The sequence below is a fragment of the Carassius carassius genome, chromosome 36 (assembly GCF_963082965.1).
Source record: "Carassius carassius chromosome 36, fCarCar2.1, whole genome shotgun sequence".
Lineage (NCBI taxonomy): Eukaryota > Metazoa > Chordata > Actinopteri > Cypriniformes > Cyprinidae > Carassius > Carassius carassius.
The window spans coordinates 23584898-23857794 of NC_081790.1; the positions used below are offsets into that span (position 1 = coordinate 23584898).

The 272897-nt window shown below is 38.0% G+C and overlaps 11 protein-coding genes across 21 annotated transcripts; 7 read left to right on the forward strand and 4 right to left on the reverse strand.

The window, feature by feature from the left end:
- The first annotated feature begins 17020 nt into the window (after positions 1-17020).
- On the forward strand, positions 17021-41455 carry nsd1b (nuclear receptor binding SET domain protein 1b). 7 transcript variants are annotated; one of them, XM_059526704.1, is made up of 24 exons: positions 17034-17446; positions 17525-17655; positions 19284-19992; positions 20467-20611; positions 20770-20942; positions 21033-22890; positions 22987-23096; positions 23196-23472; positions 23721-23821; positions 24196-24241; positions 24689-24870; positions 25271-25399; positions 30317-30440; positions 30547-30747; positions 33655-33834; positions 34025-34181; positions 34287-34492; positions 35199-35311; positions 35398-35667; positions 37134-37250; positions 37338-37479; positions 37580-37686; positions 39612-39813; positions 40058-41455. In XM_059526704.1, exons 3-24 carry the CDS (start codon positions 19642-19644, stop codon positions 40570-40572), a joined length of 5706 nt encoding a protein of 1901 aa, XP_059382687.1. In that variant the 5' UTR covers positions 17034-17446; positions 17525-17655; positions 19284-19641; the 3' UTR covers positions 40573-41455. The 7 variants fall into 7 exon arrangements, with proteins under 7 accessions (XP_059382692.1, XP_059382690.1, XP_059382691.1 ...); XM_059526705.1 differs by having other exon boundaries at positions 17034-17400; positions 17491-17655; XM_059526703.1 differs by having other exon boundaries at positions 17034-17400.
- Positions 41456-44578: 3123 nt separating this feature from the next.
- rab24 (RAB24, member RAS oncogene family) lies at positions 44579-48746 on the reverse strand. Of its 2 annotated transcripts, none has more exons than XM_059526713.1 (9): positions 48274-48746; positions 47556-47684; positions 47210-47278; positions 47053-47131; positions 46258-46325; positions 46081-46180; positions 45960-46010; positions 45786-45845; positions 44579-45016 (listed from the first exon to the last, which is right to left on the reverse strand). In XM_059526713.1, exons 2-9 carry the CDS (start codon positions 47670-47672, stop codon positions 44952-44954), a joined length of 609 nt encoding a protein of 202 aa, XP_059382696.1. In that variant the 5' UTR covers positions 47673-47684; positions 48274-48746; the 3' UTR covers positions 44579-44951. The 2 variants fall into 2 exon arrangements, with proteins under 2 accessions (XP_059382696.1, XP_059382695.1); XM_059526712.1 differs by having other exon boundaries at positions 47556-47699.
- Positions 48747-49310: 564 nt separating this feature from the next.
- On the forward strand, positions 49311-57475 carry taf9 (TAF9 RNA polymerase II, TATA box binding protein (TBP)-associated factor). 2 transcript variants are annotated; one of them, XM_059526711.1, is made up of 7 exons: positions 49311-49460; positions 49838-49919; positions 50068-50204; positions 50295-50429; positions 56528-56609; positions 56814-56924; positions 57163-57475. In XM_059526711.1, the coding sequence occupies exons 1-7, from the start codon at positions 49425-49427 to the stop codon at positions 57303-57305; spliced, it is 726 nt and encodes a 241-aa protein (XP_059382694.1). In that variant the 5' UTR covers positions 49311-49424; the 3' UTR covers positions 57306-57475. The 2 variants fall into 2 exon arrangements, with proteins under 2 accessions (XP_059382694.1, XP_059382693.1); XM_059526710.1 differs by having other exon boundaries at positions 49313-49460; positions 57142-57475.
- A 2869-nt stretch (positions 57476-60344) lies between these two features.
- On the forward strand, positions 60345-94342 carry LOC132117428 (E3 ubiquitin-protein ligase Siah2-like). The gene is made up of 2 exons (XM_059526714.1): positions 60345-60891; positions 91803-94342. Exons 1-2 carry the CDS (start codon positions 60502-60504, stop codon positions 92352-92354), a joined length of 942 nt encoding a protein of 313 aa, XP_059382697.1. The 5' UTR covers positions 60345-60501; the 3' UTR covers positions 92355-94342.
- A 4635-nt stretch (positions 94343-98977) lies between these two features.
- On the reverse strand, positions 98978-103277 carry rbmx2 (RNA binding motif protein X-linked 2). Its single transcript, XM_059526732.1, has 7 exons — positions 103134-103277; positions 102483-102598; positions 100910-100961; positions 100660-100789; positions 99871-100048; positions 99151-99731; positions 98978-99019 (listed from the first exon to the last, which is right to left on the reverse strand). The coding sequence occupies exons 1-6, from the start codon at positions 103136-103138 to the stop codon at positions 99211-99213; spliced, it is 1002 nt and encodes a 333-aa protein (XP_059382715.1). The 5' UTR covers positions 103139-103277; the 3' UTR covers positions 98978-99019; positions 99151-99210.
- Positions 103278-109927: 6650 nt separating this feature from the next.
- On the reverse strand, positions 109928-112485 carry LOC132116787 (glucose-dependent insulinotropic receptor). The gene has a single exon (XM_059525648.1). The coding sequence runs from the start codon at positions 111102-111104 to the stop codon at positions 109947-109949; it is 1158 nt and encodes a 385-aa protein (XP_059381631.1). The 5' UTR covers positions 111105-112485; the 3' UTR covers positions 109928-109946.
- Positions 112486-114425: 1940 nt separating this feature from the next.
- LOC132117430 (brain mitochondrial carrier protein 1-like) lies at positions 114426-139579 on the forward strand. 2 transcript variants are annotated; one of them, XM_059526719.1, is made up of 9 exons: positions 114426-114622; positions 115201-115299; positions 115973-116111; positions 131663-131757; positions 132822-132907; positions 133275-133370; positions 133516-133640; positions 135224-135437; positions 139298-139579. In XM_059526719.1, exons 2-9 carry the CDS (start codon positions 115236-115238, stop codon positions 139337-139339), a joined length of 861 nt encoding a protein of 286 aa, XP_059382702.1. In that variant the 5' UTR covers positions 114426-114622; positions 115201-115235; the 3' UTR covers positions 139340-139579. The 2 variants fall into 2 exon arrangements, with proteins under 2 accessions (XP_059382702.1, XP_059382701.1); XM_059526718.1 differs by lacking the exon at positions 114426-114622 and having other exon boundaries at positions 115081-115299.
- On the forward strand, positions 120579-126185 carry LOC132117429 (uncharacterized). 2 transcript variants are annotated; one of them, XM_059526715.1, is made up of 8 exons: positions 120579-121418; positions 121510-121733; positions 121943-122499; positions 122588-122898; positions 123153-123331; positions 123558-123730; positions 123824-124038; positions 124928-126185. In XM_059526715.1, exons 1-8 carry the CDS (start codon positions 121271-121273, stop codon positions 125182-125184), a joined length of 2064 nt encoding a protein of 687 aa, XP_059382698.1. In that variant the 5' UTR covers positions 120579-121270; the 3' UTR covers positions 125185-126185. The 2 variants fall into 2 exon arrangements, with proteins under 2 accessions (XP_059382698.1, XP_059382700.1); XM_059526717.1 differs by having other exon boundaries at positions 123240-123331.
- A 17110-nt stretch (positions 139580-156689) lies between the features above and the next one.
- pof1b (POF1B actin binding protein) lies at positions 156690-181110 on the forward strand. The gene is made up of 13 exons (XM_059526720.1): positions 156690-157128; positions 159729-159797; positions 173373-173587; positions 174074-174107; positions 174584-174664; positions 175022-175114; positions 175834-175947; positions 176057-176209; positions 176885-177004; positions 178281-178409; positions 179151-179224; positions 179315-179438; positions 180576-181110. The coding sequence occupies exons 1-12, from the start codon at positions 156775-156777 to the stop codon at positions 179433-179435; spliced, it is 1557 nt and encodes a 518-aa protein (XP_059382703.1). The 5' UTR covers positions 156690-156774; the 3' UTR covers positions 179436-179438; positions 180576-181110.
- A 13643-nt stretch (positions 181111-194753) lies between these two features.
- LOC132117432 (protein sprouty homolog 2) lies at positions 194754-203911 on the forward strand. Its single transcript, XM_059526721.1, has 2 exons — positions 194754-195314; positions 200602-203911. The coding sequence occupies exon 2, from the start codon at positions 200670-200672 to the stop codon at positions 201513-201515; it is 846 nt and encodes a 281-aa protein (XP_059382704.1). The 5' UTR covers positions 194754-195314; positions 200602-200669; the 3' UTR covers positions 201516-203911.
- Positions 203912-266986: 63075 nt separating this feature from the next.
- LOC132117433 (brain-specific homeobox/POU domain protein 3-like) lies at positions 266987-269787 on the reverse strand. The gene is made up of 2 exons (XM_059526722.1): positions 269476-269787; positions 266987-269023 (listed from the first exon to the last, which is right to left on the reverse strand). Exons 1-2 carry the CDS (start codon positions 269593-269595, stop codon positions 268109-268111), a joined length of 1035 nt encoding a protein of 344 aa, XP_059382705.1. The 5' UTR covers positions 269596-269787; the 3' UTR covers positions 266987-268108.
- Between the last annotated feature and the right edge of the window lie 3110 nt (positions 269788-272897).

Genomic DNA, 272897 nt, shown 5'->3' on the forward strand with positions numbered 1-272897 from the left:
AAAAAGACAATAACTTACTTGTTTTCAGTGTTGAAAAAGTGTAGTTTTGCTCATAATTCATATTGCTCATAAGCTAAAAAGTGATTCAAAATGATTTTAAAGATAAGCCCCTATGTCTAATGACTTTCTCGAAAGTCCATTGTCTTTGCAATCATTTTAGTGACCAGACTGTTCAGACAAATCAAAATGAATTGGTGAAAAATATTCGTCTTTATATTCAAAACTCTTCTAGAATATGTTTTCTCTTCATTTATTTAAATGAATCAGTTCATTCGGATAAAAAAAACTAAGTCTCAAAGAACAGACTCTCTCTTCACTGATTTACTGAATCAGATAATTAAGATGATTTAATGTGAATTTATTCCGATTCAAATTTATTTCTGTCCCTATTCACAGTATTTACCCAACTTTTTAAACAACAACTGAATCTTTTCAGTTGAATTAGGGTGTTTCATTTATTCATTGTCAATCTATATTTTGTGCAATTATTCATTTATGATTAAATATTGTAATTTATAAATGTAATGCTGTCACCCTGAGATCCCTGTAGCTTTTGTTACAGATAAATAAATACCATATGCCAAGGCCATAACCATGTCTTGAACTTTGGGGCGGACTGACTAATAATTGGCCAGCTCAATTATTGTGACATTGACGAGGACTGTTAGCTTGCTGAGCACGCTGACAATGTAACTTTTAAACCGTTATGTCATCATAAAAAAACTGAGCGCTGTGTAGTGCAGCAGTTTTAAATATTGGGGGGTGGGCAGATTGGCAATTTTTAAATATTGGGGGTCTTCCCCCCAATCCGTCCCCTTCCGTCCCCTTCGATGCCTATGGTGGTTATGGCCCTGCCATATGTAAAAACTAAAATTTTGCACCTTCTATACTAGAAAAGCAAACACAGCTTCATCATCTTCTGAGACCCTCCTCTGCCTGAAGCAAGACGTGAACAGATACCAGGAGGCAAACGGTCTCAATCCATCCACACTGTCTCTCATTGTTCAGGTTCTGAGAGGCCATTAGGCTCCATAGAGGGCTGTCAGAGAGGCTCTTTCTCTGTAGATGGAGGGGAGCATTGGTGGAGGACAGCTCTGAGAAGGGCAGCAGTGTCCTGGGCAGCAGGCCTCAGCTTTGATGGGGCCAAGTCAGGCTTTGGCTGCATTCCTCGCATGTCTCCCTGGTTTCCCTCTACCACATTACTACCTCCAGTCTAAACAAACAAGCTGCTCTCAAAGGCCCAAACCCTTCTCTAAAATATAGGCCTTCCATTTTTAAAAGCAGGAACACATATTCTTTGTTTCCGTGCCCACAACCAAAGTTGTTCCACATGTCCCTGTTCCTAAGCTCTTGTCACTTGCCACATTTTGTATGGAGATGTTCTCCTCAGATGATGCTGATGCAGAGAAAGACTCACTGTTTAAATCTGAGGTGACCACAAAAGTCAAGGCCACAGAAATTCAATGTACATTAAAATGTGTACTAGATTTTTTTTTTTTCCTCTCAAAAATGATTCACATTTCATCCATTGGGTTATTATGCCAAGATGGTATGGCATTTTCATTTAAAACTGGAAGGGTTTTATAGGCCATCTGGAAAAAATGAATGTATTCACAACTTTGAAAAACAAACTAATTTGTTATACTGTGAGTGCTAAAACAGAAACATTTTATTTCGTCAGCCAAACAAAGACAGCCACAATGATTTGAAACAAGAGGTAAACACGAGAAGCAAGATGTCTTACATAAATGTTCAAAAGACTCTATGAATAGACCAGTGGCGAGGCCAGACATTTTCAGGTGAGTGGACCTTGGTGAAATAGGGTGGACCTTGAGGCCAAAAATGTGACAAAATGCATTTCCTCAAAGCAGAGGAAACACAGAAGCTGCCTCTGAAGTGGCATTTAAATGTATTTACCCAGTATTTAATACAGCTCTGAGGAACATGGAATACTTTAACCTGCAGTTAGAAATGCATAAAAATGTTTTGATATTTTAAACACAAAATGTTGAAAACTGATGTTTGAAATTATATATATATAAGATCATTCAAATGTGAAATCAAAACCGCGAGTAGGTGTCAGTCATTGCGATTGAACCAAATCATTTAAACGGTTCATTCAGGAATGAAACACCGGCATGTTGCTCAGAAACACAAAAGCAGTGCTGTGGCTGTGTTTGGAATTATTTTTGTTGTCGAAATTTAGCAAAAACAGGCAATATGCTATCTAAAACATAAGTCTCTTAATATTAATATAATTAAAATATATATATATATAACAAAGGGGCAATGAGTGTGGTTAAAAACCCTCTGATTGCTTACTGCAGACAAGAATGCAATGAACCATCCCTGTTTTTGGTGGAGTCAATGACCTGAAACAAACCTTATGAGTGACATGATAAACAGTGTCATCATGACCAATAGTGTCATTCTCCAAGGCAAAGGTTGTGAGAATGGCAAGATTGACGTTGCCCTTTTGTGCGGGCTCAGAACATGGTCTTCTTACCATAGTCTAAACCTTGACAATCAGAAGGCAAGCTGCAAAACTGTTTTCAGATCAGCAGCAAAAGGAAACCTTTAATCTGAGTAAGTAAACTGCATAACAGTGATTAAGGAATATCGCAAAACCAAGTTCGACTAAGTTTTCTTTACATTAAAGTTAAATTAAATAGACTTCATTAAAAGAATGTTTTCATATAGTGACTAAAATTTTTATTTTTTCCAAATTAACCAAACAAACCAAACTACAAGTGTGAACATTGCCTTTTATATTACCATTCTGAATTTTCTGAAAGTTGTCATTACAGGACTGGCATTGCAACAAAATCTGTTCTTCTGCAAAAACAAAACAAACAAAAAAAAGAATTAATTAATTAATTGCCTAATTAATTCAAAATGTATCAGTATACACAAGATTCATTAACAGGAATACCAACTTCACCAGAAGTGAATTCAAAAACTCAAAACACAAGCATACTTCTGCTTGTGCATTTATACATTTAAGGAAATATTAAAAGCCAAAGTCAAAATATGTTTGGTTAACTAAGCCGGCTGATTTCTCTGAAAACATGTAGCAGTGCTGAAACGTGTTTGTTAAAGCATCCTGAGCAACCTGACCAACGGTGTGATTTTGGGGCAAGACTATATTTGTCTGACCAAATGGCACACATGGAAAGTGTTTCAAGAAACCTGTTTGGAAACAGTTATTTTACGGTCCTTTTTTCATTTGGTGATGCAAAATTATGCTTTATTACAAAATAAATGAAACAACAAAACAAAACTGTCACTGCTACATAATTCATGTTAATATTTGGCATGAAACATACTTGACAATGATGATGAAGCCTTTTAATTTTCATCTTACTTTTTCATTCAGTATGAGTTATTATACATCTGTCATTTTATCTCCATCTTCCTCTGTCCACACAAAGAGCAAATTTGCATGCAAAACCTGGCATTTTTAAGATGAACAAATAAAGTGATTTACATAAAGCTAGGGTAATAAAATCTTGCTTTGTTTCTGCAGGTCTTCTGAGGCCTGTTTTCCTTTTGTTTCTGTCCAACATTCTTACCGCCTCCTGTTGGTCAGCTTCCGCTCTTATAGCCTTAAGGAACATCTATATTGTCTTTCCGTCTCCATCATGCACACACAGTCCCTTTGTCTCTCTGTCCATCAGGTTCAATCCTGAAGCAAGTGGTACTGACATCTCTGTCTCTCTCAGAAACACACATGCACACTGGTCCTGTCACACTCTAGTGATTTAAAAAGAGCTCACATATTAATCTCTTATCCTGTCTGGGCTTTATGACTGACATCAGTGTAATGGAAAATCAACAAGCAGAGATTAACTACTATAATTAAGAATACATATAACAGGAGTTTCCTAAATGTTACCCAGTTATCTTACTTTCTAATCTTGTCCTCAAAAATAATCATTCCCATTGTCATTAGTGTTTTGGAGAACATTACAAAACTAATATGATGGAGTATTAAAGATAGATTAAAGGACATATATGTTGAACATACAGTCAAGTTCCAAATATTTGAAATATCTGATATATATCTAAAGAAGGTAGGATTTAAAATCTAAACTTCTAGATAAAGTTTAATTAACTGAAATAATTGTAAAATTGAGATTAATAAAAGTAATAAGTATACATACACATATTTGAATTTTTAATTTATCGAATATTCTCACAACAATCATTAAACACATACATATAATAGTAATAAAAAAAACTGATTTCAAAATTAAGGTTCTACTGTCAGATGTTCTTGCAGTACAAGATGATTATTCTCAAATCGTGCTAGACAATGTGACTATGGGGTTTTACACAAACTTGTGACTTGTGAAATTAATGGAACTTGAGTGCTGTTGTGATTAAAGCAAAGGACGACATACCAAACAAAATGAAATTATAAAGTACAAACCATCCTGAAATGGTTTGGATTGAACGATGGGAAGGAAGAGGCTCTCAACATCATCAGATCGTGACCTGCCCCTGTCCACCCACACCAGTGAGGAGCCCTAAACCCTCTACTGTCTCATCAACAGCTATATGACAGGCCTCATCCCACAGAACCACGATTCAGATTGACATCTCAATGAGGGGCCCGGTGCCAGTCTTTTACAAGCGCCATTTCACGGCTGTGCTCTTTGTCCTGCCCCCCCACTCCACCCCACCGGGTAGAGACCAGCCCTTTCTTTTTTTCGAAGCAGAGAGAGCTGTGACGAGCAGATGGGGGGGGGGCCTCTCGTCATGCCCCACTGCCCCTCAATCGGTGTCTGAGTCATTGCCCACAAAAACTGGCTTGCTCCATATACCTCACTTTTGCATATGAATAAGCAGGCCATTGTTCATCCTTAAATGCACATTAAACCTATCTGGAAACAACCACGAGGAGCCACACACGTTTTCCTCCACCTTAATAAACTAATTAATTGGACATATGAGATTTAAGAGAGGAAGAACATCTTGGCATTGTTTATTCTAGTCCTTCCTTAACCATCGGCAAGTGTCCCACATAAAGGAAAGGATGTTTATAGTTCTGCCAAGAGTAGCACAGGGTCTTTGTACAGAGGCCAAACTGAGCCCTCTAGCTTTTGTCTATGAAAGAGGGGTGAACAGACTCATCCCGTAGGGCAGAGCGTTGCCGAGACACCTTCATCATGTCCTGCCCCACAGGTCTGCCCTTTGCTCTGGCCTGGAGAGCAGACATTGGAGATGGGCCGAGCTCAGGCGAACCAGGTCAGCTAAGATCTGAGAGAGAGCAAAGTGCACGTCCAAATAAGAGTGATTAGAGATATCAATAGGCATTTCCATTGACTCAAACTATTGACTTGCTCTGGTCAGCTTTCTTGTCAGCCTTGTTCGGTCGTGTTGAGTATTGTCCATTCACTTCTTTGACATAGAATCTCAGAAAACATATTATGACTAAAGCAAATATGTAAAGTTAAATCCAAGGGGTGGTTCAACCAGAACTGTTCCAAACTCATATGGCTTTCGTTTTTTCTGAGGAACAAAAAAAAACTGATATTTTAAAGAATGTTTCAACAGTTTTGTCCTTAAAGTGAAAAGATTAAAAATATTTTAATTTCTTCTTTTCAGAAGAAAAAAAAAGCATATGAGTTTTGAAGGACAATAGGTTGAGAAAATGATGGCAGAATTTTAACTATGCCTTTAAATTAGGGGTTCTGAATTATAAGCCTGCCCTTGACGCGCACAAAAACTCAAAGATGGATAGTTAAACATGGAAAGAGAACACTTCAGTTACCCTTCATCTGCATACAAAGCTAAAAGAGGATCAAGTCTGAGAACATCTAATCTCTGGTTTTCAAGGACCTTTTCTCAGAGCTAGCGGTTTTGCTAAACTACAGGGACTAAGACATTAATGTTGAAATAACAGTCCAAATTGGACATAAATAATAAAGATGGTGTTATTAGTGGCTTTGCATGACAAAATCCAACAATTAGTCATTAGCTCTGCATTTTTCACCACCTATAGAGTGCAAAACTTTATCAAAATCTGCAAATCCACTCCATGAAGAGATTTCTGTAAAGATGTGAATCCCCAAAGCCGAGAGTCTGCAGCTCATTTTTGTGGCATGCCCCATGTTGGGCTTTGTGTCCTGGCTCTAACTGCTTGGCTCCATCCCACATGCAGAGGTCCTTCAGGGCCAGCCTCCCAGAGCAGGACTCCATCCCCAGCCTCGAACAGCCGTCAGCGCCCCAGTGGGGTTTGTTTGTGCTCGGTCCAAGCAGGAGTTCCGCAGTTGTCCTCACACAATGTCCGGTCCTGCCATTCATGGCTCGGGCCAAGATGCCCTCAGCGCTGTATGGTAAGTAAGTAAGGAGCCCCGGGGACTCTTAGCGGTGCTCCTAGTGGCCCAGCTGCACATGAGGTTCCTCATCTTTCATGCTTATTCTTTTAATTAGACACTCTGTGAATTAGCTCTCGGAGGGACACCTTCACCTTCTCAAAAAGCCCCAGTCCCCACCACCCCCCACCATGCTATGAGAGGTGGCGGTCCGCATGTGAGACCCAAGCTCATATACATAATCTCACCACATACCTCCACCCCTCACCCATCCTCATCTCAATAGCGCTCTCCTCCTTCACCCCACAGATACTCAAAAGAAGCCCACACCTCCCATTTCCAGGAGCCTGTGGGCACAGTGAGAAAATGAAGACCTCTGCGCCCCTCCAAATCCCCAGGAATTTCTCATTAAGAGCAGGTCCTGGGCTCCTGAGGACCCCCGGGTTTCCCCCGCACCTCCCGTTCCCTGAAGAAGTTGACCCTCTCACCCGACTAGAATGGGCTACTCCAGTTCACTTTGTGTCGGGCGGCTGTTTCCCTGTGCGTGTTATTCATCTTGCTCCCATTCTCCAGGCACAAGAGGCTTTCCCCACCAATGGTGCTTTGAAAGTCCTCAAGACTTCCTCTTCTTTTCACCACATTTTTTATGTGTGTGCATGTGCGCAAGTCAGTGTCCATAATGAAAGACCCTAGCTCAGGATAGCACAGAATAGGGGTAATTGAAATTGAATTTTTTTAATGGTCTCCCATGACAGGAAGCGGGAGTTGGTTCATCATGATGGTTTTGTGCCTTGTTTTGGATTCAGCTAGCCCATTTTTTTTTTTTTTTTTTGGTGGATGAGTGCTGATGAGAACAGAAGGGTTTTATGTTTTTATTTATCTGTGGCTTACAATCGTATCAACCCTATGCTAAGTGTAGAATAAGTAAGTTAACAGTACGGTATTAAATATATGGTTTAACAAATTTTTATAAAAAATTTGCTTTTGCTATACCTAAAACATTTCTGATCAATCCTTCCTTGGCATTTGTTGCCATCCGCCCAGATTTAGCTTATTTCTAATTTAAGTCTATAGAGGATATATGCATTTAAATGGTTTCAAATTCAATATTATGGCACTTATAGTGATAGAGAGCACACTTTATATCAGACCTCATTCTCAAATAACCAGTAAATGAACTTTCTCAAATAATCAGTAAGAATGCCAACATTTCTTAATGCAATTAAATTTACATACTGATTCCCATCATTGTATGTCAATAATAACTATGAATTTTCATCAACATATTAAATGCATGAAATAAATGTTACATTAATCCTATTAGTTGCATTTGCCTTCTAATGAGGCTTTAGTTCCTCTTCAGGAACTCGAGCTGCGTCGAGCGCTTTTGGGGAACGCCTTTGGCAAGAACAACTCTGAATATCGTGTGCAATCAGTCCAATGGAAGAGCGTGACGTCACAGGCGGGGTGACGTAGCGACCAGGAAGCTATAAAAGCACGTGCCGTGCAGCTGGCTTCAGCTTCGTGTCTTTCAGCAAGTGCTCTGTGTGTGCATGTTCAAAAGTCTGTCTTGTAAGTCTTATTTATTGTTGTCTGTCCCAATAAAGCAACATAATGCCAAAGAGCAAAGCTAAGACCAAACATGTGAAGGGCGAATCCAAATTGCGCTATAAATTGTGTGTTCCTCCCTGCCAACGCTACATCACGGCTGGGGATACACATGATTTATGCGTGGTTTGCCTGGGGTCGAAGCACGCTGAGTTGGCTCTCGAGGGAGCCGACTGTCCGCATTGTGAACAATTGCCGATGTGGACGCTTCAATCCCGGAGGGCTCTCTTCGAGGAGGGAGCCTTCGTCAGTTTTCCCCGCGGTGCTGGCCCCGCTTCTGCCGAGGACTTCCAAAACAAAGTCAGATCTTCGTGCAATTATCGAAGCTAGGAAGTCCTCGACAAAGAGGTCCTGACGCCACAGGTGCAGTGACCATGAGGGTAGCCCCTACTGGGGTAGAGCGGTGTCCACCTCATTATACGGTGCCCGTCTCACCCCAGCGCCCTCTGGAGGCTGGTCTGCCAACACTGCCAGTGTTTCAGGGCGCAGCGGTCTCCCGCGAGTGTCACTCCCAGTTATGTGCGCCCGCGAGCATAGCGGAGCTGGGAAGCTCGCCACCCCTTCGGGGGCCTCCTACACCAGAGATCAGTCTCGAGAGACTGATTCCCTTAGTACATTATTTAGCAGCGTGGAAACTACTGCCAAATGTATCTCAATGGGTCCTGCACACAGTAGAAAGAGGCTATTGTATTCAGTTCGGCCGTCCACCGCCGAGGTTCAATGGGGTTATACCGACAGTCGTCGGCCCCCAGCAGGCTCTGGTGATGGAACAAGAAGTGAATACCCTATTAAGGAAGGAGGCCATCGAGGTGGTCCCTCCTCTAGACAGGGAGTCTGGGTTTTACAGCCGGTATTTCATAGTTCCAAAGAAGGATGGAGGGTTGCGTCCGATCTTAGACTTACGTCAATTAAACCTCTCAGTAATGTCACTGAAGTTCAAAATGCTCACTCTCAAACAGGTTGCAGCTCAAATCAGATCCGAGGACTGGTTTGTCACAATAGATCTCAAAGATGCATACTTCCACATATCCATCCTTCCACAACACAGGAAGTTTCTGAGGTTCGCTTTTGGGGGCAAAGCCTACCAATATTGAGTACTTCCCTTCGGCCTTGCACTCTCACCCCGCACGTTCACGAAATATGTAGATGTGGCTCTGGTACCCCTCCGTATGCAGGGCATCCGCATTCTGAATTATATCGACGATTTGTTGATTTTAGCTCAGTCAGAGCAGTTGGCGGTTCGACATCGAGGTGTCGTTCTCGCCCATATGGGGGAGCTGGGTTTGAGACTGAACGCCAAGAAGAGTGTAGTTTCTCCAGTTCAGAGAACCACCTATCTAGGCGTAATATGGGATTCGATCACAATGCAGGCACGTATGTCTCCTGCTCGGAACGAGTCAATCCTTTCCTCAGTCAAGAGAGTCAGAGAAGGCCACTCACTCACTGTCAAGCAGTTTCAGAGATTGTTAGGGCTCATGGCAGCTGCGTCCAACGTGATACCTTTTGGCCTCCTGCACATGAGGCCCATACAGGGGTGGCTCAAGACCAAGGGGTTTTTTTTCCCGAGGGGAAATCCATTCCGAACTATCAAGGTCACGCGGCGATGCCTTCGTGCCTTAGACATATGGAAGAAACCTTGGTTCTTGAATCAGGGCCCAGTGCTGGGAGCTCTTGGTCGCTGTGTTACGCTAGCGACAGACGCGTCCCTCACTGGTTGGGGTGCGGTCATGAGTGGCGACCCTGCCCGCGGTCTGTGGAGTGGTCGCCATCTGACATGGCACATCAATTGTCTAGAAATGCTAGCAGTGTATCGAGCATTGAAATATTTCCTCCCAGACCTGAGAGGCTGTCATGTGTTAGTGCGCACCGACAACACATCGGTGGTCTCTTATATCAATCACCAGGGAGGTCTGCGTTCACGCCCCTTATACAAGCTGGTACACCAGATCCTCCTGTGGTCCCAGGGCAAACTCCTCTCGTTATGAGCAGTGTATATTCCTGGGAGATTGAATGTGGGAGCAGACATGCTGTCGAGGCAGGGGCCGAGGCCCGGGGAATGGATGCTTCACCCCGAGGTGGTGAAGCAGATATGGCAGATATTTGGCAAAGCTCAGGTGGACCTCTTCAGGACTCGAGAGACATCGCAATGTCCCCTCTGGTTCTCTCTAGTTCACCCAGCTCCACTGGGACTAGATGCCATGACACAGACTTGGCCAAGGCTTCGTCTGTACGCCTTTCCCACCATCGCTCTGCTCCCGGGAGTTCTGGCGAGAGTACGCCAGGACGGGGTCCATCTGTTGCTAGTAGCCCCGTTCTGGCCGGGCCGAGTATGGTTCGCAGATCTGATCTCTCTCCTCGACGGCTCTCCATGGGAGATTCCAATCAGGACAGATCTACTCTCTCAGGCGCAGGGCAGAATAATCCACCCTCGCCCAGAGCTGTGGAAGTTATGGGTGTGGCCCCTGAGGGGGCACAATTCATAGTTTCCGGTCTCTCAACTGAGGTTGTTGAGACCCTCCTTCCAATCCAGAGCTCCCTCTACGAGGATACTGTACGCCCTGAGGTGGAAACTCTTCACCTCATGGTGCAGAGACCGCCAGCTTGACCCTAATAACTGCCCAGTTGGTACAGTTCTGGAGTTTCTACAACCTAGGCTCTCTGCAGGGTTAACTCACTCCACCCTAAAGGTGTACGTGGTGGCCATAGCTGCTTACCACATTCCTTTCGATGGTCAGTCAGTGGGTAGGCACCCCCTAGTTACACGTTTCCTCCGCGGTGCACTGAGGCTGAGATCTCCAGTACAGTCCTGTATTCCCCCGTGGGATTTGGTTGTGGTATTAGAGGCTCTCTGCAAAGCTCCATTCGAGCCAATTCGAGATATTTCAGATAGACATCTGACCCTTAAGACTGCCCTGTTACTGGCGATTACGTCTCTAAAGAGAGTTGGAGACCTTCAGGCCCTCTCAGTGGCCCCTAACTACTTAGACTTTGGCCCTAGTATGGCCAAAGCATTCTTATACCCTCGAGCGGGTTATGTTCCTAAAGTTCCCTCTGTTACACCACAACCTATCGTACTGCAGGCCTTCTGCCCTCCTCCCTTTCGGGAGCCAGACCAGGAGAAGCTAAATTGTATGTGTCCGGTGCGAGCACTGGACGCATACGTCCACAGAGCTGCCCTGTGGAGAAAATCTGACCAATTGCTTGTTTGCTATGGTCCTCCTAAAAAGGGTTCCCCTGCCTCTAAGCAGACCCTTAGTCGTTGGATAGTTGAGGCTATCAACGTCTCCTATGAGTCCTCTGGTCTTCCCCTTCCTTTGGGAGCCAAGGCTCACTCTACGCGGGGTATGGCTGCCTCTAAGGCCTTTCTAGCAGGTGTGTCCCTCTTGGACATCTGCAACGCTGCGGGATGGTCCACGCCCTCTACATTTGCCAGATTTTACAATCTTGACATGCGAGCCGCTCCTGGCTCTCCGGTCCTCTTGCTTTAGCTGTGCTCTTTGGATACACACTAGGCAGGGGTTTGGTAGTCTGGCAGCATTGGCACATCGTTCCCCAAAAGCGCTCAACGCAGCTCGAGTTCCTGAAGAGGAACGACCCTAGGTTACGAATGCAACCCTAGTTCCTTGAAGGAACGAGACGCTGCGTAGCAGAGCCATACTCCCGGCACCCCTGCCGGCGCTTGCTTCCCTACTCGAAGCTGAAGCCAGTTGCACGGCACGTGCTTTTATAGCTTCCTGGTTGCTACGTCACCCCGCCTGTGACGTCACGCTCTTCCATTGGACTGATTGCACACGATATTCAGAGTTGTTCTTGCCAAAGGTGTTCCCCAAAAGCGCTCGACGCAAGCGTCTCGTTCCATCGAGGAACTAGGGTTACATTCGTAATCTAGGGACGTTTTTTAACACCGGAGAATCACCTGATTCTGATTCACAGTCTCTACAGTGTTTAATCACTTTACAGCATAATTTACTTTATTTTTTAGGGAAAATTATAAATAAAATGCAAAGTTACAATTCATTGCACGATTTTCCCCCCACAAACCAGGTAAGCACAAATCCCTCTCCCCATCTGATTCTAAAGATTTCATTGGTCATGTCAATGATGCACAAGGCTACACAACATAAAAATAAATATAAACCTTAGCATAACACTTGTATAACATCATTATAGATAGCATTAATGCTGATCCATCCAGTATATTTCTTCATTCTGACCTGAATCTTTAGAAGTCTGAACCTTTATGACAGGTAACAGCATAATGGAGTTGACCAATGAAATCAGTTTTGGGGTGGGGTTTATGCTGTTTTCGGGAGGAAAAATAAACTCATTTATTCTAGCCCATCTCTGAATAATACCCAACAGAAATCTCCAATTTGCTACAATGGGATGTTTTTTTTTTAGAGCTTGTCTAAGATAGCAACAGCAATCAAGTGGAACTCCACTTGTTCAAGAAAATTTAACAAGTTCTATAAATAAAATGGATATATTCTGCCAGTTTGAATGCTTATAAATAAAAGTCAGTATTCACTCCAGAATCATCTTTGTAGTGTGGCCTGCAGATACATCATCTATGAAAGAGTGATTGACTCCATCTAGTGGAGAGAATGACTCTCTGCCCTGCATGTGATTCCACACATGGCAACATTTTTAAACTCACTCTGAATCATAACCAAACACAAGACAGGACGAAACCCTACTCAAGACGTCATTCGTCACAGTCAGTTGGCTCAAGTGTAGCATACAAAATATAATTTCCTCATCCACATGAAGTCAAATTACAGGTCTAAACTTGAAATGTATTGTTAACTATGTGGTTTTTGGTTTAAAACCAGGATTAAGCTCTACCGTTTAAGTTCCTCTGCCCAGAAGTGAACAGTTTGCTGTGCATTAAGATTCTGTAAGCCTGTGTGCTGTTAATCTACAGTCTTTGTTTATACAGGATGTACAATAAAACGTTGAGTGAGTCATTTATTTTCATTTCTCAGCCATTCATGCCAATTCGTGCTATCGACACTGGTTTGTTTAAAAAGTTGAGTAAGAGAGGATGTGGAAAAGGAGGGAAGCAGTGAGACAGATACAAAGCAGGAGAGAGCTGTCACAAATGAAGACAGCTGTCAGCTGGGATGGCGAGGGTCAGAGGTTAAGAAGGAAAACAACGGGGGTGGAGAGTGGAATCTCAAACAACAGGAAAAGGCTTCTACACACAGACTCAGACATGTGGGTCTCCGGAAGTCTCTCTGAGAGATGGTGACAACCAGACACCTTCACTAGATCAGCTGCTCTGTGCTAGCATAACGTATATAGCCTCTACTCAACAACACGAGGAGACGCCATGGCCCTGTACTAAAAGCCTCTTAACCTTATCGTTAAGCACTGTCACATAGACCGGTAGGAACTAGTCTACTGCACTAAGGAAGCACTGATGTGGGAGTTCATATACAGTGTAAAATATATCAATATGATTCTGTAGACCTCACTGATATGCACGAGCAAATGTAAACTAATATCAAGTGTGGCATTTGGGACAGGGGACAGGGCAGTGGGCTTCTGAAATTCTTTTGCTGGATTGTGCTGCCCCCTGTCAGTAGCATTTGTTACTACATTGATAGTTTGTGGAGATTTTAAATATGCCATCAATGAAAGTAACACTTACACATTACAAATCATCCCTTTGTCTAATATATATTTTCTTAAAATTAACCTAATGATATACTTATTTCTTATTAATATCAGTTCTTGGATTAACGTTTTAGTGTATTTATCAGAGGAAAATTATTTAACTGCATTTTGTCAAAGTTAAATATCCAGGTAGTGTTTTATTTTATTTATACACCATAGGAGTCTACAAAAAACAACAACAAAAGTCTTGTCATTTAATCACCAGAGGACAAAAGCTCTACTGAACGATTATTGAAGGGTAATAGGTCAAGACAAAAATGACTCAGCACTACGGGGCATAAGAAAGCGCAGTGTGCGTTTTAGGCTTAAAGGGTTAGTTCAGCTAAAAATAAAAATTAAGCCATAAATTACTCACCCTGAAGTCATCCTATGTGTATATGACTTTCTTCTTTCAGATGAATTTAGTTGGAGTTATTTAAAAAATTGTCTTTGATCTTTCAAGCAGTTTGATGCAATGCTGACCTCATACGTCATTCCCCCGGAACTGTTTCCGTTTTACAACAGTTAGTGCAAGCTAGATTAAAGTGATAATTATGTTTTGAATATGTACATTTTTCTTACAAAAACACATTGATACACTACAGTAGGCCTTTGTTCACACACAGAGCCATGTGAGACAATTTTTCATTGGATGAGCTTTTTATTAAACTTCTCATGGACCGATGGAGTGCAACACCCGCTAAGTGGCATCAAACGGCTTGAAAGATCAAAGACAATTTTTAAAATAACTCCAACTGAATTTGTCTGAAAGAAGAAAGTCATATACACCTAGGATGACTTCAGGGTGAGTAATTTATGGTTTAATTTTCATTTTTGGCTGAACTAACCCTTTAAAAAATACTATAAGTGAGGTAGTAATTTATCGGAATAGAACAATATAAACAACAAGACAATTAAAAGTTATTAATAAGTTATATTTTTTACCTATTAATTTAAATAAATAAATAAATAATAGGGTGCAAATAGGTCTGTAGGCCCCATCGTTAAAAGGTTCTGTTGAAGTAATATCTCTTACCTGACAACAAAAACCAACAGGCCTACTCATCTTGCTAAATATAAGGTGTAGTGCTGGTATGGAGGTGTATTGACTGTTCCAGTCACAACAGATATTCATTTGTGAAATACTTAGAAATTGCAAGTGTTAGATGTATATACCTATTGTTCATTTTTAAAGCAGAATAATAGATTTCACAATATAGTTATTATGAAATTCAATTCAAGTTTATTTGTATAGCGCTTTTTACAATACAAATCATTACAAAGCAACTTTACAGAAAATTATGTTTCTACAATATTTAGTAATAGCTTATAAGTGGTGACTGTCAGTTTGTGCACGTATGACAGGATTTTTAGAAAAATTAATACAAGACGTAGTCAGCCAGATGATGAACATTATTAATATTATTAATAATTAATAATTATTATATGATGCAGTCACACTTGTAGCAATATTTGTTAGTTCTGTTGTTGATTCAGGGTTAGCATCATCTGGGGTCCTCTGAGGGTCAGCATCATCTCTTCTCAGGTGTTCTGGATCCAGACTGGAGCTTGTGTAAATCCTAGTTACCAACATAGGAACAAATAGAGACATCATTAGCATAGCTGCTGTTCCAACAAAGTAAAATTAATTAGTTTAACCCAAGCTAAAGAATAAAAATGCGCATTTGATCAGATGCAACTACACACAATTTAAGATACATTATTCAAATGCTTGGCAAAAGAGATGTGTTTTTTATCTAGATTTAAACAGAGAGAGTGTGTCTGAACCCCGAACATTATCAGGAAGGCTATTCCAGAGTTTGGGAGCCAAATGTGAAAAAACATTTAGGGCCTTATAGGTAAGTAATGATAATTTGTAACTGATACGGAACTTAATAGGTAGCAAGTGCAGGGACTGTAAAATTGGGGTAATATGATCATATTTTCTTGACCTGGTAAGGACTCTAGCTGCTGCATTTTGGACTACCTGTAGCTTGTTTATTGAAGAAGCAGGACAACCACCTAGAAGTGCATTACAATAGTCCAGTCTAGAGGTCATGAATGCATGAACTAGCTTTTCTGCATCAGAAACAGGCAAAAAATTACTTAAAATAAAAAATCCCCCAAAAATTACTTAAAATAAAAAAGAACAGCATATCTTTTACGAAAAACGTGTCCCACAGTTCTTAAACATTTATTTTTACTTAAATTGTGTTACTATATCAATATTTGATTTATTATTTATTTTTGGACCACATCATTTAAGAATTAATAACAATTGTAATGATTTTCAATATTGGTCCAATTTCAACACTTTCAGAAAAAAAAAGCCAAATTATTAATAGCGATTAGTGCAATTAGATGCCAGTGTGTTGAATCATAATCCTATAATCCTAAATGTAAAGCAGCAGCCTGACATATATGATTGAGAAATATGTATTCACACGCTTTAAATTGACAGAGAAACAATAAGATCATAGGTTATAAGCGAGGTTGAGAAACTTTACTGGAGCTCGGGTGAATTTTCTGTCAGGTGCGGCGCTGTTCAGGCGAAGCGGAAAGCAGCAGGCCCACAGATAGCGCTCAAACACTTTCTCTCTCAGCTCCACACTCATTTTAACATCTTTCGCAAATCACATTTTTAGGTGCTGGCGAGAAACATTTAAACGACGTCGTCTGGCGAAATGATAACGGTTCCCTAACCTCAAACACGCCCTCCCTTATAATAAACCTCACTATTAAGCAGAGGTTTTGAGTTATGCAGGATTTGGAACAGACATGTTCCTAAGCACCAATATGTTTTTCGTTGTTAGGTTTTTAAACGGTGCCTAAATCTGTTTGCTCGTCGCATTAAATCCCTCCAGTGTTACATTCACGCGCACACACGAGATTAAACTCGGCCACAAACGTCGAGATGGTGTCGGACTCCTCCATTTTCCCTCTCCTCAGAAAAAAATCAAACAAACGGCAGAGCAGGAAACCAAATGCGCCGTTCACATGTTTACACGTCCAAATAATATAAAGATCAACACAGGTTCGATGTCATTTTCATATGTTTGAAACGCGATTAAATGAAACGGATAAGTGATTTGTGCTGCGTTGCCTGCGGTATTTATGTATGCCTTGTTTGTTACACAAAATCCTCTTAGTATATATAAATGTATATACCACTATGACACTGTTTATTGCTTAGCACCGCTGAACGCTCGTGTATATCTTAACACGCACTCGCATTTAATCAATTAATGCGAAAAAGCGTCTTTGAAAACGAGTCACAACTTCTTGAATGTATAAAGCCCTACTTCACTTCGAAATTTAACACTTTGTGGCCTGTGCCAGCACACGACAGACTCCATCTTGAATGATCAAGAGGGCTGAACTTGAATAAAATCGCGTATTTTTATAAGGTCCCTATTGTTTCCGGGTTTGAGTTAAATGCAATGCATAGGTTGATTTCAGAATAGGATTATATGTGATTTAAGGAAAATACCACTTGAGGGTAGAAATGTTAGCTCGGTACAACAGCTCAGTTTCTTGCAAGGGAGTGGTAAAATATTATTAATAGGACACCAAATGTTAGATTAAACGTACATTTTGAGCGTTTTATGAAATATATAATTGTATTTTGGGATAAAGTGAAGCACAGGAGTTGAGGAGAGCTCCTCACACAGGGGGTTGGGTTGCCGTGCCGATTGGCTGCTGTTCACAGACACATACAGTCACGGGCTTGAAACAGAACCAGGGGCAGGTCGACAGCAAGGAAACCATAATCATTGAAAATTAAAAGTACACCGTCCGTGTCGTAACCCGAGAGGTATGTTGTGACACAGACATCGCGCACTGGAAAGGTTCCTCTCTGTGTGGGTGTTATAATGCATGTGTTTGATGTGTTTTTATTTTGAAGGGGTAGAGTGATGATGGTATGAATGTGTTCTCAGGTTCTTTGGCCTACTACTGCAGCTGCGGCTGGGATTTTCTTCATCCACTTTCACAATTTGGGAAAAAAGGTCATTTGACGCGCACAAGCGAAGAGTTTTCGATATCAGTGACATTGGTCAGCATGTAAATGGTAAGATTCCATCGGTGTTTCCTTAGGCATCACATTTTGTGTGTTTTAAAATAACGAAATATTGAGAAGAGGACCGATGTTACTCTGTGAACTCGTGCTGATGTTTGTTCGGGAAAGAGATTTTATTCATATAATATCATATAAATATTAATGAGATTAGCACGCGTGACAATGAGCCCCAGCGCTGCCAGCTGTACATGTATGTCATTACTGTATCTCATCATGTTGTACTATATGTGCACCCGCTTTTATTGCTGCGTTCCTGTGTTATGGAATATGCTCTAAATAGTATCCTTTACTGCCCCTACTAGGAATAGCAAGCAGTACGTTATTAATCCGCTTCGAATGTACAGTGGCGCTAGAAACTTTATGAACGCTTAGGAAATTTATTTCAACATAAAATTTACTTACATTATAAACAAATCTTGATATGAGTATAATATAATTAAATAAATTACAAACGAATATTTGTATTTGCTCATGTTGTAAATTCCACTTATTTATTCAGCAAAATTATTCTGGAGTAAATATATTTTGGAGAAAGGATATGGACATCTAGAATTATCAGATCATAATAATTCAGAAATTAACGATTCAGTAAAAATGGCAGGAATTGGATCATGTGTTTAAAATAATGGGATCTCTATCTCTGTCACTGTCTGGTTGAACGAGAGTTGCAAAAGTTATTTCTATAGAGTGGTGTTTCAAAAATCTACGCAGAATACAAATAGACACTCTTACTGTACAAAGAATTGGTCGACTGCAAAAGTCTCTCCAGAAGCAGGACATAATTTTCAAGGAGGTCACAAAGAACCTCAAGTTAACATCTAAAGATCTTCACGACATTGGCTAAGGTTTGTGAGTCCACCATTAGGTAGACATGAAGTTTAGCAAGGAGGATGCTATTGCTTCAACGAGAGAGAACATGCTACTTGACAAAGATCATGTGGATGAGTCAGAAGACTAATTGAAATATATGTTGTGGGCTGAGTCCATAATAGAGCTTTTTTGTTTTAAAGAACTATTACATTATAGTACAATGGTGGCAGTTTAATAATGTGGGCTGCTTTGCCCGATTTGCAATCATTGTTGGAACTATGAATTCTGCCTTATACCAGAAAAATGAATTCTCTTAAAAGATAAATAATGAAGTGTTTCTGCGGCAAGACCACCAATCTAAACATTACTTTTGTAGCTTGTCTACCACTGAAAGGTTCAAGTAGAAGAAATTTAATGTTTTGCAACAGCCAAGACAAAGTCCTGATTTTAGCCCAACACTTCCAGCATAATAATGAATAAACATGTGTAAATATGTCAATATATAAACATTAATTATATATATTTAAATGTACTTAAAAGACATAAACATGTAAACAACAAAGCTGGTCACTTGTTGGCTGTACCTTACTATTTCACAAAAGCACACACAGATTTGTCTGCTGATCTAATTTCAAGCATTTAATCTTAACCTTTTAAATCTAAATGCGTTTTTAAGGAGTTTTTTCAGTCAGCTGAATGAAAACTTTGAGTGGTGTGTATTATTATTAGCATTTTAGAATTTCTAAGCATTAACTGTTTTAACACAGATGAGGTGAATGTTTATATGCATATACAAATTTGTTTTTCAGAAAATGAAGCAGTGCCATTATGATTCGCCCACATGTGCATACTCTCAGTAATGCAACACATTGCCGTACCTGTCCACAGGTGCCTGATCCACTAGAAAGTACATGGAAAACATCACCAGCCAGCAGACACACACTTGGCTTTAACCCTCAACCTTCCTGTCTCATCTGTCTATGGGTTAAAGTCTAAGAGTCAAAACTTACTTCTCATCCCTAGAGAAGCTTTAAAAATCTGACTTTTTAGAATCAGGACCTGCCTCTTTCTGCCAAGGACCCACAAGTCTTATGGGACAGTGTGCAGACAAGGAACTCAGATGGGGGCGTGGTAGCCAGATTGAGCTGTTGACACATCCATCTCAAAATGGATGCAGCTTTGACTGACAGCTGCACGTCCCCACCTAGCCCTGATTTTAGTCTGGACTCATCCAGTCCATTTGCAAATGGACTGCACTTTGAGTCAATACTGTTTGAAGATGAGGACGAGGATGAAGTTATGAATCCAGAGATGGAGTCTCAACTGGAAAGAGTGTCATGTGGCTCAACGAAAGAACATACAACAAATTCAAAGTTGAAGACAAAATTGGATGTCAAGTCTAGAAACAAAATTTCAAATGCTCACGCATCTCTGGGGCAAAAAGCTGTATTTAAAGACAAGTCTACAAGTGATTGTGGGCTTTCTTCTCTTGTGAGCAGGTCTGCTGGGATTATAATGGCAAGTTCTGGTTCTGTCCCACAGTCCCCAACATCAAACCACTACCAGTATTTTAGATATCTCCTCATACTACAATCAACTGTGACACTAGCTCTTTTAGAACATGTAAAATCTTAGAAACTGATAAAATTTTCATTATATTAGCTTAGAGAGCAGTACATTTTTACAATTTCAGAACATTTCTTATTCTTTGGGAGAGTATATATTTTGCATCAAATGCCATTAAGAAAAAATTGTGTGGTTTTATTTTTGTATTTTCAGTCTGACCGTACATATGTATTCTTGCATAGGCAGGTCTTTGACCAGAGAGAATTTTTTTATTTTTATTTACTAATATAATACCTTAGAGATATGTATATATGCAGAAATGCATATGCTAAAATTCTGAGTGAATCATATATTTTTTTAAGTTTTTGTAGGTGATACTGAAAATAAAGTAAACAAAACTCATTTATATATGATGTCTACCAGCAGACGAAAAAAACAAAAAAAACAAAGGCTCTACCACCAGTAAAATATTTGGAGGGCGAAGTAATATGGGCTAAATTCAACCGTAGACCATGGTGGCCATGTCAGGTGACTGTTCACCCAGTTGAGGGAGTTTACCACAGAATTAAAGGTAAGTACACAAACACAGAAGACATAAAACCACAGAACACCCATTCCTGATGTTATGAACCATATTCACAACTTTTTCAATGGCATTTTCCTCCACATAATCCAGCTAGAAAAATCAAATTGTCCTTCCTTACATTTTTTTGTGCAATTATGTTCCAGAGCCACCAGATAGGACCAATCGTCAGTATTTCCTCAAGACATTTGGGGAACCTGAAGAACAGGCATGGGTCCCTGAGCGATCTACTCATATATTTGTGGGTGGATATCAGTTTAACAATCTCCCTTTTGTGAGGGGAAGTGGACGACAACAAGATGAAAACACCAGACACTCTGTAATTTCTGAAACATCCTTTCAGTTAAATGGATATTGTGACACCTTTTTAAAACCCTTGTGAAATTGTTACTCTTGGGTTACTTTGCAGATACCCAAGCGTTTTCTGAACTCTTGGAGAGCTAGTGTGCTTGAAGCAGAAGCACTTCTCCTGGAGAAGCCAAGGGTCACCACTCCCTGCTCAGACCTCACCAAAACAATCCCTGAAGGAACTACAAATAACACAGAAAACAAATTGTCCGTGCCAGTGGAATTACCCAACTTTAGTCCTCTGACCAATGGAACGGTTACACAAAAAGACCATCTGAACACCTTACCATATAATCAAGGGTCTAAAAACAAAAAGAAACAGAGAAAGTCTTCAACACATTTAAAAAAATCTGAGGAATTTCTTTATGAAAAGGATAAGATTATGGAAGCTTTGGACAGTCCCTACTCTGACATTGATTCTGTACCACAGATCCGAAGATGTCCCAAAAGCACTGAGCAAATTTCGAAGCACTGCGCTGTTAATAATCAGTCAAACTCAACCTCAAGTCAACTAACCATTGCAAATGACAAAGAGGTAAAGAAGAACGTGGAGAACCAGGGTGGCCTTTGGTTTAGCAAAACAGGGAAAGGTCAGGTCAACGGGGGACTTAGTCGTGCTGGCATTAAATCTGTGAACTGTTCTTTTGGGAAGGTATCTTGTAAAATTAAGATGCCAGATTCCGCAAGCATGAAACCCAAAGACAATCACATCAGCGGAATTGAACATCTATCTACAGAAGCCAGGAAAGCTCTCGATAGGAGAGTGAAGTGCCTTCCAGCAAGTAGTCGCCTGATGACAAGAGCACTGAAAGCGATGGAGGAGGCAGAGTGGATGAAGAAACAACTGGTAAACCAAGAGTCAGCATCAAATGTCGAAACAGAGAATTGTGTATCTTTTTCTGATGTTACAATGCCTGAAACAACAGATGTAGACAACCATGTCCCTTCACAGAAGATGCCAACTACAGCAAGATGTGACCTGAAAGAGGACTCAAAAAGTAGCATACGCACGCAGTTATCATCAGATCTTCTAAGTTGTAAGGATGATGCAAATGTAGTCAAATGTGAAGATGAAGCTTCTTTGATATCTCAAGCACCTGTTGCCTTTCATTCATCCAAATGCAAACAAGAGAGGCATGCTTCCGATTCGTCTTCTAGTTCTACTCCATCTTTGCGCTTAAAGATGGAAGATGTGAAAAACATGAAAGAAATAACTTTCAAATCACTAACAAATGAACAGAGTGGCCAGCCTTTGTCATTTCATCCTGATGCAAACTATAAGTTTAGCACATTCCTAATGATGCTCAAGGATATTCACGATAGCCGGGAAAAAGATGGAACTACATTGGTAATAGAACCGTTGCCTATAAATGAACTTATTAAAGAGGAGCCATCACTGATTCTAGACGTAAAAGATGAGATGAACACAATAAACACAATCAATCAACAAAAATGTCAGCTGGGCAAAACTGCATCAAAACAGAAGAAAAAACCAAAGTCAAGGACAAATATGATATCAGGAATTCAGTTAACCTCTACTGTGTCGAAAAACACTCAAAGACCTAGCAAAAAAATTTGTTCAAAAAAGAAAACCACTGAGATCCCAGCAAATATCCACTCAAGAGATACATTTGACGAACTGGTATGTGAGCACCAACCGCCCTCAAAAGAACCAGAAACTAAGTTCTCGGTTAATGTGCCTAAAAAGCGTTGGCAAAAGTTTGACCAAGTCAGTGATGAAGCATTAAATGTAGTTGAGTGTACTTGTATTCAAGAAACACAACAATTAACGTCAGAAAATTGTGACGTTTTGGTGGGTGATGCAAATAAGTCTTGTCCCTTTGTGCCTGTGAAGGAAACTATAATCAATGCATCTGAAAATACTCAAGGCAACTATCAAAAAAATGACATCCCAACAGGTAAAATTTCAATGTAATCCATGCTAACATCATCTAAGGATAATATGTAGTTGTGGAATTTTAATGTGGGCTCAAAAATGTTTATGCTTTTCACAGAATGCAAACGTATTAGAAAACCCAGCAAAAGACTCATAGAATGGACAGAGGAATATGATCAATTGTTTTCCACTAAGAAGAAAGCAAAAAAGAAAGAGTCCTTTACTAAGGTAGCTCAGTTCATGCTAGCTAATCAAGTTGGATGTGGAAGTTTTCTTGTATTCTGTAATTTACTTCTAATTCTGGCAACTTTTTAAACTTATGAATAGGTTGAAAACAATAACTGCACGGGCACAGTGGAGAAAACATCTGGCGAAAGTGTACAGAAAGCTCAGGTGACAGAACAAGGTGTGTCAAGGCCCCTGCCAGAATTACAGACTCCTCCTCCAGAAGACCGGTCTCGGAGCACTCCTTCAATAAATCCATGTCAAGAGAGGCAGGTGTTGTCTGTAGACACTTTTACTCCACCTCCAGAAACAATCCCATCACCACATGCTGAAATTTGTCATAAGGAGGAGCTTCAAAAACAAAATGCTATAGCCACTGGTGAGTAGCTCTTTCTGAAAGTTTACATAATTATGAAGTCACAAATGTTTGGAAAATAGTTTGATATATATATATTTTTTTTTTACATTTCTGCCATGTTGTTTTTGCATTGATCATATGTAGACCTATAGTAAGCTAGAACCACTCTTTATAGCTTTTATTTTGTTTTTAGGGCTAAGCATATTCAGTACTTTTTATCATAACACAAATAACAGTTAAATTAAATAATATTTTCATCATTTAAATAGGTGATGGTGTGTGTCTAAGCACAAAGAGACAACGGAAACCCACCAAAAAGATTCTAGAAAGTTCCATAGAATCTGAACCAATTCTTGTGCCAAAAAGAAAGGTACTTGTTTAAACTATTTTAGAAAGTTTACTTTGATAGATAACTACATAAAGAATATTTGTTAAAAAAACCATCTTGCAATTGTAGTCTTTTGCAGTTTTAGCCAACTATTAAGTACTACTTTTGCCTCAATAAACTCCTAACTGCTGCTTATTCAAAGTTAGTAAGGTACTTGTTTAGTTAAGGTATGGGGTAAGATTAAGGGATTTTAAATATAGTAGTGCATTAATGAGTTTGTAAGTATTATTGAACAGCCAATATGCTAGTAATATGCATGCTAATAAGCAACTAGTTAATAGTGAGTATTGGTCCCTAATGTGTTACATCTTAGTCTAATGAATGGAAAATTGGACTAATAGCATTATCATTCACAGGTAAAGTCACAAAAGATTTGCTCATCTGGACAATCTGTAAATTCAGGTATGATAATTAAAAGCTTTCAAGACGGTTTGTTATTTTATTTAAATCATAAAGTTAATATTATTATTTTGGGGCATAGCTGACAATCAGAAACAGTTCCAGGACCCTGTTTCTTGAAAGTTTAAATTGTTGTCAGTTATGTTAAACGACACTGATAAACTTAATAGCAGGTTAATTTAGGTTAAAATCAGTTCAGTAGTAGAAGTTATATTAGAAGAGAATTTTCTAAAATTCAGTTATGTCAAATTATGAGTTTTTCTTCCATTTATGTCGGGAATTTGAAGAAGCCTGAATCGAAAAGAATATTTTTGAAATAAGAAGATGTCTTGAATCTAAAGCAGGGATATTTTAGACAGGCTGCCAAGGAAAATTTTTGTTAACAGTAATTTCAGCAATTTTATTTGGTACCTTGATTGTCTTTTGAATTAATGTGTGTTGTAACTAAAGGCATGGGACAACAATCAACAAAAAGTAAGAACAAGTTGTCTTTTGAGTCAGTCGACACACCAACTGCCCCAATCCTAGAAAGCACCGAGATGGAGACAGAAGTTGCCCTTGCAATGGCTCATGCAGTTAACCCAGAATCAGCCAAGGATGGTTCAGATGATCTCAAATGCTCAGAACCAGAGGTCAGTAAAATGAGTTAGTCTTATTTTTTTATGTTTTCTTAGTGGCCACTTTATTAGTTATACATAAACAGCTACTTCATAATACAAATGTGTAATCAGCAAATCATACAGCTGCAAGAGCACACAGACATGGTCAACAGGTGGATACCATAATAACATCATCTTTGGGCAGAAATATTAGAAAGGTGTGCATTATAATCTGGCCACTGTAACTACCGTAGCTTCTCACATAATCTGTTTACATGTCAGTCATGTGCAGCATTCTGTGTCTAATTAAAAAAAGTTTGAAATGCAGTATTCAGTGTCACAGTACAAATAATAATAATAATAATAATAATTATCTCAACCTTCCTAAATGTTCTCTTATTTAACTAACCTGAACATGTGCCATTTCATTCAGATGGTTGAATCTAGTTATGGATTGTGTTCGGAAAAAGAAGAAAATTCACAATCCGATGAAGGAGTCTCTGATAAAAGGCTCTCAGTGGAGAAAGGTGGCAGCACTTTACTCAAGGAGAATGTGTGTCAGGTAGGTGTGTTAATAAGAACTATAGTTGTGTCCAGACCATGAGACAATAACAGTTATGTCATCTGCCACTTTAAATGTTTAAGCTCATTAAAAGCTCTTTTTTTTCATCAGCTAAAAAAAAATGGCTCTGAAAAAAAAGTTATTATTGTTATGTGGACTTTGCAACTGTCATTATTACTATTTATCATTTAACTTTTATTGTCTACCTTTTATTTATTTTATGAAACAAAAAGTATCAAGAGATCTTTGTATTGTGATGTACATTCATGTGAAATGGATTATCAAAGAAAGTAAAAAATGTATGTTGGGGACTTAAATGGAGGCAGATCTAAATGCAAGCTTCTACACCACTGTAAGAAAGAGCCAGGATTTATGTGGGCTTAATGATTGGAAGTCCAGCACCCATTAGCAAAGAGAAGTCTCTTGTTTTACCAGAAAATCAAATCATTTTCATTAAGAATTATTCGATTAAAATAATAAGAATAATAAAAAAAATACATTGATTGATTATTCACAGTAAGATCTATAACATACATTTAGAAAATAGGGTATATTCTAATTTTAAGGGCCCTATAATACACCCGGCGCAATGCCACGCATAGCGCAGCACAAGTGCTAGTTTCAGTCCGGCGCCATTTGCATTTTCCCGTCCAGCGCCACGTCGTTTAATTAGCAAATGCATCCCCGCGGAAAATGGGAAAATGCGAATGGCGCCGGACTTTAGACCAGGTGCTGGTCTAAAAAAGAGGTGTGTTCAGGCGCATTGCTGGCGCAATGCTATTTTAAGGAGCTAAAAATAGACTGTGCCATAGACGCACCGCACCGCAGCACACAAACATGCCAAATATAAAAAATTTAAGGATTACAATGCATAAGAATTTTTTGTAGGCTTTTTATATGTATATAAATGTGTTTTTTGTAGGCTTATTTATATTATATGTATATAAATATATATATGTATATATGTTTTATATATATATTTAATTAGCCTACAAAAAATTATTATGAAATATACAGGTCCTTCTTAAAAAATTAGCATATTGTGATAAAGTTCACTATTTTTCATAATGTAATGATAAAAATTTAACTTTCATATATTTTAGATTCATTGCACACCAACTGAAATATTTCAGGTCTTTTATTGTTTTAATACTGATGATTTTGGCATACAGCTCATGAAAACCCAAAATTCCTATCTCTAAAAATTAGCATATCATGAAAAGGTTCTCTAAACAAGCTATTAACCTAATCATCTGAATCAACTAATTAACTCTAAACACCTGCAAAAGATTCCTGAGGCTTTTAAAAACTCACAGCCTGCTTCATTACTCAAAACCACAATCATGGGTAAGACTGCCGACCTGATTGCTGTCCAGAAGGCCATCATTGACACCCTCAAGCGAGAGGGTAAGACACAGAAAGAAATTTCTGAACGAACAGGCTGTTCCCAGAGTGCTGTATCAAGGCACCTCAGTGGGAAGTCTATGGTAAGGAAAAAGTGTGGCAAAAAACGCTGCACAACGAGAAGAGGTGACCGGACCCTGAGGAAGATTGTGGAGAAGGACTGATTCCAGACCTTGGGGGACCTGCGGAAGCAGTGGACTGAGTCTGGAGAAGAAACATCCAGAGCCACCGTGCACAGGCGTGTGCAGGAAATGGGCTACAGGTGCCGCACTCCCCAGGTCAAGCCACTTTGGGCTACAGAGAAGCAGCACTGGACTGTTGCTCAGTGGTCTAAAGTACTTTTTTTGGATGAAAGCAAATTTTGCATGTCATTCGGAAATCAAGGTGCCAGAGTCTGGAGGAAGATTGGGGAGAAGGAAATGCCAAAATGCCTGAAGTCCAGTGTCAAGTACCCACAGTCAGTAATGGTCTGGGGTGCCATGTCAGCTGCTGGTGTTTGTCCACTGTGTTTTATCAAGAGCAGGGTCAATGCAGCTAGCTATCAGGAGATTTTGGAGCACTTCATGCTTCCATCTGCTGAAAAGCTTTATGGAGATGAAGATGTTGTTTTTCAGCACGACCTGGCACCTGCTCACAGTGCCAAAACCACTGGTAAATGGTTTACTGACCATGGTATTACTGTGCTCAATTGGCCTGCCAACTCTCCTGACCTGAACCCCATAGAGAATCTGTGGGATATTGTGAAGAGAAAGTTGAGAGACGCAAGACCCAACACTCTGGATGAGCTTAAGGCCGCTATCGAAGTATCCTGGGCCTCCATAACACCTCAGCAGTGCCACAGGCTGATTGCCTCCATGCCAGGCCGCATTGAAGCAGTCATTTCTGCAAAAGGATTCCCGACCAAGTATTGAGTGCATAACTGAACATAATTATTTGAAGGTTGACTTTCTTTGTATTAAAAACACTTTTCTTTTATTGGTCGGATGAAATATGCGAATTTTTTGAGATAGGAATTTTGGGTTTTCATGAGCTGTATGCCAAAATCATCAGTATTAAAACAATAAAAGACCTGAAATATTTCTGTTGGTGTGCAATGAATCTAAAATATAGGAAAGTTTAATTTTTATCATTACATTATGGAAAATAATGAACTTTATCACAATATAATAATTTTTTGAGAAGGACCTGTATATAGTAGTGGTGGGCATAGATTAATTTTTTAAATCTAGATTAATCTCACTGTAATCTTGGAATTAATCTAGATTAAAATGGCTCATTTAAATTCTGCCAAAGGCATTCAGAATATGTGTGCTACCCAAATAAAATAATGACTAAAAGTAATGTTAAGTCTTTGAGAATGGGTTTCTCAAGCCAGGTGGTGCATTAGACCAGGGGCTCATCTCCTGTTTCCAAAATGCATCACAAACTGCCTGAGAAAGCTGTAAACGAATTCTTTGCTTACGGATTCCAGCGTTCACGCGGTTGCGGTCCGTCAGTGCGTTCCTGGAGCGTTGCTTCTGCAGCAGTGCAGCGATCGTTCACGTACTGAGTAGTGGACTGAAAACACGTCCTGTGTGAAAGCACAATGAGTATGAGTCCGTGCTGCTTCTGCACCACATACGAAACGCACACGGACCGCATACGTACTGCAGACGGATTATGTGTGAAACAGGCGTGCGTCTTGTCGAGGTTTCCATTGAGCTTCTTTAAAAAAAAAAAATTCCCTGAAGCAAACCCGACGGAATCTTAGCTGCATCCATGTTAGCATGTCACGTTTGATGTGGTAATTTCACAGTAGGCATACACACAGGTTTAAAGACTCGTTCTCGCCCCCTACAGATTCGTCTTGGTATACATCCATGCTAGTGTTGTCAAAAGACCCAGTACTTCGGTACCAAGTCGGTACTAAAAAAATTTAAATGTGACGGTACCAGGTTTCTTTAAGTACCGGTAGTACCGAGGTCCCGTTCAAACCCGGTTCAGCGCTATGATTTCCGCAAAGCAGAAAACGAGGACGGAATCTCAAAATCCAGTCATGAAAATGAAATTGTTTTTAATATGGACAGTCGTGGAATTTGTCAAAGTTAGCATAAATTAATCAAATCAAATCTCCATATGGACCAGTATCTGTAAATGTTAAGCCACAAAAGTAGTTTCAAATATGAATCCTTGTTCTGCACGTCTCTGTGTGAATTAATGAATGGCAGAGACGTGCGGGTTTGTTTACTACATAGACTGAAGCGCATGACGCTTGCATTAATTTCATCATCTGAGCTTCAGAGCTTCTCTCCATCAAGCGATCTGAACTTTTCAGTTCATCTCAATGGACGCACAGCGCACCTGTATTTGATGCTCTGTAAAATCTTTGTGAAGGCACACGACTCACCGTCGCTTTACTGATAGCACTGTTTCTCACACATGCAAAGAGAGAGAGAGCGAGAGTCTTACCATGCTGAATCGACACGCTATATGTAAACTAATCACAATAAATAAATCACAATATTTCTTCCATGTTTTCATTTTAATAGCAAATCCCCTTTATTTACCAAAAATAAAATGTGTTTAAATTTCATAAATTAAAAGACAAATTAAATTTGGGTGAAACTTGTTTACTGTTTTTCATAATTATATAACTTGTAGAAAAACTTTAAACACAATTGTAAATAAGTATAAAGAATGGCATTGGTTTTATTTTTAGTGCTAAAAAGTTTTTTTTTTTTTAATTAGCATATTTTTGTGTTTTGCTTTGGAACCGAAATTGGTACCGAGAACCGTGGATTTTTTACTGGTATCGGTACCGATTACTGAAATTTTGGTACCGTGACAACACTAATCCGTGCTAAAATATCAAGGTGAAAGTCATCATAGCCCGCGTAATATAGACCCAGCTCCCAACCCAACTTTGAGAATAGATTAACGGCGATATTTTTTTTATCGCCCGATAAGAGTCTCACGTTAACGCAGCACGTTAATGCAGATAAATGAAGCTCCGTTTCATCTCGGAGACTCGTTCTGTCTTTGCGCTTACCAAGTTCCGCCGTGTAAATAGCAAATCCGTCATGGCACGAGCGCAACTGGCTCTTAAAGGGAATGGAAGATGAGACTCTGATTGGTTTATTGCACGTTACGCCCAAAAAACACCCATTACTCATTAAGACAATAGGGACAACCCGTTTAGACCATGCCCCCGTGTGTGGCAACTTTTTTTCCGTCGTTAAAATAGCATAAGTGGATTTGGACACGCCCTGAGTGCACCTGCGCCGTGCACTTTACAATTGGCATTTAGATTGTTAAAATAGGGCCCTAAGCCAAATTTAACCATGGACAGATGACAGAGTCAAATATAATTTTTTTATTAGACAACTCTTAACAATATTTAAGACTAAAAGTGGGTTGAGTGATCTTAGGATGTTTTAGCAAAGTGATTTATCCAATCTAAAATGTTACTTCTCTAAATTCACCTGATAGCCATGGTATATTAGAACACACCTCAATGACCGTCTGTTTCTGAAGGCATGTGAGAAGCAGGGAGACCTCCTTTTCTGTGAAGGGCAATGCTGTGGGGTGTTCCATCTACAATGCACTGGCCTGAACGAGCCTCTTTCAGGGAAATTTTTATGTCAGGAGTGCACATCTGGTAAGAGCTGACTTCATAATTCACACATCAACAATTTTAAAAAGTCTTGACATAATTGTACAGTTTTACTGGTCTTTGAAATCTGGTTTTGTGAATGTTTTACTAGGTATACACTCATGCTTTTCTTGTAAGAGCATGGGTGAGGACGTCAGGCGCTGTATGCTTCCAGGATGTGGGAAGTTCTACCATGGGGAGTGTGCTGCCAGCCATGGACCCACAGTACCTCTGAACCGGGCTTTTCGTTGCCCTCTTCATGCCTGCCTGTCGTGTTTCATCACAAACCCTACCAATCCATCTGTATCTAAAGGTTTGTTGTGCTTAGAGCAGCTACATTCTACATCAGGAGATGCTACATGTGAGAGCTGGTTCACACTGCCTTAACAAACACCAACAACTGCATCAGAAAATAGCTGGTTGGTGGCAATATTAAGTTCATAAAATGTAGGAAAGTTGTTATTTTTTCATTTTTGCAGGTTTAAACATTTAGAAATACAAAAATATAAAAAGCAATGACATGTACACTTATTTTAGAGCTGACGAGGACATTTACCTCATCATCATGGCAGCAGTCTTTTGATGTCGCTTTGGTTGGGGCAGTGTTCATTAGCATTAATACAATACATGACACTACAATCTGAACTAAAAGACTGAGGATCACACAATACTGGATTCTTAAGTCATTCCAAACACAAAATGTCAAACAACTAATGTAGAAACGTGCCTCATTGCTAGGAGATGCTTGACAAAATAAAATGATGTGTTCTAAAATAATTTAAAAAATAATCAAACTTCAACTGGATGGAATCATAGTATTCAGATTAAAAATCAGAGACTATGCAGAGACAGTCTTCAGTGAAATATGCAGACTGACTGTGATTTTGTAACTAATGTTGACTAACTAACCTCCAGACTGCAAATAAGGACAAGAAATTTCTCTATTTTAGTTTGTCTAAATTATTTTAAAATAAAACACTAAAAACTAAAATCAATAATTTTAAATGATAAAGGTGAGTCTAGGCATCACAAAATTATAATTTTACAGTATGAAAAATACCTTTTCATTTTGAGATTAAATATATTTGTAAATTTAATATATTAATATCCATAAAATATATATTTTTAAAGCCGATAACCAATATAGTAATAATACCAAATGAACAAACAGTAATAATAACCAAATAATAACCAAACAGTAATAATACTGCTGATTTGAATCCAAGTTTGCGCTCCAGTTTTTGTAACGTTTTTGTTAGTTTTTCCTGTTTTTTTGTTTCTCAAACACGATCAGTTTTACCAGGGATGAACTGCTGAACATTCAGCAGTACACATCACACAATCTTCTACCAGATTTCGTTTATTCAGACTTTTGCTAAATGTTGTAGTTGGTGGAGCAGCGGTGCTTATCAAATGCTTTAGGACAAGCAGATGGGTCAAGCGAGCCGGCACGCTCGTGGAGATTCGCCAGATGAATGCTAGGCAGTACCGTTCAAAATCTGCACTGGCTAGCATTCATCTGGCGAATCTCTGCTCCCTACCCAACAAAACGGACAAACTTCTTCCGCTCTCCCGGACAAATAAGGATTTTTCACACTCTACTGCTTTGTGTTTCCCGGAAACCTAGCTGAATGATGCCATACCAGACAGCGCATTAAATCTGCAGTGCTTCCATTTGTTCAGAGTGGACCGTGATGCAGAATCAATGGGGAAAACATGTGGTGGCAGGACATGTTTCTCGATCAATGAAAGGTGGTTTACAGATGTAACGGTGTAAAAGAAGATGAGCTCTTCCAATCTTAGAAGCTCTTTTCAATAACTGTAAGCCGTTCTATTTGCCATGGGAGTTTCACTCGTTCATTCTTACAGCAACTCGCTGATGAGATCACAGACACAGAACATCCAGACTTAATCATTCTTTAATAAAGCAAATCTCTCCTCGTGAACTGCCAAAATTAAGTGAAGTGACGTGTGGCGTCCCTGAATTTGTGCTCTGCATTTAACCCATCCAAGTGCACACACACCCGGAGCACTGGGCACCCAATGCTGCAGCGCCTGGGGAGTAGTTGGGGTTTCGGTGCCCTGCTCAAGGGTCTCACCTCAGTCATGGTATTGGAGGTGGAAAGAACGCTGGTTATTCACTCACCCCACCTATAATTCCTGCCAAGCCTGAGACTCGAACCTGCAACCTTCGGGATTACAAGTCCGAGGAACTATGCTAAAAAGCTAGAACACCAGTTTTCTGCCAACGACCCTGCATCAGTGTGCAAAGACGTAACCAACTACAAGACACCATCCACCAGAACTGAGGCCAATAAACAACTTGCTGAAGACTTGGATGAGTTTTACTGTAGATTTGAAACTCCCAGTCTAACACCCCACACCCACTCTAAACATCTCTCCACAGAACCATCAACACCTCCTGCAACCCTCCTCTTCCCCACTCCTACGTTTCAGATCGGTGAAGATGATGTGTACCAGGTCTTCAGAAAGAACAAGAGAAGAAAGGCACCAGGCCCAGACGGAGTGACACCAGTATATTTGAAAGTCTGTGCTGACCAGCATGCACTCCTACAACTCACCATTATTAACAGCACTGTGGCTGCAGTGGAGTCATTCAGATTCCTGGGAACCACCAATTCTTGCCTACCCTCCAAGAACTGTATACATCCAGAGTGAGGAAAAGGGCTCAGAAAATCACACTGGATCCCTCACAACAAAGCCATCTCCTTTCTGAACTTTTGCCATCTGGTCGGCATTACAGAGCACTGAATACCAGGACAGTCAGGCACAAGAACAGTTTCTTTCCCCAGGCAATCTATCTCATGAAAAGTTAATTTTCTCTCATTGTGCAATAACCTAATACTGATTTATCACCCTAAATTGTAGTACATCCCTACAACTTATTTTTTATTCTATTCCCATTATTATCTATAGCACACCTCTACATACAATTTTTTTTGTATGGTTTATATAGATTTATGCATGTGTATCTTATTCACATCTTATTTTTATTATCCGTGTGTTGTTAATGTCTCTGTGTACTTGAAGCTTGTGACACCAAAACAAATTCCTTGTATGTGCAAACATACTTGGCAATAAAGCTCTTTCTGACTTCTAACTGATATATCATACTAACAAACATGTAACAGCATGTAAATTACACATATTTTAAATTTGCATGCTTTTATTATGAAATTCACTGTATTTTATGTCTCAGGCCAGCTAACCCGCTGTATCAGATGCCCTGTGGCATATCATGCCAATGATTACTGCATACCTGCTGGGAGTGTCACACTCACCGACAACAACATAGTATGTCCCAATCACTTCACACCAAGAAAAGGCTGCCGCAACCACGAGCATGTCAACGTCAGCTGGTGCTTCGTCTGCTCAGAAGGTTAATTCAGCTGCATTGGACAGCAGTTTCCATTACAATTTGCAGCTCTGATTTCATGTGCAGTAATCAATTTCTTTCACATGGCTCTAGAAATCTTTGATGATTCTTTCAATTAAGCTTAAAGAATGTCACATTCACTTTATATGACCACAACACTTCCTCTCTGTATCTGTATCACTTCTCTCTACAGGAGGTAGTCTGCTGTGTTGTGAGTCATGCCCTGCGGCGTTTCACCGAGAGTGTCTGAACATCGACATGCCAGAAGGCAGCTGGTACTGCAACGACTGTCGTGCTGGAAAGAAACCGCACTACAAGGAGGTAGTGTGGGTAAAAGTTGGTCGCTACAGGTCAGCAACCACAAAACCCAGTCTTAACTTCTTAACATTTACTTTCATCAATTCCTGGCTTTTTTAATCATTGTACACAACAGTTTCTGCTCTACTGTTTGATAGATGGTGGCCAGCAGAGGTTAGCAATCCCAAAGACATTCCCGAGAATATCCTACGCATGAGACATGATGTCGGAGAGTTCCCAGTTCTTTTCTTTGGCTCTAATGACTACTTGTGGACTTACCAAGCCCGTGTTTTTCCTTACATGGAGGGCGATGCCAACAGTAAAGAGAAAATGGGAAAGGGAGTGGACTCTACTTATAAGAAAGGTATCTTTTGTAACTAATTTGATTTTGTTTTTGCTATTAGTAAGCAATCAGATTAACATTTTTAGCTCAGTGAACAAAACCGGTGGTAAAATTTATTTATAAAATTATGACAAATCATGTTATTGACCATATTCAATGCTATTATATCTAAATAAATTAAAAATAAAATGCTAAAGCAGAAAGTAAATAATTTATGCATCACAACCTTGTAATATACAGTGTAATAGATGGATATTCATTGTGAGCATTGCTAGTTTCATTTACATGTTAAAATATTAATAATAGTTTCTAAAAAAGTAACGTTTTTAGAATTTAAAATAGAATTTTAATTCTTTTAATTTAATTTATAGAAGACAGATATACAGTATGCAAATAAGTGTTGGATGTTGGATTTCAATTACATATGCAATAGTGACCACTACCAATAAATAATAAAATTGTGGCTGATAACCAATATGGTACAAATATATTGTGCGTCCCTAAAAAATTCAATGGTCTTGGGGCAACCACCCTAGAAACTGCATATAAACATGCTTAAACTTGTGGAACTTCTTACCAACTGCATAGAAATGCCTTGACAAGCATGCGGAACACCTTAAGGCAACTCTCGTAAAAATGAAATTGTATTATGTGGTCCTTGGTGTTGCTTAAATCAGTGCTTAAATGAAAAATGATTGCTGAAATCCAAATGTTCAATGTGGTTCAGCATTGGAAGAAGCTGCAGTAAGGTTCAAAGAACTGCAAGCCGAGAAAGAACTACGGCAGCTGCAGGAGGACCGACAAAATCACAAAAAACCTCCACCATACAAACATATTAAGGTACATGCTCCTACAAGATACACTATGAGATTGATTGCTAACTTTATATAATGACATTACAAGTCCTAACTAGGTCAATCTCTTAGGTGAACAAACCAATTGGCAAAGTGCTGATCATTTCAGCAGACCTTTCGGAAATTCCTCGCTGCAACTGCAAAGCGACGGATGAGAACCCCTGTGGTATGGATTCAGAGTGCATCAACCGCATGCTGCTGTACGAGTGTCACCCACAGGTGTGTCCCGCAGGTGAGCGCTGCCAGAACCAGTGCTTCACCAAACGACAGTACTGCCAGGTGGAGATCTTCAGAACGCTGTCTCGAGGCTGGGGGCTGCACTGTGTTCACGACATCAAAAAGGTTGTTAATATATATGTTTTTTTTTTTTTGTTTTTTTTTACCAAAACCTGATCTGATTTCAAATGTTCTTCATGTGCAGGTACTCCATTAACCATTATTGGGGGATATTGCACCAGAGGGATGTTTTCATAGTTTCCATACCTATTGGTTGAAGGAACTGGGAACATTGTAGGAACTGGGAACAGTTTTAGCTATCAGAATGCCTTTTGGGGGACTAAATTAGCTCCTGCTTTAGATTAGGGTTCAACCCAACACAATAGAAACTACCATAGATGTAAGTGTATGTTAACTGGCCAAACACGTGCCATATAAAACACTGGTACCTACTATTTTTAAAAAGCTTACTCCATACTTACTAAGTCTACACACATGGAAAACAGCAATGGACCCATGCTGAAGTAAAGGCACTTCTCCGTCCTCCAGTTGTCGACATTGTTGAATACTGCGTCTAAATGTCTTGGTCAGCTTAAATCACTTCAGAGTTCCTACTGCCGGTGTGAATGCAGCCAGGAAAATGGCCCTATTTTTCAGGGGACTGCCATGGTGGCTAGTTCCTATAACTGAGTTCCTGTAACTACCCAGTGTGAAAGCTGGTTTCTTACATGCAAACAAACAAAACCCAAAGCATACTTCCCTTGTCTGTTTTCAGTACAGTCTGCTGAATTTTTTGTGAATTTTTCAGCACAGTCTGCTGATTTTTGTGTTCGGTCAGACTTGTGTGCGAACAACAGTGCACGTGATAGAATTACTTATCCTCACACTGCCCCAGATGTAGATGATTTTCTGTCTTCAGATGAACTACTTATCTTTAGAAAGGTAATCCATCTCTGTGTGTCCATGTAATGCAAATGTACGGGACCCAAGAATTTTTTAGCTATAAACCATCACTTCCGGCCAGCTGTCATGCATGGATTCATGAGAGCTCCATGAGGCTCCATTTAAGCTCTTGTATGACAGTTAGCTGGAAGCAATAGTTTATAGTTTAAAAAGGTTTAAAATATTATTATATTTTTTACACAACCATTGTTTTGCTTGCCATGTTTACTTGTGAATGTGAGTTTTTTGGAGTGACATTTTATTTGTTCATCTGAAGAAGGAAAGTGATAATACAACTGGGATGGCATGGGGGTGAGTAAATGATAAGAATTGTTTTTATTTGGGGGGGGGGGGTTGAATATCTCTTTAATGCTCATAATTGATGCTTAGCATGTTACTAAGCTAAATCTAACAATATTATAACAATATCATAAATGTTGATTCTCTTTAACTAATCACACATTGACAAAAACTGTTCAGTTCTAGAGTAAACAAATAAAAAAAAATAGTTTTTAGCATTAGAATTTTTCCATGCATAGGCAATTTCTACAATAAGTCCATCCTCCCTCTTAAAATATATCTATAGATTTGTTTTGGATATAATTAGCCCTTCTTTCTAACAAATTCTTTGTTTTCAATTTCAACCGCAGGGAGGATTTGTTAACGAATATGTTGGAGAGGTGATTGACGAGGAAGAATGTCGTGCCCGGATTAAACATGCTCAGGAGAACAATATTGGCAATTTCTATATGCTTACATTGGACAAGGTGTATTTTAAATCTACAACACTTGTTTCATTTTTATGTGATTTCTGTTATGGGAAACATAATATGTTGTTTTGTGGTTTCTGGAAGGATCGAATTATTGATGCCGGGCCTAAGGGAAATGAAGCCCGTTTTATGAACCACAGTTGTCAGCCGAACTGTGAGACTCAAAAATGGACAGTCAACGGAGACACACGTGTTGGGCTTTTTGCACTTACAGACATCCCTGCTGGTAAGTCGAGTTTCATTTTTATGTAGAAAAAACATTGTAGTGCAGCCTTGCATTTAAACATTTTGCAAAAACATTTTAAGTGCTGATGTTTTCTTCCAAGGCACTGAGTTAACATTCAACTATAACCTTGAGTGTCTGGGCAATGGGAAGACAGTGTGCAAGTGTGGTGCGTCTAACTGCAGTGGATTCCTGGGAGTAAGGCCAAAAGTAAGGAGATGATCCCAAGGGGTGGGGGAGGGGGGTTATAAATATTTCAGAATTATTATCATATAAAAATAAATAATGTGAAAACCAGTTAGCAATCTATACTAAAAAATAATTAGAACATTTTACATTCATAATAATTATTAGTGCTGTCAAACGATTTATTGAATTCAAAATAAAAGTTTTTGTTTACATAATACATGAGTGTGTACTGTTTATATTTATTGTGTGTGTGAAAGTGACATGACATTAGGGCTGCACGATATTGGGAAAAAATGACATTGCGATATTTTATTTTTCTGCGTTATATATTGCGATATGAAATCTAATCTATTTTTTTCTTACAAACAAAAATGGGGTGAGCACACTTACATTCTCATTTTACATGATTTAAACATCAGAGTATCATTTAAATTAGAGTAAATTATTTGTTTGTAACTTTAGGATATGGTTTGAATTGTTAACATATTAACTAACATGAACTTACCACGAGCAATACTTTTGTTACTATTATTTATTAATCTTTGTTTATCTTAGTTTATAAAAACACAGCTGTTCATTGTTTGGTAATGTGACTTCACAGTGCATTAACTATGTTAACAAATACTGTACAACTTTTGATTTCAACAATGAAGGCTATAGCCTAAATGTTGAAATTAACAATGTTGTAGAAGTGCAGTTTAGTAATAGTAAATGTTAAATAATGTAGTTAAATAGTTTAATAAATAGAACATCATTGTAAAGTGTTACACATTTTTTTTATACACCAATTCAGACGTCTCGTGAGTTCAGTGTTGGACAGGTCAGTTGTTTAAACCATTCATTAAATTGAATCGGTTCAAAGGAATCATTAGTTCGCGAATCAGACGTGTACGGCACGCGTTGTGTAATTATCTCTGCAGTTTAGGATATCGCACAAGATTTGACAACACAGAAAACATTTCATTACTGGATTGTTTTTTTTTTTTTGACACCATCGTGTCAATTGATTTTGATTAATATGCGCAAGGGAGAGAGAGCAAAACAGCGCTCGTGTTGTTTGAAGACGGTGAAGGTGAGTGCGCGGCCGGGGCTCGCTCGCGCTCTCTCTCTCTCTCTCTCTCTCTCGCTCTCTGCTCATTCTTATATGCGCCCTGTTAAACTGACAGGACTAAAAAACACATGCAAATGATAAACTTTCACTCTATGATGGTAAAGCTGTGCAATTAATCCGCGAATCACATTCGTCGAGGGCCGGGGAGCAGCTGGCCTGTACAGTTAATGAATAACGGATCAACTACGACAGCCTACATCGCAAATCCTGCGATGTGACTATCGTGGATTCGTACATCGCGATATCGATGCTTAAACGACACATCGTGCAGCCCTACATGACATACAGCCAAGTATGGTGACCCATACTCAGAATTCTTGCTCTGCATTTAACCCATCCAAAGTGCACACACACAGCAGTGAACACAAACACACTGTGAACACACACCCGGAGCAGTGGGCAGCCATATATGCTGTGGCGCCCGGGGAGCAATTGGGGGTTCATTGCCTTACTCAAGGGCACCTCAGTCGTGGTATTACCGGCCCGAAACTCAAACCCACAACCTTAGGGTTAGGAGTCAAACTCTCTAACCACTACTCTAGCCACGACTTCCCAAAATTTAAATATGATAATATAAATATATAAATGCATATACATGTAAATATTTTCAAAATATATACTTTGTGTGTGTATTTATATATACACATAATATATAAATGGAGTACACATACATATGTTATGTAAAAAAAAAAAAAAACTTATTTTGTATGCAGTTAATCATTTGACAGCACTAATTATTATTATCATTATTAATAAATAAAAACGTTTTGTATCTAAAGAATATTTTCTGCTTCGATAAGTGATTGCAAATAGACGTCAACTCTGTGTCTATCAGAACAACCCCCCATCAGATGATAAAGGCCGTAAAATGAAGAAGAAGTCTCAGATGAAGCGTAAATCCCAGCAGGAAGTAATCAAGGAGCGGGAAGATGAGTGCTTTAGCTGTGGAGATGGAGGACAGGTTGTGTCCTGTAAGAGGCCGGGCTGTCCTAAGGTTTACCATGCTGACTGCCTCAATCTCACAAAGAGACCTGCAGGTCAGTCTTGAAGTAGTCTCAAACACGGACCACTCACTGACAATAAAGTCACTAGTAATATAATAAATGAAGTTCATGCATGATTGTGCATTATGTGTTATGAAATCATAGGACAGTTTTCTGTGAGGAACAGATGAAATTTAAATAAATATTTTCTGTAAATTAAGATAAAATGATTCTCAACATCAATTAACAGCTCACTGGAGGGAATGATTATCAGTGAATATCTTGTTTTGTGTTTTAGGCCGTTGGGAGTGTCCTTGGCATCAGTGTGACTTGTGTGGACAGGAAGCAGCTTCCTTCTGTGAGATGTGCCCTAGCTCCTATTGTGTCGAACATCGAGATGGCATGCTTTTTATATCCAAACTGGATGGCCGCTTGTCATGCAGCGAGCATGACCCCTGCGGCCCCGAGCCCCTGGAGCCTGGCGAGATCCGGGAATACCCCCCAGAACTCATGACAACATACCCTATAAACTTCATCAGAGCTACTAAAACCAAATCCACAACCCTAAAAACTACAGCTGTCCCGCAGGCTTCCTCTCCTCCTGATGCAGCCCCCCAGGTGTCCTTTAGCCCCTCCAGAAGCCCTCCACCAATTGACATCTCTTTAAACTGTGCATATTCACCAATTTCTTCCTATGAAGAAGAAAACACAGAAGAGGAAGAAAGTTTGATACAATTAGAAGGGGATGGTGAGAAGAGCGTAACTCCAGATAATTCGGATAGATTGAGGATAAAGAAGAAAACCGAAGTTTGAAGGTTTAATCTATGGAAGCAAACTGACTTGAGGTTTACATTTCCCAACAGACCTCTTTATAGCCATGCTCTCACTGCTTTCTGATGTACATCATCTTTTCACTACAACATACTTGAAGAGGGTACACAAAACACTTTGCATCCCTGTCAGTAATCCCTTTGATGAAGAGGACAATGTTTTCTGGAAAAATGGTTTCAAACACTGATTAAATAGAACTGACTTTATGCGACATCATGCGAAATCCGACTGTAGCCAATGTTATGTATTTTCTTTCTGGGAATATGAAAGATGTTGAACATCCCAAAAAAGCAACAATGAAGAGAATGAAGATACAGTATTTAGGGAAAGGAATATATTTTTCCTCAGAAACTCCATTGCCTTCTTCAAGTCAAATAATAATGACTATAAACTCATTTACCAAAACTGATTTGTGCTGTATATTTGCTCTGTGAGCAAATGGTACAGAAATTAAGCTTAGTGGAAACTTTACTATTAAGTAAGTGGTTCATATACACTTCCTCGTCAAAAAACAAAGTTACGGAATACTGAGGAGTCAAGGATTGAGTAATTATTGCTGTTCTAAATATGTTTCTAGCATGTTGTAGGTTTGGCAACAGTTCTTTAAACCCTAACTGATGCACTTCACAGCTTTTTATTTCTTAAACAACCAAGTCAAAAGACGTGCACGTCCATGTTCCTGCATGACAATGTCAAGGTTCTTTGGGCCCAAATTGTGAAAGATTGGCCACCACAGAGTCCTGTGGGGAAGAATTGTTGCCAAGCATATAACGTGTCAGAAACATATTAATCATTGAAATAATATTTCAATCCTACAATGTTATGTATTTGCTTATTTAAATCCAGACAGTGACTTTTTTTTTGGCCAAGCAATTTATTTAAGCCCAAAGTGTACTTTGGTTTTTACCCAAAGGCTATATGGATACAGTACGCAGGGACTGCAGACCAGTTATTGTAATTTGCACATTATTAATAATTTGGTACACAAGGTGGCAACATTGGGCTAAACCATTGTTTCAAAAAAAAAAAGTATAGGAGACTTTAGGGGGTTAAAGATACACACAACCCTAATGTAATATAGTGCAAAGAGTTTTTATAGTTTCTAGAGAGAAATAGTAAAGACATTAGATGAAAAAATGAAAAATTCTAGTGCACATGTTCATGCACGCTAGGCTGTGGCTGTACCCTAAGCATTTGCGTCAAAACTGAAGTTTACTTTGGACTTAAGAGTGCAGTAAATTGTGATCGTAATAAATACGATTAAAATATCCTAGCTATATGTTGAAATAACTTGAAGACCATCATTTTGAAGCACTTTTGTATAATATTCCAAACTTTTCCTGCTAATATGTTAAAACAAAAGCAGAACATTTACAAGTATGCTTATAATTTATTTAATTAGATCATTTAGGAAATTCCCAGAATTGTCTTTGAATGAATCTTTGCCAAACTGGCACAAAATCCAGAGGAACTTGATGGAGTCTACAAAGGAAGTTTTCTGATTAATCATATCCACTGAAGAGACAGATATTCCAAAATTCTTTGGTGTAAATTATGCTGTGAATTAAAAGGTGGAATGTGTGTTTTTTTTAAAAACACTTGTGGCATCCCGCAGTTACAAAACTTTCAAACAAACAGGAAGTCTTGTCCCAACTTTCACCAGTCATTTAGAAAGTGCAACTATGTAATAGGTCTCTTAACTGAACGACTCCGATGAGTCTGTTCTGTCTTGCTGTATATATTTTTTATACATTAAATCTATATGGAAGTAGATGACAAACTTTGCAAGCCTGATAATTAAACACTCCCAGTCAAGTCTTTGGCATTTAGTGAATTCATGTTCAGTTTTCCATAAAGGCTGATATCTTAAAAGATATTCAACATACAATTTGAGCTGAAACCATATAGTTTAAACACTAATTGGCAACTAAAGCCCTAATAGTCTTCTGTGAAGCTAATGTATAGGACAAATGATTGTGGTTTGTTGCATGTCTACACTCCTGACATTTCTCTGCTGGTTTTCCTCACCCCCATCTAACTGATCAAGTGTTCTTCATACTGAACAACATTTCATTTTTTTTTCTGTATTTATGTATATAATTGCACTTAATAGTTTTAACGCTGCTCTAAGTGTCATTCCACTTCAGTATATTTCAGACAAATTTCTGGCAAAAGGGGGAAAAAAAATCTGCTGCCTTGTTAGAGACTTTAATTGTGCTGTAGTGCTTTGTACAGAATAAACAACATTACACACTTGCTGCTTCTTTGCTGCTGTTTTTACCATCTCTGTAAATAGTGTGGTCAAAATTGTACTTTTAGATTGGATTTATTGCATTAATGAAATCTGAGTAGAACTGTTGAACTGTAAATCTCACAAAAACTGAGTAAATAAAAACAAATAATTTGTACAAAGAAAAGGAAGTCTATTTTCAGGATAATTAGTGTTCTGAATTGCTAAATTAATTGCATGACAATTTGGCACATTTCCACATTCAATTATCTTGCCATTACTGTAACACAAAAACAATTATATTTATATTCTAAACTGTAAGTACACATAATGATCGTATTAATTGTATATGTGCTGACAATAAAAGCTGAAATAATAATAGTTGTTGTATTCAGGATCATTTTATTTCTGCATTACAGTAATGAGAGTATTTTGGAGTATTTGGGGCAATTGCCATTAAATGAATGCACAAAACTTGCAACTGACTTAATTTTCTTTGTGCAAAAGATCCTGAAAGTGCAGAGAGCTTCTAATTTGATTCCATTTCAGATCATTTCATTCAACAATTTCATTTGAATTTCTATGCAATCTAGGCTTTTTTTTTTTATTCTATATATACATATAGGTCCCACACAGAGGATGCTTAAGTTTCGTACAAGATACTTTCAAGAAATTTACAATCAATTAATTCTAGTCCTCTGATATGGTACACTAAATGGTAATATTTTGGTGAGAGTACCTTACTCTCTAAAAAAAAAAAAAAAGAATAAAAAAATAAAAGAAACACTAACTTTGATATGTGAGGGCAAGCAAGAATAGGCAGCAAAGGATGAATATGATATGTAGTAAAAAAAAAATTCTATGAATTTAGGTTATTACTTCCAAGAGTTCTAAGATACATTTACAGTATTAACAAGCATGCAGCACGCAAACTTAATATTTCATCATTCCAATATCTGGCAGTCTCAAATGACTTGGTCTGTTTTGCTTATACTATTCTGATACCTTTAAACATATGCAACAGCTTTTTAAGATTTTTAATGTAATTTCACAGTAAAATGTGAAAAGGTAATATAATACTGTCCTTCTTTCCTGTAGGACAACCAGTCAAAATGGCACAATATCAGGATTTCTCTGGAATTACGTAAAATGTACAGTTTCACAAGAACCATATTTTTAGCTACAGGCCTTTTTGAGCAGTATTTAATACAGGCACATTATGAACAGAGAGTGAACTAAGGCTGTATGTACAAAGTATGCACAAACATTTTCACAACTGACAAGTTAGTGTCCCAATATCTCACCCAAATTGCAATGACGTAAAATTAAATAATAAAAATAGCACTGTAAACATTAACATCACATTCATCAAATGCTGCACATTGACTTGCTTTTGGAACGCGGTAAAGATATGTTGATGAATAATGAACAACAAGATACAACAAGAGTTTCATATCAGATTAATCATGATTTTATGAATGCCTCAAATAATTAGCCTTTGATATTCTGATATCAATTTTTTTTTAGCTTCATTACAATTTAAGAACATTTTAATTGGAGACTAAATTTCCACTCTTTCAACATCTAAATCTTTATCATAATGAGAAAAATGTTTGAACTGGTCTCAGATCTGTGAAAACTGAAACTTAAGTGTGGACATATGAAAGTAAATTGTTCATACATGAGTGCAGTGTGATGAATGAAGGGTGTAAACATTACGATCCTCAAAAATCTATAAAATAGAGACAATTTAAATCATAAAAGCTGATAAATCACTCAAGGCATTGTTTGTGAAAATTGGCAACGATCACCTCCATGCAATGACATCTGTCCCTAAAGCTTGCTTTGTGTCTTGTCTTTTTGGTAAAACGGATTGCCATGCACTGTTATTATTTGCTTCAGTTAACATTCCCAGGTCCAAAAAAACAAAACGAAAAAACATGTTCCAGATAAAGAAAGAGTTCATTGCTTGAACACTGGAAAAAGTGGAATCCTTGATGTTCTACTGCACACCAGAAAAAAAGAAAAAGAAAAAGAAACTCCAGCGGATGCTTCGAGGAGTATAAAAGATGTTGAGCCTCCAGTCATCCCAAAATAGACCATATGATACAGCAGTTTTTCCAGTGATAGCTCAGTTATGGCAGCAGTTGTCAAAATAAGAGTCCTTCTTTTGCCCAAGATCCACCACCTTCTTTTCTGTTAGGATACAATACCAAAATAAATAAATCCAAATGGGAACAATACCAATAACACATTACTATATCGATTCCTAAATAAAATTGTTATTAAATGCATTGTTAATATTTCTATCCACTTTATTTTGCAACGCAGAAGTAAGCCAATGTCTTTGCACTTTATTCTTGTTCTTTTCCTATACCTGCTAATGTATCAGAAGTCTCACACATTCAATGGAAAGTGGGTGAGTTTTGAGTAAAATAGTATATTAAAATAACACAACAAAAAAAACAGTTTACATTATAAATCAGCATAACAAAATTGTGATACATGTAAAATAACTGACAGTAGATGAAACCAGAAGCCTTGCCCATTCACATTACATTTGAATGCATATGCCCTTTTAAATAAAAATAAGGTGGACAAAAGGTTTAGAAATTCATAAATACTCTATACCATTATTGATCAAAGCATAACACAAAGCTACTATGTTTTTAGCAGCTACTATGATTTCCCATTAATACTGTAAAAAATACACATGCACATGTGTGTGCATCTGTTTTTGGACAGAAATCTGTAATAAAATAAAATAAAAAGGGTGCACCTTCCAAAGATGGTCCTTGCAAGCAGTTTGCTTCTTGTCATTGTAATGACAAACATTTGTGCTTTTCATGCTTATGCGAAGCATCAAGTAACAGAGAGTGAGGGCTTGAAAAGCCTTGTGTCTGAAACACACAGACCCAGGTGTAAAGTGTAAAATAAGTGGTTTCACTTTGCAGCAAATTCTCACCTTGCATGAACTCTAAAGCACAGCTACTGAAATCTTCAGCCACTTTCTGAAACACCTCATCTGTATGAAAAAAAAATTAATAAAACAAATAAAGAAGTGAAACTTCTCAGTATCTAACTGCACGTTACACAGAAACAGTGCTCAGCAGAGCAGATAAACTGAAGTATCACTCACCAACATTTTTTCCTGTTTTGCTGGAGGTCTCGAAATGTTGTGCACCTATTTCTGTAAATGTTAAAATGCTGTATTATTGAAAAGCTTTGTAGAAAACAAAAACAGCTAAATTCATGCTTACCATCTGCAAAGTCTTGAACATCATGGTAGTCTACTTGCCGCACACTCCGATCGGCCTCAATGAGGTCACTCTTGGTGCCACACAAATATATCTTGCAGTGCTGAAAATAAAAGAATGTGTCCTTAAAGTTGTGCTGAAGTTGTTCTCATGTTTTTGTAAGATGTGGGTTTATTTTACCTCTTCACAGTTCTGTAACTCCTTCACCCAGAACCTGGCCCTTCCAAAACTGCTGCTGTCAGTCAAGTCTAAGTGTGATTGTGAAAATCAGACACAAATTTAGCATAAAAATTGGATGGTTTCAAACTTTTTCCCATGTGAAAGAGCTAATTATCTTTAGATTTTTTTTTTTACATTTTTCAAAAGGTTTTAGTTTATTGGATTTATTGTACAAAATGAATGGTAGTGTTAAAAAAAATACACACACACACACACACACACACACAATATATATATATATATATATATATATATATATAGTGTGAGTAAAATATTAAGTATAATATTATAACAAGTTTAAATAATTGTCTCTATATTTCTTAAGAAAAAATAATATAAGAAAATCTAATTTCAAATTAGATTAAAATAAAATAGTATTAAAAGAATAAAATATTTTTTAACATCATATGAATTAAAATAAAAAAGAAATAAATAAATTATAAATAAATATATATGCATTATCAATTTTTTTTTTTACAGTCAAACATTTTACAGTCCAAAAAATGTTTTTTTTTTTGTTTTTTTTTTTTTGGCCTCTTTAAATTTTATATGGACTCCAGTGGACCCCCGATTAACTTATTATAATCAAACACATGAACTGCCTAGCAGGACTTGTAACGACTGCAATTTATACACAGAGTGAGCAAGCATGAGCCATTTCCTTGCTCAGTGTCACCTGACTGCTAGACTGAGCTGCACTTTGGATTTAAAAAAAAAAAAAAACCTTTCCTGACAAACTGCAACAGAGGGATTTACCGTAGCAGACAATGGCAGCACGGGCTCCTCTGTAATAGATTCTGCTCATAGCTTCATAGCGTTCAGACCCAGCAGTGTCCTAAGATCAAAAGAAACATGTGAAGTCACTAATGAGTGGCTGATCAGCGTATATAAAGTCCCAAGTAACTACACTTACCCATATTCCCAGAGTAACCACCTTGTCACTGACATTGAGGGCTTTCGCAACAAACGCAGCCCCTATAGTCTTAATGAGACAAAAACAATTAATTAAAAAACACATATACACACACAGACACATAAAGCCTAGAAACATCATATCAGGTCATCGTCGAAGAGCCACTGACATCCGTGGAAGGTGGCTTTACCTGTGGAGCTGGTTTATAGTATGTGACACATGATTAGAGATTGTTGATGGCCAGTCAAACTTACATTATACACAAAAATGTCTTTAATGAGACCAAACGATTTCAGAAAATGGTAAATTGGCTTCTAGAGGCTGCTATGCTAACACACACACTTACATTTTGATATGGTCCCACAAGAAAGCGGCGATGTACGTATCTTTCCACCAGACTGGTTTTGCCCACACTCTCCTTGCCAAGCATGACCACCTTAGCATCCACTCGCATGGCAGTCATGATTATATGGGTCTGAAGAAAAAGACACTATAAATATAGGCATAGAGATGTTTATATATGGCATATTACAGCTAGGTAGATATAGACAGTATCATCCTGGAAATAAGAAGTCTGATTAGTTATATTTAATGTGCACTTTTATTGCTTAACAAATAAATAAATAGAGCTGTACTTGGAGGTAACATATTAATAAAATAAAACAAATGCACTTTTCTTGACTACGTCGTTGACTGAATGTAAAGTACTTGAGTTACTTTAAAATTAAACTTCAAACGTTACCTGTAGTAGACCATTTAATATTACATAAAATATTTTAGAAAAATGTATGATTATAAGTATATTTAAATACAGTGTTATATGACATTCGAATTTAAATAAAAATGACATTAAATGTATATTCTTTTAAGGTAAGTTATATATAAAAAACACTTTTAAAAGTAACGTTACACGTAAGTGTTTTTTATAAGATTCCTGCCACTAACGTTACTACATCTAACGTTACAGAGCTAGCTTTGGCTAATAACGCAATCTCAGTATATCAAATAAGATATTATCCATATGAAACACACTAACGTTAGCGTTCCCACATGTTTTCACTTACCTAGGCTTTTGGTGGATATGTTGACGGGACTTCAGAGTTCCTGAGTGGCTCTACTGACAGATAAATACTGTAACCGGGTGGCTAAGCTAAGTTAATGGTTCAGTTAGCAATCCACACTGATGTGCCACAAAAGCTCATAATGATAAAATTGAAGACTACTTGACGCGTAAATACATTAGCAGCGAAGTCACATCGAACGGAGGACACGTTCAAAAAATAAAATGTTAAGTGATGTTGAACGTTTTTCACCAGGAGAAAGAAGCTTAGCTTTCAACACCACTAAACACAGCAGATCTAGACAACGTCGAAGCCATGTTTCCTAGTTTAACGTTATACGGAGAATCAAATCTACAGTAAATGGGCTGAAAAATGTTCTGTATTCGGTCAATGAGGAACTGTAGTGTGTGGCTAGATGGAATAAACTAATGTGTATCTTTTGTTTATATAGAGGAGGAGGTGACTTCACTATGGTCAGTGGTTGTGTCTCAAATAGCGACGTACGAATCGTTTTAGAATCAATCTTTTGAGTCGAAGCTTTTCAATGAACTGGTTGAACATTCGTTGACGGAACAGTCTGAATCGGTTCCAGCGAATCGCAGAAGTGTAAAGAGTAAAACGTACTGGAAATATGTTTACAACTTCATTTAAGAGAGGTTAATTTCCTAAATAGCATGTCTTTTAATATGGAAATTAATTTGAATATTGTTTAATATAAATGCTAATTATTTGTAACAGTTGAAACATGTTTGTAAGAAACTGAGCATGGACACGTAACATTTCAATAAATGCTTGATAACGAAACGTAATGTGTCGCCCTGTAACGCAGCGCATTTAATACAAGGAATTACTTTATGCACTTTTTGCTATATGATTTAAACTATTCGAAAGAAACGATTCGCTGAAATGATTCAGACGTCATATGACTACAAGTACGCGCTTAATCTTTAAACCGCTGCTGATTGGCTGCTCGATTCACTTGGCGCGTCACAGTTTGCTGAGTATCTGATTATTCCTCTGTGATTGGCTGCTTGTCTCTGCCACGCAAGGATTCTTCCTCTTAAGTTTGCTAAAATGCTGTCTATGTAGGCTGCTCACTGCCTTTAGAAACACAACCTGAGTATAATGGGAGGAGAATCAGAGTTCTTTTGAAAATGGCGTCTCCGAAAACGGTGCCTAAAGATGCACAGGTAAATAATGCTTTAGAAACGGTTTTATTTTCGCGTTGTGCAATATTTGTTGTTTTTAAACCATAATGATTAAAATAGCACATTTAAAATTCGACTGTGTATTTTACTTGTCTTATTCTTCTTTTTGCACGCACACGTTACCACGCTAACTGGTCCACTGTAATACTTTTTTATTATTATTCGTGATATTTTAATAAAATATGTTATTATTAACTGTGTTTCATGGATAAAAAGGTTGTGGGTGTATTTACGATTAATGCCCTAAAAAGTAAGGCAAACTAAGATGTTTGCTGATATATAAATACAGGGATGCAGCTAATATAATATGCATGATATGTTCATTGTGCAGTTTTTACTTTATTTTATTATCTTCAAAGGTTATGATGCAGATTCTTAAGGACATGGGGATCACGGAGTACGAGCCCAGAGTGATCAATCAAATGCTGGAGTTTACATACAGTGAGTCAGGATGACTTACGACCTCCAACATATTGTAAAATGCTTTAACAAACTATCTCTGTCTTAGTTCTGTTCTAGTAAGTCGTCCAATAGCATTTTAACAATCACTGTCTGATGTTGTAGTTTTTTTATCCCCCTTCTTCTCCAGGATACGTGACAACTATTATTGAAGATGCAAAAATATATTCCACCCATGCCAAGAAGTCCAATGTGGATGCAGATGATGTAAGGTTAGCAATCCAGTGTCGAGTGGATCAGTCATTCACATCTCCTCCACCACGAGATGTAAGTTTTTCTTGTTGACTTTATTTTTTTTATGCATAGCACATTTGTGACTTCTGATAATTAATAGTGGTGGTTGGTCCATGGTTTCAGTTTCTATTGGACATTGCAAGACAGAAGAACCAAACTCCTTTGCCCCTGATCAAACCATACACAGGCCCACGTCTTCCACCAGACCGCTACTGTCTCACCACACCAAACTACAGACTGAAGTCATTGCAGAAAAAGGTATTATTTAGAATAATATGTGATATGATGTTGTAGTTTGGTTCTGAAATTTGGATTAGCTGAACTAGTGATACCTGATAACAAGGTCTTGTGATGTATTTGTACCTGTAGTGGAGTGGTTCTCAAGTGAATCCTACAATTTTTAACATAGTTCACATGACTCTTCCAGTCATTTGTGATTTACAGGCTAAAGTGTGGTCACATTTGCGAACTTTATGAGCAAAAAGGTCAATGGTCTATAGTCAGTAGTATATGAATCTTATGTTTAAGCACTTCTCAGATGGAGTAAAATATACATACATACACACACACACACACACACACATATATATATATATATATACACATATGTAGGTGTGTGTATGTATGTATATTTTACTCCATCTGAGAAGTGCTTACACATAAGATTCATATACTACTGACTATAGACCATTGACATATACATATGTGTGTGTATAATATACATATTAGGGCTGTCAATCGATTAACATTTTTAGTTCAGTAATTTTGCTTTAGCTGAGTTAAATTATTTGAATGCGTTAAGGATTGTAAAATTAATCTCATGCGTTAACGATGCCAGGCCTGATTATTATATATATATATATATATATATATATATATATATATATATATATATATATATATATATATATATATATATATATATATATATATATATATATTAATAATGTATATAATGTGTGTGTGTGTGTGTGTGTGTGTATGTTATGTATGTATGTATGTATATCTGTATAATCAACCAGTATGACCATTGCGCCGGCGCCTCACACGCACACACATTATCAAAATAAAATGCAGTTAAAGAAACAAAAGGTTGCATTGCTCTGTTGTACAAAATTGGTTGGGTTCAACGTGACCAGTGCCTCACTGTTGATATAGCCGATCTAAAGGATGATGTTTTACATCAATGAAAGTACAAAGCCTAGCCTATAATAAATAATATTTTAGAATCCAGATGTTACAAATATGGAAACGGATATTCGAATATTGGATTCTTAGAGAATGAGAGAGGTAGGTATCAGTTTTACCTTAAATTAATTTGTTTTTTGGACTGATGTTTTATAGCCTAAATGCATAGCCTTAACTTTAGAGGCTTTGTTGTGGAGAGAAACTATTTAAGGGTTACAGGGTTTTTCCTGGGTCAAAATTGGTCTTCGGTGGTGGCCGACCGACATGGTCATCCACACACAGCAAAGAGTACCCTAGTACCCACATGATCCGCAAGTCCAATATTGACAATAAATGTTAAATTTAAAACAAATACAAAAAAAGTGTTTTTTTTTTTATCCTATTCATGAAAAAGCGATAACTGTCATCTTTTATTGCCCTCTTTGCAAAAAAAGCTATGATTTTTCCACGACTGGCTTTCATAGTTAAGATAAAATCCTTTTTTGATATACCTGATAATTATTTTAGTATAATCATATCAATTAAAAAAGTAACATTAAAAGGTGTAAAAGTGTATTTTTTTTTACCATATAAAATTTTATAAAATTAGCAGCTAGCTATAGCAACAGATCTAGTTTCATCTCACTCCAGTCTAACTTTAAATTATTTTATAGGTAATTTACTACACATTGTCATAGGCCTATACATACTGTGGATTATTAAGGGCTAAATTTTACTTAACACTCTTGCTAAATAGGGTAAGCACACTTACTTTCTCATTTCAGATGTGTATGTTCTTCTAAGAAGTAATGATTTGTTATAAACAGATTCAGACACTGACGGGCAGACCAATTGCTTTAACCGTTCATTATAATGAATCGGCTCAAAGGAGTCATTAGGTCACAAATCAGACTTTAGCGGACGTGTTGTGCTGAATAATTTTTGGTCCCAATTTTATTATTATTATCATTATCAATATTATTATTATTGTTATTATTAATCAATTTCACTAGTGTTTCACTGTATGAAGAATTTTGGGGTATAATATCTCACCTGCATAAATGTATTATAGTGTCCTGCACCTACTAGTAAAAAAATATATATAAAAAATATATCTGGTGTCTGAATAATTGCTGGTTTGACTGTGCATTAATTCTTGTTAAAACTACAAAGTAATTCAGTCAAGAGCAGTGTGTGATTTTCTTTCTTTCATTTTCTTGGATTAACATTACAGCAGCTATATAGCTAAATTAGGCGCGGTCACTTTAAGAGACAATGAATCCATCCAATATAATACACATCCCATTTTTTGTGTATAGAGGCTTTGTTGTGGAGAAACTATTTAAGGGTTAGTTCAGCCAAAAATGAAAATAATGTCATTAATGACTCACCCTCATGTCGTTCCAAACCCGTGAGACCTCCGTTCATCTTCGGAACACAGTTTTAGATGTTTTAGATTTAGTCCGAGAACTTTCTGTCCCTCCATTGAAACTGTGTATGGTCTACTGTCCATGTCCAGAAAGGTAAGAAAAACATCATCAAAGTAGTCCATTGCCGCGTTTCCACCGCAGGAACTTTACCCAGGAACTAGGGACTTTGGCCTGGTACTTGGTGTGTTTCCACTGCAGGAACTAAATAAAGTTCCGGGTAAAAAAAAAAGAAAAGAAAAGTCAGAAAGTCCCTGCTGGTGAGGTAGTACTTTTTCAAAGTTTCGGTGGCGGGACTTGGGCGCTAAACATGCTGATTGGTTGAGTTCACACAGCATTGGTTGAGTTCAACCACCATTTATTCGGATCATTTTCAAAATATTACTGTTATTGTGTCATGAAATGTATTTCAGGCGAGAATGTAGTTGTTTAAAACTCAAATCTGTGGTTTATTTATAAAGACAGCGTCTATTTAAAAATGTGTTTCGCTGAGTTCGGAGACGTGAGCTCCACGCGATCAGTGAGAGTTCATGTAGTTCATGTAGCTACCCGCAGAGAGCAGCCTCACCTCGGCTACAACTTCTGATATCTCTGTAGTGGTTAAACATAAAATATAATTCGTTTTGGGTCAATCTAACAGGTTATCTTTTTTTTATCTATATGTTAAAATGAAACCAAAAAAGGCAAATTTATATAATATTTCGTTTCATTGTAATGGCTGTATATATACACATATCCCTGAACTGAGTACATCTCTGCAGCTGTTATGTTTAAATCAAAATGAAAGGAGGCAGTGGTATTTGGTATCCTATTTTGTTTTTTATTTCTAAATATACAGAGAGGAAAATTGCAGTAGCCAAGGTCAGCTAACTGAAGTTGTCAAGTACGCTGCTGTTTGCAGATTTACCGGATTCGCGTCGTCGCGGACATCACACTCCCAAGCAGTGTTGCCAGACGTACGATAATTATCGTATTTGTACGATAATTTTACCTATGTACGATCAATAATGAAAAAAATCCCGTAATGTACGATAATTTCAGAATTTTATGAAAATTTAAATGATGGTAGTTGCAGTCATAGGGCTTCTTTACTCATACACTAAATCGGCTCATTACAGACACTCTAAATGCGTTCGTGTGCACCTGAGGGTGTGTTAAGTTAGTTGCGTTACATGACAGCAAGAACCCCCTTCAACATCTGGCAACACGCAGGATTCCGATGACAGCGGCTCAGATGTGGAGTTAACTGCACCACGCAGCAACAGCTTAATTCCTTCTTCACGGGACATGACAAAGCAAGTGTTAAAAATCATTTTAATATGCGCCGCGTCGCAGACAGTAACTGAAAATAAAGGGATAGTATTTGTCTCACTGCTTCCATCCGCGAAGGATTTCAATGTTAACTCAATGCAAAGGCGCGTTTACGCGCGTCTAGAGGTCTCGCGGCACGAATGAGGCGTTTAGCGCGGCGCGGAAGATGCGAATTTGCCTCAATCGCGCTTCTGGTTCGCACGAATGACTTGAATTAACGTGTGAATTGAGCGTTTCGCGCGATACGTGCATTAACCGCAAATGGTGCTTTTTGTGAAATTAAGCGTTTGACGCGAATTCGCGTCTGCCACCCGAGTCGAAAATTTTGAACTTTGGCGTCAATTCGCGCCGCGTTATGGGCCTTGCACACAGGACGCGGTATGCGCGGCGCTGCGCTATAAAACCCATTCATCTCAATGGCTTGCGCAATTTGACGATTTGTTGCTGCGTTGACCAAAAGCGCAAGCGCAGTGGTGCGCATCATTTGCATGCTCGCGCGCACGCCGTGGTCAAAGTTCAAAATAGTTCAACTTTTGTCGCTGCGCTCTGTGATGATTACCAGCGCGACCAATAGAATCGGGAGATCCAAACAAGCACGGAAATCAAAATGGATGAACGGCTAGTACTGTGTGTGTCAGAATTTCCTGAGCTGTACGATACAAGTTTGAGGTCGTATAGGGACATCTTCAGGAAAGCTGTGTCATGGAGAGATATCTCCATTCAAGGAACAACAGACTATGATAGAGCTCCCGCTAAAGTTTTTAAAACTCCGCCTACGCCATAGCGCAGCGTAGCGCAAATCGCGTTGTATTTGAAGGGCAACGCTGAACCCAGCAGCAAGCGCCGGGCATACCGCGTCCTGTGTGAAAGGCCCATTAACCAATCAGGAGCCTGCTAGGAGTCACTCATTCAACATGGAGGAACGACTGATGTTGTCAGTGAGCAGTCAACCGGATCGAGCTATATGACAAAAGTTCATATTTCATACAGGAATAAAAAGGACCAATATATATATATATATATAAAACATATTAATATATTAATTGAATAAAGGCCAAAGATAAGAAACATTTCGTTTTACCCCAAACGAATTATATTTTATCTTGAACCACTAAAGAGACATCAGAGCCAGCGGAAAATGTCAGAAGGTCTAGCCGAGGTGAGGCTGCTCTCGGCGGAAACATGAGCTCTGAGCTCCCGCTGATCGCATGGAGCTCATCTCCGAAATCGGCGAAACACAATTTTTAAATAGACGCTGTCTTTATAAATAAACCGCATATTTGAGTTTAAAACAACTACATTCTCGCCTGAAATACTTTTAAAACTACATTTCATGACACGATAACAGTAATATTTTGAAAATGATCCGAATAAAAATGGCGGTTGAAAATGCTGCATCAACTCAGCTGGAAGAAGCCCCCCCCCCCCCCCCCATGACGCAAATTCGTGTCTGTTGTGAAGTTAATTTCACGCGCGAATGAAGCGAATTTCACATGTATTGTATTGAGAAACGTGCGCAGACCTACGTCACCAGTCTATTTGCCTATTCCCGGTACTTTACACCGTGGCGGAAACGCAGAAAGCAACAGGTCTGGGGAGAAAAAAGTTCCTGGTACAAATGCTCCGGGTAATTTCGGTGGAAACGCGGCACATGAGACATCAGGGGGTCAGTTAGAACATGGGTGTGCTTAAAGGGTACAAACATGTTCCCATTAAGCACAGCCACACTTTTTGCATTTAATGATGCATATCTTAATTAAAATGCTTTTGTCATTTAAAATAAAATTCTATATTTTTGTGTGAGAGGTGAAAATAAAATATTAATATAACTTTTTATATTGAAACCAATATCATGTGCACCAAACATGTCTCAGTGTAGATTTTGGTGAGCTTAATAGGTATGTTTACCGTGTGTGTGTGTGCATATTAAATTGTGTGTATGTAATACAGTTTCTCTTCCTGATAAAATATAAATCTTGGCATAACAAATATATATTCCTTAGAAATATGCATGTGGTGTTTTATTAATTTCCTTGACATTTTGTGGTATAGAAACATGTTATTTTAGTATCATTGAGATGCTAATATAGTGTATTAATATTTTTTATTTTTATTTTCATGTTAAATATCAGTTGAATTGTGTCACTTTATTTATTTGCTGATGCCTGTGTATTTATTTTATGTATTTATATTTCAGTTTTTTAATAAAGCAAGTTAATCTTTAATTTCAGCTAATATTTATTTCAAATAATATATTTTTTTGTTGTTGTTGTTTTAGTTGCACTTAACTATATTAAGCCTGATAGAAACATTTGAAATTCAGTATTCTCATCTCCATATCCAGGTTTTCTAGACTGTGAGAATGCTGGTTCTTCAAAGGATACAAACAGATGGAAATTAAAATGTATGGCAGAATGTTCAGTCTGATATGGTTTTGATTTGAATGTTTAGGTGTCTTCATCTGCGGGCAGGATAACAGTGCCACGGTTAAGTGTGGGGGCAGTGTCCAGTAGGCCAAGCACTCCAACTCTTGGTCAGTTATTCTAAATACTTAAGTATACTCAAAGATTTTAAGCATTTCAAGAATTTGCATGCACACAATTACCAAAATACATTCACTAATCTCCATTATTACAAGAGGAGCATGTAGTTGTTTTAATTTTAACTTTTTTTCTCTTGCTGAACAAGTGCAAAATCTAAACCTGAGTTTAAAGGATCATCATTGTATTTACTGCAGGTACGCCATCAGTGCAGACTGTGGGAACTAAAGTAGGGACGCCTGTGTCACTGAGCGGCCAGCGCTTTACAGTTCAGATTCCCTCCTCACAGGCTGCCTCTGTCAAATCGGGTAAGTTTTTTTTTTTTTTTTTTTCTTAGAATAAGTAGTTCTTGAATGCTCTTTTTTTTATATTGAGGACCATATGGAAAATTTTGTGCCAAATCAGTGAGCAGATGAAGTTAAGCAATTGATTGAGCTTAGAGAAATAAAACATGGCAAATTTAAGATCATGCAATGAATTATAGCAGTAACGTAACAAAATTTATGATTTAATTTGTTTTCACAGCTACTCCTACCACTCCCACAGTTCAAAACGTCCTCATCAACCCCTCTCTCATTGGCTCCAAGAACATCCTCATTACTACCAATATGGTGTCACAGAACTCCTCTAGTGACTCATCCTCTCTTAAGAGGAAGCATGAAGATGAGGATGACTATGATGCTTTGTGACCTGCTGTGGTTTCTTACTAGTATGGAAGTGATTCTGTAAATAAGTGATCGATAACTATGAATTTGCCTTTAAGTAGTTTTGTCTTGTTTAGATACTTGCACAATAACAGCCAATTACCATTTATTGTTCATTTTTGTAAGTAAAAATAAACATAAAATCAATTAATAAATTGTGTGTTTGGTTATTTCACAAGCTCTTGTTTCTCATGTATTTACATAGAATATATTTAGTTGTTTAAACAAATCCTTTTTTTTTTGTGGGTAGAAGGAAAGCCTTTTAACCCTCTATGGTACGCATTATTTTCTAACCATGAAATATTTTTTTAAATAAGTTTTTATTACATGAAATAGCTTCAATTATACAAATCCCCCCCAAAAATTGTAAAATATTTCTTTGGGGTGGTATTTAGGAAAACGTTGCCATATGGCAACAGTGTACCACAACGGAAAATGGCCGAAAAAGTAGTTTTTCTATTAAATTATGATTATCTTTTCTATTTAAATTGACATTTCTTTTAGGTATTGATAGATTGTTATACTTGGAACTCGTGCAAACCAAAAGTAGGTAGGTTCCTATCATTTAACCTTCAAAATGGTACTTAAAAATATTATTAGTATAATTAGTGTTCCTGTAGCTCAATTGGAAGAGCATTGCGCTACCAAGCGTAAGGTTGGGGGTTCGATTCCCCGGGAACACATGATAGGTAAAAATTGATAGCCTGAATGCACTGTAAGTCGCTTTGGATAAAAGCTTCTGCTAAATGCATAAATTTTAATTTATTATAATAGCTTGGAACATGCACTAATACCATGTAGAACATGAAAACATAAAATACAGGTATTACGATAGGTGGCTCCTGGAAGTAAAGTGAAAGTTGTGACATTTGCCAAGTTTGGTAACCCATACTTGGAATTGATGCTCTACATTTAACCCATTTAAGTGCACACACACAGCAGTGAGAAGTGAACACACACCCGGAGCAGTGGGCAGCTATAGATCCAGCGCCCGGGGAGCAACTGGGGGTTCAGTGCTTTGCTCAAGGGCACTTCAGTCATGGGTATTGAGGGTGGAAGAGAGCACTGTTCATTCACTCCCTCCCACCTACAACTCCTGCCAGCACCGAGACTCAAACTGATGACCTTTGGGTAACTAGTCCAACACTCTGACCATTAGGCCACAGCTGCCCCTCAGTGTGTGTTTTCCCAGTCCATCCATGTGCACCCGTCTCAATCCAACTCATGTCAAATTTCATGACATCCCATGAAACTGCAAAAAGCAGTTCCTTTCAGCTTTGATGCAAAGGTGCAAGTCACATTTGCTGCACTTCATGCGGATTATCCCCCTGCAACCAGGGTATTTGCACTTCCCTTTCTTCATGACAGGCCAACTCTGCACTCTTCCTATTGCCCTTTCCATAAAATATAGCTGTATTCATTTTCTGAAAAGCAGACATAATTTTGTTATTTATACATAAATACAACTATACTACTATAAACACTTCAAATCATTAAATAACTGTGATAATTTTATTGATTCTACAATCTATAAAAAAATCCCAATGGGGAAATACATTACTGCAATTCCACTGTGGTACAGTGTTGCCATATGGCAACGCACCTATTTTTCCATAGTGGTATAGAGTTGCCATATGGCAACCTTGATATTTTCTTAATTTACAGTAAAACTATGTTAGACAAAATTGATTTATGAATTAAAATATCTAATTTACTTACCAAAGATGTAGCAAAAAAATCCCCTTTGAGAAAAGAGGTTTAGAAATTAGGTTAATAGAGCAATTTCTGGAGCACTTCAACGGGTGTCTTCTGTGTGAGGTTGACCATGGGAAAAGGAGTTTTGGGAGGACATTCAGTTGTCATGCGACTTAAAAACAGCACATCATTGGCTACCTTAAGGCCTACCCTTTTAATTCCCATAATGTGATATATCGTAGTTTTTTCAGAATAACAAGGAAATTAGTATCAATTAATTGTTGCCATATGGCAACTCCGTACCATAGAGGGTTAAGGACAATTATTCAGATAATTTAATAAATTCCATCATTATTTGGAAATATTATTAGGTATACAAAAAATATATTTGCATGTAGTTTATTTTAAAATAAATCAATAAAATGCCAGCAGAGGGAGCTGGTTAGACAGGGAGAGATCTGTATGCGTTTACTCCAGGAATAATTGTTGATGCTACTTAAATTGTAATACTACTATAATGCAGTTATATTAATATAATATAATATTTAGACACTCTTCTTGAATGTCCTGGTCATCTGATATGGTATAGTCAGTGATCAGTCTTAATAATGTAGAATATATAGATGTATAATTTAGAGACAGCAAATTAAATTGACACAGTTTCTGAAATAAAAATTGTTAAATGGTTAAGTGTACATTTATAGCAAGTTAACTAATGTATATCTGTAGTTCAAATGGTAGAGCAATGATGGTTGCAATACACTTTTATTTTCTGTATTTACAGAGAACAAATAACATCAGATGTACATATTAGGAAATTCAGTAGCTATTCCAGAAATGTGTATTTCAAAATGTAAATGTATCTAGTTTAAGAATGTTTGAAAAGAGTGCGAAAACCGCTTATTGTAATGTAGTTTGCATCCCAAGCATGCTCACTGAAGTGAAAAAAAAATGAACTGAACCAGAAAAGATGGGGTTTATTAGATGTTAAAACCATGCTCATATAATGTTATTCATTCGTAACTTTTATGACTTGTTCCACTTAATAGCCCTGTAAAAACTTTATTTAGACCTAACCCACATAACTCATTCTGTTTAGTAAAAAAAAAAGAAAGAAAAAAAAGGTTTGAGGCTTATAAATGCAACAGACTCCTATGATTTCATAGAATGGTGAAATATCTTTGGTCGTGTTGAAGGGACACAGTGCAAATGTTTGCTATTTACTTCACTGCAGCCACACGTAATTACTACATATTCCAACGTCTAGCACGGCTCTGTGATTGGCTGAAGAGAGTGTCAATCAAAGCGTCTTCATCCAATAGACTCGTTACTCGCTCTCAAACTATGGCGGCCATGTTGTATCCGCGCCCGCGGGGGACTGGAGGCTGTTCGGAACCGAGTCTGTCTTCAGTCGGGTCTATATGGTGGGGCTCTCGGGCTTGAACTCTTTTTGGTTTTACACCGTGACAGATCTACACTCCTCACCATGAGCCGCCCGTCCTCTGCGGGTGGTGCGGCCGGCGGACTCGGAGCTTGTAAAGCAGGAGGAAGTAAGCATGGAGGTTCTGGAGGAACAACCGCCGCCGCGGGGGTATCAGGCTCTGTCGCGGGCACTTGTACGGTGTCCGCGGCCGCTGTAGCCCTTCCAACCGCTGCCCTACCAGGACAGTCAGCCGAACTGACAGCGCTGTTTGAGTGCCCGGTGTGTTTCGACTACGTGCTGCCCCCGATCTTGCAGTGTCAGGCTGGGCATCTGGTGTGTAACCAGTGTCGGCAAAAGCTCAGCTGTTGTCCGACTTGTCGCGGCCCTCTCACGCCGAGCATAAGGAACTTGGCAATGGAAAAAGTTGCATCTACTCTGCCGTTTCCGTGTAAGGTAAGAACAACCCCGTAGCACGGGTGAAATGCATTCGCTGCCGTCATATCCAAAGTTGCCTGCAATATTGTTTCATTCAGTACTGTATGACGGCACACAGGCAGTCATGAGTTTAGACCTATGGTTTAGACACCGCTCAGATGCCACAGGTGTATTTTGCATCAAGCCTAGATGCAGCACTTCTTCTTCTTTTATATATTTTAAGCCACCTTCTTTTATGTTTTCAGTAACACAGCCAGCTGAAGTGTATAAACACTTTCCTCTATCCCACCATAATATTTATTCATTCGTAGGAAAAAATGTCCCGATCATTGCCAGCGTATCAGCGTTAATTGTCTCAACCAATGTAGTGGTTTTGGGGGCGGGGTTATTAGTTTGTCAACCCAATGGCAGGTAGGGAGTGCTTTGGAAACCTGTTTGGAAACAATTGTTGTTTTTGTAATTCCAATTGAAGAAATGGTACATTTCAGCGTTTAAATAGGGGCATAGTTTCACAGGCACCCCATCAAAAAAGCATCTCCTTATATCTTAAGGCTGATGATACATGGGGCAGCATTTTGAGCAATGTTGCCGGGCAACTTCACTCAATGTTCCAGTCAACTGGCAACCAGGGGCTTGTTTCATAAAACAATTTTACCAAATAAGATGGGTTTATTTTAGTTATTCTGACTTTTTGTCAGTTGATTTGGTTCAAAATAAGACAGACTAACTGAAATAAGCCTGGCTTGTTTGGTAAACTTTTTTTTTTATGACCCGCTCCCAGGTGAGAAACAGGGCCCACGACCAATCTAAAATATCTAGATAGAAATGTGTTGCCCATTCACAATGGGAAAGTGCCCAAAGAATAATCAAAATCAAATCAAAAATTTGCCCCATGTATCATCAGCCTAATATATATATATATAAATTTTTTTTTAATGATACGCGTATGGATAAAAGTCTGTGCATTGTCTTTAACTACAGGGAATAGTATGTACAGTGCCTATCAATGTTAAGACTGTAAGTCTATCCTTCAGAGCCTTGTTTTCATCTGCGTTAAATTCAATATGCCGTCTAACCTGGCTAAGGTCTATATTAATCTAATCCAGTGCTCTTGGTGTTGCGTCTCATGAAGTATCCTGTTACTATTTCAGTGTAAGAAATCACTACAAACAATTCAGTGCATGAGTGAACTGTCCGAACGAATCAAATGAAATCTCAAACATTTTCAGACATTTTTGCTAATATCTTTAATCAATTAGGAGTCCCACCAGGAAATCTTTGCGGTATAAATGACTTTTTATACCGCAATGATTTTGTGGTGTTAGTTTTCAGAATTATGGGGAATATTTGCAATGTCATTTTTTAATTAAGTGTATGACAATTTATCATGTTATTAATGCCATTAAAGGGTTAATTCAAATAAAAAAAATAAAAATTAGCCGGTTGAGGCATCCTAGGTGTATTTTGAAAAGATATTTATTTTACTTTTTGTTTAGTTTGAGCTTTTAGTAATTTTATCTTATTTATTTCTTTTTACTCTGACTGACCTGAAACACCTTGATGGCGTCATCAGCACATTAAAGTGGTATTCTCTGTTATCACTGGCCTGTGAGAGTTGATCATTACTCTTGTTCCCTGGGGTAATGTTTCCTTCTTTACAGTGGCTGTAATCAGGATGTGGCATCTGGTGTGTGATGTAGTGCAATTTCTAGAGTGATAGCAGCTATCAGCAAAGTAAAGTAGCCCTCAACGTTTGTAGTTAAAGTAAAGCTGGATCCGCTGTTGTTTCAGCAAAAGGCTTTGTCAGCTGGTTATTCGATGCTCTGTACCAACAGCATTTAAGTATATGGGACCTCAGTTTTTTTGTTGTAGGATGATGTGAAAACAATCATTTTGGTACTGTGCCATGGGCTGCACTCAACATTTGACAGCAAATTTGTTTTTAAAGGCACCGTATCATACAACTTTTATTTTAATTATACCAATTACAGTCAGTTTTTCTGCGACACAATTTTGACACATTTATGATGGTTTATTTTATTACTATTTTCTTTCTAAACCCTTAGAATTAAAGAGACACTCGGATGCTTGGGTTCAATAAATTGTGGTTTTATACTGGGAGGGCACTGAGGTTTGAAAGTTACAGTATTACACAAATTTCTTAATTTGCTCATTTAAGATATTTTCTTAAGTTATGACTTAAGACATTTTTTATGTGGAACACACAAGGAGATATTTTTGAAGAATGTTGGTAACCAAAACATTTTGGTGACCATCAACTTTCATTGTGTGGACGAAAAAGAAAAAGAAAGACGTCTTTCAAAATATCTTTTGTATTTTTATTAATACTTTTTATGCTGAAAAAGAGGCAGATGTGAGTGGGGTGGCCAACCCTAGCCCCGCCCCATGTTAACCGCGTTAAATATTTTTAACGCCGTTAAACTGGAAAAATGTATCACCTGTTAACATGATAATTTTGTCAGCACTACTTTGAATATGTAATATTTACTGATTTTATTATGATTTTTTTTACTGGTTTATGGCGCATGTTGATGTTATTATAAATGGAAAATAAAAGTGTTGGACTTAATAATGTTTTATGAAAATATAATCTAAAATGACTTTGTTTTCGCACATCCTTTTGTTTTATTTTACATCCATAAACCAAAAAGAAATCAAACCGATCTCATAATGCTTTCATCAGAAAAGCATGTGGATTTCTTTTATGTGATCACAGGTTATATAACGTGGTGTATCTGTGACCGTTGTCCTTAAGATACTGTATGTCTTATTATCAAAGACCTAGAGTGTCATTAATGGGTGTTAGTGAATAGCTTGGCACTTTGTGCAAATGCTCAATGTCATGGCTTTGGTAGCCTTCTCTACAAAGGTCATGTGGTGTAACCGAGCGGCAACCTCCCGCTCTCTCCAGTGAAGCCAATTCATCGACTGGCCGCTTGAGGCTGGCTGCAAAAGAGAGTCAATCCCATAGACTCCCCATGTTAAAATGACCAACTTTACAGCAGAAAAAAACATGTTTTCAGCCTGGTGCAAAAAATTATTTTGGTCTATATAGCTAATTTTGCCCTTCATGACAACTGTGAGGGGGGTGATTTTTTTATCTCATCCGTTTAAATTATATTAAGCCTTAAAGTTCTGCATAATTAAGGGCGTGGCCACTTGAGTGACAGGTGAATTGCCACTGCTGTCACAGCCGTCGCACTAGGTGGGCGTGGCTTCAGCAACCAGCTCCTGCCCTTTTTCCCATTTCGATTGTCCGGGAGAGTCGTGCGGTGATGGCCTGCCAAGATGGCGACGGCTCGCTCTGCACACTTTAGGCTTCAAAAACTCTCTTCAGGAGTCTACGGGTGACGTCACGAACACTACGTCCATGTTTTTATACAGTCTATGGGTGTAACCATCCAGTTAAAAGTAATAACCAACCTTCTTACACCTTGAGAACATGTAAGTGTACACATCTTAATCAGTATTTTAAGGTATTTCTTTTATTATTAATCTATTCAGCTATTAATTCATAAATATGATAACGTTGTTGTGGATTTGCACTAGAGGCTGACCTGGAAACAAAATTAATATTAACTACGTGATTGGGAAGTCAGCATCCAGTGAAATGTCAGCAGGAGTGGTAGAAACCAGGAATCGATACCCAGCTTTATACACATATATACCTTTTATATAAATAAACAGCATTTTAATTTTGAACTCCATTCTAGTTGCCTTGTCTCTTTATGCTCTTCTCCTGTTTGCTTTGGTGTGGCTGGTTAAGTGAATGACGTACGCAGTCCGTGACGGACAGATTGTTTAACGGATGGTCTCTGTGTTAATATAGTACATTGGGCAGAACATCCAAACACACCTATGTAGTAGCAACTTTACATGGCCGCTCAATCTAATGTTAACCTAGAGAAATGTGCATTTTTCAAGTGTCTGTGTGGAAGCTGAACAGCAGCGCGATCACTGCAGGGCAATTTTTGGTCATACAGATAAGATTAAAACATCTTTTGAATCTGTAAAGAATCTCCGTTTATTTGTGTGCATGCAGAATAACAACGAATCGTTGTGCTTCTGTAAAATAATTAATTTGCTTTCTGCTGTCTCGGTCTCTGAACTTGAGTGAGAAACTTTGAAACTCTGTGTATGAAAAATATATAGAGAGTGAAATGTCTACTTTCAAATGAACCAATTCAAATAGAAAACGTGTGTGTTTGCACGGATGATTTACATTACATTTTATGTGTGTGCAGTGCACACTGTTCATTGTTTAAGCTGGCTTTCAGTTCAATAAAATTACAAAAAACTACATTTTGGATTTTTATTCTACTAAGGTAGGCATGTTGTGGTCTGTACTGTATTTTTACTGTAACGGACAGATGGGAGGGAATGGGAGTCATTCTTCTGGGATTGGGATGGGATGGGATTTTCCCCCAGTTATTTTGTGTGATTGGGACGGGACAGGATTTTTTTTTTTTTTTTTGGGAGTGGGATGGGAGAGGTTTGAAAACCCACTCCCGTGTCGTCCTCTAATTTGCACCACATGACATTTTACAACCTGTACTAACCTTTATAATTAGAAGGACAGGTTTCAGATATTTCTGATATTTTCTTTCTTTCTTTGACCTTGACACATGAGGGAATGCACTTTCTTTTTGTCTGCATGTTGTACCAGATGACTGGAACTTTTCTGATTCACTCTTAAACCCACTATTCCCTCCTGTTAGCATACAACAGAAAGAGGATATGCTTTTTTCACATTCCTAAGAATGATTTATTTGGTTTCTAAGAAACGCACGCTTCGGGAGACGTGGAAAAGGAAATGGAAGACTTGGATATCAGCCGTAGTGTCTCCTCTGATGCTTTAGTAGCACACCTCATGTAGGATGTCTGTTTGGAGAACGGCCCAGAGAGTCTGGCAGGAAGGGAGCAGTTCCTCAGAGCTGTCACTGAGCTGCTTTTCTCACACGCCAGGCTCTGGCAGAAGGCGGCTGTGTCCGGCTGGCATACGTAACCAGATTAGACATGGATACACTTAGTCCCCTCAGGCTTGGGCATTTATTTTGCTGTGTGAGTCTATTTTCAGCCTGTTCTGTGGGTTTAAGACACAAGCTGCTGTCTCTATGAATAGAGGCGGGTCAACAGCGAATTGGAGGTTTGTTATGATCCCCATCATAGCCTGTTTAAAGAGGAGAGCACCCCAGTGTGGCGGACACTGGTGACATCTGGCTACTGCGCATGCATCACATTGATTGCAGCACTGAGTGTAATGCCTCTCCAGGCATCTTTATACACAACACAAAGCTTTGCTGCCTTTGAAAACCATTGTGTTTGTGATTTTATTAGCTTATATTCTTGTAGATTAATTGTGCCATACATGATTTACCATAGTTATTGAAAATCTATCAGGCAGGATGACGTTAGTCATTTTGATATTTTGGGCATCATCCGATAAGTTTCCATTAGGCTGAACAAAAGTATAAAAGATTGACAAAAATTTGGAATTAAGTCTTTTTTTATATTTAAATAGAAGTTTGTTAGTTTTAAAACATTTGTTAATATTTATTTATTTATTTTTATTGTTTTATTTATAAATATTAACCAATATTTAGGTATTATTTATATAAAATATTTTCAAAAATTGAACTTGGGAAAATATTAATATATATTATTAAATGTTTATTGAAAAAGTCAAATATATAATGATCTTTGTCATTGTTTTTAGATGAAAGATATTTATTAACATACTCCAAGTATTTTAATTAGTGCTGGCAAACAATTAATTGTGATTTAATCACATCCAAGATAAACGTTTTTGTTTACATAATATATTTGTGTATACTGTGTATATTGTTTTATGCACACAAACACATGCATGTATATATTTAAGAAAAATGTTGTTTATATATACAATTATTTAAATGTATTTTTAAATATACAACCCGAATTCCGGAAAAGTTGGGACGTTTTTTAAATTTTAATAAAATGAAAACTAAAGGAATTTCAAATCACGTGAGCCAATATTTTATTCACAATAGAACATAGATAACGTAGCAAATGTTTAAACTGAGAAATTTTACACTTTTATCCACTTAATTAGCTCATTTAAAATTTAATGCCTGCTAAGAGGTGGATCAAAAGACCATTTTAGTGTACAGCGTTTCCTCCCCCTCCTGTAATAGCTGCTGCCCCTTCATCATATCACTGGAGGAATGAACGTGAGCAGCCCTTAATTAATTTCACAGATGAGTTGCTCACAGGGTGACTCGCTCGCCCCTCTGCAGCTGCATACACACAAACTGCATGTGTGTGTTTGCAGGTAGTTTTGAGAAAGGACATGGTCAGCACATTGACATGAACTTCACAGGGCAAAGAATGACAGAAATGAAAGAGTGACTTTGAGTATCTCTGGAGGCCAAAGGCAGAAAGGATGACTGAAGTGAAGCGTTAAGGTTAATGCAGAGCACTGTTAATGGCATCTGTACATTCAGCAGAAGTAATATTGGATGTGGCCGTCTTTATACTTCAAGGATCCATGTGGTCGATAAAGGGCAATTGTTGTTTGTCAACATGTCATGCAGCATAATACCGCTTTCTTCTGCACAGGAAGTTCACACCTGCAGAGATTATAAAAGTGAGCAATGCTGGGCTCAGTGATATCAAGAATATTTTGTTATCACTGGAGAGATAGTTCAACAACATAGTTGCCTGAAAAATGAGCATGTTGGAAATAAAAGGCTAGCATTTAAAATAACCAATATGCTGTAATCGGTGTTATAAACATGACTCATGATTGGTAGCTGATCTGCTGTATCAATCTGACTTGCATTATTTTTACAGAACGTTGAGACAACACTCTTAAAATTAAAGCTTCTTTGCAGGCATCACTGGTTCCATGAACAACCTAGCCATGATACCTTTCTATTGCACAAACGGTTCTTTACCTTCTTCAGATTATTAAAATATTCTTTACACTAAGAAAACAACAATGGTTATTTTAATATCTGTCCACTTAAAGTTTCATTAAAGTAATCTAAAAATGATATTTTTTGCCACTACTGTTAAAGACTCCTTTTGGAAAATTATTTTAAAGAGTGAATAATATGAATATTTGTCTTGCGGCAATGCTGTACCGCAATGGAAAACTTAATGTTAACTAGGGCTTCATGATATTGGGAAAAAATGACATTGCGATATTTTATTTTTCTGCGATATATATTGCGATATGAAATATAATCTAATTTTTTCTTACAAACAGAAATGGGGTGAGCACCCTTACATTCTCATTTTAAATGATTTAAACCAGTGTTCAAATTGAGGGGGGGCTGGGGGGGGTCTGGGACCCCCCATAAGGCCCAAAAAAATGACCTTGGGGGGTCCCCTGGTTTTTCATTGAAGCTAAAATAGAAACAATATTTCACATAGCCTTATCTATTTTTTTTATCAAAGTTTTGAGCTGCCGCTCCCATAAAAAGCTACTTCAAATTAGATGTGCGTTTGAAAATACGCTCAAGTGTGCCACACGCTGTTTTCTGAAGGAATTTACAGACTGCGGGTGCAACGTTGCTGTGTGATTGGCTGACAGTGTAATCCTTCCTCATTATTTTACCTCACGACGACGGTAATATAATATTTCTTTGTTTTATGATTGTTTGGTACACCTAATTTACTGATACTGAATAAGTGTTTATCTTAGAATTGGACAGTCACTTTTATTATCTTGGTCTGTCAATAGTTGTTTTTTTTTTTATCTTATCTTTAGCCTATTCATGTGAATTGATAGTGAATCAAGCGATCGACATTGATTAATAGTCATCAGCATCGTAATCGTATCAAATTCTTTCTATTTTTTCCCTCTTAGAAACACTATTGTGACAAAACATATATTTAATGTAGTCTCTCATTTACCACTATAGAAGTCTACCCAACTATGTCAACTTCCACTTGAAAATATTAAAGGGTTATATCACTAGATTCAAGATAAATTAGATAAATTATATAGTACAGTTTTATTATTTTTTTATATAGATTTATTATTTTATTATTATACAGTACAGACCAAAAGTTTGGACACACCTTCTCATTCAAAGAGTTTTCTTTATTTTCATGACTATGAAAATTGTAGAGTCACACTGAAGGCATCAAGGGCTATTTGACCAAGAAGGAGAGTGATGGGGTGCTGCGCCAGATGACCTAGCCTCCACAGTCACCGGACCTGAACCCAATCGAGATGGTTTAGGGGTGAGCTGGACCGCAGACAGAAGGCAAAAGGGCCAACAAGTGCTAAGCATCTCTTGGGGAACTCCTTCAAGACTGTTGGAAAACCATTTCAGGTGACTACCTCTTGAAGCTCATCAAGAGAATGCCAAGAGTGTGCAAAGCAGTAATCAAAGCAAAAGGTGGCTACTTTGAAGAACCTAGAATATGACATATTTACATTACATTTACATTTATTCATTTAGCTGACGCTTTTATCCAAAGCCACTTACAATTGCTATATATAAGTCAGAGGTCGCACGCCTCTGGAGCAACTAGGGGTTAAGTGTCTTGCTCAGGGACACATTGGTGTCACACAGTAGATTTGAACCCGGGTCTCTCACACCAATGGCATGTGTCTTGTCCACTGCACCAACACCACCCTATTTTCAGTTGTTTCACACTTTTTTGTCATGTATATAATTCCACATGTGTTAATTCATAGTTTTGATGACTTCAGTGTGACTCTACAATTTTCATAGTCATGAAAATAAAGAAAACTCTTTGAATGAGAAGGTGTGTCCAAACTTTTGGTCTGTACTGTATATTATTAGTTTTTGTTGTTGTTGTTTTTTTGGGTGGGGTGGGCCCCCCAAGAGCTTTGACAAAATTCGAACACTGATTTAAATCTCGACACCATCGTGTCAATTGATTAATATGCGTAATATGCGTCACAGTTTGAAGACTGTGAGCCTGCGGCCGGGGCGCTCTCTCTCTCTCTCTCTCTCTCTCTCTCTCTCTCTCTCTCTCTCTCTCTCCGCGCACGCTCTCTCTCGCGCTCTCTCTCTCTGCCCTGTTAAACTGACAGGACTTAAAAACACATGCAAATGATAAACTTTCACTCTATGATGGTTAAGCTGTGCAATTAATCCGCGAATCACATTCGTCAAGGGACGGGGAGCAGCTGGCCCATACAGTTAATGAATAGCGGATCAACTACGACAGCCTACATCACACATGCTGCGTTGTGAGTTGTAACTATCGTGGATTCGTACATCGCGATATCGATGCTTAAAGGCCGTGTTGCAGGGTAAATTTTTTTACGAATTTGTGCAATTTGCTTGATAGTAATAAACACTATAACAAAGGTTACCGGTACTTATCTGAACTAACATCATGATCACTGCCACTAGATATAAAGAAAACGTTGATTTTTCACTCGGTGCTACTCAATGACAGTAAAAAAAAAAATAAAAAAAATAATATATATATATGTGTGTGTGTGTGTCGTTATTGTGCACTGCTGCTCGTAGACTAGCTCCAGGGCTCATTACTGCGATGCTAAACGATAGCAACTCACCAGGACACTTCACCAACTCTCCACTCATTCTCTTCGGACAATGCATTTAATAAGCTTTGACGGACATCAGTTCTTGGCAATTCCTCATTTGCCCTCTCACGTCTGGCAGGTTCGAAATTACACAGCTGCAGGTCATCATAAATGTTGGCTCTTGCCACCTCTTCCTCATCCCAGTCAGTCGCTATAACGTTAGTTCTGATGCTGCGTTCCAGGCAGGTTTTTGAGCTCGTAATCACTATTTCATACCACGACTAACGACTTTGTAGTCGACTTTGATTATTATTCTTTTATTGCAACGGTACATTGACCTAAAATCGTTTTTTCAACGTATGCCACTTGCATAAACTGCATCCGTAGGCTGTATTATCCGTTGGGGCTGTCATTGTTGTTTCGCGTGCTGTGTGACCTCGAAACTCGGAGTACATCGATCGAGACACGAGTTCACTTGTGGGAAGTCACGAGTTTGATTGCCGTTCCTGTGCACTTTCACGGGTTTAAGGTTGGAAAAATACGGGTTACGGGTTGCCTGGAACGCGGCATCATACTAGACTGAGGCTACCTTTCCTCGACTTCTCCCCAACGTGACGTCATCACCGAGTTGCATAAAAAAAACGTTAATACCAAAAACTTAAAAAATAGGTCTTTAAGACCATTTTTGAGACATTTTAAAAATGATATACATATCTCGAGTGATTTATGTACCCATTAATCGAAAGTCGTGGTTAACCTGCAACATGGCCTTTAAACGAAACATCACACAGCCCTAATGTTGACACATTGCAACTTTGTACTATAGCAGAATTGAACTGATGTGCATTTTTTTATTTATTTGCAAAGACATTTTACACAGAATATTTTTTATAGATGGTGGCATCATATATCCATTTTATATATGTTATATACTGTACAGTGCCACTTGAAAGTTTGTGAACCCCTTGCAGAATCTGTGAAAATGTAATTTTAACAGAATAAGAGATCATACGAAACGCATGTTATTTTTTATTTAGTACTGTCCTGAGTAAGATATTTTGCATAAAAGATGTTTACATTTAGTCCACAAGACAAAAAAAAAGCTGAAATTATTAAAATAATCCTATTCAAAAGTTTGTGACTTTGTGGTTACCTGGATGATCCACAACTGTTTGTGATTGTTCATGAGTCTCTTGTTTGTTCTGAACAATTAAACCAAGCTCTGTTCTTCAGAAAAATCCTCCATGTCCTGCGAAATCTTTTGTTTTCCAGCATCTTTTGCATATTTGAACCTTTTCCAGCAGTGACTGTATGATTTTGAGATCCATCTATTCACAGTGAGTACAAATGAGGGACTTAAACACAACTATTTAAAAAAGGTTCAAACATTCACTGGTGTTTCAGAAGGAAACACAATGCATTAATAGCCGAGGGGTGAAAACTTTTGAACTGGATGAAGATGCCCAAATTTTTCTTATTTTGTAGAAATGTATTATTTTTTCCATTCAGTACTGCCCTTTGGAAGCAGCAGAAGATACTTGCACGTTTCCTGGAAAACAAATTAAGAACAATTTACCTTGATCTTCAAATTCAAAAAGTTTTCACCCCCGGCTCTTAATGCATCGTGTTTCCTTCTGGATCATTAGTCAAGTGGCACTGTATATATCAATTTATTAATTTTTACTTTTTTTTTTTTTTTGGGAAATGTTTGCCGCACTATAATTGAATATCTGCATGTATAAAACATTTATGATATGCATTTCTTTTTCAGACAAAAAGTACCACTGTCAGCAATATTTTATGGAAAGGGCACAAATAATGCAAAGTTAGCTCTTTTAGCTTTATTTAAAGAATGCATGGTAATGAGCAAACTAGTACTAATTCTCACTGCTGCTTCTTGCTGATTCAGTGAATATTTTCTTCGCACTGTCACTTGTCATTTTGGAATCAGTTGAATGCATACACTCCTCTTTGCACCACTGAAGAGCATATGACCTCTCAATTTTGTCTATAGGTCATATTATAGAGTAACAACTGTAATTGCAACGTGTGTATATATGCGCACGCACACACATACACACACACAATGTTTGTTTTGTGAAAAGTGGGGACATCCCATAGGCGTAATGGCTTTTATACTGTACAAACTGTATATTCTATGGCCCTACACCAGCCCTACCCCTAAACCTAACCCTCACAGGAAACTTTGTGCATTTTTACTTTCTCAAAAAAACTCATTCTGTATGATTTATAAGCGTTTTGAAAAATGGGGACATGGGTTATGTCCTCATAACTAAGTCACCCTCTCCTTGTAATACCTATGTCATACCCATGTCATTATACAGAGTTGTGTCCTGATATGTCACAAAAACACGCGCGCACACACACACACACACACACACGCTTATAGATAATTCAATAGCCTTTTTTATTGCTGTCACATTAAGCCTTGAGCATTTAAGTTTGTTTACCGTAGCAGCAACTCTGACCTGTGAATTCGCATCAGGTGAAGACGTGAGACCAGTAGAAGATCGAAATGTCACTGCGTGACCTATCTGTACAGAAATTCAAAAATGGAGAAGCATTAATTTTAGCCGTTGCACAGCATCCTATTTTATAAAATACATCTTTAAAAGATTATACAATTTTTTATTAAAAAAAGAAGCTGCTTGTTTCTCAGTGTCAATGGAAACTGGAACAGATAGTACATTTGAATGCGGACACATTTTATCATTTTTTATTGCTTAGTGTGTGTGTGTGTGTATATATACAGTACAGACCAAAAGTTTGGAAACATTACTATTTTTAATGTTTTTGAAAGAAGTTTCTTCTGCTCATCAAGCCTGCATTTATTTGATCAAAAATACAGAATTTGTTTTTTAATATTGTGATATATTATTACAATTTAAAATAATTGTTTTTAAATTTATTATACTTTAAATTATAATTTATTTCTGTGATGCGAAGCTGAATATTTAGGATCATTATCACATGATCCTTTAGAAATCATTCTAATATGATATAAGTTTGTTTACCGTACAACTAGCCACAAGGTCAGTGTCATGCTTAGGCCCTTTTATTGGCCTTTTTGTTTTAATTTAGTTCGCTCTATTTTTTATTTTTATATATATATATATATATATATATATATATATATACATACACATATACATATACATATACACATATATATATATATTAGAAAATTAGGTGTTAACTAAGTTTTTAAGATCTTGTTAATATCAGTAAATTTTATCTGAACCTCACACTAAAAGACAAAGCTTTATTATGTAATGTGCATTTCTGTGGGACAAATATGCAACAATATGGGTGAATTAGAGTAATATTATTACTTTTATTGGTTCCGTCTTGCCAAATCCGCTAAGTTAGTGTGGAGGCCATCATAGCTAGTGCGTGTTGTTATAGCATGATTCTTTTTTATATAAGTGAAGTGAAGTGAAGTGAAGTGACATTCGGCCAAGTATGGTGACCCATACTCAGAATTTGTGCTCTGCATTTAACCCATCCAAAGTGCACACACACAGAGCAGTGAACACACACACACACTGTGAGCACACACCCGGAGCAGTGGGCAGCCATTTATGCTGCGGCGCCCGGGGAGCAGTTGGGGGTTCGGTGCCTTGCTCAAGGGCACCTAAGTCGTGGTATTGAGGGTGGAGAGAGAACTGTACATGCACTCCCCCCACCCACAATTCCTGCCGGCCCGGGACTCGAACTCACAACCTTTCGATTGGGAGTCCGATTCTCTAACCACCAGGCCACGACTTCCCTTTAACTTTTATATATATATATATATATATATATATATATGTATATGGTCGCAGTTTCAGGCATTTAACTCCTCCACTTCATTAGGGAAGCCCAGAGTAATAGCACATTCCCGTAAGCACAGTAGTTACATTTCCTGCAGCTCTTGAATATATGAATGTAATTGATTTTCATCACGTGCTGAGCGATATCATCCCTGGGTCCATCTTCAAATTGGATTATCTGATGCTGGAATGCAGTGCACCCAAGCGGCTTCTTCCTCCTGCTCTCTAACCTTAGATTGTGAGGACCTGTGGAAAACAGTATTGACCTCTGGTGCCATGTCAGCAGCATTTTGTATCTGCCTCGTGGGCACACTGATGCGTCACTCTTCACTTCTCCTGCGTGTTAATGATGGACGCAGCGATCCTTGACCACATTCTGCTCACCCTCCCTGCCTGGCCTGTTTAATGATGCGACATCTGCCTCGCTTATCATTCTGCCCGAGGGCTGCAACCTTCCAGTGGCTCTCGACTGATCATGGCTCACTGGCCACAAGGAAAATGGCCCATCGTAGAATCTGGACGGTCCACAGAAAAAGCAACTAATAATTTAAACGTTAATAGGTTAATTGAACTCTTTGTGACACATCTTCGAAGAAGCAAACTCTAGCATACTTTTTAAAGGAATACTTATGGTAATTAACCTGTTAATTGTCACCCGTCCCCTCGGTGGGCCCCCTACGTTTAGTTCACTATATTACAATTAAATCCTAATCTAATCATGACAAACTATATATCGTTGGATAGATCTAAGACTCCTAAATTGATATTTTATCAATCTTTTTTGTAAAAAAATGATGTAGGAAAAGTAATAGATTAATTTATGGCAAGAATGCACCTCAAAAACCTACATCATAACAGGAGTTCTGACCTTTGTCAAAAAAAAGTCTTCTTTGTTGCCTTTTTGTCTCACACTTTAGAAATCATCAGGACTTATATATCACTTAAAAACTTAAGATCTCCAAATTCATCCTTTGAATTAACATGAAAATGGTACATCAAAATCATGTTTCAAAATGTTTTCAGTGATGAATTATAAAAATTTAGGTTTGGATCATGCACTTTCAAGTCTCTGTTCAAAAATGTGAGTGACAGTTAACAAGCTAATATTCCTTTAAATAATAGAATGACTGTAATGCTTTCAGAAACTTATTTACAATTAATCAAAAACAATTTACCTACCTAATTACCTAATTGTAGTGTTGTCACGGTATCAAAATTTCAGTATTCGGTACCGATACCAGTGAAAATCCACGGTACAATTTCGGTACCAAAGCGCAAAACAAAAATATGCTAATTAAAAAAAAAAAAACTTATCACTAAAAATAAAACCAATGCTATTCTTTATACTTATTTACAATTGTGTTTCAAGTTTTTCTACAAGTAATATAATTATGAAAAACAGTAAACAAGTTTCACCCAAATTTAATTTGTCTTTTAATTAATGAAATTTAAACACATTTTATTTTTTGGTAAATAAAGGGGATTTGCCATTAAAATTAAAACATGGAAGCAATATTGTGTGATTTATTTCTTTAAAAAATAAAGTTTTATTAATTTTTTCGACAGTAGTAGCAGTATCACATACATTCTACTGAATAATAGTAATATTTCTAGCACAATGCCTTTATGTAAAAATGAACTTTTAATTTGACGGATTGCCATGAATACCTTTTTAAATTGACACTGGTTTTACTCAAATGAAATGGTAAAATGCTTGTGAAGTGACTCAGAACAGTTCTGTTGATGTTGTTTATGTATTTATGTCCTCATTGAGATGGCAGATGCTGAAATCACTGCAAGCGTCACACGCTTCAGTCTATGTAGTAAACAAACCCGCACGTCTCTGCCATTCATTCATTCACACAGAGATGCGCAGAACATGCAGGATTCATATTTCAACCAACTTTTGCGGCTTAACATTTACAGATACTGGTCCATATGGAGATTTGATTTGATTTATGTTAACTTTGACAAATTCCTTGACTGTCCATATTAAAATGTAAGTTTCATTTTCATGACTGGATTTTGAAATTCGGTCCGCGTTTTCTGCTTTGCGGTACTCTGTACCACCGGTACTTAAACATTTATATGCTTGATTTATAATTTGAGCATCTGATTCATGATTTGAGCATTGACTTTTATATTCAATTATGACAGGTTTATACTGGGTTGATGATGAAAATTAAAAATCAAATCCGAATGAGGAAATGAAATATGGTTTAAGCATTTGATTTTTAATTTGTGCAGCCATTTTGAGAGTTTGATTTATTATTTAATATTTTGACCATTTGGTTTATCATTTGAACAGTTGTTTTGAGACTTTGATTTATTATTTGATCTTTTTAAGCATTTTCATTTTCCTTTTATGTTAGGAAAAAACTTCCATACATACGCATGCAATTGCGTCAGACTGGAAACGCAAGCTCATTCAAAATATTTCGCATTTCCAAAGTTTAAATTTGGTGAACTCTGACCTGTGAATTCGCATCAGGTGAAGACGTGAGACCAGTAGAAGATCGAAATGTCACTGCGTGACCTATCTGTACAAAAATTCAAAAATGGAGAAGCACTAATTTTAGCCGTTGCACAGCATCCTATTTTATAAAATACATCTTTAAAAGATTATAAAAAATTTTATTAAAAAAAGAAGCTGCATGGTTCGCAGTGTCAATGGAAACTGGAACAGATAGTACATTTGAATGCGGACACATTTTATCATTTTTTATTGCTTTGTATGTGTGTGTGTGTGTGTGTGTGTGTGTGTGTGTGTATATATACAGTACAGACCAAAAGTTTGGAAACATTACTATTTTTAATGTTTTTGAAAGAAGTTTCTTCTGCTCATCAAGCCTGCATTTATTTGATCAAAAATACATAAAAAAAATGTAATATTGTGATATATTATTACAATTTAAAATAATTGTTTTTAAATTTATTATACTTTAAATGATCATTTATTTCTGTGATGCGAAGCTGAATTTTTAGGATCATTATCACATGATCCTTTAGAAATCATTCTAATATGATGATTCATTATCAAAGTTGGAAACCGTTCTGCTGCTTAATATTTTTTCAGAACATGATACTTTTTTAGGATACTTTGATGAATAAAAAAATAAAAAGCTAGTTTTTAAAATATAAATATTTTGTAATAACAATATACACTTCTGGTCAGTAATTTGGGGTCAGTAATTTTTTTTTTTCTTTAAATAAAATCAATACTTTTATTCAGCAGGGATGTGTTAAATTGATAAAAAGTGATAGTAAATAAAATATATTATTAGAATATATATTATTGGATTTTTTTTTTTTTTATAAATGCAGTTATTTTTAACCTTTTATTCATCAAATATATTAGACAGCAGAACTGTTTCCAACACTCATAATAAATCAGAATATTAGAATGATTTCTAAATGATCATGTGATGGACTGGATGTAACATGTGACACTGAAGGCTGGAGTAATGATGCTGAAAATTCAGTTTTGCATCACAGGAATAAATAATTTTAAAGTATATTCAAATAGAAAACTATTATTTAAAGTTGTAATAATACTTCACAATATTACTGTTTTTTTCTGTATTTTTGATCAAATAAACATTAAAAATAGTAATGTTTCCAATATATATACATATATGTATATATATATATATATATAGTACAGACCAAAAGTTTGGACACACCTTCTCATTCAAAGAGTTTTCTTTATTTTCATGACTATGAAAATTGTAGATTCACACTGAAGGCATCAAAACTATGAATCCGTGTGCCATTGACCTGGTCTCTAATCTGAGCTGCTGTTAACCTGCGATTTCTGAGGCTGGTGACTCGGATGAATTTATCCTCCGCAGCAGAGGTGACTCTTGGTCTTCCTTTCCTTGGGCGGTCTTCATGTGAGCCAGTTTTTTTTGTAGCACTTGATGGTTTTTGTGACTGCACTTGGGGACACTTTCAAAGTTTTCCCAATTTTTCGGACTGACTGGCCTTCATTTCTTAAAGTAATGATGGCCACTCGTTTTCCTGTACTTAGCTGCTTTTTTCTTGCCATAATACAAATTCTAACAGTCTATTCAGTAGGACTATCAGCTGTGTATCCACGAGACTTCTGCACAACACAACTGATGGTCCAAACACCATTTATAAGGCAAGAAATCACACTTATTTAGCCTGACAGGGCACACCTGTGAAGTGAAAACCATTTCAGGTGACTACCTCTTGAAGCTCATCAAGAGAATGCCAAGAGTGTGCAAAGCAGTAATCAAAGCAAAAGGTGGCTACTTTGAAGAACCTACAATATGACATTTTCAGTTGTTTTCCCCTTTTTTGTTATGTATATAATTCCACATGTCTTAATTCATAGTTCTGATGCCTTCAGTGTGACTCTACAATTAATTAGTGGTGGGCATAGATTATTTTTTTTATATCTAGATTAATCTCGCTGTGATCTTGAAATTAATCTAGATTAATCTAGATTAAAATGGCTCATTCGAATTCTGCCGAAGGCATTCAGAATATGTATGTTCCCCAAATAAAATTGACAAACAGTAAGTCTTTGAGAAGGGGTTTATCAAGCTAGGTGGTGCATTAGAAAAGGGGCTCATCTCTTGTTTCCAAAATGCATCACAAAGTGCTTGAAAAAGCTGTAAACTAATTCCACATTGCACAAGGTGCAAACAACCTTACGCTTGTTTCACACATACTCCGTCTGCAGTGCGTATGAGTTGCATATTTTTTTACGCACCCATGTTAACAGATTCCAGCTGCGTTCCAGGAGTGCAGCGATCGTTTACGTACAGAGTAGCGGACTGCAAACGCGTCCTGTGTGAAAGCACATCGAGTCCGTGCTGCACCACATACGTAACGCACACGGACTGCATACGCACTGCAGACGGAGTATATGTGAAACAGGCGTGAGCAGGGCCGTAGCTGGGGTCAGCGGGGACCCAGTGAAGGCCCTGGCCCATTGGGCCCTGTTTAAAATTGTTTAATTTGTATGTTCGTTTATTTTTATTTATTTGTGCTATTTACACAATGTTTAAGTTTTTTTCAAGTTTGTAGGTGTCAAGGTATTCAGGAATTCAGACACCTTCAACATTTCTCACATTATTACAGTTTTCCTATATATATCAACAATTATATCTGGTGTCTGAATAATTTTTGGTTTGACTGTTAAAACTACAAAGTAATTCAGTAATTCAGTCAAGAGCAGTGAGTGATTTTCTTTCATTTTCTTGGATTAACATTACAGCAGCCAGTAGCTAAATTAGGCACGGTCACTTTAAGAGACGATGAATGCATCCAATATAATACACATCCCATTTTTTTCCTCAACTGTTTACTTTCATTTAAGAAATAACTGACAGTTTTTTTGAGCATAATTTCCAAGGTGGATATTTTGACATATTTTGTATGTATTTGTCGGCACAAGAGCAAAAATAAGCAAATTCGATGTTCATGTGTTTTGAGGCGCCTTTCTCTGCTTGAGCCCTGAACACCAGAAGACCGCGAGTACTGAATTGGGCTCTTTCACATCTTTTTGTTTGTTCAAACTGCGATTTTGTATTTGTTCGTTCAGGTGCAGGATGGACTTCGAGGAGAACTTCGCAGAAGAGAGCTCGGTTCAGTGTCGCTGTCCGTGATACGCGGCTCTCGATCTCTCTCGTGCGCACCGAACACAGCGCGCGAGTAACCAGCTACTCTGTTCAGCTTTTCCGCGTCGTGTTTGGATGCTTTAATGTTTAAATCGACAAGCGGTAAGGCTTAAATATATATAGAGAGAGAGCGTACCATATAATAAGATGCTTTCGACGCCGTCGCAAAAGACACCGTACAAGCACAACGGAATCCATGTTGTGATAACTGAGGGGAAACCTTGGTGCCTGATATTATATTTTGCTCCCACCCTTATTCGCAGCGACGTTCGGAAAATGTTTTGCACGTTTAAAGTCTAGTGTGACCGCCACTTTAAAATACACTACAAACAATACAATCAGTCGAGCATTTTGATAAAGCAAAGTTATGTTGTTCCAAACCTGCTTGACAAACTTTCATCTGTGGAACACAAAAAGAAGACATTTAGAAAAATCTTTGAAAAAAAAAAATTGTTGTTGTCATTTTTGTTTGTTTATTCCGCCATTACAATTAAAGTCAATGGAGATCAATGCCGTTTTGAGACCCATTGACATCTATTGAATAAACAAGAATGAATGAAACATTTTTCATAATGTGTTTTGTGTTCAGCTGAAGTAAGTATGGGTTTGGAACGTTATTACAGTGGGTAAAAAATGGTAGAATTTTTTTGAGTGAAGTCTCTTTAACAAAGTTAAACATTGTGATTAATGGAAATTGCAATATAAAAAAATAAAGTAACTTTCAAGACTCTGTATGGGAAGTTAAGCAGTTTGAACATCCAGTTAAATATGCATTTAGATGTTTTGCTGGATTTTATGTAGTTTAACCTATGGCCCTCATCCACTAAGCTTTGTTTAATGTCCATTATAGTGCAGTCAATGAGCTCTTTAGCCAGCCGTAATCAATCCCTTACTGGGTGACCTTTCTTCATCCCATTAAACTAGCAAGCTCTTACCTTAAATCCATGGATGGGTTAAATAAGCTAAGTGAGGGCCCCTCCCAATATATTCCCCTCCCAGATTCAGTTCCTCTATTTGAATATGGTAAAAGAAAGTCAGGCAAGATTAATGGGATAGCTCACTTGTCTCGATTTCAATCATCTTCTTTTTGTAGGCCTTCTTCTACAGCCTGTGCCTGTCCCCATCCAGCTGCTCTGTTCATTCACTTAACGGAGCCTTTTAATCAGGGGCCATTTGGAGCAGAGACGGGCAGCTTGGACTATTGTGCCTGCACTGAATGACTCCCAGGAGGCTAAACTCAAGGGGACACAGCAATGTGTCCTACAATGGGACTCAAATTAAATGAAATTGCAATTGAACCTTGTTCTACCCATTTAGGATTTGAGGAATAGAAGATATTGATGGTAGGATATGCCACTAGACAGAATTTCAGGCTAGATTTGTGTTTCCTGTCATGATGTGTAATTTGGTCAGGCAAAGGTTGAAAACATTTGGAAAAGAATATGAAAAATTATTGCTCTTTCACATCATACTCAGTTGGTACTTTTAGTTTTTGGGATTATTGTTGTTTTTATTTGTTTTTTGATTGCTAGGTAGGTAGTAGAGGTGGAACAAGAGACACAGAATAGGAACACGATGCAGGTCAGATATGAAATGTTGATGCATCACTTCAGTTTTACATGGCCTTTAGTTCCCATATGGATGGATGTTTTATTGCACTGCGATAACACATCAGTGGTTTATAATATAGCCAGGCGTAAATGCCATGCGAGTCGGCATAATGAATAGTGTTTAGACTAAATGACTTGTGGCAGAAAATAAATTTGTATAATGCCAGACATTTCCACATGGAAGTATCCATGTTAACTGCTTCTTCCAATCTGGGAGGGGAAAACGGCCCGCTTATAATGTATTCTCTCTCTTCCTTCCTTTCAGAGTCTCACCATCATTTACATTTCACACTCTGTCGACCTTAAAATTTCCACATTTCCCAGCTCTTTACATTCTGCTTATGTCTGCGTAAGAGCTGCTGTTCTCTCTAGCATTCACATGTGCAGCACGTGCAGGAAAGAGAAATGGGAGTGATTTTGGAGTGTGCACACACTGGCAGGCTGCCAATCTCATCCCGTCACTGTTTCGCTTGGCTCTTTGAGCGCTCTGTGTTGGGGTCTACAGTTGATTGATTGACAGGTGGTCTTCACTGTTTAGCTCTTCGGGTATGGCTTTGGCATAAATCGGTGCCTGTTGGAAGGCAAGTGATAAGACTGCGGTCTAGCCCATCCCTCTGTTTGGATAGGTTTGGAATTTTAAACATGCACAACGCTTTGCTAAAATCTATGCTAAACTGCAGTTATTTTCAGTCCAACTGGGATGGACCAGTGCTAATATTTATTAGGGCCCGAGCACCGATGGTGTACACACATGTAACACACCAATACCTACAAAAAAGTCTCTTGGTACGAAATCCGAATCCCAACAGGAAGTGTTATTTTGAATTTTCCCTGCAAAATTGGTGTTGTTTTTGCAATTTTCAAGGGTTGTACTTTAACAAACTCTTCCTAGAGATTTATACAGATTAACACCAAACTTGGTCAGTGTAATCTAAAGCCCTTTGCGATGTTAAAGGGTTAGTTCACCCAGATAGCAAATTTATGTAATTAATAACTTACCCTCATGTTGTTTCAAACCCGTAAGACCTCCGTTTATCTTTGGAACACAGTTTAAGATATTTTAGATTTAGTCCGAGAGCTCTCAGTCCCTGAATATACTGTCCAGAAAGGTAAGAAAAACATCATCAAAGTAGTCCATGTGACATCAGAGGGTCAGTTAGAATTTTTGTACTCAAACAGTACACTGACTGAACTGCTGTGAAGAGAGAACTGAAGATGAACAGCGAGCCGAGCCAGATAACGAACAAAACATTGACTCATTCACGAGTCAAGAATATATATATGTTGCTGTTAGGGTTAGTTACATTTGTTAATGATGATGATAATAATAATATATGTCAGTGGGGTGGTGCCCTTTCAAAAGGTACATCTCTGTACTACATTTTCCCCTAAAAGCTGCATATTAATACGTAATGGTATTTTGGTATTCATTATTATTCGTACCTATCAGGTACTTTCCCAGTGACACCTTTTGTACATCTATTTCCTAAGAGTGTACAACAATGGAATTCCTAAACTAAACTATAATTATAATTTCTAACCGTTACTGACACCAGTGGCCGTTAGAGGAACTGCAGCCAGTCTCATGCTCGTTCTCAGTGCGCACGCTCTTTTTTTTTTTTTACTTACGAGGAGTGTCCGTGGGTGTCTGAATTGTGCTGGAGGCTGGTCGCTTCTTTCCATCCGCAGAGTCCATTTGAAAATGCCGCTGCTTACTATAATGGCTGGCGTGGCGTACGGTTGTAAACCCAAGTAGACGAGAACGCGCATGACGTCACATTTTGTGAATTTTCGCTCCAATTCGGGCCCGACTCCTCCACACACAATTGAGCCTACAGGCTGATAGAGGCAACCGTGGCGGACAGTCGAGGTGTCATTCTTTTTTTTACATCATGGTTGGCTCATACATGTACAAATGAAAACTCTATCTTAAAGATTTTTTTAAGTAAAAACCTCCACATAGCTCCTTTAATGGCGAATACTTTTTTTTTTTCTTGTAGAAAGCATTCCACTAGCAAACATGTTGTTATACTAAATATCAGCACTTATGTGATATTTCTTTAATTTCACTATTTGCATTTAAAAGCTAGTAGATAAGCTTGTGCCAGCTGGAGCCAAAGAGAAAATAAAATGTTTTTCAAAAGGTGTTTAACAGAGAGCGGTTTATTCAAGCTACTTTGTATAGGTGTGATACGTTTAAATTCCTGGAATTGTTGATATTGCATTACTGTGAAAACACGTTACCTTCTATAAAATAAAAGGCCTTGTTGTTGTGGCGAAGTGGTATCAATACGATCTGTTTCTGACCCTGCTCAGCAAACATTAAATTTAAACTGCAATCATGGGTCAATCTCTCATGCCCCATAAATCCACGAGCACCACTGCTTAATTGAATTGCCTGGTTTTGAGAAGTCTAGCTCTCTCTGTCTTCATCCGTCTCAAGCATATCTTTCATATCTCATCATGGACTCCATATGGAAACGCATCAGGCTCTTTAGCTGAAGAGATACAGTACACCTTGTTCAGCTCATCCCCTGTGTGTGTGTGTGTGTGTGTGTGTGTGTGTGTGTGTGTGTGTGTGTTATGCCCATATTCTCATTACGGCTCGGTGGTATGACAGTGTGTAACATGTGTCAGTAGGAATGTCAACAAATATCCAGTCCTGCTGTCTGGTGCGATATGTTTTCAGCATAATATTAAATATCTCACAACAGTATCTACAAAAATTGTATTCTGCAAAATAATTTGACCATATCGGCTATCTCCCAATTCTTATATTTAATTTATTGAATTGTGAATACTCATTTCCCAAATTTTCACCTTTGCCTTATATGTGCACATACCATTCATTTTTTAAAAATTGCAATGTTTTACACTGTTAAATTTAATCTTAAGCACCCCCTTCCACCACTTCCAAAAAAAGTAACTCTAATTATTATAGTATTTTCTAAATACACTTGTATTTTTATATTTTGAATTTTAATTTACAAAATAGTATAGAATTTAAACATCGGCCATTACAATATTTAACAAAAATGTTATTAGCCATAACATTTATCATATTAGACAGAATTTAAATATTGGTGCATTCATAATGAATAATCCCTAATTAATTGTATGTTTGTTTTTGTTTTTTAAATCAAGAAAATAATTTAGGTATTTAGTTAATTATCAAAAAATATTACTACAGGCTTATATATTCTATAGGCCTAATGCTTTTTAGGTTGTGAATTTTCTTGCAAAAAGAACTTTGCCATGACCATGTTAATGTGATATGAAATTACTCATATTGCAGTGTTGTTCAATCCACCCACTCCTTAATGCTCATGCATGTCATTGTAATGAAATGAGAATGCAAGTGTCAGACTCCATCTCATGCACCCCTCTATTTGTACCCTCCTGATTGTGCTGCCAGTCATCGTCAGGCTAAAAATAGGCGGCCTTTCCACTGCAGGGAAGCCAAGAGGCTTGTGTGAGTGTGTGTGTGTGTGTGAGGGCACTCACCCAGAGAGTGAAATAGGCTAAAGATGAGTAGAATACAGTGAGACAGATTGTCTTTCTCCCTGTGCTTGAATGTAAATAAAACATGTGGTCGTGACGGCTAGATCTACGGTCTTCCAGCCACACAGATGTGTGAATCCATCAGAGTTCATCTGAAACACTATTTCAGGAGGGCCGAGAAGGGAAGAGACGATGAAAGGGAAATGGACAATAGGGAAAAAAATTTAATGCTGGAGCTATGAGGAGAAATCAGACAGCAAGCCAGCTGTGCTTCAGTAAAGAAAATCTAATGCCTGGTGTGGTTATTTACAGGCAAAAACACAAACTCTTATGAAATATTCAGGATTAGGGCTGGGCAATGTATTTATATACACAAGTCCCCAATTTAACTGAAGTAAGCAACCGATTTTCTATAAAACATTTTTATCTGAAATGGATTAGAACATGATTAGAACATGATCAGAATGCAAGCAGAATGCATATGCCCTTCAAAGTGCCATAGGGGAATAAATGAGCCCAAATCTAACATGAAAGACCTGTAGATTACATTCTGCTTGAAGTCCCCAAATGGCTGTGCTACAGGCACGAGAGAGAGAAAAACCATGAGCGGAGGAATGAGCAGGTGAAAACCCCCCTCCATTCTCACACACACACACACACACCTCCTCCCACCCCCTCCCGTCGTGTGCAAGCGTGCTGCAGTCCAGAATGTTTTTCCGCGTCCGAGGCTCTGCTGAGTTGTCACCCTCCGGAGCGCAGCAAAAACAGAGGAGAGAGAGGGAGAAAGAAAGGAAGGAGAAAAGACTGTTTCGCAGGAATCCCAGTCACTTGACAAGCTGTATTTGTAGGATCTTGCACAATATTGGACGAAGCTGATGCTTTCCCAGGGGCTACAACAGCTCACCTGCGATCGCTGACTGTGTTTAGAAGCTTTTTATTGAGGCTGATCAATTTTACCTGGATGCTGTGGTTTGTAGATGTTTTTGTGGCTTATTCTGAGAGCTTTCTAGAATAAATAATCTGTCTTCACCGATTTGACTGACGTTTGCTGGAAATCCTTAATTGGGAACTAAGGGGAAATAATTATTTTGAATCCGCATGGAATGAGAACAGAATTTAAATTTGGATTGAGTTGGTTTTTAAACAATGACAGTTTCTGTACCGCTAGTCAATCACAGTGTGGGTCTCTTTCTGGTCCTGTAGGGGACAGTGCAGTCCGTGGTGTATGTTTTGAATCAATAGATCGTTTCTTTGGTTTTACTGTTGTTGCGTGCATGTGTCTGCCAGCATACGAGGAGGCTGCATCGTTTTAACGGGTCCACAAGGCTTGTGTTTTGGCAGCAGATGTAAAACGTGGTTTATCCCGGCTGTGTCCTTCAGGACACAAAAGAATCCTTGTCAGAATCAGAGGTAAACAGGGAGGCATTCAGTGTAATTGCTCAGCGCTGCCGTGCACTCATGGGAATGGTGTTTTCGCTCGAGTGAAAGAGTACAGAATGTTCAGTTTGGCTCCTTGACTCTTGGGAGGTCAGTAAGTTCATTCCTCAAAAATTTGAATTAAATTTCTTTGTGGTACACACTGATTCTTAAGACATTCTCTACTAGTGAATGGAGAGACCCCAAACAGTGTTCTTGTTTTTTTTTTTTATCATTACTTTGGGTTTGATTTTGGACGCTCGAGCTTGAATTAGGTTAGTATAATTTTGTCCAAGAAGGCAAACGGTCTCTGAACATTTTGACTGAAGAGTTATTGTAGGGTTGTGTTTGAAGTGATGTTGTGCCCGGCCTCCTGTTTCCCACTCCTGAGGGATTTGTCCCAGTTGCGGTGCCTACTCGGTTGGCCACGACAACGAGGTGTTTGTGTCACAGGCACAAATCGACCGGTTTGTCATACCAAGCCACTTCCAGGAAGCAAGGTGAGTGTTGAAGATCATAGTTCCATCTTCAGTAAATTATAGTTTTTGTTTAGAAATCATATATTATAGTACTTGTTCATTAGCTGTTTGATGCAGGAACATACTATATTTATTTCCCTACACTAATTTTACTTGCCTATAAAAAGCATGCATTTACTGGTGGGGGTGGGGGTTAAATGTAATACAATTTCTGGAAAATCTGAGCATTACGGAAATAGGTAATGAAGTTGTGCCACCTATGGGGAATATTGTTGTGATGCTTACAGGAATATAATCATGCTTTTACGAATGCTCTCATAATAGTATAATGGTAATATAATGCAGAGTTTTAAACTGGAAGTAAAGCAGTCAGCTAAGTTAACATTATTAAGTGATTTCCACTTTGATAAAAAAATTACATGATTAATGTAACCATTTTAAAGAAAAAAGGATGTTTTGTTATAGCTTTTGGAGCAACGGCACCGCCATCTTGCAGTACCACATCATGTGACATCACAGAGTTGGTTCGCTCTGTTGGCCAGTGAAGTAATATAAGCATTTCTTTATATTTTGAACTAGGGCTGGGCGAGATATCGAATTCGATGATCACTGAACCGATCACGGAACCGACTTTTCTGACGAGATGCGCGTGATCATCGCATGCAATATATCGCCCAGCCCTATTTTGAACACACATGTTATTTTAACACACAAATAATTTGGTTTTCACCATTATTTGGATGAATATTCAAGTTTTGATCATGGTATCCCAAACGTTGTTTTCATAATGCAAAGTGCAACGTTGTGTAACAAACAACGCTTCATACAGTATCATTCATGCCACATTTTATTGTTATATCAGACCATTAAGACATATGCATTACATTGACTGGTTCACCAGTTGTATGTATCATATTTTGTGTTTACCTGCGAATACAATTAGCTTCCCTGCTGTTAACAGGAAGTAGTGTTTAACTAATCACCTATATGAACAATCAGACCAGTGCTGCTTCCCTCAAAGTTTATAATTCTCATATGTTTTAAGCCTTATCAGTTTAAATGTCAGTGTTTTAAGCCATTCAAGCATGAGACAGCACAAAATAGATTTCAATGCAGTATTACTTACATGCTGTGATAGACCTTTTTTTAAAAAGAGATTTTAAATACGTTACTCACGCGATGTGATAGATCATTTCTGTTAGCGCTGGCAGCGCCGCACACACAAAAAGCCACAGCTTGACTAGCACATAAGTAGGCTTCCAAATAAAGCTTTCTTTCATGCCTTCATAAAATGCACACAAAAGCACGTCGGAATGACAGTCTTAAGGAGTATCCACGTAAATTAGTATTGTTTCCAATCCTTTATATATCCAATACTTTGCCCCAAACCACGACTTTTCACATTTCACGACTTCTTAATTCGTAAAAGGATATGGTTTATGACTTGATTTTTGTAAAAGGCATATTATGAAATTAATTATTCCCAAACACTGACTTTTTATTCTCGAAATTGTCTTTTTTTTTTTTTTTTGCTCTAAAATGTCCTACTGTACAGAAGTCTCGGATGCTTTTTTTTATCTCAATGTCAATTATACTATGTATATACAAACACATTACAGTAATTGCTGTGTAAAAAAACATTAAATGTAATTGAAGAACTGAGCGAGAGCGAGAAGATGGCAAGCAAGGGTTCCCCTCCCCCCTCTAACCTAATTACTCTGGCCTTCACTGGGCTGATTTCAGCTTTGAAACTTTTAACTAAATTACTATTGATTCCAGAGTGGGAAAGCGAGTGTCTAGGCTTCCATTGCAGTGGTTGAAGTGGGTGCGATGGCTTGCCACTGATCAGGAGAAATCTGATTTCTTGGTGCCTGATGCACGGGCCTTTCGTAAGGCCCCCACAGAGTTGATTCTAATTATGACCCGAGCCCAGTCGCTTCCCAGCAGTGATGAGGTCATGTGCAGACATGGTGTCTCATAAGAGGGGACCAAGATGCTGGTGGCCTCACTTGGTTTTAAGAGCGCTTTCTCTTGCCATTTCATATGCACTCACCCTGTCTTTGAGGGAGAAGGGGAAAGAGATGGTAATGATGCCATCTCATCTGTCCTGGGTTCCGTCTCTGGGGATGTGAGCACGGAGACGCCATCCTTTTTATCTGTCATGTTGGTGATGGCAACTCAAGGTCCTCCTGCTTTGTTAATGGAGAAGAGATAAGCCTGCCTCTCATTCATTGCTCTGAATAGGTGTATAGGAATCATCAATAGTTTCTTGAAATGAGGCTACCCAGCACTTCCCAACTGTCAACATTGTTGGCAGAGGCATCAGTCATTTGGTAAAAGCAAAGGTACCCTTGAACTGAACTGTACATGTAGCACACTGTGTTTATCTGGCAGCTTGTTGTAAAGTTAAGCATAATGCTTGCATACTTTCAGTAAATTGTATTAAGTCTGTTTGGCCTTAAGATGCAAAAATGCCAATAAAATGTATTGCAGCAACTACTTTTAAGGACTTAGTTCAGGGTTTTTTTTCTCTCCAAGTTCTAGGATTTTCTTATTGTGCTTTGAGAAATATCCAGGCCCATATGCCGTGTTTAGAAAAAAATAAGCTCTTTGCTGCTAATATGTTTTGAAAATTAAGCATTGTAGCTTAGGCAAAGTCAAAACCACCACAGGACATCTGAAGACTGTGATTCTTATGTGCCCTTTTCGTGTTCTGGTATATGTGACAATTTGTTTTACATTAAGTTTAAAACATTTCCATTTCAATACACAAAAAAATGATAAACTGTCAAAATTCATTGTCATTCATCAAAATGAGCATATCCAATGACTTCACCTCTTGGCTAAAGTGGCGAGATATAATTTGCAAAATGCTGAAATGTGTAAATAATTCAGTAGCGAAGCTCCCAGTCCAGGGTTTCCACAGGGCTAGCTTGGCACAGTGTCAAGGGTGTACTAGAAAGAGAGCACTTCACTTATTATTTCATCAGGTCTTTGGAGCAATGTACGCTGGTGATATATTTGAAGTTTTAATTCAAGTGAATTAAATTTATAGCCAGTGGCAGTATTGGTATGTTGGTCCTCTGCTCATTTTATTTAAAAATTGTGGGCATATTGCTACATTCATTGACTCCGATGCATTGTTGAAACGCACAGATAATTTGTTCACTCTAGGGACTAATCAATGTAAGGTAAGTGATATACAGGGTTCACTGCTGGAATCAGGTGTAGTAATGACTAAATGCACACATGCCCATAAAATCACACACTAAACAGTGTACCCTAAACAGACATTTGATACTATTCCTTCTTACTACGCCGATACCCTCAGCTCCAACAGACTTTAGACAGAGGCTTTATCTCCACCGCACGGCCTTAGGATTACTGCTCAAAATCCTGTCATTCTCTAATTAAAAAGGTGGATAAGAGGATAACTGTCTGAATGAGAGGGAATAGATGGGATGCAAAAAACCTTCCACACCTCCAGAAGTCAGATTGTTTGATTCGTAAAAGAAAGGCTGGAAAATGAAGAAGGATTAGTGTAATGAATTTGAAGGTATTTGAACATAGGCCAGGTCCTAATAAAAAGACAGTTTGGAAAACCCAGTGTAACGTGAAGGCGATATAATGATTCTTTCTCCCCAGCTGCTTCTTAACAGCATTTGATGATAAATGTCAGTGTTTTAAGGCAGTTATGGCCTCTAGGGTCTTCTGGACCACTGGATAACAGTTGTCACTCATTGATTTTTGTTAGGCAGCCAGTGACTTACCACTCAGATTAATAATTAATTTGGCAGATATTGAAGCACACAGTTTGGTGGGGGGGTGGGTGGGGGCTTGGTGGCTGGCGCTGAGTGGGCTGAACGCCCACACCTCCAGCTTTGCTCTAACCTGAACCTGATAGAAAGGGATTGTCCTGTGGTGTAATGATTTACTCTAATTAATGAAGTTTACATAGATTTTCTGGAAACTTCATAAGAAAGAATCAGATAATGCTCTATTTAATGATTTTAAATGGGGGAAAAAATCTCTAATTCATTTTCCCATTCATGCAAGGATTTTCTTTCTTTGTTGCTTTGTCTATGGTATGACATTTCTCGGTTGAATTCTAAACCTTTACCTATATTTTGAGCTGAATACCTTATTTTTAATGCAGCTCTGCTAAGCTAATGAAATTCTCTGGGAAAGGTATTTATCAAGTTATTGTTGGACCTTTTATTGTTGCAAGTCTAATCCTGTAGACCAGTAGAGTGAGCAAAGAAAATCATGCAGTGTGCACATTTCCAGCAAAGTGAGTAGATTGGGGTAACATTCATATTTGACCTTCATTTATATTCCCATCCTGAGTTAATCAAAGAGAGAGCCTTGCTGTTCTTTTCACCTTGAAGCAACAAGATCCGTCCCACTTATTTTTCCAAACTGCATGGACATGTGCATAAAAAATGAGAGGACTGTCACAGCTGGACACATGATTAGCAGCAACGTCACTTCTATAGCAGATACACACGGACAAACGTAAATTACTCTAAAAGATTTATGGATTTGCTTCAAATGATACTGATTTATCTCGACATATGGACTAGTTCCCTCTTTGCTTTACCTATATATAATTCCCTGTCTCCTGTGTCCTTGACCTGTCCTCCTGAAATCCCCTTATCCTAGTTTTCCATTTTTTCCCCTTTATTCTCACACCATTTTTCAGCCTCCCACTCACCTTTCCTGCTACTCCAGTCTTTGTCCTTCATCATCAGTTACTCTTTCAGTGTTTTTCCATTACTTACGAGCGCTCTTGATCCGAACTCTCTTCACTCTCTTTCAGTCAGTCATTAAGAAGGCCTATCTCTTCAAATGTTTTTTTGTGCCGGTGCTCATGCAAGTCTCATTTCTGTATTTTTCCACAGTATGCCTCAGCTGGATGTCTGCTGTCCCTTCACCACAGCGAGAAGCCGGAGCATGAAGAAGTCTGTGAGTTCCGCCCCTACACCTGCCCATGCCCAGGGGCTTCCTGTAAATGGCACGGCTCCCTGGAGGCCGTCATGCCACATCTCATGCATGCCCACAAATCCATTACCACCTTACAGGGTGAGGACATAGTCTTTCTTGCCACGGATATTAATCTACCGGGGGCTGTGGACTGGGTCATGATGCAGTCATGCTTCGGGCACCACTTCATGCTGGTTCTAGAGAAGCAGGAGAAATATGAGGGACACCAGCAGTTCTTTGCCATCGTGCTGCTCATTGGCACGCGAAAGCAAGCTGAGAACTTTGCCTACCGCCTCGAGTTGAACGGCAACCGTAGGCGACTCACGTGGGAGGCCACGCCGCGCTCGATCCACGATGGCGTAGCAGCAGCCATCATGAACAGTGACTGTCTTGTGTTTGATACCTCTATTGCCCACCTGTTTGCAGACAATGGCAACCTGGGTATCAATGTGACCATCTCCATGTGCTGAGGTGGCAGCGTAAGGCTTTATCCAGTGACCCAAACCTTGGACAACCTCTGCTCCCTATCAGACTGCAGGTTCTGAAGACAGCAGTTGGGAGATGTATACGTTTGTGTATATTTCAGCTCAAGAGTCATCCACGAAAACAGCGCACACTTTCCAGATTCACAAGTAGGTTAGTTTGCCAGGTTAGGATGACAAGAGTCCTTCTCGAGATGAAGTGGGGAGTGTGCGGGTGTTAGCAATCCATAGGTGCAATTGAGAATTTCTTTTGCACACCCCAAGGATTAAAAAAACACCAACTTTCTGATTACACCTTCAGTAGAAGTTCAGGTGTGGATGAACACCTTCACAGAATCAAAATGCTATCTTGGGAATAGTCTAGTCATGAAGGTGTAACATTTGCCTCAGAAGCTTATAAAACTTATGTTGTACAAAACTGCACTGACTACTTTGGTTTTCGTCTTTGAATATTGAGTGAAACCGTGGAAATTGTACATGGCGATGTAAATGGTGATCCTCTGAATTTCATGGTTGTATATTGGCTTGATAAAACAATGCCCATGGTGGAAATACAGTGTGCATGGTGGAAATAAAATTCACTTGCAAAAATTGAGTACATAGCCACCATGTTTTAAAGACAAGAATCTGACCTCTTTCACGTTTTTTTTTTTTTTCCTTTCTTTTTTTAAATACCATATTTGTTGTCAATGTTGCAATATGTAATGTGGAAAATACTTAATTTCATGGTCCTTATCCAGAGGAGAGAACTGGTTTGTGATCAAAACAGATATAAGCTCCATAAAATGACAGAACTACAGCCAGCCATTTCAAATTTTGTTACCCATGATCTAATGCCACACATTTTCATAGATATATTTGTATGTGATACTTGATTTTTTTTTTTTTTTTTTAAGGGGATTGTTGGCCTATAAATCATAAATCTGTATTTAATTGCCCTCATTTTCTAACACTTATATGTGGACCACCAAAGGAGAAGTTAAGTTGAATAAATGCAGACCATACAACCTGTGCTCTATACTTCAAGTCTTTTGAAGCCATATTATAGCTTTAAGGCAGAGACTTGAAATGTATGGCTTTTTATTGAAAATATCTAATTGTATGAAAAAGAGCTGCTCACACATATTGCTAGATGACTTCTATACAGGTTTCAATAACAAGGTGAGGAAATTAAAAAATTTTCATTTAATGAACTATTTCTTTTATATATGTGTTTGATCTTTGCTTTTTACCGTACTTTGTCTAGTCAACAGTGACTGTATGTAAAAGATTTAGCCTGTGCACAAACAACAAACTGTTATTTTCTTGTTGATAAAAGTGTCCGCATTTAATTGGTTTTGTTGTCTTTGTAGTTTTTCTTACATTATATTTGAGGTTATCTTTTAGGTATTTTAAAAGAAAAGCTTTTGTAAAAATATAAACCACTTTAGTTTTGTTGGTATTTGTTGTAACTGTTATGTCTCTTACAAAATGATTGTTTAGTCTAGCTTTGTTTACTCTAGTTCTTTAAAACCCAGTAAGATCTGAGCAATTTCTCACTCTCCTCTTTGGTCAATGAACCCACACAATGCCTTACTTGTATACAAACTCAGTCTTTAGAGTCTACCGCCTTCTAGGACTCTGTCAAGTTCAGGTCACTATCCTCCAAACCTCTAGTGACTTGAAAGAGACTTAAATTTTTGAGTGGGAAGGACATGCCGCATCATACTACTTTGCCCCCAAAACCTGCTGCAGTACCAGTTTCACTTACACTGTTCAAGTACGGAACCCAGCCTCTTTTCAAATACCTCTGATGACTTTGGAGATGTCTGTGCAAGAAGAGCATTGATATCCCTGAATGTGGTTGGCTCTGTCAAGAGATCTCAAGATTGATGCATAACTGACGCTCTCAGCTCTTCATGTCTGCTGTTTTACTTGTTCTGAAAAATAATTAAAAAATGTAAATTAAATGTTTTATAAATCTTTTGTTGAGCAAATGTATTGCTTTGTTGAATTTTATTAGTTTATTTTTTTTTTACATTTAGGACCCAAAGGACAAGATGAAAGTGTGCTCATGTGGTCAGTGTCTCCACTCCTCAAACATGTGGACACACTCTCGTACCCAATGCTTGTTCTCTCTACATGCAGTTGTCATGGCAACTAAATATGCAAATGAGAAATCTAGCTCATTCATTCCTAGAGAAAAATTATTAGATATATATTTTTTTTAATGCTCTTGATTAATCTGAAATAACTTTTTCACACTTAAATTAGGGAATCTGTCATGGTATTTACAGGATCATTCCCTTTAAAAATCTATAAAACAGTTATGCAGTTGAACCAAATGGATGGTGTCTGTACAACCTCTGCATAAAAATATCAAATGCATATTGAACAGGACAAAGTACCTGCATGTAGATCACAAGCCCTGAAGGAAGCTCCAAGCATCCAGGTCTATGTGGCATGATTCCTACGGCATTGGGATGACAATACAAATCCTGTGCAGTAAAGAATAACAATTAAGTCACAGAAAACCCAACCATGTTCACTTAGCCTAATCCGTATCAAATTTCAAATAAAACACTGATATATTCTGATATCTTAATTCTGATGTGACCATTCACTTCTTGTAGCTTGTTGCAGATTGTTGTAGCTCCAAGACAGACAAGACATACCATGTCAAAAGAGACCACCAGCCATCTGTCTCTCTCCCATGGCATGTTAGACTCCCCTACACAGAAGTGAACACAAAACTGAATAAATACATTTTAATGAAGTGAGCAGGTGGTTTCCTGAGCTGAGTGCCATGCCTCGCAATCAAGCCATCGCGATCAATATTGAGCACCACATCCTAATGAACTTGCGAATAAACAAGTCTCCGTGAAGGTCTAGAATACTTAAAGGGGTTATATGATGCGATTTAAATTTTTCTTTTCTCTTTGGAGTGTTACAAGCTCTTGGTGCATAAAGAAGATCTGTAAAGTAGCAAAAACTAAAGTCTCAAATCCAAAGAGATGTTCTTTATAAAAGTTGAGTCAACCTACCTTAAAAGCTCCGACATGTCTACTTCACGATGTGGGAAGATTTGCATAACGCTGCCCAAATTTTCACGCAAAAAAAGGAGGCGCAACTTTTATTCTTGCTGTTGTGAAAACAAAACTACTTCGTTTGGTCTTCCAAAAGAAGACCGAAATCAGTGGTTAAGTTTTTACAACACTGGTCTACAACAGTGCAACCCAAATATTTAGATGTCTGCAGCACATTTTATGGAGGATGAGGACTGTTTCCTGTGAGAGTAGCCTACAATACCAGTGTCTGTTTCTAAAATGTGGGGCAATTCCAACTTTGCAAGTACAGTCTGGTGCTTCTGACTCACAGCCCGTCAATACGTTATTATGTTTAAAGAATTTGCCACTGATGATTCAAACGTGAGTTTTGAGCAGTGTATAGTAGCGCTTGTTTGTTTTCTCTGATCACAAATGCATACATGGTTTTATGTTTACACAGTGTGATTCGCAACGCATAAAAAAACAGTACAAGTCATTATAATTAGTAATTCTGTCCCCACTGTATGCAACAAATGTCTGTTTATAATGGGTTTTTCTTGTTGCGCCGGGACACACAGCATCATCGTCGTATAGTAAGAGACATAACATTTCTGTCACATGCAAGAGGCATTCAGCCAATCACAACGAACTAGATAGCTGGCAAATCAGCGTACACCTCGCTTTTCAGAACAATGAGCTTTGTAAAAATCTATGCGTTTCACAAAGGCCAGGCATAGAGGAGCAACAATAATGTACATTATGTGGAAAATAAGGTTTCCTGTGCCAACCCAGTGACACAGACATTAGCATGCGTGAGTTTACAGGTCCACCAATATGAAAAACTTCAACCATAGTTATTTCAAATGCATGATTTGAAGAAAAAGTATTTTAAATAAATAAGTGGAAGGTTAAAGTCACAATGAAACACAAGTACTGGCATCTTTTCTTCGGTACCGTGATGTACATCTGAGTGTAGTCTCGCGTAGCCAGACCTTCAGACTGACCGCTGAAGGTCTGTAATCCATGGCAGCTTTCATTGGCCAAGGCCCACTCATTAGGCCATTTGATGACATGTCAAACAACCAATCACAGTTCATTTCATTCAGCGTTGCATTTCGGGGCGTGGAAATGTCGCCACAATAACAGACTGGTGTGTAAAACTCTTGGACATATTTTAAAGATTCTATGCCGTGAACTTAAAATATTTCACATACTTTTGAAACTCCAGAGTTTAGTTAATCCTGATAAGCCCTCGTTGTCACAGTTGTAAACACTAAGGCTTTTTTCTTTCGTGAGGGGTTTTGGCACCATGGCATCATTGTTTCCACGTGAAATGTTAAGGAACGCGACACACACGTTTCCTATAAAACATCCTGTAGAATTCAATGACTCCGATGACATCTTTGACACTCCTAAAGTGTTTCCACTTTTGTGTCCCATATGTATCAGACAACGGTCCGTGGGCGGGACGTCTGAGGATGAGACTAAGTGAGATGGATGATCAAAAAAAGAACAAAAATTAGGGTGGAAATTTGGTTCAGTCTATTGACTGTTTGAATACATTTAGGCAAATCTGCTGAATGTGAGCAGTCCTTCAGGGAAGTTCATATTTACAAGTTGGGAAGTCTTAATTATGTTGGGACCATTCAAAATTGATTTGAAGATGGCATTGTAACTTTCCTACTAAAAGGAAAGTTAAGCAAGTTTCTCTACTTCAAAACTAAGAATAAAGAATGTGCATCTGTGCTTTTGCTTTTTAATGATCTTAATTCATAAAGGTTCTGTAAACTGTTATATACTCTATCATGATTGTACACTAATATATTTTTTATACATGCTTCACGCCATTTCAGGTTCTAAGCAGGCATACAAACTTGCCCTTGTGGCAGAGTTATAGTCCTACAGGTATTTGGAAATCTTCGAAAATCACAGGGTAGATGAGTTTGATCAGGGTTGGAGCTAAACTCTGCAGCGCATTGGCCCTCAAAGGCAAGATTTGAGGAACCCTGATTTGGATGTTGACTGGTGCTCTTTTATATGCTGAATCACACGCACGCACATTTGAGAATTGAGATTTGATCACAAGTAGGACAATTTCTAAAAACAATTTCTAAATGAATCTCCTGAATTTCCCACTTGTGATTATGTCTTTGTGGTTGAATTCATGTTCAACTTTTAAATACAATATTTCAGAAAATATTTTAATCCACCTTTGTGTGTGAAGTGTAGTTCTATAAATTGTTCACAAAAAAGAACATGTATTTAGAAAATCGATGAATTTACTATGTACATAACATTTTGAACAACAAAACCTGGAACATATACTATCCATCTCCCAGAAATCGCTACCATTTCAATAGTCGGTACTGCAATATTTAAGTCTTGATTTCTCAACCAATTCTATTTTTTATTTGTTTTTAGTGCTGTTGTAATTTAATTCGCAGTATTTAATAGTGTTGCTGCTGAAAGCTAATATTTGCTTTTGTCCTATTCCTTTAACTATTATTCAACATTTAACATTCTCATGGTAAATATTCACAATTTACTTTGGAAAACACTGACTGTGGCTAAAATGCCAATAAGATTGCTTACAACTACGGAAAACGGCTTCATCCAAAGACCTGATGACCTGTGGAAGCTGTTTGTATATTTAGATGGAGATCCATTGAGAACTAGCGTGAAAATCTTTTTATCTCATTTTTTTTTTATATCTTATTCAAAATGGGGCTGGTGATCGATGTAGTATAGCATGTGACATCACACAGGGGTGACCCAACAGCATGCACTATTAAAGTTCAGTGCAAACAGATATTTGACCTTTAACCTTAAGTATTGACTTGAACGTTTAGTGTCTGTGACAGAACAAGACTAATGGAGTCACATCTGCAGTACTCCTGATTGGCCAATTATGAATACTTTGTATTTGACCGTTCATGAATTGTACAGATCATAGAAACTCGAGGTTATAAGAGATTGACTTAAGAGTGATTGGCTTAATTTACTGTATTAAAAGCTGTTTTGCTATGAAAATAAAATTGTTTTGGGCATGAAAGAAATAGATTTTTTTTTATCAGGCTAGATAAATTTATAGCAACAGCCCATATTTCCAATAATCACACCACACATTTTAATGTTCAACTTCGTTTTTATTATGATTGAATTCTGAGTGTGTTTATTTACTCAGAGTATATCTGTGTAATTGTTTGATCTTTTCTTGCTAGGTTATTTGAATGTTTTTGAATCATTATCATTCAACATTAGTGATTAAATGCTGTTTCCTGTTGAGCAGGTATAAATGAGTAATGTGCACATCTGCTTGGTCTGATACGTTTTTTTTTTGTTTTTGTTTTTTTAAATAACTGAACACCTTTAACTAAAGGTCTTTTAATAGTTTTACAACTGAATCCATAATGATTTGTGTACTTTGATCGTAATATTGGAGTTTCCTGTTGACACTATTAAAAAAGACATGTTTGGATTTTGTATCATTTAAAGTCAAATAAAATTTGAAATTATTTGTCAAATGAGTGTACTGTGTGTAACATTACAGGTAGCCATTATACAGTTAATTACTGCAGGCAGATATTTCGCATTTCTAAACATTTATTTACATTTCTGAGTTACACACTGTGACGAGTGGGGCGGGGCCGGGGGACATGGGAGCGAGGCCGGGGGAGTGATTGGAGATGAACTACACCTGTTCGTCCCACCGGTCTCGCTCCCATGTCCCCCGGCCCCGCCCCACTCGTCACACACACACATAAAAAAAAATAGTACAGTCCATTTTTTTCAAAAAAAAGTTAAATTAGTATCTCTGTTCAATTTCGCCTGTATTCTCTTTCACGACTGTGATCTCTGTGTTTGGCAAACCCTTGGTCATTTCCTCTGTCTCGCTCCCTTCTGTCCTTCTCTCGTTCCCTGTCTCTATCACGTTCCCTTTCTCTCTCACACTCTCTTTCCCCATTATTCTCTCTATCAACACCTCTTCCTTTGTCTCTTTCTCTGTCTCGCTGCCGTGTGTCTTCATGTCTTTTATCCTCTCGGTTTCTGTCTGTCTTTTTGTCTTCTTCTCTATCCCTTTCCTTCTCACCTCTATACCTATCTCTGAATCTGTCCGCTTCATCTGCTCTGTCTTGTGGGTTCCTGAAGTCTTGTCCCGATCTGTCCCTTCTGCTTCCTGCCGGTCCTTTCGCCACATACTTCTCGTATGCCGTGTCCTCCTTCTCCTTCTTCACTCTGACAGGAGATGATGCTGACGGCTCAGTCCGTGCCTCACGTTTCTCTTCCTTTAGTGCTTTTTTTTTCTCTTTCTTCTCCTTCTTTTTCTTCTCCTTTTTATCTGAAGTATAACAACATAAATCAATCATTTAGTCAAAAAACTAAAATACTGTTTATTAAATTAATAAAAGATAAATGATTTAAAGATAAATCTTATCAAATGTAGTTACATTTACTGAACAAATGCAGCCTCTTTTCACCTTTTTTTGGCTTTTTCACAGGTACAGCACATTCCTCTTCAGACCCCGACTCAAAGGAGGGGACTTTAGGAGCACATCCCTCTTCTCGCAAACGTTTAGTGACATCATCAATGTCTTCGTTGTCCTTGGGTGGTCGATAATTTGCTACATGGTCCACACGTATAGTCCGGCCCTTAATCTTTAAAGCAAAAAAAAAAACAAAAAAAAATTAAGAAACAAAAATATATGCAACACATGGGTCAATTATATGACTATTATTTCCCTGGTTTATGAGTTCCTTTCTTAATGAATAAATGAAGGAAGGATTGAAATAAAATATTATAATTTGACCTCTTTATAACAAACTAGGGCTGGGCGATATGGGCAAATATCTTATCACAATATATTTATTTTCCATATCACACAATATTGATATTTATCACAATATTAATTTACCATTAATGGGGAATTCAATACTGTCCACATGTTTTTAGGCCTTGAGATGAATCCATATATCAAGTAAAAATGTCCAGAGCTTATCATCTTCAGCATAAAATTTCACCACAATATGATATTGTTTTATCAGTCATCCCAGGTAATATTGTAAAACAACAACACTTTTAAGTCTTAAATATATCTTTTAAAATGTTTAAAAATCAAGGACACTAACAAATAATGTCACTGACCCACATCTATCTATATATATCTATATATGTACATCAAGAACATTGAATATGATTATTTTAACACGTAGAACATAGTCCAGCAGTAAACACAAAACTGAATGAGCAACTGGAAGAAGCCTTTCACCTTGATTCCATTAAAGTTATCCACCGCCAGAATGGTGCTCCTTTGATCTTCATAGCACAGGAAGCAGAATCCTTTGGATTTGCCCGTCTTTTTATCTCGCACCAAATTGATGTTGGCAATCTCTCCGTACCTGAGATGCGCAGAGGAGGATCAAGCTTTACTAGGAGAAAATTGCTGACTTCTTTTGTCAAGAAATGAAAACATGTTTGAAATGTAGGCAAAAACACGGGGATGAGCAATTAGGGCTTACTGAGAGAAAACACAGATGACATCTCCTTCTGTCAGATCATATGGAAGTCCACCTGTAGATGTATTACAGCTTATTTACATACAGTGCTGACTGGGTTGGAATTAAATAAAATAAATACACAATTCACTAACAAAATGTTTTTTTAATGGTTCTCTTTAGTCTAGCAAATATATTTGAGATAAAAAGCAATTAATATACATCACTTTGAATTTTGACACGGTCAGATCAGGATTAAAGTACTGTGTACTAGAATGAGCTTCAGAGAAACACTGAGATCATGCCATTTTGTACCGAAGGACACTTTCAGTGTCAAATAGATGAATGCTGCCACCATCTGGCAGAATATAGCCTAGCCCAGGGATCTCCAACCCTTGCTTCAACACACTGTCAGTTGTTTCCAAGTAACTCTAAAGACCTTGTATGACTGGTTCTGGTGTGTTTGATTAAGGCTAGAGCTGAAATCTTCAGGGGTCTCATTTATAAATGTTGCGTAAGCACAAAATAGGCATAGAAACACGCATAGGCAATTTTCCACGCACATATCATGATATATGTCGATATACACATTTACATTAAATACTCCACTCCCATTAATGGAGACAAACACTGAATTTACATAATTGTACAAAAAAACAATTACATTTTATTAAATGTAAAACTGGATTCAGAAGTTGAACGGTCCATTGTCCGGTATAGGACCAATGATAATAGCTTACTGTACAACCACAACGCAGATGAACGGAGGTGCTGATGTCATGTGAACGCATCTCCATAAAATAACAAAAAACACCACTATGTTTGAAGGATATAACGAAGAGAAAATGGTACGATTTGTACGTTTCCTTTTTCAAAAACTTTGTCTGTGACTTGCCGAACCAGACAATTGTATTTACACTGCAATAAACACGGGCCTATCTGTCTCCACTAAAAATAGCTAAACGATGTTCATCAGCAAAACTGCATTCATTTAATTTGATTTGAATTGTTTAAAACAATTGAAATACTATCTGGCCAGTGTAAAAGAATGCGATCAATTCTATTCTAAAATATATTCCTTAAAACATCTTTAAACCATTTTGTTTTTATGGATATTTTCATATATTTATTATAAAACATAACAAGGATACTGGATAATTTTTAGCAATAAAAATGTGTATGCAACAAATGGCATTATAGTCCCAATCTCATATTTCCTTAATGTCTAGGTGTTATATATGGTGCATGTGAATATACATGGAAATGATATGCAGATGAGGTTATGCATAGTAAAACAAGGCGCTGTATGCTCCATACACGGTTATTTCGGGGAGGAGATGAGGCACAATCTTCCCCTGCCTGGGATTTATAAAGGGTTTTTGCACAGGTTCTGGCATATGCATGGTTTTATAAATCGGATAACTTTTGTGCATATGCAAAATCTAGCTTTTGTGCCTACGTACACTTTTAGGATAAAATCTACGGAGAGTTTTATAAATGAGACCCCAGGACAGTAGCTCTCCAGGAGCAGGATTTAAGACCACTGGCCTATTTGTATAAGAAGCCCATTGCCCGGTATTGTTAAGCAGTCACTTACCAATAAAGACCCAGGCGCTGTCCTTGTAGACTGAATGCCAGGACACACTGTCTTTGACATCAAGTTCAGCCTCTTTTTCATTCAGTTCATTGATGAGTTTCACTTTGGTGAGAGGACTGCATAGAAATAACAGAGATAAAATGAGCTTTGATTCTGTACACAATTTACTGTCTCTATTATTGTTATTTTGCTGTGTCGTCTGCGTCATAAGATCTTCTATCAGGGGCATTTATGACTAATTGAAGTTGTAAAAAAAAAATACGTTTCAACATTTTATCACAAATATCTAAATGTGGCAATAAAGTAACAAGGATTTTTTTTTATGTAACGTAATTCCGACAGAGTAGTCGTCTTTGTGTTTCATTTACATTAACTTAACCCGTTATTTACTTTTCCTGTCATTTGTCGGTGTCCTATAAACGAATCAAAAAGAATAACTGAATCGAGAATAAGGAAAGTAGGTTACGTTCATGTTTTAGCAGATGAATAATTAGCATTTGACTACTGCTGCAAAAACTGAGGACAGTTATTTAGATTTCAACTTCCTGTTTCAATCCTGACGGGTGAATGAATTTTCTTAGACTAATAAGAAACATATGACAACAAATGCACTCGAGATATTTCAATATAAACATCCAAAACATCACTTACTTCATTGTGATGAGCCGTGGGCACTCCGGAAGGATTTCTTTCCACTGGCGAGTTTTCGAAGGTCACACGTGGTACTCTTTTTTTCCGGGTTAGGAACAAAGGATTGTGGGATATGTAGTTGACTGACTAATTGCGCAGTTTCTGCATTATCATTACTTATTTTGTGTTTGTAACTTAGAGTGTATTTCTCCAAATTTGCTATTGACTTTACAGCTGAAGCACTTAATCAAACACTGATAGTTTTATTGGCATAAAAATTCTTAAAGAAATTAAAATATTAGCCTAAACTGTTTGGTTGGTGAATATAGCCTATATGGAACCCAGACACCAGTGGCAGGGACACTGTGGCGAGGACCTTTGGGAAGCTATGGTTAACTTAAACATGTTTGGGTGCTGCAGAACTTAAACTTAACTATTTCCACTAAAACTAAAACGTAACTAACTATAACTACACTAACTGTAATACATATACTTAGGAAAGCAGTCCTGCAAGACGCTAAAACAATTTCCAAAGTAACCTTCTCAACACTGGACCCTTCTCACCATGACCTACTGGTGGACCTGAAACACAACTAGTAATGTTACAAATTAGAAAAACACTATAAAAATACAACTTGTCATCTGTGCATTTTATGAGGATTGATTACATGACAGTTGCAATGAAAACATAAGGAAGCAGCTGTCCATATTCAGATCATATTAGAACAAACTAAACCAGCAAACAAACAAATATCAATATATCTGAATGATGGAGTAATGCCTGATTATTACCTTTAACTTCATACATGCTTTCTAAGCTGGGCAACGAGTCCGGAGGCCATCTTTTATAAAGCCACTGGTTTTCTTTAGTTGTATGATTAAGAATTGAAGAGTTCAGATGTAAAAGCCTCTAAGTGCCGTTGGAAATTTTCATTCAAATTAGCATTTTTGTCAGTTACTGATATGTAGGCTCAGTAATTTCACTTTAAAAGCAATGAATAGGTTCTTTACATTGCCCTTTAATAGTCTCGAAACAATGCTAATTTTAGAATATTTTTTTTTAAACAGCACTAAGAGGCTTTTGGATCTCTTCAGTTGCAATGCTTCTTTGATGTAATGAAGATCTCACTATCTAAGAAGCCACCAGTATCCATCAAACTGATACAGTCTGGGCAGAACTATTGTTCCAGTCACCAAAGACAGATTCGCAAATAACCTGCCTGATCTATCTCAACTCCTATTTGTACCCAAAAATACACATGAATTAGACGAAATGACTGACAACACGGGCACTATTTTCTCTAATACATTAGAAGCTGTTGCCCCCATCAAATTGAAAAAGGTTAGAGAAAAACGTACTGTGCCATGGTATAACAGTAATACTCACTCTCTCAAGAAAGTAACTCGTGGTCTTGAACGCAAATGGAGAAAAACTAACTTGGAAGTTTTTAGAATTGCATGGAAAAACAGTATGTCCAGCTATAGACAGGCTCTAAAAACTGCTAGGGCAGAGCATATACACAAACTCATTGAAAATAACCAAAACAATCCAAGGTTTTTATTTAGCACAGTGGCTAAATTAACAAATTACCAGACGCCACCTGATTCAAATATTCCACCAAAGTTTAATAGTAATGACTTTATGAATTTCTTCACTGATAAAATAGATAACATTAGAAATACAATAGCGAATGTAGATTCTACAGCGTCTAACACTTCAGTTTCATCCATCGCACCCAAAGATAAACTGCAGTGCTTTACAAATATAGGACAGGAAGAGCTAAATAAACTTACCACTGTATCTAAACCAACAACATGTTTATTAGATCCTGTACCCACTAAATTACTGAAAGAGTTGTTACCTGTAGCCGAAGAACCGCTTCTCAATATCATTAACTCGTAATTATCTTTAGGTCACGTCCCAAAACCATTCAAGCTGGCGGTTATTAAGCCTCTTATTAAGAAATCAAAACTAGAGCCTAGTGTACTGGTAAATTATAGGCCTATTTCAAATCTTCCATTCATGTCAAAAATTTTAGAAAAAGTTGTGTCTGCTCAATTGAGCACCTTCCTGCACAAAAATGATATGTATGAAGAATTTCAGTCAGGTTTCAGGCCCCACCATAGCACAGAAACTGCACTTGTTAAAATTACAAATGACCTGCTTCTTGCATCAGATCAAGGCTGCATCTCATTTCTAGTCTTACTTGATCTTAGTGCTGCATTCTACACCATAGATCATGACATACTCATAGATCGATTACAAAACTATACAGGTATTCAAGGGCAGGCTCTAAGATGGTTTAGATCCTACCTGTCCGATCGCTACCATTTTGTTTACTTAAATGGGGAGTCATCTCATTTATCATCAGTAAAATATGGAGTTCCACAAGGATCCGTCCTAGGTCCCCTTCTATTTTCAATATACATGTTTGCCCCTTGGTAATATTATTAGAAAATACGGAATAAGCTTCCACTGTTATGCTGATGATGCTCAGCTATATATCTCAACGAGACCAGATGAAACTTCTAAATTATCTAAGCTAACAGAGTGTGTTAAAAATGTAAAAGATTGGATGACAAATAATTTTCTCCAATTAAATTCGGATAAGACAGAGATATTAATTATTGGACCAAAAAACACTACACAGACTCTTGTAGATTACAATCTGCAACTAGACGGATGTACTGTTACTTCCTCTACAGTCAAAAATCTGGGTGTTATATTAGACAGCAACTTGTCTTTTGAAAATCATATTTCCCATGTTACAAAAACTGCATTCTTCCATCTTAGAAACATTGCCAAGCTACAAAACATGTTATCTGTTTCTGATGCAGAAAAGCTAGTTCATGCATTCATGACCTCTAGACTGGACTATTGTAATGCACTTCTAGGTGGTTGTCCTGCATCTTCAATAAACAAGCTACAGGTAGTCCAAAATGCAGCAGCTAGAGTCCTTACAAGCTCAAGAAAACATGATCATTTTACCTCAATTTTACAGTCTCTGCACTGGCTACCTATTAAGTTCTGTATCAGTTGCAAATTATCATTACTTACCTATAAGGCCCTAAATGGTTTAGTTCCTGCGTACCTAACTAGCCTTCTACCACGTTACAATCCATCACGCTCCCTAAGGTCACAAAACGCTGGACTTTTGGTAGTTCCTAGGATAGCAAAGTCCACTAAAGGAGGTAGAGCTTTCTCACATTTGGCTCCGAAACTCTGGAATAGCCTTCCTGATAATGTTCGGGGTTCAGACACACTCTCTCTGTTTAAATCTAGATTAAAAACGCATCTCTTTCTCCAAGCATTCGAATAATGTATCTCTTAACTTGTGAGTGTAGTTGCATCTGATCAAATGTGCATTCTTATTCTTTAGCTTGGGTTAAACTAATTAATTTTACTTTGTTGGATCAGCAGCTATGCTAATAATGTCTCTATTTGTTTCTATGTTTTGCATATGATTTACATCCCGTGGTAACTAGGATTTACACAAGCTCCAGTCTGGATCCAGAACACCTGAGAAGAGATGATGCTGAGGACCTCAGATGATACTAACCCTGAATCAACAGAACTAACAAATATTGCTACAAGTGTGACTGCATCATATAATAATTATTAATTATCAATAATAGTAATAATGTTCATCGTCTGGCTGATTACGTCTTGTATTAATTTTTCTAAAAATCCTGTCATACGTGCACAAACTGACAGTCACCACTTATAAGCTACTACTAAATATTGTAGAAACATAATTTTCTGTAAAGTTGCTTTGTAACGATTTGTATTGTAAAAAGCGACATACAAATAAACTTGAATTGAATTGAATTGGTTCTCACTCTTCTCAAAGTACTCAGGAGGGCACTACCTTGCTGACAGTAGTTTGTTTTTCACACTGCATGTTTTGTCACTTAACCTCATTTAAATGAATCTATGAAAACACTATCACGATTGGCTGTTTTTTTTTGCTCCACATCCTGAGCTTTGGTGGATTTGGGTTGGGACAAACAAAAGAAAAAAAAAGAGTCAAATGCATGTACACACTCCTCTCCTCACTCTTTTCTCTACGAGACCATCGTTGTCCAATGATCAACACAATAAAACTCATTAAAAGTGATAAACCAACTGTATAGGCTACACAATGTAAACACTGTTGATAACAGCAGGTGAATGTCATGCTTTATATAGTCCAGTCTCACATTCTGAAATCCACACAGAGCTGAAAGCAGGAGACTGTCATTAAACGTTAAAACTCACAGACACACGCACACACACACACACACACATATATATATATATATATATAGAGAGAGAGAGAGAAAGAGAGAGAGAGAGCGCTGTGAAAATGTTTTTGCCCACTTCCTGTTTTTTTTAATATATATATATATATATATTGTCACACTTAAAATATTCCGATCATCAAACAAATGATGATTAAATTATGGTTTCATTTATTAAGGGAAAAAATCTGTCCAAACCTACCTGGCCCTACATGAAAAATCAATTGCCCCCTCCTGTTAAATCATGAAAGAACTGTGATTAATCACATTATTTTAGAAAGTTGAGTTAAATTTCACACACCCAGGCTTGATTACTGCCAGACCTGTTGAATCAGGAAATCACTTAAATAGAAGCTTTCTGACAAACTGAAGCATGCTGCAAACTAAAGAAATTCAAGAACAGATGAGAAACGTATTAAAAAAAAAGTCTGGAAAGGGTTATAAAGACATTTCTAAGACGTTGGGAATCCAGCGAACCATGGTCAGAGCCATTATCCACAAATGGAGAAAACTTGGAACAGTGGTGAACCATCCCAGGAGTGGCTGGCCTACCAAGATTACTCCAAAAGAGCGACAACAACTCGTCCAAGAGGTCATAAAAAACCCCAGAACACAATCTAAAGAACTGCAGGCCTCACTTGCCTCAATTAAGGTCAGTGTTCTTGATTCAACAATAAGACAGAGATTGGGCAAAAACAGCATCCATGGGAGAGTTCCAAGGCAAAAGCCATTGCTGACCAAAAAGAACACACAGGCTCATCTCACATTTGCCAAAAAATATCTTGATTATCCCCTAGACTTTGGAGCAAATATTCTGTGGACTGATGCGACGAAAATGTAACTCTTTGTAAGGTGTATGTATGTCCCATTACATCTGGCATAAAACCAACATAACATTTCATAAATGTAACATACTAACAGTCAAACATTGTGGTGGAAGTGTGATGGTCTGGGGCTGCTTTGCAGCTTCAGGGCCTGGATGACATGCCATAATTAATGGAACCATGAATTTCTGCACTCTATCAGAAAATCCTAAAGGAGACTGTTCGGCCGTCAGTTTGTGTCCTCAAGCTCAAGCACACTTGGCTTATGCAGCAGGACAATGATCCCAAACACACCAGCATGTCTACCTCTGAATGGCTCAAGAAAAACATAATTAAGGTTTTGGAGTGGCAAAGTCAAGTCAAAGTCCGGATTAAAAACCAATTTAGTAGCTGTGGCGTGACCTTAAATGGTCCAATCATGTTTAAACCCTCCAATGTGGCTGAATTAAAACATTTCTGCAAATAGTGGGCCAAAATTCCTTCACAGTGACTTGAAAGATTAATTGCCAGTTATCGCAAACACTTGACTGCAGTCGTTGCTGCAAAGGGTGGCACAACCAGTTTAGGGGGCAATTACTTTTTCATGTAGGGCCAGGCAGATTTGGACAGCTTTTTTCCTTAATAAATTAAATCAGTAATGTAATATTAAAATTAGTTTGATCTGAATTATGTGACAAATATGCATGTGTGCATTGATATAAAAATGTTCTTTTATATTTTCAGTTCTTTATGCTTAGGATATTAATCTTTGTGTGGTTCAAAATGTTTATTATTATTAATAATAATATTATAAGCGGTAGTAATAGTATACTGTATACAATTTAGAGATTTAGTTTTAACATTTTACACAGCACTTACGTAATGAGATTTTAACATGATGTAATGTGCTGCACCTGTATTATTATTATTTTTTTTTTCATTGACCATTAGATTATTTAATAATTTACCTGAAGAAGTGGCTGATAGGAAGTGGTCAGGATTTCTCTCAGAACCACATGGGTGGCAAACATGGCTTTTAATACCTTTCTAAATGACCTTTTTAAGTGCTTCTATGAATCAGAATATACTGAAGAATGTCTTTTTATAGGGGACTACAAAATGGGATATTAACGTTTAGGTCATTGTACATTGTTAATTCTGTAGAATTATTTATAATTCATATATGAAAACCAAAGCAAATATTAAAATATTATATATATATATATATATATATATATATATATATATATATATATATATATATATATATATATATATATACTTCACATAGGTCTAAAATATTTTTTTTCTATCAGCAATGGTAAACGTATAAGAAGAGAAACGTTTTCAATCAAATTGTTACTATTTATTTATATAGCACTGTTCACAATGAATATTGCACAAAACCATTTTACAGAGAATATTTCCCTATCAACAGACATCTTATTAAAAGGGCTCATAACCACCAAGGCTCTTATAACCATCAGTTAGCAAGATGACAGTGATGATGAGAAACCCTATTCAAAGATACAACACAAATAGCATTTAATTTATTACAGTCATATATTTTACAACTGGGAAAAAGTGGAAATGGGAAATAAGTGATTTGGTTATATTTTGAATGTATTGTGTTCAAATAAAGCAGTGTCTGTTGTATTTGGACAAATACTCTGGGCTCCTCATCCATTAAAGGATGTAGCATTTTTCTAAACCTTTTACAGTTTCATGGTCAGTGGATTAAAAGGATATCCTATCTATTGGAAATATTTTCTGGATGTTGTTCAGGAATTGTGACAGACCGATTGTAATTTAATGGGGTGGATAGCATCTTGTCATGAAACCTTACTGCCTGAGTGACAATCGGGTGGTCTGTGGGGCATCTGTCTGCCGTCTCAGAGTGTGTCACACAACACAACCTGACTTTAATATGAGCGAAGATCTCACAGATCTGGCTTCTCACTTCCCGCTGCCAGCAAGCATAAACAAGGGGATTTATTAGAGAGTTTGAGAGCCCCAGCAGCCACAGATGGTTCTCCAAAAAGTCATAAAGTTCACAGGTTGGACATGATGCCTGCACAATACTGACCACAAAAAAGGGGCACCAGCAGAGCGTGAAGCAACCAATCAGCACGGCAATAGTCCGCAGGGCTTTTACGTGGCCCCAGTAACGGCTAGATGTCAGAATGCGTGAACCTGCTTGCTGGGCACGGATGCGCTTCTGATGGCCCCAGGCAATTTTCAGAATGTCCATGTAAAAATAGATGAAGACTGAGAGTATTGGAAAGAAAAAAAGGCAGAAGACCACAATGATGCTCTTTGGCTCTATGACAGAGAAGAACGTGCAGACTTTGTGATAACCTTCCTTCTGCAACGGTTTCAAAATGATGGGTGAAAATCCCACAGTCATCGAGATGAGCCAGACGGGAACCAGAGCCCCAACAATCATCTTACCGCTCATTAACTGCGAATAGCGCAGGGGTAACTTTATAGCTACGTAGCGGTCCAGTGAGATCAAGAACATGGTTAAGATGGAGGCTGCAGAGGGTGCCATGATAAAGGTCATGCGCAACAAACAAATGCCCTTCTCCATGGAGGCCGTAGTTCCTTCGAGAGCATCAGTGGCAATGCCAGTGATAGCCACGCCAACCAGGATGTCTGCTATAGATAGGTTTAAGACAAAACACCAGCTCTGGCAGCCCCTCTTGCGGATGAGGAGAACCAGGGCAAAAACGACTAAAAGGTTGGTGGAGATGATCAAAATGGATGCCGCACTAAGAATACAGCCCATGGCCACTACCTCTCTTTCTATCACAGCAGGGGTTGTGAGCTCTGGACTGGGTACTGTCACTACGTAGTTCTCCCTTAGGGTTTCCAAGGATGTCTCCTGAGTCTCATTGAAAGCGATCATTGTTGCATCAATTTTGATAAGAATTTAAACAGATCAAGATCCTGATGGTTTCATGATGAAAAAAGGACACTGACGTAGATTTACATTTCTCAGATTAAGAAACTGCTTCTGTAGTTTTGTTTGTCTGCCCCTTGTTCTGTTTGGCTGCCATCCAGGTCCCATCAGAGCATACTTCCTACTGGAAGCGGCTATGGCCATGAAATCACGATTATTTTGAAATTACAACTTAAGTCTTCCGAAGTGCAAGAAAACGATGATCTTTTAATGAAATCTTTATCCTTGATTTTTCATAAAGAAATATTCTCAGGATACTACTCAGAAGTTTAAGACTGTTCCTTGCCTGAAAAAGTGATAAGAGCCGATGAACTCCTGTCTCAAGAAATCCATTCTCCTCACAGTGAAAAAGTCATATAAATTCAACAGAGAACATATTCCAACTGTGGAAAAGACGACCAGAAGAAGGATTCCAAGCGAGTAGTCATTCTTGCATCTCTCAGTGCATTTTTCAGATTCGGCTTTAGGATGAAGGCAAAAAAATTAATTCTTCCATTTCAAATGGGCTGATGTGCCAGTGTCTGTTTTGTTGGCCGCAGATGTTTTTCTATCAGCATGGAATCAGTCTACTAACTTTGGACAACCTCAAAATGGGGAAAGGAAACTGATGGACGTAAAGAGCGGGTTGGGTTTGGAGAGAGGGCTGGGAGGTGGGTGGACACTAACAGGATGACTGTGATTGCTCATGAGTGAACAAACTCTAAATAAACAGAAGCACTCGCGGGTGAATAAATGCTTACCATATTCAAACCCTTTTACATCATTGGAGTCAGGGTCAATGTACAAATACTGATATATTTTGGGAACAAGACAAATCAGTTAATGCAGCGACCTCTTCAACTTCTCTCTGGAGTCATGGGAATGAGTCAAAGCCCTCAAGTACAATGGACTTAAAACCATGCAACCGGTTTTTAACAATCTGCACATAGTTGTCCATACCGAGGAAAGATCTGACAGTGCTACACAATAAAGCCAGACTCCCACTGGTCAACAATGTGGCAATGTTATTCATCCCTACTAGACTGTTCACTGCTATTGAAAGTGGATTGTGGTCAGCAGTTGTTGTGCCCACTGCTACACTCTGGCCACAGAAAGCTCCTGGACCCCTAAATTAGACATCACAGCCCATCTTTACCTTGAGCTGCCTAAATAAGGGACATCTTGGGCACTCTGAAAGGAATACTAACGCTTCTCCAGGTTGTTTAGAGCACTGGGCAAAAGATGTCTTTAAAGCGAAGACTATTTTCCATGTTGCTGTGCTGTGCGTACTGTTTGGCATCACTCTTCTGCCTTCACCCGGACAGAAACAACTGCGTGTCAAATGGTGCCCGGTGAGTTTTTGGTTAACACATCAAAGAAAAGTTCAAAATGTTCAACTTTTTAAAATATGTTTTTCAAGATTCAACTCAAGTAGTTAGTGTACTTCAGTGTATTTTTATGTATTTGTTAAGTTAGTCTGTAGGGTTCAGGGGACATTTGGATTTGGGATTTATACATTATATGTTGTTTTTGATTGTTTGCTTTTTGATCTTAAACATATTACTTTATACTAAATTCCAATACCCGCTACCATACAGATTCATATGTTCCTGAATTTTTCCCAGGATATCGGATCCTCTTGTTTGTATAAGGGGTGTGAGCAAGGTCATGTTGCTCCGATTTTATCATGAAAGGCATTCATAGAAAAACCTTAATGGGAACAGAAACTATTAAAACATCTAATCTTAATAGTCAGTAAAGTAAAGTGACAGAACATAAAATAAGTTATTTTGAACATTTACATTTATTCATTTAGCTGCTACATTTATCCAAAGCAACTTACAAATGAGAATTACAAATGAGTTTTCAAGATCGTTTCAGCTGTTTGGACAAAAACAACAATTTGTAACAATTTGAGAGTGAGTAAATGACAACAATTTTTATTATCCCTATCCACCTTTTTTCCTCAACGTGGAAATAAGCCTATGGGTGAGACTTCCATTTCATTAGCCGCTATAGGGAAATAACGGGGAGAATAACAATGTGATGTAAATGTTTGCAGTACAAACCAGTGTGTTCTTAATTAAGATAACAGATTAAAACTATATGATAGGACACATCAATTGTCAATATCAAGCAGCAAAACTAACTGTTTTGTACAGCTAAAAATAGCTGGACGCAAATGAGACCGGAAGCTAGACCCATAGATTTTACAAATGGCGGCGACCATTTTTACATCAGGATATATAACAAAGTTCTTCATCTTTCAATTGAACATCTTTTTTGTGTTGCAGGAATCTGGTATCAGTTGTTCAGCAGCTGTACCAGCGTGTGATGAGGCTCCTACGCTCCACTCTGTAAAATCACATCTGCCTCAAACTAGAGGGAAGGTGAAACCACAACGGTCATCTACAGACTGCTTACCACCAGATCAGCATTACTGATATAAAACTGTGGTCATTTGAGAGTGAAAACTCATTAAAAGGTGCATCTTGTTTACAATGAGTTTGGGTGTTCAAATTTATGGTCCATAAAGATGCATTAAAAAAGTCATAAGAAAGATTTACAATGAAACTTTATGCAATCTTTTTGCAGGTTGAGGTGGTCATTGCAAATGATGCTGGTGTGTATTTGTAGGAGCACGGTCCTGTTAGAGATGGACAAATGTTGCTTGCATTACAACATGTGATATCAAAACTTAACTCATGATCTGAATAAACAGAGCAAAGTTGTACACGGATTAAACAGAGACAGAATCAATAAGTAATTATTTTGTTATATTAGTGTCTCTCTGTTCAACTAAATACTGTAGATACTAAACATATAATAAATATAAATATCCTTGAAAAAAGGAGAATAACTTAGGAATGACTAAGACATTATCTATGCAGTATTTACATAGGTATTGAGTTCAGTGACCGAAGAGTTCACAGTTTTAAATAAAACTTTTAACATTTACAAGGCCTACTGTAAGAATTTAAACTGTAGTTTTTCACAAAACATATTTTATTTTTTTAATTTTATGGGGAAGGAGCAGACTACTACTGAATTGTAAAAAATGTGTAAAGTTGAAAATGAAATAAAAATACTAAATATTGTTTGATTTCTGAATGTTGTTATTTTTCGTGAGCCAATACAAATTACTGCATACATGAAAACATAGCCTATTATAGTGAGTTTATAAGGAGTATTACATGAAGGACCACTCACATTTTCTTTTCTTGAGGGGCAGGGTGACATCATAGACAGTAAAAGAAAGGTGACATTGAAAAGGGGAGGGGGTGGGGGAGTCTAGTCTCTTTCAAACTGGGCGGGAACTTCCGGTCGCGTCAATTGAGTTCCTGCTAGTGACACATGATGGGGAACTGAATGCCGTATGTGAGCTCCTGGAGTTTGACTGCGAAAAGTACAATAATACTAAATATGGTCAAGACGATGGAGTCCAAAATAAAATAACAGAGGTGACTGAAGGACCAAGCCCTCAGGTATGTGAGCTCACGAGCGATATTGACTAGAATGTTGTGATTACTCAGTTTTGTACTTTATAATGGTGAGAAGAGTTCTGCTCTACCTGGCTAACTGTTGCAAGCCGTTAGATCTTCGATACGGAACCAAGAACAGCGATCTTTCATCCTAAGTCAACAACATAGACACGTCGTATTTATATTCGTGAGTTTGGTGGCTATACTCTAAAGTTAATATTTTTAATTTTAAACGGTAATGTTTACCTTAAAAGTAAAATCTTACACGGTTTGATCAAAATGGGCGAGCCGCTGCATTCTGTCATTCAATCTCCTTTGCGGCGGAAGTAGGCGGAGCATCAAATCATTTCGACTAATCGCCATCGCCGATAAAATTATTGACAGCGTGTACAACCAATAGGATTTCGTCAAATTTCCTATGGCGCTTGCAATGAATCCTTAATGCGGTTCGTCTTATTCCGGTCCACATTTTTCTATGCGTCTGACAGGACTGGCTGGAACACAGACGGGTAGCGCTATGTTGTACAATGTGAGATTAAAACAGCTGATTTGCTCCTATTTTGGCTTTCTGCTGTTTTTAGTGGGACTCCATCAAGCCGAAGGAGCCGCAACAGAAATGGCAAACCTGAACTGGAAGCCGTTTGTCTATGGGGGGATGGCCTCAATTGTCGCAGAATTCGGTGAGTCTGTGCACCTGCTGTTTTTACATCATCATCATCATCATCATCATTATCTTCTGTTACAGAGCTCTTTGGTCATTAATTGTTGCATAGAGCATGTCTCAACACATGTTAAGCTCTCAAATGGAGTGCCATAATACATGTTAGTATTTTAGAGAGAATATTAATATTTTTGTTTATATATTTATTTTTATTTTTTTTGCTTACATGTCCAATAAGTGATATATTGAAACGTGTTTCTACTTTGACACACGTAAAAGTAAATATAATAATTATTTGTTAAATCATTGTTACAACTATTTATTATTACTACTAGTTGCTGTATTGATATATACTATCGTATACATTTTACAGCACTTGTACAGTATTTTCTTTAGAAGCACAATTACTCTTTTTTTTTTTTTGCCACAATAATGGACTGTGAAATAAGCCTTGATTGTTAATGCAAGAAGACTCTTGTTAAAAACAACATTGCAGAGCATGAAAAACAACATTCCCCACGACACAGTGTATAATTAAACTGAACGAGTCTGGGGTGGGACATTAGAAGAAAGATAAGCGTGACAATATACATTCACAGATGAAGCTGATAATAGATAAATTACTAGTATGCATAATATAAAGCATTTATAGATTTGATTATTAAATCACCATTGATAATTAAATCTTGCAGGTACGTTTCCCATTGATCTCACAAAAACACGGCTCCAGGTTCAAGGGCAGTCGCACTGTATGGAGGTCCGATATCGGGGCATGTTCCACGCTTTGTTCAGGATTGGTCGAGAAGAAGGCATCAGGGCATGGTACTCTGGGTGAGTGCAGATTATTTGAGTATTCTGAGTGACACCAAATGCTTCAGTTGTGGTGGAGCATTTTTGTTTTACTTCAGCATCAGTGTTGTGGTGTTTTATTGTATACTTTCTGAAGATTTTAGTTGTGTGCCCTTTTAAAGGCATATTTACAAACCATGCATTGGTTTAATGGGGTTAAATACAGCTGATAGCTGATAGCTTAAATATAGATGATATTTAATTCACATGGTCTGCACGGGTCTGTAGAGGAGCTGAGTCAAGTGAAACTGGCCCACTGCTTCAGCATGAGCAGACTGATGTCATTCGAGTTTTGCTTATTCGTGTTGTCAATGTCTCACTGAGCATTTTGTTTTTCAAACCATCATCTCACATATTAATGTGCTTTTCTTTCTTTTAAAGTATATATATTTACATATATATATATATATATATATATATATATATATATATATATATACATATATATATATATATATATGTATATATATATATATATATATATATATGTATATATATGTATGTATGTATATATATATATATATATATATATATATGTATATATATGTATGTATGTATATATATATATATATATATATATATATATGTATATATGTATATATATGTATGTATGTATATATATATATATGTATATATGTATATATATATATATATATATATATGTATGTGTGTATATTTATATATATATATGTATGTGTGTATATTTATATATATATATATATATATATATATATATATATATATATATATATATATATATATATATATATATATATATATATATATACAGTACAGACCAAAAGTTTGCAAACATTACTATTTTTAATGTTTTTGAAAGAAGTTTCAAAAAAATTATTTTTTAAAGTATATTCAAATAGAAAACTATCATTTAAGGTTGTAATAATATTTAACAATATTACTGTTTTTTTCTGTATTTTTGATCAAATAAATACAGGCTTGATGAGCAGAAGAAACTTCTTTCAAAAACATTAAAAATAGTAATGTTTCCAAACTTTTGGTCTGTACTGTATATATACTTTATGTGTGTGTACTTGTGTATATAATAAATATACACCGTACACACATTATGTAAACAAAACTTTTATTTTGGACAGCACTACTTTCTTTCACTTGTCTTGCAATGAATCTGTCATCTGGTTCATGCACTATTCAGTGGGCTTTCAAATCTCACAGGATGATGTTTTTGTGAATGGGGCTCATCAGTCTCAACTGTTCCCAAAAACTAGAGTTGTTCCGATTCTGATACTAGTATCGGAAATATCTCCGATACCACAACAAATTCTGGCATCGGCATCGGCGAGTACATGAACCCATATACCGATCCGATACCATTTTCAAGACCTAGTTATGAACGCTAGCTTTGCCTAACCGCTGCACGGTTCTTCTTCGCTGCTCAGAATGCATTGCAAACACAGGACGATGTGCTGTAATGCCACAAGCAACCCCTGTTTAGAGCAGCGAAGAAGAAATGAAAACGCGTTAGCAGCACTGATCTATATATGACTGGATCGCTCATCGCGTTCTAAACTGCCAACAGACAGTGAAGCCGCTTCTATATTATAGATCAGTGGTTAGCAGTATGTCCGCTGTTTAGCAGTATTTCAGACTGGACCAACCAGACAGTAAAACGGCGACTAGGGATGCCACAAGTACTGGCACTTCACTACCAAGACGGTGCTGAAAATTTTAAAATGTGATGATACCAGCGTCTCTGTAGAACCGGTAGTAAGTTTGAGTATATTCGTTACCCGCAGCTGCGTTCAGTCGCTTCCGTGTTAGTCTAAGCGCAGGGCTCCAGACTGTAGCCGAATATATATACTAGTGTCTGTGAATATTAAACTGCAAAATACTATTTAAATATTACTCCTGCAAAGTCTACATCTCTGTGGGAGACTATGGAAAGCCAAATGGGTCAGAATACGCGTGCTTTTCAACGCCGTATTCATTTTAAAACGCCGTTTTCATAACGCCGCCAGGCGTTAAATAAGCGCCGTTACGTGATAAGTTAACGCCAGACGCCACCAGGCGTTAAAATAACGCCACACGCCGACCGACGTTAAGTTAACGCGACACGCCACTTAAGATGCAAATTTATTCGCTCATCTACATGGACACACCTCTCATGGCTACGAGGACTCTACGGCAAGTCAGAGCATCCAGTTTGCAAGAGCGCGAAGATGGCAAGAAGAGCCCTTACAATTGTACATATAGGGGATAAATGCCCCTGAATAAGCTTTTGTCTCATGAAGTCTCATGAAGTGAAAATGTGGAAATGATTTTATTCAACAGTTAAATTAATAAGGAAGTAATATTATTATTTTATTATTATATTATATTTTGAGTAGGATATCATTTCAATTTAATAAATAGTTGGCCATAGTTTTACAAAAATAGAAATTCTGTTTATTTACATTTACTCAACCCAATGTTGTTTCAAACCTTATGTCTTTATTGCGTTTGAGGAACATAGGAAGATATTTTGAAGAATGCTGATAACCAAACTGTTTTAGTCTGTAAATATATGTTGATTCAGATGCAACTTCTGAAACAAAGCATAGCATGTGTAAACCTAAATTAAATATACATTTTTAAAGCTACATTTTGATTCTGTTTTCTCATTCTTTGCTTTTCTCATTTAACACAATTTGGCTATATGATAAAATATCTTTTGAGGGTACTTTTTCTTCCTTTTTAAAACATAATAACATATGATAAACTGAAATCATACTCAAAAGTAGATACCTGAATTTTTACAATAAAGCACTTACACACACACACACACGTCTGGTCAGCTATCCTTGTGGGGACTCTCCATAGGTGTAATGGTTTTTATACTGTACAGACCGTATTTTCTATCGCCCTACACCAACCCTACCCCTAAACCTAACCCTCACAGGAAACTTTCTGCATTTTTAGGTCAATTTAGGTCCCCTCCGTGACACGAGTCCCCATGAGTCTGTGTGTATTCAGGTTTAAGTCCCCACCAGAATAGAAAAACAAATACACACACACACACACACACACATATATATATATATATATACATATATACATATAATGAATATTGTTATTACATGACACAAATGAGTGTAAATTTGGAAATTATTACAACAGTTAAATAATAAATTTCTTGTAATATATTCCAAAATATATTTATAATCTGTGTTGGAATATATATATATATATATATATATATATATATATATATATATATATATATATATATATATATATAATGACCTTTTGGATGTATTTCATTATAAATCTCTTTGTAATCTATAATAACATTACATTTATTTCATATTTCTATATGTCCTTCTTGAATATTAAGCAATTTTGGCCACATTATAAATACTTTGTGAAATTGCACATGCTAAAATATAAGCATTATTAATGTGTTTAATAAAAACATAAACATTAATTAGTGAAAAGAAAGAATTATTTAATAAACAATTAGAATGATTAGTACTTGTCTCTCATTGGACTGATTAGCCTATCTCTCAAAACCTTTCTTAATTAGTTGTACAGTATTGCATGATTTGTAGATTATATTTAATACACTTTGCGTAAACGTTTGCAATTAGTTTTTAAAAGGTAACATTAAGGTCTTAAGGCGTCTATGCTTACATTCCTTTATATATATATATATATATATATATATATATATATATATATATATATTCAAAGAGTTTTCTTTATTTTCATGACTATGTAAACTGTAGAGTCAGACTGAAGGCATCAAGGGCTATTTGAGCAAGAAGGAGAGTGATGGGGTGCTGCTCCAGATGACCTGTCCTCCACAGTCACCGGACCTGAACCCAATCGAGATGGTTTAGGGGTGAGCTGGACCGCAGACAGAAGGCAAAAGCACCAACAAGTGCTAAGCATCTCTCTGGGAACTCCTTCAAGACTGTGGAAGACCATTTCAGGTGACTACCTCTTGAAGCTCATCAAGAGAATGCCAAGAGTGTGCAAAGCAGTAATCAAAGCAAAAGGGGGCTACTTTGAAGAACCTAGAACATGACATATTTTCAGTTGTTTCACACTTTTTTGTTATGTATATAATTCTATATATAATTCCACATGTGTTAATTCATAGTTTTGATGCCTTCAGTGTGAATCTACAATTTTCATAGTCATGAAAATAAAGAAAACTCTTTGAATGAGAAGGTGTGTCCAAACCTTTGGTCTGTACTATATATATATATATATATATATATATATATATATATATATATATATATATATATATATATATATATATATATATATATATATATATATATATATATACATTATAGGGCGATATTTGACTCCTTAAAGATTAGTTTTTTAACCTTTATAATCCCCTTTTTCAAACTTTATTAAATGTATTCCATATTTTAAAGCCAAAACATTTAGATTTTAACTTAGCATCAACATTTCATCTTTGCCATGCACTTAACTTTTTTTGTTGCATTAAGGAATATTTACAGACTTCATGCATAATAACGATGTTATGAGATTAATGTTTAAAATATGAAGTTTTGAATATAGAAATATTAAACAATTTAAATGACTCAATTTATAAAATGAAACTGAAACCGCCAGTAGGTGGCAGCATGTCACTGAATCATTTATTAAATCGATTCGTTCAAACGTCTGATTCATTTATGATTTTAAGACAGCACCGGATGTAGTGTCTGGCGCGTTTTTTAGATTGTTAGGTCATTATTAATCTCTTTATCAGAGAACAACAAAGATGTCTGGTGTACCTAATAATTTTAGAAGACGTCTCAGTGGGATTAGGGATCGCATAAATGCCCAACTTGACAGTTTACTTGAAGCATCACCAGCAGAGCTTGGAGAACAAAGTCTTGTGGACAGGTAGGGAATGTCTGTCTGCCTATCTATCTATCTATCTATCTATCTATCTATCTATCTATCTATCTATCTATCTATCTGTAAAATCTTTAAATAAAATCTATTTATTAGCCCTATAAATTAATTGGATGATTTAATTCGACAACTTAAATCATGACATTATAATAACAAACAATAAGTATCAAACTTACTTTATCTCAGATCATTAATTAGGTTATAGCAAATATGTTTAAATTTCGTAGTAGAGTTATGTTTAAATGTTCTCTGAAAGGTTTGAGATGTTCCGCAACGAACAGCCGTTGCATGGTCCTGCTCGTCCCAGAAGGACGCGGAGGAGAAATGTGACATGTACATTTAAAGTAACTCTTCTCCGCACTGGTATTGATCGGTTATCTTCTTTGAGAGGTAAGTCCTTTGCTTATAATGCTATTCATGAAATTGTCATGTTGATTGTAAACAAATTAAACTAACAGCATTTCACATTGTTGACCAATAGATGCCATTGCCAGTCAGAGACTTGTTGTACAGAGAGAGCAGAGTGAGACACAGTTTGCAGAAATTCTCAGAAGCACGTTTCCACAGCTTCAAGGGAGAGAGTTTGAATTATGCAGGGTTGATGCACAGAGGCAGGTTTCACGTTTGAGTCTGGAGTCAAAAACCCCAGCAGCCATAATTGCTAGTGGGCAGCTAGGAAGATCGGCACTTTATGTACAAGAGAAGGTAATCTAATCTAATATTCAAAAGGCCTCTTTGTGTCTGCAGTATTATGTAGAAACTGTGTTCCTATTGTTTGATCTATTTCATATCAGTCTTCGTTTTTTGGACAGCCTAATATTTTATTGCTTCCTTTATATTATGTATAAACAAAAGTGCTACAAATAGTGCAATAGTACATTCAAATGAAAGATCACAGTTGTTCAATTTTACAGAGTACTTATGCACTTGCACAAGTGAACTCCTCTCCAGCTCCAGCCGTGGCCTCCTTCTCATCTCCAGCCGTGGCCTCCTTCTCAGCTCCAGCCGTGGCCTCCTTCTCAGCTCCAGCTCCAGCCGTGGCCTCCTCTCCAGCTCCAGCTCCAGCCGTGGCCTCCTTCTCAGCTCCAGCTCCAGCCGTGGCCTCCTCTCCAGCTCCAGCTCCAGCCGTGGCCTCCTTCTCAGCTCCAGCTCCAGCCGTGGCCTCCTCTCCAGCTCCAGCTCCAGCCGTGGCCTCCTCTCCAGCTCCAGCTCCAGCCGTGGCCTCCTCTCCAGCTCCAGCTCCAGCCGTGGCCTCCTCTCCAGCTCCAGCTCCAGCCGTGGCCTCCTCTCCAGCTCCAGCTCCAGCCGTGGCCTCCTTCTCATCTCCAGCCGTGGCCTCCTTCTCAGCTCCAGCCGTGGCCTCCTCTGCTGCTCCAGCTCCAGCCGTGGCCTCCTCTCCAGAAGTTTCAGTGGCATTTTCTTTACTCAGTCCAGACACAGATATTTATATCTCAGATGAAGATGAGTATGAGTAAGTCAATTGATGTTGTTAGACATGTATTTATACTGTAGTTGGATCAAAAGACGGAGTAACATTCTCTTTTATTTATTTTTTTCAGTGTTGACCTGAAATCATTGTTAAATACAATGTCAAACAAAGTGGATTTTACAGCTGCACCCATTTCCAACCAAATCAATGTAACACGATGCAACATCCTAGACAGTGGCATCAGAGCCTTCCGACGCCAACGTTTTAACCCTGAGGCAAAACTAGATGTTGTGTTCAGAGATGCTGATGGGATTGGTGAGGGAGCCGCTGATGAGGGTGGACCAACGAGAGAATTTTTAACTTTGCTGATGAGGGAAATCCACTCATGCGAAATATTTGATGGAGAGGACTGGAAAAAAACACTTGCCTGCAATTCCAAAGGTAACCTCCTGCCTAATTTGTGTGTGTGTGTGTTTACATTAAGCATTTTGGAAAAATAGTTTGCCTCCTTTATAATTTTCTGTAATTCTGCACACTTTCACATTGAATGTCATTAGGTCTTTATAAAAATCATCTTTAATTATTAAAATTAAAACATAGTCCCCTATGAAAAAAGTGATTAATTTTTTAAGAAGCACCACACATTTTCTAAGCATTGTTTATAGACATAATAATGCTTTTCCCATGTGTTACAGCACTGTACAATGGAATGTACAAAATAGTTGGACGGATGATAGCTGTGTGCCTGATACATGGTGGTGTGGAGCCAAATTTTTTTTCAGAAAGACTGTTCTGTCAGGTGTGCAACCTTCAGCCCCCAGTACCAGACCTTCAAGAGATTGCTGACTATGACTTCAGAGCAAAGATGACCAAGGTTAGTTTATATATTGCACATTTTCATTTATGCCAGCTGTTGCTTTGTTAGTAACTGTAATTTGGCGATAGTGGTAATATCTTAGAATGTTTAAATTGTTAACCTTAACCTTAAAAAGCTCTTACTTAAGGGTTTGTGTGTGCATTAAATATTTAAATGTTTTATATAAGTATTTTGTTTCTTGTATTTAATGGCTAATTTTGTGTTAAATTCATTGTCAATTTAGATCCAGTTGGCACAGAATGTAAATGAAGCACAGTGTGCTATAATGGAGGCGTCTGACCAATTAAGTATGCTGGGGTCTCTATGGCACATCCAGACGCTAGAAGACAGAGACAACTTAGTGGAATCAGCTACCAAGTTTTTCATCGAGAACAGGTTGAGGGATTCCTTGGAACAGTGAGTATAAGAATGTACAGATATTTTCACCTGACAAATTACCAGTACTATTTTGTCATTGTTTCACATTTGGTACATGTTTTGCTTATCTAGATTTAAAGAGGGCCTGGAGTGTCTTGGGCTTTTACATTTGATGCAAAAGCATCCTCAGCTCTTTAAAGAAGTATTTATGTATGAGGAGAAGCCACTTTTGGCCGAAGACATATCTGCTTTGTTTAAAGCAGAACTTTCTCCAGTTGGCAGCAACAGGAGAGTAGTGGAGAGTAGAACAATCTGTTTCTGGAGGGACTGGCTCATAGAAGTGGAAGGTATGAGATCAAACTGAAGCTATGTTGGATCTCTCTCTCTCTCTCTCTCTCTCTCTGTCTGTCTGTCTATCTATCTATCTATCTATCTATCTATCTATCTATCTATCTGTCTGTCTGTCTGTCTGTCTGTCTGTCTGTCTGTCTATCTATCTATCTATCATATTTTTTTAAGATAAATTAAATAAAAATGTATATATGTTTGATGAAATCCCATAGCTCATGTGTGCTTTTAACATATTATCCCTGTATTAAAATGTATTTAGTTGCCACTTGAACAAATCTTTCATACACTTTTAAATATATACTGAACCATAGCACACCTTTAACTAATACACTTATAAAACACTTGTATATTTGGTTTACTTTATCTGACTACACTTAAAATCAATTTATATTAAGTGTACTTATGTGGTACAGTTGGGAAAATGTACTTATATTTATTAAAAGTTTAATTTAGGATTACTATATAAAAATCTACTAAGATTGAACTAATTTTTAATGTAATGAAATCAAACTTTAGAAGTACACAAATAAAAGTCCTCTGTATATTTTTGTGATAGGATACTTTATTTCAATGCACTAAAAATGAATTTGAGTATTAGTGCTACTTAATATACTTTTTCAAGTGCAAGTAGAAATACACCTTTAATTAGTGTCTATATAAAATATAATCTTATTTAGCACAAAAAAATGAATTTACTACAAAAGTACTTGCTTGTTTTTAAGTATTTTTAGTACATTCAACTATACTTTATTGTTATCTGGGATGAGGATACTTATATGGGTTTGGAAGAACATGAAGTACAATAAACTGTGACAACTACTTTACTGGTATTCTGTATCTGCAAAATGGTCATTAACTTTTTTTTTTCCTGTTCATTTTTACTAGAAGGAACTGCATATCCCCTCACCTTAGACAAGATTCTTGGATTTGTGTCAGGATCTACTGCTATTCCGAGGCTAGGGTTCCCAGTGGAACCCAAATTGGAGTTCTTACACCCTCAAGAGAATGAGGCCCCTAAAATTTTTCCAGAGGCAAATACCTGCAGCATTGTCTTGAGGCTACCAATCCATCCCAGCTATGAACTCTTCAGAGAAAACATGGAAAGTGGTATTTTGCAATCCCCCACTTTTGGAGTGATGTAGAAAAATTGTGTTGGCTGTTACTGATGTAATAGTTTTAAATATTTTCATGTTTTAAAGTTTTATTATGAAACATGAAGAGCTAAATTGGCACACCACTGCTCTAAGAGTAGAAAAATATTTATATTCTCACCAAAAGTGACATTTCAAGCCTACAAGCTCTTCATCAGACAATGATCACATACATCAAACTAGAGTGACATGATCACCCACATGACCCCCCGCCCCCCAAACCGAATGGCAATCAGATAAAGGCAATAAACATAAAAGTGAAAACAACCATTAACTACAAATGCTGAACCTCAACATATTAAAAAAAAAAAAATACTTGCAAAATATACATAAAAGAACAATACTTTATCTCTCACAAAAATCATTAAATAAAATGCCTGATGTTAAGAAAACAATCAACATCAAGATAGAATCAAATGTAAATTTGATTCTATAATTTATGTATACTTTACAGCTATTTTTTTTATATAGGCTTAGGTTCAGAATTTGTAGTTAGTGGTTGTATTCACTTTTAGGTTTGTTTATTGCCTTTATGTGAGGTGATTTCCTGATTGCCCTTTTTTGGATCATGTGGGTGATCATGTCATTCAGGTTTGTGCTATATATAAAACCTGAACTATGTATGTGTTCATTGTCTAATGAAGAGCTTGTAGGCTCGGAATGTCACCTTTGATGAGAACATAATACTTTTGGAGCTGTGGTGTGCCAAATTTCTTCTTAGTTTTAGGTATTTACGTGGTTGAGCACTCACATTAAGCCCTTCAGCCTGTTGGATGTGTGCACTTCGATTATCTAAAGTTATACAATGGACATTTCATCATACAGTTCTACTACAGCTTTTTGATGTTTGTAGGGGTTGCTAAGTTTTGTCCCTTTCTCCAGTTCTGCTCTGTCTTGGGATATCTGATAAGAATCCACATCTGAAAGTATTCAGATTATACTACAAATTAATGAAATTTACATCACAATTACAATAAAAAGTTGTTTATTAATGTGATTTAGTGTTTTTTTTTTTTTTTTTTTATCTCAGGGATATGACTAGCCCTTACATAAACTATAAATGAGTCAGGAAAGTAGAGGGGAGATACCGATCAGAATATGACACATGCCATGTAAAACACTTCAAACAAGTAACAGTGACACTGTTAAATGTCAATTTACATTCTTAGGTTTTCCACAAAAGAAAGGACATCTTTAAGTACATTTACTCCAAGATTTTCCCGGGGACCTTCAAGTGGATCAATTTGTTCTGTGAGTTGTTTCATCTCATCATCAGTCACAGTGAACTGGTTTGGAGGTACGGTAACTCGTTCAAGCCAATGCACATGAGATACCGCTCCAGATACAGAATGACTGTCACCACCAACAAGCTCTGCTGAATTAGTCTCTCCTCCAGTGGAGTCTGAGGGTCTTGCAAATATCTCCTGCATTGCAGTACTTGGCAGACTCTGTTGTGCCAGGCAATCCCGGACAAAGATTTGTAGAGGTGACTGGTGTCTCTCGGTTCGTAAACCATGATTGTTCCACTGGTGTTTAAAATTTGTCAAGTCTTTGTTAATTCTTGGGATGTAGACATATTGCAGAGCCCACATGTGCATTTCATTATCTACATCCACAATGCCCTCACTCTCAAGAAAGTGGAAAAGGTCATAGTACACATTTGACACCCCACGCCACAGATCGACCCAAAGTCTTTCAATCCTCTGATTGTGTGTACTTCTTCCTCTAAGAGCACTCCCTCGTTCAGTGCCTCTGAACAGGTTCATGAACAAGCACACTGCATTGTTCTCTCCCCCATGGTCAGTCCTTACTCTGGAAGGGACTCCATATTTGGAAATGGCATCCAAGAAGCAGTTCATGACAGTGCTGCTGCGATTGTTGTTAGATGCTTGGAGAAAGGTGACAAGCCGACTGTAGCCATCAATGGCACCATGAATTACTATCCTCCATCTAAATTAACACAAATACATAATTACTTAGTTGAGCATAAAACCTGCATTAGACAACAACAAAATATCCAATGAAGGGTGTGCTTTAGATGTTCTACAAGAGCACTGTTACATCCATTTCAACAACCCTTTTTATGCAGCCATACTGATTTCTGTTAATCAACTGCTTAATTCTGAAATTTAGACTTTTAAAAACAAATTTTAAATTTAGTGACTTAATGGCATTTTGTTAAAGCAACAGAAGAATAAAGTGGTTAAGGCATAATGCAATGTTTAAGATTGCATTTAAAAAGAAAATTACCTTATTAGTTTGTGATTTCCATCAAGATGCCATAAAGAATTAGGTCCTGCGACACGGTAGGACCTTCTACGTAGTCTCTGAGACATTGCTCTGAGAGCTGCAGCCCTTGGGTTGACACGATGCATACTGCTCCGCACTCTGCACCTCTGAACCCGAATTCCCTCTGTCCTCAGTTGTGCTCGAACTGCCTCTGGTCCAAGTTGGTCATTTCCAGCCACTATATCCCTAATTTTTTCATCTAAATCTGCATCAGATATATCTGAGTATGAGGAAGACTGCAACAGATTGAAGCACCTGGAAATATATATCCAAGCATTTTAACATTTAATAGGAGCGCTAAAATAAATCAAAAGTTGCACTCAGCATTTTTCCCAACTCATTATGATCTAATGAGATGAGTACTCCAGTCAGCCTAAACATATGACATTTTAATCTAGGTGGAGCAAATTCCCAAATATGTTTCTATTGTTATAAAATGCTTTGGATAAAAGTGTCCACTAACTGACTAAATGTAAATATAAATAAAATTCACTTTATTAATCGGGTTACACAGTGTAATTACACATTTAAGTACTAAATAATAATAATAATAATCTAGATGCACTTACTATAGGGTTGTGGTTAGGAATAGGATTAGGGTTTAGTTTATGGTCAGTATCATGTAATTATGCACACTACATGTAACATATGTAACTGGGATAAAATAAAATGTTTCCATCATTTTATTAGTTTTGCATGACAAATACACCTGTGAACAGGGTATAATGTGTGTAGTCAATGGATATTAGTTATTATATTATATAACTTACCTTAAACGTCGCTTGACTGTGGATATGGAGGTGTGTAGAATTTGTGCAATCTGTTTTACAGTGAAGCCACAAGACAACAAAAATGACAGCTGATCCTGTGTAATGACATAAGATGGTGCACCTCTGGATCCACTACGAATCAGTGGAGGTCGATATACAGTGCTGTCTGTAGAATAATTATAATATATTGCTTTTATAAACAATTATAAACAGACTTCTTAATTTTTCCAATAGTTTGTATGTCTGTGTGATATGTTATGCTTAGCAAAATTATTCAAAATATATTACTGTAGATGTCAAGTTACTGGCCATCAAAATCAGACAATCTAACTGAAGTTTACTGTGAGTAATTAAGATTGTTTGATTGCATTTACCATCCTGTGCTCTTGGTTCAGAAGTTTGAATCTCCTGAATAAAATCTGATACTTCATGGATGATCTCATCTGCTGCCTGAGTATGTAGAAGAGTCCCCTTTGCCCATTCCAGGCTCCTCAGCATGGTTTGAAGTCTAAAAAGTAAATGTTTTTTTTTTATTATTATTATTTTTATATTAAATAAATTAATAACAATACATAATTTTTTGCTTTGTTTTAAATAGTATATCATGCTATGTTTTTTTAAAAAGAAAGAAAAATAACCTCAAAACTTATTTTAAAGTCTAAAAAATGTTGTTCTAACATGTTGCTTTAGAAAGAAATATTCAATTTACATTTAGGCTACACTGTCAATTTTTTATTTATTTATTTATTTATTTATTGAAGCTGCATCTGAATCATTATTTACATACATTTAATGACTAAAACAGCTTGGTTACCAGCATTCTTCAAAATATATGTTCCCCAAAAGAAATATAGACATTTAGGTTTGAAACAACATTGGGGTGGGTAGATGTTAATAAAAAGAATTTCAATTTTTGAGAAACTATATAGCCAATATATTTTAAACATAAACTAAAAAAGATACTCACTGCTAGTAGGTGTCAGTAAATGTTTAAAAATCATTCAGTCCATTCGTTCAAACGACTGATCATTTTCAAAGTTGGAATTATTTGTGATTCCTGTAATAACTATATGAGACAGTTCATTCTGGCATTTCCAGCAATGCACATTTTGTGTGTCTACCTAATCAAACACACCTGATTTAACTCATTAGCTCATTAAAAGAAACTCAGGGGACTGAAAAGGCAGTGTCAGATAAGGAAGACATACAAAATGTGCAGTGTTGGGGGATGCCCAGGTCCAGGGTGGAGAAACACTGTAATGCATCTTGTTTGCTTCCAAACAACTGCATAAAATGTATTAAGATGACTTAACATAGTTCTGGGGCATAAAAGTTAGTAAATTGTGTTAAAAAAAATATTGTGCCATTATTGTGCCATTAAAATTAGCAAGTTAAATCAACAGCTCATGTAATCGTGTCTATCAAAACGTGACCGTTACAACTCTAACTAAATTATTTTGGAGAACATAAACACAATCTTTACCTGTTTAATGATGACTGAAAAACAGCAGGCCCGGGATTATCAGACAGTAAAAGGCGAGTGCAGTCATTAACAGTGTGTTTACACTGCAAAACAAACGCTCTTCTTGCCATCTTCGCGCTCTTGCAAACTGGATGCTCTGACTTGCCGTAGAGTCCTCGTAGCCATGAGAGGTGTGTCCATGTAGATGAGCGAATAAATTTGCATCTTAAGTGGCGTGTCGCGTTAACTTAACGTCGGTAGGCGTGTGGCGTTATTTTAACGCCTGGTGGCGTCTGGCGTCAACTTATCACGTAACGGCGCTTATTTAACGCCTGGCGGCGTTATGAAAACGGCGTTTTAAAATGAATACGGCGTTGAAAAGCACGCGTATTCTGACCCATTTGGCTTTCCATAGGAGACGGGCGCAGATGCACGGGAGCTCGCTGTTTTGTGGCCTCTGCCGTGTGTCACTATATGAGGACATGAACGCATAAACCGTCACTTCATGAGAATTTAACGTTTCATTTGAAAAAACTGTCATATCATAAACACAGACACTCAAAGATCTTCATGGCGAGTAAATTGACAATATATCAAGCTACTGTTGTAGCCTACAGTAGATTTAGCTACGTCTCTATGTAGTAATAATACGTCTCTATTAATAATAATAATTATGCCTAGACGGTTGCTTGTTTTTTTACTTGTTTTGTTGTGAAGAGATTATCTGATTAATATAGAATTTTTTATATTCCTAGACTTATTTGTTGCAGTTTTTTATACACTAATATTGTAAAACTAAAATACTAAAATACCTTTTTTAGTTTGCGGTGTTAGATTTTTGGCTTCATTTGAAGTTCTTTTTCGCTTAAGAAATTAAATAATATTACTGTCAAATTCATGTCAGATAATAAAAATACTGTAATAAATACAGTAGTTAATCATGTATTTGTTCATGTTTTATCAAGGGATAAGTCTGGAGCACACCATAAAATAATTCTAGAAATTTACACAGGGCTAGTAGTATATACAGCTGTATATACAGATACACACCCAGGTATCGGATCAGTACTCGGTATCGGCCGATACCCTGAGCCCAGGTATCGGAATCGGTATCGGGAAGAGAAAAAGGGTATCGGAACATCTCTACCAAAAACCCACTGATTTAATGACTGGTTCAGAGCTAAGTCTCCAGGGTGACTTCCAGATTCAGGATTGTTTGGTCTTCAGGGTTACTTGATTAATACAGGCAGGTGTGCTGGAGCAGAATTGGAACTCAAGTTTGCAGGATGGTAGCTCTCCATGAGCATAGTTGGAGATCGCTGGTGTACTTCATCCACCACTGATCACAACACTTTGGCATTGCATGGGTGGATCATGGATGCCATCATTTTTCTGAAAAACTGAAATCTAGTTCTAAATGTAAGAAATATATTTTCCTTCTTTTTAAGTGCTGTGACTGTGTTAGTGTCATTAAGTTATTGAATATAAAGAATTTTTGTCTAAATCTTAATTATGAAGTGGGACGATGCTATAGTTGTCTAGCAAATATATTTCCTTTCAAAAAAAAAAAAAATCCTGCAAATGAACCTCTTTGCACAAAACTTTGCATATGCTTAGCATGATTTTGTCTTTGTCTTCTCAGCATTGCTTTGTGAATGGGAAAAACAAAACAAAACCATTTGACAAATGTTTGATGTGCAATCTTCATTGTTTTGTAACACTAACAATGACAATATTGATGCTGTTCTCTATTAGGATTATTCTGAAAAACAGCAGTGGCCAATCATTCAAGCTCTATGTTAATCCTGACATTATGTGCTTGTTAGTCATTGCAAGGTCTTGTGATGTATTTTTGACTTTAATTTAAACACTAATCTATTTAGATTTCCATTAACCCCAGTATGGAAATAAAACGTTGACCTTGAAGTCGTGTGCTTTTTATTCACAGAATTTCACCTGCACTCCTCCGACAAGCTTCCTACGGGACGATCAAGATCGGTACATACAACACACTGAAGAAACTGTTTGTTAGTCGTCCAGAAGGTGGGTTTAAGGGATGAATCCTTCAAACTAAACCCGTTTTGTAGGGGTAGCAGTCCTGAAATTTGACCAAGTTATTTGGATTTTGCTAACAATGGCATCCAGACGTGACTTTTCAATAGTGTATAAATCGTCTAAACTGTTTTAAAGAATTATTAATTGATAACCTACTTTATGACTGTATATGAATTAGCTACCTAACACTGAGATTGAAAAAGTAACACATCATATTTAATATGCACATTTCTAAGGCATCTAAATTAACACGATCAAGACTTTGCTGGAAAAACCTGCTCTATACAAAAGATTTACATAACAGGTTTTTAAGGATTTTTCTTTTTTTTGAGACTTAAATTTGGCATTGATCCACCATTATGCCACAAACATCCGCTCTACCAATACTGAAGTACAGAACAAGGTGTAACCACCATCACTAATGTGCGGTCCAAACAAAAGGTGCTGAAGCGGCAGACAGACACGTCTCTAGCATTACCTTATCTGGTGCTGGCGCCAGCCGATTTCCATCTGACATGGTACAAAATCTTCTCTTCTTTGCAAACAGTATCTGTATTACTTGAATAGAAGAATGGCCACAGCTAGGCTGACAGTAGCTTTTTATTGAACTGAATCAACAGGCCGTATTTAGGCTCTTCTGGCCAATTTCTGTTGCTTTCGCTCTGCATGCTTTTCCAAGGATGTTGGCACTTTGTGTCAAATGCTTCTTTTGATATAGGCGTTTTTTCTCCTGTCATCATCATCACACTGAACTCTAATCTCATTCATTCATCTCTCTTTTGTGTGCCTTGCTCAATAAAGGCTGGGTGCCACATCTTAAAATAGTGGAACGAGACCTTACTTAAAGAGCTTTTACAAAAATAGGGCTTTTGAGTGATTTTTAAAATAGCTATTTTAAAAATAGTCTATATTTTCCCTGCTGAACTCTTTTTTTAATATTACGGTTCTTTTTTTTGTTTGTTCTGTGTTTTTTTTATGACATGTATTGAAAGACAATCTGAAATAATGGCTGCTCTTATCTTACCTTATCTTTTTTTCTTTTTTTTTTCCAGATGAGACTATGGTGATTAATGTGTTTTGTGGTGTTGTGTCTGGAGTTTTGTCATCCTCTTTGGCAAATCCAACTGATGTGCTTAAGGTAAGTAAAATCAAATCAACATCTCCTTTAAAACCAATCAATACAAATGTTGGCATAAATAATCCCAAATAATATTACTGTGCATAGTATTTATAAAGAAATGTTTTTTTTTTCCTCTGTTTTGAGATTGTTCATGTTTTTAGGTTATTTACATTATATATCCATTAGGTTTTAGCAGTTGCGTAATTATCTAGAAAGCAGGGTGACTCATGGCTAAGATAATTCTTACATAAAATAAAATAGTTATTTTGATTATGAATTAAAATTTAACAAACAAGTAAATTCTGTAGTGAGAGTCAAAAATTGATAGATAGAAAAATAGATTTTTTTTAATCTTATGTCCTGTTATTTCCCTCTGCTTTTTCAGATTCGGATGCAGGCTCAAGGTAGTCTGTTACAGGGAAGCATGATGTCTAATTTCATCAACATTTATCAGACAGAAGGCACGCGAGGCCTGTGGAGGGTAAGTGCTTTCTCATCTTTCACATTGGGAGTGAGATTTTAAAATGTGTGGCCATCGGTTGTTTGAATTAGTAGCATTCCAGCTTTTTAAATGTAACACATTTATAGGTTTTGCTTTAAAACTGTGATGTTTTCATTGTTTTCAGGGTGTAATTCCTACTGCACAGAGGGCGGCCATCGTGGTGGGTGTAGAGCTGCCAGTTTATGACATCACCAAGAAGCATTTGATTGGATCAGGCCTCATGGGAGACACAGTGTTAACTCATTTCATGTGAGTATTTCTACCAGTACTTGCTGTGTCAATTCAAAATGTACAAACCCGATTCCAAAAAAGTTGGGACACTGTACAAATTGTGAATAAAAACTGAATGCAATGATGTGGAAGTTTCAAATTTCAATATTTTATTCAGAATACAACATGGATGACAATATCAAATGTTCAAACTGAGAAAATTTATCATTTTAAGGGAAAAATAAGTTGATTTAAAATTTCATGGCATCAACACATCTCAAAAAAGTTGGGACAAGGCCATGTTTACCACTGTGGGGCATCCCCTCTTCTTTTTTTATAACAGTCTGCAAACGTCTGGGGACTGAGGAGACAAGTTGCTCAAGTTTAGGAATAGGAATGTTGCCCCATTCTTGTCTAATACATGCTTCTAGTTGCTCAACTGTCTTAGTTCTTCTTTGTCGCATCTTCCTCTTTATGATGCGCCAAATGTTTTCTATGGGTGAAAGATCTGGACTGCAGGCTGGCCATTTCAGTACACGGATCCTTTTTACGCAGCCATGATGTTGTAATTGATGCAGTATGTGGTCTGGCATTGTCATGTTGGAAAATGCAAGGTCTTCCCTGAAAGAGACGACGTCTGGATGTTGTTCTAGAACTTGGATATACCTTTCAGCATTGATGGTGCCTTTCCAGATGTGTAAGCTGCCCATGCCACACACACTCATGCAACCCCATACCATCAGAGATGCAGGCTTCTGAGCTGAGCGCTGATAACAACTTGGGTTGTCCTTGTCCTCTTTAGTCCGGATGACATGGCGTCCCAGTTTTCTAAGAAGAACTTCAAATTTTGATTGGTCTGACCACAGAACAGTTTTCCACTTCGCCACAGTCCATTTTAAATGAGCCTTGGCCCAGAGAAAACGCCTGCCCTTCTGGATCATGTTTAGATCTGGCTTCTTTTTTTTACCTATAGAGTTTTAGCCAGCAACGGTGAATGGCACGGTGGATTGTGTTCAACAACAATGTTTTCTGAAAGTATTCCTGAGCCCATGTTGTGATTTCCATTACAGTAGTATTCCTGTATGTGATGCAGTGCTGTCTAAGGGCCCGAAGATCACAGGCATCCAGTATGGTTTTCCGGCCGTGATCCTTACTCACAGAGATTGTTCCAGATTCTCTGAATCTTTGGATGATATTATGCACTGTAGATGATGATAACTTCAATCTCTTTGCAACTTTTTTCTGAGAAACTCGTTTCTGATATTGCTCCACTATTTTTCGAATAAACAAATTGGTCCTCCAGCTGTTCCTTATATGTACATTTAACTTTGCCGGCCTCTTATTGCTACCTGTCCAATGTGTAGCTCTCATGAAATCCAAAAGTAGTCAATATTTGACATGACATTTCAAAATGTCTCACTTTCAACATTTGATATGTTATCTATATTCTATTGTGAATAAAATAAAAGTTTATGAAATTTGTAAATTATTTCATTCCTTTTTTACTCACAATTTATATAGTGTCCCGACTTTTTTGGAATCGGGTTTGTAATTTATTTGAGATGCACAAACTTTGACTTTAATGAAGAACGTGATCCATAGTGTTTCTTCTGTTTATTTAGCTCTAGCTTCACGTGTGGTCTGGCTGGTGCTTTGGCCTCCAACCCAGTGGATGTGGTGAGGACACGCATGATGAATCAACGTGTGCTCGCAGGTAACCCGCTGTACAAGGGCACCCTGGACGGACTCATGCAGACCTGGAAAAACGAAGGATTTTTTGCTCTCTATAAAGGCTTCTGGCCCAACTGGCTGCGTCTGGGGCCCTGGAACATAATTGTATCCTTTAGCAATAAAATATACAGAGCGTCTATTTACACTAAGTGCAAATAGCACTCTGTGTTGGCAAAGGTTATTTACACTAGCTCTACACTAGATATACCCACAAACGTGTGATAGGGACGGCAGACAGTCGTCAACTCCAGTGGTGTAGATGGTAAAGCGCGTACCATAGTGTTTTTGGCAGTTGACACAGGTTTTAATCCGCCTTTTACAAAAAAAAATAATAATAATGTTTCTCTCTTTTCAAATCTCATATCACAGAGGAAAGGCATTTTGTTTTCAATAAAATGAAGGAAATAATCAAAAAGTTGAAAATAACATATTGGGAGGGCATCTTTGTCCCAAAAAGGTGGCATCCATTTAATAATTTGAATGAAAATTATAATTTACACTAAATATCTTATCACTGAATAATTTTATTATTTAACTATAATACTGAGGTGTGGATAATTGCCACTATTTGCAATAAGTAGTATAAACAGCAGAAAATCCTGCTATTTTAACATCTATCGCTATTTGCACTTAGTGTAAATAGCATTTATCGCTATTTGTAATTAGTGTAAATAGCTTCTATCTACACATAAAATCTATTGTTTTGACCAGGCACGTGCACACACAGACATGAAAGGGGGCTTGAGCACCTGCCCTTTTTATTCCTGGAGAGAAAGTGCCCTTTTTCTGGGATGCTTTTTTTTTATTTTTGAAAAATAATATATATTTCTGTTTGCACACAGCTTCCCTGTCAAACAAATATATTTATTGAAATATAGTATATAAATATCAGATCAGGAGTTCTGAAGTGCTCCCTCTCCCTCTCCCCCGATTGTTAAACCCGATTGTATGGCTTCCGCTAAAGAAAATAGTACGCTCCGTCTCTACGGTTAGAATCCTGTGAGTCCATAGCAACGCTCTGTTTTTCATGGCAACGGTCTGTTATACTCCGCACAGTGGTCTGTTGGTTATAACAGACCGCATTCTACATTGGAATTCAACCAAGCCATGTAATAAAATAAGTTATATAATAAAATAAGCATATATCACCACCAGGTGATATGCTTTAGTTATTTTGTTTATCCTATTTACCTGCATTTCCCTGTCAATTAGATGCAAATGTGCGCATTTTAACTAGTTGACGCCTAATTTGCATAGCCTACAGAACGTCCCCAGTTATTGACTTACATCAAGAGTCTTTCCCCCTGAAATTTAGAAATCTAAATTGGTGAATTTAGAAGAAATCTACAGATGCAAACAGATGGAGGATACACTCTAAAAAATTTAGTAAATCTGAGTAACTGCATCTGGTACATTAATAAATAAAACTGAGTAGAAATAAGTTAACATTAAACTTTAAAAATAACAATATTTATAAATTAACTATTTAAGTAATTTAACTTTTTTTATTTCCTCGAAACCTTTATAAAATAGTATTCCATACCACCACAAATACATACATGACATTGGCTTTTATTGAATTTTTACTCAATTATTTTGGTAAGTTTAATTTTAAAGTGTTATGTATTCTGATAACACCAAAATAATTAAAACGATGTTTAATAATAATTAAAACGTTCCCAGAGAGTTTAAAAGCTGCAGTTATTACTCCAATATTCAAGGGGGGAGACCATTCTGAATTTAATAACTATAGACCAGTTAGTATCCTTCCAATAATATCAAAGGTAATTGAAAAAGTTGTGACTAACCAGTTAACCATCTGAATTTGGGTCACGATTTCTTGAACGAAATGCAGTTTGGGTTTAGACCAAAACATTCAACAGAGACAGCTATCTGCTACTTTATGGAACAGTTAAAAGGCATGTTAGATAAAGGAAAGGTGGTAGCAGCCATCTTTATAGATTTAAAAAAGGCATTTGACACAGTCAATCATAATGTGCTGTTATCTAAATTATCAACTCATAATGTCTCAGCAAATGATTGAATGGATGGCTTCATATTTGCGTAATAGACAACATTATACAAGAATTAAAGGGACATCCTCCTCATCCTTAGATTGTCCTACTGGTGTTCCACAAGGCTCAGTTTTAGGCCCTCTTTTATTCAGTATTTATATAAATGATCTACCATCTATTTGTCCAGAAGTTAAAATTCAAATGTATGCAGACGACACGGTTATTTATGTTCATGCTAAATCTAAACAGCATGCTGCATCTCTACTCACAGGAGCTATGGAGAAAATCGCAGATTGGATGGCATATTCCTGTTTGACATTAAATTATTCCAAGACGGTTAGTATGTATTTCTCCATTAGAGGAAGTAGTTGCACTCCTCCTGTGATTTGTATTAAAGGACAAAAGGTACAGGATGTTCAGCAAGTTAAATATCTGGGTGTGTTTATTGATAGTGGTTTAACCTTCAAGAAACATATTGTTTTCTAAAATTTCTAAAACGGTAAAATTTAATTTGGCTCATTTCAGATTTATAAGAAATCAAATGAGTATAGATGCAGCAAAACTGTTCATGCATGCCATGATACTGTCACATTTTTCATATTGTAGCACAACCTGGTCTCAAACAAGTCTTACATTATTGCAACCACTTAAGAGTCTGTACAAACAAACATTGAAAGTCATGGATAAAAAACCTAATTACCATCATTATTGTAATATAGTTAAAAAGCATAAACTGTTGACTTTTGAAAACTTTGTTTATGTCAAATGTTGGTTTAGTATATAAGATCATTCATGACTTAGCACCACAATCTCTTAAACAGTTTGTAACAATAAACAGACCAGGCTCAAGGTTTACAAGAGCTTCCTTTAGAGGGGATTGAGGTGTTAAGCTTCGGTCCACGACATTTGGACAAAACTGCTTTTCAGTGAAGGCAGCTGGGATGTGGAATTCCCTACCACTGACTGTCAGAGAATGTAGTACATTCATAGATTTTAAAGGTGGTGTAAAAATATGGTTGAAGGATAATCAGGTTTGTAGTCATTGAGACACAATAAATAAATAAATAAAAATAAAAATAAATGTAGTGCCTTGTGCAAAAATAAACAAATTATTAGTAAAACACACCCCTCTGTTTGATGCAGTTATTTAGGTTATTCTAAATATGAAGAGTTCAGATGAAAAATCCTCTAAGTGCCATCTGAAATTTCCTTCAATAATGATCATTTTTATCAAGCTTGTATGTTTATGTTCACTTATTTCACATTACTGGCAATGAAAATTACCTATTAATTGTCATTTAAGTTAAATTACTGAACTTAAATACGAGCTTGAAAAAAAAAAGCTCATAAGAAAATTTCAGATGGCACTTAGAGGCTTTTGCATCTGAACTCTTCATATATACTTGAAACTAGTAGCATAGAAAATGTTTTCAAAACATGCACATTGTGGAATGGTTTCCTTTGCTGCATTTGCTGCAAATGAATCTGATCATGACTCAATCAATCTGTTCTATTCGCTAAAGGATTGGCCAGACGGATTCAAATGGTTATCTTTTGGAACCATGTTTGTTTTAAAATATTCATTAAACGAATTAGCTAATAAGAGTCAGTCTTCTACGAATCAGACTGGTCGAGCTGTATGATTTTGTTTTAAAAGTTCAAAGAAGTCATTTGATTAGGAATCAGAACATAACAGCCTAATAGTTTGTTTTTGTGTGCAGCCGCAACATATTCATTACAAGTAGTGAACTCTGGGAAATATTTAATTTATGTGCACCACTGCTCAAAAGCAGTGCATGAAACACTGAACTTCGCTACAGGCAAAACATAATTCATATTGTGACATAAGCATAATATTTTTGTGTGGGGTTACTTCTGAATCTTTTGGATGAATGAGTTGACTGTATACAGAGTCTATGATTTTCTTGTGATCCTTGACTTAACTTTCAGTTCTTCATCACCTTTGAGCAGCTAAAGAAGCTTCCATTGTAGAGTTTGTGACTTGACTGAATTGTGTGTGTGTGTGTGTGTGTGTGTGTCTAGGGCTTCTGTCCTTCAGCATTTTCCATCCCTTCACCATCGCACACCTATAAGTATTTTTATTTAAGATTTATTTTGTCCTCATTTGCTTTGTACATACTTGACCTTTTTAAACACACTTGTTGTTGCACCAAAATCTTTATTTTTCACTTCTGGCAGCTATCTTGTCTGACAGCGCCATGGGTAAAGGGCTATTGTGAAAACTGGAAACCACCAGGCATAGTTTCACCACACTGGCTTGAGAGTTTGGCATTTTAGCATAGAGCTTAGTTACTAAAAACACATCTGTCGTGTGGGGGATGTAAAGCAATAGTGTATAACTGAATGCAGTTGGTGAATATAAGGAAAAATATGTGCGGTCCATGCACTCCAAATTCGATATTGTCCTTTAATTTTAAATGCACATGTAAACACTGCTTCAGTGATAAGAATGTATTTTGCTTCATCTGTAGAGTGCAGATGTGATTGCCCATGTTGCAAACTTCTAGACAGCCCAAAAAAAGGAACTAGTAAGGGGTTCTGTGGCCTCGTATCCTGTATCTTTGAGATCAATGGGCATTAATTAATACACGAGCAAATATCAGTGTAGCTTAAGTCTGTTGTCACGCAAGTGTTTGCATTTAATTCAGCATTGCACAGAAATTCGGTTGTGTGCAAAAAAAGCTTATTTTATCCCATATTATGTGAATCGGAAATGGGTGAGAAGTTGTGACCTCACAAGCTTTTAATGGTGTTTTTTTTTTTTTTTTTTTTTGCAGTGATGTCTTTATTGCCATGTACATTTGCATGTGTGTATGTACTGTGTGTGTGCTTGTGTTCTGAGAAGCACAAGTAAAATGTCAAATATTTTGGCAGCCGTGAAAGTGTGTAAATACTGCTACTGTAGGATGGAATAAAATATTAGCATATATAGTTTTTTGTTTGTTTGTTAATTTTAAACTATATTTTGTGAAAATGGGTGTTGGGAGCATTTTTGAGTGCTTGCCTCTTTGCCAAACTGTAAATGTCTTAAACCAGAACTGCACTGATGTTGCTGGTTTTTAAAAGTGACGCATTATTATTGGGAAAAGTACTGTTAGATATTTATTATTGTATGCCATCATATTTCAAGCCTTAACACTTTCTGCTTTTATATTTATGCCTTTGCCGGGTTGTTTTATGCCTATTGGTATGCCAGCCAAATGTGAAGTGTTGAACTTATGCTATAATTTACTGTCTATATTGTTCATAATCTTTAAAATGCAAATCAAACTGTACTGTAAACTTCTAAGCAAACTTTCTTGCTTAAGTGATATGGACAAGCTGTTTCTTCATATGACTAAGGGGACAAGATTTAGAGGTTTAATGTATGTAATGGCTGTGTTATTCAGGGGTTTTCATGTTTGTTATACTCGCTTGAAATGGTTTTCTGGACTTTGGCTTTTTGTAGATTGGTGACTACAGCATGGTGCATGATGCATTCCTCTCTAAATAGCTTTGGAAAATGCTTATTTCATTAATGTGCGAAGACCAAGAACCACAGTAACCCATGGACCTGTTAAGTTCACTGTTAATAACTCAAATCATTTTGCTGTTATGCTCCCTCAGGTTCTTTTTCTTTGCAAGGTTTTGCTTCTTTTTTTTAATATACTGTTTTATATACAGTATATAAATAAATAATATGGTTATTTTGTGCTGATGTACTTTTACTTTTTTTCGTTTTCGTATAATGGATTCTTTTTTTTTTTTTTTTGGATGGATATCAGGATGAATTGTTGTACAATGAGGGATATTATAGAATGTATTACCCAGATTCATTTGATAAATAAGAGATAATGAAACTGTGCAGAATAAAAAGGGGTATATACACCCACCAGTTAAATAAAATATATATTATATCATGTAGTAACTTTAATCCCCAGAACAGCTTTTTTTTTTTCAATTTTCTCCAACATGCAGAAAAACCATCGATACATTATATAATTGCTTGAAATTTCCAATTTCTTTGTGATCCAGTCTTTTTGTCAAGTGTCTTTGGTGAACACAAACATAATTTATTATGATCTGTTGCTTGGATGGACAATGTATCGAGAATGCCTTTTTTCTTTTGTGGATGGTTTGATTTATTTTGCTTTATTTAATGTAACTGTGCACCCTGACAATAAATACAATGTTCACTGAAAAGCAAATGGAGCAAATGATGGTATGCCATTTTCAACAAAAACATTGAAACTTTAAACAAATGAATCTTGTATTTATTATTATTTATATGGAATGCTATAATAAATGTAAGTTTGAGTTTCTGCATGAGTTAATGCAGTTTATAAGATTATAGGCATTGGATTGAAAAACTGATTCATATTAATGATATTCATATTAATAATTTAGCATCATTCTACAATCAGGCAACAGAATAAAAGAAATTGCACTTCTATGCCACCATGTGACAAAAAGTATTACAGTGTAGTACTGTGATTTGTGGGACTTGACACCATGGTATTACCACGGATATTTGAACATTTGATGTGGTATTCCTTTATTATCTTCTGACAGGCACACACAGGGGCGCAACCTCTATGCACTGTGTATGCAGTGCATAGAGCCCCATTTTCCCCAAATAATTTTGTGAAAATCTTCATTAAGATTCATTTAGACTTAATTTAGAAATAATCAAACACTTACTTGTAAAAAAAAAATAAATAAATAATAATAATACTAAAAGGAAACATTTGTATTTAAAATTTGTTTAGAAATTGAAATTAGTTTAAAAATGATTAGCAAGTGAGCACAACACAGTCATGGGTGCAAAACAAAAAAACTAAAACAAAAGGAAATTGGGAAAATCAGCAAATCCAAGTAAAAAAACAAATTGGTAAGCTTAACCTATCAAAAAAAAAAAAGTTGTGGTATGTTTGTGAATGAATGTTCAATTAACATTCGAGAGAAACAAAGGAGATTGTTAATAAGTATGCAAAATTTCGCTATTTCAGATTCAAAATAATAATTTGTGTAATTTATGTAGATGCAATGAGTCACACTTCTTTGAAATGTTACAATAGTGATTATTGCTACAACAGTGATTTTTTTAAAATTAAATGTCTAAATATAAATCTAAAAGCAAAACAAGTGAAAAGAACTATATTAGGGAGTGGGAATGACTGATGAGCCGATGAGTAATCCAATGCAGCCATGGTTATAGTGCTAAAATCATGTCATTTTTATATGTAAAATGTTTGTTTAAAGTGGCAGAAATCTTTCACGTATAAGCTTGGCATACATTCCATAATTATCTTCATGAATAAAAAATAAGGAGAAAAAAAACTGCAAATGTTCTTTAAAGTGGAAACATATGAATCCTTTTGAGACAAATAAATAACAAAAATTAGACCAGCCATCAGAGTTTGTTTACTTATTTATTTATTGGTTTTGTTTTTGTTATGGTACGGAAAATAGGGGAGGGGTCACACATATTTTACCCCCGATAGGTTTGAATCCCTCCAAGCACAAGCTACTGTAGTTACTTGGCTTTTGGCATAATCTGATAATGCAGATGAGCAAGTTGTGTTGAGAAACTGATTTGATCTGAGAAAAATTATTTGAGAAACAACTGAATGTGTGAGTAAATTACCATCCAGATATAATTTATTATAATAAAGTTATTGACTTGCAGAAAGTTCTGTGAGAGTTAGTAGCCATAGGGCCGGGGCACTCAACAGGCAGCCCATCTGCATTCATTTTGTGGCCTGCGTCAACCTGAAGATAAATGTATTTTTAGTACAATTTGCTCTCAAAATATTAGGTAGTTAGAATTTTTTTATTTATTAAATAAACAATTGCAGTAGTAAAAGCTGCTCAATCTCTGCAAGCGCTGTCACTAACATGCAATTAAACATCAACATGCCCCAATCAACTTAAAGAGAAGCACTGTCCGACAAAAGAGAGCATTTAACAACATGATTTTACCAACATGAGTGTTTTAAATAAGTTAATTTTGTGATCTGATGTGTGCTTTTGCAGAAAATATATTTTATATGGTAATAAAGGCTATGTCGATTAGCGTTGGATTATAAATATACTTTATTATTATGAAAATATATAATGGCTTGAAGAACACAGATATAATATAGGTCTCAGGTTACCAATATAACCATGGTTCCCTGGGAAGAGAACAAGACACTGCATCCTCTAGGGGTCACTATGGGGAACACCTTCAGCATAACCGGTGTCTGAAGCATACATCCAAACATAACAATAACATTGGCCAGCGACAGCCTGTGACATCATCACCTGCAGCCACTGTATAAAAGGGTGCCAGGAGAACACGTCATCCGCTTCTTTGTCTGAAGCTTATGCCCAAAGAATGGCAAGGGAACTAGAGCAGTGGTTCCCAACCTTTTTTTGGCTGAGACACCCTTTTTCCCAAGAAAATATTTTAGGGCCCCCCTTCACATTTAATGATATTATAGCTCTTGTAAGCTTGCAGCAAGGATGACAAAAATGTTGTTTACAAACAAACGGTATGTTTATTACTATAACCAGATATGTTAAAGCACAAATAATAGCCTATATATAATATTGAAGATACAATAGCAAAAACATCAGTAGGCCATTTGTAATTAAAAAATGTAAGCCTAGGAGTAGCCTATAAATTGGCCTTATTTGAAATGCAATAACAAAAATATCAGTTTTCACACTGGCGTGTAAGAAAAAAAAACTACGAATGTTACAAAATTACTGCTGTCTGGCACCTCAATCCTTGCATGTTATTTGTGAGGCTTTATCAATCAGTGTGAGGATTGCTGCTGGCAGTGAGTAATAATTTGTTCAATGCGTGGGGAGATCTTTGACAGGGCAAGACGCATATCATCCTCAAGGGTCAGTCTGGCCCTGTATTTGGTCTTAAGGGCTGTCATGGTTGAAAACCCAGCTTCACAGAGGTAGGTGGTGCTAAAGGGAATCAGCACCTTCATTGCAGCTGTGTGACAGATTGGGTGCTCTTCTGCAATTTCAGACCAGAATGATTCCAATGGTATCTCACTGAAATGGGATTTCAGGCTGGCATCAGAGGATATTTCTATAAGCTCTTCCAGAAGTCTTGATGGCAGAGTATCTGGAAGCTTGGCTTTAATGTTCTCAGTGAAGGGGTTTCTGATCCACAGAAAATCAGCTGCCTGCTCCTCAGTTAGAGCTGGGAAATAACTATCAAATTTCTCCAGGACCTTTGATAGATGCACTGTTATTTGACGTTGAATGATTTAAAAATTCAAGTGTCTGTCCGCAATAAATGCATGGGTGTGCTAAAACATGTCACTGATTTCGGAGGAGACACGGGTTTTCCACATGTGTAGTTTTCTTTTGAAAGCCTCTACTCGTTCATGCTGCACCACAGTGTTTATGTTTGCACCTTGCATTTCTCTGTTAAGCTTGTTAATTTCACAGAATATGTCAGAAAGGTAGCTGAGTTGAGCGAGCCATTTGTCATCGTCTAAAAACTCTGGTCTCTTGTCTGCAAGAAAGTCACGCAACTCCTCCCTCAGGCTAAACAGGCGCATCAGCACCCGCCCTCTGGACAGCCACCTCACGTCTGTGTGCATCAGCAGGGTATGGTTATCAGCCTCTACCTCTTCGCAGAGAGCAGTGAATAACCGGGAGTTGGTGGCTCTGGCTTTCACAAAGTTCACGATTTTTACAGCCACATCTAAAACTCCATGAAGACTGGGTTCCATTTCTTTTGTCGCAAGCGCCTCTCTGTGCAGAAAGCAGTGCGTTGAAACTGCAAGGGGAGCAACCGTTTTGATGTGCTGAACTACCCTTGACTGTCTGCCAGTCATCGCGGCAGCTCCATCAGTACAAAACCCCAATACAGTCGCTCCAGTTAATCTCAATTGATCTTATGAAATTATCCAAAGTTTCAAAAATGTCGTTTGCCATCGTTGTGGTACGGAGCTCTTTACAAAACAAAAAATCTTCTTTTAACTCGTTTTCCCATTCATAACGAACGTATGCAATGAGTTGTGCCATTTTTTACCCTTCGGTAGACTCGTCTATTTGAAGTGCGAAGTTATTACCACGAAGTCGCGCAGAAAGCTGACCCCTCACGTCTTCTGACATTGTTGCGATACGACGTTTGACTGTATTATTTGATAATGGTATCTTAGCCAACTGTTTTGACTTATCCTCTCCAAATAATTCCTTGACAATCTCTGTTGCGCATGGCAAAATCAAAGTTTCTGCAATTGTGTGCCCTTTCTTTGCTGTGGCAATTTTTTCAGCAACTGTATACGATATTTTTAAAAGTTTCTTACTTCCCTCATCTCATTTTGGGAGTGTGTCAATTATTTTGCCTTGTGCTCAAATGATCTGGGCTTGCTGCGGTATTGTTGTCTATAAATGTCATATTAGTTTAGACAGCCTCATGCATTCGTTAGCAAGGACTTTGGCGCAGATAATGCACTGTGGCTGGGGCAGGGACTCTGCTATGAGAAAATAAAATAAAACCATAGTTCAGGTAACTATCTTGGTATTTTCTGCATTTCGAGTTTCCAGTATTGCTAGCACTGCTAGTACTGCGACCCGCATTGGTGGGAGCTTCCTCACCTGGGTCCTGTATGCCTGGGTCATGACCATCAGCTGCTGTAGACGAATCAGTGGGACTCTGTCGTTTTTTTGGAGGATGAATTACAAATTTGTCAATTTTTGGTCATGGATACAATTAGCTAATGTAATGTGATCGTTCTCCTTAATGCTCACTGCTCAACAGTTTTAAAAAATATGATGCGGCCCCCCACAGAACTCGCTGAGGCCCCCTTGTGGGCCGGGACCCCCCTGTTGGGAACCGATGAACTAGAGGACACAGTGTCTCTGGTTCTCAGGGAACCGTGGTGTTATATGTAACCTGAGGCATTCCCTCCCATGGGAACTTTTAACTGCGTCCTTTAGGGGTCACTATGGGGAAAGGTATACCCTCGTCGCCATGCTGAAGGGACTGCATGCCAGAACCACGGTGAGCACTAAGTACCAACTCTACCATAGCCATGGTAGTTGCCCCAAGGACGTCTTGATGGCCAAGGGCCTGAGCTGCAGACCCTAGAAGAACTCACCTGTGAAGGGCTGGGCTAGGAAGACAAAGCTTAGGGCAAAGCTCAAGGATTTGAATCAGAAGAAAGAGATTCCTTTAAGGAGATACGGCCGGGTGTCTAAAAAACCAAACCAGACCCTGGCCTGCCACTGAGGAGGGCTACTGCCAGCTCTGAATAAACCTGCTCAAAGAACTGACTCGACAGATCGTTCATTGAAACACCCTGCTCAGAAATGTTTCAACAGAGATTCATAAGTTGAGTGGAGCCCAAGGCAAGAACCGGGGCCTAAACCAACTCAGAGAAAGGGAATGAGGCTGATAGTGCGAAACCCTTACCATACAGGATTTTAGAAAGTGACAAAATGGTTACGGTGCACAATGGGGATTTAAAAAGTTAACAGAAGCTCAACATGTGCATTTTACATAGCATGGATTTAGAAACACCATTGCTTAAGGGGTAACTGAAGCTTTATTAAACCAGCCTGGGAGCCCTACGTGACTGTGGCATGCTCACAAAACAGATTCCGAAGCATCTGCTCACAGATGCCCAGAAGGGAGTGGCGCGCTTGGAAGAGGTCCTTCAAAGTGAGGGGAGCCCAGTGAACCCACTTAACAAGCAAACCGCCAGGGAGGCAGGAGATGGCCCAGCCACCTGGCATGATTGCAATCCGGAGCTCAAAAGAGTGGAGACACAACTTCAAAAATAGAAGGGGGACTTGGATGCTCAGATTGAGAGGGGCATGCTCATATGAAACCACCAAGGGTACTGCTAAGCTCGACCCACAAGGAGAGTGGTTCAACAGGGAGGCGGAGAGAGACCTAACATCCTGAGGCTGCTACTCAATGGAGCTCAACGAGTGGAGGAATTGATGAGAGAAGTCCACAGATGCTCAATTGGGGAGTGGCAGGCTCAAAGACAGCCCTCAGGGCTGAGGAAAATTGAAGTATTTCGTGTTAAACGAGTTTTATATATTCATTGATGACTGATTCTTACAGTGTTCGGACATAGGCTACTTTAGACTTAATTTTAATTATAGGCCTATTCATTGTGTAATATATCAAATTGTTTTAAATAATTTTCAAAGAGGAATAAGCTAATTTAATAATTTATTATCCACATATTGTGAGGAGGCTTCAGCAGGTACTGGATCCAGTACAGATGAGTGAAACCACCACTTTAAACGGTCAACAGCAGGAGGTCCTGATTTTAGCAGGGGGGGTCAAACTTAAAAGTCAGAAAACAGAACAGGTCAGAGTAGCACTATAGAAAAAGGCAAGTTTTGAATACACAAGAACTAGCAGTAAAGTAGATTAAATGAATTGTACTTACCAACCATGGCTCCCACACATGACTCAGGCTCATGGATATAGGCTGGAGGCAAAGTCTAAAGAGCACTGGGGTCCGGAACATCAGTAGGTAGTTCTATGAGACATAGAAACTAACCAAAACATCATAGGCCCAGCATAAGAGACTGCAATGCAATCGCAGGAGGCTCCTACCTAACCTCAGTCAGGAGGGAAACTTTTAAGGGGAATTAAGGAGAAGAAGATGAAAGCAGATGTAATACTCTCAGGGTTAGGTGAGTAGATGGCTCAGGTTTTTCTCTGGTCCAGACGAGAGCATTGAGAACGCCTAGTCTGGATCACCACCTCCAACTCTTGCCTGACACCCTTAGACCCACACTCCTTTTGAGCCCTACCTGCAGGTGGGAAAGGGGGCGCGAGTCGTGATACTAGTCTTCTGAGCCCACCTTTGATCCTAAGATTAAGATGGGCCAGGACTCCTTTGTTGTTGGGGCTCAGACCTGGACCTTTGTGGAATTAAGGATTTAAAGGCAGCTGAGCACGTCTTGGCCTCCTTAAACCACCGTCTTGATGGAAGTGCCAAAAAAACTCAGAAAGGAAACCGGCGCATCAAGAAGAAAGCCCTCCTCTTTTGATCCAATATCCACAAAATTCACCCACAGATTTCTCTCTGTAACCACCATGGCTGCCATGAATGTGCAAATGACAGTGGTGGCCTGCTTAGTGCCATGGAGCGCAAGATCTGTGGTGCGAGACAACTCAGCCACCTCATGGTGGCGTAACTAGTATGCTGGAATCTATGGATGTGAGAAGATAATTAATTTTTCCAAGCCTTCTCGATCTCCACATGGAGATTGGGAATAAATTGAAGGCTCATCTGAGCTGGAGGGTGGCGTCACTTTCTTGTCCCACTTGATCCATAACCTTAAGCAGCTCATCATACGCAGGGCAAGAGGATTGGGAGGACTTTGTCCTCACCTGACATCTCCTGTTCATCCTGGCTTTGAGTCAGCAGAGCACTAGCCGCTGGATCAGATGATGTAAGAGAGATAACATCGTCGTCCAGCAGCTCTGAACCACGGGGAGCTGATGGCTGTACCTCTTTCCTCGAAAAGAGAGACACACAAGATCGAAGCTTTTTCATAAAAAAAGCTCACAGTGCATGCAAACTGCCTTATCGAAGACATAGAGTGCATGTTCTTTGCCCAAACAAAAGACGCAAAGATAATTTGTGTCCTCAGGTGTCAAATAACAAGGACACGGATCCACACACTGCTAAAACACCTTACTAGTGCTTGCCATGGTAAAGAAGTATAATCGTTTTTACCGGAAAGGCATGCTTCAAACAATACTGTCCTTGAAGACAAAAAAAGAGGACAACATGTTCTCCCGGCACCCTTTTATACTGTGTGCCACGCTGGGTGATGATGTCACAGGCTGTTGCCGGCCAATATTATTGTCGTGTTTAGAGTATATTTTTCCCTTGATTGTAAGCTACATACCCCCTTATTGTGTTTTATTTCTCCTCTTCTTCTCTATCTTCTTTTATTTGTTAATGTTCTCCTGAAGGTGATTGTATATTTTAATCCAATTTCTTGAATTAAAAAAATATAAATAAAATAAAATAAAAATTGTTGTGTTTAGAGGCTTCAGACACTGTCACGCTGAAGGCATTCCCCATAGCGACTCCTAGAGGACACAGTTCGAAGTTCCCTCGGAAGGGAACATATATTGTTTGATCATGAATCTACTGTGGTATAGCCTACTGTTGGATATTTAAGTAAATAGCCAGACCACGAACAGATTCAATCACCCACGCAATCTTGTTCATAAATAACATTATTCAGCTATATGTCTATTAAAGTCTTGAATCACACTGTGACATTCAAATCATACTGCCGCTGACCAGAGAGAGCAGTTTATGTATATGAAACATCTTTAAAGTCTTTTGTACAACTATTTCTGTGTTACAAACATTTAAATAATCACAGGAGTACTGGAATTAAAGTTTATAGTTCGGATATAAACGTATATAAGCGATCAAAATAGAATAAATCATCTTTTTGAAAGTGATAATGCTTTAAATAAAGACTGTATCAATTACAACGTAACACCAGCAGGTGGAGACAATGAAGTGACTTAAAATGAGATTAAAAAACTTTGATTCATTGATTGATTCAAGCAACACTATGTAGCTTTTTCTGCGTTCAAAATTTGCTAAATGTATATAATGAGCGAGTACATCATAAATTCATCTACCAAACCACCTTTTTGTCTTATCACAAATCACTACGGTATAATAAGTGATTATTTTTGGACTATCTCGGGTCATCACCAATGCGGAGTAATACATACCTCTTGAATCGCCAATTTGCCATAGACATAAAGTTAGAGAAGTAGCTTCTTCGGTTAGAATGTTCTTCTTCAGGATGCGTGCAGTTCTTTTATCATGCGCTAGAGCACCAAAATTTACATAGTGTTGCTTTAATTACACCAGTTTAGTATACCAAAAGTGCAATTGCAAGGTATTTCTTATTAAGCACATATATGCATTTGTACACACTAAAAAATGTTGGGTTAAAAATAACCCAACCTGTAACCCAACTATGGGTTGGTATAGCACCTTCCCATCTATGGGTTATTTCAACCCAACCCATTGGGTTAAAATCCTGTTGGGTTAAAAGTCACCCAACAGTTGAGTTAATTATTTATATTAATTAACATCAGTATTTTTATTAAAAATGACTTAATACAACCATATTTTGAAACTACTTTGTTGTAAATTACAGATTTTATTTTAATATGCAAATAACACATTTACAAATATATTTTAAAATATTTTATTTAAATGTACAAAAATGTGTAAAAATACAACTGACATTTTCAAGATGTACAAATGTGTCAATTCATATTCATATCAAAACACACAAACGTGCAAATACAGTTCACAGCTGTGGCCTAATGTTTAGAGAGTTGTACCTGTAACCCGAAGGTCGCCAGTTCGAGTCTCTGTGCTGGCAAGAGTTGTAGGTGGAGGGAGTAAATAAACAGTGCTCTCTACCACCCTCAATACCCATGGCTGAAGTGCACTTGAGCAAGGCACTGAACCCCCAGTTGCTCCCCGGGTGCTGGATCTATAGCTGCCCACTGCTCCGGGTGTGTGTTCACTTCTCACTGCTGTGTATGTGCACTTGGATGGGTTAAATGCAGAGCACCAATTCCGAATATGGTTTACCATACTTGGCAAATATTACGACTTTCAAATAAAATGAACCTAAAATAAAATAATAAAACAAAAAATAATCATACAACCCGAATTCCGGAAAATTTGGGACGTTTTTTAAATTTTAATAAAATGAAAACTAAAGGAATTTCAAATCACATGAGCCAATATTTTATTCACAATAGAACATAGATAACGTAGCAAATGTTTAAACTGAGAAATTTTACACTTTTATCCACTTAATTAGCTCATTTAAAATTTAATGCCTGCTACAGGTCTCAAAAAAGTTGGCACGGGGGCAACAAATGGCTAAAAAAGCAAGCAGTTTTGAAAAGATTCAGCTGGGAGAACATCTAGTGATTAATTAAGTTAATTGTTATCAGGTCTGTAACATGATTAGCTATAAAAGCTTTGTCTTAGAGAAGCAGAGTCTCTCAGAAGTAAAGATGGGCAGAGGCTCTCCAATCTGTGAAAGACTGCGTAAAAAAATTGTGGAAAACTTTAAAAACAATGTTCCTCAACGTCAAATTGCAAAGGCTTTGCAAATCTCATCATCTACAGTGCATAACATCATCAAAAGATTCAGAGAAACTGGAGAAATCTCTGTGCGTAAGGGACAAGGCCGGAGACCTTTATTGGATGCCCGTGGTCTTCGGGCTCTCAGACGACACTGCATCACTCATCGGCATGATTGTGTCAATGACATTACTAAATGGGCCCAGGAATACTTTCAGAAACCACTGTCGGTAAACACAATCCGCCGTGCCATCAGCAGATGCCAACTAAAGCTCTATCATGCAAAAAGGAAGCCATATGTGAACATGGTCCAGAAGCGCCGTCGTGTCCTGTGGGCTAAGGCTCATTTAAAATGGACTATTTCAAAGTGGAATAGTGTTTTATGGTCATACGAGTCCAAATTTGACATTCTTGTTGGAAATCACGGACGCCGTGTCCTCCGGGCTAAAGAGGAGGGAGACCTTCCAGCATGTTATCAGCGTTCAGTTCAAAAGCCAGCATCTCTGATGGTATGGGGGTGCATAAGTGCATACGGTATGGGCAGCTTGCATGTTTTGGAAGGCTCTGTGAATGCTGAAAGGTATATAAAGGTTTTAGAGCAACATATGCTTCCCTCCAAACAACGTCTATTTCAGGGAAGGCCTTGTTTATTTCAGCAGGACAATGCAAAACCACATACTGCAGCTATAACAACAGCATGGCTTCGTCGTAGAAGAGTCCGGGTGCTAACCTGGCCTGCCTGCAGTCCAGATCTTTCACCTATAGAGAACATTTGGCGCATCATTAAACGAAAAATACGTCAAAGACGACCACGAACTCTTCAGCAGCTGGAAATCTATATAAGGCAAGAATGGGACCAAATTCCAACAGCAAAACTCCAGCAACTCATAGCCTCAATGCCCAGATGTCTTCAAACTGTTTTGAAAAGAAAAGGAGATGCTACACCATGGTAAACATGCCCCGTCCCAACTATTTTGAGACCTGTAGCAGAAATCAAAATTGAAATGAGCTCATTTTGTGCATTAAATTGTAAACTTTCTCAGTTTAAACATTTGCTATGTTATCGATGTTCTATTGTGAATAAAATATTGGCTCATGTGTTTTGAAATTCTTTTAGTTTTCATTTTATTAAAATTAAAAAAAATGTCCCAACTTTTCCGGAATTCGGGTTGTAAAATCAAGTAATAATAATAAAAATATACCTGCTGCTGAACCTACTGATGATCAATAAAATAAAAAAGTTTTTTACTGATTACAAAATACAAAGTTTTTAAGGAGGAGACAGTGTGCAGAAGAAACCATTAAAGACTGTGTGTTACAAAAACTCTCAAATATGAGCAGAGGGCTTTGGGTAGTAGATGTCATATACGAAGAAAAGTTTGAACATGTGGATTCTGGCTTGTCTCGTGATTCATGTACGACACTAATTAGTGCCAACCTTAAAAGAATAATAAAAAAAAGAAAAGTTCAGTTAACATGCATTGTGATGATATATCATTGATACACTCACTTTACAAATGAGTGAATTTAAATGAGTTAAAAGCTATAGCGAATTTAAATTGGTTAAAATGATAATTCACCCATAAATTAAAATTCTGTCATAATTTTTTTTTTCAAAATATCTTCTTGGAATGATTTGTATTGTACAACGTGTGTCTTATACAAAATAAATAAAGGTGACTTGATTACACAGGGCACTGTAATTTTTAGTGTTGCTTTTACTTACAGGTTGAATGTCAATGAAGGACTGCTTCATTTCCGTGTATGATGTGCATACCATTTTTCCATTTGTGTGGTATGGTGCAGACAGCAGGAAGGGTTTTAAAGACAATTTCTGCATGAAGGCCTTTAAATGACAAAAGTACAGAGAAAGCACAAGAAAAAAAAAAAAACTAAGCTTACAGTTTACATTTTTACAGTCTTTGTGGGGATCTACTATCATTTGCACTAAGAGACAGACTAAACCAGTTTTCACTCCCTCCAGAAAATTTGTGGCAATATTTGTGGCTAATGTGAGTAAATTTTACCACCCTTTACCCTTTGACTGATTTGGACTTGTAGGGAGGAACAAAAGTACACTGTAAATGAAAGGAAGCTTTGTTGGACGGAATGCAACAATACACTTATTTCACCTCATTTGTCTTTTTTCATAATTTTTGGAAGTCATAGGTCTAAGTAAAATTGAAAACTTATGTATCATTAATTTAAATAGGTTACTTACCTTGAAATGTTTCAATTACCAGGCAGAAATTCTATTGTTGCAATTTTTCCTTCACGAAAAAGTCCATTGTCTAAAACATAAGTATAAACACATTTAGTACAACACATTTTAAAAACATGTCAATCAATCTAGCTTCATAAGAGAAATTGCTGTAATTATAGGGTATTCTGATAGATGCATAACAATATTCAATATGAATAAACCATAAAAACACTATTACTGTACAATTAATTAGTGCTGGTGCGCTAAGACGAATATGGCTTGTTTTACGCTCCCCTCTGAAAGGTTGGTTGTAGGAGTAACGTTAACGTTATGTAAATTTGGGGCACTGGTATAAATTTCCACTGAAAGAGCGGATTGCCTCACGACTGTGCGTTTTTCTTTCGTCTGGGTATTGAACTTTTATAACAGAAAATTGCAGGTTCATTCAAACGATTCTCGTGGAGTCTGTTGTCTGTTGCATGACTGATGTGTGAGCTCAGAGCTCGCTCGAGCAGCTTCTTTCACTGGTCCGATCCAATAAATGGTCCATGCGGCTTTTCTAGCTTAAATCTAATGATTTCGTCAAACTTTCACATTTCACCAGACATTTTTATCAACTTTAAGTAATACTTGTCTAAAAAGTTTTGCAGCTAATCTTTTAATGTATTAATGCTTGCGAACAAACAGGAATAGGATTCTTCTCTGGGGGAAACAAACGGACTAAAGGGAATAAATACTTTTTAAACGTATAAAAAATAATAATTAACGTATCAGACACCTTACTTAATGTTATAACAGTTATATGCATCAAACGATTATATTAACAGTTACTTACCCTTCATAATCAGACAGGCTGCCTCTGATGTCCGCGAGTCGCTGTCTGAGTCGCTGACTGGACCGTTAAAATTTGAACCGGAGTTAAGTGGGAAACATATTTAACCAACAGTTGGAACCCAACAACGCAAAAAAAATGACCCAACAAATTTTAAGATAACCCAACACATTGACCCAATATGTGTAACCCAACGGTTGGGTTAAAAAAACAACCCAGCATGTTTTACTGTGTAGAATACTTAGCACAAAATAAATGTATACGTTCTGGATGCTCAATCTCACTGACCACATCTTTGATGCTTTATCTGAAATTAATTTATTTGTTTACATTACATGTGGCTAAATGACCAAATAGAGGTGCACGCTATTCTCCCACCATTATTCTGAAAAAAAAAAAACAGACAACTAAACACCCCGGTGAATGAGAGGGTCGCTTCCCTGTGCCTTCGAGTCGGGGATAGGTCTCTCACTGTCGTTTGTGCCTATGGGCCGAATGGCAGTGCGGACTACCCGGCCATCTTGGAGTCTCTGGGAGGGGTGCTGGAAAGTGCTCCGACTGGAGACTCCGTCATTCTACTGGGGGACTTCAACGCCCACGTGGGCAGTGACAGTGACACCTGGAGGGGCGTGATTGGGAGGAACGGCCCCCCCTGATCTGAACCCGAGTGGTGTTCTGTTATTGGATTTCTGTGCTAACCACGGTTTGTCCATAACGAACACCATGTTCAAGCATAAGGGTGTCCATCAGTGCACGTGGCACCAGGACACCCTAGGCCGGAGGTCGATGATCGACTTTGTGGTCGTGCCATCATTTCTAAATTAGTAAATCTGCAAATATTGATGATACAGCCACACACAGGTGAAAAATGACAACTATTACATGTGCATCTCAATAAATTAGAATGTCGTGGAAAAGTTCATTTATTTCAGTAATTCAACTTAAATTGTGAAACTCATGTATGAAATAAATTCAGTGAACACAGACTGAAGTAGTTTAAGTCTTTGGTTGTTTTAATTGTGATGATTTTGGCTCACATTTAACTCTCAAATCACATTTAAATCTCAACTAATTAGAATATGGTGACATGCCAATCAGCTAATCATCTTAAAACACCTGCAAAGGTTTCCTGAGCTTTCAAAATGATCTCTCAGTTTGGTTCACTAGGTTACACAATCAGAAGTATCTTACCTGAGCTAAGGAAAAGAAGAACTGGACTGTTGCCCAGTGGTCCAAAGTCCACTTTTCAGATGTGTGTGTTTTTTTTTTTCCATTTGGAAACCAAAGTCCTAGAGTCTGGAGGAAGACTGGAGAAGCTCATAGCCCACGTTGCTTGAATCCAGTGTTAAGTTTCCACAGTCTGTGATGATTTGGGGTGCAGTGTCATCTGCTGATGTTGGTCCATTGTGTTTTTTGAAAACCAAAGTCACTGCACCCGTTTACCATAAATTTTAGGGCACTTCATGCTTCCTTCTGCTGACCAGCTTTTTGAAGATGCTGATTTCATTTTCCATCAGGATTTGGCACTTGCCCACACTGTCAAAAGCACCACAACTCGGTAAAATGACCATGGTGTTGGTGTCCTTAACTGGCCAGCAAACTCACCAGACCTAAACCCCATAGAGGATTGTCAAGAGGAAAATGAGAAACAAGAGACCAAAAAATGCAGATGAGCTGAAGGCCACTGTCAAAGAAACCTTCCATACCACCTCAGCAGTGCCACAAACTGATTATCTCCATGCCACGCCGAATTGAGGCCGTAATTAAAGCAGAAGGAGTCCAAATATTGAGTACATGTACAGTAAATAAACATTACTTTCCAGAAAGTCAGAAATTCACCCAAAAATATTTTATTGGTTTTATGAAGTAGCCTACTCTAATTTGTTGAGATGGTGAATTGGTTGGTTTTTGTTAAATGTGAGCCAAAATCATCACAATTAAAAGAACCAAAGTCTGTGTGCATTATTACACGAGTTTCACAATTTGAGTTGAATTCCTGAAATGAACTTTTCCACGACATTCTAATTTATTGATATGCACCTGTACTTCGCCTACTACCTTTGGTATATTTTCAGATACTTGGATATTTGAGCTGAGGTAGGAGTGCTTAGGAAAACACGCCTCTTCTCATTTATACAACTTCACTGGAGCGGTTTCAGGAGTAGGGCGGCGGCGCGCAGGAGGGCTTCGCTAACTTCACCCAGCACATTTTTATATCAATGGTATTTCTTTAATTTTCTCAACCGCAGAAATGACTCTACCATACTCCCGAAGCGTAACGACACTGAAGACAATGACCGTCGCGGAACCGAGCACGCAGACTATCTTGACATCCACTCCTGTCGGGATAAGCGAAGGGTCGACGAGTTACCGAACGGTAAACCTCGCCGGACCTCAGCTGCAGCCGGTCCAGTACATTAGCAGCCAAGTGGAGGGGAACGTGATGTACGGCGGCGCACGTTACCTGGTGCCTGTGCAGCAGCGGCCCGCGGAGTCATACCTTTACCTGAGTCAGGCACCGCGAGTCGTGCAACCGGTGTACTTCCAGAACGTCCAGCCCGTTAGCGTCAGCAGCGTCGACGAAACCGACACCTACAGACAAATCGTGAGTGTTCAATCTTATTGCTTCCCTTTCCTTTGTGTTACATTTGTATCCAAATGTTGCATATCACAAAAATATAATTTATTTGATTAATATATTGTATTTCACAATATAACTGTTGGCAGGGTTCCACCATAGAAAATATTTCCAAAATTGGTAAAAGAAAAAAGAAAAGATGCTGCTGATCAGATGCTGTCGTGTCAGTACAGCTGTATTGTATTCAAGTTAAATGTCAGCAGTAGTGTGATGTAATGTGGTTCAAAAGTTTAAGGTTTCTTTAGCGCCCCCTCAGATCAGACATAGACATAAATAGACTACCGTAAAAATTTTTATGAAATCTGGACATTGTGCTGCTCACTAGGTACAGATCAATTAGTTTATATGGGCCACAGCTATACAAAAAAGAAAAAAAAAGAAAAATGCATGTGATTTTATAATTAGTCTTGTAGAATTTACATTTAATTTAATGCTTGTGTCATAGAAGATGGTAAGCTAAATTAAAGCTACACTAAGTAACTTTTATGTTTGAAATTAACAACACAGCAAGATAATAGTCAAGTCAAGTCACCTTTATTTATATAGCGCTTTAAACAAAATACATTGCGTCAAAGCAACTGAACAACATTCATTAGGAAAACAGTGTGTCAATAATGCAAAATGATAGTTAAAGACAGTTCATCATTGAATTCAGTGATGTCATCTCTGTTCAGTTAAATAGTGTCTGTGCATTTATTTGCAATCAAGTCAACGATATCGCTGTAGGTGAAGTGACCCCAACTAAGCAAGCCAGAGGCGACAGCGGCAAGGAACCGAAACTCCATCGGTGACAGAAGGGAGAAAAAAACCTTGGGAGAAATGAGGCTCAGTTGGGGGGCCAGTTCTCCTCTGACCAGACGAAACCAGTAGTTCAATTCCAGGCTGCAGCAAAGTCAGATTGTGCAGAAGAATCATCTGTTTCCTGTGGTCTTGTCCCGGTGGTCATCTGAGACAAGGTCTTTACAGGGGATCTGTATCTGGGGCTCTTGTTGTCCTGGTCTCAGCTGTCTTTCAGGGCAGTAGAGGTCCTTTCTAGGTGCTGTTCCACCATCGTACTGGATCCGGGTGACTCCAGTGACCCTCTGATCTGGATACAGACTGGATCTGGTGGCTACAGTGACCTCGGAATAAGAGAGAAACAGACAAATATTAGCATAGATGGGAGAAACATATCTTTTTATATGTTTATATTTTTTTGGGGTGCCTTACCCTGAATCACTCTGGTAAGAGTGTTGCAATTATTTATATTTTAGAGCTGTCATTTGGTCATTATTTCTTTATTTATAATTTTGGCATTTGTTTGACTACTGTAGTGAAAGGTGTCATAGTGTATTGAAGCCCCAACAAATTAACCTTAAAAAGAGTTGTAAAAAGGTAAAGTGTGAGTTATAATAGTTTCCACTGTTTCCACTTACCTTATCTGATATGAATAACAATCATTAAGTATAATATCAGAGTTACCAAACATATTTTAACTTGAATTAAGTTTTATTTAAAAAAAGCAGCACACAAAAACAACAAAATTTTAAGCTGCTGTTTTAGGTTTTGTTAAATATGTTCATAATATATGAGTCTGATGGGTTCTGTTCATTCTTCCAGTGTGGGCTGCTTCCAAAAAGTTTATTTGTTTGACAATTCATTTGTTTGAAATTCTTTTGATTATTTGACCGTCCTTCAGTGATACACATCAGATTGACACATATCATCTTTAAGATACATATCAGATTTAAAATACGATGACATCATTTCCTACATGCAGAAGCCTGACCCTTAATTTTATACACAAATTTAGGTCATTAGAGCCACTCATGTAGGCACACAGTATCATGAACCCGTGTAATCTGAAGTATAAATGTAAATCCACTTTATAAAGACTTACATAATATGTAATTAGGTCAATTTACAAAATAAATGCAGGTCAATGCATGTCTGTTCATGAACATTTAAAATATAAGTTTTTATACAAATTATTATTAAAATGTTTTTTTATGTATGATGCCTTTTATTATGTGTATTGTTTAACTGTTTAAATTTTGTTGAGAAAGGCTTTGATATGCTATTTAAATTAAATATAAATTAAATATAAATTGATGCATTCAGCAGACGCGTTTATCCAAAACGACTTACAGTGCATTCAGGCTAACATTTTTTACCTAACATGTGTTCCCTGGGAAACAATAATAATCAAATCGAATAATAATGGGAATCGAACCCACAACCTCGCGCTGCTAACACACTGCTCTACCACTTGAGCCACAAGAACATTAATATTTAATATCAGGTTCTGCTCTGGCAGTTTACCCATTTGATACTACACCGTGCTATTGTTCAATGTATGTCCATATAACGTTTTTGTGTCTTTTTCTGTGCAATAATTGTGTACAGTACATCTTAAATTATTATTATTTTTATATAAATTTTTGAAGTCAACAAAGTTTCTGTTTATTTACTAGAGTCAAAAGTATGACAAGCATGAGTGTTTACATGTGTGTAAGTCTTGCGTCTTAGGACAAGAAAATGCATTTAAGAAGTCCTTATTTATTAATGTTTTCTTCTTCTGTATTCAGAACATAAATGGACAAACTTCTGTCTTCAGCCAGTTATCCAGTCCAGTCAAAAGCCCTGAACCATCTGAGGTAATGAAATAACATTTACCGTTTATGCATAGAGGCACATATAATCAGTAACATGTACACTAAACTGTTTGTATGCATGAATACGGTTAGCACACAAACACACACACCTAAAGTTACTCTTGAATTGACTTTCATGCCTTTAGATGAAATACACAAGGTACTGTATTACACACACTTTCTTCTGGGTTTGTACATGCCTCTGACTTATGATCTGAGCCAGGAGAACAAGCTTTAATTTTGCCCAGGCTTTAGTGTGTGTGTAGTTGCACGCACATATGCTTATATGAAAACAATTTGTGTTTGAGCCAAAGCACAGTACCTGCAGGGTTTAGGGTGTGTCTGACAGAAAGAATGGACTCTGTAATTCCCAGAGGAGACAGCATGTTAACGCCCATTTAGATTGGACCTGACAATATTCATAATATTGCAAGGAAAGTGTCAGAGGGAGTTGCCCTTTAACGCAACTGTTGCTGTCAATCAGCCTGCAGGTGATAAGAAGATGACAGTTGTATGTTGGAAGAGCTTATATGTCTACTAGCAAACAAACACCTTGCTTTAGTTTATATGGCAAAATATTATTCACACTATCAAACAATTTCTTCTCAAAGTTAGTGTACTTGTTTATTTAAAAAAAAAGACAATTAAGATGTGAATTAAGTTAAATATTACTTGTGAACAGAACATATTTTTGTGCATAATTTCCATTTAAGCTGCAAAATGTGTCAAAATATAATTCTTTGTGTGTAGTGTGTATCTAGGTATGAAATTCGTTTTGGAAAATGGGAAACAGGATATCACACTCTAAAAAATATTTTTAATAAAAAAAATAAATCGCTGATAACTAACAATTTAAGCTGAAAATCTAAAACCATAATATTTTTTATTGTGCCATAAGGTCAGTCTCTGACATTTAGACATTTCCTTTATTGGTGAAAGTCTTTTCACTGTACAAATTTGCAGGTCTTTCAAACATAAAACGCAGCTGCAGAAGGCAAAACATGGTTGCATTCATTTTGTAAGTTGTCTGGTTTCTCGCAGCTTTATATATAAGATGGTCTGTATAGGTGTTGAAAACTCATTCTGTGGGTTTAACAAATGGATGTTAAGGCCTAGTGTGTGCCATTTAAGGTGGAGTCACCAGCCCTTCATACAGCAGCTTGAAAAGCATTACACACAATGATTTAATGAGGGCTGTCATAGGGTTGTGCCGGCAGACATGCTGGAACAGGAGTTGGGAGCGTATCTTCAGCTTCAAGTTTCGTATACATAGGAGGATTTTATTGTAATTAGGCATCTTGCACTCAGACATACTTGGGTTGTCTTAAATTTTAGGTTTGTAATGTGAGATAGAATTGAAGGCTGGTCAGAAGTTTCTAATGATGTCATTGGTCTGACACATGCAGTGACGAATACAAAATTGGTCTTGAGTTAATGAGTCTTTCATGAGAAGAATGTGTGATGCATAATATTATGTAAGGTTCCATTATGTTGAAATACTGTGCAAGAATTGAAGCGATATTGGCAGATGTGATATTATAAAGAAGTTATTATAATTGCTGAAGTCAGACTTTGGTTCAGTGGTGTTGAATGTTTAAATTACTCAGTCTTGACTGGACTCAACTTCATTCCTTTACTGAAAACATTATAAGACAACCTTCACCTCTGGCTCAATTTTCCACTTTCCATCCAGGACAGAATAGCTACTGTATAATCAAAATGACAGTACTCCCAAAAATAAACTACTTATTCTCAATGATCCCAACCCAACCTTCTCTCACTTGGTTCAAATCTTTAGACTCCATCATCACCCTATTCTATTGGAAAAGTAAACCACCACGGATAAAATTAAGCTTTTTACAAAAACCCAAATCTTTAGGAGGCTTAGAAGCACCACATTTTTACTAGCAAACCAACTTCAATACATATATAAATGGACTCATCCCATTCAGTCAGACATCATATGGCTAGATATAGAACAATCACTCTGCGAAAAATTGCACTTATCAGACAAACACCACCCATGTTTCAAAGCCTTGACAATAGCTTCGGCTCTGAAAGCCTGGTGGAAATATCACCAAATCACAAACTCCAATCAGGCTCCATCTAACCTCACCCCGCTTTGGAACATCCCTTACTTCACAAGCAACAACTAAAAACACTAAATTTACATAAATGGGCAGAAAAGGGCATCACGCATTTTATTAATCACATTTTTCAGTCTAACAACCTGGTTTTCCTACTTAGTCCAGGAGTACGGTATCGGGAGCAACTTATCGGGAGCTGTTTAATCTAAAGTCAACACAAGAATCGTTAATCTTCACCTTCCTTCCGCAGTAGCAGATTGAGTTAATATATCCTCCCGAAAAAAATCCTTTCCAAAATATACAAAATTATAACCAATTCAAATAAAAGCCATAACTTTACCAACAATCAAATGGGAAGAAGACCTTTCTATTGCTCCTGATACTGACTTCTGAAATTAAATTTGTTTAAATAATTATTCCATGACTAAAATGCCAACCTTCAGCTCATACAGTATAAGGCTCTTCATAGAACACACTACACTGGGGAAAGGCTGTCTAAAATGGGATTCACATCAGAAACTTGCTTGCACTGCTCACAAAATTGTCTGGGAACATATATCCATGCCACATGGCACTGCCCACCCATTAAACACTTTTGGAAAGACATCACTGAATCCCTATCCCGCCTCCTGGGCTGCCGCATCCCATTATCCCCCTTACTCTGTCTACTGAGTGATCTATCAACTCTCAGTCAGGAAATAACAAACAAAAGAATACTCCCTGCTTAGAATACTCTAGCTTTATCCCTCGCCAAGAAAACTATCTTCTTGAACTGGAAATCCCGGAACACTATTCACATAATGCATTGGAAAAATTTGCTCACAGACTACATCTCCTTAGAACATTTTTCACCTCCTTACAACTATACTTCACTCCAGATCAGACCTCATTCAACTCTTACAAATCTAACAGACTCATCCTAATTATTTTTTTATTCACATATTATTATACATATTTATACAAGGTTTTAGAAATACTATGAGTGTTTTCATTATTATTATTATTATTATTATTGTTATTATTATTATTAAAATCATAGAAACGTTGAGCAGTAATAAGATGATTGTGACGAAGAGGCTGAGCGGTCGGATCCATCTGCAGTATTTTATTAACACAGGTAAGCCAGCAGAGATAGTCATATAACACAGGGATACTTGGCAAGGCCAGTAGAAATAACTCAAAGCAGCACACAGGTAAGGCCAATCCAAGAATTGTAAGTTAAACAGGCCTGGGTAAGGGGCTGGCAGCTTAGGTTAAAAAACAAGATCAGAGTCCAAGTCAAAATCACAAGAGCTAACTGGAGAGATAAACTAGAGACAGAGTATGGGCTAATCAAGACTTCACAAAAGAACCATGAGCAGAGCAGTCCAGATAAAGGAGAGCTAAGGGTACACAGGTGATAATAATGCAATGATAAGGAGACCAATCAGGAGATAATAAGCAGAGGAGGATAAAGGGAAAAGCAGTCCTAATACGCAGGAGAGAGGGATCTGGTGAAACCAGGAGGAGGCATTGTTGAGCGTTCCTTGACAGAGCCCCCCCCGCCCCCCTGGCCTGGCCGACGGCGGGGTCTACCACGGGGTCTTGGAGCAGGTCGATCTGGGTGGTCTCGGTGAAAAGCAGCAGTTAATGTGGGGTCCAGGATATCCTGACACCTGAACAAGGAGCGCTCCTCGGGACCGTACCCCTCCCAGTCGATAAGGTATTGCAACATACCACCGTGACGTCTGAAGTCCAGGACCTCTCGCACCCGGAAAGCCTCCGCGCTGTCCACCTCAATGGGGGGAGTCTGCACAGGAGCGACCTCCTCCCGGCTCCTCTCTCTCTTGGGGGCGACAGCGGGTCTGAAAAGGGACACATGAAAGGTGGTCTGCCTGAAGACATTGGTCTGCCCTGAGGGCAGTGGTCTGCCCTGAGACTTTGTAATGAGCAGGGAGTACCAAACGAAAAGAAACCGGTGTTATCTGACGAAGAATTTTAAATGGCCTGACGAAACAAGGAGATAGTTTCCTGCTCGGGAGCTTGAGACGGAGATCTCGTGCAGAGAGCCACACCCACTGGCTGGGTCGGTACCAAGGACCCCCCCGCCTCCTCCGATCAACTTGATGTTGGTAACGGCGAATGGCGCGCTGCAAGTGAACATGAGCAGCATCCCACGTGGCCTCGCTGCGCCGGAGCCATGCATCTACTGCTGGGAGGTCGGGAAGAGGGGAGGCTAAAAACCTAAAACACATTGAAAAGGCGTTAGGCCAGTGGCAGGCTTTAACAGGGAATTCTGGGCATACTCCACCCAGGCCAGAAAGCGACTCCAGTCCTGCTGATTCTGGTGGCAGTAAGTTCTTAGAAATCGAATCAAATCCTGGTTTAGATGTTCAACCTGCCCATTAGCCTGGGGGTGATAACCAGAAGTTACACTGACATTGATATTGTGTTTGGAACACAACTCTCTCCAGACACGGGAGGTAAACTGGGGACCGCGGTCAGTGACAATGTCTTCGGGCAGACCAAAGAGGCGGAACACTTGGTTGAGAAGAGCCTCAGCTGTCAGTAAGGCCGTGGGCAGGCCGGTCAGGCGTATAAAATGGCAGGATTTAGAGAAGCGGTCCACCACAGAGAGGATAGTAGTGAACCCCTGGGGTGGAGGCAGATCCGTAACAAAGTCCACTGCGATGTGTGACCAGGGACGCTGTGGTACTGGCAGAGGTTGTTATAGTCCAGCGGGTTTAAGATGGGAGGATTTCACAGTGTTACAAACGGGGCATTTAGGCCTAAAAAAAAATTTGTTTGGTTCCGGTTTCCGACCAACCCTGTCAATTTATGTGCGACCCAAATTTATTTTATGAGACTGGGGAAGAACGGTCTTTCACACATCGTTAATTAAATTACAGTTTCCTTTAAATGCTGTTTTACACTTAAGTAATCCGTTAAAAACCATTAAGTATTGCATCAAAACCCTTTAACTGTCAATTCCTAAAGTGAGCTATAACTTAAGGTTTGGAAATCGTAACATTAAGAGAAACACGGGGAGGGGGGGGGGGGGAGTCAACAATATATCGCGGAACAGAGAGGGCACTGACAACATGCTGACAGACAGGACATTAACATTACCAGCTTACTTTTAATATGAAACAAAGTCTCATTTGGTTATTTCACCTTTCAAATGTGGTCATTTTTTAAAGAAATGTAAACAATAAATACCGTTTTGTGGCTCTTGAATGTGTCGAACAGATCGCTGTAAGTTAGATCATGAAGATGTATGTACACTACACTCCGTTTTTCAAGTTCAAATCCTCCATGTTAATCTACTATGAGATCGCCTGTCAAACTCCCGCGAAGGCTTTTTGTGTGTGTGTGTGCATTTTGCGTGTCTATGGCAACAACAGACTTTAAACGGGAATACAGAATCACTGTCGTAAAAGTACCGGTACACACATTCAAAATCAGCGCGCGTGTGTGTGTGTGTGTGTAAAACTGCCACTGGAGAAAAAAATAAATAAATAAAAAAAAATATAAATCCCTACCGACCAATGACCTCAACTGACAACCAACCGGAACCAAACTTTTTTTTTTTTTAGGCCTTATGAATAAACTTGATGACATCAGACTGGAGTGAAGCCCACCAAAAGCGATTGGAAACCAACTGTATGGTGGCCGTGATGCCAGGATGACCCGCGCTAGGGGTGCAGTGAACCTACTTAAGCACACGGTAGCGGAGTCCGGATGGAACAAAGAGCCAGTCAACGCGACATTCTGGTGGAGCGGGATGATTATTTAGGGACGCGGTGATCTCAGAGATGATGTCCCATTGGACTGGGGCTACGATTAGTCTAGTGGGAACAATGGGTTCAGTCTTAGATTCTTCACAGGGACCGTCAAACTGTCGGGACAGGGCGTCAGCTTTGCCGTTCTGAGAGCCTGGCCTGTAGGTGATCTTAAAATCAAATCTTGAAAAGAACAGAGACCAGCGAGCTTGGCGAGCATTCAGGCGCTTAGCTGACCTGATGTACTCCAGATTCCGGTGATCAGTGAGCTCCCGATCACCCACGTCATAATTGCGTTCTGCAGAGTTGATCTTGCAAGAGTAGAAAGCACACGGGAACATTTTCGCAGGGTTACCATACCGCTGAGACAGGACAGCCCCCACTCCTGTGTTAGATGCATCCACTTCAATGATAAACTCCCTCTCAGGATCTGGGTGATGGAGAATAGGAACAGAAGTGAATCTCTCCTCGAGCTGAGTAAAGGCCGCAGCACAATCCGTTGTCCACTTAAAATATTTACCCCCTCCTCGAAGCAGAGAAGTGAGGGGAGATGCAATTACACTGAAGTTGCGGATGAGCCTGCAGTAAAAGTTGGCAAAGCCCAAAAAGCACTGCAGCTCCTTAACAGAGGAAGGTTGGGGCCAATTCACCACGGCTTTGACCTTGCTGTCATCCATCAAAACTTCGTCTGCACTGATAATATAGCCCAAAGGAGATACGTGTCTGGCGAAACTCACACTTGGAGAGCTTGGCATAGAGCTGGTTATCAATCAGGCACTTGAGGACCGCACGAACATCTTGGACATGCTCCTCAAGGGAATCAGAAAGGATCAATGTCATCAATGTAGACAATAACTTTGATGTAACATGTCCCGGAAAATTTTATTTACAAAAGCTTGAAAAATGGAAGGACTGTTTGACAGGCCGAAAGGCATTACCCGATATTCGTAGTGCCCGGATGTAGTAGAGAATGCAGTTTTCCACTCGTTACCACTCCGTATGCGAATCAGGTTGTATGCATTCCTTAAGTCCAGTTAAAGTAGCGGGCAGTACGGAGCATCTCCAGAGCTGCTGGGACTAACGGGAGGGGATAGCGGTATTTCACGGTCACTTCATTAAGACCACGATAGTCGATGCACGGCCGAAGACCCCCATCCTTCTTCTTAACGAAAAAGAATCCGGCGGAAGCCAGAGATGTAGAGGTAGTAATAAAACCTTTTTGCCAGCTGCTCGTCAATATACACCCAAATGCCTTCTGTTTCAGGTTGTGACAGCGGGTAAACTCTTCCGCGTGGAGGTACAGCCCCATACAGCCCCAGGCAAAAGCTCGGGCACAGTCGCCAGCAAGGTGAGCCGGAAGATGAGAAGCTTTGGTTTCACTGAAAGCCAGAGCTAGATCGTGGTATTCACACCAGACCCACATGGGAGGAGAGAAACATGATGAGTTTTGGCAAATGCAAGGTCGATAAAATTTCCAGCATCTCCAGAATCAATCAAGGCTTTTACGTTTAAAGTTTGTCCGTTAAATTTCAAAGAACTCTCCACAGAGAATAATTTAGAAGAGTGATTAGGACTCACCGCAGTGGAATTCTTGAGCGCTGGATTAACCAGACAGGTAGCCCTCAGATGTCCCGCCTCTCCGCAATACATGCAGAGATGATTACGGCATCTCCTCTCCCGCTCCGCCGTAGGGAGGCGTGTGTAACCAATCTGCATGGGCTCCGACTCCGTGCTGGAGGAAGCACACTCGAAGAAACTGGACCTGAGAGGTGTGCGTCGGGAGCGAATCAAGTTGTCGAGGAGGATGGCGAGCTCCATAATTTGATTCAAGAATTTACCATTATCGCGGCACGCCAGCTCTCCCTGGAGGTCCGGGTTGAGTCCTTTGCGATACAGGAGCTTTAGAGGTTCCTCCTCCCATCCAGCTTGAGCTGCAAGGGTCCGAAAAGAGAGTGTGTAGTCCGCTGCGGTAGAATTACCCTGGCATAACGTGAGCAGTAGTTCTCCTGGATCCTTTCCTCCCGCTGAATGTTCAAATACCTCTCTAAATTGGGTTAAAAACTCCTCATAAGAGGGGAAAGAGAGCTGACCTCCATACCAGAGTGCGGTAGCCCATTCCAGAGCCCGGCCAGTGAGTAGGGACCATATGAAGGAAACGCGGCTCACATCAGTGGAGTAGGACTGTGTCTGCTGATCGAAATACAAGCTGCACTGCAACAAAAATCTGCACCCAACATTTATCACACATGTTTTTAATGCACCGCATGCTGATTTTAATGTACAACACCCTTCTTTAAATATTATTATTTATATATTAGTAATCGTACCATGAACAAAACAAATGTCCATCACCATCTTTATTATTATTATTATGCATTATAGTACTACTTAAATACTACTACTATTATTCAGATTGTCATCTCTGTTTTTTTTTTTCATTTCTGTTATCATCATTGCTGATAATAAAAAAATACTCAGTCTTCTTACTTGTTAAATTAATAATCTGGGTATTTATGTACATTTGAATATTTCAAACTAGTCTCTCAGAAATCAGGATTTGAGCGGATGAGAGTAGATTTTTAGATGACATTTGACAGAACGTTAAATGTGTGCAGGAAAAAAAAAATTGTATGTGATAAAAGATTTGCATTTAGCTGACAAAAGTGCTACTGAATCCACTAAATTGTCAAACAAATAATGTTATCACAGTAGTGGTATTATTGTAATTTAAATTGTATTGTTTTACAGATTTATTCTCTACCACAGTTTTTTTTTCTTTTCTCAAAGTAATTGTTTTACATAAGTTTCAGTTTTTTAATTATTTAAAAAATTAGTTTTGCCTTATAAAAAAATTTTCTTTAATAAAACACATTTCGAAAGGCTTGTAATCATGATTTAATACATTATTAGTCGGACTTGGATGATTCAGAACTTGATTAAAACTTTCCCCATGATTTGACTGCTTGACAGCACATGATTTTGGCTTGACTAATGCAAAACAGTGAATGAATGCAAAACCATGTTAAGCTTCAGTGTAATGGTGGAGAGAAATTGCAGTATGCAAAAATATCATTCATATTTTCAATTTCAAAAATGTGAAATTCTCAGGTAAGACCTTAAATAAATTGTCTTTCAAAATTAAACTGAAGGAACCATGATTGCTAAATTACCTCAAAAATGTTCAACAACAGTTAAGCAGGTTCTTTGTAAAGTGATTTGGTTTACTTTCATTTAGAACAATCATTACCTAATGAAAGTGAAAAAAAAGTGAAAGTGAAAGTGAAGTGACATTCAGCCAAGTATGGTGACCCATACTCAGAATTTGTGCTCTGCATTTAACCCATCCGAAGTGCACGCACACAGAGCAGTGAACACACACACACACACTGTGAGCACACACCCAGAGCAGTGGGCAGCCATTTATGCTGCGGCGCCCGGGGAGCAGTTGGGGGTTCGATGCCTTGCTCAAGGGCACCTAAGTCGTGGTATTGAAGGTGGAGAGAGAACTGTACATGCACTCCCCCCACCCACAATTCCTGCCGGCCCGGGACTCGAACTCACAACCTTTCGATTGGGAGTCCGACTCTCTAACCATTAGGCCACGACTTCCTAATGAATAGTTTGAAATTATATTTATCTTTTTTATGTTGTATAATGGTTAAAAACAACAACAACAAAAAAACACTGTTCCTTCAAATGTTAAATGTATACCTCTCACACAATTTGAAAACTGAGCTCCTCCTGCCTTTCACTGTAGACCAGAGCAAATACCTGCTGTTCTTACACTGGAACACAGAGGCTTTTGACTCACACGTTGACCCATTTTTGCAGACAGTAAGGTATTGTGAAAAGCCAAAGTCAGAGAGGGAAATACGGGCACAGATTTAGCAGCAGTGATTGTGTTTATTTAGTCTTCTCATAATTCATGGAAACATGCTAATCAAAAGTTTGATAAGGTATAACTGTTTGTTCTGCTTTATATCAAAGATTAGGGACACTTAAGCCTGCAGTTCCTAATTTCTGGGTAAAAATTTAAACACTTTTGCCAGCTCAACTAAAAGTAAGATTTCCAGAACCCCTTTTTTCACAGCTTTTGATAACAAACAGGCTTGTGTGAATGGACTTGGACTCAGCCCTGGAATTTACATATAGAAGTTTGATGAAAAAGATTAATCAAAGGACAACCCTGATTTAAAGTACAAAGTATTTTTCGGATCTTTATTAACAAAGTTTTTTTTTATTTTAGAATCACAAATTGCAATGTAATTGAAGCACTTCCTGTGCATTCCTTGCAGAGTTATTCAGTGCTGCTGTGGGAACTGTGGTTCATTACACCCGAATGAAATTTGCATATAAGAGAAAGTTTAGGTGATCTGGAATTACTCCAAGAAATCTTCAGTGGACTGACTCTTGCTATAACTCATGTATAATTTTTAATGCATGCTCTTACTTTGCATTAAGTGGGAATTTGTTGAAAAGTTAGTTTTGGTGATACTTCCTCTAGTGATTGAGTGAAAATAGAAGCACTAAACTCTGTTATGTGCCTCTGCTTGCTGTGTGCAGAACCTGCTGCGACTTGTCAGATACTAAAAGTCCAAATGTCCAAAGTACATTTCAATCATTGATTATTTCTTATCTTTCTAATCTTGTAAGAACACACCCAAAAGCAATCTTTAATTTACACAACTCTACATTCACTCATGCACAGCTAATCCTGTAAAAATCACAAGTTTAGTAATATGCGCAACTGTTAACAAGCTCGGCTCGTTGTTACAGCTTCAAACTGGTTTTGGCATGGCGGTCTAATTAGTGAGACCACACTAACACACACCACCGTCACTGTTGGTCTTTCTGTCACAGAATGAGAGGAATGATCTCAAGGACTGACACACCTGCTGTCAAAAACAGATGGTAACGCCTGCAAACACCTGGACAAGTTTTCTCTTTTCCATAGTGCTTCTGCAGTACTCTTAAACTTGCACTTTTTTTACTGTGAGAGAACATTTAGGGTACATGCTACAGATGCTGGTCTGGTAGAGCATGCCACTAGCAACACGAAGGCATAAACAGGTTATGTAATTCCATCAAGAAAAGCACAATCACAAACGTGCTAAAATGCAGCTGATGTGAAAAAATAGTACAATAATTAAATAAAAATGCAGTGATTGTTTATTTTTTGAGAAATACGTTGGGATTTAAATGGGATTCTAATAAAAATCACTACCGGGAATAATAGGAAAAATAGAAATTTCCAGTCATTGCAGTGGTGGTCTTTATTAAAGGTTTTCTGAAATGTTATGTTTACATATGCAAATGAGGCACAATTTAATTAAATATGCACTATTTTCCAGATCAAAAAGCTTATTTTAGATGTTTTATTTCCTCTAGTCTGAAACAGCAGAAATGCAAAAAGGCCCAAATCTAAAAATGTATCAGTACCTGAAACAAAAAAAAAACAAAAAAACAACAACAACCTTTATTGCCTTTGATTTATTATTAAATGTTTTACATTTTGATTTTAGGGTGAAATATGACCTGGGCATTTTTGGTGAGATTCAGCCAGTAACTTCTAACAGTTTTATTTAAAATAGATAATGTCACATGGGTAAATGATTTACAAGTATGTCAGCGCTATTTAAATATTTAAACATAAGATCTTGTGTAGTGTCAGTTCAATTTTAATTCTGTATGAAACTAGACCCTGAGTGAACCTTCAATGATTCTTTCTCACGGATGAGTGGAATCCAGCCCGACCACTCCGACACACCTCAAGTTCTGGATGTTACTGGAGGAATGACAGAACTGTTGCTTTATACCTTGCATTCAATGTTGTGCCATAAATCATTTTTAAATACTATTTAAACACTGCTAATGCTTTTAAAATCCAAAACATCAATCATTTTGAAACCCTATTAACTAGGGATGAAAGCACTATTCATGCACCTAAATAGAACATTTGGCCAGTAATAATTTTTAAAGGGGTGCTATTATGCTTTTTCACATTTTCAACTTTAGTTAGTCTGTAATGTTGCTGTTTAAAGATAAAAAAGATCCAAAAAAAAGTCCAATTCAAAAGGCCTTCATTTGATACAGGAACTATTCAAGCCGTTCATGCCAGACTGGGGAGAGAGGTATTGTAATGTAAAATATGTGAAAAACAATGTGTTTTTCGAACAACCTATGAGATGATGAGATGTATGAGAGTCTGTTCTAGTACACCCCCAAAACAAAATCAAGACTTTGTAAAAGAGCATAATAGGACCCCTTTAAAAAGTAGCTTTCACAGCTTTACATATTATCTAATCTTAAAGGTAGAGTAGGCAATAGCAAACTAGCTTTGAAAGCATAAGATACCACCCTCCATGCAAATCACTCTCCAAAGCCACGTCTACTCCAAAACACATGAACGCGCATAGGCAGACCAGAGGCTAACCAGTGACACGATGAGAGATGGCATAGGTGGAGGGCTGAATGGAATGCTGGTTACCTCATGGTGAGAAAACATTATAAAGAGCATAATATTACAATAATAGCGGCTTCCATTCTCGCTCGGTCTACAGTAGTGTAATGGAATGCGCTGATGATGTATCGTGTCTGCGCGAAAAGGTATGCAAATATATCTGTTGACAGTCAAATAGGACAGCCTATTACAGCCCTCGGACCGAGGAATATGATTGGGTAAACAGTTTATGGTCTTACACTTTCCACAGACAATACACAAATACATTTACTGACTGTAAACTCAGCAGTTACTATCGGGATATGAAGAGACTTTGAACCAGCATAACAACAACAAAAAAAAGTTTTTGAACCAAATCACTTACCCTGCCTTTTAAAGAAAAAAAACGATATTTAGCAATTGAAATTATGGAATTTCTTGGAATTTTTTACATGACATAGAATTTTTTTTCATTGCAGAATGTTATGTAACTCTTTATATAAGTTGGGTTGGATATTTAAATTATGTCCAACTTTATCTGCATACATACAGTATAATCATGTAGACTACATTATACACTGCAACATCATTATGTTCTTTAAGACTGCTTTTGAACATTGTGTACAGTGGAAAAACTATGAAAAACTTTGAAAAATCAGCAATGCAGATAATTTAAAATATGCATATATTGGCCGATCATATTGTGCATTTCCACCGCTACTAATGCTTTCTAGTGGATGACAATGTACAAAATGTAGAATTTGCATAAAGACCCACCCATTAACATCTTCAGTAGCTGCATGTGCCTTTTTTTTTTTGCCGCTCCCCAGGATGCCTTAAGTATGTATAGTCCACTCAGTTCTCGGCATGTAGTTTTCTTTGCTGCTGTTAAGAGTATTGTTAAAGAAGTCACTCAGGAGTGATCTGAATTGACAGAAAGGGGTGTGGTGTTTCACTCACTATTCTTTGAGGTGTGGACTGGCTGATGACTCTCAATTACAATCCAGTGTAAAGAATTTAACACATACTTGGAAAAAGTGAACCCTCATTTCTAAGTATACATAGACAGAGGTTGTTGCCTTCTTGTGAAGTTTCCTCCATTTTGACCTACTAACTGTTATGTAAGAATCACATTTTGCATGTTACAAGGAAGAGCAGTGTTGATCCTGTAGCTGATTTGTTTGTTTAGTTGATTAGTTGATCAATTTACAAAATAGCATATTTTGTAGCTAAATGAAAGTTTAGCAATCCCACTCAAAATATCCTGTCCATCTGTTATTCCTTTTTCCAGTCGGAGCTGGTGGAGACATCAAGCGTTCGAGAGGAAGTCGTGGATCTGAAAGAAATAAAGAATGGTCATTCTGAGATTAAGACCGAGGTTATCGATGTGGAACCGATCGCCAAGATGGACAACCGCTTCTTTGGCGAGCTTCTTGCCGAGGTTTACCGCAAGAACTCTGATATTCACACCTGCATCTCCGAGCATGTGGCCAAGATTCGTGGAAGGTGAGGTGCTGCTATTTATTTATATTTAATGATCTAGAACATCCTTCATAATACATCACAAGCTAATTTATAAAATTGCATCAATAAAATTTCTCTGTATGTTTTTTGGAAAAGTTTGAAGTTGAAGATTTGCATGCAGATAACCCTTACCAGCCATTATCCCCATCAATCTAAATCATTGAAGACTTGAGGAATTGAGAAAACCAATTACAGACCATTATCTAAAAGGAAATCTCATCTGTTTACTTAATCTGCAGTCACCTTCACAAATTACTTATTAGAGTGTTCAAAAACCTGAAACCTCAACACCTCCAAAATTGCAATGCTTAATCCAGTGATTAATGGCGAGTTAAGAGGTTCTGTACTTTACATGTTGGAAATGATTGTGAGAACAGCAACACATCTGGACGCCTCTGCTTTAAGGCCCTCTTTTTTTTTTTTTTTTCTTTTTTTTTTTGACTCAATCATTGTTCTTTGTCTCTGCAGGAAACACCTTCTGGACCCCACCATTGACTACAAGGTAGGGAGTGGCAAATTGTTCAGTTCCTGTGGATTTGGTTGAACGTTTTCAATGTTGCATAAAGGATTTCAAGTTCCAGTTGGTTAATTCTAAACCTTAATGTTATCATTAGCGAAGAAATTAAATCAATGACATTAATATCACTTTTGCATTTTTGACATTTGCTAAAAAAAAAAGGAAAATGTTGTTCATGGACACAGAAACTTGAATGCACCTGTTATATAGTGAAAATGTTTTTACATTTCATATTTTTGTTGGGGCATAAAGTAAACTCATCAAGTTGTCCCGATACCATAATAAAGAAAGAAGAATCATTTTAAATGTAATTCTTGAACAGAAAAGCATATTAAGTAGTATGCAGTGCATAAACATTTCTTACCTATTATATTATTTTTTTATAAGTTGTTAAACTTCAAACACTGAAGTTGATGAACACATATCTCTCTCTCTCTCTGTGTGTGTGTGTGTGTGTGTAGGTGGAAAAAGAAGAAATAGAGAGTGTCATTCCTGAAGGAGTGTCCGAACTGACTAAGCAGCAAATTCGCTACCTGCTGCAGGTGAGAGCTTATAGACACATTATGTATGTCAGCCTCACCCACCTCTCAGTACACCCCACCCTCAGACGCCTCTCCTGACAGCAGTAGATCATTCATTTATGAGCCTGTCCCAGGAACCCATTTCTCCAGGCACAACGCAGTCTCACAGTTGTTCTGTTTATTTCACATAGGAGTACAATAAAAATAGACACCCACAGATAGTTTTTTAAAAGTTGTTTAACATTTTAGATGTGTACCACATTAAACTTTGAGTTAGTTAGATTAGATTAATTGCTGTCATTTGTTTAATGTTTTTTTTTTTGAATGACCCAAGTTCAGTAAAGAGCTTAAAAACTTTCTCTTCTTTCGCTCATGTAGACTCGTATGACGGCTGATAAGACCATGCGTCTGTTGATGGCCACATTCAGCAGTCTGCGAGAGGAGCTAGTGCATATGCAGGATGATCTGAGGGTGAGTACAATCATTCTACCACTAAGACAACCAACAGTTTCCTGTCCTGTAGAAACAGTCCTCATTTTCCACTGTATGGTGATGAAATATTAGGTTCTGCCCCGTGGGCGTGTGTTTGTTGTACAACCCAGCTTTCAGCTGACCTTCTCTTTTTTTAAGGTGTGATGCATGTAGAAACCGATTCAAGGCTATGATGCAACAGCCCTTTAATATTACATCATCTTCATTTTGTTGCAAATAAAAATATTTTTATCAAAGTATTTATACAGAATGTTTTTTTTTTATACATGGGAAATTACAAGACTTCATATATGTCAACTATAATAATATGCATGTTGTTTTTGCAAGTTCAAATTCAGATTATTGTGGAATGTCACAAGTATATCCCAAAAATCAAACCTGGTTTGTTGGTAAAGCAAGGGGTAATTCTTCCAAAGCTTTAATTTCCTGTTTGACTGAAGCCTCTGCTCAGTTAAATAAAAAACATAATTGGGTCACTGCAGATACATGAACATCTTTTCATTCAGTAAGCCAACATGGTGTGACCAACAGCTACTGAAGACTACAGCAACTACATCAGTGTCTGTGCTGCCTTCCACTTAAAGTATTGAAAGCGTTTCTCCCTTTTGAAAACCCAAAGGCCTATTTTTATTACATTAATCATGCAGAGTTACATGGTTGGTTGCATGTGGATTTATTGTGTGTGTTTTATTGTGCAGCGTCTGGAGAGCGAGAAGGAGGAGCTGGAGAGAGATCTGAGCTTCAAGGCAGATCAGGCTCTGCAATACGACAGACTACTGGAGACCGTTCGTGAGCACAACAGACAGCTGCAGGTAGGGGGCGCCACCACAAAACTTCCCTTCATCACCCTTCATCGTTTCTGCAAAAAATCCAACAATCAATAACACTCATATAATCATGACATTATATGATATCTCTCAGGCTTCTGTGAAGGAAAGTAATAATGCTCAGCGTATTCTAGAAAGTCAGCTACTGACCATGCAGAGCAAAGACCCCAGCAAAGACTTCCACATTAAAGAATTGGAGGGCAGCAAAAGAGCCTTGGAGCAGGAGAATGAGCTGCTCAGGAAGAAGGTAGGCATAATAAACTCCGTTTTTTGCATTGCAAATTTTGGATTGCATGTGTTCAGTAAGTGACCAAAATGAATCACTTGTGCGAATACAAATATTTACATTTAAAAAAACATTTGCTGCATAATAAATTTTTTTTTTTTTACTTTTTATTATTTAAATACTACTTATTACAGAAACTTGTTGTGAACATGTAAATATAATTAAGCCTATGTGTTGTTACATGAACAATTATAAAAAAAACAAAAAAACAACAACATGTTATACACATGACAGCTCTCGGTTCATTTCCAGACAGATATGAATTAAATTGATGGTTCATTAAGTCACATCCATCACCGCTCTGTTGGCCTGTTTCACTAAACCTTTCATTAAAAGAACTGACATGTCTGAGTCAATCGTTCATAAAGCTGACTGCACTGGTCACACTGCATGTTTGTGTGCGGTGAAGTGTGCACTCAAGGAAACGCTGATGGTTCATGGACATTTAAACTCAGCACAGTCAATTCACAATATAAACTCACAGCTCAGATACAACTTTGTGATGTTATAATTTATTGTTGTCAAATACAGGGATAATTAGAAGTCTTGTATCTTGTGTAAATTCCAAGTTCTTAATTTTGTCTTCCTTTGTTCCTTTTAATGTTTTGTGTGGATTTATGGGTATGTCTCCCACAGCTGGCAGGACAGTGCAGTAGTTCAACTGTCCAAATCAAAACACAGGAGCTGTCCAGAGAGTATGAACAGATGCTGAAAGATCTACGAGAGGAGAAGGACAGAGAACTCAATAACCTGCGGGTAAATAATGAGAAAAAACAAACAAACACCTTTTGTCACTTTTAGCTAAAACCCACTTAACCATGGTAAAATTGGTATAATGCACAGCCTCAAGTTGTTTATGACTTTTATAAAATGGCATCAAGACCAATATTATTACGACTCAAATGTAAACTGACTCAAATATAGTTTCCAAATTGTAGGCTGTGTATGGTTGTCAAACTGTTTAGTGTTAAATTCACTACCGTTCAAATCTTTGGGGTTGGAAAGATTTTTGGAATGTTTTTGAAGGAAGTTTCTTATGATCAACAAGACTCCATTGATTAACATCACAATAAAAACTGTAATAATGTTAAATATTATTACAATTTAAAAGTACCATTTTCTATTTGAATGTATTTTGAAATCTGTTTTACTCCTGGCAAATCTGAATTTTCAGCAGTCTTTACTCCAGTCTTCAATGTCACCTGATCCTTAAGAAATCTGACCTTGGACCACAAAACCAGTCATAAGGGTATTTTTTTTTTTTAATTGAGATTTATACATCACATGAAAGCAAGCTGAATAAACAAGCTTTCTATAGATGTATGGTTTATTAGGATTGGACAATATCAACTATTTGAAAATTTGGAATCTGAGGGTGCAAAAAAAAAACAATATTGAGAAAATTGCCCTCAAAATCATCCAAATGAAGTTCTAAGCAATGCATATTACTAATCAAAACTTACGTTTTGATATATTTATGGTAGGAAATGTACAAAATATCTTCAGGGAACATGATCTTTATTTAATATCCTAATGATTTTTCGCATTAAAAGAAAAATCAATAATTTTGACCCATACAATGTATTTTTCGGCTTTTGCTACAAATATTCTTGTGCTACTTATGACTGGTTTTGTGGTCCAAGGTCACAAATATGAAAACACAAATATGCTGATTTGGTGCTCAAGAAACATTTCTTATTATTATCAATGTTAATAACTGTTGTGCTGCTTAATATTATTGTGAAAAACCTTGAAACATTATGTCAGGATTTTAGGATACTTTGATCAATTGAAAGCTTAGAAACAGCATTTAAAAAAGAATAGAAATTGTTTGTGAAATTTTAAAAGTCTTCACTGTCACTTATCAATTTAATGCATCCTTTTTGAATAAAACTATTAATTTCTTAAAATAAAAATAAAAAATCAAACTGAAACCAAATGGTGTGAATGGTAGTGTATAAACATACAGTATAAAATTAAATTCTATATTACATTCAATACATAATGCATATTCTTATTTATTCTTTTCTAGAGTCAACTTGTAAAGATCCAGACCGAGCGCACCATTATACAGACCTCCGACAGCGGTTTGGAGATGCGTATCTCTGAGCTTCTGTCCAAACTAGAGCAGCGTGAAAGTCTCATCAAACACCAGGAAGAGGTACGTCAACACTATTATACAGACATGAGATGCAAACAATCAGTTCTGCCATGTGATGTAGCTGCGTGACATTTGCCCAATGTTTCCTTGAGTTATGGCCGTCTACAGTAACCCAAATTTGAAAGCTTGAACGCCTGCTGGGAAAACTTAAAGCTCAATGTGTTGAGTCGTGGCCTTTTTTGAACCTTTAATTTCTGTCATGCCATGTAACATTTAATTATTATATTTTATTTTTTAATTTAATCCCTGATTTAACCCTGAATTTTAAATTATGTAGCAATAGGATTACAGTTAATAAAGGTTTACTGTTAAGCCTAGGAATGAGGAAATAACTTTTTTTTTTTTAAACCAGGCTTTAAAGTTTTGTGCAGCTTAATTGGTAAATAACCCTAGATTTAACTGAGGTTTAAAGATTAATTTAGTAATTTGTTATATACATTCTTTTTTGTTGTAGTTGTAAAAACAGATATTTATTAATATTGTTTAATCAGACCATACTGACATGTTTAAGTAAAACATTATGAAGTCTGTTTCTGAATAAGTCGGCGAATGAGGACGCAGTTCTCATCATAAGGAGCGGCAATTGGCGTCATAGTCCACATTCTTTTGCTTTTTTCAGCCTCTGGATTATCTCAGCCTCATTACTTTTCAGGAATGTGAATTCATTGTACAATCTGAAAAGATGCCTCTCTTCTTTCCTATTGGTGTACTTAATTCTGACCTTTGACCTCGCATTTTCAGGAAATCAGACGACTCAAACAGCAGAAGACCGACTCCAACTCTAGCAGTACAACGAGGACTGTCGTTACCAAGAGGTGTGTGTATATTGCATATAAGAACCACGTGGAAACTAAACTGCAATTCAGTCCTAATCCCCATTTTAAACTTTTTCCTATCATGAGCAGATACATGAACCAGTACCCTATTCTGGGTCTGCTGAGTGACGAGTACCAGTACACACCACCCATTAAAGAGGACAGGACTGTCATCATCGAGAGTACGGGGGTCAGCACGCGAGTCATCTAGACTGTAAGACTTTACATTATTTGGAAAGGGACACATTTCTCTAGGTGCAGGGTAGAAATGGCTTTATGATGCTTTGAAATAAAAGTTTTAAGAAAAGCAGGGCATTTATATGAAAGTCCTAAAGGTACTGTAATCCAAAACAAAACAAAAAAACTTTAAAATCATATTGACCTCTAGATATGTATACTGTAGTGTGTAAAAATCATTGACCTTGGGCTACAGTTTTCAGTTCTCAGTGGTACAGTACATGTATATTTCTTGCAAAAGAAACCAAATGGTATGAAGAAACTGTAGGTGCACTAGAAGTTTCACATGATTTCCATCATTTCACACCTTGTCCAAAGCATTTATCTTAAGCATGTGTTTTTCTGGGAACAGAACACTGAAGTACACTGTTCAGTAGTTAATAATAGATGGCTTCCTGGCGTAGAGGGCCCATGCTAAATTCTACTTGAGCATAATTGAACGAAGCTGTCATTCTGAGCCCTACTTATGATGTCACTGAACTCGCCACAAACTAAATTTTGCTGAGTGACCTCATTATTTTATACACAATAAACAATGAAAAAACAAACTGATGCAATATAGCGGAATGCATATTTAATCACATTGCTGCTTGAAGGAAGAATTGTCTTGGCATAAGCACAACAAAGCCCACTGAAAGCAGAGGTGCTGTGATCTTGCACTAGTTTTAAACGTTAATATGTGCTGTAAGTTTCAGCAGTACTCCTCTACAGCCCAGTGAATGTTTCCATTGACACCGGCAGTGCCAGAACGTCTTTAGAAAACGTGTCGAGTTGACAAATTCCCGAATGGATGAACCGATTTTTCAAAGTCTCAATGCTGGGCGTACTTTCTGGGAATGAAGCCAGCGCGTCTGTATCCACTGAGTTTCCACATATTTGCATCAGAATGAGGACAGACTGGGCTGCAATTCAAGGTTTACTACAAAGAAAGTTTGCCAGCAACATTTTATCATTCATACTACTATACAAAACAAATCATGAAATCTGACAAGCATTCTCGAGCTATAATAAACGCTAACGTGTAGAATAAGTCCCAGAATTAGATAAGATAGTTATCAATTGACCAGTGTATAAGAATTCCTCCCATCCATAAAGAACTCTTTCTTTCTGACAGGAATGAACAGGAAGAAGATTTAGAGGCCTCCCCGTGTTCCCGTCCAAATCTCATTCCCTCCCTCTCTCTGCCTGCATGCTGCCCTCCTTCCAGTGGATTCTATTGGTGATGGTGGAGCTGACTTTTTAGTTTCCATGCTTTGGATTTGAATAATGCCGTATGAAGTAAGAACTAGAATGGCGTTTAATTTATTATACTACTGATAGTTATTTTTATATTTTTGAGTCATATGATGCACCACAAACTTTAGTAGCCTCCTGTCAACACTACGGTAAGCATGTAAATGTATGGAGAGAAATGATTTGCAAGTATCATATACCTTGGTAGGAATAAAAGTTGAGCATTGTCAGTAATGTAAAAGGTGATTGCTGGTTGGTTTTCTTATTCATTTGGGTATATTCATTATGCTAATTTTACTAGGTTTTGGTCGGCCAGTGCAAGTTTTTGAATGGCCCATGCAGATATCTGGAGAGCAGGATGATCCACTGTATAGAAATTTCTCACCAAGTCTCACCAGGGATGCATTTATTTGATCATACAGTAAAAACTGAAAAGTGTTGAAATATTATGATTTAAAATAACTTAAAAATTAATAAATTAATTAATAAAATTAAATTAATATATTATCGAATTTAATATATACATGTGATATTTTTCAGCATCATTACTCCGGTCGTCTGATTCGTTTCTCAATAAATATTTGTTATTATTAACATCAGTGCTGAATAAAGGTGTGCTGCAAAACACATTTTAATAAATAAAAAGACTAAAAGAACAGCATTTATTTGAACTATACAGTTTTGTAACAGTTTTACTGTCACATTTGATCAAATTAATGCATCTTTGCTGAATAAAAGTATTCATTTAAAATTATAATAATAAAAAGAACTGAACCCAAACTTTTAAACAGTAGTGTATACATAAACTGTAGAAAAGACAAACACAAAAATAAGAAAGAAAAATCTGAAAACAGGAAATAACATTGTTTACAAAACTGACATAAGAAGGCGAAAATTAAATTACAAAATTAACAAACAGAAAAACTCTGCTCAGTAGACACTGGCAGCTATGGGGCTTCTATAAACATTTCTGTTTTTTTTAATTCTGAAACCGCTGGGATGTTTTTGTCATGGTACATTGAATATTTCTACAATATCTGCATGAATCAAGTGTTTTTTCCACTATATTATTCTTCATAAGACTCTGAGACTTGCTATGTTTGAGTGTGGAGTTTACCTTTATTTCTGTGCAGTTGTTAGACTTTGAGAGTGTTGTGTGATGTCATTAAGCGGTAGATCGTAGCATTACAGGTAGCTTGGATATCTAGACATTTTTTAAATATCTTGATGTGACCAAAGGAAGTCTTCTCTTAGAACTCTATAACAATACTGTGTTCATGTGATATCCTGACTAAATGCATCTTATCTATTTAAATGTTGGGGTGCCCCTTTAAATTCTCAAACTTTACAATCAGAGTATTCCATCTGCAGCATTTATCTCTTTTGTGGATGTAACTTTAAATCTTGTAATGGTTTGTGCTTTAAATAAAGATTTTTTTTGAACTCTTGACATCTGAGGGTGTTTATTTAGAACTCCAAAATACTCTGCTTTGTTTCCTAATTATATTTCTGGATTGGAGTTTTATTTTGGTATTAGTATATATTAGTATTAATATTATTTTTTTACTATTATAACTTTTAATATTTTGAATTTGATAAGATTTTTATATTTAGTTTTTACTTTAATTTTACTTGTGTTCATTTTTTTTATGTCTAAATAGTTTTAAATAAGCTTAAATAATATTTTATTTTATTTCAGTTAATTCAGTTTCAAGTAATGAAAAGTTAACAAGAATATCCTTGGAATGAATTGCGTAAAAAGTAAAGCTAGAGTCAAGAAATAACTAGTCTAGTCACCAGAGGGCGCTAAACAACAACGACTCCTTTCTATCACAGGACAGCGATTAAACTTCGCCTCCATCTGCACAATGAGGTCATTATATCCGAAAGGGCTTGACTACCATTTTGTTTCATTCGTATCATAAAATGGAGTAAATGAAAGTATTTTCCTGTAAATGCCACTTACGATAATCCTGAAAGTTAATTTCAAAACGGAAATAACGGCAAAGACCATGCGCACTTTTTTGTTATTATTTAGTTCTTTAGGCAATGTGCATATAGGCCTACTCTAGTTATCTGAATTCAAAAACGTAATTTGTTAAATATAAGTTCTATAAAATAAATGTATATGAGTGCCCTGAAAGACAGTTTGTTAGCACCATACCTCACCAGTTACAAAGATGATATCCAGTAACAGATAACGATGACATAATCAGAGATCAAATCAAATTGGATCTTCAACTCAAATTTAGCAGAACCTCTTCAAAAAATCCGCCCACACCCATCAGTGAGGCGCTAAGCATCACCAGTGCCTTCTGTCCCACAACACCTAAAAAGTCTTTAAGAACAGACATCACCCCAGACTAATGACATTTCCCCCCTTCACTGGTTTGCTAGCTTTCTCTCTCACACGCGCTCCCTCTCTCTATCTCTCTCTCTCTCTCCGGATGATCCCACGGCCCTGCTGTGCTGTACAGTGCAGTAGGAGAGCAGGGGCAGTAATGCAAAGGCATTGATTATGGCTGATAATTCAGAGCTTTGATGTGGATAATGCAGCCCATCTCTTCCTGCACTGGCCGTGCACTCCCAGCCCCAGGGGCCACAGAGGATATTGGGTTTACAGACACTGCTCAGTCTCTCTCTCTATATCACTCAGTCCATCTTTTATGTGCTTTTGACTTTGACAAGATGCAGTATTTTATTATAAAGCTTGGCATTATAATACTGTGTTTTATTAACCATTAAGCTGATTATTTAAGAGGAAACATTGAGGTTGTTCTGTCTTCGTTGCTTTATGTTTGTGTGTGTATTCAGGTAGACCTTACATTATAGGGAAAATCGTTCCCTCAAAGATGGCAATGTCCAAAATCCTTATCCTAGTAGGGACATTTTTTTGGTCCTCATGAGGAAAACAGATTATAAATATATATATTACGGAAATCTAAAAATGGAGAAAGTTTTCTGTGATGGGTAGGTTTAGGGGCAGGGTTAGGGTAAGGGGATATAAAAACAGTTTGTACAGTATAAAAACCATTACACCGATGGAATATCCTGATAATACATGGTAATCAGTGTGTGTTTGTGTGTGTGTATCTATGTGAATACCTGTGCTGCATCCTCTGAGGATGCTTCTGTGTGTGTCAGGATGTGTTTCTCTTGTGTAAATCATGTGTTCCATGATCTTTTTCCTCTGTTTCACCAGTGTGTCTCCACTGTATTTATTTAGTTGTGTCTGTTTGTTTCTGGAATCCTTTGCATGCTTGCTTTTTTCATGGGCTGTTTTTCCCATTTCCCGGAGACACTGATTCATGCGAATAGACGCAGACTCGTTTAACAAAAGAAAGGAACATTTTTTTTAGCTGTAGTTGACTTGGACAAGGTAAATGCTCAATTGGTGCTGTTTTTGCATAAATAGACATCATGCAAAATGTTAATTTAGTATTTCTGATGTAAATAACACATCATTGTGCATCTTGCCTGTCCTTTTGTCCCTGTGAATTTAAACATACACTTTTCACACTCTCATAAGTTTTTTTTTTTTTTTCTGACGTCTGCTAACGTCCAACACGCAACACGGTTTAGCAAAGCTTATCACATCAAACAAAAGGTGCTTCAGCTAAGTACTGAGTTAAGGGTATGAATACTTACAATGCAATGTACTTACAGTTTTTCTCAGTTGCTTTGGTGCATTTCTCGAATCATCTTTAATATTTGCAAAGAAGTAGGTGCATTTCTTAAAACAGTTTGTACAAACAGCACTACACATAATGGATTACCTGCAAAAGCCTGTAACTAATCTCTCAAAAGTAAGCATTTATGTCAATGAAAATATCAGTGCCATCAGAATGAAAAGTCCTCGTGTCATTGTTCACAGACAAGACAGTCAAAATGCTTAGTCATTGTGTCAATATAACAGTGCACTCTGTTAGTATTACCTGATGTAAACTATGGCAACAGTTTGGATAATAACTGGATAATTACTGACTTACTTTTTTTTTGGGGGGGGGGGGGGGGTGAACTAAGGGCATCTTCAAACTGCTCAAGAGAGACTGAAGCAAAAGTTTTGTGGATGCTATTAGGCACTGTCCACTCTACACTCAGCAGTGCGAGAGACTGAATCAGACAGAAGTGCTTCCGCCCCAGGTTCATATTTCCTCACTTCTTGCTGCACTTCAATAATTAATATTCATAATCGCATATCATGTCAGCAGAACACCCTCAGCTTCCTCTGCGGAATGACTGATCCCATCACCAACATCATTTTCCATTGTCACATCAGCATATATTAATAGCTTTATTCTACACTGTATGCAGCTGGAGTTGGCAACCACTGGCCAGCCTCCTGTCATGGGTGGACACTTAATGCAATTATGAGTGAAAAAGTTGAGGAAGCAAACTTTTTGCAGTATTCTATTTGTTTTTGGCTGGTCCTATTGCTATAAATGAATTAACCATATTGGATTTGGTCCAATATGTATGTGCTTTTTTATACCAAATGTCAACAAGGAAAAATGTTGCAATATTAATTACATTAAACTGCATTGTTTATTTATTAAAACTATATCACATGAAAGTCTCATAAACTTTTATGTTTTATTTATTTTTTATTATCTTAATACATATACAAAAATGTTCTTAATGTCTGTTACTACTAACTGTAACATGGCTAAAACAGACTTCTCTTAAAGGGTTGAGTTGCTCAGTTTGACCTGGTAGATTTTCCCAACAAGTAGCCCGTCAGACACAATCAATGAGGAGATTTTTCTTCTTAGTGGGCATACTGTTGTGTTTAGCACCCTAATAATAATAATAAACTCCAGGAAATATAAGTGCACTTTTTTTACACACACAAAATAAGTCATTTTGAATAATGTTCATGCTTTAAGGTCCTTGTCACTGTTTGTGTTTATTGTATGGAAAAGAGCAGCTTGGACATTCTGCCTAATATCATCTGTTGTATTCTATGGAGGAAAGAGAGCGAAAACCCGTTGGGAACAGCATGCGATTGACTGATTCATTCTTCATTATGATGAACCAAAATTGATCCTTAAATGCCAAGATCTTTTAGCCTATATATATTACTTTTTTTTTCAGACAAAACTTGCACAAGTGCATGTGATCCACTTATCTCTTCCTACTACTATAAACATCAATGAACACAGAATATATGTTGAAAGATACAGAACAATTCACTGAAGTGTAGCTATCATGTCTAATTTAATGGCTCAGTATGTGTTTAAACCACAGAAAGACAATAACATAACTTGTCATGCAACATTATAATTTACCTCTATGTCCATAACTAATTAGTCAACTTGATTAGTCAACTAAATTTTATACTGGTGTTAACTTTGACCTTAAGTATCCTTTATGAAAAAAACTGTGCTTAACTCTATTGAACTTCAACTGTAGTCGCATATAATATAATATAATATAATATAATATAATATAATATAATATAATATAATATAATATAATATAATATAATATAATATAATATAATATAATATAATATAATATAATATAATATAATATAATATAATATAATCACCATTACAAAGGGAAGTAACCCTTTGTAATGTTTTACTTTAAAGTACACATTTTTAAATTATTGTTTTAAAAATCTTTTGTTAAGCTTTAAAAAGTACACTTAATGTGATGGGTTGACTAAACGTAATAATAAACATGTAAAGAACACAGAATTATACTATTTAAAATGTACTAAATTGCGACTTCATCTTCACAAATGTGTATTAACAATTATATACAATGCATGTCATTCAAGTTTCAATAGAAATGACATTAAAGTATACTTTAGTTTACCATAAATCATCAGTACATTTGGAATTGTGCTTTAATCATATTTCAAAGGCAATAGACATTTGAATTACATAATAATTATGAAATTACATAAGATACACATATGTCTTAACTAAGAGGGTAAAAAATTGGAACACTTAAGTTTAATGACATTTAATATTAATTTAAAATATAATACTTTATCAGTTACACTTTATTTTAAGGTGTTTAATTATACATTTAAGTACTAAGTAATATTAATTAGCTACATGTACTTACCATATGATTAGGGTTAGGAATAGAGTTTGGCTTAGGGTTACTTCCATGTAATTATGGATAGTTAATTGTTATTATAATAGTAAGTACATGTAATGTGCAACAAGGACACCCTAAAATAGTGTTGCCACTTTTACATATATTTGTAAGTAACATGCATTTTTCGGTGTTTGAAAAGATTACATTCATTTCACACTTAAGTACATTCTTTTATTTACATAATAAGTGCTCTGTTTAAAAGTATGCATAAGTGCACTTCTTTTTCATAAGGAATTATTATAACACCAACTGTACAATTTACAGCCAGCTGAGTTTCCTTCTTACTAGGAAAATTGATGCTGAACTGTACTGAATATATATCCAAATTAATCAAACTGAATTAAGAACTTTGACTTAATCAAATCATGAATTTTTTTTTCAATACCCAGCCCTTGTAAACAATGACAGAATTTTCATGTTTGCTTGAACTACTCCTTTAAAGTCTCAGTGTATCTACTTCATATGACCCGTCGACCCCCTTGCTCCTATAACTAGGGCTCCTGTCAAGGGTCACTGGAGTCCCCCTTCACCCTCGGCCCTCACATACACAAACTCTCCTGACACCGAGACCTCTTTGAGACGAGCAAGTACCTCCGTCTTTTTCCATTGGCTGCCACTTTCCCTCAGCCACTTGACCTTTCGTCCTCTATGATGTTGGAGTTTCTTAAGAAATGTGCTTGTCCGTCAAGTCGAGGTTTTGACGGGGGCGTGGCCTGGCTAGACATTTCCTTTCCATCTTCTGTTACCTCTCTATCTCCGGTCATAAGCCTCCTGACCTCTCCAGGGGAAAGGTGAGCGACTGCTTTCATTTGTGTTATCTTTCCACATGCTCGCTCAGTCTCCTTTCAGTCTATATACCTAGGTTTTGTAGATTTTGACAGTTTCAGCAGTGTCTCGGACCCCAAACAGAGTTTATTTATTAGGACATACTCAAAGTGTTTGCTCTCATTCTCATTCATCAAGTCTTGTCTTTCATTTTATCTTCCCATTTCTTCCTCTGTTTTCTCTTTATCTGTTTATGACAAAACGAACAGACACTTACGGCAGGTCTGCACTGTCTTAAAGATGTTCTTAAAAGGGCATTCTGGAAACTCTCCTTCTTCTTCCCTCCCTCTATCAGAGCTCAATCATACTTAATGCTGTCTTTCCCCTCACTCCATCCATCTCTGTCATCCTCCCTCTCTCTTTCTCCTTCGCTGAGCCTTTGCTGATGCACTCCTGGCCATTAATAAAAATTTTATACATAGTCAGGAAGTGCATTTGCAGCGGGAGCGGCTGGAGGCTCTCAGGACTCAGGAAATGAGCCTCTGGCTGTCGGCCAGCTCGGCTATTCCGAGGGGCCGGCGGCTCGGCCAATCAGAGTGCTCGCTTCACTTAATGGAATATGGATACTTCACCCCCAAACTATTAGCGACAATTACGTGGTGCGAAGGGGGGGATAGGGTATGTGTGTTTGTGTGTTGCGAGAGGAGTTTGGGGTGTTTTGATGGGTTGTGGATGTGTGTGTGTTCACATCTTCACCCATGTCCATGTAATGCGGTGATGATTTGTAAGTGTCTCCATGTGTGTATGGGATCAGGCTGCGAGAGGGGCAGTAGGGGAAGATGGAGAAAACGGATGGGGGTGGGCATTAATTCTGATCAGATACAGATGGTGGTGTTTACGTAGCTCAGTGGTACAGAGTAAGAGGATGAGAGGGCTTGACTAGTTGTTTGGAAGAATAAGCTTCGCTTGAGTGCGTGGAGTTAAGGCTGCTTTAAAAATGATACGTCCAGGAATCTGTAAGAATGGCTCACTCTGCTTTCTGGGGTTTAGTTTAAAGGGGCAGTTCATGCAAACATCATTGTTTACTCACCCTCGTGTCATTCTAAAACTGTGTGACTCTTTTTCTGTGGAATAAAAAAGGACACATTTTAATTTCTGTACCGGTCACTCTTCAATGAATAGGGGTTTCAAAATTCAAAAAGGATGCAGAGATACTGTAAATGTAAATGATTAATTTGACTCTTGCACTTTTCAATTGTTGAAAAGAGTTGAAGAGTTGAACTTGACAACCACCTCTGTCTGATTCATGAACAAATCAGTTCTGATTTCACAGTTCTGTGAATCAGATCAATCAGTTCATTGAAAAGATTAAAAAAGTTTTAATTCACAAATCACACATCACACCTACTATGAACTCTCAAAACAATGCCAGTGACAGCTAGACTGGATGATTTTCAGTAAATAACAGCTTAAATTTATGTCTGTTCTTTTGTAATGGGCCTTTTTTTAAAGCAAGTCTTCTGGTGTCAGTCACTTCCAGTTATTGTAGCTGTATAAAACAGTCCATGCTGCTTGATACTGCAAAAAATTGCTATCGTATAATTTAAATTTACTGTTGTAATCTGAAACACATTGGTCCATAGCACAAATAGTTTTACCATTTACAGTGCTTTGTTATTCTTCTAGTTATTTACATGTGACAGCTTATAATGAATCATTCTTGCATATTCACAAGAAATAGTTTACTTCAGTATTGAAAAATAATGTAGATAGTGTTATATACATGTTTATGACATTTTGATATTGTGTGAGAAGATTTGTATAACGCCACTCAAATGTTCACGCAAAGCAAGAAGGCGTAACTTTTATTCTCGCTGTTGCCACCGCTGCCGTGTCGTGGAGTCGCTGTGTGTTTCGTTGTGAAAGCAAAACTACTTGTTTGGCCTTCCAAAAGAGTACACGACTAGAAATCAGTGGTTAAGTTGTATTTCAACAATGTTCCAGAACAGTCCAACCCAAATATTCAGATGTGTGATTTATGGAGGATGAGGACTGTTTTCTGAACCAGTAGCCTGAAATGCATCTGCGGCCCAACGGCTGTTTCTATAAAGTGGGGCAGTTCAAACGTTGCAAGGACATTCTGGCGCTTCTGACTCACAGCTTGTAAGTGTGTTATTTAGATTTAAATAATTTGCCAATGATGATTCAAACGTGAGTTTTTAAACAGTGAAGAGTAGGCTTGTTTGTTGTTTCTCAGATCACAAATGCAGACATGGTTTAATGTTTACGCAGCACGATACGCAACATGATGCAACGCAATGCGTAAAAAGACAGTATAAGTCATTAAAATCATTAATTATGTCCCAACTGGATGTAACAAATGCCTCATTTGTAATGGCTTTTATTGGTTTTGTCTCGTCTAGTGATATCCAGATCGCGAACGAATCTTTATATTTTAACCGGATTCACCATTCACATTTTGAACCAGTTCACCAAATCGAACGGAATCGTTTGAAACGGTTCGTGTCTCAAGTATGCACTAATCCACAACTTACTTAAATTATTTGGTTTAGAAACATGAGTTACACTCCCTCTGAAGCGAAATAAACCAATATCCTGAGTTATTCAGTTACTAATGACTGAACTGCTAAAAGAGAACTTAACTTTAAAAAGAACTTTAACTTAACTTTTCATCATGGCACATCAACCATAACTCCGCCAAAACAGCCAGAAACCTTGGAGTCATGACTGATGATTAGCTAACTTTCTCAGACCACATTGCTAAAAATGTCCAGTCCTGCAGATTTGCTTTATTCAACATCAAGAAGATCAGGCCCTTTCTTTCGGAACATGCTGCACAACTGCTTGTTCAAGCTCTTGTTCTGTCCAGGCTGGACTATTGCAATGCTCTCTTGGCAGGTCTTCCAACCAGTTCTATCAAACTTTTACAATTACTCCAGAACACGGCCGAAAAGAATACACGTCACACCTCTTTTTATCAATTTGCACTGGCTACCAATAGCTGCTGGCATAAAATTCAAGGCATTGATGTTTGCCTACAAAACCACCATTGGCTCTGCACCCCATCTTCCTAAATTCATTACTTTAGACGTATGTGCCCTCTAGAAGCTTGCATTCTGCAAGTGAACTTTGTTTGATTCTGCCATCCCAAAGAAGCACAAAGTCACTTTTACAGACTTTAAAATGAAATTTTCCCTCCTGGTGGAATGAACTCAATTTGAGCAGCTGAGTACTTAGCCATCTTCAAGAATTGGCTAAAAACACATCTCTTCCATCTTTATTTGACCCTGTAACTTTAGAACTCATTATTCTAATTCTATTCTTAAAAAAAAAAAAAAATTCTAAGCTTTCTAATCTTTTTGTATTCTATCTCTTTTCTTTTCATTTATTATACAATTAACAAAAGCAAAAAAATAAATAAAAAAAATACAAAAAAAAATCTCTAACAACTCTGAGATTTGTTATAGCACTTGTACCTGTATACAGTATCATTGCTCTTTTGTTGTTTTTGATTCTTTCCATTGCCCTCATTTGTAAGTCGCTTCGGATAAAAGCGTTTGCTAAATGACTCAATGTAAATGTAAAAAGAGAACTGATGATGGGATGTGCACGAGCAGACCACCTGGACTGAGTCTCATGATGCTGGCCTGGGAAACGGCATAGTATGTTAAGGGGCGTAACATTTCACACGCTTGAGGGATTCGGCCAATGACAACACAGTGGATAGCTGGCCAATTAGCACACACCGCACTTTTCAGAACAATGAGCTTTGTAAAAATCGATGTTTCAGAAGGCGGGACATAGGGGAGAAACAATAATGTGCATTATATGGAAAATAATGTGTTTTTTTAACCTTAATCCACATAAACACATTGCATTACACCAAATACACCAAATAATGTTCTTTTTAGCAACATCATGTGACAAATAATCAAGACCAGCCCAGCTGATAAGATGTAACGCAACGTTATGCATTACTTTCCATAAAGAGTAACTGGAGTAATGCAATATTGTAATGCATTATTTTTAAAAGTATCTTTCCGTAACACTGACTTTCTTGTCCCTTTGAAACATTTTCATCACATGGAAAACTTCACCATTTGTGTCCCACAGTCCCACAGGTTTGGAACAGGGTGATGCTGATTAAATGGTGACAGAATATTCATTTATTTTTTGTGAACTATCCCTTTAACTGATCTGGATGAGCCAGGGCCCTAAGTGAGGGCTGTTTTGTAACTTAATATTACAGCTTCATCTGCAGTGGTGCTTTGACATGGGAAGTGATCTTTGCACTAACACTGTCATAACATAACAAATGCACATTCACACAAGCACTCTCAGTTTCTCTATTTATCAAATCCCAACATCAGAAGTCCATTGAGCTTTCCTTTGTTTTTCTAGACTGTTTGGTCTCTTTTTCTGCTTTTTATATCCTAATTCTACCTCTCTTTTTCATGTTTGTGTTTCACATAGGCAAACGTGCAAATTGCTCTGGTTCACACACACACAGAATACATAGTGCCGGCAGAAATGAATGACTTTGTCAGCTGTGTGCCGGTCATTAACCAGGCCATTTAACATTGATCCTTCTATGGCCCAGTACTGCCTCTCTCTCTCATTCTCTCTCTCACTTCCTGGCAGTATGATCGCCATGGGCTGAGGCAGTGGCAGGCCTTGGGGGAATTGCAAACCAGTCAATGTTCCCATCACACTCACACACTGATAAAAAAGTGAGATGGATACATGCTATTGCATCATACAGATGGAAGAGAATAAAAAAGGAAAAAAGTAATTTTACGTCATTGCTATAAATTTATTATTTCTGGGAAATTGTACTTCACTCCAATGTCATTGAAACAGATCTTTATAAAGATCTAATCCTTTCAGACTAATGTACATTATAATTTATTTTTATTTTTAACAACAACAACTGTACTATAAAATCAGATAATAATTTATAAGATTAACAATTTTAGGTAATAGGATTGAGGGCGTTGATTTCAAATATTTATTCAATTTTAGAGTCCTGAATAACAATGTATTTATATTTAAATTATGTTCAATTAGATTTTTCTTTTCTTTTTTAAAATACAATTGTAACATATAAACATTATATGTTAGAAAACAATTCTGAGAACTTAAGATATATATTCTGAGAACTTCTTTACTGTACTGAATGTTAAATGTATTAACATAATTATAGTATGTAACATATTTGTCACTTAAGTTTGATTAAACATGGTAACTATTTTTAATTGCACTGGATTTTGACACATTACCTAAACTTAAATATATATATTTTTTTGAGTATCATTTTATGTTTTATGAATAGTTGCATATTTTGAGACCACAAATTATAAAAAGTAGAATCAGACACCAATAAACAGAATTTAGACAAAAGCTGAATTAGATACCAGTAAACAGAATTGTACTGTTATTTTGCAGGAAATTAAACATCTATCACCTAGCACACTGAGAGAACACAAATTAAACAAATTTCATTGTGTTTATGTAGATAAGCAGAGATTTTGTTTTTGGTTTGAAGCTGTTCTGTCATGTGTTTCGAGTGTGTTCAGTAGAGAAACCTGATTCACTCTCTTCTCTCTGCTCTGTTTGGCCATCCTAGCTATTTCCCTCGACAGGAAGCCAGGAAGCACCCCTCTTCCTGCCCCATTACGCACACAGACATACACACTCGCATTAACACCAACACACACATACACACACATACACACAAAATGTGTCCTGTTACCTTGGAGATACCTTCCATGTGCTATCAATAGCCTGTCATGAACACATATGAATATCATGTATATTTTATGCTCCAGCCAGTGCATTCACATTATCATTTTGTTTATTTCATTGCAGAGAAATATGGTAAAGATTTAAACACTATAGACCATAAATAATCCTTACTTTCATCTAAATGTACATTTGTTTGTACTTGATCATTTCACTGCCATTATGATAAGGCAGTTTGTTGTCTGTTGGCAATGACTGAAGTGAAGTGGAAAGGAACATGGGCTGGGTTCCAATCTGTCATGCACTCGATTGAGACACTGAATTATTCACTGTTCTAGGATGTAACCTGCTCTAGGACAGCTGCTAGCTGCCACAACCATATCAGAATGGGTCAGTGAGTTCCCAAATGTTAAGTCTACAACCACATGAAGCTCTTAGAGTAAAAAATGGCACATGATGTTCATATACCTCCATGTTCTGTTCATGTTCATTAACCGTGAAGTTCAAGGTCTTTTGTTGTTCTTCATTTCTTTTAAAATTTAGCTGCCATGCACTTATTTACCCTTTACAGTGACCGTATGGAGACTTAAGACACATTTTTAATGCATTAGAAACATTTGACATCTTTTCTCAGAGCTAACTTCACTTTTCTAAACCTGTTTTTCAATGACTTTTATTCAGTTGGTGTCAAAGTGGTTTTTAGTGATTGTATGAAATCAGTTCACACAGGTGTCATAGACATTACATTATTATATTGCATGCTTCATTCTTAATAGGGTGCATATTCATTTACAATGGGATATGTTGCTTCTAATGGACAGAATACATAATTTTAACTGTAGTATAAGTGTCCAAATACTTATTGGTGCAACTACTGTATGCCAGAGTAAGATCAGCAAGAATGGAGTTGTTGAGATGTTTTCAGAACGCTGCCTTTTTTACGATTCCAAGAACCAATGTATGTTTTACCATGAAGTTCTTGTCAGCTATTGTGTTTCTCGTCTTTCTCCCTCATTGTTTTCATCACCTATCATATTGTTGACTCATATCTTCCTTTTTTTTGTCCATCTCTCACTGTCTTCATCTCTTTCTCTCTCTCTCTCTTAATCTCCTGTTCTCTTCTTCCCTTCTGTCCATCTTGTTAGGCTTAGCTCAGGGAATCATATAGAACAGTTCCTGAGGGGGAGAAAATGAGAGATTGGGTTTCAGCACGATGATGCCACTTAGCCATTAACTATCTCCAGCAAAACCATGTACCCCCCACCCCAACCCCCTCAGCCGGCCTCCTTACTTCTACCATTCATATCCAACCACCCCTCCTCCTTCTCCCGTCCCATCTCCCTCCCTCTCTCCCTCACTGTTTCCCACCCTCCATCTCTATCTCGCTCTCTCTCTCTCACATACACAAACACACACATATACAGACATGCTCTGGGAGTGAGTGGATGATCGCACGAGCAGGAAGCGCTGACCGTACACAGATAGAGAGAGAAAAAAGAGACAGAGAGTCCGAGAGTGACAATCCAGCATTCACATTTTCAGCTCATTCTGAAAGAAGACAAACTACATAGCCACTGCTGAGCTCTTTCCACACTGTTATGTGGAAGTACTTCTGAAAAGCAAAGCTCCTTTTCGTTACTTTGCCCTGGGGACATTTTTGTTTCTTATTCAAATTAATTGGGATATTCCATGTGACACGTTGCCCTCTTTTCCACAAGAATCGTGTTTTTTTTCTGAGTGCTCTTTGAACGTGCAGTGCTTTAGCTGTTCCCTGATAAAGGCTGTTGCTGTTCTTCAGAGGGAATGACTGAGCGCTGAGGAACCAGGATTGCTTGCACGTGTGGGACAGTTGTGAAGAAGCATTGGTAGGCAGAAGAGAGAAAACTGCTCAAGAAAACATAAAGGAAAGAAAGAAAACAAGAAACAAACAAACATAAACTACTGTTTTGCAGCAAAATGGATCCCCCTCCTTTTAGGGGTAAGCACTTGTTTATTTAAATCTCTCTTAGTCTTAATCGGTTAAAAAAATTATTTTTTCACTTTTTTTATAGCTCAAATGGTTTTCTCTTGAGATTCTCTAGATCTAGTTGTAGATGTTCTCTGAATGAAATATTATCTAGTTGACATATAATGGGAGTAGAATATCATCCAAGTGAGTGATGATCTCTGTGTATCGCATAGTGCCCTAAACACCAGTCCTATTCTGACCCAGCCAATGCACAGGGCTTCAGGCATAAAGACATGGAATTGATTGTCCTCAAGGTCGGAGATGTCAATACTACCCAGTTTGTGCTGGCAGAGGCTGATGAAGTGGTTGGAAGTTGAGTTGGAAAGGACATGGGACAGCACTGCACACAGAGGTCTACTGCGAAGTTTCTGTGCGTTTGGAACTGGTTTTGTGATTAAGTTCTCAAAGTAGAAGTAGTGGTAGGCTGGCAAAAAGAATGTGAATTTTGTGAATGGCATAGGTTTACAACAACAGTGGTCCTAATGTATTAAAATGTCTCAAATTTCCTCAAGTTTCCCTTAGTTTAAATTGTTATAATAGTTTAATTTATTATTATTAATCTGTAATGCGTTTTACATTTACACCACAGTTTGTTGGTAATTTTTGTGTTTCTCTCACTGAGTCTATCTTTATGTTATATATTCCTACTTTCTCTAAGTGACCCTCCCCCCTTCCTCTTTTCAGTCTCACTGTTTCTCTCTCACCCAAACTTGCTGGTCTGCAGTGTCTATTTCAGTCCTTCCTGGGGGTCGGATTCGGCACATCCGGAATCTCATACAGTTTATTGTCATTCAATCCTACTGTGTTCCCAGAGGGGCCAGTGGGGCAGATCCCAGGGTCCTGCTGCCTGACAACTCAAGTCTGGCCTCTAGGAGCGTATATATGCCCTCTGAGAAGCCCTCAGCCCTTACCCCCTGCGACTACCAGCTAATCAACCCTCAGTCAGCAATGGCCAATCTGCCACTCTATTTGAGTCAGAGAGAGAGCAGAAATGGAAAATAGGATATCTCTAATGACAGTTAGCCTGCAGGAAGTCAGACTGTCCTGATGGCTGGCTGCAGAACTGCTGGATGCTTATCAGCAGCAGCAGGGGTCAATTAAAGGAGACTGGAGGCTTTAAAATAGCACCACAGCATGATGTCATTGGCCAACATCCCATCAGCCCCCAAACAAATGGATGGCATCAGCACCTCATTCACTTGATGGCCACACCCACCGATAGATAAACAGGTTGAAACATATTCAATCGCATCCAGTGTTGTCCAACGACCCTTTATGGGATAAATGTTTTGCCTTTTCTCATTTGCCTGTTCTCTCCTCCCTGTTTAGAGGTTTAAAGTTACTCCCAGTCAGTGGTGTGAGGTGACTGTTATGAATAATATGCTCTTCTCATCCTCTTCCTGCCCTGGATTGGATTACCCTGGCCAAGGATGTGAGCAATGTAACGGGCGCAAGGAGCCCCAGGGCAGAGCCGCGAGGTACAGCTCACTCAGCACTGATACTCCCAAAGCGCAGGGGCCTGTCTTCAGGTTACCCCTCATGGCAGGCAGGACTGAGTAAACACGGCCCTCTCTCCCCTCTTTTTCTATCTCTGGCACTCCAGATGCAGCTGTCTCTCGCTTGCTATGAGCTGTATGCATGGTTCTGGGACTTAAAGTGTCTTAACCTGGGACAGGTGTTGTCTTGAAATATGTTGTCTTCTTATACACTCAAAGTCTCCCTTTTACTTTTTGATTCATTTGTATTTATTTATTTTAGATCAGATGTCTCTTGCATGTCTATTCTATCTACTATAGTGGTTTAAATGTGATACAAAGTTGGATCACGGCTCTTGTGACCCGAAAGAAAAAACAGAAATACAGACAGCCATTAGTGGTGAATGGTTATTGGATTTGCTTTACTTCATCCAATGTAGGATACAGTATGCTATTGTAGCAGGGCGGGAAGAGATTAATATAGGACCCTAGGAATACTAAAACCCTAAGGTTATCAATGCTGACTACGCCACCCCTTTAAAGTGAGGGGAACTAACAAATTAACAGATTTTTAGACACACAGGTTCGTTACCAGGTAGGGCAGAGACTAGAAGGTATTAATGCACATGTTTATTAGGTTTACAATTATCAGAACACAATACTAAAAATACAGCTCAATAGAGCTAAACAACTAAGACTCAATACAATACACACAAAACAAAATGACTAAAACTTACCCGTGGCCAGGTAGGCTAGCTGTAAAGTGATTTATTCTTAACACCACACACACACACACACACACACATACGTGAGGCAAGTGATCACAAGGGGCAATCCAATCTCAGTGCTCCAAACACCACCAAGGCTCTAGTACAGCCAGCCTCCTGACACCGGGCCTAACACACAGAACACCAATTATATAAAACATACACAATGCTTAAAAGCAACAAACAATTGTCACATATAGCAAGCAAACAAAGCAACAAAACAGCAACGCAGTCTTAATGTCGCTTCATAGGAAAGGCTCGTCCCAACCACCATAAGATGGAGCACTCCCAACAGACATTGTTCATCCGACAATTGGTCAGCAAGACAAGTTAAATGGTTGATCACAGAATGAATCTTAGCAGTTTAATCAATGACTTGACAATCATATTCAGGTGAATAAACCAGGTGGAGGGTAATGACAGCCTACACACCATCGCGAAGTTGCGAACAAGATCCAATTCCAACTTTTAGGCGGAAGCCCACACGCCCCAAGGGGCGGAGCTAGCAGTGACGCATGCCAGATGACCTACTCCCAGCCCTTATATTACACATACCTGGTTCTGATTGGCTGTCATTTTAAATGCAGGGGAGGGAACTTAACCAATCTGCCACACTATCAAGTTTGGAGAGTCAGATACAGCATATCCTTTTAAATGATAAAACCATCCAGCGAAAAATAGAGGATGGAGTCTTCAGATGTGGGACCGGAAAAAAACTATGCTTTGGATGAATGCAGGATTGCAGAAACAGATCCCGGACTCTGCCTTCAGGATAGCTATTCTAAATGGATCCATTTCATAGTGAATACTGAAGTAATGTAGTTTAACCTTCCTCTTTCCTTCAATCCCTATCATCACCCCATTAAAATAAATTGTACTCTAAATCAGGTTCAGCTAGGTGCTTGCTCATTTAATGCGTTTAAGAGGTGATGGTAAGAGCTTACGAATGAGAAGACTACATCTGAACAACACAATCAATATCCTAGTGTACACTGTCACAATGCAAGCAGATTTGAATCAACATGTCCAAAGTCTGAATTTTCCCTAAACAACAGCCAGTAGCACTTTGGAAGTCACTTAAGTAGCAGTTATTTGTTTAAGAAAAAAGAATTGTGCAAGCTCCACTGTAGAGACATGATAGACCAGTCCACATCTCCAGTACTGCCTCGCCCTGGTGTGCGGTCTGGGGCACGTGGAGCTAAAGAGTGCTCTGGGACTCGATAGGGAGTGGTAGAGTGCTCTTTGTTGGGGGGTTTGAGTGGCAGGGTGATCTGCTGGGCTTCCTGATGTCAGCACCTTGCCTGCTATGCAGCTCAAGTGTGACTTATCGATCCTCTGGCACCCTTGCTGCTGCTTTTGGGTGGGGTGGGAGATTATGTTGGGGGCTGTTATATAGCAGTTTCTGCTCTGGTCTTCTACTTCGCAGCTTATTTTACAAATGTGCCATGTTCATTAAGAAAGTGAGCATGGAGGTTCTATGGGAACGCTAGTGGGAGGCAGTTTTCGTTAATGCATGGTGGATTTCTAAATGGTCTGGCTCAGGGGAAGTAACTTGCATAATAAAAGGTATTTTATTAATGATAACTTTTGCTAGGAACTTTTGTGGAAGGAGCAGGCAGTTCACAAGAAAGTGGCAGTTTAGAAATGGCTTTGTACTATTTCTCAGAGCCCAGGAAATGCAGCATTTTGAGGTGTAATTTGGGTCTGTTTTTACACAAGAGCACTGCAAGTCAGTGGAAAGTTCCAAATAAACTCCAGTGTAGCCACGAGTGATAAATGCTCCCAAGTGCTGACACACTTGAGGAAAACCACATGGAGAGGACATGTGCAAATGCTCAAACAAATATGCAACCAAAAGTGCCTGACATGACACAGATGAGCTAACCCAAAACTTCCTCTCTGGCTTGCCTGCAGATGCGAGACTAAAAATCCAATGTTGTTTTCGAAGTCAGGCCCCAAATAATGAGCTCATGGAAATGAACAGCAGACCCCTTTCAACAATTAGATGGACTGATAGGACCTGACTACAGCTCTCTGCCGGGTTTGATGTAATTATTCTCCAGGACTTCTCTTTCCTCCTCTGTGTAATTTGCAAATGCATTTTGTGCTTCCGACCTGGGCCTCCTTATCTTGAGTTTCTGGCTGGGCACAGGGGGTGGGGGAGGATGCTATCTTACCTTTTTTTTTTTTTTTTTTTTTTTTTGCGAGAGCATTCAGGCTCTTGCCAGGAATTCAGCTGACTGTGCCCCGGATGCTTGGGGGACTGGGAGCAGACACTGCTTCTTCTAATCACTGCTGTTGTTTATGGATTTCCATTGCTTGTTATGTCAGAGGCAGCTCTCTTTTCTTGTCCAATCTCTTCATAGGCTGCATTTGTGTCTATCACACATTGACTTTTGAAACTGTCTGAGAGTCTGACAAACATCAAAAAGTGGTCTTCTCCACATCTCAATGGAAGAAAGCAAAACCCGCCATTATTTAATCCAGTGCAATCCAATGTCTTGTTCGGCTATGCCATCCAATAATGCAAGCAGCATGTTTCTCAATTCCAGGATGCTGTTTTTTTATGCACATTCCAATAGCCATGTTGTTCCTGTTTATGGAGGATAAGGCTTAACAAAAGAAGGGCTGCAGGGAGGGGCTACAGCAAATTCCTCCAAGCTGCTGAGGAAGAGATACCTCAGGACACTGACACTAAGTCTTTTGGGTTCCCCAGTTTCTCACAATTCATTGCCGTCAAATTCTTTTCTCTGGTTCCGTTCCCTTGTGTCAACAGCTGTGTTCTCCAGATGCTAAATTACAGTGTCATGTCAATGGCATTATCTCTCCATCCTCTGTGTCTAATAATAACCATAGCTTTAGCCATGGACCATCTGAAAGGAGTAAAAGGAGGACTCATATTAACATTTGCTTTGTTTTGCACCTACACATTATGCAGACTGAATTTAAACTTAAAACGTTCCATTTGATTCTGAATCTAACAATGATGCCTTTTTTATTCTTTTCCCACTACAGGTTTATCCGATGTACCGTGATATCGGTCAGCCTTGCAGCTCAGCCCCTACCCTGGTGGCCCTAAAAGAATGGATCCAGTACCACCTTTTCGGATGGACCCTGAAAGCCTGGATCTTCAACAGGTCCCTGTATTGTCCATTGACCAGATCCGTGCTATAAGGGCTAATAATGACTATGTGGAACGCCCTGTGGCACTGGAGCCTGCTTCTCAGATTGCCTTCTATCCAAGTGATGAACGGCATCCTCAGATGTCTCGCAGCCAAAGTCAGCATCAACATTCCCACTTGGCCTACTTAAGTCGCTCCAGTACTGTGAGCTCCATGTCCCGGGGCAGTGCTGCTTCAGACCAGAGACTTCTTGCAGGATTAACGTCCTCCCATTCTGGTCTAGCTGTGGTGAGGTCCCAGCCCAAAGGTGACTTGAAACCCGACTCACTCGGCAAAGGGCTGACTGACGATGAGGACTTGGGCCTGCATCTCTTCATCTGTGAACGTTGTGGCCACTGCAAGTGCCAGGAGTGCTGTGCCCCTCGTATTTTGCCCTCCTGCTGGACCTGTGGCCAGCGCTGCTTGTGTTCTGCAGAAAACGTCTTGGAGTATGGCACCTGCCTGTGCTGTGTGAAGGGTCTGTTCTACCACTGCTCAGCAGATAAGGAGGACAACTGTGCCGACCGACCATGCTCCTGCGCCCCAGCTCATGCCTGCTCCCGCTGGAGTGCTATGGCCTTCCTGTCACTCTGCCTGCCTTGCCTGTGCTGCTACCCTCCTGCCAAGCTGTGCCTCACTCTGTGCCAGCGTGGCTATGATCGCGCCACCCGTCCCGGCTGCCGATGCAGCAACACCAACGCTGTGTGCCGTAAGATCTCTGCCACCAACCCTGTGCCCTTTCGTAAAACATTGGAAAAGCCTGTATGACAGCATGAATGAGCCTCTTGCAATCCTCCCTCGAGGAGACACCTCTGATGCTGAAGCAGCTGGGGAATTCTGCTAAATTAACTGACCTACTCTAAACCAATCAGGCCTTCCTGCATCATGTCCATCATCATGTATCCTACTTCCCTCTTTTTTTAGTAAATCAGTGTCTATTTATTTATTTATTAGACTTCCAGGATAGAGTTTGGTAATATGAACCATATGTAACACACAGGGAGTATGCTATCAGAATTAATGCAGAAGCTATACTGGGTAAAAGGATTACCTAGACATGGGAAGCTGCCATAGAAAGTCAGTGTTGAGTTTGTCCTCTTCGGCCTTACTGAATGAAAAAAAAATGTAAGCAAGCTGGCTTACTCTAGACTCTACATGGATACAGGGCACTGGTTAGGGGGAAGAGCCCAACCAAAAAAAAAAAAAAAAAAGGAAAAAAGATCAGACTAGACAATTCTGTTTAACACCAAAAATGGGACCATAGAAAAACCTGAATATTAAGCTCACCTAAGAGGGATGTGTTTCAAGAGAGGCGGTAAAGAGAGACATTGTGCACATGAGTGTGGTATGGAAGAAGAAGGAAAAATGTGTGTGTATGTGCATGTGTGTTTGTGTGTGCAGTCTCAGGCCGGCATCTGCTGTCAGCAGAAGTCTCTCTTTTTATTTTTAGAGGAGCTACTCTGAAAGATAAAGTGTCTGGTCAGGTTTCCACCCCAGGGCAGCCTGACGCCAACCTCTCCCAAGCACTCTTATATCCTCAACTCTCTTTTCCACTGCTGCCCATAGTGCTTTCCAACTGCTTGATAACAGCGATAGGATCCTTCACTGTTTCTACATCAAACCATGTCGTGGGACCAAACATCAAAATGCAATGTCTGTCCAACTTTGACAGTGCTCTGAGGATGAGATACAAGCCATTACTTTGAAAGCTCTTGGACAAATTGACCAGACAACCTGTAGGACCATGCTTTAGGCTAACATTAGATTTGAGCAGTATCAGCAAAATGAAGCCATTGTGGTTCCCCAGTTATACCATACATGGGACATTAGCATCTCTGAGTCCTTTCCTGAGGTTCTCTAGTTGGCCCTGAATGATTCACAGGAAATGTGGTTAATGGACACTATTGTGTCATCTGACAGGAAGACGAGATTGTATTGAGACAAGGGCTTAGTCACCTGGCCAGAACGAGGTAGAATACAACACTTGGGAACAAGGTGAAACAGATGCACTGACATCCAAAACTGGGAAGCAAGTTGAATGAATTATCTGTTTCAAGTGTGTGTGTTCTTCCCCAATAATATGCACATCTTTGTGAGTTCCTTTGCTATATTTTTGTATGTACATAGAATTCTTATTGTATTTGTATTTTTATTCTATTTGTTTTAATCTGGTTATTAATACCATGTTTTCTATTACTGTTGGACATTAACCCTGTCAGTTACCTGGCTAATTCTTAAGACTAACCATAAGACTGATTTTGTATTGTGGAGGAGAGGGCCCTTTTGCATGGCACAGTGTTCCACCGTACTGTAAATTGCCCTACAAAATAATTACTGGGCTCTTTTTGGGTGCATGTATCCATTATCATAAATTGCTACAGAAATAATTAGCTCAAAACTGATTTAAATGTGTTGTTCAGACAAGACCTAAACAGCCTGAAATATACTTTTCAACAATTACATATGGATAAAATGTCTGATGTTAACAGCTTATGCTATTACTGGTTTAGGTAACACACAAGCTTGAATATTTTTTTTTCAAATACAATATTTATTGGCATGAGAGCATAAAACATGCATTACTATCAGAAGCAAGCTTTCATGTGGTGAAATAGTCAGAAGATACCTCTCCTCCACAGTCACATCCCAAAAGAATGGCTTCTCTAAGAAGGGTCCATGATGTGGGGTTTCAGTGTGTAGGTACATACAATTTACAAGAATGCCTAACTGGTGCTGTCCACAGTCTCTGAGTTAACCACTAAAAGTTCACCATGTTGTATTAGTAAATATTGCTTTGGTACAATTGGCATCTTGTAAAAGAATGAAAGAAGAATATATAAACATATATAAATCTACACAAATGAATATATTATATATGGAATATATATTATATATTGAATATATATATATATATATATATATATATATATATATATATATATATATATATATATATAAACATTTTACACTTTTTTTGTTGCTGATATTATCATAAAGCCACAGATATTTATTTAAATAGTTGCAAGGAAAGCTATGTATTTATTTCGGGTGAATGATGAAAAGAAATTAAATGAAAAGACCCATGTGATGATTTCAGTTTTTTCAGAGTGGACTGGTGGGTGTGGCCATAAGGCCATGGATAATAAATAAAACATTTTGAAATATTCTGTGGACAAGACTTGTTTTTACATATCTATAAATGGTTTGACAATGTGTCAATTGAAATTTCAAGATTTGTAGGGTAGGTAAAATCCATCTTTAGCATTACTGAACTATGCAGGACTTTTAAAGTGCCCATAATACCCACAGCTGCATTGCTGAGTCTAGTTGCATCTGTAGTTTTGTGGTATTTAGCCCTAGTGCAAACACACTGCTGTTCTGCAGATGCCTGAAGAAGATATTAAGTGCATAAGTGATCTGTTTAGAAAAAAAATTAAAAGTGCAGTGAAGTAGCAAATATATGTGTATGTGGACACTTTTGAATGTTAGTCTCAGTGCCAAGGGGTTCCGGTCTCTTTATTCCACTCTCCACACTTCTGCCTGTTTGCCTCATAAATAACTAATCAAGGCCATCTCGAACTAATGGCCTTGGAAAAGAGGGACTAGAGATGTGTGTGTGTGTGTGTGTGTGTGTGTGCATGTGTGTATGACTGAGTCTATGAGACAGAGCATGAGTTGCTTCAGAAGTGTGAAAGTGTGTATGAGGTGTGTGTACGTACCACCATTTGTTTGTCACACTATCATGCCTCATTTTCCCAGAGCTTTAGAAGCATTGAGTCTATAGCCCAACATCTCAATATCCCACCCTCTCTTTAGGCTTTGTCTATATAAAAAGATGCTGCATATATAATAAAGATCCAGTATTGCCTTTACGTGTATGTACATTAAGATGTACAATAGAGTTTGGTGTCAGTTTGGTGTCTGGAGACACACCGTTTTTTTTTAATTGTGATGCATTCATTTAACTTACTTAAAGGGATAGTTTATCCAAAAACTGAAAATTCTGTCAACATATACTTACCCTTATTTCATTCTAAACCTGCATGACTTGCAGAAAAATAAAAAAATAGCATAAATTCATTTTAAAGGACTTGCAAATAGCATTCTAAGTATTCCAAAGCTAAATAATAGCATGTGTGAGGAACAGACTGAAATGTATGCGCATATTCAAATTTGGCTCCTAAAAAACATGAAAGAGTAAACTCTAGAGTTACGCTAAAGTTTATAAAGTTTTTTTTATTTTTTGCTTTATGGGTTTTAATTACTGTATGTAATTTAGTTTGGGTTTTTCCATTAAAATGTATGCTCAAAGAAATGGTTATTTGCAATGAAACAGGGTTCATCAAGATCATGGGATACTATGCACCAGTACTGTTAAAAGTCAGAAAAGATTTCTTCACTCAAGAAGAATCTGACTCTGGAGGGATGCTCTTTGCTTTCTTAACCTTTAACCCAGCTAATAAAGAGCAAGAAGGGATGGGGTTGGTTGATCTTTTACCATTCTGACCCCATGGCCTCTGTAACCAGTGAGTCCCCCATGTTGCCCTTGTCCAGTGGGGACAGGCACTGTTAAGGACACTCCAGGGGTCAGGGATGGCGCTATAGAAGCTGTCAGTCAGAGCTCCATGCATATGTCAATCACAGTGCAGTGGTGTGTGAAAACAGACCTTTTCTAAACCATCCTAATCCAAATGTAAAAACACTCCACTTAAAAGCAGCATTAGGGCTTACAAATCACTTACATAATTGAGCAATATCAAAGCGGCCTTATTCTAAAATGAGATGAGAAATTTGCATTTGTAATAGTTAAAAAATGATATTGACATGTAAACGTTTCTTTTGCCTTGTCATATAAAGCGCAAACACAAAATATTAGATCAACTCGACTACTTGTTTGTACACTCATCAAACTGAAAAAATTAACAGAAGCCATTTCTGATAACATGGTTAATTACAGCACGTTGGCTCCCAAAAGGTGACACCAGTGGCAGTGCGGCCCTGAGTCACCCTGGGGGATGCTGGAGCCTCAGAGGCTGGGGGAGGACTGGAGCCGTTGACAGGTGGAGGTGTGATGGAGAAGCAGGCGCCAGAGAAAGCTGAAAGGGGCTGAAGAGGGCCACACTGCCGGGGCAGAGCGGAGCCAGCCTACAAAGCTTAATAACATGGATTTTGGGCATCGGTGCTCATATATATATATATATATATATATATATATATATATATATATATATATATAATGTATATATATTCTTTTTGTCCCTATAACACAAGTAAAGGTGTTGTTGGCATGAAAGCATTATTATTTTCCAAGAAGCATTATATTTTAGACCAAACTTTATATATATATTTTTTTTTATTTTAAAATTAAAAGAATTTGTAAAAGCAGTATTTATTATTTTTCAACTGCTTATACAAACAAAACTTTACTTGTCACACAATTTCTGAAACCTAAAACTCAAACTTCAGAACCACACACCAAATATGCGCAACCATACACTATTTCTCGGCCTTTGACTCAGTTTTCAATTTCATAAAACACTTTTTCCAAAACACAACACACAGTTCTCTATGTAACACAAAAAAATCCAACAGGAATTCATATTATGGCAAATATGTTTGCAAATGTTTGATTTCGAGATGTGTTTGTGACATTTTGAATGCAGATGTGAGCCATTTTGAATTTTGTGTCTGTGCAATTCTTGAATTAATGTGTAAAGTTTTGAAAAAAAAAAAAAAAAAAAAAAGGAAAAGTTTTGAAAATGTGTGTAAGCAGTTAAAAAAAAAAAAAAAAAAAACCCCGGCAACATCCTAAACTCTGAGAATTGTATTGAAAATGTTATCTCTTAATTTCAGTTTGTTAATGTATAGGTGTGGTCAAAGTAAATTTATCCCAATTCTAGTCTGTCTAGACATGACTATATCACACCATGGCTGCGACAGAGTTTTCTGGTGGCTTGCCGAGGGCCCATCTGTTTTGTGGTGATCGGTTAGAGGTTGGCGGTGTTTGTGTTAAAGTATGTGAAGTGTGTTTTAATGTTGGGTTGGCTGAGATCTATGTATCTTGTTGCTCTTATGTGGGCAATGAGATGGTGGGAAAGAGGAAATTTGGGAGAAATGGCAGATTTCCTCCCTGTTAACAAGTTCCCACCAAACCATTTTCAACCCTGTGGGATTGAAATTCAGGGCAGTTTGGCAGTTTCTTCCCATTGTCCCTTGAGAGATAATTTTTTTTTAAATTGCTTAATAAAATAGAGATAGTAATGTAATTATTATAAAAAAAAAAAATCTATTAAGTATATTTATATTTATATAAATCGTATAAAGATGATTTTATATGTATATATATATATATATGTGTGTGTGTGTGTGTGTGTGTGTGTGTGTGTAGTCATGCTCTGAGCTGAGTCTGAGGTGGGACTGTACTTGATGATAGGATGGCGTGGTGGATGAGTGATGTGCGGCGGGGGAGATGGAAGAGCACAAGGGAAGAAAGAGCAAGGGAGTGGGGGGAGGAGGGGGAAGGAGAGGGGAGGAGGAGGACTGTTTGTGGGCCTGCTGGGTGGCTGAGTGCAGACAGCTGGAGGAGGAGTTGATGGGAATGGTATCTGCAAGGTCAGGGGTCACTGGAGAGAGCTTTAGCACACTTCCGCTGCCGGCCCCATGGCTCTCTAGTCTCTGGAATTCTGCTCTTCCAGCTCCCACTCAAGCTTGTGTGTGTTTTAAGCCATGTTTCTTTCCTTTTTGCTACTTTTTCACTTGTTTGTTTCTCCCTTATTCTGTTTATTTAACTCCACTTACAAAAAAGTAGAATAACCATGTTTTCTTTCGTATGGTACTGTGGTATTATTGTTTGTTCTTGTTTTGTTTTTTACTGGGGGGGGGGTGCATTTACTGTATTTAAGAAAATACCTCGTAGTAATTGGAGCAACACATCACTGTCAGGATTGATCCTGTTTTGTCATGTGTTTTAGTTCCTGTTTTGCCTTATTTAGTCTGTTTCCTGTCCTTGTTTAGTTGATTATTAGTTGATTTCCTGCCTGCACCTGTCTGTCCCACATTATCCTGTCTTTATAAGCCCCCAGTATGTTCAGGTTGTGTTTGTCAGATCTACTAGTGTACTACATGTGTTGCTCAAGCTCCTTTTGTGATTATTCCCAGTGTGTCTTTAATTAAAGACTTCGAGCTTAACCCATCACACCAGGTGCGAGAGCCAGCGACATTGCCTAATGAGAAGGAGCAATCCGTCGATGGTGAGATCGCTGAGTGGAGCTCTGCCTACTGCACCGTGGCCTGGGGTGAGCTGATCATCATCTGATACATCTGGGACAGCTGGACTTCGAGGGGGACCTTGTTGACTGGCAAACTGAGCTAGAAGTCGATTTGCCCCTTCTCTTCTCTCCTTCATCCCTGATGGTTCGGTGCAGTCCTCTGTCGTCTCCTGTCCCCATGTCCAGTCCAAAGTGGGCTCCCGTTTCCCAGTCCAGCCATGAGAGAGACTCAGTCGCGAAGTCCAGCCAGGAGTGGGCTTTGAGCCTGGAGGGCAGTCCTGAGAGCCTAGATGCTCATGAATGCCCACCAACCCACACCCGCTCCTGCCTCCTCCACCGCTGTTGTCTGGCAGCCCCTCTGCTCGCCCTCAGCCCACCATCAATACGGTGAAAGCTCCGCAGGTCTGCCGTTCTCCAGCATCGCCATGGCTGAAGAATCCCTCACCTCAGCCATGAATCTCCGGATCTCCAGATCTCTGCCTCAGACGCCAGAGCCCTCAGCTCCACCCTGGTCCCCCGGATCCTCAGCATCCCCCTGGCTTGTTGGTTTCTCCGTCTCCACCTCGGGCTCCTCCGCCACCTGCTCTGCCACCTGATCCACCGTCGGCTCCACCATGGGTCGTCATCATGGCTTTGGCCTGGGTCCTGCTGTGCTCCTCCTGCTCTGGGCCCCTCCTGTCTCCTCCCTTGTCTCTGTCTACCGGCCCCCTCCTGGGTGTCCGTCCTCCTCCCAAACTCCCACCTATGCCTCTAACTGTTGTTGTCTACGGTGCGAGGACACACCTTCTGGGAGGGGAAATAATGTCACGATTGGACCTGTTATGTCATGTGTTCCAGTTCCTGTTTTGCCTTATTTGATCTGTTTCCTGTCCTTGTTTAGTTTGATTATTAGTTGGATCCCCGCACCTGTCTGTCCCTCGTTATCCTGTCTTTATAAGCCCCACTCTGTTCCGGTTGTGTTTGTCGGGTCTATTTAGGCAGCGGTTCTCAATTCCAGTCCTCGTGACCACCTGCTCTGCACATTTTGTATGTCTCTCTTTGTTAACACACCTGATTCAGATAATAAGCTTGTTAGAAGTGAGCTCCGTGAATGTACTGTGTTCTGATTGACAGTGTCCATTGCTCCCTACTCCCTGAGCAGGGGAAATCTGCTGAAGTTTACCTCACGTCGGAACATTAATTCACAGATTTGCCCTGCGCAACGTCTTCACACACAGAGAAGTTTGACATCATATACCTCTGTAAATAAATACAATTTAAATTCACATTTTGCACACTTCAATGCACTTTGAATGGAACATATTCATTCGCTTCGAACTGGAATCATGGCGGAAGATCCTGTGATGTACACTTCACAGGGCACTTATGTTTGAATAGAACAAACGTCTGAAGCGATAAGAGAGACATACAAAATGTCGCGACTGGAATTGAGAACCACTGTAATAGAGTACTACGTGTGTTGCTCAAGCTCCTGTTGTGATGATTTCCATTGTTTGCTTGATTAAAGACTGCTAAACGTTCTTTCGTGCCTCCAGTGTTCTTCATTAACAGCGTAATGTGACAATCACAGACTTGTCTTATAGTTTACGAAAACATAACATTAAAATAATAAAAAGATTTTAAAATATAAATATATCAAATAAAGTATTTAAAAAATAATAAATCATTAATTCTAAAACTAAGAATAAAATATATCAAATGCATAGTATTTCTGTCATGTTAACTGCCCAGCTATCATGAATGTGCTAGTCATTTGATACCATCTGTACTGCAACAGTACTTTTTTTGTAAGTCTTTCTCAGTGCCAGACTCATTATTAAACCCACAATTGTAATTTTTTTATTTTTTCCTTGCCACGCCATGGCCAACATGTATATTCTTGTGTGTGCTTCCCCAGTCAATCAATGGCATTATGGATCTACTGGTGCAGCTGTAAGATAGATTTGCCCTTGCTCGATCCATGCAGTCCTGTCATTTCAACAGCGGCAATGCTGAGTTCTTTTCTCTCCCAGTTGTGTGGATATCGAGTGTGTTTTTCTCAGCGCTCTCTGATGGCCCTTGCTACAGCCGTGCAAAGAGGCCAAACTATGATGAGGATAATATCTGTTATTTGGCCCCAGCCAGAGAACCAGCACACACTGCACTACCATTAAAGGGCATTACTGTGTGTGTGTGTGTGTGTGTTAGAGAGAGAGAGAAAAAGAGAGTAAGCACATATCTGTACAAAGTTTGTGTGGCCTCTGAAGGACAAGATAGCATGTGCTGAATGCGATACATGCATGTTTTTGTAACATGATTCTGTCATCATCTGTGTGTTTCTCACTTAACAGCCCCCTCCTGTCCAACCCCCACGCACACATACATACATGCACATTCAGGGGAATGAGCTGCGCAAAATCTCCCTGCAGATGTTCTCGATTGTGGTGATCCAATATCCTCTTGTGTTCCGCTGTCTAAAAAAAGAGAGCTGTTTTACATTTCTCTTGGGGGCAAGAAGGGAGAGATTCTCACAGCGATAGAGCTGACCCAGGTCCTTCGAGGGCTGCCCCACATTATTTTAGACTGAGTCCGTTTTTATGAATTTGGAGTCATTCACAGTCAGACATGGTGGGGAAAATGGGATAAAATGTATGAGTGTGTATGTATATGTGATGTTTAATGATTACAATCCATATAATCAATTCTTGTCATTTGTAACAATTCAAAATGAGTGAGACCGCAAAAACAAAACAAAAAAAGACCTTAATAATCTCATGTTTCTCTTAGGTTTCAGAAAAAAAATCTCAACTTCACAAAACTGTGCTTAGATTTGCAAAGATTTTAAAATATGAAATCAATATGTAACATTTTTAATCAAATTCTTTCAGGGCTAAGCAATCCATTTGTAGCTCTATACTTTTAAGATTTGTCAGTAATTTGTCTCATTTCTAATTTTTTATTTGTCATAAATTAATTAACATTATTAACATTTAAGCAATATTCAGAAGAAGAAAGAAAGAAAAAAAGAAAGACCCTAAACCTAAGACCACCTAAACCATGAATTATAAAAGAGCAACATCTGAGCCGTTTTACCCCAAAACGTTAAAATATCAATCCCCTTTATACTATATATTTAATCATATGGGTGATGAGATATATGTGAGTGATTAAGATTACATCCATTGAAAGAGTCTGAACGTGTGATCATGATGTTGATGCATAAGCTGTGCCAGCTGTGTGTATGTGTGCCTAATCCTGGGTGGCTGGATGCTGGAGACAGGAAATGCTGGTGCATTCCTTGCATTTCAAAATGCTGCAAATTGCTGAGCACATCATTTTGACCGAACATGATCACTGACCTGGGAGGTAAAGCGAGAGAGATTTCAGGAGGAATAGAAACTGATGCACATGTGGGAGCGAGAGCACTAAAACACTATCTGTTCTGTTTCACTCACATCAGTCTATGCTTTCACATTTGAGGGCCCATTTATAACTTCCTGTTATTTGCAAACGGAAATAGGTATCCATCATCTAACAGAGCCATTCAACAGGATCCCAACTTAAAAAGATAAAATGATGCTTTTAACATATGGACCACTGCATCTTGTGGAGGGATGTACCAAAGTCCAAAAAGCTTTAGTCACCAGATCCTGGATGATTACTTGGCTTGAAAAGTACCACTAGCCAGAATCCTTGTCTTAACAAGCCTGATGTGTGACTCAGATTGAGGAGAGGAAAGCAAAGAATAGAAACATCCAGTCCTTCCGAAAGGCTAGAGCATAAATAGGCGCCCGGCTCAGGCAGGAAGTCGTGGTCGCTCTGATGGTCAAGCCAGCTTTTGGTGATATTTTCCTTTTCTTTGCCCGTACAAAGTGGGAGTTTTAGTGAAACAGAAATTCTTGCAAAATGAACGGTGAGAGCTGCTGGATAAATCATTGAGTGCATTCTATCAAATCTGAGTACTCACTCTTCTGCCTTCCATTGCAGGTTAAGTGTAGGTCCATTCAGTCTTTCAAAGAGAGACTCTGGGACGATGGACGATGAACAGATATTCTCATTTGTAAATTATGTTATTTCGATAACAAAGATTTGGTAGATGGCACATTCCACTTCTGAGTTAAAAGGAAAAACTCATACCTGATATTCAACTTCTAAGTAATAATAAAGAAAAAAAAGCATTGATCATATGTTGGCACATTATTGAATATATTAAACACATTAGAAGCATCTTAATCAAATAATATATAATATTAAATAGTAAGTAAACACATAAATCTAAAGTACAGTATATAATAAAATATAAATATCATAAATTATATAATTGTATAATTTATTTTTAGTCTCAAATACTCCAAAACAGATAACAATTTAGCATATAAGTGACAAAAGTTACTAATAAGCTAGTCCAGCTGACCAAAAAAAAAAATAAGAATAAAACTACTTTAATATGTGGTTCACTGTCTTGCTTGAAGAAATTGTAATATCAGTTGGTTTGAGGAAAGTTAATTTAATGGTTTATTATAACAGTGTTAATATTATTACATTTATCATTGGTTTTCCATATCATATGCTACTTGAAAGAAAAACATAAATGCACTGTCATTGTCAATGCTACTACGTTTTTCTCCTCCCATTTCATGACGTCTGAGTAGAAGTAATTGTCTCGCTTACAGCATTACAAAACGTGCATTGGACTCACATATTGTCAAGATTCTGCACATCATGAGACTGTTTCGAAGATAAGAATTCTTCACAATTCATAAGAAGCTCTATGATAGGCATCTTGACTGTGCAGTCACTGTATAATCGACCTGATAATACACTGACTCAAGAGGGCCACATTCATGTAGTTTTCATTTCCTCTTCCCGCTTCTCATCTCCATACTTGCTACCTCACACCATTCAGGAAAGTGAAGCCCATTGCCAATCGGGAAGAACGTCAGTGGCCGAAAAAGCCATCGGGAGGAACTTGGAAAGAACATGTTTGATGTCAGCGCCAGTGTATTTTTGTGCCCCGTGCGGAACAAAAGGCCCGGTATATTTAGCGGCGGACAGGAAGCAGGCAGAGAGAAGGGCCGGGGGGTTCAGCAGAGGCCTCGTCCACTTTCCCACACTTGCAGACCGGAAACAGGCGATGACAACTACTCCACCAAGAGGCCCCAGGTCGCCTGTTATGGGAGCCATTGAACTCCGAGGAAGGAAGAGGTTATACAGCCCTCCCCCCATCAACATCCCAGCTTTCTAAGAGCGACCTTTCTCAAGAGCTTCCCCCATGATGCACAATTTTGTCAATACCTAATTTTTTAGGGAGTATCAAAGGCCTGGCCCAGTTGCATATAGGTACATGTTGATATATGTTTTAGAAAAGGAACATTTTACTTCCAAAAACTTCAAAGTTAAGCTGTACGTATGACATCACAAGACTATTAAATTAGTTTACACCAATTTATTGACTTTCAAACAAAACACACTATCTATTTCTTCACATCGTTCTGGTTACATCTGTGCTTAGCTCCATCTGCACATGGTCTGTGTTGTTTGACCCTGGCGTGTACTCAGGCTTGGCATATTTTAGTGGCACGCTTATCCTAGACACATTTCCTCCTCAGGAAACACAGTATTAGATTGCAGTTTTATTTATTTACTTCGTTCACACAGCTTGATTGCTGCATGCCCAGGGGATTATGAAGTTTGCTAAAGCATTTCTCTTATATTCTGTAATTGTTCTTGTTGACCGAACAGATCTTTACCTTTTCTTTTATTTTCTAATTATGTATGGGCCTACAGTTCATTTTACTTGATCTAGTATAAAGCTCTTGGGTGAAGTGGGATGACAGCCCATCATTAAATATCTAGAATAAATATTGGTATAAATTGTTTGTCTTTCCCCTCTAATCGATGTATCTTCAATTAATGTCACTAATCATTTAAAAATCTTATGTTTAATGTTATGTGTATAATTCATCTTTTACTGTTCTTCTTCATCTACAAACATATATATATATTTCGAAATATTACTATACGTCTCCTTACAAACTGTACCACAGCTTGTAACTGAAATGTTTGGAGTGATAAAAAATAAAAGGTCCGGCCAAAGCATAACCTCAAACGCTGAATTTATCGGGTTTTGTCTCCATCTACTGGTCGGGGGTGTCTCTACACACAGTACACATTTAGTCATGCATTCTGCCTTTATATTTGAACTTTATGCCACAGCTGTAATGTTAAATGTAATGTTAAAGGAGAAGACACAGGCACCTCTTCATTTAAGTCAGAAAAATGAAAGCTCAGAATAGCGAGTGCTTGTGTTGAGATCTGTACAACTGTACATATCATAGATATAGAGTATGTTACGTCATGTTACCGACAGAAGGCAGTGTTGTCATTTGATAAAATGTGGGTTAACGTGTTTTACGTTACCCAGTCTTCGTCGCCCTGGTAGGAAAGATCCATATTCAGATGTTTTAATTTAATGTCCAGTCAGCAAAGTTAGTTGCTTTTCTCTCTTTTAGCAGTGATTTGCTGTTGAAACAATTTTTTCAGTTGATAAGATAATATATTTGAATGACTGTTTGTACTGTAGTTTTGTTTACTTCACCTCAACATTACTTAGTTTCCTAATCACATAGGTCCTATGTGTCAGAGAGGGACTTACATGACTGACTGAAGAATGTACTGATGATTTACCATACCAAAATCCATACTTTCCATACTCTAAAATCAAGGTTTGCTATTTGCATATAGGTCCCTTTGTACATGTATACCTAATTTTATTTGGACTGCTTTGGGCTTTGGACAAGGAAGTGCTTTATAGTCTGGATAAATATATGAGGAATTACAGACCTTCAGGGATAACATTCTTTATTGAATGAAAAGGAAAGGTATTGTTTAAGGTGATGTTTGTCAGAGCTAGCTTAAGACTTTTAGAATGTTGAGATTGCTTGGTGGTTTCTGCAGTTTAATTATGTTTGATATAAATAATATGTATGTCATTGTTGACATTTGGTGTATATAAGTTGACTGTGGTGCTGCCAATTGCCTGTATGAGCCTCTTGATTGAAACGATATATATTTTCTGCCAAAATAATGCTTAATGCCAATTTGAAAATTGCGTTGACTTGTAAAGTCAAATTACTTTAACTTTCATCTGGCTGTAATTTGCTAAAACTCACATGCATGTCAGCCCAGAATCCAAAGTACATTTACTGGCTGCTTATAGGCGAAATGCGAAAAACCTTGAAGATCGAGTGAATGCAGGCAAACGAAGAGGAACGTAATAAAGAGGTGTCTGAAAGGCGATATCTGAGGGATTTATTTATTTTCTGATGGGGGGAACGTGGGCATGAAATTGTTTGGGGAGTTTAAGCGTTAAAGTACTGAGGGAGTTCAAGGCCAATACATTTAGAGAGCACAAAAGTCTGTGAGTTAAGAGCACAGTCTCTTTTTATTATTAATCCTAAAAATGAATTTGATTTTTTGGGGGGTTTGAGAAAGAGTTGATTTTCTTCTTTTCTTTCTTTTCTTTTCTTTTCCCCTCCATTTTTCAACAGATGTAGAAATGATTGAATTCCCAGCAGACCTCATTATCTGAATCCTCCTGATGCCCAGGGAGGGCTTAAGGTCTTAAAGAAACGATTCAAACATGATTTGTATTAAAGCCAACAATCTCCCGCACTGGAACATCAAATTACTGAGAACTCGCACAGAAAATGCATGTGTGGAGTTGTGTTTATGTTATGTGTGTTGGGGGGGAGGTCACTTTTCACAAAATTTTTATTGCATCTGACTCGCTGAATCTCATTTAAGATTATAAATGATTACATAGAAATAGAAAGTATATTGTATTGCTCTGTTATTTTTATTTTTGATCTGAAAGTTGCCTCAGGTTACAGAGTTTTGACACATACAATGCCTTCAAAAATCATCGGCCGATCACAACATTTAACATTTATTTATTTGTAAGCGCACAAGACTTTAGGATAAGCAGAGTTTATTAGCAGATTCATATGCAGCCTCACTAATGACTTAAAGCAGGCCTCATGGGAGCTTCCCTCTCTACTGTGTGTTAATTAGTGCTTTGTTTGCTCTGTTTATTAATGGTTCGGCTTTAACCTTACAAATCCGTCTCCGCCAGGCACGTACCCATGTCAATTTTGTTCTTCTTTCTATTTTTTTTTTATGTCTAGTCTTCTAGTGCAAGCAATTGACATAGCACAAGCAGCTGTACGCAACGCTAAACAGACGTGACATGAGGCTTCCTCCACTGCTTTCGAAAGCGCTGTTTGATCCATACTCTGTCATACTGGTTGAGATAGGCCTCAAAGGCTGGAGAGAGAGCAAAGAAAAGAGACATGAATGAGAGATGTGCTTCTTTGTACCAACTGTGCCTCAGCCTTCGACTGGTGTGGGAAGATATTCAAGAAAATTGACTGTGATAGTGAGGCTCAGTAAACACTGGAATTGTCTAAGGGGACAACATGCCCACTAGTGACCCACACTGAGCTACTCTGAATGGATTCCCACCTAGGGAGTCGTAACTGCATAATTGTACATTGCTATGACCGATGGGCAAGTGCAGTTCTTTGATTCTCAGTATTCCTAACAATCAGGACCCAAGCAGCATGCTTGGCCTCACGATGCACTTTTTCTGTTCTATCTGCCCCTCTAATTCTCATGTCTTCCACTCACTGTTTCGCAGAATAAAAAGCTTTGAAGAGGAAAAAAAAATAGAGAGAGTGGAAGAGAGAGGAAGGATCGATGCCCCCTCTGAAAGATGCAGGGCCGAACAGGGCCCAGGCTGCATTGTGAGTGCGGCCCCTCGTCGATCGATAACGCAACTCGAAGCGAGGAGGAGACTGAAATCCCTGGTTGAATGAAGCACAGCTAAAACACCAGAGGAAAAGCAGGAATGTTGAGAGGAAAGGCAATTGACAGGCAGATTGATTGATAGATGATCTAAATTTTGATTTTGGGCAGGGAGCAGCACATGGTGCTGGGTGTAAATGCTAACGCTTGTGTGTTTTTTTTGTAGCGAGGCTATGCTTGGGTGTTCTTGATACTGTACATTTGCACTTGTTGTAATCTAGCAGTTAAATGCAGATGCCACATTGACAGACACTGAATGACTGATTGAAGATTTGGCCACCAGCGCAGTGTAGCAAGAGTGATGGGGCAGAATAATAATACCCAGAGCAAGACGGCAGCCAGCCTAGTGGATTATGACTTCATCTACTGCTAATGAGGGAAAGGCTGCTCTTTGTTCTTCTTCAAATCAATAGACAGATCATAATAAGACCTGGCTCATTTAAGCTTTCACACAAGATCAGAGCAGCGTGACTTTTATGAGGACAGACCCAAGCTGTTCCACATTATCTCAGATAAGAAGGCCTGAGCAGACCCATGGGAATTGGGGTTCCTTAGCACCTACGATCATTTGCCATCCTATCAGGACACAAGTATGTGGTTAAATTACAGTACAAAGATTCCATTACCCAGGAACCTTTAGAGACATTTTAGCATTTTGGATTCTATTGTAACATAACATTCTGATCTTGTTTACCCTTGCTCCCTGTCTTTGTGAGTTTATTTTTTCTGTATGTTAGATTCATTCAATTTTACTGGAAACAGTTTGGGTGTGATTCTGTGTACGCATCATACAAAATACCTCGCCCACACTATTTCATCTTACAATGTACATTAGTCTTTGAATTAGCATCTGCACCTCCCAGTACTTGAACAAACACTTCCCCGTGCAACCCTGTCTGACTCTCCAATAGACCCGTCAGTGCTTCTCCATCTCTGGGGCACTGTTCCTTGATAACCCATTAATCTGGCCAGGCATCCGAGAGCCTGGGCAAACACCATCTCTATATGGTAAACACCCTCCCCTCTCCCCCTCTGTTGCCCAGGTGGCTGGGCACGGGAGCCTGGCGCCATGGGGTTAAATTCTTTCAGATCATGTACACATAATAGGCCTGGTTAATATTCATGACAGGGGCCAGGTACAGGGAAGGTTAAATTTGACTTACTTTTCAAAAGCGCATTACTAATGCATGATGCCAATAAGAATATTCAAAGAGGCTGGGTGACCAAAGGTTGATGAGATCCTTACCTCTCCACTGACATTTTAAACACATTACCATGTGGGTGCCCTGCCTCTCAATTGTGGGGAGAGAATAAATTGCTAGCTAATCATGGCTAAACCCCGGCCTGTTCGAGCACAGACCTGCATGATGATGTTACTGGTGAGAGAGGCCACTTAAGGGTTATGTGGGTATTATTGTGGAGTCTGGGCAGCTGGAGAGGAAGAATCTCAAAGATTCCTCCAGATGAGTTACAAAAGTCAAAATGCTCCTAATGTGGCTATATACTGTACACTGGGTTCAAGATGTTGTGGCTAGCAGCATTAAGTGTAGTGTTTATTTATTGTTTTTTTTTTTTTAAGGCCAGACATGAATTTCCATCCCTTGCATAAATACTATAGTTAAATTAATCTCATGTACAGTTAGACCTTTGACCACTGCCATACAACCTGGTCTACTTTATTAGTGGTCTGTTTATTTATCGTTTTACTAATAACTACTGCTTTATGGTAATCCGAAGTGGGTAAACTATTTTATTTATTTTTATATTTTATATTTTATGCATGATATTTAGGCTCAAGTAGATTTAAAATTGTAATCTGAGAGCAAAGCAGTATATGTACTTTGTGTTCCCAAGGATATCTTGTTTCCTTTGTATCACATACATTGTATAGTCCATGCAGCCATATTCATATCTGGTCTGGGCTCTATAACCGGCCTCTTAGAAGAGGTTGTCAGACTGACATATAAATCGACCAAACACAATTTGTTTTGTTTATTTGGTCATGTTTAGGGCATGCAAGTATTAATTTGAGATCAACATAACAGTTAAATTAAATAATGGTGCAACAATCTGCATTAAGAACACGTTAGTAATTGGTTAGATGTCTGTAAAGTTTGTTCCAAGAAATGTAATTACTTGAAAATGAGTAAGCAACAGTTATTTCAACACTGTGAACTTCGTCAACTATTCCAGTGAGACGCTTCTTGTACATGTCTTTGGCCTCCGGGAATTATTATTTTTTTAAACCCTAAATGTTTCATGAAAATGCCATAATTCACATATGCACAAGACTATGGCACAAGACTATGGCACTGATATTTTTAATAATATAAATACAGTATTGCTAGATCTAAATTCAGAAGAACAATTAAATTATTGTTATGTATTGCATATTCCATTTTGTTATATATTACTAAATATATTGCGACCCAAAACTAAAATCAGTCTCAGAGCACTGAGGCATTATAGATATAATAGTATGAAGTTCTGTAAAGCTCAGTTTGTGAAAAGCACCATACAGTTATAATTAGTTTGACTGTAGAAGTCTGAAGAATCTGTAGAATCTGTTTCCAGCTTAGTGTGCCATAGGCATTAGTTGTTTAGTGAATGGAGCGTGGAGGTGGTGTCTGGAGACTGATACTACTAAATATCTGAATATCTAACAAATGTTTTATGTAGATGAACCAGGAGTGGCCAACATTCAGAATTTATGATTGGGCTCCCTTTCATCATGTCACTTACAATTTGAACTGAATTGATTGCAACTCACAGGAAGTTGAACTGGTTTTGTAAAAACGGAATTTAAATTAATTAACTGTGAATTTATATTTGAATGCCAATTCTAGAATTCTGTTTGCTTCCTCAGTTCAGTTCAGGAAATCACTGTATTGTAACAACAGTCACACCTCATTAATATAATTGTTTCCTTATAGACCATTCAAAAAAAAAAACATTGATTTTGAGAGGCATCCAGAAAGACTGATTGGAAATTAATCCAACTCTTGCTAGTCTGTTATTCTACTGACTGATTTTTTTTCCCAGCTGATTTTCAGTTTGAGAAGAAAAAAAATTGGTGTGTATAAACATCTCTCAGGGAAGCTTGTTTTATATTATTGTACACTCAAGGTGAGCAATGAGCTTCTTTTCATGCTGAAGAACTGACAAGCCATTGTCATGCTCAGAAAGCAAGACCATATATCATAAATAAAGTTATGCATAATTTATGCATTACTTTTTTTGTTTTTATGAATGAAGCAACAGTGAATACTGTAAAGGTGACCTTTCATTTAAGAAACTAAAAGAAATTGTTTTTCACATCTTTATAGATGTTGCTACTCCAGTTTTGCAGCAGTAACAGAGGTAGTCTCTCATGGCTTGTCACAGGTTGGTCACCCGCAGGCATCTGACGGACAAAGCGATTTGTTAGATAACAAACAGAGGGCAAACTTTCATCTTTCAGACCTAATCAGTGTCAGTGGTGGCTGAAATGGATCTGTCTGTCACCCTGAGGCACAACAGAGCTACAGTGGGGAGGTGGAGGAGCAGCACTGGGCGCTTCAGGTGACACACATGCACTACCAGCAGTCAGAAGGCCTTGTTTGTGCTAGTCTAGTTTTTTTTTTCTTGCATCCAACAGCACAGAGATATACATAACACAAATTGAGTCTAAAATGACTTATTTCCCCAAAATTCTCCATCAAAAATCATGTCACGTTCTAACACTTGTTTGCTGATTTAAGTTAGACTTACATTCTAATGAGGTTTTTTTCTCACCATTTTTCCTGATGATCAAAGTCAAGTTCATAGGATTATTAGACACCAAGTTGGGTTTGGCAAGGGGCATGTTCTTTCTTAAAACATGTTTGTGTCTTGCTTTCCCTCTTCGGCTGTTTGTCACTAAACAGACTGACAGGCCAGGTCTTTAGGCCTTTAAAAAATTATTAGTAGATTAATTTTTCATCTTTTCTCTTTCTGTAAATGATCTAAGTCCTTCCAGACCTTACTCCCAATGGGTGTCTTCTCAGACCTGGACCCTGGTTTCTTCCTAAACGGCAGTAAATGGCTCTCGGCACAAATAATGCATAAACAGCTGTTTTGCCCAAGTAAGTTATCCTCTTAAAAGATTTAGAAGCCTCTCCCGCACTCTCTCCCACTCACTCTCTCTCTCTCTCTCAGTTAATTCATCAATTTCTTATGATAGCAACAGTTCGGAGCAGTGCAAGTGTTTAAGTACCAATTAGGGGTCTGGTTCCCTTGATCCTGCTTGCCACACCTCTGCTCCTCCCCATTTCTCTTCCTCCTCTGGTTCCCTCTTCCTCCCACCATCCTCACTGTCCGTGTCCCTCACACTGACCACTCATCCATTCTGTCATCTCCTCATCCATCCATCAAAACCCTCCACTCTACCCTTCTACTTAAATGAAGTTCATCGTATTTTCTTTATTAAGTTTTTAGTACCCTAAATTATTTATCCTAGATAATCACTGATCATAAGATTGAAATAAGAGCACATCAATCAAAAGGAGCTTTTTAAAAGCTCCCTTTCCCTCGGCCAGGGACAGTGTCTCTGCTCTGAGCAAACAAAATGCCAAATTGTGGTGTCCTGAGCTGGCACACCCCAGTCAAAGATGAACCCACTGGACTTACCATCAGCTCAGTCGGAAACCCTAAACAGGACATTCACTTCAACCTTAAACACCCAGACACATGCACACACACATACAGATCTTGTAATAAACAGGCCAGAGACAGATGGTGTTCATCTCTCTCATGTCGGAAGATCTTAAGTTGTCTCCCTTGAGGTAGAGCTTGACAGCCGTTTCTGGGTTTATAATTAGCCTGTAACTGATTGGTCATCACTTTTAATTCTGATGTCTTGCCACTTCTTGGAAAGCGATTCAAACCTGACTTGCTAAGAGTCTTCATGATTGGGAAGAGGGTGCTTTTCTTGGTTAATGCTTCATGCTGAGGGCTGGAAAGATATTCTGTAGTACAACATTCTTGTACAGTTGGGTCTCTTTTCATTCAAGGCCAGACCGAAGCCTAGGCACTGACTCCTGAAGAAAGGAATAAACCAGATGGTAACAGCCTAAGAAACACTTGAGAGAAAAACCTTTTGGGACATAGTCTGAATTCATAACTTTTGCATGTGGGGCATGTGACATTCTAAGAAGGAATACAGTCTTAGTGTGTGCAATGAAACACATATGATTTTCTTTGTGTTTCACCAGATTTAAATTGGGTTGTCAGCGATTCAAGTACAGCTACCTTTCTGACTTTCAGTGTGGTCTTGTCAAGCTTATATATATTTCTGAAATTCATTTAAACTTTGATGAAGAAATATTTTAGGGGACTTGTGGTGAGAGACATATTCCTATTTCCATACAAGCACCCAATTTATGTTACAACCTTGGTCTATATCAATACCAAGACTTTAAGCAATAGATGTACTGAAATGAACATGGATCATAGTTTCTTATTTGAGATTCCTGACCTGATGTCATGCAGTTTGACGCATCATTGAACAATCTAAGATCCTTTATTACCCATGATAGCACCAGTCATACTTGCAAGACATTCAGTTATAAAGACATTCAATTCGGTTACTTACACTGTCCTCCATAAGTATCTCAGTTATAGCTAAATAGGACTGTGTCTCCCACCGCAACTTCTTTGCCCCCTTCTTAAAAACTTTGTCTTATATTTCTTTATGATTATTTCATTTTCCCTCACTTTGATCTGAGTTGCATGCCAGGGGACACTCCATTTTTTTCCACATTCAAAGATGTTTTGGAGCCAACTAACTTTTTCTGTTTTCTATTTCTCTACCCCTCCCACCTCCTCTTTTCCTGTAGGCCAGGAGAGAGGGGCTTTATTCCGATTAGACACCACTAGTTGGGCATGTTTTTTTTTTTTTTGCTGACGTTCCACATCAGAATTGCACTCTGAAGAGAAGGAATAAAAGATCATCTTTGAGAGTCTCCCAAGATTTCCAGCGCCCTTTCAAGATGTGCTTCTCAATTCATTTACTTGCCTTTCATGTGAAAAACTCGGTTTCATTATGGCAATTAGCTACTTTATCTCCATGCCAATTATTGCATTAAAATAATCATCCTTCTCATCTGAAGAACCGTCTTTTTTGGTTTTCTCTAATTGATTTTTCTGGATAGCACTGTTTCCTTATTGCTACGATTATGTATGGTGATTTGCTGTTCCTCATTTGAGCAGCATTTGCTTACTCATTATTGGTAGCATGTTACATTTCAGGATTATGGATGCCCCATGAATTTTCCACTGCTGCCAAATCAGTAGTACTGCAGTCATGTTAAGTAATTTGTCAAACATGGCAGATAATGGGCTATACCACAGAGCCATGACACACATAGACTCCCATCCTTTGTTGCTTGCTTCATGCCTTGTTTGAAAGGCAGTCTGTCTTAAAAAGAAAGAATGAAAAAAGACAGAAAGAAAGAGCAAAAATATGATGTGTGTGTTGCATGCATGATTTATGAGGTCCGTGGAGAAAGGGAGCGTGGAGAAAAAGAAACAGAGGAGGAGACAGCTTCAAAGGGGAACGCTGTTGATTTTTCTGCTCCGTCCAGAGATCCGGGAGGTCGGGCAGGAGGGAAGCCCAAGCCCAGGGGAAAGGCTCCTTGGTGGTTCACTCATCTCTTTCGCACCCCCAGCCCCCACCACCCCTCGCTATCCAGAGATTCCTGCACCCCCCTGATCTGTGCCCTGCGGCAGCCAGGGTCAGCCTCTGGCTCCCTCTAATGAAGCCCCCGGCCCCCTCGCCTGCAGACTGAGTGGCATGTGTTCGTTTCACCTCCTACTCGACACATCCCTGTGCGCCTGCTGAAGCCCATCACATCGAACCGTAAACGCACATACATACCAGCCACCCAAGCCTTTGATTTGTACTTCTCTGAAGAGACTTATGCCTAACCCTTTCCAATCCACCATCAGTCAGAATGTCCAGTTGTCATGCAGGCAGCTGTGTATGTAGATAATCATTTGTTTTTGTGATTGTTGGTGCAACTTTTTTTACGTTTTAATACTATGATAGTAGTATTGTGCTTTTCACATGTTAGTAAAGAGTTAAATTGTTAAAGGGTGGCTTGCAGGCTAATCATTTATTTGGGAAATTATGTCATTGCACAGTAAGTGAAACCAAGATTGGCCTACATTTCATAAGGAGCATTTTCAACTAATTTTCTGACGTTGGCTAACTGATTGTAATATGGTCTTCTCTTCCTCTTTCTCTCACACAAAAAAAGAAAAAAGCTTCTGGGAGGCTTCGGGGCGGGTTAGCGGCTAATTAAATTAGCAGCTAAATTAAAACTTGATTATTCCCATGGTATATGGTGGAAATATATTTACAAAGTAGCATTTTTTTTTTTTAAACAAGGCCGTCTTTTTTCTGGGGTCTCCCTCTGCCATGCAAAGGATGTTCTTCAAGACCATGTCTTGAGGGGATCGTCTGGAGGTTGGAGATCTTCAACTCGCTGCTAATTACATTAATCTAAACACTTTCAAAGTCCCTCTGATGAGGCTAATTGTGTCTCCAGCTCCTCTCTCTTTTCCACAGTTCCTGGGAAGGGGACAGTGCTTTTGGAGACTCATGCCACAGGCAGCGGAGCCTTTCCAACAGGGAATTTCGACAACCACCCCATTGCTCTCTGATGGGAGACTTCTCTTGGGACTGAAGTATGGCTATGCATTTTGATAATGCTGTTGTTGTGGATTTATCCTTTAGTGTCAAGGATTTAATATGGTTAATATAGAACTCACATTTCAACAGCTGATGTTGTGGCCTAGGGGTTGGATTATCAGTTAGCATTCCAGTTGGTGTAGAAGTTCAGGAGATCTTTATGTATTTTATCAAGATGTTTTATCTGCATACGGGTTATTGATATGGCCAGTGTTGGGAAAACCTCATTGCAATTGCAATAATGGATATCGTATTTTTTTTTTTTTACGATTATTTCCCCCGGGTTTCATGATTTTAAAGTCAGACTTCTTTCCCTATGTATCTTAATGAAATGTTCTTGGTCTTTAATGTTCAAAACCACAGATGATTGTGACTTTAACTCACTTTTTAATAATACACTAATTATGTTTTCACAGTTTTGCCATTGTAATAGATAATCTTGATTTACAATAGACACACACTTTTGATTAAATTTAATTGCTGTCCGCACCTGGATTGCTGTTGAACAGCAGTTTAATTTACACTAAAATAAAGCAAAACTTCTAGTCTATAAACAGTGCATCACAATTTAAGAAAGGCTTATTTTGAAATGGCTTTATGGAGATTGTTGGACCCATTTATGTCATGAGCATTTTTCATTATGAATCTATCACTGCACTTTTGTGTGGACAGCAGGCAGTGACTTGGAAAACATAACCCTCCATTCATAATTTACTACTATAGCATAGGACCAGTTCCATTAATGGTGTATTCTGGTACAGAGGTTCTGGACATAGAAGCATTTATAGAGCGTGGACTTCTGGGAGCCCAGGGCTCTTTGCTTTCTCCTGCTCCCAATGCAAGGAACCAGATGAAGGCTTCCAAGGGCACTTTGTTTCGTTTGATATTTTCATGGTCTAGCCGTTAAAATAATGGTCGTTCATGGTCACGTATTTATGTTTTCTATGGCCTTGATACTTTATATAAGGCCTGTCTGCCTTTGAATTGAGATGTTCAAGCGGGACCTGCTGTACCTAAAACTTCAATGTATGTTTATGCTGTGGAAGTTGTATACATGTACAAGTACTTGAATTCGTTGGCTTTGACTATATGTGCCACAATTCATCATATGCATCATAGTATTATGTTACAGCCTCATAATAAGAATGAAATGAAGAAAAAAAAAAACATTTTAATGTCCAAATCAAGTCATGGTATAAAGCAAAATATATATAGAAAACTTAAAACTTGTTTCATTATTGTTTCATTATAATCTTGTTTGCATTTTACTTAAAGGTAAAAATTTAATATGTGAGATCATTTTTGGGACATGGTAGAAATGCACAAATATAGTGCATAGCCCACATGCACATAGCCCTGTTTGTAGTGTGTATTTGCGAGTTGGAGATGGAGATTGGGGTATAGTGTGGGCCCAAAGGAGTGAAGCAGTAGGACGGCTGCTGTCTTTCCGCTTTACTGAGTTTTCCTTCTGCCCCTTTAGTGGGGATCCTAGCCTCCCTGACAGAGACACAGCTTTCTCATCGATTCTCGCTCACTGACTCTCCCTATGGCCTTGTCCTTTAAAGCATAGATGTTATGAATGCTTTGCCCTGCCCTGTGCGTATGTGTGTTCACAGAACCATGATTTTGAATGCCTGAGTGGATCCGTATGTGTGTGTTTACCAGGTCATATCAGGTGTGTGAAGAGAATTAGAAGATTTGTAGAGGTGGGGACCTGCAGGGAATTTGTTTCTGTTAGCTTGCATCTCATCTTATACGCAGAAAACACCCCTCCTTTCTCATTCTCTTTCTTTTTCGTTCTCTGTCTTGACAAAACTTTGCTCTGATTAAGGTAAAGCCTCCCTTGGCCCCTGTCCTGGCCCTGCTGAGTAGGCGGATGTTCATCCTGCCCACTTGTTTTTACGTGCCATTGGCCTTCCCATGTAAGAGGACTGTCTGGTAGCTTCTGCATCATTTAACAGGCTGTAGCAGCGGGATGCCAGGTACTGTCCTGACATGGCAAGGCCCCCAGGTGAGCCTGTCTAACTGTTGGCACCTCTCTGCAGTGGCACTCAGGGCTTGCTGAGTAAAACTCATTTCTCTCGCCTCTCTCTGCTCTGTTATCTTTGCAAATTATAAAATAGCCTACAAAGAAAAAACTGTTCCTTTTTTCAGCTGTCTTTCAGAAATAATAGTTGTCAACTACAAACACTTGTTTGGAATATGATACAAACTGCTTTGTCCTGAAGTTCATACACACATGTATGTATTAGTTATTTAAACATTAGAATAAAAGTAATCGACATGTAAATTGATAATGAAGGAATTTGATGGATAATTAATTGCACAATTTCTTTATCAGTTTCTATGTATAGTTCACAATAGAATAAAAGTTTGAAAAAATACTGTACTATCCACATTCCAATTCATTTTAATGAGCTGTTATGGCACTGTCTAGTAATATTCTGTAACACAGACCTGACTGGAGTTCTACTATGTAATCTTGGATAAAAAAAAATTTAAATGATCTTTCCCAGAACTTTCTCTTTTTACTAAAATTCTGTCCTGGATTTTTGCTCCTGGACAACTTATCTACATTTAATGCTTTAATTAAATTGAATGCTGCCATATTCAAAAGTATAGTTCACCTAAAAAAATTGAAATGCGGTCACTAATTACTCATCCTCATGCCATTCCAAACCTGTAAGACCTTCGTTCATCTTTGGAAGATATTTTTGATGAAATGTAAGAGATTTCTGACCCTCAAAAGCAATTCATGACAGTATATTAATTTTTATATTAATTTAATCTCTGATTTGACTTATAGATGATTCAGCACACACTAGTTTCAGATAAAATGCTATTTTTTTTAAGAAATTACATTAATATATTATATTAAATAAACAATAAATATATTAATATTTTTCATATTAAATAAAAAAAGAGTTTACTTAGTGTATTATTCTCCCTAACCTGCTTTTTGTTGTTTGTTTTAGTATTATATGTTTATGCATTTGTTGAATGAAGAAAATAATGAAGAACAAATTTAGCAATTCTAGATGCTCACAAAGATGCTTTCAACTGTGTTAGAATATTTAGCTATAACTACATAAACCTCAAATGTAAGTTCATCCTGGTGTGTTAAAGGAAATGATGACATCTTGATTATCCCTAACACAAATAATTGAATATGCTAATGAAAGCACTGGCAGATAACAGAGATGTACAGGAAGCACTAACCTAGGTAATTGTCATAGAGGGCTCCCAATGCGAGAGTTGTGTATGTCTGTGTTTTTTTTGTTGTTGTTTTTTTTTTTTGGTAAATCTTAAAGATGAGCTTAAACTGAAGAAGACATGAAAAGGTGTAACTTGGGAACATGTATTTTCTGCTTTGCTTGTTTCTTTGGAACCCTCTCCACATTGCCTGTTTTAATCTGACTAAATACGATAACCTGCTCTTCATAAAAAATGGATGGTACTTCATTCAATGGGACCAGCGGGGCCCCAGGGGACCCTATAAGCGAGGAGGTTGTGGGGTCTGCTCACCAAAATCACCGGGCGTAATTAATTTCCCCATAAATGAAATTTGGTTAAAAAGAAAAAAAGAAGCCGAAGTGGGTGGTGGTGGGGTAGAACGACGGAGCGAGAGCGGAGACGTTCTTGCCCAATCATCTGGGAGAGTTTGTCAAGCAGGAGATTGCAGTCTAAAATATTAATCAGCCTCCCTCCACCAAGAATGAGTGAGCCAGCTCCTAGAAGGGACACGACCTCTCAATATTTCATGAGCCAGTCCTGGCCCAGACATAGGGCCCACAACTGGGCTGCCTTCCCCTTTAACGCTACATGCATCAACCGTCCCTTTAATGGACCCAGAGGTTGGGGCTGGCATGTGGTGGGATTGGGTACGAATGTTGAAGGGGGGTTGGTTAGGTCAAATAGAGGAGTGGGTTTCCAGGCAAAACATGACCTTTAAAACTACACACCAAAGAAGAATATAACAATGGCCTTGAGTCTGCTTTAAATGTTAGTTGAAATAGAATTAAAGTGGTGCATCTGTGAGCATCAACATTTACAGAAGTGAAAATCCTAGAGCTGTGATGAATGGTCCATTTTTAAAAGACAAATCATGGACTTCCTACTTAAATAAAAATGCACATTCCTATTGTACAGTACACTTAATATTTGTTGTTTCAGACTCACGCTTGCACAAGCCCCAGCCTGTATGCAACATTAATGCAGACTAACATAGGAATTCACCCTGAACCTGAGCTCTGGCCTGTTGTAAAGCACCCACTCAACCTTGGCTGTGGTCATAGTAAACCCTGTGTTTAAGAATACAGCAGATCACATAAAAGATAAGCTACACCGGCTGCTATGGAAAAAAAAATCAACTCTGCAAAAGCAATGTGTTTATTAATCCATGGCTTCGGAAATACAGAATATCTCATTCAACTCTGATATCGTTATGGCAGGCTAGAAGGTCTTCAAACAAATGACAGATACCAAATAAAGAAATCAGTAAAGGATTGAAAGTTCATTGTCAGTGAGAGCAAAGTGAGATGTCTGCAGGATTGTCACTGGTTATGAGCTCAAGAAGAGGTGCTAACCTTAGTTCTTTTACCTTCCCATCAACCTTAAATCTATCCTGACACTGACATGCGAGAGATCAAGACATGAAAGGTTTCACTTAAGAAACCTGCCTTGGACCAGTGGCTTGAACATAAAGCTGATTCTGGGAAAATTGAAAGGAACAGAAGCGTATAAAATTTAAAAGCAACCTGGTGATCACTTGCATGTGCGATGTGGAGTTTTTGCATATCCCAAAAGCTACATTTGATTGTGGATTTTACATCTGACATACTACAGTGATAGAGCATGTGTATGTTTAAAATGAAGCACTTGTGGCGTGTTGATGGCAACAGACCAAGTTGATAAAGAATGTTGCAGCTCATCCTCACTCTGCTCAAGCTGTGAGGCCTATAGAGTGGTTTGAGAAATCCAGCAGTAACTTCCTGTGTGCCTTAAATCTGGTCAGGGTGTAATTCTTATTCAGAACTAATCATTTAGTAAAATTGTAACTGTGGAAAGAGATTTTTCACTTTTGCTTTCAAATTGCTAAACGTATTTAATGTTTAATGTAGAAACAGCTGTCTGAAGAGAATGAAAGAAACGTTCAGTCAATCATTACAGGTGATATCCAGGCCATGACAATCTTTGCCAGCTATAGATAATGCTTTCTGTTTGTTTTGGAGTATCATACCTTGAGCACCACTGGGTGCTAGTGTTTGACCTTTGACCTTTCAGAGCATTGCATTTGCCTAGACTGCTCAATTATTGATGTGTGTGCATCATCCTGCCATGGGAGTTGGGCCACACCTCCTGTAGGCCTGGTTTCACACGCACACTAGTATTGATTTTGTTAACTGAGACCATTCGGTCAAGTGAGGAGCATAAACACAGCCTGGGCTAGTATTACCCGCTTTTCTCAATATCAGTCCAATATGAAGGTTTCATTGGTTGGTACTGGCCTCTTTTTGTGCATCATACATGGCTTATTTTTATTTATTTTTTTTGATAGACATTTGTTTGTGTTTTTTATGTTTGTTAATGTGTTGTGGCATTAACTACGTAGCCAATAGTACCTACGTAGAGAGTTTCAAATAGTCATGACAAGAGTGTGGTTTTGTTTTATTTACCAGAGTAATTTACCCAAATTTTGTGGGTAAAGGAGTTCCATTATTGGTTTAGCAATATGTTAAATTTTGCTTTACAACTGTAAATCCCCAATATACTTCAAGCTAATTCTAAGAACAACATTTGAACAAATTCAGGTTAAAACAAAGATTGTTTGGAGTTTGTTTCGGGAGTTCAAAATGAACTTTTCAGAAAAGTTTGCTCCAACTGTTAAACACCATCTAACACTGGTCCATGCAATTGGTAGGTGTGCTCTGAGGCTCTATCCTCTTTGACATGGAAATTTTCTCCAGTTCATTTCCTCTCTTGAGTCCATCCAGGTCAGACGTCCATGAGTAAAAACATAAACACCTGAGAGCTCCTTTATAGTAAAAAATAAAATTGTAATTCTAACTGAAAGCAGCACTGATACTATTTTTCACGTTTAAAACTGTTTTAATATCTATTGTATAAAGTGCTGTATAAATAAACATGATGTGGCTTTCAGGTGTGCTGCTATGGTTTCTGGGCCCCCTGAACATCATATTGAATTGGACCCCCTCAAACTCCGGGTGGGGGACCTCTCATCAGGGCCCTTGGAGTCATGCTAACCTTCCCTCCCGTTACGGCACCCCTGGTGACTTTACTTGGCTGGAGTGCCAATTTACAGAGGTTGTGCTAAGATATCAACATTGCTATGATCAGAACCTGGTGTTTTCTCACTGCAAAGGTATTTTGAACTTTAGAAACAAAGAATGTAAAAGAACTTTGCTATGAGTGAATATCCTGTATATATGGCCCTTAAGTGTACCCTCACCTTTAGGATAGCTCATGTAGCCTGACTGGTTAAACATGTAAGTAATTTTGATTAAAAGCATCTATCAAATGTGTAATTATAGGATGTGACTTTAGGCAGTCATGTGATCAAGTGATCGTATCGTGCCAGTGTGATATCAATGTATAGGTCTTTACACATTTTATTTATAGGCAACTCACAATGCAGGAATTTAAGTCCTGGTCATTTTTTTTGTTTGTTTTTTGGTTAAGATATTTATAAAAATGCTGTTTGTAACTTTACATTTTGTTGTCAGGCTGTGTGCAGGTTGTGGTTCAGATGTTTTTCTGGGTCAGTTCTGGTCCCATTGGTAAGATGGACCCCATCTTGTCCTCATGAGATCCCCTCCCTGCCTGCCCCAGGTGCCCCTGGCATGGTCTTCACTCAGTTTTGTCCGTTAAGTACCACCTCAAATATTAATGAGTCTGTGTAGGTCAGGAGGTGATGCATGCATGAAGTTACTGTTGACCAGTGAGGTTTAACTAACCCCCTGAAAGTGCTTATCCACAGTACAGAATGTTATCCTTCAGAAGCCTCTGAGGATAATGTGCTGGAGGTCTCTATAAAGATGATGTTTTAACAGTAGCCATGCCCTACACTGATCAGATGAGAGGGTTTTTGTTGTCTCTTGGTGTTGTTGAAATAGGACTATTTTTAATTGTTGCAGTTTAGAATCTGGGTATATCAAAATGTATATATCATGGTTTACATAGCAATGAGTATTTATTTAAAATCTTCTTTATTAATACAATTTTTCATACACTTGATATTGTTCACGACAGTTAACAGACTCTAAACTTAGGTACTGGGTAAAATATGATCAGTCTTTAATGATGGTGTGTAAACATGCCTGTTAGGTTAGTGCACTTTTTAATATAGTGAGGTTTTGCAAATGATGTCTTCAAAGAACTAAACGTTATGCATGTGTGTATATATGTTTTATTATCTTCCCAGACATTACCCAGACCTAATTTATTTATACATTAGCTGTCTGGGAGATAAAGATCTGTTTCTGCTACTGAAAAGCAAATGATGTGTTTACAATGTGCTTTTTATGTTGGTTACAAATTAAGATGAGCTGCCTGAGGTTAACGCCTCTCACACAAACAGAAAAACTTTACTGACAATTCGACTGTTCCAAACCCAAAGTGGTAAAAGTGAGAAGTTGTGGGGGAGGAATCACCTTGTATATCTGATCTGACTCACACGTGGGTTTGTGTTTAAAATTCAGAACCATGCTGATTGACAGAGCCTTGCGTGTGGCTATTAAAGAGGATTCGAGGAGCCACTCAGCGGAGTGTGAAATTACACCTGTCCGCTGTTTGCACACACTCTCATATCTGCATGAGCCTAAAATCATCATCAGAATTGTATTCAAATACCTCCATGTGGCAGCCAGTGACATGTGAAGGTCATGTAAGGAATGTTTGTTTGCGAGGTCAGTGATCTCATTATAAATTGCATGTTTAATCCCATATGTTCAACTTTTAAATATATATTTCTGTTTATGTAACTTAATATTCAACCTTTATTCTAATGTGAATTTGAATCATTCCATTAATTAAGCTAAATGTTACTTTTTTATAAACTGACAAGGGAAGGTGATCATTAAAAAAGATATAGTACAAAATGTAAACAGAATATGAAAGATTATGATAGCTATATTTGATCAGTTATACGTGTATTTGTGTTTGTGTCCTCCCTTTTTCACTCGATTGGTCTACTTGTTCTTATGTGATTACATTATCCAGACCATCTGTGCAAATTGTCTTCCTCGGTGCATAGATGTGGAAGAGTCAGGCTGCTTGACTCTTGCGTGTTTTTACTTTAATTTGTCTGTGCTGTTTGTTGAGTGGTCCAGTGGAGCGCGTGGTGACAGATGATGTGAATTATTGATTGCAGCCTTCCTGTAGCTGAGTGTAGCAGGCCTTGTTCTCCTCTCCCCATCCATCAGCCTCTCTCCGGCAGCAGCACTCCACCTGCCCTTTGCTCCTTCACCACCTGCAGACTGAGAGCTCTGGGGTTCAGTGAGAGAAAAAGAAAGATGTTCACTTTGGCTCCAGTTCTGTTCACCAGATCCATGCCATTACATTTGATACAGACTGTTCTCTGGACCCTACCATGCAGCTGTACCTAACAATTTTAAAGTGACACTGCTATTGCAGTAGTATTATTTATTGTAAAATTGGTACAAAAATTTTAACATAATGTAAATAAAAATGGGGGATTTGAAAGATGTAAAGTACAATTAAACGCAAACCGACAGCTGACTAAATACAGTACATCAATTCTAAGACATCCCAAGAATGGGGTAGTAGTCTCCAACTGGCTAACACACTGATCCAACAAAACGTGAAGAATGTGTCTGTTGCCATTTCTCAGCATCTGTCGGTGCAGTCTGAATTGGCCTTAAAGGGATAGTTTACCCAAAAAGGAAAATTCTGTCATTAATTACATTAATAACCTAATTTCATTCCAAAACCTTTTTTCATCTTCCGAACTCTAATAAAGATATTTTTGATGAAATCCGAGAGCTTTCTGACCCTCCATAGAAAGCGATGCAACTGAAATTCCTTACAAAAAAAAAAGTTTATTCAAGTGTTCAATAAGTATACTTCTTTTAAACTAAAAAAACAGGAAAGTGTACTTTCAGTCTGCTTTTTATGTACTGACAAATACAATTAAAATGACATGTAAGTATACTTGACTTATACTTAAAAAAGTAGAATTTTATTTGAGCTGTAGCCTACTTGTGCTCCGAGAATGTTTTCATTGTTATATGGTAGGGGGCGCTATTACACATCTTCTATACAGAATTTCCAAAACACGAAAACAGTGAAGAAACCGAAAAACAACAGATGCTTTCACAAGTAATCTAATAAGACCATCAGACATTAAACAGCATCAAATTTGTGTAACGTTGTGGAAAAAAATGTTTACCAATGTAGAGGTAATAATGATTATCAAACTTTTGACTGCATATACGTTTTGATTCATTCTGAATCCATTTCATAGTCCTTTTTCAGCTTTCTGTTTAAAAATGTGGTTTACTGTTTATCTTTTATTAATGAAACGTACCCACATTCAAATGTTTATAAAAAAAGAATGCATGAAGCTAGAATAAAAATGTTTTTGTTTACGAGCAGATACCCTTTACATTCTTTTGATGTTTTGTATGGTCAGATATTCATATAACAAAATATATTCACATTCTTAAATAGGGACATTGCAGAATGATGTAAAGTTCACTTAAATAACTTACGAGTATACTTGCAGTATAAAACTACTAAACTATTAGTTTACTTAGACTGTACTTCAAAGTGTACTAAAAATGCTACAAGTATCTTATTAGTAAACTATCAGTATACCTTTAAGTTCACTTTTAGTACAGTTGCAGTACAAACTAAAAACATAGAGGTAAACTAGTTGTGTACTCAAAGTTTACTTAAAAGTATACTTCTATATACAAGAAAGTGGTCTCAGGGTTTGGAACAACATTAATTGTTGACAGAATTTTCATTATCCCTAAATCACTATCCCTTTAATATTTTTTGGTTTATGTAGCCACATAGGACACTATTATGTACATGTTTTCTATACAGGGACCTCTTTGCCACTTGAACACCTTGAACTCTTCACGCCACGGACTCAACAAGATACTGGATATAATTCTTAGTTGTCCAAATTGATATAATAGAATCAGGCAGATGCTACAGATTTGTCAGCTACAGATTCATGCTGTGACTCTGCCATTCCACAACATGCCAAAGGTGTTCTTCTTGGATTGAGATTTTGTGACAGGAGGCCAATGCAGTGCGCTGAACTCATTGGCTTGTTTATGAAACTAACTTGAGGTGATTTATGTTTTGTGACATGGGATATCATCCTACTAGAAGTAGCCATTTGAAAATGTGGTCATAAAACTAGGCATCCACCTCCAAACCGCAAGCCATACAGTTGGAATTTGAAGCTTGTGTGGATTTCTGTTGCTGTTGCCTATCCGCTTCAAGGTATGGCATGTTGTGGGTTTAGAGATGTTTTTCTGTATACCGCTTGTTATAAAGCATGTTTGTCAGTTACTGTCATCTTCCTTTTAACTTGAGTCAACCTGGCCTCTCTCCTTTGACTTCCCTTACTAATTACAGTTCACGAGTTTGCACTAACATATAATTTGATAGAGCAATTAGTAGCATATTTGGCATGTTGTCTGGAGGGAGAGCTCCGAGCTCAGGATAGAGCCCAAACCCAGACCCCATCCAAAGAATGGGATTAAATTAGATTAAGAGTGAGGTGTTGGGGTGAAGGCGAGATGCTGGAAAACTGTCGTGGAAGAGATGTAAATTGGCTGTATATATACCCGTATTGTGATTATTAAGGTGATTAGCTGACGAGCTCCAGCTGGGCCAGACTGATTGATCTGATCGTGCTCCTCCCGACCTTGTTTATCAAACATCATTTGTTTTCACTCACAAAACTGCCACTCACCAGATGTTTTATTATTATTATTATTATTATGGAGCTTTATCCATATACTTTAGAGCAAGGGTGTCCAATGCTACTATGGAAGGGCCATCTTACTGCAGGGTTTGGGATCAGTCTGCTTTGACACATCAGCCTGTGATGAAGCAGATCGTTGCAGATCCAGAGATTGCTCCGATATGGTTGCAAATCCAGAGATTGTCAGTTTATATGATATAAGATACTTACTCAGTCACTTAGTTTTGACTTTGACCTTGGTTTGAAAAAGAACTGAACCTCTTAACTATGTCTGCATATTTTATACACTGAGTTGTGGAAAAATCTGGTTAGTTTTTTAGATATTTGCCTTTACAATATGTTTACCCAGTTCACAGAAGCAAACGCTGGCACACTGCAGCCTATTCTGGCCAAGAACACCCCTACTTAGAAAGAAAAAGCTGTCTGACTGACATAAAGCAACCGTTGGGTTTTGTTTCAAATGTTTTAATTATTTAATTATACAACAAAACTCAATAGTGGTGCCCCAACCTGCTGCAATGGTTATATTTGGTGTATCTTATGGTGTATCCATCAGCACTTCAACATTTCACTAGTTGTACTGTATATCTGTATAGAATCCCATGATGAATCCTCAACCTAGAAATGGCTAAATAGGCTACATATTTTTTAGAGCATTTTAGCATGTCTTGCAGTGCATTTTGTTATTGTGGGAATGGAAATGCTTTGCTTCTGAATATAACCTCAAACTCTGGCTTAGACTCTGTCTAGGCCATTAGCAGGGACTGTTGTGTATTCTTATATAGAATGGTACTGTGGCTGTCACATGTGTCAGGGGCCACTTATGGCCTGATGGATCGGAGCAATGGAGACCCATGAGTCTAGGTGATGGCATTCGTAGTAGCAGACAGGGAAAAAAGAAACAATTACCTTGCTGCAAAACGTTAAACCTCATAAATGTTTCAGCTTGCTTCTCATCGTACAAGACTGTTGTTCCTCTCCACTGGCTGAAAATACTTTCCTCCCGGGCTGCTCTTTACCTGGATAGCCTTCAGCTCCTGAGCCATAACTGGCTCTAGACAAGAAGGCAGTGGAGTGAAAAGTGGCCATACTCATTGAGTAGTCTCTCCTCATAGCACCCCCATCTCCCCTGCTCAGGTCCCCATCACACCACCATACATCACAGAAAATCTCCTCATTTTGTGATGATTAGCTTATTATTAATTTATGAGGCCATTCATCTGTATGGTTGCCCCTTTCCTATCCATAGACCCCTTCTGCCCATTCCTCCCCACCTTGGTCAAACCACCCACCCCATACACACACACAGTTCCACCTTTTTGGGGTCTGAGGCGCATTGATTTCTCCATTAAGCAGCACTCTGAAGCCACTCCTTCCCCTTGTGGATTCTGGTCTCCCTTCCTCCTCTTTGACTCACCCTCGGCCAGTCATCTGGGAGCAGCTGAGAGACAAAATTGCTGTCAACACTCTGATTCACATCACATCTCCAAGTGCTCCACAAATGATCCATGCAGAGCACTATGTAGAAATGGACTATCACTTATAGTGCCTCCTGCTGGATGGGTGTGAAACCGCATATAGTAGGATGGATTTCTGCAATTGGACATTTAAAATTACTCTGATGTGTTGGAACTGGTTCGGAGCTAGGACTTCCAGGACAAATTTCCTCCAGTAGCAGGGTTTGATAGCTAATAGTTATACTTTGTAATAAAATGTGATTTTTGTGGTGGGGGAATGTTTGCTGCTTCAATTTCTCTAAAGCATAATATTACTTCTTAATTTCACAGGTAAATTCCTCTTCCAGCTGAGAAAATATGTCACTAATAATGTTAACACTTCAAACTATACCAACCTTTGCCTTCAAACAGGAGTTGAATCGTCCGTATCTTTTTAAAATTGTAATTATATTGGGCTATGTGTGGTGAGAGCTGTGTGAATAAAATTTCTGATTTGGCATGAACTGTGCTCTGCATGTTCTTTTTAGTGAAACCCATGGATACAGGCCTGATGGATTTTTGCTGAAGCATGTTTTCAACATGCAGAACCCGTGGGCCTGTAATATTGTATCGGAGCATGGCTCTAATGGTGGCAAAGGGAAAGTGCAATATTGTATCTAGGCTGTAGGAAAATCAATATGGATCTGCTGTTTGGTATTAGGTAAAAAGAAAAATTCACAGACATGCATCCCAGAGAAATATTATTTCTCCTCCCTCCTCTTTTTTTTCCTGTTAGAGTGATCATAAAATTGTATGCCCTCTTTACAGTATCGATCAGTCAATAAAGGACTTCACTGACCAAATGGTGAGTACATTATCAGGTCATAAGTACACCGTAGTAGAAATAAAAGCTTTTCTCACTGTGCTAAGACGGTGGGTTTATTTGCCATTTTGGAAGTCCTGGGGTGCGTTCTCCGATAACGTTGTCTCTTAGCGCGCTACGAATACTCAAAAGGTACACCTTAACTACAGGTATACCTTTGCTACGTGTGTTCTCCGAACTATACCTTTGGATGTTGCTTAAGGTAAACCTTCTTAAGTTCGACCTTAGCAGTTGCTGTCCATGGTGGAGGTGCTGAATAGGTTGATATCGACGCCTCGATGATCGATTGTGCGCTCTTTCCTTCACAGTGGTATAGGTAAAGTATTGAGAAAACACTATTCTTTATAAAGAAGCATTTTAGAAATAGTACAAACTGCATTTATCGGGGCTTATTGAAATAAGTACATGCAGAAATAAATACGAGTATGTGTTTATAATTTAGCAAGTGTACAATCCCAAACCCTCACGGCCATAAGTGTGTTAATGTTCTCCACAACGTATGCTGATTATCCACCAGCCGTATCACATTATTGGCGTAAATCGCTCATTTGTGTAATTTGATGATTTCCTCAATAAAAGCGCAAGCATGAGAGACATACCGACATTCACTATGTGGGGGAAAAAAGTCCGCAAAAAGAGATCGCCCAGCCACACTGAGGTCTTACTCAGCCCATATCCATCCCCAACAACCTCCAGAAAACTCCACCACGGCATAAAAACGAAGAGCCGCCAGCAGCTGAATTTCGGGGCTGAGGGGGTAGCTCCGTCGAGCTCCGTGCTGCTTCTCTTATAAAGTAGTTGACAAACTCTAACTGGCTCCGCGGACGCCGCCGTCTTTGATTTAAAACAAGTACTCGCTGTCTCGCTGCCATAGCTATAAAGTTTGTGTAAACTCATCTTTCTTTATATAGACTCCTAAGCCTTTTCTGTCAAATGGTTCGCCAGCTGATGTGCCTTAGGATAGTAATTAAAAAAGCTAACAACCATTAGTGTATGGAAACTTTATTAATGAAAACACTTCCATACACTGGGTGTAGGCTATAACAACTTAAGTATTTTATGTGTATAATTTTAAAGTAAAGTAAAAATGTAATTTTAATACTAAATCAGATTTTATATTAAATGTTCATATAAAATTTTCTATGTGTAATTAAACTGCGATGTAAAAAATCTTTTTGCGTAGTGGTGGCCACTAGCGGTATGAACCGTCAGCAGCGATAAGGTATAGCTAAGAGCGCTCCAGACCAACCTTACGAACGTATGACTTGCAGAAGGCATACTTAACTAAGAAGGTTTCGGAAACCACGTATTAACGATAAGGTACTTCTTAAGGTACAACTTAAGAACGACGTAGCGTTAAGGTAGTTTCGGAGAACGCACCCCAGATCAGGGACATACTGTATTCTGTAACTTGCCATATGATACATGCAGAAGGACTAAACATTAAAAGCCTCCTGACATAGGGTGTAAATCATCAAAAATAAATACATAAATAAAAATCTATCTTAAGTGTTTACCTTTTACTTGCCATCATTTGCAATTAATGTGTTTTAGTATTCTGACATATGATTTACATGAAGAAAAGAATTGCAGTGCTTAACACACCTTTTCTCTCATATATTTTTAAAAGAATATTGATTAACAGTATTTGTTGCAGTATTTGTGGCATAATTTGGCAATATATTACAATTTATTTAATATATAAACAACATATTTTTCAGAAATATATACATGCATGTGTGTGTTTTTATATATACATAATAAATATTATAGGTATAATGGAAATACAGAAATCACATTTGCTGTAGTCTCCCATTCATTACTATAGATATTTACCCCTACAATGATGAAATGTGTATAAGGTCTATTGTAAGTGCCTAGCTGTAAGTGCCACAACAAAGAGCTTAGCTCTTAAATATTCATACAGTTGGTTTGATTGTTTTTTCAGATTAAATGTTGTGGAAACCACGTCTAATGTGAGTAAATAAGGCAACATCCATTTATTTCCTGCCATTTCACATATCATTGATCTTTCCTTGGATGTACATTCATTAACATGCATAATTAAATTTTCTCCAGAATATAACGCCACTCAAGGGAATATGATATAAAAACCAAATGATTGAGTGATGTGCAACTAATCGCAAGGTCAATCATGGACTATCGTTGAGAAGTTCAGGTAAGCAAAAGGCCCCTTCGCTCCAACTGAGACCCCTGGATGTCTCATATTCTAGGGTTGAGTTAGCGGTTGAGAAGGAGGAGGTTGTGTTCTAATTTGAGGAAGTGCTTATTTACATGACTGACACACTGGGATCACCTTCAAAGTGGCTTGTAATTAGACGGGACGACTGTGGAGGGAGGCCGGCTGCTGCATGTGGTGCAGGGGACGAACGGGGAATGCACTGAATTATAAATGAGTTTTCTGCACAAGAAATGTGAGAGTTAGCTTTAATTTCCCATTTAGCCGGTATAGCCTTAGACAAGACTGTGCTAACTAATCAATAGAGCCCCTCCACAAATGTTTTCGATGCTCTTCTAATACCCAGACAGGCCAAAACTCGGATGCAATGAACTCTACCCAGCTCTGATTTTCCTTTGTGTAACTCTGTATGGGCATGACTTTTATGTATTTATGGATCTGTAAGCCCTTCACACCATGAATATGGATTTTTCAGATCACAACTCACTGAAGGAATTTCCCCTGGTCCATGATGAAACTGAATTTTAGAACTTTCAGATTAAATTGCTAATGAAATGATCACACACTTTAAGTAGTTAAATTTGACATTACTCTTCTGTTTCAGTCTCCGCCCTCGTCGACTCATACTCTTTGGGCAATTTCATATCCCACGACCTCTTAAATAGACTCCATCTACCCCGACTACGTCAAGCCCGGGAGCTCAGAGTCGAGACCATTCAGGGAAAGCTGCTAGGGCATGGGCGGGTGCAGTTTTGCACCCCGCCACTGAGATTGAGGATCGGATGTCTGAATGAGGAGATCATTTCCTTCCTAGTACTAGATGGACCCGCAGTGGATATCATCCTGGGACACCCCTGGCTTACTCTCCATTCCCAGAATTCAGATGGGAACCCTGTGAGATCACTCGCTGGAGCGAGTCATGCCATAAGAACTGTCTCAGCACTCTACCCATACCGCTTACACATCCCGTCAAGGCACAAGTTGCTTCCACCCTAATTGAAAGTCCTGAACCTCAAGAAACACCCATCGTCCCATCTGACTATGCAGCATTCCAGGATGTCTTTAGAATTGCATCCAAGAGAGCAAGGCTTTATCTGAACATCCACCTCCCCGGCAGGCTAGAGTTTCTTCTTCATGGGCTAAACGGGGACTTGAGGCTGTACATTGACTACCACATGCTAAATTCCCAGTTGGTGAAGCTACCGTATCCATTTCCCATGATCCCAGGTGCCCTGGAGGAACTTTGGGGAGCCCTCATTCTCTCCAAACTGGACCTGTGGAGCTTGTACAATCTCGTTTGTATCCAGGAAGGTGATGAGTGGAAGACGGTGTTCATTACCCCTGCAGGCCACTATGAATACCGGGTTATGCCGTAAGGCCTGTAAACACCTCGTCTGTCTTCCAAGGCTTCATGAACAAAGTGTTCCGGGAGTTCATCGCCACCACGACACGTAGGTACTCCAGAAGCTCCGTCAACATCAGCTATATTTAAAATTGGAGAAGTGCGAATTCCATCGCTCCTCTGTCAATTTCCTCAGATATGTCATCAGTCAGAAAGGTATCCAGATGGACCAGGGGAAGGTGAAGACCATCAGGGAATGGTCGCTTCCACAGTCGAGGAAGGAACTGCAAAGATTCCTGGGATTCGCAAACTTCTATCAACAATTTGTGAAGAATTTCAGCATGCTCAAGGCTCCTCTTACTTCCCTGCTATGAGGCAAACCCAAGTCCTTTCCTGGAACAGCCATGCCTGCGAAGCGTTCAACCAGCCCAAAGGGGCCTTCAGCATTGCTCCCATCCTTTTTCATCCAGGTACCATTCATAGTGGAAGTTGACGCCTTTACCACCGGCATTGGGGCCGTCCTGTCACAGCAATGTGGTGAACCTCCAATCCTCCATCTTTGCACTTACTTCTCCAGAAAACTGACACCGGCAGAGCAAAACTATGACATTGGCAATCGGGAACTGCTCGCCTTTAAATTAGCTGGAAATCACAACTGCAAGGCTGATGCTCTATCCTGTCTACACTCTCCCGACACACCAACTGAACCAGAACCCATTCTCCCTCCAGCCCTGATCGTCAGCCCCATACAATAAAAGATCAACCAGGACATCCGTGACGCCACTCACACTGAAACTGCTCCGCCAGGCTGCCCAGAAGGGAAGACTTGCATTTCCGCCTTCCAGCATCAAACCCTTCTGTGCTCAATGCACAAAGTATCGGGCTCTGGACACCCAGGTAGCCAACGGACCCTCTCGCTCCTCCAGGCTCGGTACTGGTGGTCCAGTATGACCCAGGATGTCAACAGGCACATTCGAAGCTGTTCAGTCTGTGCCATGTCCAAATCTCAACATCATCTCCCCATAGGCAAACTCATCCCGCTGCCCATGCCCCATAGACCCTGGTCCCACATTGGAGTGGATTTCTTCACTGACCTCCCCGCATCAGAAGGTAACACCTGTATCCTTGTTGTGGTTGAATGCTTCTCCAAGGGCTGTAAATTCATCCCTCACAAGGGTTTACCAACAGCATTGGAAACAGCAGAATGCCTATTCACTCAGGTCTTCCAGAACTATGGCCTCCCGAAGGTGGTTGTCTTTGACCCCAGTTCATCTCCCGAGTGTGGAAGAGCCCTCAGAGGTTGTAGCTGCGGACTACTGGTTCTGGGAGAGCGAGAGAGTGTGGGACTCTCCAACGAGCAGTGCGGAGGCATAAGAGCTTCGCAGATTCCTGGCATACTGCTACTCCCACCTACTAGCCTGGAGAGCTGGTCTGGCTGTCCACCTGCCATTAAAGAAGCTGAGTCCCTGCTATATTGGTCCATTCCCAATACAGAGGCAGATCAACGAAGTCACCTACCTTCTTCAGCTTCCACTCCTCAAACCCTGTTCTTCTTCCTCCTCCTCAGGATCCACCAAGCCAGAAGCACCCCCTCCTCCAGAGATTCTGGACCAGCCCTCGGTGTACCAAATTAAGGACATCATGGATTCCCAGCGACGGGACGGATGGTTGTAATACCTAGTCAACTGGGAGGGATACGGATCGGAGGAAACATCCTGGGTGGCCCGCGACGATATACTGATATACTGACGATTAATATTCCCCAAAATCTGTGTGATCCCAAGTCTCCTCCACACCTGTTTGTCCCCAGGATTCTTGCAGCAAGCCAAACCTAGTATTATCAAGAGCTAAGGACTCCAGAACTCTCAATATCCTCTTATACTAACCTGTCTCAGCCTTCTCCACTTACATTGTCAATAAACCCTTCTGTTCACCTGGATTTTCCATGTCTCTGGCTAGTTTTTGACAATTACATCCTGTTTCTTTAAAATGTTATACATAAACAGATATATACCTACACTGAAACCAAAGTACCCTTATGACAAATCAGTCACTTTGTAGCTGTCTTGTAATGCTCCTGGGTAGTTGTTTTCTATAGACAGGGGTGCACAAATAAGTGGTCCGCAGGTCCGCATGTGCGACCAAAATAAAAAATGCGTTATATAAATATGTTCTGACAGCACATTTGTGTACCGACATGGTTGACAGCTGTAAATACACAATTACCATTTTAGATCACAGACTGTACTATATAAATTTTATTTTCAACCTGAAAGCATAAATCTTGGCTAAGTCATGCCGTTTTCAAAGCACGATGCAAAACATTGTGACATTCATCCACTGATGCTCTTTTAATCAGCAACAGCGCTAAATCCAGAAGCGCGTATACTTACTTGCCGGCTACCCGCCAAAATAAAAGCCTGCTGATTTTAAGTTTGAATATGATGATGAAAATGCTTTTAATGTATTTATTTTCAGACTCTTTTATTCAAAGCGACTTAAAATTGGGGATTACATAAAGCGATTCTTCTTAAAGAGGCAAACAAAGAAATTAGTAGTAAATATTAGCATTTTATTTTTAAATTTACTGTAAAATAAATGTATTTGTATTTAATACTATGACTGCCTTTTATTTTTAATAATATTATCACACACTATTATTTAGTTTATTTATTATTATTTTATAAAAAAAAAATATTATTATTATAATATTATACTTATAATTAATTCATTTTTTTATAGTTATATTTAATTGGTCACGCTATATGCAGTATGAGGACCAAACCAAATCTTCAGGTTCTCCTATGAGAACCAGGCTGAAAAAATTATGTGCACCCCTGTTTATAGATATAGGCTACAGCTCTATTTATTTAAATGAGGAAAGATCAAAATCTTAAAAACTGCTTTTAAATATTATATTTCAATAATCTATGTGAAATCAGCAATAATATCTAGCAATGGTAATATAAAATTGCATCTTTAGCTAATCAATTTTCTCATTCATTTTTCTGCAAAAATTCTGTCTGTCTACCCCTTATATCCTTTATTCATTGTAAAATGTGATCAGTAAGGCAAAGAGAGATGTGTAATGCTCCTAATAACGTGTCAGTGCTACAAACATTATGCTGTATTTACATAATAGTACTGCTAGAGCTTGCCCATATTTCTACACGTATACAAAAATAGTGCTGACAAATGTGTTAAAATTTATTTAAATTTGTGCAATAAGAAAAAGGCATGTTCAGAGTAAATCACCCAATCTTAATAAAAGATTAATAAAATCTTAATAAAAATTTAAAGAAACCAAAAGAAATTATTATTTTTAGCCGTAATATAATGGGTACACAGTAGAACACTGATTATCTCTATTATATTTTAAGTACTGAAAATTGGGTAAAGATATTGCGAAGTTGTTTTTAAAGTAATCAACAATAAATCTAAAACCACAGTAATTTTTCAGATTTTTCCGAAGTTTTCTGATTTCTGATTCTGAATTTTATTAATCATCATAGTCATTGAAACAGTACATCTAGTTTATAAAAATATAATGTGTGGCATGAGTAAATGAAAAGAGTGTGAAAATTGGAAATAAAAAAAATTACTATTCACTGTTTGCTAGACATGGTTGTATAGCATATCATTTGGTTTAAATCACTTATTCTGGCCAAGATCTGCCAACAGAGAAGACCAGATTGACATAATTTGGTTTTATTTGCCAATGTGAATGGGGTTTATATAAACTAGTACAACAATGAAACAGCGTGGAAAAAATGGCGCAGAATTCTACAAATTATCATACAGGAAAAGTAATAGGAAATTTGTGACTCTATGATCAGAATTGCTACTTGTCCAAAAGTAAAAGTTCAGATTATTTCATAGTCATAATTATTTCATAGTCATAACAAAGTAAATCCAGTGATTGATTAATCCTCAAAATAGTTTGCCATCTTTAAACCTTGTAAACACTGTTTCCAGGCGGATTGATCTGGAAGTTGTGTATCACATATAGTAGTTTTAGTGGTCCTGTCTTAGTTAGAGACTAATGTACAATTTCAGTATCAGTAGAGGTTCAGTCACTGGCTGTTTAATGTGCTTTTTTGTTTAATTCAATTGTTTTTAAATGCAAAGAAATCTTTGTAATTGTTCTGATTCTTTCTAGAAATACTTGAAATCAGGTCCATTTTAGTAAAGTTTAAAGAGGCCAAACATCCTTCGTAGTGCAACATGCAAAGCTTTTCTCTGACCTTGGCTTCATCAGTTGGGATTGTGGGTTGTGTAGCTGCAGTGGAGGGAAAAAATTCATCAAATCTCCAATGACTTGTGTGAAATTCAAATGCGCTCCTACAAGCACAAGAGATGAAGCAGACTGCCATTCACAGGGATGAGTGATACTGCACCCAGTACACTTGACAGGATGGCAATCGATCCCTGCAAACCTTGTCTTTATAAAAGGCATATGAGAAGAAAAAGCTCTAATAAACATCTAACTTTAACTTGGCTTGCTCAAAACAAAGCTATCCTTTCTGTCAGCCAGAGCTGCCTTTGAAAAAGAGATGCACATGTGATCAATTATGGATGCGCTGTCTCCTACCCCTGGAGTTGGCGAACACATTAGGTAATGCAGGAGCTCAATTTAACTAGATGGGCTTGTTAATGTGTCCCGCTGGGAAAGGCCTCCGGTTCCTTTTGAGTTTCCTCTTGAACGGGGAGGGAAAATAATGTTTGGAGATGGTAGATGAGAGAGCGCTTGGAGTTGGTACAGCGTCCCAAAGAGAGGGCCACCCTTCTACGCTCGTGTCAAGGATGCACGAGTGGGCATCGAGTATAAACAGTATCAAGGACGTCAGTTGTGTTCTAGGAACTGTCTGCTGATTAGACTTTAGCTCTCTAATTCATTGGAGGTTTAAATTAATGATGCCCATGTTCTAGTTTTTAACTTCTGGTGGTTTTAAAATGTTGTCAAGTGTGTGGTTCCATTTATTCATTGTTTCACTTGAACTTTTAAACAGCAAGGAGAGACCGCAGGGCTTATTAATGATGCAAAATGTGTTCTTATCCTTTACACAACATGTGCACAATGTATCCTATTATTGGTCATTTCTGGAACATTTGCTTTACACTAAATTGAGGTTTAACTCAAGGTCCTGACCCAGACACATGCAGATGCAGCCCTTGCCGAGAAATGTATGATCTTTCTCCTGTGCTTTGCACTCCATGATTGGCCTTTGTAGAGAATCTAAAAGGACCTCAATTAGCGGGCCAAGAAACCGGCTGATGGAATGAGAGTGCCGTCTGTGAACTCGCTCTGCATGCGTCCGCTAATGCATGCTCCGGTTTGGATCCGTGCCCTCAGCTCTAATGTGAGCTGCATTGCTCTTTGAGTGACACGTCATATGCAAAAAAATGAGACCAGGCTGGTCCAGGCTTTTTAATGTGACCAGTTCCTTGGGACCGGGACCTGAGTGGTAATTGCAGACTGATGGAGGGGAGGTGGCAGGTGTGACTGTCAGCTCTAATCAAGCCCTCGTGTCCAAAACCCATGATCCTTCAGGAGCAGGGAAAAAAAGTGAAAATAGAGTGCTCATTTTCCACCACCACTTCCATTTCCTCTCACCCCTCCTGCGCTCGTCCCATGACTCTGTTTTCACCTTTCTCTTCTCTACCTTAGCCTGTGCTCTTTCACCCTTTCCACACCTGTCGACTTGATTATGGAAATTAGCATTTGTGACGGAGCTCTAAAAAGCAGATTAGCAAGAGGAAAGGCTTTTTATTGTGACATGGCTATTCCGTTGGGGAACCAGAGGCTGGAATTTGCACATCATTTGGAGGGGGGACCTTATGTTTCCTTAGTCTTGTTGGGAAGAGACGTAGAGGTTTTTTTTTTTTTTTAAGGGGATGGGGCGTCCCGTTGAAGGAGTCTTGCTATATCAGTATTCCAGATCAGAGCATTCATTGTTTTAATACAATATCAAATGTACTATTAGTCTTTGACTTCCATGACCTCCATTAAATGAAAAACAAATGAATGCCATAAAAAAATGCAATATGCGTATTTTTGTAATCTATTGTTGAAGGTCCAGGTTTAACAATGCAAGTTAAGTTCAGACGAAAGCATTTGTGGCATAATGTTGACTAGCAGAAAATATAATTTTCTGAAAAGGTTAGTAATAATTATTTTTCAATCAAAACAATGTTACAATGTATAGTTTATATCTTGTAACAATACATTTTAAGGGGCTCACTGTGACATGAAGCTTTGCTTTTTTTAAGAATAAAAGTCATCTATCTATCTATCTATCTATCTATCTATCTATCTATCTATCTATCTATGTATTTTAGATGGTTTCTTGGTTCGTGACACAAGTGATCAAGTTCAAGAGCTTGTAAAGGTGAGGCAAGTTTATTTATATAGCACATTTCATACAATTCATAGTAATTCAAAATGCTTTACGTATAAAATAAATAATCATAAAATAATCACAACAGATGCATAAGAAATAACAATAACAATAAAATCTAAGAATAAAAAAGTGATAAATACTTGATATAAAATGTATTAAAACTTTTAAGTATATACTGTAAAGATAAGGATACATGAATAAAAAAAGATGCAATACAAACAGCCAGATTTAGCACAGTGCTCATTCATTAAATGCAAATAGTTTGGAGCACATCTGATCTCTTCTGGAAACTGATTTCTGCTCGGGTGGCATGGCTCTTTGTTTTGAGTGACCTCTTTCTACTGACTTGATTCTAATGATCTGAGTGTTCATTTAGATTTATATTAGATGTGGATATGTACAATGAATTGAGGTCCTAGGCCATTAATTGAATTATAAATAAGTAGTAGTACTTCAAAATCAATTCTAAATGTAACTGGAAGCCTGTGATTTGTTCAAATTATCTGGATCTGCTCAGAATCCTGACAGCAGCATTCTGGATGAGCTGCAGCTTTCTAGTGGTATTTTAAGGAGATCCAGTGAGTAGTCCATTACAGTATTTCACCCTGCTGGTGATAAAAGCATGGACAAGTTTCTTCAAGTCTTGACTGGAAATAAAGCATCCAATTATTACTGTTATTGCTTTGACTTGACTATTGAAACTATAAGGTCAGACTCCAAAATCACACCAAGATTAGACCCCTAGAATCTACATTCATCTTGAGAATTTTGACTTTTCTTCCAAAGGCAGTGACTTCAGTTTTTTCTTTGTTTAGCTACAGAAAGTTTTGGCACATGCACGTGTCAATACCATCAATGCATCGGCACAGGAAGTTTTTGGAAATAAGGCTATGTAAATCTGTGTGTCACCCGAAGCACTCTGGTACTTTCTCATTATTTGGCTCAGTGGGACCATGTACAACTTGAACAAGAGAGGTGCAAAAATTGAACCTTGTGGGACTCCAAAAGTCATAGATGCCTATGCTCACATAGTAACCCCCTCCCTTTTAAGCATGACATGAGAAGGCAAGACAATGACAAGATGAGATCTGAAGTCTTGGGTGATGATACTATTGTATAAAGCTTTAATTTTTCAGAAAGACTTGATTCATTAAAAATGCACTCTGTCCCATTTCACTGACAGTCTTTAAATATTGTAACTACCATATATCAGACTGCATTTCACTGTATTGTGATCCACTACTTGGAGACTGTTTAACCCAAACAGGGTTAGTGGGAGATTGTCGCCTTGGCGTCTTTACCACATCAGCTCCTGCTTCTCAAGATCTGAGTTCTCTTCATCTTTTAGTAGCTTTGTAAAGGCAGTCACTCAGCAGGAGGGCTCTGATCCACTGGTGACCACTGGTTTAACTCCGACCTGGTCTGACATACTGTAAACATTTACGGCGGTGAATAAAGTAGTAAATAGTAAATCATTTTTATTGTTTGTCTAAAAATAGGGTTTTTTTATTATACGTTTGCTTTACATTTGGAAGGCTATATGATTTTAATATTTTTTAAATAAATTCTATATATTTTTTATATTTTCATATTATTGTTTTATTTGGTTAGACACAGTAGAGAGATGTCAGGGAATAATTAACGACTGGATTAGAAAATACTACAAACTATATTCAAACTTGTGGTGTCTAGATGATGAAGACAAATTTTAGAAATCTGATATATTTGCATATACTGATATATATGCAGGAAGGAATGTTTCATTGTATAAAAATGCAGAATCCCTTATAGTGTTTTCTAAATCCTCTCTTAAAACATACATTTTTTAGGGTAGCTTTTACGTGATCACTTTGTTTGTTATTATATTGGCTTTGTATTGTTTGTATTGTTTGTATTGTTAGTTCTTTACTGCCTATACTGTTGTGTGCATTTTTTTAACCTCATATTTTTTATTTATTTATTTATTTAATTTTTTTTTATGTAAAGCGCTTTGAGATGCTACTTTTAAAGGCGTTATATAAAATAAAGTTTATTATTATTATTTTATTTCTATTGCTCTCTATAAATCTCTTTCCTTGACACTGTCATAGGATCATTCTCGAAAGGTTTGGGTGTCTGATTGGCCAGGCTGGTCAGGTCTGGTGCTTCGTTGAACAACATGTGGAGGAAAGCAAGTATTGTGTAGAATATTTTATCTTTCTGCTGAGAAAGCCAGAAGGTCAATATCTCATGTCTTTGAAGACGAGGCAGTGGAGTTGCAGCTTTTTTTGAATTGGTAAAGTTTTGTTAAGTTACATAAAAAACTAAACCCATTTCTGTCTTAAATTTAATTACATTTATTTCACTATGTATTTACTCTTAGTGCTGTTTATTTGTAATAATTAATTTTTATAGCATTAACTGCTAACTTTGCATGTAGAAATTTGGTTCTGCATATAGTTTATAAAACCATTCTGTTTCAGAGTATCTAATCATAGCACTTAACAAAATAAATATTGGAAGTTGGAGGTAAGGAGTAAGTAAAATGCAAATACAATTTAATTATACAGCATAATATCATTTTGGTTCAAAGTATTTCCTAGTCCTATCTACTTTACTGTTTATAAGAGTCACAAAATAACCTGCTTAAATATAACCGGACTCATAGCTGACTGAAGCTCAGCAGGTAGACATTTTATTATGTCCTTCTCTCAGACAAACCTGCATAATGTTTATCTGAATCAGGCCTGCACATCCACAAAGTGGCTAAAGTTTGAAGACTGAATCATAAATCCTGTAAAAGTGCATAAGAAGAAAGGCGGTTGGGAGGGGGAGAGGGGAACGACACGGCAGCTAATTTGCTGACACGGGGGCGTTGGGGAGGTTGGCCTCTGATAATATTGTTTCTTGAAGGAGCAGCACAAGCAGTGAGAGGAACAAAAGTAACTGTGCCCCAAAAATCCTGTAGCCAATTAGTCTGTATCAATAATTAATAGGCATTGTCTGTATGGGCCACAGCAGATTGAGTTTCTCTGTGCCTGCCTAGATTGTTATGACAAGTAGTGACTACATAATGATATTAGCGATTAATAATTCAGCGCAAGTAGTGTTGCTTCAGGTGACTGGGCTGGCCGTGCCTCCATTCCAGACCACACAGTGCGGGGTGGTCTGAAAAGAGTGCATTTGTTTGTACGTGTGTTGGGTGTGGAAAGCATGTTGATGGACAAAACAGTGACTAGACATGGATTGAAATGTAGGACTGAAAGCAAAACAAGTCAACCCTGAAAGTAAAGCATAACTGTGATAACTGTGAGTAAGGGACTGTTTGTTGTCATATTAAACAAAACATCATACTTTAAAAATGAGCAGTTATTATATATATTTCACTTGCTGACACAATGGATCTTTTGTTATTTATTCTGACACCTAGTAGTGTGGATGAAACATCTTGCAAAAATGTTATGATTTGGCATTGTAAAAAATAATTTTTTGGAGTTTTCCAAGGTTATTATTCTGCAAGTGAATCCATCAAATAAAAGGAAGGTGATTGGTAGTAAGCTGGTCATGTGATCTCAAAATGGCCACCCCCATATGATGACCCGCTTCATGTAATATAAATAAACCTTTATCGACTTAGTGAGACAAGTGTCTTCATCTTATGTGAGCAGGGCCAATAGAGGTGAAGTTGAAATAAAATATAAATAATAGATGAAAAAATAAATAAAACTAAAGGAAAGTCAAAAATGTTGCCTTGGAAACTAACTGAAATATGTTTAATTTTAAAATGACTAAAATGACTAACTATAAATAAACAAAAGTAAAACTTAACTAAAAAAAAGGGGGGGGGGAACATATATTAATATTTAAAATAATAAGAGGAATAAACAAAATGACTTAAAATAAACTTAAAATATAAAAATGGCTATTTGAAAAAAATCATGAAAACTAAATTAGCATACATATAAAAATAGTAGTGTAAGTTACATGTGGGTGTAACTTAAAACATTTTCCAAAAGTTATATTTGAGAACTGTATAAAAAAGGAGGAGGGGTGGGGGTGGGGGGTGGGGGGTGGGGGTACCTTTAATGTGTAAAGAACTGCAGTAATAATATTAGATTACATTTTGAGGCCAGTGGCTGTTGCTCTTCTGCCCATAAAGCCCACACTAATGGACTCAGTGCATCAGAGCTGTCTGCTCGGCCCACAGGGGGAGGATCTGGGACTTGGCTTGTTGATCCCACTTATGTGCTCTACTGTCAGTGTGACAGATTGGTGTATGGTACGGTCGTCCCAGCAGTGCAGCTCCACATCTGGACAATTTCTGGCTGTTTTGAAATAGAAAAAATGCTTTAAGTGCTTGACGATGTTGCCCAAGTGACAACCCTTGAATCAGTTTTGGTTTGTAGGCTATGATACAATTAGGCTGCAGTAGAAACTGTTATCACAGATTTTAGATTAGCATTTAAGTTGCGGATTTAAGTCGGATTCCATGCTGATCGGATGTGTCAGACCAGTGTTTCTATGATACTGCTCTGCCTTTGAACATGCCTTTCTCTAGCACTGAATTGTTGTAATTGTATGTGAAAATCAGTGGCGGAGGAATATGAAATGGCTTGTGTTTCAACATCACTCTCGAAGAGATGGCTGGGAAGCTCTTAAAAGATGTGGTTAATTCAAAATTCTTTTAAAAGCACACAGTCCTGAAGTTTTGCTTGACAAATAGGTTTTAACTCATCACAATATTTTGTGCCAAAATGAGGAATAAAAAAGTCAAACAAAAAAGAGAATTAGTTTTTTGTTTTTTTACTTTTTTGATGTTTCCCCAAAATATTATTCTTTATCATTGTGAAGGCAGTTAATATAGGAAGAAATCAAGTCACATATTCTATATCATAAAATAAAACATTAAAATCGCACATGCTCAGTTTGAAATTCAGTGTTAACAAATTGTTGCGCATTACTTTTCACTGTGATCCCATAGAATGCTGTTTATTCTCTTCATTTGCACTTCCTGTAAAAAAAAATTCCATTTAACTTGTATTAATGCAATTCACTTTTTTCCCCCTAGCAGATTTGGTAGGTTGGCCCCTACAGTTTATTTCTTTTATAAATTAATGACTTCCTCTGATGTGCTTGTGAGGGCCTCTGATATTGTCTGATTGACGTTTAACCCTCTCCATTATTACACAGGGGGTAATCAATAAATAAATGAGTCATCAATGTGAATTAATTGCTTAGCACTGCATTATTCATCCACAGAATTCATTTACGAAGAGAAGATCCCCAGTGATGTTTATCAAGTTGAGGGAAGAGTGTAGTGAAGGAAGTATTCTGCACTGAAGTTCCGAGAAGACTTCTACTCTTTCAGGTACCCTGTACATAACTTGTACAAATAGTTCAAACTCTTTGACAGTTTCTGTTAATTATTTGTTAGAAAACAACAGCTCAATGTAGATAACTCAAAGTGTGTTTCTGTGTATGTGTGTGTTGTATTATTGTCATAGTCAACATTAACATTATCATCATTCATCCTCATTATAGCTGGTAGACTTTTTTGGCATCTGGTAACTTCATCTGTGTGATTAGGTTTGTTATTTTTCTATTGTTGAGACGCTGTAAAAGATGTGTTTGTATCATCATACAGGTCGCTTGAAAATAAGAATTACTTGAATATCATTTTGCCCTAATAGTGTCATTTATCATGATCAACCCTCAGCTGTCATAGCCAGAAGTTTGTCGCTTAAGTTGAAAAGTGCTCCACAAAAGTAAGACTTTTGCATCTTTTTCATAACATGTCACAAGCAATCATGTCTCTGGAATGTGCTTTTAGCAAACAACACTACGTTGCCTCTGGTGGTGTTAAAAAAAACAGTACCCACCTAAATGGTGCTGTCAGTGTTTCCAAACCGCAAAATCAAAGAAACAAGGTTCGGGCCTCCCCTGTTCTGGCATTCTTCATTTGCAAAATGTATTATATCCTTTTAGGCGCAGCATGTTTACTAAGACCTCACACTACTTTTCTGTGTAGCTGATACTCAGCAGCTGTTGCATAACATGATTCGAGTCATATCACCGACATGTACAATGTGCACACTTGCAACATCAGACTACAGCGCTTCCCCCTGCTGTTGTTGATTTCATTTGATTCATTCAGTGAGCGTATTTACTCCCTCCGAAGCAAACTGGGGGAAGAAGCGAATCAGACATGTTGTGCTCAAGCCTTCTCTAATTGCCGTGGACCTCTCCCTCTACTGGCTTTCTTCTGTCCTGAGAAGAGAGAAAAAAACACTACGTTTGTAGCTCACTGTTCAGCTTTTATCTATATTTTAAGCCACACACAAGGTGTAGAGTTGAGCTGGAGCTTGTTACAGGGGCCTGCGGCTGCATAATTCATGAGCAGGAGCGGGTTGCAGCAGCAGCTAAATAAAAGATCTTTCTTTCCATGGCAGGACAGCAGCAGATACCTGTCCATGCTGCTAGCTAGTGTCGTGGAACATGCAGGAAGATCAATACGCATTTGTGTGACACAAATCGCTCATTCGACTGTGTGTCTTGAAAGTGATCAGTCCCCCAATGCTTGTCCCTAATGTTGATCCGCTCTAGGATGCCAAAGAGACTCACGTTTCAGTCGCAACAGGCCTCTGCTAACTGATGTTACACAATTAGAGGGGAAGGAAATGCAATTTTCTATCTACGAAGCCAATTACAGATTCGTCATATCCAGTCATGTAGCCATTCAACACCCAATGAGTGCAGAAGAGTTGGTGTAAGATGGAAGTTCCTTCATTTAAGGCAGTACTGAGCCACTGTTCAACTTTATTAGCCATTGGTGCTGAGCCCATTAAAGAACACTCCAGTTTGCAGGACTCAAACTCCCTCTGCCTAGATTTCGGTGGATGGTAGATAAGGCAAGATTAAAAAATCATGTCAGGAGAAAAGACTTGATGTGCAGGCGGAGGCATAAAACCGCATACGGAAGGCGGCAGCTTCAAATTGGACAGCAGACTGTGCTGTATCGTTACAAAATGCATGAATCCACTGAAGACCCAAGATCAACCCCCCTGACTGCCTGTCTTGGTTTCTCTTTTTGGACAAAGCAGCCACGGTTCTGATGAAGGGCTTTGGAGGAGCATCTCAGGGAGCCGAGGAGCGACTGATCACGTTCTGAATGAGAGCTGGAGTGAGGGTATGAGGCTAGAGTTGGTCAGAACAGGGGGTGCGGGTTCACATCTAAAGGCGCGTGTGATGAGGACTGAAGCGTGCGGAGCTGCACCGAACAGACTCTGGCTATGACGAGGTGGAGAAGGGGGGATGATCTTTTAAAAGCCTTGGTTCTCCACCAGTGAAATTATTACCAGTATGTGAAAACAAGGCTGGCTTGAGGCTAGCCACCCAGGAGAGTGCTCAGCCTCAGGGTGATTTCAGAAGAAAGTAACTCAGGAGAAATAATGGGGCTTGGAGTACAAGAGGAAGGTAAAGGGAATTTTTATTTGGTTCATTCTTGGTCTCGCTCTACGTTTTCTCTGAAGCCTCCACGACTTGCTCACCAGCTTCTCTGAGGCTTACAGTCCTCGCTTTCTTCTCCGCTCCTGTACACCCTACATCTTGGCCGTCGGTGTGGAGTAACAAAGCTTGAAAGCCTGATGGGTGTTCACAGGGCCAGATGCTCCCTGTTTGATTGTTTGGATGTTCAGACCTGCAGGGTCTTTTTTTCCAGTTTGTCTAGGAGTAGTATTTACATGCAATACAAATGAGAAATGTAAAGCAGACCATTCACTGTGCTCATCCGCAAAATTGCGACACACTCAGACATTGTGTGTCGATTCTTTATATTAACTTTCACATTCAAATTTGTACCAGAATCTTTGAATCTAGTAACATTTCTGCAGCTTTTACTGAATCTGAATAAGCATTTTGTCAAAAGGATCACCCCAGCTAAGAGACCTTAAATATTTACTGAAAATGTAGCTGACTCTCAGCAAATATAAATCTTGCATAACTTTATGAAGCAAGAGGAAATCTATCCCTTCTTCGCCTCATTTTCCGAATGAGTGCTGCCTGTCTTTGACTTCACAAATAATTTTTTTTTTATGAAATTCAATAGACGTACCTGTTAAGGTAAATTAAATATATTCTCTGTAAAATATAGATCACAATATGTGTGACTCCAATTCCATCAGGATTTTCGTGACGGAATTTTCCTCACATTTTATTCACTTAAATGGGCCTTGCTTAGTGTGAGAGCTTGTGAAGTGTATAGTACCCACACACGCAAACTTGTATAGCAGGACTAGCTCTGACTGTTATCAGTTTTGACATGTCAAAGGCAAGGCAGGGCGTTAGCCTGTGGCATCCGGGAAAACATGCTAATAGTCAGATGCATTAGTGCACTCAGGGGCCCGTGATGATCAAAAAGGATGTGTGTTTTTCAGCAGCCCCATCTCATGGCCTAGCAAAGGTACAACTCATAAAGATAGCTCCTGCTCTGCATCCACATCCTGTACAATTTCAAAATCTTTTACCTTTAGTTATAGATTACTTGAGTACATCTTGAGAACAAAGAGATGACACTTTAAAGTGCTCAGTTGTAATTTGGAGGTGGAATGATTACACAATTGCTGTTTTTACAGTTTTTCTCGATTGGTTTGGCTCATTTCTTGAAACCGAGATGACATTCTCAAAATAACATGGACAAATCTCCAAACCACCTTGCAATTGTTCACAACAGAATGTCATTTTTCATTGGTTTTATCAAATTGCAAATGCTTTAGTACATGTCTCAAGTGACTCTGTGCTTTTTTTCAAATGATTATGTACAAGTAGCTACAGTTAGCACAATGAGCCCACATTTAGCACATTTTCCAAATAAATAGATCTTGCTGATCTAAACTGATTAGTTGATTTTTCAGTGAAATGGTTACTCTCTCCAAAACATATCAGCATGGTTTCATTGTGTAAGTCATCATATGCACAATTGTCTGTTCAACTGTCAAAATTAGTCAAAGATATAATACCATGAAAGAATTTCTTGGAACATTTGATAAATTTATGACAGTACTTGACAATCAATCAGGTTGGAGGTGGAGGGTGTATGAGCATCAGGCTCAAGACCAGAGGGCCCTGCTGCATGCAATGGATGCTGCATGTGAGGACATCACAGGGGATCAATGTAGGGGATGGTTGAGACATTCACGCCATTTCTTCCCTCGCTGCATCGCAAGAGAAAATATCCGTTGCGATGTGGATGAGAATTTATGGCCTAACAGAGAGCAGCGCGTCGATGGCCAGGAGGATGAGGATGGTGGCCAGGAAAGAGAGGGTGACAATGGCGACCACTGAAAATATTACTGTACTATAGTTCTGAAACTTTATTTACAGTATGGTAGGCTAGAGTTTTTTTTGTTTGTGTTTATAACTGTTCACATTTACAGAATCCTGTATATGTTTTCTTTTCACAGTATGTTCTCTAATGTTAACATTTCTTTGTACGAATAAAAATGTTTACAGTTTCCTTGAGTATGAGTGGTTTATTGGAGGCTGATTTTACTGTAAAATCTTTTAGTTTTATTCATAGTGGTATTCTGTTGCTAGACCTGTGCCTCAGTGACAAAACGTCTAAGCATTTTGACTTGCAGTGCTTAAACAATGCCAAAGGTATAGTGCATTTTGGGGGCACTGACTATTTATATGAGAAGGATATTTAGTTTTGACACATGGATAAACTGTTTTGGGAGAGATATGAGCTTTTGCAGGGGATCCATGGTGTTGTGCTAAACCATCCAGGTTATTTTGACAAAAGCACTAAATGAATGCACATGTGCCAAGGCAATTGAGAAGGATCTGTGCTATTTTGACTGTACTGACCTTTTATATGGGAAAGGAATCTGCTTTTGAAGCATGGAAGAAGAGTTTGGGGAAAGATATTTGATTTTGCTAGTGAGCTATAATGTTGAGCAGAACTGTAAGACTGTTTGGCCAAATGACCTTATGGTTTTGAGAATGTCATCTCGGTTTCAAGAAATGAGCCAAACCAATCGAGAAAAACTGTAATTAATCATAACAGCATTTAATATGTGTTATGTTAATGGTAATGTTATAATGTCAACGGACAGACAGACAGACAGACAGACAGACAGACAGATAGACAGACAGACAGACAGACAGACAGACAGACAGATAGATAGATAGATAGATAGATAGATAGATAGATAGATAGATAGATAGATAGATAGATAGATAGATAGATAGATAGATAGATAGATAGATAGATAGATAGATAGATAGATAGATAGATAGATAGATAGAATGAATATGGCGAATCCATTTATCAGTACTGCCAGTGAGCATTAGCTCTTGTTTTTTTGATTCCATTAGAAGACTCTCATGAATATGCTAGTGTCAAGCTAATAAAATCCATTAATATTAAATCCACCATAATACGCACCCTCTGCTCTCGTAATGGAGGTCCTTCTTTTGCTGTTAATGTAAAGGCAATGTGACCAGCAGTATTCATAGGTTTAACTGAGGCAATTCACTTCTGTACCAAGAATTTGGGCTATACCAGTATGATGTCCCAGTTAATCTCTTAAAGGAACAATCCACTTTGTTTTGAAAATGGGCTCATTTTCCAACTCCCCTAGAGTTAAACAGTTGAGTATTACCTTTTTGGAATACATTCAGCTGCTCTCCGGGTCTGGCGTTAGCACTTTTATCTTAGATTAGCATAGTTCATTGAATCTGATTAGACCCTTAGCATCTCACTCAAAATGACCAAAGAGTCTCTATATTGGTCCTATTTAAAACTCTTCTGTAGTTACATTGTGTATTAAGACTGACAGAAAATGAAATTGAAGCAATTAGCAATTGAAAGTAGTCCCCAGCTAGTTTGTGTACATGCAGCAATAGTAGAGTTTCTGGGGGGTATTTTCAGGTGCTGCATAATATACTGCTATACCCATGGTAGAGATTCAATGATCTATGCTAAGCTAAGCTAAAAGTGCTACCGCCAAATCGGCTGAATGGTTTCATTAAAACTCAACTGTTTAACTCAAGGAGAGTTGGAGAATTAGCCTATTTAAAAAAAAAAAAGTGGAGTATTCCTTTAAGTATTTCGTAATAAAAATAATAATGAAAAATAAAAGTGTGTGTGTGTGTGTGTGTGTGTGTGTGTGGGTGGGGGGGGGGGGTGTCGTTAGCTGAGCTCCCATTCCAGAGGCGCCAAAAAGCCATGTTGGGTACAGCAAGACGAAAATAACTGAAATTCCAAAGTCAGCTTCCTGAAAGTCCCTGAATAATTCCCAAACTGGTCGAAGGTGATGTTTGTAATTTGCTGAGTCTACTGATCGCCATCAATGAGTTTGGCGCGCAGTGGGGAATCAAAACTAATGCGATGCTCTAACCTAGTGACAATTAACGCTCAATTTCAGCTCCTTGTATTGAATATGCTACAGGAGATTTGAAGGGGGTTCCCTCCTCTGTGTGATACCCCATTATGCATAGGGAATTCCACACGCCTTACCCTAGTCTTTTCAAAAGGGTGAGTTTTATTAACGCGCACAAAATTCAGGAAAGGTGTGCCAAGGGCTGTTTAAATTTTCATGGCAAACCAACAGACTTTCGCGCTCTCCCTGGCCTCAACAGGTCGTTGAGTAAATCTCCAGTGGATGTCCAAGCAAATACACTTACTAAAATGAACTGGATCCTGTCCAGTCAAATCTTTAAAGGGTCTGCATGTCAGATTTGATTTCCACATTGCGTTCCTCCATAATTCTCGATTTTGAGAACTCTCTGCCACTATAGTCTAGCCGTGTTTTAAATCTGTGCAGTGTATCTCTGGACTTACTGTGTATCATACATTTTTACAAACAATGAAGGCATTGCTGATGATTTCCTCTCCAAACATGCCCAGAGCTCGAGTAATTACAGAGAACGTCAAATCCTTTAGTCGTCGCTGATTTTCATTAATAGATAGCGTGCTCATTAATCCGACTGTTGCTGCACTTATTAGCGCTCATCAATTTATTATTCATGGCCTGAGTGAATACAAAGAGAACGAGCGTCTGTGTAGGACAACGCGGCCAGCTAGAGGCGTCCTCGAGTTCTGTTCCTTCTACAAATATGCATTTCCAGAAATACCAGCACCGTCCGAGCTGGACGGAACCCCCACGACTGGGTTCTTTATTATTGCATATTGTCCTCACACACCGACAGGTATAAGCATAGACTAGCCCCACAATGCCGAGGGTAAAATGTGAATTCATTGTGGAACGCTTGTTGGTAATTCTGTTAACAAAAGGTATCCTTAGACGGAATTAAATATTTATTCGTTCTATGAATAACAATTGGTTAGGGACGACTGGCTGTGTTTACTCTGTAGCTATGGCACATTTGGCTGCGCCTATCTGTCAGCAGAGTCGGGTGAGAGATGTGTGTGAAAGAGAGAGCAGAGTTTAAATTGATCACCGTTCCTGAGTGTGATTGCAGCGTATAATTAGGATCGCGTTTGCAGCTTCGACCTGACTGCTTTGCGCTGTTACAGAATGGTTGGTAAAGTCTGTATTTATTTATAAGTAGGCCTATACAATTTATTCTGACGCTCATGTTACTGGGGAATACATTATTTTGTTCAAGTAGTGTCAATTTTACAAACTGTTGTAGCCTACTACGGTCTTTATTGATGCAATGGAGATAATTTCAGGGTGGGGGGGTGGGGTCTCTGAAACAATCTTGAAAAACAACCACTTCGAACAGTTTAATTTGTCATAACATTTATTAGATTTCCTGGAATAAGATAATAAATGTTGGTTTGGAAGTCACATTATGTTTAATGGTAAAGACATAGCCTATTGCACTTTTTTGAGGAATATGGTATTTGAATAATGCCTATACTTTCTAACCCGAAAAGTAGCTTGCAGTCATTTTACATTTTACATACACATACATACATACATAAATCCAAAATTAAAACAATAAAATACTAACCATCATGCAGTTCGATAATCTTAAAATAAATGTCATTTCTGGCCATCAAACTCTCACTATGCCTTACAGAAATGAGGCCTCTCTGTCATTTTTACATATTTATTTAAAGTAGGCTAATTTGCTTGTTAAATGTTGCCGTGATACTGAGGGCAATATTGTAATTCAGGTAAATGAGAACCGTAAACTTCACAGTTTATTTATTTAGTTATTTGATCAAGTTAAATCTAAGTTAATAGGAAAATAGTGAATTGTAACATTTTACTTTTCCCTTTATTCGTTTATTTATTTTGTTGTTTTTTAAAAAAAAAAAAAGCTTAAATGTAAGGAAAATAATCTTTTATATTAAAAAATTATTGCAGTTAACAAACAAGCTGCTACTTTTAAATACTGTAAATATAAAAGCACACATTTTGCACTGCTGACGAAAACGTGGTTGCGTTAATTATCATATTTCTAGTGTTAAGGTGTTTGCTTTCCTCGCTCTTAATTACCAGCACGAACTCCCCATAACTGGGTTGAGTGGAGCTGGCGGAGGGTGAAAACACTGGTTAAGCAAATTGGTATTTAAATGTATACTCGCTGGCCTTCTTGCCTTGCATTATTTATTGCCGATACAAAAAAACGTTGCACTTCAAGCCGGGGTTCTGCAGCAGGCGGACATGAGGCCTGTCTACAGGGAAGTGCAGAAATGTAGGGCAGAGAATGTGCTCCGTGCACAGCACTCATCCGCCGACTGTTTTCCGACTGATATATTATCGACTGATCAAAGTTTTTTATAGTAAACTATATAATTAATGGAAGTATATGTTAAATGGAAACCTTCAACTTTAAATACTAACGTATGCCTATTTTTTCTATTTTTTTTACTTTTTATTTTGCCATTATTATAAGAACCTGTCGTTTTACCCTAGTGTCTTTCATTAGTTAATTTCGAAGCATGTACTTGAGGTGCATCTTCAAAAATATCCACCGTCAGTGTATTTAATTTCATTAATTTTGTACCTCAACTAAACGAATGTGTTTAACTGTCCGGCTACAAACGGGGTTTTATTTTGTAGTACCGGACCGTGCTGGGGTATCTTGTCAGTTTAGAATAAATTATGTATGGGACATGATTAGAAGCTTATACGCATTACTTTGAACATATTTCTTTGAATTAAATGTGAGAAACTCATTTTATGTGTTTTGATTTACATATGAAGTGGAATTATTTCATCAGCATGGACGTATAGATCTTATCTTTTTTTCTTCTTTTCTTCTTTTTCTTTTTTTGACATTTGGGTACATGTATACTTTGATCATTAGGCCTAATACTCACACTAATGCACTTATTAGCATCATATTGAATGTAAATATGTTCTATAATATTTTTATATAATTACTAGACGTTGTCGTTGTCACTTTCGATTGTTAACAATATAATTGAGTTATTTGTTTACATGTATATAGAAAATATTTAATTAGGCTAGTTTATAATACCGACTTGTTCTTCTTAATCAGCTATTTTAATTTTGGTAATTTCGTGCATATGTTTATATTTCTTATTTGATATTTATAAAGAAAACTACACGTGTCCTATTGTATTTTCTATCGTGTCCTATCGTATTTTGAATACGAGAATGCTTTACCCAAGCGAAGTATAAAATAGAAAGATTTTGCCTTGAGATGGTTGTTTTAACATTACTGAACAAAATTAATAATGTTACAGTTGAGTCTTTTTCAGCACTGCTTAGTGAAATTAACTTTGAACGAGGAGCTGTCCGTGGTCCTGAAGAAATATAGAACATTAACCCTGCAGCAGTAAAGAAAACTGCCTAACAAATAACTAAATTAATAAATTGTTAGGAACGTAGGAAAAACAACAGTCTCTGTGTACCTAACTTTACGTTTATATTTTTATCCTAAGCGACTTACATTGCATTCAATGAACACATTTATTATTTCTTGAATTGTTATATTCTAAGAGCACTTCGACATCATACAATAAGATTTTTCATACATGTATTAATCATCATCATCATTATTATTATTATTATTATTATTATTATTATTATGATTATTATTATCTCTCTAACTGTTCCGCTGTGTGTTGGAATGAGCACGCGTTCTGTTGCGGGGAAGCATCCTGCACCGGAGGAGCAGCATATATCGTCATTAAAAAATCATTCTTCCCACGCCTTATCTCTTCAGCACGCGTGTGTTCTCATGAAGTCTCCAATATTTATCATAGGTCAAAGAGGGCATAAACACAAATCTTATCCAATGAGGAGTTTTATTAGATTACATTTTTATTATTTAGATTGCTTACAAGCAATTTAAGGGAGTGTGCATTTGTCTTAGCTGCAACTCTTTGTTATATTTTCCCCTTTTTGTTTACCTAATAGCCTACTTGTTGATTTTCCTTTATTTTTAAATTATTATGAAACATAATATTCGTCATATTCAGACAAGATGAAGGTTCATGGGTTTAGGTATATATATATTAACGGGGACTGGTCTGTCAAATATTTGATTTGCATACCATTTAGCAGAGCGAAGAACATAAGATTAAAAGTCCGAAATAGTTTTTGCAGGAGTTATTGCCTATAGTCCATAACTCAAAAAGTCATGATATCTTTAAAATCATTTTATACATTTTATTCTGATTCAAATCCATCAAACATTTACAAGATACTCACATTTCGCACTCTGTCATCCAAGGGATGAATGGAATATGCCTCTATTAAATGTGTTTAATATCATTTTGTTTTTAACTACGTTTATACTGGATCTTCATCAAGGCACATACGTCATACAAGATTAATTTACTTATTTTACAGTTTGTTAGTGTTTATGTTACATATTACATCTAAACATAATAAAACTATAACAAACGTTATTTATAAGAAGTTCCACAATCAAATTTAAGCAGAATTTTGTTCATGTGTTTTACTCTGATGTAAAAAAAAAAAAAAAAAATTGATTCATACAATTCATATATAATATGACAATACCATGAAAAATAATGTCTGGTAATTGATTTTAGATGAAAAAAGTGTCTTAAAATAATATGAAAATGCTCATTAATTATGAGCAGTGACAGCATTCTTAGACAAGCTGGGCAAGAGCCAATTTACATGAGACTTAGATATTGTAATCTGCTTTGATTGTTTTGATGGTCTATCAGTCAGTTTGTCTCAGTGCCAAATATTCAGATTTCTCAGTGTCTCTTTTGATCATCTCCAGCTGCTTCAGTCATTCATTAGGCTTGATTAAGTATACAAGATTCTTAATTACAACACCCATGTTTTAATTCTTGTCGAATATGCATTAGGCTATTCCAGTCTGTTCTATGACATGCTCATGAGAGATCAAATTATACCGTTATATATTTAATCAGCTGCTATTTAAACCAAAGACAGCAAGTGTTACAAAGATTCCCTTGTTCACCTTGTCAGGATCAATTTGAGTTGCTCTCCCTGTTACTTTCATTTTCAGTTTCGCCATTGCTTATTTTCATTACAAGGAAACTTTAAGCTTAAACTCCGCCCTAATTGCCGATCAAAAAAACAGCTCAGACCACACATTATGCGCTTTAGTAAGCTTGTGCTTCTCTCAACGTGAGAACTCTGATATCTTGAACGCTGTATTGGGCTTATATATTTACGCGCTTGATAAATATTGCACTGTACTGATTTAGAGCTTCCAGTGCCGGAGGTGTGATCTTATCGCCAAGCGCGCACACGCGGATAAAAAACATGGGGAGCGCGCAACGCGGATGGAAACACTGAGGGAAGTTTATTTTCTCGCTTACCGTGCTCGCAGTCGGGCTACAAAACAGGGGCTTAAAGCCTGAGGAATAAATGAAACGTTACTACAGTAATTCTCAATCTTTCTGCAAACGCACGCGACTAGGCTACTCCTTTCGCCGAGCAATGGACTGAGCCGGTCGAACGGGCCTTGTTGCTGCAATGTTTGTGAGGAAAGAGGGAGCCATAGTCATGTACCAGAGCTGATTCTCCAAGGCCCTCAGTCGAGCTGCACTCAAGACTCCGGCTTCATTAAAATTTTATACGCAGCGCTTGGCCAAGGTCTATTTATGAAAATGCGCTTTCCGCTTCATGGAAAACACAACACTGTAAGGAAACATGGGGAGGAATGTAAATCTAAGAGCAGAATTATATACACTTACACACATTTTTCACTCCAGCTGCATTTTACAAAATAAAGTAACCAGTGCCACATTGAAAATATTGCCTCACATTTGACGTCTATATGTTCCGTGGCTTCTGTTGATGAATTAAGTAGATGATTTGGTGAGAGCTAGGCCTATGCAAATCTTCATTTGTGGGCTCATTTGAATAGTCTACCGTATACCAGATTTGTATCGCACTTTTCAAGAAATTAATGTTTCCGAATGCCAGAAACAAATGTAGTGTGATTTCCTTTCATTATGAATAAACACCATTGCTGACAAACCTCCGCTAAATAGGTAGCCATACCGATACAATGCTGTCACAATATTATACAGTCGTTTTATTATGTTGCACTATGAATGCGTTTTTAAAATCTCAAATAAGTTTTTTACTGCCTTCAATCTTTAAAGACGTGGGACAGAACGAATCTGATTTGCGTAACATGTCTCTTGCCTTTTCAATTCAGCCGGATACTCAAAAAGAAAGGATGACCTCCAGTATGTGCATTATTCAAATCAAACAATTGACGCACACTGTCATGGGAATGGGCTTTACCACACGCATCTACACAGCAGTGCTGTTTTCTGGGATTTTGGGGGGATGAATTCTATTTTAATAAGAATCTCAAATCTTTTTGCGCTAGTACCTTATTATATAAAGGCTATAGATTCATTATGTATATACTATAGTATAGCTGCTCGAAATCTTCATATATATTTTCAGAAATTCATAATATTTTTATAGCATATAGCTGTATATGTGTGTGTGTGTGTGTGTGTCTGTCTGTGTGTGTGTGTGTGTGTGTGTGTGTGTGTGTGTGTGTGTGTGTGTGTGTGTGTGTGTGTGTGTGTGTGTGTGTGTGTGTGTGTGTGTGTGTGTGTGTGTGCTCTTGTTTTTGTGACATATCAGGACACAACTCTGTATAATGACATGGGAATGATACAGGTATTTCCAAGGATAGGGTGACTTATGAGGACATAACCCATGTCCCCATTTTTCAAAACGCTTATAAACCATACAGAATGAGTTTATTTTTTTGAGAAAGTAAAAATGCACAAAGTTTCCTGTGAGGGTTAGGTTTAGGGGTAAAGGGCGATACAATATACAGTTTGTACAGTATAAAAGCCATTACGCCTATGGGATGTCCCCACTTTTCACAAAAACAAACGCGTGTGTATGTGTGTGGTTTTACAAACGACAAAAAAAAAAAACAAATACAAATACAAATGTCTCGGGTTTTTCTTCGCCACACTTTTTTTTAAGACTGATTCGGGCAGACTTCTTAAAACTTTTATATGTATTATTTTAACATAATTATTGAGTTTACTAATCTCCAAGAGGGACAGGACAATAACTGTTGTTGTACAAGATGAACCATCAGTTCAGCAGTAGGATATCTTCCTCTTAACAAACACTTGCAAAATCAATAGAATCATAACACTTCATATTTATTATTTATAAATAACGAGTTTTACGGACTCAAAACCACCTGCTGAACGCCGGATTGAGCCCGGATTTAACAGCTCTTGAAATAAGCGAACTTGTCTTCCTGTTACAGTGATGATCCCTGACTAATTGCGTATAACGAAGGTCTACCAGAAACATTAATATCGTTCGGATTTGCCTCATACATAAATGATGTAGCCTATTTAATCGCGTTTATATTTATGTTAAGGGTTTGTTTTAATTCGTTTAAGCTGGGCTAACATCCTGGATAAACTATTATTTAAATAAACTACAGGGACGTTAAAGAATCATCAATTCATTCGTTACTATTACGATAATCGAATTCTGTAGTTTGCTGTGTATTTGATAATAGCTACACGCCAAATTAGCGCGCTGCGTATATTAGACATAATGACAGCAACAACAGGAACCATAACAAAAATCATGATCATCACAAGTTTTAATTTACATTTAGGTTTACCCGAAATTATCTCATACGTATTCATTATTATTATTATTATTTCTAGGTGTTGTTATATTAAGCAAAATAAATAAAGAATAATAAAGCAAGTTCAGGGACATAACACACTGAGGTAAGACGTGCATGGTTTATTGAAATTTCTGTCGCGTACACAGACACAGTTAAGCACACTTTCACAAATGAAACATGTGTGATATTCAAAATAAATTAAGCTCAAATAAATAAGTAAACAACAAAATCAATAACGTAGAAATATAAATAGGCCAAACAAATAAGAAATCGGAATCATATCTACAAAGTGCAATGAATCTCCGAATATGTTATGAAATGTTCCCATCTACAAACTTAGTGTAGTAATAATTATAATAATATCATATTATGAATAATAATAATTTAAGTGAGGACATACAGTAGAAGGGGCTAGTCACAAAATAATTCTTAAATAATTTGATTGTCTAAGCATCGTCGAAGTGAAATTTGTTGCAACACACAACGCTTCGTGTTTTCTATCTAGGCTATTTTACCCAAAATGTGTAAAAAACGAAAAGTTTAGTTTTATGCCCTATTTCCAAAATGACCATGAATGTGTCAGGACGTCAGGAATCATGAGGTAGACACAGAAAAGTATATTAAGTATGTTCGTGTGTACGTGCGTTCGCCTTTGCGTGTTCTCTCTTATTGCAATACATTAAAATGAATGGAAAATTCAAACTATACATGAACACTTAACGCCTTGTAAACCATGCAATGGATCACAACAGAACCTTCATGAATTTCTCCTGGAGCATATAGAATAACACTAAAGTTTCTAGAATGGGACATCTTTTGCACAACAGCGTTTTTATCTTTCTTTCTTTTCATCCTTAAAAAAAAGATTTTTGATGCGTTCTTCACACAAAGAGGTGCAGTGTATTCACAGATATGTACACAGATGAATATAAAAGAGTTGTTTTGAGTTAAGAGAATAATCATTATTATTCAATTCTCGATTTGTACAGTAATTGCAACGTTTAGTTGGTGTTGATTTTCCTCTCGTCCTCCGTCTTCCAGAGCGTGTTGTTCTTGACATATTGTCATGACAAACTTTTGGCACACTTTCTGTCTCTGGGATGTTGCCGTCTAGCTCCCATTCCAGTGTGGGAAGCGTTCCGCTTCAGCCTCGAAGAGTTTTGTTGGCTCTGTTCACTCTTATGTCTAATGGTTGAGTTTATTTAAATACATAATTCTGGCCTAGTGCGTAGCCGAAAACTTCATTCGTTTCTGCTTTTGCCTTTGATTACAAAACCACACGCGGACCACGTTTTTTTTCAGGTCCAGTTTTTCGGCAATGGCAGCGATTTTCTCCGACGAGGGTCTGGGCTGCACGGCAAAGTACGCCTCCAGCGACCGCTTCTCTGGAGCAGCGATAGATGTGCGTTTTCTCTTTTTGTCCCCGCCGTTAAAAATCTCCGGCTTGGTCATTTTCTCTCTCTGAGCCCGTTCTGCCTCCTCCAACCACGCTTCCAGGATAGGCTTAAGGGCCACCATGTTATTGTGGGACAAAGTGAGAGACTCGAACCGACAGATAGTACTCTGGCTCAGACAGCCGACCCCGGGGATTTTAAGATTGGCTAACGCCGAGCCCACGTCGGCCTGCGTGACCCCGAGTTTGATCCGCCTCTGCTTGAAGCGCTCGGCAAAAGACTCCAGCTCCCGCGGATCAGGCTCGGGGTCTCCACCGCCGCCCAGAGAGGTGTGCGAGCCCAGGCTGTGGTGGTGCATGTTCATACTCTGCGGGTGGTGATGCTGCATGTGGTTGATTGCTGACATGTGTGAATGCGGGTGGGAAGCGGTGGAGCAAACGTCGGAACCCGGCATGCCTCCGATAGAGATGCCGGGGGTGAGGTGGTCGAGCAGGTCGCCCTCCAGGCCCTGCGTCGCCTGGTGGTGGTGATGATGGTGGTGAGAAGTCAGCACAGACGGGTGATGAAGGTGCCCAGAAGAGGACGTGGGCGTGCAGGTCATGCTCGTCATGGTGGTCATGGTGTGGTAGGTGGCATCTGGCTTGAACGGGTGACTCTTTTGAGCGACGATGTCCACCGCCGCCAGCGCCTCGGCTCTCTGGAGCAGGGTCTCATCAAAGCCGGCAAAGATGTTACCCTGCAGCTATATGACAGAGAGCAAGCGTAAGTATCAATGGCAAACTCCAGCCTGCCACTTTTGAGTTGCCCAATTTTAAAGAAAACGTACAACTAGATTACGCAGCCTGCGTTTTGTTTTTACAATAAAAAGTTTTATAGAATTGAGACACTTAGGCTACTGCAAATCACGTAGCCAATAAAGCGGCATTAAAATGGTTACACGAATAATGGCTAATTTCTAAATAAGTGCTGCTCTTGTGTTATAAAATGTCTAATATTCTGTTTTTTTTTAAAAAACTTATTAAAATAGAAGTATAAGTGCAAGAGTTATTTTGGGGCGAAAGTTTATCAAACAGACTGCATTTACACCAGCAAATCCAATGCACTTCTATTTTTATAAAAGTTTTAACAACTACGATTATGACTACGGTGATAATGAATCTCAAACAATAAACACAGATGAAATACTGAACTTACCGAGGGCGTGGGCAAACATGCTCGTCGGATAGCCTCAGAACTGGAATGTAGAGGTGTGTATTTAGGTTCGTGCAAAATCGGATGCATACTAAACGGCTGTTTGCTATTCATGGACATCATTATGGCAGAAGTGAGAGAGGGTCGTTTCTCGTCTTCTTCGTTTATCTCCGTTTTGGCGCAAGCAGAACGTCTGTCTACCTTGAAGAACAAGGATAATCTAGATGGTAAATGTGAAAAGCTATGCCTGAGAAGTCTTCTTTACTGGCTGAGCTGAGCCAGGTGCGAGCTGTCACAGTCTGTGATACAGTAGGAATTTACGCAGGCACCTAAAATATAATGCTGCCTCCTTTAGCCCCGCCTAGATAGGTACGGTCACGCCCAACTACTATTACGCTACACTTAAATGTAATTGGTAAGTTTGGGATGCGAACACGCCTCTGGAGTTTCTGGTCTCGTCCCCCATCGTGTGCGCGTCGGCAGAGAAGGCGTGGCTTTAGCTCTGAGACTCTCATGGTGCGTTTTCATTGGTGCTTTGAGTTTGACAGGTTGCACTAGATTGGTTGTATTGAACACTGCGATCTTATGCGCACATGCTCTTAGTTTAAATGTCTGTCACCATATCTATATTGTTAAGATCCTGGTAAATAATAGTTTAAATATCCAAATATAAAATAGTAATTAGTTCTTTTTAAAAATGTTATTTTACGTTTTTATTAGCTACACATTTTATCATGTATTTTTTCTTTTTACACATTTTTACTAATTTATGAACTTTTATCATCGTTTGTCATACAAACTGATAAAAATGTTTTTAAACAGATGCTTTGCAGAAGTTTTGGATAAAAACACCTACCAAATAAATAAATAGGATCACCGTAATAATGTAGAGATTGGTGTTTGTGTGTGTGTGTGTACATAAATATTTATAATATTCTTTCAATTAATAAATGAATGAATTAATATATACTAAGTATTTATCTTAATTAAGATCTTTTTTTGTGTGTGTGTTGTGTGAAGCAAGTTACTTTTTTTCTTCATGTGGCAGCCTTAACAATTTGGTACATGAATTAATTATTGTTCATTTACTTTGTGGTATGCACCACAATATGGATTCTCAAATAGAGCATAAACAGGCCGGGATGATAAAAGGCCATGTACAATTAAATATTGATAAAAATAAATAAAAAAATATAAAAAACCCAGGTCAAACAAATGAGAGCAGTCATTTTTATACCTCTGACAAATGAAGTGCTGGTGCCACTATCCATTTGCTTGAATGAATGAATTATAGAAAAAGTGTGGTTAAAAAAACACCAAATGCTTCCAGTAGATAAAAAAAGTATTTGGTTCAGTGAATAGATCACATTACCCTTCATGCAGTGAAGCTGCTAACTTGGGAACTTCATTATTGGAACTTGACTATTTGATCAGCACCTCTTCAAAGTGGGTTGCGTTTTGTTGGTAGTGCATGCAAGCTGCTCTGGTTTGGCTTCTATAGAACCCACATATCTATCATTCTAATTGGTACTGAAACCCCAGACACAGACAATAAAGGTCCACAATGGAAGAAGGAGTCTCTGCGAGTGTGACTCGGAAACCTGAGACACAGACGCAGATAGCAACATCGTCCCCTCGTGCCTTGCTCTCCGGTAAGGCCTTGGCACCCGCTCATCAAATATGCATCAATGCTGCCATCTCTCCCCCAGCAACGACTGTCACCGGGGACTCCAAATGCTGAGGGACGGACAGAGAGGCACAGCAAAAGTGACAGAACAGAGAGAGAGGCCGTCTGGAAAAGAGAAGAGAGCTCAAAGCATGAGCTTATTCATGTAGATAGAGAGACAGACATGCAGCCGAGATGATACAAGCCATACTTGTTCAATCTGTTGAGTCGTTCCCTCTTTTCCTGTCATTCCTTCTTTCTCTGCCAGACTGCCGACACTGAGTCGCAGTCATTTTTCCTGATGAGTTTTCTGCAAACAAGCCTGGGGAAGTGCTTGATTATTGCTAATGGAACATTTTCCTCAATGAATATTAATGCTGAAATGGGGAATTGGTGGTATTGGCTGTTAGGATTCCTACTCCAGATGATAAGTTGAGGTGTTGAGACTGTTTGTTACTTTCTGTCATATATAGTTCATAGAGAATTAGAAAAGCAAAGATCTGTGGTGCGTTTACAATGACAAAACCAACATCACGACTACAACTGTATTATGCATTGTTGGAGATAATAACTAGCTAGTTACAAAATCTGTAGCTTGAACCATATTAGTTCAAAATATAGACAATAGACAACAATATAATATTAATAATGTCACATAGGTGGTGAATTATAACTTCTGCTAACTAATTGGGTTGAGCTTCTTATGTTCATTTTGAAAAAATGATATATATTTTTTCTGCTTCCTTTGCCTAACCCTTTGATTTTTACTTTACACTGACCATTTAAATATAGACTTTGTGTTTGTGCACATGCAAATGGGATGCAGTGTGGGTGTGGTGCTAGAGCTCTGAAGAGAGAGTGAAAGCAAGACATCAACCACAAGCAAATATTTCTGGTCCGTTAAGCAAATGGACAAACTGCTCATATTTCTGGTCCGTTAAGCAAATGGACAAACTGCTCAGTGTGCACATGAGCGCATGTACCTCGCTTTCCTCTTTCTCCTTACTTTCTTTTTTCCATTCTTGCCCGCTCAAGCCTCCCCCCATTTCATGATTGGTGAATTATTGATAGCGTGTAAAATGTAACATTGTAGATATGTGACCATTCACCAAATCAGCGGGTTCACACTGTGGGGCTGCCGAAGGGAAGGGGTGTCTAAGCACGCACTTTAATGTAATTGCCTTTAGGGTTCCTGGTAAATATTTTATTGTCTGCCAGCACAAATTAAAGGTACAAAGTTACTGAAACGGGGTGATTCCTTACTCCGAAGCGCTGCAGAAGATGTCATTCTGCTTGTCATTTGACTTGAAGTTTTTGGGTACCTGGGTGATGGGTCACCTTAAGTCTTATAGTTACAGGATGATGCAAGATGCTCACCTGGGAAATAACAGAAAACAGAAGCAAGCACGTGCCTTGGAGAGCTGCACGCAGTTGTTGTAAGGGTTTGCTGTTTTGGTTCCGTTCACTGAGGCTGAAAGAGCTCTTGATTTAAGTGATCTTGGTGGAATGAAAAAAAGGAGGGGCAGGTTGAAAGACTCGTACATTGCCAGTCAGAGAGCAGAGTAAGCAGAAAGATGGGACCGAATGTGAACAGGAAAACATCATTACCTGATGGGGCAGTGGCCAAAACGACATTAAAAATGAATGGCAGCCGACACAGATGGTAAGCTGACCTGGATGGGACGTGAAGCGTCGGTGGGAAGATTTGTATTTTTCTGTTCCACACTCAGAGAACAAATTCTCAGGTCCAGGCATGGGG

Bases quoted from the DNA above. Each gene is read 5' to 3' on its own strand.
- nsd1b (XM_059526704.1), top strand. From the start codon at position 19,642: ATGGATGCAGCTTTGACTGACAGCTGCACGTCCCCACCTAGCCCTGAT. The intron at 23,822-24,195 runs GTACTTGTTTAA...TATCATTCACAG, and splicing joins TTCTTGTGCCAAAAAGAAAG to GTAAAGTCACAAAAGATTTG. The intron at 34,182-34,286 runs GTCAGCAACCAC...ACTGTTTGATAG, and splicing joins GTAAAAGTTGGTCGCTACAG to ATGGTGGCCAGCAGAGGTTA.
- rab24 (XM_059526713.1), bottom strand. From the start codon at position 47,672: ATGACTGCCATGCGAGTGGATGCTAAGGTGGTCATGCTTGGCAAGGAG. The intron at 47,132-47,209 runs GTAAGTGTAGTT...TTTTGATCTTAG, and splicing joins TGGTTACTCTGGGAATATGG to GACACTGCTGGGTCTGAACG. The intron at 46,011-46,080 runs GTAAGCATGAAT...TAACATTTACAG, and splicing joins TGTTCAAGACTTTGCAGATG to AAATAGGTGCACAACATTTC.
- taf9 (XM_059526710.1), top strand. From the start codon at position 49,425: ATGGCGTCTCCGAAAACGGTGCCTAAAGATGCACAG. The intron at 49,461-49,837 runs GTAAATAATGCT...TTATCTTCAAAG, and splicing joins CGGTGCCTAAAGATGCACAG to GTTATGATGCAGATTCTTAA. The intron at 56,610-56,813 runs GTCAGTTATTCT...TATTTACTGCAG, and splicing joins GCCAAGCACTCCAACTCTTG to GTACGCCATCAGTGCAGACT.
- LOC132117428 (XM_059526714.1), top strand. From the start codon at position 60,502: ATGAGCCGCCCGTCCTCTGCGGGTGGTGCGGCCGGCGGACTCGGAGCT. The intron at 60,892-91,802 runs GTAAGAACAACC...ATTTTTCCACAG, and splicing joins CTCTGCCGTTTCCGTGTAAG to TATGCCTCAGCTGGATGTCT.
- rbmx2 (XM_059526732.1), bottom strand. The intron at 100,962-102,482 runs GTAAGTGACTGC...ATACATCTACAG, and splicing joins CAGCGCCTGGGTCTTTATTG to GTGGACTTCCATATGATCTG. The intron at 100,049-100,659 runs GTGAAAGGCTTC...TTTGCTTTAAAG, and splicing joins ATAACTTTAATGGAATCAAG to ATTAAGGGCCGGACTATACG.
- LOC132116787 (XM_059525648.1), bottom strand. From the start codon at position 111,104: ATGATCGCTTTCAATGAGACTCAGGAGACATCCTTGGAAACCCTAAGG.
- LOC132117430 (XM_059526718.1), top strand. From the start codon at position 115,095: ATGCGTCTGACAGGACTGGCTGGAACACAGACGGGTAGCGCTATGTTG. The intron at 133,641-135,223 runs GTGAGTATTTCT...CTGTTTATTTAG, and splicing joins ACAGTGTTAACTCATTTCAT to CTCTAGCTTCACGTGTGGTC. The intron at 135,438-139,297 runs GTATCCTTTAGC...CTTAACTTTCAG, and splicing joins TGGGGCCCTGGAACATAATT to TTCTTCATCACCTTTGAGCA.
- LOC132117429 (XM_059526715.1), top strand. From the start codon at position 121,271: ATGTTCTCTGAAAGGTTTGAGATGTTCCGCAACGAACAGCCGTTGCAT. The intron at 121,734-121,942 runs GTAATCTAATCT...TCAATTTTACAG, and splicing joins CACTTTATGTACAAGAGAAG to AGTACTTATGCACTTGCACA. The intron at 123,332-123,557 runs GTTAGTTTATAT...TTGTCAATTTAG, and splicing joins TCAGAGCAAAGATGACCAAG to ATCCAGTTGGCACAGAATGT.
- pof1b (XM_059526720.1), top strand. From the start codon at position 156,775: ATGACTCTACCATACTCCCGAAGCGTAACGACACTGAAGACAATGACC. The intron at 157,129-159,728 runs GTGAGTGTTCAA...TTCTGTATTCAG, and splicing joins CCGACACCTACAGACAAATC to AACATAAATGGACAAACTTC. The intron at 173,588-174,073 runs GTGAGGTGCTGC...TTGTCTCTGCAG, and splicing joins GTGGCCAAGATTCGTGGAAG to GAAACACCTTCTGGACCCCA.
- LOC132117432 (XM_059526721.1), top strand. From the start codon at position 200,670: ATGGATCCAGTACCACCTTTTCGGATGGACCCTGAAAGCCTGGATCTT.
- LOC132117433 (XM_059526722.1), bottom strand. From the start codon at position 269,595: ATGATGTCCATGAATAGCAAACAGCCGTTTAGTATGCATCCGATTTTG. The intron at 269,024-269,475 runs GTAAGTTCAGTA...TCTGTCATATAG, and splicing joins CATGTTTGCCCACGCCCTCG to CTGCAGGGTAACATCTTTGC.